General features: G+C 41.8%; 6 protein-coding genes across 18 annotated transcripts; 2 read left to right on the forward strand and 4 right to left on the reverse strand.

Moving 5' to 3' along the window:
• Positions 1 to 1,524: 1,524 nt before the first annotated feature.
• Positions 1,525 to 9,712, forward strand: zgc:113054 (uncharacterized protein LOC541322 homolog). Its single transcript, XM_068315821.1, has 11 exons — positions 1,525 to 1,570; positions 2,351 to 2,540; positions 2,644 to 2,735; positions 2,815 to 3,047; positions 3,260 to 3,496; positions 3,565 to 3,639; positions 3,720 to 3,936; positions 4,474 to 4,682; positions 5,467 to 5,539; positions 7,975 to 8,092; positions 9,517 to 9,712. The coding sequence occupies exons 1-11, from the start codon at positions 1,525 to 1,527 to the stop codon at positions 9,710 to 9,712; spliced, it is 1,686 nt and encodes a 561-aa protein (XP_068171922.1).
• An 11,156-nt stretch (positions 9,713 to 20,868) lies between these two features.
• On the reverse strand, positions 20,869 to 25,204 carry mdfic2 (MyoD family inhibitor domain containing 2). The gene is made up of 3 exons (XM_068315822.1): positions 25,102 to 25,204; positions 23,415 to 23,630; positions 20,869 to 21,125 (listed from the first exon to the last, which is right to left on the reverse strand). Exons 1-3 carry the CDS (start codon positions 25,202 to 25,204, stop codon positions 20,869 to 20,871), a joined length of 576 nt encoding a protein of 191 aa, XP_068171923.1.
• Positions 25,205 to 74,506: 49,302 nt separating this feature from the next.
• On the reverse strand, positions 74,507 to 213,664 carry foxp1b (forkhead box P1b). Of its 13 annotated transcripts, XM_068314513.1 has the most exons (21): positions 213,236 to 213,392; positions 197,727 to 197,813; positions 182,541 to 182,584; positions 166,815 to 166,881; positions 163,705 to 163,860; positions 150,633 to 150,802; positions 126,585 to 126,713; positions 108,178 to 108,315; positions 107,884 to 107,988; positions 104,648 to 104,792; positions 98,439 to 98,628; positions 92,581 to 92,688; positions 88,436 to 88,523; positions 87,160 to 87,243; positions 83,441 to 83,645; positions 83,149 to 83,225; positions 82,488 to 82,589; positions 81,823 to 81,944; positions 80,888 to 80,957; positions 80,604 to 80,770; positions 74,507 to 77,998 (listed from the first exon to the last, which is right to left on the reverse strand). In XM_068314513.1, exons 6-21 carry the CDS (start codon positions 150,789 to 150,791, stop codon positions 77,854 to 77,856), a joined length of 2,034 nt encoding a protein of 677 aa, XP_068170614.1. In that variant the 5' UTR covers positions 150,792 to 150,802; positions 163,705 to 163,860; positions 166,815 to 166,881; positions 182,541 to 182,584; positions 197,727 to 197,813; positions 213,236 to 213,392; the 3' UTR covers positions 74,507 to 77,853. The 13 variants fall into 13 exon arrangements, with proteins under 13 accessions (XP_068170614.1, XP_068170613.1, XP_068170621.1 ...); XM_068314512.1 differs by lacking the exons at positions 163,705 to 163,860; positions 213,236 to 213,392 and adding an exon at positions 213,475 to 213,664; XM_068314520.1 differs by lacking the exon at positions 163,705 to 163,860 and having other exon boundaries at positions 107,884 to 107,985.
• Positions 213,665 to 219,171: 5,507 nt separating this feature from the next.
• Positions 219,172 to 223,912, reverse strand: eif4e3 (eukaryotic translation initiation factor 4E family member 3). Its single transcript, XM_068316280.1, has 7 exons — positions 223,582 to 223,912; positions 222,729 to 222,801; positions 221,978 to 222,072; positions 221,194 to 221,254; positions 221,028 to 221,094; positions 220,781 to 220,936; positions 219,172 to 220,489 (listed from the first exon to the last, which is right to left on the reverse strand). Exons 1-7 carry the CDS (start codon positions 223,761 to 223,763, stop codon positions 220,443 to 220,445), a joined length of 681 nt encoding a protein of 226 aa, XP_068172381.1. The 5' UTR covers positions 223,764 to 223,912; the 3' UTR covers positions 219,172 to 220,442.
• Positions 223,913 to 225,973: 2,061 nt separating this feature from the next.
• gpr27 (G protein-coupled receptor 27) lies at positions 225,974 to 228,056 on the forward strand. Its single transcript, XM_068315972.1, has one exon. The coding sequence runs from the start codon at positions 226,222 to 226,224 to the stop codon at positions 227,335 to 227,337; it is 1,116 nt and encodes a 371-aa protein (XP_068172073.1). The 5' UTR covers positions 225,974 to 226,221; the 3' UTR covers positions 227,338 to 228,056.
• A 3,576-nt stretch (positions 228,057 to 231,632) lies between these two features.
• Positions 231,633 to 233,286, reverse strand: prok2 (prokineticin 2). Its single transcript, XM_068316306.1, has 3 exons — positions 233,206 to 233,286; positions 231,907 to 232,032; positions 231,633 to 231,758 (listed from the first exon to the last, which is right to left on the reverse strand). The coding sequence occupies exons 1-3, from the start codon at positions 233,275 to 233,277 to the stop codon at positions 231,633 to 231,635; spliced, it is 324 nt and encodes a 107-aa protein (XP_068172407.1). The 5' UTR covers positions 233,278 to 233,286.
• Positions 233,287 to 258,853: the final 25,567 nt, after the last annotated feature.

Below are 258,853 nucleotides of genomic sequence, written 5' to 3' on the forward strand. Positions count from 1 at the left end.
GTCTTGTGTTGCTTGACCTGATCAATCTATCCTGTTTCTCCTTTCCAAAATGAGCAGATCCAACAACAGCCTTCAATCCAGAACAATGAGATTAGTAAAGGAGAACAAGGCCACCAAATATTTAATACCTTTGTCTATCTCGCTGAGTTTCCACCGGCCCCTCCTTTAATCAAATAAACTATTGGGAGACCTTGATGACCTTGAGAAATGAGTTTATCTTACACTCAGGGTTCAGCCAACGATAACTCACATTGCAAATTAGGTGCAAGACTCGACATCTCTGAATCACTTTTGATCAAATTTAATTTCAGGAACTTAGTCAAAGGCGTAACGATTTTTGTGCTCTATGGAGACATGCATGATTGAAGACAAGACATAAAAGCACAGTTTCGGTACATTTTTGTCCCGGGATGTTCACCTGACTCAGGTGAATTTATAAACCGGTTTCAGAGGTCAAACCAGTTCTCCTCCTGATATTTTACGCACGCTTTTCTGTTTTTCTGTGCGTAAAAGCTGCTGGCGCAAAGTTGGAGCTTCCCATCCTTCTTCAGCTGTAAAAAAATTCAGAGTCACTCCACCTCCATGGTAATTTGCATATTTATATGATATAACAGAAACTTCCCCAGCATGTTGGACGGTGCTCTTGGATGACTGTTGCGGAAGTCGTCACGCCCATCATCTCTCACCATGTCAATCGAAAAAGGTAAAGTTGCTGCCACGCTTTTCCGCAACGACGGTGATAACTTTAGGTGGCGAACCTCATTTATTTTTTTGGCAGACACAGTTCCAAAATTGCAGGAAAATGCAGGGAAAATGTATTAGTGTACATCAGTGTGTGGATGACCGAAATGTTAGAGGTCCTTGAGATGTCACTCTATTTCGCTCTTGTTTTGTTTATGGAATAATCCAGATAAATTACAAATTCAGATTTGAAATTATAATTGGGCTGCAGGGCTTTAAACTGTACGGCATTATTCTTGCATTTTTATTTTTTTTTTAGAATTATTTACAACTGTGACTTTGGTACTTTTCTTTTCACCCTTTAAATTCATAAATATTTTCCTGCTTAATCGTCGTCATGATCCGATTGTTGGTTTATTTCTCACACTCATTGTCAGGGTCGAATATTCAAGATTTAAATGCCGTTTTGTTTACATGCTGCTATGTTTTCTGCAGTAGAAAGATTTACATTTTTTTCCCACGCGTCAAACACAGAAAATAATATATTCTTTAATAGCAGGGAGAGTGAGAATAACAATGAGCTGTGTCAGTGATTTGTATCATGGATTTGAATGCATGACTACATTTTATACTGTGTCAGTTCTTTTTAATCCTCGACATCTCCTTGTCCCCGTTCCTGAGGCTGCCTAAAAAATTAGTCAGATCTTGCTTTCCACTTGTTCTGAGCTTTTTTTTTTTATTTAAATTTTTAAATAAACACCATTCCCGGTCATACAGTAACTATCAATTTAAGTATGTTCAAGTTATTTAATTTTTTTGCCCAATTTATCTCATTGTGACGAGATGGAGAAAGAGATCGATGGAGAGGTTGAGAGAGAGAAACAGAGAGGTAAAGAGAAACAGAAATAGGGAGTGAGAGAGGTAACTTTTCTGTTTTTGGTCTTGGAGTTGCAGTGCGGTTGCTAGACGACTAAAAAAAAAAGTACAGGTAGTCTTTAATCTACAAACACAATTAGTTCCAAGAGGTGGTACTATAGTGGGAGTTTTTTTGTAAATTGTCATTTGCTAAATTTTGAATCTATAATCACCTTTTGAGGTCATTTAATGCCATTGTTACTCTAAAATACAGAAATACTATTCCCTAAGACCTACCAGAAACAATACCAGAACATCATAAATTAAATTAAATACTCATAAAGTAGCTTTTAAATCTCTACTTCTGATGAATTGATCCCGGGGGAATAGAAAATAAGTCAAGCTTTAATTCACTGAGGTATTACACCACAGTTATGTGAATGATGCACTGATGCACTTCCTGGCAATCAAAAGTCCAACATCCCACTTTATGTCTGATTATTTTGTTTTATTTTCATTAAGTTTCTCAGTTAACCAATAATTAACATAAAATATCAAAACATTCAGGGTTCAGAGTTCAGCGGTTAATGCTTCTGGACAGAAACCTAACCCGGCCTCTATTGGTTTCTACATAATTTAGTTCATACTAAAAAGTTACAGGCAGGTTTGAGTTTTCATACAGGAAGCTAAGCCACAACAGTCCAACATCAGAGCAAACTGTTCACTTTCACACACGTGTGTTTCTTTACCAGGAAAGTTCCAGCAGGGTGTTTAATTTCTAACCTAACATTAATTTTTATGTTGTTCCCTTAAGTTCCTGACACCCCAGTGGAGGTCCTTGTGGAACTTCTGATAAAAGCCAACAATATAGCTGCTTCAACTGGGAACATGCCAGAAGAGTTAAAAAGTCACCTGCAGAAGGCCGTGGACATCGCCGGCGGTCTGGATGACTACCTGGATAAAATTACCACACAGGAAAGCGAACCTTTGGCAGAACTGTACAAGTATGTCTTGCCTTGCTTGCAGATAATCTTATCTCAAATAATTCTAGACTAACATGATATTATTATTATTATATTCTTTTTGTCTTATATGCTTTCATTTTAGAAAGACAATTTCCCATGATTGGGATCATGTGCATAAGGAGGGTAAAACCCTGTTCCGACTTCCCAAGGAGTGCATCACCGGACATGTTGAAGGTTGGACATTTTAATGTGTCCATCACATTCATTGATCCACTGTATAGTGATCGCTCTCTCTGCGGCGGGCTTTTGGCAGGCCAGACCCTTAAGATGCTGATCCACATGAGCAAAGCTAAGAGGGTCCTAGAGATTGGGATGTTCACCGGGTACGGTGCGCTGTCCATGGCTGAAGGGCTTCCTGAAGATGGACTCCTGATTGCCTGCGAGATAGAGCCGTATCTCAAAGACTTTGCCCAACCCTTTTTTGACAAGTCTCCACATGGCAAGAAGATTACTGTCAAGACTGGCTCTGCCATGGCAACCCTGAAGGTGAGAGAAAGGCAACCGATCACTGTTGGAAGACTGACACAAGACCAGAACATTAATGATCCTGTAGTTTATTTCCTTAGTTAATAAGTAGAATTATAGTTGTTTGCTTGCAAATTCAAAGGAGGCCATTTTTTTTTTACCAATGATTCCTCTTTGTTAGTGTTTGAAAAGTGTGTGCACATTTCTTTTTTCTGAATAACTGTCCCTTCCAGGAATTGGCTGCAGCGGGGGAGCAGTTCGACATGGTTTTCATTGATGCAGACAAGAACAATTACATCAACTACTACAACTTTATTCTGGAAAACAATCTGCTGAGGATGCAGGGGGTCATTTGTGTCGATAACTCGCTGTTCAAAGGGAAGGTTTATCTCGGAGACACGACAGACGGCAGCGGATTGGCTCTCAGAGAGTTCAACCAGTTCGTCGCCGATGATCCACGTGTGGAGCAGGTAAGTGTGTCAAAGTGATGCATCTGTAATGTTTTTTATGTTTTAACAAACTGTCTCTTGTCTTAAAGGTTATCATCCCTCTTAGAGACGGCATTAGTGTTATACGTCGGGTTCCTTTGGCCGCTGAAAGCTCTCACGGGCAGGTAGGGCGTAGATAACCCCAGTGTCACCTTTCACTGAAGATTTTTGTTTATTTGTTCCTTTTTGTGTTTGTTTGAATTAGAGTAAAATAAGAGATGATGAAGTCTTCCGTGGGATCAACGGACGGCCCATTCTCGATAGGATGCGTCTCGATGGGAAGGTGGCCTATGTGACCGGGGCTGGGCAGGGCATAGGCAGGGCGTTCGCTCATGCCCTGGGTGAGGCCGGTGCCAAAATTGCAGTGGTGGATCTGGACCCTGACAGAGCTGAGGCGGTGTGTGAAGAGCTCTTTCTTAAGGGTGAGGAGTGTCCACATAACCGTCTCTCCCAAGTCCAAATCAACAATTACAAATATGTTCCTCTGATTCCACCAATAGCTCCATGCAATGCAAGTATATTGAATGTACAGAAAGAGCTTTAAAATATTGGAATGTAGTTGGATTTAAACTGGTTTACACCGATTGTCACTGATTATTGATTTAATCAACATATAAATCTTTTCTTTAATGTCCAACATTGGAAATGTGCGCTCAAGTTTTTGGCCAGCAGATGGCAGCATACTAAAGCATAAAGTAAACTGTCTCCAACTTAACTACACATGCTTTTCTGAAATATATAGTGTACATCAAATTTTCTGCTTTGCCTGTTAAATTATGGCACACCCTCAAGAAAAAAAACAACAACAAAAATATTTTAGTTGCATTCAAACCAAGTTGTCTGATTTCATTTCTTCCTAATCTTAAATCACATTAATTATCTCCAACTTTAAAAATATTCAAGCATGCAAGTTTATCATGTACAAAATTATCTAACAGATTTTATTACTTTTGATCCAGGTATCAACGCGTTCTCGATCACAGCTGATATCAGCAAATCAGATGACGTTCAGAGGATGATCGACAGCATTGTCTCCAAATGGGGGACGATCCACATCGCCTGTAACAACGCTGGCATCAACATGAACTCAGCCAGTGAAGACACCAGTCTGGAGGAGTGGGACCGAACCTTTAACGTCAACCTGAGGGGGACTTTCATGTGTTGTCAGGTGTGTGTGTGTGTGTGTGTGTGTGTGTGTGTGTGTGAATCAGGTAAAGGCAGCTTAAAGTAAACTTTTCACTGGATTTGTAGATTATAATATCAGATTTACAGGGAAAATGAAATTGTGTCATAAATTCTGCACTTGTTACAACAGTTTAAACAGGATACCGGCGAGTTTAAAAGGAGTAACTTTTAAACAAATATTCTTTAACAAATAATAGCATATGAAACAATCCATTTATTTGTACAGCTCCTGCAGACTTTGCAGTCATAAAGATGTTATACATTTAACATCTTGCAACATGGAAGAAAGAATGCAGTGGATTTTTTTTTTCATCAATCCATACAGGAGCCCAAATCAGTTATTATTGTTAGGGGAATATTTTTCATGTTAGAATATCATCTTTATTAATGTTCAGCAAATCCAAACATGAGAATTTGTGGTCCAGAAGATTTTCCTGAAGAAGCAACTTGATTTGATCCTTTAGTAATTTTTTTTCCAGAAGTAGTTAGAATCTGGCCTAATTACTTGTCTCCAACCTGCTTGAGCTACGTAGTAGCTGCTAAAATTAGCCCAAAATTAGTTCGCTGGTGTCAGAGAACACGCCCCACCGCCCCTTTATGTTCAGCTTTAAAATCCACTTAACTGCTTCAAATGTTGTTTCACTGCCTTTTCTGTCTCCAGGGATAAAGTCCATGTTTTGTGTTGCTCTGTGCTCAGGTTTCTGGTAGCATATCACTGCCATAATAAGACATTTAATGCATCTCTTTCCCTTCAATCCTCGCCTTAGGCAGCTGGTCGAGTGATGTTGAAGCAGGGATACGGCAAGATTATCAACACGGCCTCCATGGCCAGTTTAATAGGTGAGTGATGATTCTATTCCTTCGCCTTTCCTCCGTATCTCCTCCACCTCTGCTTTTAATCTCTCCATTCGACGTGGGGGGTTTGGTTCCTAGGAGGAGGAGCGCAAAAGGGAGAGTTGAATGCATTTGTGTTTTATAGTTGCTGTCAAAGTCACATGAGTTGGTATCATCAGACAGGAAGTTATTATATATCTAATGTGGAGAAACTCAAATTTATTTATTTTTAAGAAAAGAAAAAAAAACCATTTCCTGTTGATGAGAAAGTTGAGGTGAGTCTAGAGTTCTCAATTTTAACTCGATAAAACTGGTGTGTTGAGATGCATTCATTCCCGCATCCAGAAGGCGCAGCAGGAAAGCGTTGTGATTGCATCTCACAGAGGTGCTTTTGCATCATAACAAACATTCCCTCTCAGCGGAGTTGTGTGGAGGATGTGGAAAGCAACCCGAGGTACGACTCGGGAAGGGAGGGTTCCTGCGCAGCGGCAAAACCCGAGCAGACGCCGGCAGCCTTGTTTAAACAGCGGAAGACACTTTTAGAGTTTTGTAAGAGCCTAGTAAAAGCCTTAATTCGCAGCACCGGTGTAATTTTGCTCCTCCAACAGGTTCCTCCAGAGGAGCAGGAGCACTTCATCAGCAGTATAGTCAAATCGCCAGTAAACCGCTGTGCCATATGGGCCCCAGTCCGGACTGCAGGGGCAATCTGTAAAACAGGAGCAGGCTGGTAAATAGAGGCCAACATAAAAAAAATAAAAAAAATGATCAATTACTCACATTACGTATAGTCCTTCAGGAATTTACTTTATTGGTCTGGACATCTGTTATAATATTGTCATAATGTGTAATCAGATGGGACCTGTTCTAGCCAAGTGGAAGCCCAAAAAGCAGCCGTAAATGGCCAATTAAAATGCACAATGACAGCTTTTTGTCCATCTGCTGAAAAGGATGTGTGTGTGTGTGTGTGTGTGTGTGTGTGTGTGTGCATCCACTAACACCCCCCCCCCCACACACACACACACACACAGACCCGATCATCGACTACTTTGTGTTGTTTTTTTTGTTTTTTTTACCAAATAATGGCCAGTAGCTCAAAGACTCCCAGACAGGAAACATCCAGGTTGGTCACACTGCCTTTTTTTTTTTTTTTTGCTCTATGATGCCGTTACTGAGGGACGTGTGATTCTTGCGCTCATACGTGTAGATCTCAGCTACATAATAATTTATATGACAGCCGCTGCACCGTTCTGGGAAGGAAAAAAAAAAAAAGAGTGTATCATTTGAACTCAAAAGAAGAATTGAAAATGTAAAGGCACGCCTGATAAAGAGCATGTTTTCACCCACTTGAAATGGGCAATAAGTAACAGGGTGAATGTTAAAGAGGGCTTTGGAGAATGTGCTCCTTCTACCTCTTTTTCCCCCTTCTCAGGGGATTACTGCTCTTTAAGACGGCAAAAAAACATCAATGCAGGTTTATTTAAAGGATGAAGGCTTTTTCTGAATGGTATTTTGGGGCCGTATCATCAGGTCTTGAGTGAGGATTAGTGCTGTTAGGCATTTTGAGCTGTGTTTCCTGTCCTGATAAGTCGGATTTCACCTTCAATCTGCGTGTAAGCCCTGGGCTCTGCTCCTCCTCGCCTGCTCCTCTGAGGTCCTAGCCTACCCTTATCCAGCCCAGCCCAATCTTACCTTCCGCCGATATCTCACCACACTCCACACAATCCGACGGTACCACCCTTTACATCCCACCCTTTACATCTTAATTCTGCAGCGGCTTCAAACTTTTACTTTCTTTTTTTTTTTTGATTGCACATTTTTCCTCTTTCGTATCCAAGCAATTTATGGGGATGCTCCGAGTCTTGTCTCACCAGGACCGGCCCTTGCCTCTCTGCAGCTGGCTGGTATTCATCATCCCGGTTTCACACTGAAGCCATTTGGCAGTCGGAGCAACGGGTGATGAGGTTAACTACTAAAGTTGTGTGTAACTTGGAGCCTTCCTGGCGATGATTAATCAACCAGCAGAAAATGAGCCCCTGTCCCAGCATCCCATGCAGTGTGCGGCATCTGTGATGGTCAAGGCAAACAAATGGCTCCCCGCCTTTGTTGCTGAGGACAGTGCATAACTGGACATTATGAGCAATTAATTTTACATGGCTTCATCCACAAAGTCCCCAGCAGCTAATGGAAGAGCTTTTATGTTGTATCCACAAGACGCCACATGAGCTGGAGTACGAAATGTATGTGTTGTCAGCTTTTGTGAGAAAGAATCTATTGCTTGTCTTTTTTTTTTTTTTTTTTGCTTTACCAGTTAAATTACATTTTAATTACCTGGGAATTTCTGAAATGCATACCATTATTCATGCCACTGTGAATGCCATCTTGATGAAGAGCTGAATTGTGTCCATTTAAGCTTATTTCTTTCCTTTTTTTTTACCCTGCAGTCCCCCATCCCCAGAAGCAGCTTTCCTACAATGCTTCCAAGGCCGGAGTGGTAAAACTGACCCAGACTTTGGGCACTGAATGGATTGACAGAGGAGTGCGGGTCAATTGCATCTCACCGTGAGTGCCGTCTTTACCTTTTTCTGACCGTTTCCATGCCATCGTTTACCGTTTCACCTCCCAGCGTTGTTTGGGAGAGATCGAGCTTCAAAAGGAAACAGCGATTAGTGTGTTTGCCTTTCAAGAGAAGACACCCATTTGAGAATGATGCACTAATTTAAGTCCTCAAACAATACATCAATGCCTAATTAGATGACGTCTGGAGGGATGAATCAAGCAAACACTTGCTCCGATTGTTCAATTTAATTAGGGAATCAAATTTGCAACCTCACTCCAAGAGCAGCTCAACAATAGCGCCTTGTTTGTATCCATTTGTCTGTGAAGCTGAGCAGGGAAAGAAAAGGCTGTATGTGTGTGTGTGTGTGTGTGTGTGTGTGTGTGTGTGAGTGAGTGTGTGTTAAGTCGAGCATCCCTTAGCCCCTACCATCTCTGAGCAAATCCATCCAGTGGTGGTTGGGCAAGCCAGGCCCAGTCACATCCCCAGAACAAAGCCGTCGCACGCGAGCCTCGCTCAGCTTTATTTATCTGCAGCTTGTTTGCTAATTTTAATTTGCATAGAAGCAATTCTCTCTCTCTCTCTCTCTCTCCTCGCTAACTGGGCGTCTCAATGGGGCCTCTGATTTCTTTGAAGTGACAGTCGGTAAATATGCATAAAAAAAGGGACACAATTAGCGCTCACGAGGTTGACTGGAGCCTGATTCCATTGGCAACTTTAGCCGCCATGGTGATAAGCTGCATTATCTAGAAAATTGGCTGAGGGAAAACAGTACCTCTGATTGCCAGCAAAGGTTCCAGATAACAGAGCAGCTGAAGAGAAATATAATTGAGGTGGAATATGTTAACCATGGTGTCACATGGCTCCTTCGAAGTGCTAATTTATCCAATGTTGGAATTCCATATCAGGACACTGGGATCCATTCAACAATGGTTCAGACCTCACGGCTTTTAGTCACCGACGTGTCAGTTGTGTAGAATGTCAGAAGTCATCTTGTGTTCGACGCAGACGCGCGTGCAGAACGTGTTTATTCTAATGTGAGCTGTGTGATATTTAATAGTAGGAACTGTTGCATTGATACGCTCTCAAAAAAACACACAAAAAAAACCACAGCCTGTCTTCTTGTAAATTCCAACTAAATACCATCTCATTTCAAGCAGGAATATGAGGCACTTAACCAAAAGGCTTTGAGCACATTACTCCAGACGTCCCCTTCTTCCTGTGGGCTCCTCATCCACGATCCAGTTATTTAAGTCCCACAGCAAACATCAACAGAGATGCCATGCCTTGCCCTTTCTTCAAAGGATAATTGGGTTTATTTTTGTCGCCGTCTTGGTGGCTCCGAAACTACGCTGTCACTCCTGGCTCTGAACTCTGATGCCTTCTGATTTTTATTGTTCGCTTGCTTTTTCTCTCTCTCTCTTTTCAGGGGGATTGTTGACACCCCTCTCATCCACTCAGAGAGTCTCAGGCCTCTGGTGCAGCGCTGGCTGTCAGATATCCCTGCTGGAAGACTGGCTCAAGTGACAGACCTGCAAGCTGCAGTGGTCTTCTTGGCATGTGACGCCTCCGACTACATGACAGGGCATAACTTAGTCATAGAGGGTGGGCAAAGTCTGTGGTAGAGGTGGGGGCGGGGGGTAGATGAAGAGATGAAAAGTTTTTTTTTTCCTCCTCTTCCCTCTCTTGGGTTTATTCTCTGGAATAGGTGGCGATCGCATCATCTCCTTCTGAGCTATTCACAGTAGTGTTGGTTTAAATCCTGCTGCGCCGTATAGGTTCAGTTTGACCTTACGTGGGCTGTGACTGCGACACGCTGAATATCTTGTCATGTTAAATGCTAAAAAAAAAGTGCCGTGTGACATTCTTCTCAAATTTGCTAACATGTCTTGGAAAATCTCTGAAGTCTAATCTACTAATCTGTCACCGCGGTGTGCCTTCAAACACGTCAGAGAATTTATGCTCTGTGTTCGTTTTCACGGCGTTCTTTTATACCGCTGTTTAAATTCTCATAAATGTGACGGATAAAATTCTATGGAAAGTCTCTGATCTCTTTTTCTTGCTTTCAGATTTTGAAGTCTAAATACTTTTATACAGGATAACAAAAGAATGTTTCTGTGCTTTAGTGTGTGGCTGAATAAAACTCATTTTTACTTCACATGTTTCTCTGTTTTTGGCACCTAAATGTACTGTTTTTTAAAATATCCAAACTAAATACGCACAAGTTGCTCGGTGCAGGATGGCTGATCCAGAAGCGGATGCTGCTGCCTTCTCCTTGACTCGCCGCTCCTTCTGGTCCAAGACTCTTGTGAACAATACGCAGGATTAGAGCATCCCAGTCTGCCTCTCTACGGCTCTGTCTTTCCAAATGGTCCCCACAAGTGGTACTTGTGAGCAGCATCTTAATTACTCCATTAACTGTTTGTGTGCTGAAAAACAATACTTAAAGGGGAGGTTAGCCAAGGACGTGACCCCGCCTGCTGCAATTATATGAAAAGTAGTGGCCAATTAGTTCTCTCTGCAATGTGACACTGTTGTTGTGTGTATATGTGAGCAACTTCAACTTCTCACTGTTGTGACCGTTTTCTGATTTACATAATTGGGGTATTGGTCATTAATGGGAATGGCGTGTGAGAGGATCCCATTAAGATATGGAGTGAGATCTGATCATCTCTTCTGCTCGGTGCGATTCATCTCCAGCTGCATTGGTACATCAGAAATTATTGGGATTATTATCCTCATATTTTATGGTGAAATATTGAAGTTTTTCATAGTGGCAAATTGTCACGAGGGAAACATTTTTTTTCTTGCTGGCAACATTGCTGTCTTGCCACTGAGGGGCAGTATGAAGACAGGCAGCTGCAGCACTGACACAAGGACACATAGTTACAAGAAGAGGTTATCAAATTATTTTCTGTCATCTAAAAGTAATAGTGTGAGCGATAAAATAAGAGCAGGTATCCAATTCTAGTATGCAAACACCTCAAAATGAGAGACGATCAGAGAAATGTTGGATAAAAAACTCGTGTTTTCAAATAGATTTGGCTTCCGAGTGGACAGATGTATTTCGAATGCATTAAAATATAATTGCATAGGTCCTTTTTTTTTTTTCTTTTTCTTTTTTTTCAAGCAGAGATTGTATTTAAAGTCCGGAGAAAATCGAGAGCAAATAGGAATCTGTAACAGGAGTTGACAAAGTGAAATATCCATTTACATCGACGCACCAACTTCTTACTGAAGACAAATTGGATTCTGGTTAACAACCCCAGTGCATTTCTTTTATATCTCATAAGTTGGATAAAGGTGAAGCTGGTTCACCCACTGCAAACAGTTTTGACAGTTACTACAAATAAAAACGATTGTTTTCTCCTTATGTCTGCCAGATAGGATGAGACCAAAACCTCCTTCTATCCAAAGTCCTTTCTACTTGAAACTAATCGCCATCATCATTCAGAAGCAGTCTAAACTGTTGTTTTGCTGTCATGTTTTGCAGCATATTACACTATTTCAAAGCCCTCTCAGAAAAGGTTCTGTTTTCTTTTACAATTGCAGGCCAGAGGAGCCAAATCTATAATTTGAGCAGCAAAATGCGATATCCCCCTCCTGTATGCCACAGTCTGCTTCATGAGGTGTAAGTGATCTTGAATCCATTATTTATGACCTCCTATTGCTACCATTACAGAGAAGAGTGGGACCTTGCTGTAAGTAGCGCTTGTTGTGCTAAACAATTCTCCGGCAAGAAAAAAAAAAAAGGCACTTGTGTCCTCGCACTAACAAATCAACTTTGATTGATGCTCTTCTCTCCGTCACGGCATGCAACGTTTTACAGCAGCAGCCGATGGAGAGGGAGACCCGGGTCGATGCTGAACAACGCAGTGAGGCATGATGTGTTGCTGAGGAGGCTGTGTCCCGGCGACAAGAGGACTCAAAGGTTTATGGATGACATATTAACATCTGACAGTATCAATACACTTTTACTGATTACTTTATAACATCCTGTTACTTGCTCAACCCGGAGTGTTTGAGGATGAAATGATACTCCTTATAAAGCGAGTTGAGCACTCTACATTCTTATAATCAGGTAGGACTTCCCCAAAAGCAAAATGTCAACATTTATCTTGAAAATAATTACATGGAACATTCAAACTTAATGAGCCAAAGAGAATCTAATCTTGCTAATTAATCTCATGGTCATTGCAGCCATAAGGCTGTCAAAAAAAATAAAAAATAGACAAAATGTTTGTGTGTCAGGCGTCAGCCACCTTCAATCGATTGGAATGAACAGTAGGTGGATGAGCAGCAGCAGCTTTATCTTCAGAGACATCACACCAGCCAGTGATAGTGTAAGAATCTGACAGCTTAAAGGAGGATTAGCTGTTTTATATGGATATGGAACAATGTTCACTTTTTACATGTTGATTTTTGGGTTGAATGAGATACAACTTGGTGTAAACTGGCTTCTAGAACTGACTTCATAGTTTAACCTAAAGACGTGAAAGTGTATTTTACTCTCCAGGTTTAGGACAAATTAATTAAAGTTACTTCCACAAGATGATCCACTGTTTCATTTTGATCATCAAGGGTTTGGGTAAATCAGACTTTTACGCTCATTTAATCCTCTGTATGTGAATGTGTGAGCCGGCTTGAGTCGCTGTAGGCGCTAGATCGTCGTGGCTATGTTTGTTAGCTCATGTGTTATTTATTAAAAGGCTGTTAAGGTCTCCACATGCTACCTGCTGACTTTACATGAAGTGACTGCAAATGGTTGCAGCGTGTACGTTGATCTTAATAAAAAGATGAGCACTTTGTCGAGCTCCACCTCTACATGTTTACATGTTTAGATTTAAATGTTGATTGGTGACTTACAGTAACGCGACTGTGATCGGGTTTCTTTTCAAATACAGCATCAAGAAGTGTCTAAAAAAAAAAAAAAGAAAGACAATCAAGTGCCCGTATCCTGAATCCACATTGTAAATGCATCAGGCTTTTATTCAACATTAATACTGAACCGGGGGAAACATTGCACTCTGAATTCTCTAATTACAATGCAGCTAATGTGTTATTTCCTCCCCATGTGGGATTACTTTCATCTTTCCCATTAAGATGCACATTTTGTTTGGATACTCAAATTACAAACCCCATATTAAATCTGACTGTGCAAAAGGCATTGATCATAGCCCCGATAGCTGCACTCCAACTTTGATTTAATTTGCACTTCCATTAATATCTATGAGACGTCCGATTGTCGTCTTGGGCATATTGATGGTATTGTAAGCCCTGCCTTCATATAATGTTCCCCAGCGGCAATGAGGAAATGTTACAGAGAATTAGGCCGAGAAGCAGACTCAGTGGAACTGGCACCGCAGTCGGAAATTCATTACCCTAATAAATAGAGGGGGGAAAAGCGAGAATCTTAAGAGAAATTTCTCTCCCTCTCTCTCTTTCTCTTCTGCTCTCTCTCTCTCTCTCTCACACACAACAAAAACACAAAAAGACTTCACTTTGGCCCGAGAGTGGATGAAGATAACTTAGGTGCTTCTAATAATTGCTGCCTGTGCACCCAAGGGTCTTCTTGTGACCCAGAGAAGTCTTTAAAGTGCGTCCGACCATCCGGTAGAAAAGCAGTCACTTGCCGCCTGTCCATCACGAAGCTTTACATCCGCACGCTAAAGCTATTTTGATATATGTGGCCGCATCTCTTTGATCATTACATTAATGAGAATGCGGAATAAATCTCATTAAAATCTTCCGAATAGAATGAAAGAAAATACAATACAGTTGTAAATCCATTGTGAGCTAGATAAGTGTCAAGTCGAGGTGATTTCTTATGTTGATTAATGAAGTGTCAAGTGAGTATATGTACTGTTGCCTTCCTTTGTTAAAGGCTTGACATGCAGTTTTCTGTAGGGAAAACACCACTGGAGCCTAGAGACATGAGTTATGCTGTAATTAATGCAATCATGAAGATGAAAATAGCTGTTGTTGCAACTCGAAAACGACGAAGAGCGAACAAAGAGCATGTAATCAGAGGAGGGGGAAGATTTATTGTTAGGTGACTGTGTTCAGAGACTCGGCTGTCCTCTGGGGCCTCCGCCGAGGTGCAACAGTCTACCTTTGCAGTACAAAGCATCTCTGAAACAACTATGTTTTAGTCCGACTCTCACTTACTGCTGCCTGGCTTTCACTCCAGACGTCTGCAAGCTTTTTTCAGTTGATGGCACAATTTCCCTTTTTTTTTGTTTTTTCTGAAGTGGGGTGAGGGGGGGGGCTCAGCTTCTCTTATGATTCTGCCAGAGTGATTCATTTGCAGGTCATTAAAAAAAAAAAAAACCTCGTCTTTTGAAAGCATTAGGCTGCTCAGGTGGCGAAGCCTGTGCAGGGGGAGACACGTCGTAAATACAGGCAGCTACATTTCAAATGCCATAAATAGGGGACACCTAAGGACCTTGCATGATTGCAGACATCTAATCATTTAATTTATGCGTGTCTAAAGGAGCCCTCATTAACATTCAAGTAGCACTCAACTGTCTATCGGGATCATTCCAAAGGCTGCATCACTCTGGGATGGAACGTACAGTATCTATTTGGGCAACACAGCATGGCTACACACTCAGCAAGCACCTTCTCGCTTTCGCTCTCAATGTCACGAGAGACACAGCATGTAACTCTCATAACTTACACTGTGTGATTTGTGATCCAGTGATTGTGTTGCTGGTAATGTGGAGAACCTTTGACAAAGTTAAAGTCATATTCTCTAGGTCACGATACAGCGTTGGGAGTAACACTTCTGCCTGTATTCGGCGTTCTCACAGCCGTCTGGACAAAAGGTGCATCTTGGGATGTATTTGCAGACAATCATCATCAGCCTTTTGATAAAGACGAGCAAAGCCTGTGATGTTTATTTTTGAAAACTGTCTGAAGTCTTTGTAAGCACTGCGATGCCGTAACACACCTCAGTGTCTGCATAGCAGATGAATGCATGACAGAAACTCAATAATAATTGGCGTGGATTGCTTTTGACACGTGCTGGTTGCTGACAGCTGCTTTGTTCTATGGTCATATTTCATATTTAACACATCAAAGAGTTGGGATACTTCACACTTTGCCAAGGCCTGGCACCTCTCTTTTGGATAGGAGTTAGTGTTGAATTAAGTCATGTATATGTATATATATTTATATTTAGTGTTGAATAAAGTCATATACGTGTGTGTGTGTGTATATATATATTAGTGCCTGACACTACTATATATATATATATATATATATATATATATATATATATATATATATATATTCCCACATACATACTGTATTTGAATAAGCTCACTTGAAAACCTCACGCTGTCACGCTTTTTAACTCCACCCACTACCTGTCAATCAAGCACCCAACCAATCACAGCTCAACTGCCAGAAGGAATCACGTGAACAAGAGCTCCTGAGAGCATCGTGGAATTAAATAAACAGCTTTAACAACAAAAAATACTCTATTTTCTGTTTAATCTCCATTGACATATAATGCAAACACACTGTACAAAAGACAATAAACGTTTTCTTGTGTACAGTTTTGGCCGGTGTCTACCCGCAATTTCGGGCCGCTAGCCGAGTTAGCACCTGTCTTCACATTTGTCCATGTCTTACCGTTTTGGCTTCGTCAAACATAGCGGTTAATATTCTTTGATTGTGACGGACTTCACGTTGACATGTGGGGAACCCGATGCTTTATAAACTCACGAAGCCAGCATCTACTCGGATGGCTGGACCGTAACGACACAACGGTTTGTTTTTGTGACGGCCAAGAAAAAAACCAAAAACAAATTAAGTCTGATAATATGGTTTTATCGTGGAATTTCCACAGGTTCCCGCTAGTTATATTATAATATAATATTAACGTTTATACTCCATGAAGCTCTGACAACCTGAACAAAGATCTAGTTACATTAAGACAACCTTTCTCATCACACCACTTTTCTCAGGAGATGCTAAGAGGGATAAATATTGCTTCAAAATATGTAGGAGTGTTGCAAGGTTGTTAGATTTTCTCTTACCAGACTAAAATAATGGGGAAAATCTTCACAGCAATATGCAATTTCTTATTTCCACGTCTTTTATGATGATCCATGCATCATCGATTGCATGGTGAGGGGTCCGAGGTTTTTTTTTGCCTTCAATATGTGTAGTAGTTTAAGTCTTACTATGTTTTTTTTTTTAATTACTTAAATGGAAATTAAAATGCCAGTCGGAGATTAGCTTTTCAACTCATGCAGTTAATATTAGGGTAATTATTTGAGCAGGGAGAACAGAAAGTTTGACAGGCGTAGTAAACAGTCAATTAAAGCATCCAAATAAATTCCATGGGCCTGGAAAACAGACAGAGACAACTTGAGATTTTGTTCGCTTTGTGGTGTAAATGCACAATGTCTGGGTGGAAGTGTGTAAGCGCAGTAAGACCTGCAAAATCCCCACTTTATAGGGTAAGGCAAAAGAAGGCGGGGTGCCTTTTTAAGGTTAAACACTTAATTTTAAGCGATGCACATGCAGCGGGAGAGGCATGCTTTTCTCTGTCTCGGCAGTATCCAGCAGCATTTTGATGTCTCTAACAAGAACACAATAAATTGTTCCTCATTATTCAGTAATTAACTCCAATGTGCCGGGTCCCCATCCCCCTGTGCCACGCTGTAAATCACCACCCTCCTCCCCGTTTCTCCTCCTGATACACAGCTCTTTAATTTCCTCTATACAGTGGGGGGTGGGTGCAAGAGGGAATGTGAAGGGGGGAATGCACAGCTTGACGTACTCCATCATCCCCTTGCCATCCTCTTGTCACCTCTTCGCCTTATCTGAGCCACACCCTTCCTCTTCCATCCTCCCACGCCCGGTGCCAGCTCCTCACTAGCGTGTGCTCTTCCCTGCAGGACGCCACCCGGTTTAAAAGCAAGAGAAAGATTACCTGAGCTGGATTTGCAGGCTCAAGTCACGTTCGACAAAAAATCGCTGGGCGCTGCCGCTCCACCCTCCCACCCCTCATCAAGGCATCAAAATTCGCCCCCTGGCCCTGTTGGCTGTCTTTTTTCTGCGAGGTTTTTCTCCTTCCCCTGCTCTTAATTGTTAAAATGAGGTCATTAAATGCAGACTAAGTCAAATCACCTGTCATTTCAGCTGGGAATCATCAGATGATTGAAAGATATCATAAAAATTTGCCGAGGGCCTGGTTTTTTACTGTGCCTGCTGGGAGCTCCCTTTGTGTCTTGACAATCTCTGCCCATGGGCACACAACTCACTTTACTTTCTCCGGCAGAGATTAGGCGAGTAGTCTTGGGTGACACACATCCACACTCGTGGCCCAAATATAGATTCAAGAGAGTCAGTAGTGTCAGGCACAATTCCTGGAGGATGTTGCAGGGAGTGTTCGTTTTCCACTGTACTATTAATGCCCCTGACCTAATTGAGGAGGATGCACCCACACATACACACACACACACACACACATGCGTGCACACACACATAACTTTGCTATATGGAAGGCAGGTCAGGTTCATTTGCGGGGGTAATTGTGAAATTGGCATGTAAACTAGGACAATAGAACAAAAAAAAAAATGAGGACAGTTAAGAATTTTTTTTATAGATTTTTAATTTATGTATACCTGCCATATTCACATACGTCGTTTCATAAATGTATAAATTTAGTTGTCTTACGAAAAACAGTGTTTATGAATTCTGTCGTCTCTTGGGTCAAACTTTGGTTAATTATTTTCTGCATCACGCAGGCCGTTGCAAAAAGGCTTTATGAGAAACACGTGTGTCAAATATTTGAAGTGACATCAGCTTAAATCCACCCAAACATTCCTCACCTTGTGACAGCTAGATTGCACGCAGCGAGGTACACAAAGCAGTACTTTCAGCCACTTAAAAATGCTCCGCTTACTCACGAAAATCAAAGTGAAAATGTCGGCAATATTAACACAGAAAGGCCATTAGATAAACAGCCCTAAATTATTCTGAAGGCACGATGCTACCCAAAGCTTCGGGACTCCATTTTCCACTTGGACTTAGTCTTGAGGGTCACTACATAAGACGCTGACAAACCCGCTGTTTGAAATAAAAACCCTCTAAACACATGGCATTAATATTTAATGGTGCTGCTTCCTCGGGAGGCCACTCTCGGCTGCAGCGTAGCGTCTGAAGGGAGGCTGTATTAGTGATGTGTGCTCTGGAGGAAGAGCAGCTTCACACTAATGAAGCGATCAGGGCCTGAACTGTGGAGAAACCTCATATACAATTAGTGAGCAGAGATGCATGTAAACATGTTGAAGCAGCACAAGATTAGATCACTTTGTTAATGCGAGTCATGTGTCGCCGAGCACAATGGCGCAACAGCGTGCAGCATTTTTTGAAGTGTTTTTTTTTTTCCAAGCATTTCCCTTTTAATCACTTCAATATTAAAGTTTTCTTTTCTGACCCTGTGCACAACTGTTTTGCATTAGCTTGACACTACATTCTAAGCAACCATTTCGCAGCGTGCACATGTTGTGCGGCAGTGAAAATCACCTGACCTTGTCTGCATCCGCTCCCCCACTGGTACGGGACAGCACAGAACCTGGCCTGTAAAGGACAGGTCATTTGGATGCTATTAAATAACATTAAAGTTCCTGAAGTCCACCCTACTCCCAAAGCCATCCGGCAGTTTTAAAGAGATCCAGCGAGTTTAAGATGTGCAGATGTTTTCGCTTTTAAACTGGCATCTGTTTATGCAGACACACTTTATGTTCGAAAAACCACAAAGGACCTCGAATAGGTTTTATGGAGCAGTATCAGCTCGAGCACTCAGCTTTGTAATTGTGCTGCAGTCGGTAATGAGAAAATTGGTCGCAAGCAGTGTTCCCTGTAGATGTTACCCGCAACGTACAATTTTGCGCAGCATGTGCAGTATATACATTTTTTTGGGGGTTGTTTGAGCTCCATCGCTGCTTATCAGAGGTTCAACATGATCACAGAACATAAATCACATAAAGAAGGACCATACCTTCTAAAAATACATGTGTTCTTTATCATATAGCTCATCTTTAAAGCAGTAAATAAGATAAACAGTGGGGATGGATATGGATTTTACAAAATTCAAATTGCGAATATAGAACTTAATTTGTGTACATGACTATTCTTTTGACGTAAATGTAAAAGTTGATTATTCCTGAGCAATTATGGATTAGTGTAAAGAAATAGAGAACTCCTCTCATCGCATGTTTGAAATGAAAAATGTTGAAATCAAGTCACGCAATTAAAATTCCAAAGATTTTGATGGTTTTGCTGCATTTTCAACCAGAATTTACAACAATTTCACCTATTAAGATTTGGCTGTATATGTTTTATGTTGAGATCATGTAGAACTTATAGATTGAATGTTCCTCTTTTGGTAATATAATAAAAAGTCACAAAAGAAGTGGGAGCATCCAGAGGGAGCAGAATAAAAAGCACATGGAAAAGTCTCAGTTTGGGATTTGAACTTAGAATTTAGTTGCCCTGAGCAACTGGGACAGTGTGAAATTAACTTGTTTAAAATGAATTCAGCTGCTAAGTATAAATCAATAACAGATTAAATATCTTAAATTAGACCAGATTAAATCATACAACATTTTTCTAGGGTTTCAGACAGTTTTTATCGTGATGAAACAAAGGTATTACAATATTTGTTAAGCTCAAATCTAATCTTACCATAAATGGATTTTAATAACACAATAACTTATTTGACAAAAATGTACTCATACCCAAAATGTCTAGTTTTCAAACTTTGTATAATATTTAGGGACACAGAATTTTTTTAGCCTTATACAGTATATGGAACAAACCTCTCATGGTATGTCTGCTTCACACCTGAAAATGAACGTGTGAACCATTTGGTATACACACTATGTCTCAGAGCTCTACTCCCACAGTAACATTATCTCACTATATAACTGTAACAGCAGGTGATGGCAGCACTTCTAGACTATAATAGTCCCCTGTTTGCAAAGGGAGAGGACTCTCCTGGTCTGCATTAATAATGCTAAAAAACAAATGTTTGGTAATTGAAGATAATCCAGTAATGCTGTTGGTTTGTTCCTCGGCTCTGACTTCTGTGGGAAACAAATGATGCTCAAGAACATTGTTGTCCTGTATACTCCTCTCACACTGACATCCCAGCACCACATCCCATTATGTGACAAGGACGTTTTTGAAACTGAAGTGATCCAAACAGTGATCTAACACTTGAGAGAACTGTCTTTGATAACAGAGGTCGAGGGGAGCGACAAGGACGAGTGTCCTACAAATGCCATATCCAGCAGCTCCTGTGTGTCCAGTGGCACTTGAACTGAAATAGATGCGCTCTACAGAGGACAGGCTTCAAGACCTTTTTTTCCATTCTTCAGAGAGACTATCATGTCGAAACTGGGGTGCTTATTGATGTCAGTTTGTGAATCCAAAGAGCAGCGACAGAATTCAACAGGCCTCAAAGTCGGTGTAGTGTTTGTGATGACAGATCTGCATGGCGATCGTTTTCTGTACAATTAACATTCAGGACACTAACAGGGTCAATTTCATAGATTTGATAGAAATGTAAACACATAAGGGCCACATGCATATACTTGTAATAAAGTACACACTGTTATCACTGTTAATGTGACAAATATATAAAAACTTTCATGTCCCTGTATTTACATCTGTCTATGCTGTTAGAAGTCCTCAACTTCACTTGAAACAGTCTGACCTTAATGATCCAACCACATCAGCGATCAGCATCAGTGTCCTATTAGCGATAACATAATTCAGAAACCTCCATAGCCAACTCCAAGCAGTCCGCTGTATCCTCACAGGAGGTAAACAGCCCACAGTCCAAGTCTATGCAGGAGTCCTCATTACTGTTGGGTGTGGACTCTGCTGTGGTGACGACCTGCTTGTAGTTGAAGCAGCAGTGATGGGCAACTCTCTCACAGGAGGACGGAAGCATGAGGATCATATCGTAGAAGCGGCAGAACAGACAGTTCAAGACCATTCCTGCACAGTCAACTGCAGAGAACACGTGGGACACAGTCAGGAAAGGCATTCCAAACACGCTTTGTTTAGTATTTATTTAATGACTGTATTATTTTTCCTCTCTTCACACATTTGAACCGACCTCTGTGAGATGATGTGTGATGAACTGCGTTTAAATCATCTCGGGACATACAGTAGATCATCTGTGTTGTTATAATAGCAGCTGCTCTCCACTTATATCTTGTAACATTTTAAAAGCCTCCTTTGCTTCCTTTGCACATGAATAATTTAAGAAAGCCTTGATCCTTCACAGGGAGGCAAGCAGGTACGTTGTTTGGAGGCATAATCAATTACCAGAAGTCTTTCCAGTACACTTTGCCGAGAGCGTTTCTAAGTTGCATTGTGGTTGCACTGAAACAGCGTGAGATGAGTCTTCCCAGCAGCCTTTGCCACACGGTTCGCCGGTCGGTGCCACGAAGCACAAGATTATAAAGCAATACTGACCAACGTCGGACAGTTTTTCACCGCAATAACACATAGGAAAGTCCTAATGGCTTGCATTGAAAATAATTTAGTGAAGATGTACTTCAAGGAAGGCAATGTGCTCCTCGAGAAACTTTCATGTTCAGAACTCTTTAAATTAAATTACGAATACATTTTCTTTTTGGCATAAAATGCATTATTTTATGGATTACAATTGTCCAAGTGAAATTTTTTTAACCTGAATAGTTAATTATTCTCCATTATATTCATATTTTAAACTTTTTTTCCTAAATTAATTTTCTATCAATCCATATTACTTTGAGCAGATTCCTAGATCATTCTCTAACACACTTAAAAAAGGTGGAAAATTCATAATGATCACTAGAAATTGCTCATCAACCAAGGAGGCAGTTGTTGCTCAGCACAAAATCTACAATTAACTAGAAGGGCTCTCACAGATGCATCGCTGTGCCAAGCATGAAAAGAAAAAACAAACCAGGATTTGCGAATCAATCCAGATCTTCTTCAAAATCTAATCATTTCCTCCCCCGTCCAGTAGCTGCCTCTCGAGAAAATTTAATCAAAATCCATTGAGAAACTTTTAGATATTCTGGTAGGTAAATAAAAAAAATATTAACAAACCAAAAAGACAAATGTAATCAAGTATCATCTTCACAATACTTGACAAATAAGTATTAGTTTGAGACTGGACAGACTACTGCTCCAATGAAGCTGAACTGAAGTGACCTTGCATGTCTAATAGATGAGCTTGGTGACACCCGACCCCCCCACGAGCCACCTCCCATCGTCAGGTGGATGGAGCTGGGGGCTTTGATGGTTGGTCCACAGAGTGCAGAGCATGGACTTGGAGATTAATCTGATTCTGTAAAGCAGAATTAAGACTTTTTTTTAATCTCCTTGCCTGGGGTCGAAAAGCTAATGGACGAATGCTCTCCGGACGAACTGGGCATTTTCCACTGGTGAATAATGTTGCACGTATTTTTAATATTAAGTAGCCTTATTAAGATAAAATCATTAAATCATAATATTCTGTGGGAAGCTTTGGCAGTCTGGATGTGGCCTGCAGGCCACCAGTAGGTGATCACTAGCGTACTAGAGTCTACTTAGTGTATTGATAATGCATGAAACTAAACCAAAAACATGTATTTCATCTACGATGTAGGTGGCAATTTTGAAAATAGATGCATAAACTTGTTTTTCAAGAAGTTTACTTCCAGTGTTTAATTCCCCATAAATCCACAATGATGAGTTTTTTATATTTTAATCTCTAAATGGATGAATAGATGACAACAGGTAATTTCCTCCTGATTCCATGCTACGCCAGGCTATAGCTTATATGTCCTGACCCCAACTCCATATTTGATGAAGATGATCAATTTTCTCTTCAATGAAAAGAGACATTTCCTAAAATGTGTAACTATGATATCTTACCATTACTAAATTGCCAGTTTATTTAATATTTAATCCAATACCAGTGCATAAAAGTATACACATAAGTATAATCGCTTATGCTGCTGCATCTTTTTTGCTTTAGTTTCACTTTATAAATTATGTACGCATTTTTTTATAATAGATCACACAAAGTCCGTTTAAGAATATTCATTGCAAAGTGGGATAAGACTTGCAGTTTGATCTGCAGCATTATTATTCTGCATATTAATCAATCCGCTTCTTTTATCACTACAAATACTATCATGGAAAAGATGTTTTACTGAGGAGGAGCTTTAATGATTCCGTTGTGTGTGTCTTGGTGGTGGATCTCAAACAGCTTTGTGTTCACCTAGAGGCCATCAAGATGGGATGCTGCTTTACACTGACCTCCCGTGTTGCTGTGCTCAGACGAGGACAAAGAGTCCGTGATGGAGGATTCTGCAGAGGTAGATCTCCTCAGGTACATTTTTAAGGAGAGCAGAGGAGAAAGAGAGTGGTCATGCTCCTGCTGAGCGTCTGCGTCTCTGCTGGTTTCTCCAGGTTTGGTTTCTGAAGCGGCGTCTAGTCTCCAGTCGCTGACTTCAGCATCGCTTTGCATCCGATCTGTCGGAGATGATGTTGTTAACTGACATGGGTTACAACCAGTGCAACTTTACACACTTTACATGCATTCAAGTACAGAACTGGAGACTAACACATAAAGACCACAATGGGAGATAATTCATACTGAAAGAGGATACAACATGAAAAATCAATGCAGCTCGACATAACATGATGAGATATGACACAAATCAAAACAGGATATGACTACACACAATCTGATGCAACAGGGCAACATATGATTTGACAGGGAACAATCTGATAGTTCAAATCCATGGTATCATATACTGTAGGTGATAAATGTCATAATTCTGGTCTCAATCCATTTTCTCCAGCCGCATGTCCTGTTCAGGAGCAACAAGGGGGTGCTGGAAACTAGTGTATATCAGCTGACATGGGGCATCAACAGCGTGTGTGCCTTGTTACTTGAGTATGGTTGCATTCCCACATTCTAACAGCTCATGACAAGTGATTATACAAACAGTGGAACGTTACAAAGATCATTATCCAAAATGCAGCAGATAAAGTCTTTATAGATTTCCAGGAAATCACAGAATGGAGTCAGGATGTCAGATTTCCAAATCCGAGTGTGAATCTGTTTGTTAACATCTGATTTAAATACATGTTAGTGAATTATTGTGCCGTTTTCAGACTGCTTATTTTTTTCCATCACCTATTCAAAATGAATAATTCAAGGTTCCTTTCTCTGTTTTATTTAACATTTAATGCTCAATGATTTATTCACACTCTTGAAACATTTTTGAAAGTCAAATAAACTGAATTTGTTGTCCTACATAAATTGTTGAAACAGAGATACATATCGGCTTTGCTCAGGGCCGTGTTAGCATTTTAAAGATTTAATTAGCTGTTTTTTAAACACGTACGAAAACCAACTTCACGGACTACAAAGTCCAAAACAGACTGCTGTGATCTTCTGTCGCGTTGGAGGTTTGTGAATGACAGCGGCAAAAACCAAGATCAGTTAAAACATATTTTTAAATCAGTGCCTGGTGTTTGAGCTGAGAAACAATGTGATGCTTCTGGGTTATCTAATGAATTTAAGAAGTAAAGCTGGTGCATGCTACTGGCCATTAGCAAAGAAATATGCCCTGCAGGCACACAATGCATTTTTCAGGTTGTGTTCCAGTGTTTCACAGGGTTACGTTCACTCATTAGGCACCGGTGTTACTTGGACCAGTGGACTGTCGATAATTTCAGTTCATGTTTTAAATCAAAAAGCAAAGTTTAATTTGTAGAACTGTGGTGCAGGAAATATTAACACAATTTAAAGAATCTATAGAACCAAGGACCTGGCAACACCCATTTGGGATCTTGTTCTGGAAATGTCCAACTTCTTTTTGTTTTCTTGTGAAATGACCAGGAACAAGAAGGATGACGCTTTTCGCTCTACGCTATTATAACAGAGATTTTCTTAAGTGATGCTCAGAGTTTTTCCTGAGTCACATTAACTTACCGGTACCTCCTCTCATCCATGCAGAGCTCTCCTCAGCAGCATTTCCTCTCCCTTTGTCTTTCGCTTCCTTTCTCAGAGTCATCTCATCTGCCATCTGCTCCATTGCATCGCAAAAAAAAAAGGATAAATCTGATTAGCTCAAGCTCAAAAATATGGGCTGCACACTCCAAAGGCCAAAGTGAGATGAAAACCAACACGATGCCACTGGTTTGGTGTCGTTACGCACCCGTCGGCTCTCGGGATGAGGTTCTCGTGCACGAGGTGGAGACATCGTCCTCTTGCCTCAGCTGTAGACGCAGCTGTTTACCTCGGTGAAGCACAGAGCATCCAGGACAAATGATCTTTACGTTTTGCAAGGTCCATTTGGCCTGATGCCTGCTGCACAGTAAGGCTCGCCAATGTTCCAATGACGTTGGCAAAAAAAACTGGAGATCCGCACCTATAAAACATCTCTGAGACAAAGTCAGCAACTTTTTATTACATGGCTCCTCTCTATGAAGTAATAATGAAGCCAAAGGCGAATGCACAACACCTTACAACAGACAGACGTTTCATGTGTAATTTCCCATAATGAAATGCTTTATGAAATGAGGACAGGTCGTAATGAGATTTTGTGATGTCACAATGTGATTTTTTTTCTTTTCCTCAATACATGAAATGATTTGGAAGATATTATAAGGTGTTATATACACAAACAACATGGCACACAATTATAAACACACTCCCCCACCTCCTCCACCCGCTACATCTCACTCAAGGCTGTGATATTGCTGAACATATGCATGAGGCAGACAGTGCCAGTTTGTTTGTTGGGGCGAAACACAGTGAAACATGTGTAGTGAGCTGCATTCAGATTCCTCTCGATGCAAGCCAACCAATTTACTCTAATTAGGCTCAACACTAGAGTTGCATTTTAATAGACACCCCGCCGTGTTTGCATATGTTTAGAGAACAAGAGTCATGCTAATTGAAAAATTAAGATGTGAGAATGTTTGTCTACTGATCTCTCGCTATGCTGCACCCAGAGTAAATATAACTCAGTGTTGTTTCCTTTTCATTCTCCTCCTCCTCTTCTTCCTTTCAGTGTCTCGGTGTTGTGTTGATACAAAACAAGATTTTACCCTTGTGTTGTTGTTTTTTTTCATTTTCCCACGTCTGTGTTCCTTTTTTCTCACAGACGCAGAAGATTTTGTTTTATTGGTCAACGTCAATCAGGCTGCCGATCAGTGGAAATGTTCTGTTTGTGAGACGATCGTCCAAGAGGTAGACGCAGGTATAAATTACACAACATCTAAATGAAGTCTTGGTGAACTCCTTACAGGACTCTTTATAATTTAGATTTGTGAAATTGTTCACATCCACCCCTGCTCTCATCACACCTTCAGTCTTGCTTTGCTCATATGTTTGTGCTGAACTTGTTTCTCCATCTTCATTTCTCCATCCAGTTTTGGGGGAATCCAATTTGGATAGATTGGTCTCCTCTATCAGAGTGTTGGGCCTGATGGTGTGCTCCCTTTTTCCCTCAGCCGACCTACTGGTAACAAACAAAATAAGTACAGCAGCCTGCCCCTGTTCCGAAATAGCTCAGTTGGGAGAGCGTTAGACTGAAGATTTGAAGGTCCTTGGTTCAATCCTGAGTTTCAGCGATCTACAGCTACAGCTTTGAGGCAACTTGCTTCCTGGATGACATAAGAGCTTCCCACTGCTCTATATGTAAATATAATATAACAATATAATATAACATTTTATCTTAAGCTTTCACCACAACATTCCTTCAGTTTACCAGTTTACGTCCCTTCCCAGCTGCACTGCAGTTATTCCATCACTTGGACAACGCTGTGAAAAGTTTTTTTTTTTTTTAAAAAAACCTCTTCAGCAAAAGCAACTAAATTACTGTATTTAAATTGTCTATGTGAGATTTGCTCATCATCTTAATCAATACTTCACATAACGCTAGTATGCATTAACTCAGCCATTCTGCAGACAGCCTGTTCACTTCCTATTAATCTTGAGGGGTCACCTAGAGGGCTCCAATGAAGGAGTCCAGTGAACGCAGTGAATGCAGATAAATGGCTAAAATGATTATTTTCACACTTTTGTGGGCAGAAAAAGTATGTTTATTTTATTTTTGTGCAAATATATTGACTGATTATTGAAAAGGATCCATCTCTATTCATCACAGGTTCACACTAAAGCTAATGGTCTCTCAAGGTCCACAGTTTTTACAATTTACTTTTCTTCTACTGAACTTTATGTACCAAAATTTCTGCTATTAAATTCAGCATCAAGGTCCAATCCCAACAAATAACATCCTCTTATCCTTTTCACTCCTTGTCCGGATCACCTTGGAAAGGCAGTGTAACATTTGCTCCGTGCACGTGAGTGGGCAGGTGTTTCATGGAACCAAATGTAAATTGTGACTTTTTGTTTTAGTGAAATGTCTCAGTTTGTTGAACATGCTGCTGGTGCAGAGGTCCCCTTTGCCCCTTAATGAGTTCCAGGGAGAATAAGTGTCATAGTTAGCTCTGGTGATGAGTCCAGACTCCCATGTCACCTTGAGAGCGGCTAAGACAAAGGGAAAGAGACACTTGATGTCATATTCCCTCTCTCCTTTTACACATGGTTAACCCTGGTGGGGCAACTTTGTTTTTACAGGCAGATGTCATTGTTCTCAGAGAGATAAATGATACAAGATTTAAAATAGAATACCTAAAACTAACAGTTGCATCATTAGCATCAATATCTGTTAATAATAATGGGAAACTATGGTTTCGGAACAGGTTCCTGCACATATTTGAATTATGATTACTAAATTATCATCACCTTCTTAAATCATAACACTTTACAAATTGTACAAAGCTAATAGAAAGTATTACCTGAGAGCATGGTCTTCATGTTTTGCTTTATTTTCACTATCAAGAAAAGCAAACATTTCATCCCAGTGTGACTCCCAGTATATAAAAGCCAGCAGCTAGTGGCTATTAGAGGCTACACACCTCTAAGTATGACACAGTACTTACCCCTGTGGTGTCATTCCTGGAAGCGTCCCTTGAGTGTAGTAGTATAAAGAATGATGACTCCAGGTCATGGGGTCGGTGTGGTTGGTGGATGTTTCCCAGGAGACCTGGATTATGCATCCAAAACGTTAAAGCTGGCTTGTTTTCAAATAACGTAAATTAATTTTAAGGTGAAGTTACAGAGGTGACACCATTAGGTTTAATGAACTCATATAAGATTTTAATACAAATCACAATCTTCTCCAGAACCCATGCATAAACCTAAACTATGGTTATTTCATAACTTTAGTAACGACCAAAAGATCATGATACCTTGTGTAGAATGCATGTGAGTGTAGTTTATTTTGAAGGTCTAACTGGACATTGGTTTTTTAGTGCCTCAAACGTGACCAGTTGTGACAAGGGGGTTATGTAAAGCATTATAGTTTAAAAATTAGAGCCACTTACCAAACTGCCTTGCTTGAATCTATTACAATATTTAAATCACCCATGAAGTCAAAGTATTAATTGCAGTAATTGCTGAATTTCAAATATTAATTTGAAAACAAAATATTTTAATCGTGTAATATTTATTTTAAACTGCTTATTGGTGAGAATGCATCAATGATCAATTCAAGCATTTAGCAAATGGAGCAGGGCTTGAGTTATATAATAAATAATAATAGTGTGTGTTTGTTATATGACAATGTGATTCTTTGATTTAAACGCAGACTTACCAGCTTTCACGTTGGGTTTCCAGTAAACTTTCAGAGGAAAAAGTCACAGGAGTTTTCATCTCCAGTCGGTCCTTCCTTACAGGATTAGTGATAATCCAGAAATATCACCTCTGAGAAACTGAGCTGCACCTCAGAAAAGATGAAATATGAGTCATTCATTCTGAACGCCCAACAGCTCCACATTGGTGAGAGTCTACATTTCAGTCATTATTTAGGGTATTCATTAACTCAGAGTTTGTTCTGATCCACTTAAAGTGTTGTACCTTAAAGCAGAGCTGTACTCTGGGGAATGTTCCTACTTATCCCATTAAGAACACAATAATTCATTTTTGAGATAATTTGCTTCTAATTGAACATGTCTGTTATATTCAATTTTTCCGTCATCTTTAAGGACACCTGCTTACCTTTATGACAGCCGAGCAAAGGGGGGAGGAAGGGGGACTCCTGCTGCTCGTCACAAAGGGAAGAAATCACAGTTTCCAAATTAAGATTGCAGATAAATGACCTAACAAAGCAAAGGAAATCAAAGAAGTATGGGAATGGGGTAAATTGGATTCTTTGGCATCTAACAGTATATGACTTAAACCAACTGGGGATTCTCTCCACAGTGGAGGAAGTGAGAGTTTCCTGAGGCAACAGGCCCACCTGGGACCTCCTGATGATCCATGGGGTATTTGCAAAAAGCCTTGAAGTTATTCAACCCACTAAAAGGCTAAATAGATTTCTTTTCTATTAACATTTAGGGTGTATTGCTCTGATTTTTTTTTTTAGAGCTTCTAATACTGGTTTGAGGCAATCTATTTAATTTTACTCAGTCAATATTCTGTATTTAATTTGCATAGCTTGAAGCTTCAGCAATGTCATAGGTTGTTTTCTGTCACACCAGCAACGATGAACGGTGAAGCTAAAGAGTATCTGGTCAGATTTTCTTATAATAAGTTTTATTACGTAAGCAAATATGATTAGTCTCAAATTATTCTACATTGCCTGTTTTAACTTTATCTTTAAAACAGTAGAATGACTACAGCACTAAAAACGGTTGCACTTAATAGTTTGCTTCTTTATCAGAATTAGGAATTGTGACTAATATTTAATACCAGTGTTGATATGACAGGTCTGCTTGAGCGGCTTTCATCCTGTGTACTCAAGACATGGAATGAAAGATCTCATCCACAGTCAAGGTAATACGATTATTCTGTCATGAAACATTCTAGAAAATGGATTTAAATAAGGAACTACTTGTTGAATCCATCATTAGTTTCCAAACTGGTAACTTACACAAAGTTGTTTGATATTTGATGCTGCAGACAAAATGCTTTTTGTCTCCTTTGGGCACCCGTATAAGAAAAAAAAGAGCCAACTTGTGTGTAGTGGCAAATGTGGGTGACCCTCTGTTTGTCACACATGACCATTTACACATAGATAATAATTTTATCTTCTTCATGATATATTTATTATTGCATTGAATCCTTTATATTATTTTCTGTAATTTTATTAGAAGATGGGGTTTTTTTTTGTAAATCATAACCTGTGACGTTAAAGAGGATTACATACATCCTAAATATATGAGTGTTAGGGAATCATCACAAGAACAATAGCTGGCATAAATGATGATAAACCGTTTATCAGCAAAATTAAATAAAATCCCACATCAGTACAGTATTTGTATAAAATGAAGAGCTTCACACAGACATCATGAGAAATACCCATTATTACAGACCAATTTGCTCCTTCAGATAATCAATGTTGGCACTAACTCAAGCCCTGCTCCATGGGCTAAATGCTTGAATTGATCATTGATGCTTTCTCACCAATAAGCAGTTTAAAATGACTAATTGGGTGGGGCTAAGAGTTGCCTGGGCTTTTGCTATTAGTGTAATGATGATATGACATCAGACGTTTTCTGTAAAGCATTGTCTTGTTGTTATTGGGCAAGACAGATTATGATTGGGTTTAGTCAGTGCACATTATGAGATGCTCTTAAGTAGCATTCATAAAGCAAAGCTCCTCACTGTGTCAGAGTGATAATAAGGCTAGTGATTCATATATACTTTAGAAGTCAAGGGGTGCACCATGTTAGACCTGTATTTTCTTTTATTTGTCCTTGCTGTTGGGGATCACGGCGACTTCCTTTGTTCCTGAATCAATCAGACGGAGTGCTGGCGAGTCATTGTTATGGCAGTTGTGTTTTTACACATTGTCATTTTATCTTTCTCATTAGAGGCATTACCAGATACGTCTCGTTATAAGATAATTGGGACAAACATAAAATCAGTACCCACTTCCGTTTGGGTTTGGATATCTTTCAAATGTTCAAAGTAGATGACTGCAGTGTTGGGTCCACAACAGCTGTTAATATTTCATTATCATACAGCTGCGTTCCAACGGTCTGACTTTGTTTCGTTTGATGGTGCATTAAAATGGAAAATTTTAACTGATTCCAATAGGTGGACTTTTATTACCGCATTATCTCAGGAAAAACCTGGATGTGCATCAGCGCAGCTAAACTCACACACTCACAAACTAACATTTAAGGTGGACACTTGGAAGCAGAATCACACACACACACACACACACACACACACACACATGCTATTGGAACAGCCCAGCGAGCACACACTCATGCTTTTGTGTGAAGTTGGCTCCAACTTCTGATTTAAATTTATTTTTAGCCACTCTTCCTTTCTGCCGGGGCCCCATGAAGTCTTTTCCATCTACAACTTAGTTCCTCGTCCAAATATTGACTTTGGGATCTGATTATTAAGCAATTTCCACAAAACTTCAAATTACTATCCGAACAATTATTTTAAAGACGTTACAAGACCCAGTAGACCCCCAAGGTCTTGAAACTGATTATGCAAAAAGATAATTGCTATGAAGATTTAAAAAAGAATGAAATTGGTTTGACAAACCTATAAGTTGTTAACTACTGCTCAGTGCAAAAGAATACATTTGCTGACAAGGCCACAAAGAACCAGAGCAGAGGAGGCTTTTCCCGTGCGCTCAGGTGGGCGGGAGGTATCGCTCTCTTTATTATCACAGCTAATGGCGTTCCAGATCTGTCCTCAATTGTACAGGATGGGATGAACTATTAATTAATAATTCTTCTGATAGATAAATTGTGCCACGTTCAGCAGATGTGCACTTCTTAGAGATGAGTGGAGACGTAAATGGACACTATTGACCAACAGTGGCCCCGTTCTACGTCGGCCTTAATAGATGTGTGAGCTTTATCTCAGGTTGACACACTTTTATGTTCCCTGTCCCCATGCCCTGTTTTAACTGCCCATGTACCGTCAGCAGGCTTCCATGTTTTCCTGATTTACTGTGTGTAAAGCCAATGTTGCATAATTTGTGTTTTAAGAAAAGGATATTAATCCTTCTTCACATTGCAGAAATGGTTATTTTTTCCCCTCCCAGGTTAAACGTACACTGCCTGAAAAATGACACATCTTCAAAGCACTTTTGAGCATAGGCTGAGTTGTATAATTTTCCCATAAGCTTGGAGCATTTAAGTGTAGAAAGGAGGAATTATATGGCTGGGAATGGCTTCCTTAATAGTGATATCACTTCCTAGAACAAAAGAAGGTGGCTCCACAATGAACCGGGGGAGTGCGGGGACGCTAGCTCAATTGGCCATTTCCGTGGCTTCCATTAAGGTCACGCACTGCGCCACGGCGGCGGAGAGTGCATGAGTGACAACAGGGCCAAGACGAATGGAGCACTCTCCCACAAACCTCGTTAAAAACTGAAATCACCGAAAAAATAATAGTTATTAAATTAATTGCAGTCATAATCTCGTAAAATATGTGTCAAAAAAATTATATGCGGTTCGATTAACACATAACATGGGTGTCAAATCTGTAATAAAACCCTGATCAATAAAACAATAACCATGTTGTTAAAAGCAGTCATTGAAAGGTGTTGCTGGCAGTAGGCTTCAGGGGTGAGCAACCCTTTTAATATAAACGGATTTCATCTTTCCACTGTGTCACCTAAATCACCTCAATGTTTGTGTATACAATTAAAATAAGATAATAAATTGCTGCAATGGATGGATTACGAACGCTCCCTTCGACCCCATACATCAGGCTTTGTCAGTGGCTCAGAAAATGCATGTCTAACAATCTGTTGATTACGATGCCAGTGCGAGCAGAGGCCCCCGCCGAGGGAGTGTGATGACTGTTGCAGGATACATTATTTTAACATATTGTTATGTTTAAATCGATAAGTTTTAAACGAGCGCTAACGACTGCTATTAATTAAACTTCCAGAATCTTTTTATTAGAAAAGTTACCACTTGTGTGCTTGATTTAATGAATGGTTTATTATTTCTTTCTCTCTTTTTTTTTTTTTTTTTGTTGGCCCTGACCATTATGCCCGAATGACTGGTCTTTTATCTTGAAAAGAAATGAGCCAAGGCGTAGTTTATTTGCTGTGCGCAGACGGTGATAACGCGTCGGTTGAAGGGCATATTTGTTTTAAAGCTGGGGAGGAGTAACTGTGATTAGCCCCTAAACCACACTGAAGTAACCCCCTTCCCTCCCTCCCATTTTTACTCCTCACTATTACAGGTTTTTTTTTTTTTAATTTTTTTAATCAGAATGTTTATATGAAATCATTTAAGTGGTGGATGTCAAATTGGAAATGAAATTGTCTGTGCATGGAAACGATTCAAATTGGAAAGTAATGGTAGCGCAATTAAAACTGAGGAGTTACAGTATTTGGTAACAATTATGATAATGACTCTAGCTGGAGGTGTGAATTTCACCGGGGGTTGGCTGTTAACACCAGGCGCTGTGCTAAAAAGCTCAAAAACATACCACTTCTTTCTAGTGTAAAAAATATTCCTTCCCAGGTTTTCTTCAAATAAAGCAATGCCATTGAGAAATATCTCGACTTCTCTTTGGTAGCGTGCGTGTTAACTCGTCTTAGAACTCAGATAAAGCAGCTTTTTTTCTTAATATTGCTGCCGCAACTGCCATTGATGGAATGTGTCCTACATTGTGTTGCAGTAATAGAGTGGTTTATCAGCTCATGTTGAGAGTAGCTATAGGCTAAGTATGGCTGAGCGTCACCATTACCAACAGACACAACATGCTGTTTGTCTGCTCGTGATTAATGTGCTGGATCAATGTGTGCCGCTGTTCACAAACAGGGTGATGGAAGATTCCTGTGAGATATTTTCTCTCCTTTTTCTTCCTGTTTTCTCTCTCTTTTTTTTTTTTTCTATCAGCATAATTGGATGATCAATGGGGGGGAATTCTTCCAATCTCAGAGGTTTTCGTTATGGTGTGTGGATTTTGCCTACAGGTTTGAAATTCACTCCAACTGGAGACGACATTTATCTAAAGAGTGGTGGTGGTGGGGGGGGGTCGTCGGGAGTCAGTGTTTATTCTGCCACTTGCAATACCAGCTGCATTTGGATGAGCCATGAATAAAATAAAACACGCTGCTCAAAGGCCTGAATGGGATTTGATAAATATATTTCTAGCACTATTTCTTTTTGACAGTTTTCTGTCCATCTTCACTGGATGATAAGACTAACATATAGTGGCACAGCTAAGAGAAAAGCGACTAACTTGTTTTAATGCAAACTTTAAAATCCAAAAATTTGTTGGGTTTTCTTAAGCTCAGAGTAAAGTTGCCGTTCTGTTGTGTCAAAAGGTGGCAGCTGAGGTTCTTAACTGCTTCCTGAGGACCTTCACAGGTTTTCCAGGTACATTCAACCACTTGGAGACGGTGGCAGATCCAGGCAGTATTTCAGATTTTTACATCTCCAGCCTTGGAGCACCTCAGGGTCCCCCAGGAGGAAATAATAAACTGTGGTAATAAACTGTGTAGCCTGATAAAATTCAGATGAATGGATGGATGGATGGACAGATGGACAGACATGTTAGCTAAAAGCAAACTTCAGTGCTCCCTCAGGGTAAAGTATATTTTGAGCTAAACTAGCTGTTTCCCAATTTTCCTCCCTAATAATAAAATTACCCTTTAGTTTCCTATTAATTATGTGATACATGGAATCCTCAGCAATAGTGTAAAAAAAAGTGTTTCAGAAATTGTCAAATTATTTCTTAAATGAAAACTGAACTGAAGAAGTCTCTTGGATGAGAAGCGAAATGTCTTCAAGAAACTTTCTTAAAGTCCAGCGGATCGATTTAAACAGCTTTGGATAACTATGACCTGGATAACTGAGAACCTGCACAGACAAATGAAAACCAGTTCTCACCATTAAATTTCATGTGATTCCGGTTGACGGTCTGAACGCAGCTGGTTTGTGCTTCCAAATTTAGAACAGAAATGACCAAAACACTCCTCTCATTGAAACTGGTTGAGTGAATTTCAAACAAAAGCCTGTCTTTCAACATATTAAACACATAATAACAGCATGGGTTTAAAATCCAAAGGCCAGCACCACATAAACGGAAATTATTCAGCAAGATTTTATGGACAGCATTGCTGGATGTAACTCTTTCATGGTTCAAACAAATTATAATCTAAAAATGCTACAGAAGAAAGAGCGCTCTATTTTTGGTTTGTTTGTACTGTTTGGTTCTTTAACCAGCGTGATGAATGGCGAGCCCCGCAGCCAAAGCCGAGAATGAGAATTACCCATCAACTCTTGAGGAGATTCAGTGGTCAATAATTGAATGAGTGAATCCTATTGTCCAATTACCCGCATTATCTGTGCATACTCCTCTCATTAAAAGGCCGGGGAGGAATGAGAATAATTAAAAAGATTTGCAGCCAGGACATTTAATGATCATGCTGCTTTTCCCTGATATACTCACCAGGACCAGTGAGATCATGTGGGATTGAAGGCAGGAGAGCCCCCCCACCCCCACCCCACCTTCCTCTTCCTCCCTCTCCTCCTCCTCCTCGTCTTCCATCCATTCCAACTCGCACCCTACCTCCATCGCTACATTTCCTGCGTCACCAGCAGTCCCCCCCCACCCACCCACCCACCCAGAGGCCTCCGGCTGAAACCAAAAAGGGCCTCATACGCCATTTACAACTTTTCAAATCCTCCACTTAATGTAAAACACACTGAATATCAAAAACAACCAAGCACATGAAAAAAGCCGCAGTGCCAAAGTGCAGTGTAAACACTTGCAGCGGAGTGCTAAATTGCCGTTTGGCAGTCGGGACGCATACCTGTGGTAGGAAAGCTGTCATCAGGTTAAAATTCTTTGAGTGCTTCTTCTCCCATGAAGCATGACTTTAATTGGAGAATAACACCGGTGCAATTTTCGGGGGGGGGGGGGGTGTTTTGCTGCGTGGCCTTTTTCAGTTCAAGATGATTTTAGCTCGCTCTCGGAGAGCACATCACATGGTCAAGTGCCCTCGAGCCCGGCGCATCTACGGGCGAGTTAGCGGTAAACAAGCCTGAAGTGTTGCTTAGGAAGCAGCTGAGTTTTCATACCCAAGTAGAAGCCGTCCAGACCATAATAATGTGTTTACTCATAGCTTCCCATTAGCAGCTCTTGTGAGGCTTTTTGATAGCGCTCAACTTGGTATTTGATGTTTATGGATTTTCTGAAGAGGTGCAAATATTAGTTCAAATGTTTCCAGGCATCTGGAGTTGGTCAAGAGGATGCGAGTCTAGATGGTTATGTTGAGTCATGTTTAGTTCAAAATCATGTGTCATCAAACTACAGACATGAACCAGAAACCATCATGAGTTGATATATGGGTTTATCTGCACCAGCAACCCAACAGGAACTTTGTTTTTGAACTGTTATCTTGGCAAATTAAGCGTCAAGATGTTTGTTTTAGTCAGAATTTCCACAGATTTAACACATATGTTGACATTATCAGTTTATGTGAAGTTTGGACAATTTTGAAACTGGGATCTTTTTTCCTTTCTTTTTCATCTCAAAAAAGAACACTGGAAACAATACCGGGAAACAAAGGGGCGTCGTCGAAAAAACGGACATGTGCTTTAAATGATGCGTCTAGTGATGTCTGTGTTATATTTTGATTTATTGGCAACAAACCATAAAAGAATCCAAACCAACAATAAATGAATATGAGGCACATGTTTTGGTTTATTTCCACAGATGCCATCCCACTGTTACAAATTCCAAAGAGGCAAATGTGTGCTGAAAATAAGGACTACTCATTATAGCTTGGGGAATATTCCATAAAAACTACAGTAACCACTGTCCCTGCTAGTATCTGGATACGTACAGCCACCTTTTTAACATAAATCTCAGGTATAATCACAGTTTTTTAAACATATTTATTTACTCCTCGAAGCGCATTAAAAATTTGCAATCACAATAACTGTATACTTCTAAGTACGTCATAGTAGTAGTACCACAGAGGTGCGGCCTTGTAAATGAGGCTATATGATCAATGTTGGGTAGTGTATTTCTGTAGAGGTTAATAATTACTTGAGTTAGAGGAATACAAGGTGCTGCAGTGACAGAATGACAAAGCTTTAACAGGGTGTGTTTTCCCTGGTCTGACCTATCTTGTGACCTATTAAAAACCTGCATAGGCCCATTTTATACTCTAAGTATAGCATAAAGAATAAACTGCCAGTACAAATGCTGTAGTCGCTAATATGCATAATGTAAATATCCAAGCGCTAGTGCACGCCTGTGGAGCCTAATTTGCACCATGACACAGTGGTGAAAGAAAATCTCATCTATTTGATCTGCTCACTCAGAATATCCAGCAATAACTTAGTGGTAACTGTAACTAGAGCAAACATAAGGTACCTGAAAATAGCACTGGGGCTAAATGAGCATATATTGCAGCTATCCTTGAGGCAGGTTGTTACCATCATTAGAGATATATTGTTTCCCACACGTCTCTCCTGCGAAGCGTCAAGACGAAAAACTGTGTAAAAGAAGCTGGAAGGATGTCGGCAGAGATTAATCACTCTAATCCGTGATCTGTGGTGGCACTCCTAACCGGGTCACCTGTAAAAAGATGATTCCAGTGCTGGAATAGTCCAGCCCACTCTTAAAGTGAAACCCATGCACAGAGGAAGAAACCACAATCGCATGAAAAGCAGACACTCAGATGAAGACACATCAGCAGCTGCTGAATCACGGATCGTAAAAAACGATGACGAGATGATTTGTTGGACAAGCATTGTCTCCGTGTGTCTTAGTACAGGAAGAGAAATAGCAGCAGCGTTTTGTGGTGAGCCACAAGCATGTGTGTGTTCAATTTTTTTTCTGGCTCAGTTTCCCCCAAACTTAGGCTAATTCAGCTCCAGGCGATGTCAGCAGTCTGTATTTCATTTTCCGATCGATTACAGTGCTGTTTTAAACTGAAATTTGAAATTTGTTCCTGTTTGTGATGGCATGGTCACCATATAACTCCTCTCAGGATGAGGGCGAGGTGTCGTAGAGGAAACCGCAGTTCCAGGACGGTTTGCTTTTCTTTCTCTCCAGAACCTGGTTTAACTTCTCAGGGAAAAAGAGTTGTGTCTCAAAGTTGAGCAGCCCAGGCCAAGGATTTTCCTTAACCTCTTTTTGAGAAATGGACCGCGGGGTGAATTCATAAAAGAGCAATCTGTTGGACAATTTGTCTTTTGACAGGAGGGAACATTGGAAGCCACCTGAGGGTGGTCAGCGGTGAGTGGCACAGGCGTGCCTGAGGCGGTACCTGCAGGCCATTCTTCCTCGTGATTTGTCCCGGACCGGGGGAGAGGAGGAGGGAGCAACGGCGTGGGCCAGCCATCTGGCCCCGGCCTGGGAATTGGGTGGCGGGGTGTTCGTGCGGTGTCGGTACGGCTCCATCAGGGCTGTTTGCGAACAGATGTTCTGTGGTGTGTTCGCTCAGGAGGGAAGACGTGTCTATCGGTGGCTGGAGGCTTTCGGCGGAGCAGCAGACTCTGACCTTGAGGCTGCCGGATGTCAATCCCTGTCTCCTAAAGCCCAGAGAGACTACCAAACACTGCCCTATTTGGTTTCAAATAGACAGGAAATGATAGAAACATGATGCATTAGTTTCTGATATGTGTCTATTAAAATGACCGCTCAGGAAAAAAAGTTACAGTCCTGATTTAGTTCTCAAAAATCTTGGTAAAAGTGTAGCACGAGTCAGGATTTTTTCAATCAGGGATCCGTTTCTCTTTGGCTTAGTGTGTATTAATTCTTCCTCATGAACAGAGGACCATGTAAAATGCAAGGGCAAGACTATCCATATCCTCTGTCTCCATCATCTGGATCTCAGCAATCAATAAGCGTTTAATCAGTCAATTATATGGCACTAATTTAACAGCCTGCAGGTAGAGCCATCTCCGAGCACTTCCCCATGAAAATATAAGAAATTTATCTTCTGGAAAAATGTCAGAGCTGAAAAATCAAGTCTGCAACATGGCGTCCACGTTGGCAGATAGGGAGGACAAACCGGAGATCCGCCGTTTAAGGGAAGGGGTTAAAGAAAAGATTACTTCCAGCACGAGAGGAGATGATTTCAACTGAAAGTTATCGAAATCTTGTTGAGGATGTGCGGAGAAGAAGGAGAAGAAGAAGATGATGCCCTATGGTGGAACTGATCTACAAATAACAGTTCTGCAGAGAGGCTCTTCAATCAGACAATTTGAGTGAAGATGAAAAAAAGGACTCGATAGTGCAGAGAATATTTTAACATTTCTGATAATGATTCCATTGGAAAACATGTGAGCAGCGGTCGTATTACACCCTGAGAGCGAGCTGCTTTTCCTCTCCGTGTTCCGGGCGTGCAGCGCCCTCGTCCAGCTTATTACTTATTAAACAAATATTCCTACTAACATCAGACGTATTTGCAAAACCGCAGTCTGCGTGGCAACACAGTTGTTTTTCTGGTAGTAAACAGGAAAGGTGCTGGTGTTTTTACAGACCGTGATCAGAGCAGGATTAGCTGAGGCAAAAAACAAGAAGCAGGACAGAAAAAACATGAGACCTGATTTGTATTTTGTGCTGTAAGTATTTGAATAGTAGAGGGGAGGGAACATGGACCCGGGCCGACGTCGGGGTGCTGTCCAGCTCGTCGCTCACCTATAAAAACTACCATCTGTTGAAGCATACATTAAGTTTAGAAATAACTGTACAGAGATCACCGGGTAAAGTACAGTCAAGCAGATGTCGCTTTAAAAGTGCCAGATGGAACAATGAAAGCGGGATTGGAAATTAGAAAGCGCTGTGAAAGGTCAGATCCATTAAGAAAGCTGTGTTGGCTGCCATATGACAATTAAGGCAAGTTTAAAGCGCTTGAGCTAACGGGGCAGCGGACGGAGCGGCTGTGACAGGGAGGAACTTGGAAACAAACACGTGCAGGACGAGGCAGCTTCCTAGACTGAAGTGCGTTTATGCCGGGGTCAAGGTTAATGACCCGCGCTGATAAACCTGATAGAATGCCTCACAGCGCCGCTCGTGACCTTTGTCCATCAGTATTAAGGAGCCGATAAATTACAGCTGTGACTTTAAGTGACATTGAAATTGACTCTGCACTAATGAGAGTGAGAGAGTGGGATAGAGAGAGATAGAGGGATGCTAGGAGGGGAAAGGAAAGGCAAAATCTGGAGGTTGGAAGTTCTTTAAAGATTCACCAACTTGTCATTTAACAGTCGTTTTAACGCCCTGGAATCAGACGAGAACACGTTACCTTGACTGTCGTCCCAGATGGTTGCTACTTTCCTCAAAGCCCATTAGTGCACACAAACCACAAGGGGGCAATGTTTGCATTGTTTGTCTGCATCCTCCCTAGGCGCGAGCACACACACACACACACAGACACACACTCACATTGATTTACATTTATGTTTTGCACATTTGGATCAAGTACAGTTTGGCTGTTCATTTTCATTGCAATATGTTAACAGAAACCAAGATGAGCTCTTTCCTGTAGCGACAGTAGCCGACTTCCGTCTGACTAACAGGACCACAGGCTCCTCATGGCAGAATTTAAAGGCAATAACAATTTATAGACTAAATCACCCACACTTTTGTTATAATAGATTTTATGTGCGCTTTTGCAAATTTACACCGGAGCATCGTCTGTTTTCTTGCTCTCCTCTGGTTTCCTGTGAACTGTAGATTAACAGGTTCCAAACCGGTCAAGCATTCAGCGTTACAGCTTGATATAAAGAGAGGAAGGAGATCCGTTTCACACTTAAACACTCCGAACAAGACCATTTAAGAATTTCTCACACAATTTGTTCTGTTGATTCTTCCAAAGTTCTGCTGTAAGCACTTTTGCAGTGTGCAAACGGAATTATTCATCACATTAATGATAACATAAATGCAGTGGCGACAGAATTTAATGCACCCATGGAGATTACCTTTATTTACTCATGAAAAAGAATACATTGAGCTACTTTTTATAAAGTGGGGTCTCGGTAAAATGATTCTTTTGAACTCTGTCCTCACCACACTGCAAAGGATATGTGTTAGGTCTGCTAATATCTCCATTTGCATGTCCTTAAAATACAGTTTTAATTATAGATAAGGCTAATCTGTGATAGCACCACCTCTAGAGCTATGGCACACATTATTTTGTTAATGCAGGCTTTTTATAGATTAATGTTAATAGTGTTATCCTCAGGAAGATAAGATGGTCAAAAAAGTTAAAGTCTCAAAATAAAATGTGCATGTACAGCTCTCTTTATTAGTTTTGCAATTTTTGCTTCTCCAGGAATCTTCATGTGAACTTTTTGTCCGTTTTTGAAGCCGGTGCATCGCGTCCAGCTCAGTATGCGTCAAGAGTAACTGCACTAGGCTCTTTTTTTCCTCTGTTTAGCCTCGATTGATTGTTGGGCCGCTCTGCGAGAATGTGGGAATTAATTAGACAATTTGTATAATGGACTTAGACACATAAAGACATGCGGGGCTCGACAGAGTGGCGGCATCCAGCGGCTCCCATTGTCCTTGAGGAACTCTCATCCAGATGTTCAAACGGATTGGAGGCTGACCTCTCACCCCTTCCTAATTATCATCTGAATGACAACATGGCCTAAATCAATAGTTCCCAGTCACAGTTTGAAGATCACAGATAAGAAGCCACCTTGTTGTCAGAGAGAAAATGCTAATGTAATTAATCTTCAATAATCCGCTGGCAAAAGATCTGTGGATGGATATTAATGCTGGATATTTACTCCAAAACAGCCCCAATGAGGGGAAAACGCATCGAATCTGGAGCACAAGAATTTAGAGGTTCCTCAGCCTCAGCCGGTGCGCTGCTGGTTCCAGTAAAAGTGAAAGTGTGAAACAGAGGAGGCTTCCTGTTGAGACTGCAGCTCGTGATTAGGTCAGTAGGAGTCTTTAGAGTCGTGTCATGCTGCCTTCACTGCCCTCCCTGTTCATGTATTCATCCTCTGTGGGTGCAGTCTGCAGGCATCTCTGCTGCCTCACATTCAGCGACTCCCTGAGTCAGTTCCTTGTGCTTTAAATACACTTTCTGACAACAACACTATGTATTTTCTAACTGGGTAACTGCACTTTGGAAGGTAGAGACACGTAAACCATGTGACAGTGACTGGTAAACTCATCAGCTTGTTCAGAGATACAGCGAGGATGAGAGGAAAATGTTTCAGACAAATTCATATTTGGTGATTTGTACATGTAAAATCAACCTATTGATTTACATGAAATCATATATATAAAGAAAACATTTTTTTGAAGTAGCTGTCTCCTCTGGTTGTCAAGAATAATAACTGTGATGTCATCGGCCCCACTGCAGTTCTGTACACAAAGGAATTAAATGAAGCATTTTTATGTTTTGTGAAAAATAAGTCTACATTTTTAGAATCCTAGTGAAATCTGAAAGAAATTTTGAGTTTATTTGTTATATATCCACACTTTAAATTTTGAATTGTCATGTTCTTCAGTATTTCACAGTAAATTATTGATAGATTAAAGCAATAGTTAAAATTTTTGGACAATAGTTGCTACGTTTTCTTGCCAAGACTCAGACTGCAAGATCGATGGCCTCGCTTATTCAACAACAGGAACGTGTCAAACAACTATTGTGTCAAACAGCAAAATTGTTTGACACATTATTGTCTATAAAAATTGTCATTTGTATGCTTCAAGTTTAATCTCACCACTAGATGTCACTACATCCTACACATTTAAGCAAAAAGACACTTCGAATAGGGCGTTTTCTCAGTTCTGGCGCAACAAGGCTAGCTGGTTTTCCCTGTTCTATCTCTACGTTGGGCTAGGTTAATTGGCAACAGGTTGGAATTATATTTTAACAACACAGACATGAAGGCAATATCGAACTTATCTACATTTCCAATTTGTAAAAATATCAAATTATTTCTTTACGTAATCATAATTTTAACATTTTTGGACAAATCATAAAATGTTGTTTTTTTTTCTCCAACCAGAGCATCCTGTCAACGCAGCCTCCACCTGCCTCAAATCAAGACTCTCTGACTTACTGAGTTCATGATTAACTTAATATTTTTTTAATCTTCCAAACCTCTGCTCACAACAATGCTTCCCACTGAGCCAATAGCAATTTCTTTGAGAAGTTGCACTCCTCATGATGCAAAATCATAAACCCAGCATGTGTCAATGAGGAACCCATCCCTGATTTTTTGCAAAGATGAATAAAACGGGTTGCGGGGAAATATGCAGAGATGCCCAATTAAATAAATTGTTATTGTGAAATAGCAGCGGATTTTGCTTCAGTAACTATCCCATTCCAGCTTAAATGATCTATATGAGCAGTGAAGAGAGGAGGGAAAGGATGTTTATATGTGTGTGGGAGGGTGTGTTCGTTACAAGATGGAGAGAGATGGAGCAATACAATTTATTCCTTAAGTGAGGTAAAGGCTATATTCCCTACCATTAACAGAGCAGAACGTCGGCACGGGCTGATAATTAAGTAATCCATGAGAGCATGAGCAATATAGGACAATCACTAACATCCTCTGCCCCTTTTGCCATGTCGTTTTTTTCTCCCCCCCTTCCAACATCATTTTAGATTACGCCGGAAAATATTATTGCATTGTGATTTGAAACTCCTGCTACAGAGGAAAATGTTCTGCTCGCAGCCCTGAACTAATGATTTCACTGAGATGAACTCATTTCAAAGAAACGTGTCGCCTGTCACACTCGTCTGAGTCGCACGCCCTTTGCAAACTTTAGCTCAACATTTGATGGAGCGGGGGATTTACCTTGTGTGACTCGTACGTAATTGTTGATATTTGTGGTCTGATCCATATATTTGAAACTACATCCTGTAGCTGAAAGCAGAAATTTAAACAGATGGATTATTTGGCTTGGAAACGGGTGAAAGCTGCGCTCCAAGTCTTTTTAAACAAATATTTAGGGGAACTAATTTTTACAGGTGTTTATTTTAACAAAACACACCTTAAGACATTCCAGGCACTTTATTTTATTGATTCTTAAGGTTATGTACAACAATTGGTGATTTTTTTTCCCAATGAATTATGAAGTCATTTTTATAAACTATATTGCCTGCTTTATCAAAACATAAGTAAAGGTTTAAGTCAGATTTCTGTTTCTGTACAGTTTAACATAAAGTCATGCTGTCTTACACTGGTGTCACATTATAGGAGATAGGATTGGATGTAGAGGCCACGTAAAGCAAAATAATGCTGAAAAACAATGGTGTTTCAGTGATTATGTTGTATATCATGTGGAAACTTTGTTAGGAATTGACTTCAATCATAAAGCCACTTCCCCGCTGCTTTTTTTTGTTTTGTTTTTGTGGGTAAAACCTCTGAGCATATGGCAGCTCCCATCCATCAGTAATCTTAGAGCAGGTGTTTTGCCTTCAACAGCTGATAGAAACACCTGCTGCAGAGTGACATCACTGATCAGGGCGGATCCAACACGGTTTCAAGTTTGACTTGATGACCACTTAGGTTTTAAGTACATTTTTGATGCTTTGCAGAAACAGAATATTTCATCATTGGGGCATAAAAGGAAGGAAAGAAAAGTCAAGCGGTGTTTGGTTTCACAGCAACAGCATATATCAGTATAAATAATGTACAATAATAATTATTAATACATAAAAGTGCATCAAAAAGCCTTGTGTACAATAAAAGTATCAGGTTAGGTTATGCTGTCCTTGAAATTCTTATGACAACAAATTGAAACTGTGTTTAAATTTTAAAATTCCACAAAATAAACAAAGTGGAGTCTTCTAGTTAATTTGTCTTCTAATTATCTCAATGATCAACTAGTTGGAAGAAAAGACTTCATGTTTGACTGAGCCCAGAGCTCTGGTGTCACATGTCTGTTCTGGCATACAAAAGACTGGAAAATGCCTTTAGCAGGTTGTTTAAGGTATTTATTTGTCAGTCAGTCAGTCAGTCAGTCAGTCAGTCATTTTCTTAACCCGCTTAACCCGCTTACGCAGGTCGCGGGGAAGCCGGTGCCTATCCCGGCAGTCTCAGGGCGTGAGGCGGGGGACACTCCGAGTGCGACGCCAGTGTACCGCGGGTATTTATTTGTGGTTTTCTTTTATTACAACAACTAATAAGGTGAGTCAGTGATCGGCTGATCTGTGCTTTGACTCTAAAACATATAATTTTTTTGTATGGTTTGATTTTTGGTTCAAGATTATTGAGCTAAAAAAAGTTAATATTAACATTTTACCAATTTTCATACTTAGATACTATCACTGTTATATCAAAAATGTTTTACTGGAGCTTCTTCTACGCGTTTGTCTGACTTCAGCCTTCCTTTTTGTAGCTGTTTGCTTCCTTTGCGTGTAGATAAATGGACAAGATCTCCTGTGTTTCATCATGTTAGTCCAGTTGCCACTGAAATATTTATTCAGATTGCAATTTACAACAATCCACAATTTACAGCAGCAGTCTGTGTCATCCATCTGCCTGCTTGTCCAAATGCATTTCCATTGTTTTTTTAAAAAGAAATTGAATCATGGGAGGTTTAGGACAAGACTCTTCAATTTTTATTTTTTTTTTGTCCATGCCTTTTAACAAATGGCAACATTTTAATTCTTGCTTTCATCCCTCAAGACTGAAAATACAATTTCATGATCACTTCACTGCTAGAGCCATGTTTAATAATTCCCAATTATGCAGCCAAGCACCTAGTCCTCAGCGTGAGCCCTGCCATGCTGCCTGCACAGCAGCTGGCTCGCTGCTCTGCGCCGGTGTTCAGTCACCTTGATATTATCGATGAGCATGTTCCCCCATCTTAGCAGGTTTCAACGCCGGGACCTACGCTGTTGTTTTAATAATACAACAGGGTATTGTCCAGGAGGGAGTTTACTCCGTCTCCGGCTCCAAGCCTTTTTTCTCCAATTTGTTACGCAGTTTACCCAAACATGGAGCATGGAGCGTTTCAGGCCCTGCATGTGGCGGAAGCATCGACGCACAGGGACGACTTGCTCTCATTGTGGGAGGAGGAAGAAAAAAAAAAGCTCTTCCTGCTAAGACGTCAAAGTTCCAGTATTGACAAGTTTCAACTGAAAAGCTGTTTGTCTTTATTTCAATTTTTTTCCCACCTGCTGTAGGTTTTTCTTTATTTGTTTTAGCACACAAACACACACACACACACACACACACACACACACACACACACACACACACACACACACACACACACACACACATCTACTGCAAAGAAAAAGAAGCCAATGTCCACATTTGTTTCACATTTTAATGCTGACTAATTTATGATTTAGAACCTTAAATTTACATTGAAAACAAATACACACAAAGGCCAATATTTATCTCTAAATATAATAGACTAAAAAAACAAAGTTGAGCATATAAATCCTGAAGTAAAGTAAATCTTAGGACATGTTATGCACTATAAGTGCCCGTGTCACTTTTTGAATGAGAACGTCACAAAACGACGACTGCAGGACCAGGAAAAACATTTCAGCTCAACAGGAAACAGCCAACATGGACAGTGGAAATATTATAATGACACATTTAACAACCATTCAGGAAGTGACCCGCTCATGGACTCACAGTTAATGCATAATTCTGGCTTTAATTTGGGGCTTACCACCCAGGGTGGGTCAACGGGACACAATATTTCCCCCCTCCCCTCCTCGTCATCAGACATAACGTGATTCTTCACAACATAACTTCGCTGCTTCTTTCGTCATGTCGGACTGAGAGTCAGCCAGCGAACCTGTGCTTTCATCCAAATCCAAATCAATAACACCTCAGTTTTGAATGCAAATGAATGGGAGTGTATTAAGAAGAGAGGGATGGAGGCGGGAGAAATAATAAAACAGACACACACACACACACAAACACACACACACACACGCACACACTCACCTGGAAGGTCAGCGCCTGAGACTCAGTTATACAGTGAAGCTATTCAGAAAAGAAAACCGTGACTGGTGGGTTACAACACAATACAGTACAGTACAGTTCAGCGCTTTATTTTCCTAACCTTTCATGCTTTTTTCCCCCCCTGGATGTCACCTTTAATACCAAGCTCCCTTTCCATATGGAAGCAGGCTCAAAATTAGTGATTGCAGGTTAGGTGGAGGTCAAAAGTCTGATCAGAGACATGTGTTTGGAGCATTATGTGTACATTTTTCACGTCACTCCTCATGGAAATCAATTCTCGCGGTGACCCACTGGTGCGATCTCAAAGAAAAGTGTGCGAATGGTGTGGAATGATAACAGAAAAGAGCGATACGTACGCATGAAAAGTACGCAAAAGATGCACGTGAGGGAAGACGGAGGGGGTTCGCCGCCATTACACTTTGTTTTTGATCTACTTTTGAAGGAGCTGCATCTCCTTCCTCCATCATTTACCACATCAGTGTTTCTCATGAACACTGTGATCAAATATTGCTTGTCAAAACCTAATTTTTCTTCATATTAAGCAGCGGGGTTCTGATGACATTTTTGATTTAGGGTGTCGTTTCATTCGCATTTCCTGAACGGATCTGGAACATAAAACTAAATCTGTTTCTAGTTGGGGAGCGAGGCGGCTCAGCGTGTGTGTGTGTGTGTGTGTGTGTGTGTGAGAAACAAGCGCAGTGTATGTGCAGTTTATAAGTGTGTTTGTGTGTGTGTCAGATCTTAGTCCTTGTTGTGTACCAGTGTGCAGGGCCATGCAGGCCTCTTCAAAGCAATCTCTCTCCATATGGTGATGTGAGATGTGAGCGGGTCAACTTGGAGCACAGCCCTGGAAGGGGTGGGGTGGAGGGAGACGGGAGTGGGGAGGGTGTTCTCCTTGCCCCATTGTCTGTCCTCGGAGCCCACAGAAAGAGTCTGCCACTTTCAGGGCATCACCGCCAGCCCCTAATATGGCAAATGAATGCATGAGCGAATACAAGGGTGAATAACTGAATGACTAACAAAAGACAATTTACATAATTGCAAGTAGGATATGTATTTTCTAACATTTGAGCATCCATTTGCATATTCACACTATATTATTTAGTCAATACCAGATCCATCATGTAAATACAACTCCTTTGAATTAACTGAAGAAATGTCGAGGAAAAAAAAGAAGTCAAACAATAATATGTTAATGATGTTTTCTGCCCTGAGGGGGGATCCCCTCCCAAGCCTGTACAGCAGTTGCTGTCAGCATATGAAGTGGGATCCCAACAATTCAGTTACCACATGTTTGCTTAACAGGTAAAAAAAAAAAAAATGCGGTAAAGGAGCTCTTTTGTGTTAGTTTTTTTTTTTTTTTTTCCTGCTTGCCCCCCAGCATTGATCCAATCTTATTTCATAACAGTTTGAAGAACTGTACCACAAATTGTCACCACATCTCACAGCGTCATTTTAAGTGCTGTTTTTCTCTCGTGTCATCTTCCAACGTGATCAAGGTAGACGCCGGCTTCACGTGCCATGATATCTTTTGAACTAATCCAAAGCGCCTCCATTCGTTTCCACGTTCCTGCTGTCGTTGTTTCAGGTGGGATAAGAGGCTGGTTTTAACCTTCACGTCTCTTGTTTGAGGATGAAGGCAGGTTGTTTGGTCGGCGCTGGTGGGGAGGTTGGAGTGAAGAGATGACGAGGGAGATGGGGGGAGGAAGGTGGATGGAGAAGTGTTAACGTGTGTGTATGTGTGTGTGTGTGTGTGTGTGTGTGTGTGTGTGTGTGTGTATTGACCTGACTACCCTTCACCTTTTGTCTCACTGTGTGGTGCTGTTCTGAGTGCTGGAGGAGGACATACTGAAGAGCCGGGCTCTGGCCAGCAGAATGGCACCCCTGCCTGAGTACCCCATCCCCAAAACACACATGGACACACACACACACACACACACACACACACACACACACACACACACACACACACACACACACACACACACACACACACACACACACACACACACATACACACACACACACACTGTGTCTTCCTCTGTTCCATAGGGGAGAATTTTGGATCAGAGGGGAACCAAACACATCTAAGGTCCACACACACACACACACACACACACACACACACACACACACACACACACACACACACACACACACACACACACACACACACACACACACACACACACACACACACACACACACACACACACACCATATAGTTGTACTTGACCTGGTCGGTTGACGCGACTCCTTCACTTCCGTCAATCATCTCATTCTGCAGCTCTCGGAACACGAGCTTTTATCCTCATTTTACTTGTCAAGCTTAAATTTCTCTTGTTTGTCAGCCGTAATTCAGAATATCATGAATTAATCATGAGAATAACTACTTTCATTTAGCAGCTTTAACCTGTGCAAAATCCTGCTTGGCAGACTTGGCAGTAAGACACACACACACACACACACACACACATGCACGTACACACACACACACACTAATGTTAGATGGTGCTGCAGGCAGCCGTGGTAGATTTCCAGAGCTTTGTCTACATATGGGGGGGTTGTAAATGAGATGGCCTGCAGTCTTTCTTTTTTTTTGGGGGGGGGGGGGGTGCTGATCACTGTCCACCACATTAAGCACCACTCATTTCCTCCTGGCTCATGCACAGTCATCACGTTATAGGCAAAATAGAAGGGTTCCACAGTGAAAAACAACAACAACCACATTAATGAAGGGATTTTCTTTTCTTTTAATGCGTCTCTAATGCTGGATTTTAGCAGAGAGAGAGGAGGCTGAGCATGAACACACAATGTGATGGAAGAAGAAGTAGAAGTAGAAAAAGAATCTGGGTCCTGCCTGGCCGCTGTGCTCCAACCTAACCTGACGTGGCTAACATGCAGGTTGTGTGTTTTGTCCCACCTCTGACACTGTAACAGTGCAGAAACAAACATGCTTCAGGTGTACGAGCCACCGCGATCACGACAGGAACGAGCACAGAGGATGACCGCTAACCTGGGGAGACGATCTGCTGATCCGCTTCATTCACCTCATGCCCCATCGTGAGGCCTTGGGCTGGTCCCGCTTGAAGGCACCGCTGGGGTCACGGAGGAGAGAATTGGCTTTTCTGCTGTTGTGCAAAGAAGCTTCTGCCTGAAACTATCACAAAAAGGAAGGTCAGGCACATTTTAAACAACACAACGACAACTGTAGGTTCATAAATGAAAGACAGACACGAGAGTTCTATCGATCATCTCTTCCCACTCAGGTATGAAAATTACACCATGCTGGATATATGAAATTTTTCTTATTTATAGAGTATAAAAATGAATGAATGAATGAATGAATGTTGGAACTGTAGGATGAGGATACGACAAGCCCTTTGGATTATGGAGCCATAGCTATAGATTAATGCATATAGCCGACGCCTCCTGCAAAGATTTGCCAATAAAGTGGGCTTTTACCCACAGATGCAGTCGATAGGACAACAGAGAGGAGTATGACCCAATAGAGATCTCTCAGTAGACTCATAAGTACTTGACAGATTCTGCCGATGCCACACACTGCAGCAGCACATTAACATGCTGTATTTGTCAGCGACATATACAGCAAAATGCACACACTTGTGTAATTTACCCAGATTTACCCTCCTGTCCATTTTGCAAACAAGCACTGCCATGGTTATTTACAGCAGTCGCAGCAGAGTTCTGCCACAGTTAACACATTTCGACTCCCAGAATGCTTCATTTATTAAACCGCCGGTGCAATTTGTTCACTTAGCTACATGCCTACCTATTTGTTCCTTTACATGACGGGGGTAGAGCTTCCTGTCAGGAGTGTTTTTGTTTCCTCCAAGTACGCTTCCAGCATTCAAATGTGCTGAACACACAGCGTGTACCCGAGTGGGAGAGGAAGGAGCATAAGCAGACTGGAGTAAACAACGTTTTTCATCTTTAAATAAAACATTTGTTTGTGATTGAGGCTTCGTGATGTGAACAGCATGACCTGTTTTACTGGAGAGTCTCTAAACAGCCAGCCCGTCGCCCTCACAGAAACAGATCCCGTCTCTGCCCGCAGACTCGGGGCCTATTTATATTGCATGAGAACAAATTTTTTTGACAACTTGAGTGATAGATTTGTACAAGGCCCAAATGTTTCCTTACTCTGCAGAGGCCTTGTGTGAGTGACATAAATTGCTTTTAATAAAAATTTTAACACGACATTGCAAACGAGTTTTTTCTGTTAACATGGTAGGAGTGGGAGCAAATGGTGCTTTCTGAGGTCCTCCTGGTAAGAGTGTCAATATTTGAAGAAAGTGTATTTAAGAGGAAAGAAAGGATGCGGCGCTGCGATCGTCGGAATAACACGAACACACGGATGTGTAATGACAGAGTAAACACAACCTGGCTGGTTAGCTCTTTAACCAAGTTAACAGATATTTAGTAGTGGGGAATACGCTGTCAAATGATTGGATATAAAAAAAATATTAAGAGATATGTTTCAGTAAATACACACAATTTTCATAATCCAGGTAAAAAGTTGTCTTGGGATTTCTTGTTGAATTTCGTACAAAACTGCTGCTGTTTCAGTTTTCGATTCTTTTTTCTCAAAATAAGGTTTTGGTTGAGGTGATGTTGAACAAAGACCCTTTGTCCGTCCCACCCGAGGCGTTACACCACCACCAACCCCTAAGAAAACCAGCTCATGAACATTTAATCTAAAAATATGACATAATATGCCCACATTTTATTGTGGCACCTGGGCTGGACTCTGGAGAGGCTTTTCAAGTCCTGACAAGTTGAGCCTCAATGATGTCATCAGTTTGAACAAAGTGAATTTATAACCCAAAGTGTTTTCCATCCATTGGTGGAAAAGGTGTGTATTTATTTAAGTCGGAATAGCAATGAACTCTGTTAAAATTACAGTTACTAAATTCAAAATATGACGTTTAAATTCAAGCATTAACATTAAAATTATTCGTTATACTATAATGTATTATTTAATCTCGTCTTTACTTCTTCTGACAATATTTATTGATTATGTTTTGATGATCCGCGGCCCGTTACCGGTCGGTGGGTCAGTCGGTACCGGGCCGCAAGGAAATAATACACAAATTTCATCACTTCTATTTTTTTTATTATTTGATTCTGAAAGATGTTGTTTTTTTTTAATTACTGGAGTCTCTCCTCTTGATGCCTGTGAAGATGCTTGCCTCGGTCACATGACTACCTCATGTGATCGCTCAGGCTGGTATAACACAGAATACATTACCGCTACATTTAAACTCCCAAGCTTGAAAAATGAACAAAAACAGACTTTGACGCAATATTGAAGACGCAGCTAATAAAGTTGATACACATTGGATTCACGTTTATTATTATACTTAGGAAATTAAAAAAATAATATTATGGTCGTATCGTTTTATTTTGTTGTATTTATCCATCACACCTTACATCCGTAAGGTGTGATGTCCATCCGTACATGCATGAACAAAGGCATTCCAACCGTCTCTCACCAGCAATGCCTTCAAGCACCTGTTAGGGGATTCCCAGGCATTTCCAGGCCCCTGGGGCGTCCTAATCAGATACCCAAACCTCCTCAACGGGTTCCAAAGCGAGACAACAGGAGCTCTACTTTAAGCATCCTGAGGATGTTCCAGCTCCTCACCCTGAACAACATCCACTCAAGAGAGTTATGTTAACAACATATATATTAGACTCACTAGGATTGGGCTTCACCAGCCTTAAAACAAAAACTTTGGTCTTTGTATTAAGTCTGAGACTAATTGTGAGTGTGACAAAACTAACTTGAATGCAAGAAACAGCTGTCCTAAAGACAGGGTCGACAAGAGATATCACAAGAGGCATAGATAATTTGTCAGTATAAGAGCCTAATACTATTAATAATCATTAATATTTCTCCTTGTTTCTCATTATTTAGTTTTGACTGAGCTGCACGGATAGAATGACACCAGGACTCCACAGTTGCTTCTCCATCTCCACACATTTCTCCTCTCGCTTTGTGCTGAAAATAATTAACTTTCTGCAGGTCTGAAGGCAGGATTACTTTTGACTAATTGTAGTGAGCGTTGTCATGGAGACTATCAGAACATCGCTTTCTTGGCAGCGTTTGACTAAACTGGGCTTTGTGCAGATGTCGGACAGATTTATGGTGGTGAAACAGATTATATTTGGCAGGAGAATCGATACGTTGACCACACTGGACCCGCTGATTATTTTGATAAACACCTCTGTTGACGTATCCAGAGGTCTCACCTGTCATCTCTTTGCTCTGAGAACGTAAATTACTGTAATGCTAAATTTATTACTCCTACTGATGTTTTTACCTCAAAATTTCTCTTTATTGCTTTAAGGTGAGTGAATATTTTGTGCTTTTTAAAGTACGACTCAAATGGAAAATGACAAATAAGTGCTTTTTCTTTCAGGCATCTTGAAGCCCATAAAAACTCTGAGAAGCAGTGGAGACATTTATCAAAGGAAATAAAACTGATGAATGTAATGCACGGTGTGTGTATTTTGCTTTAAGGAAATTTCTTTTGCGGCTCTCATAAATAATAATATTATACAGAATGAATGAAAATTGTTAGCTATTTAGCATAATGATGTTAATGACATTAAGGGATTTATCTGTTAAGTATGGATGAAAAGTAAAGGGTTGCTTTTAGCCACTAGGGGGCAGTACAGAAAAGTTTTGAACATAAATTATAATACTGTAATATATACAGTATATAGCATTACCTTTTCAAGTTAATATTGTCAACTTATGCTTTGCACATCCACATGTATAATATTCATACTTTACTGTATTTATATTTGGAGTAAAGTTCTCAAAGTTGTAAAAAAACAAACATTTTTTTAAACGCAGTTTCCGCAAATTTTGTTTGACAATGTGAAATGATGCTGGCCGTAAAGTTGAAGACAAGTTATTGTAATTTTACAGCGATAAACTAAAATTCTTATTTACAGTGTTCTGCTCTTTTTGGTGAGTGGAAATCCAATATCCACTCTGATGTTAGCTTGGTTTTTGTAACCACTGATGAAAATATCTGAGTCTGAAGACACTAAATAAACAATGAGCTGAGACTCAAGACTATCACCCCACTACTTAACCAGTCCCACCCGGTTCGTATTGATCCACAAAGACGAGTGGCTTCACCAAATAAAGTACTGATACTACTGATACTGTAATAAGGACATGAGTTATAGCTTATAGATTAGCTACTCATGTAGACGTATTGATACTGTTATTGAAACTTGATGTGGAGCGATTGAATTACACGCTCACGACCAAATTTAGTGCAGTTATTTGACTTTATTGGTTTTGGATAACCAGTATGTTTTATCTCATTTGTGTCCAAATGATTGAGTTTGTCTGCGTTGATCATGAAATGAAAATTTCCCATTTTAAATCTGGATGCTGTTGGCATTTTTAATAAATCTACAATGAGGATGTTGTGACTATCTAGTGGTGTAGTATGACATCATGTTTCTCTTTTCTTTCAGCGAATGAGTGACATTTGACCTCACGATGTGACCCAGAGTCATCAGAGACCCTGCAGGACAATGTTTTTTTTTAGGGTTGGACCACTTCAGCTATCATCTCATCTAATGCCCTTCCAACAATCAACGGTCACTTCCTGTTCACAGTTATAAAAAAAATTAGGACGTGCATTTAATATTTTCATTTTCCACACATTCCTACAAACTTAGAAAGGGTTCGGTTGAGAGTCAGAAGACAAATATTCCAGGAACAGGAAGTCAATAATGCCGTTGTGTCCCTCCGGGTGCACATTACCATTGTTGTGAGAAAGGTTAATGTACTTCAAACAAGGTTTATTATACTCTGCGGTGCACAATAGTGATGTAAGGGGTGTAGTGGTCATGTCTTGTGGATGAGAAAGGAAGCTGATCGGTGTATTCTCAGAATTATAAGTGTGTTAGGATGCAGAAACGTGACTGTTGTAAACGCTTTTATTTTAAATTCTAATTAATCTCATATTGTGGATAGTCAGATGAAGTAATTCAGGCAAAATGGATGAGGTTTTCTGACGCTGAGGAGGTCAGGGGTCGGTACGATCACATGCCGGTGGATGAAGGAGGACACACATGACTGCTTAATTTACATAGCTCTTGGCAATGAGGTAGAAAATTACGGATCCAAACAAAAAGACACAAAGACACGCATTCAGACACACCAAAACACACACACACACACACACACACACACACACACACACACACACACACGCACATACACAAAGAGTAAATGGGCCTACAAAACACACAACTGTTTTGTATGTAGATTCTGAAGGAGAAAATTGTGTTCTTTATTTATATAGACTGTCAATATTTGACTCTCGTAGCCTGAGTCTAGTACAAATTAGTAGATATTATCAATTCTGGTTTTTTTTTCTTGCAACTAGCAAAAAACTAAGACTACCTAAACTCCCACCCCCCAAAGAAATCTCTCAAACCTTCCTGCTTTGACTCAAATCTTGACAGACTCCCCTTCTTATTTTTGTTAAATGCACTGTATGATATTTAGCCTTGGGGGCTAATCCAAGTTTTTTTCTCTCCTGTTCAGGGTCTGCAGTCTGTCCTGTGACAGTCAAACAAATGAAACGGCCACTTCCATTGAATGATATTACATCTTTCCCAACATTTGAAAATTACTAGAATTATCTGCGATGATTTACCTTCAAAATTAGACGTCACATCTTTGATAATATTGTGATTTCTAATCGGTCGCAGTTGCCCATCGGGTCTTTTGGAATCACCCGTCCTGCTCAGCGAGCGACGAGCGCAGGAAGGAGCTTTTAGGCCGAGCCAGTACGCTGTAGAGCCTTCAGCTTATCAATAATGTAGGGGGGGGGGAGTAGGCTGGTGGGGAAGGACAGGGCTACTGAGGCCTATTCAAGCATCACCATGCTCCCAACATGAAGAGTAACAGGGGTGTAGATTTAGGGATACACTTTGCCATTGGTGTTAAATAAATAATAAGGAAACATATGGCTTACTGAACATCCCCGACAAATTAAGCGGCGGTACAGACGGAACCGTTACCACTGATGTTGTGTCATGTTGGTCTTTCAGTTGATGAAGACTACATCTTCAAAACCAAGACACTTGACATCCTTCACGGATTCCAACCAACATCCTTCTTCTTCCATGTGTAGACAACAACAACAGAATGTAAGCAGCTCAAAAGAATGGAGATGTTACCTTTATTTCAATTATAAAGTCTACTGAATACACCAGACTTTGAACACAGCGGGGGTGCCAAAGCCCTGCATGGGTTTTGTTCATTATGCTGTGATACCACAGCGATGGCCTACAGTGCCGCAATAAAAGACCAGTGAACGGTGCACATCCTGTATTGATTTGTTTGCTGAATACGAGAGTGAATTTTCAGATGTATTTATAATGGCCTTATTAAAGCCCCCTTTGATCTAAAGAATACAACAATAACACAGTGATCTGTGTTGTTTGCAACTGAGATACACTGTTGTAAAAATTGTCAATATTAACTGGAGCTTTTCAGGGGTATTCAATTATTTTTCCTTTAATCATAAGATACAATCACTTTCATGGGGTCTGCTTTGGTGTTATTCTTTCCTACGATTGATGCAAAGCTGTCCATCCAGCCGCTTTGCTCCCCATGCGACTTCTTTGGCGAATGAAATATTCTATTTGAAATATAAACAGCTTTAATTATTGAAACTGACACTGCGCTTGACTTTGAAAGGCTGCCAGCTGTTGACATTGGATAAAGAAACAGGGTGAAGATTTTCGCCACTCGTTTTTGGAGGTGACCTCTCATTTGTTGTAGGAGTTACTGAAGTGGGAGAACACAAAGACAAGTGATCGGAGCGAAATGAGGATTCATGCGGTGTAAGGAGGACCATCAACTGTCTCTGCTTGTGTTTCTAAATGATCTTAAAGTGGAGTCAAATGAAAGAAAACTTGACCTTAAAGGACACATTATTTGTTGAAAGCAACATTTCTCATTCAAATGATCAATAATTGCATGAGGCCTGTCATTAAGAACGGAGATCAGTCGCTATTTTGCTTCTGCGGCTTCTGCAACTCGACTTAGCGGTTTTTCGGGTTTTTTTCAGATGCGTTTCAGCTCATTGTTCCGCTGTCCAGTTAGCAGCTTTTATCGCCCACGGTGTAATTTTTCAGCGCAGCAGGAATCTATTCCTCGTTACCTTTTCACTTCCGACAGCTGACAGACAACGCAGGCCGGAGTTTATCCTCTGCAGAGCTGGATGTTTCCCTCAGTGGTCGTTAAAGGACTTGAGGTCGTCCATCAGCTGGCAACAAACTGATGTGGCTCCATAGCTGCCGGATGTGTAAATAAGCATCTGTTTGGATCATATCAGCTAAATCACCCTCTAATTAAAGTCGGTTATTAAAAGCTTGGTCATTGAAACAGGGATTTTTAAGGTACAGTATTTTCCGCGCTATAAAGCGCACTGGATTATAAGGCGCACCTTCAATGAATGGTCTATTTTAAAGCTTTTTTCATATAAAAGGCACACTGGATTATAAATCGTCTTTTAGATGCGCCTTATAGTGCGGAAAATACTGTAATTCAAGGAGCCTTGGTCTTTTTCTTATTGAATGAATGCATGATCTTCGTACATAGCTTACAAGCTAGGCCACCAAGCTACATTGACATCTGACATTAGACTCACTGACCCAAGTAATAGACGTGCAAGACGTGCAAGACGTAGAAGCGACCTCATGGGAATGGATCAAACATACGCATTATTGCACTTTTAGACTCTGAACTTCGAATGCGAGCATTCCTAAATGTTTTATTTCACATTACAAAAACGTGTTCCAGTGTTGGATGTTAATCTTCACCGCCAGCGACGGGTGTGTAAACGTGTGAACAATTTACAGCTTGGATTATTCCACTTCTGGCGGCACTTACAATTTGGTTTTTGCGTTTTGAGAATTTTGACAAAATGATAGCAGGATCACACGTACAGCTGATATAAGCTGACGCTGTGGCTGAATCTGTATTTGTGAATTTGTCGTAAAGGAAAATGAATGTACAGTCTTGTCAAGTTTACATGGACGAAAGAAATATGAAGCAGCAATAAGACTATTTATGCTTTTCTGGAGATGAATTTTTCCTCCACTGTGGCTGGACTTGAAAGTGTTCGGTTCAAACCAAGGATACGTCGTCCATGTTTGAGAGAAGTTGTTCAAACTCTGAGGGTATTATTTCACTTGGCAATCCTTCTCCAGGCAATAAATCACCACTGCCTTTCTGTCTTTGTACAAGAAAAAGCTCAAATGATTTTAAAGTCCTCAAAGTCAGCGATAGAGACACTTTCTAAACACGTCTTCCTGTTGGAGCCTGAGCACACGCTTTTAAATCAAGTCATGGCGATCGTGAGGCCTTCAGATGTGGTGAGGTGGTTTTTCTTTGACTTGTCATAAAGGCTAAGTCAACTTCACGAGCTGGAAACATGAATAGCATAAATAAAAATAGAAATATGCTAGCTTTAATGTAATAAAATCTTGCTGCTGAAAGTTTATGCGAACATTTCACGAAGCTGCAGATATTCCTCGACGGGGACTTTGGATGCTTCTCTGACACGGCCTGATTGAGAGACGGCCTCTCCGCCGCCAAGAAACACAAACGACTGTCTCTGTTTCTCGTGGCGATCGGGAGGTTCTGCTAAGGTGCAGCGAATGAACGGGGGGGGGGGATGGAAGCCAGAGTAAACGGACCGTGATTGCTTGCCGTTGAAATGCTTCCATGTGAGCCGTTCGGCGGTCCCTGTGCTTGTCTGACAGCGATGTTGCAGCGTGAGCAAAGTTCTGCACTAAGCTAAGAAAATATCATTCATACGTTTAAAAAAAAAAAAAAAAAAAAAAAAAAGAACTCCTGGCTCTGCAAGTTGTTTCACAGCTGGAACAGCTTTTTGAAAGAGTTGTCCAATTCGCCTCATGTTAAACATCACACACGCGGTGCATTAAAACATCAGCGAATGTTAGGTATCTATAAATTGTTTCGCTCGAGAAAAGGTGTTGGAGGAGTGAGCCGTCAACGGATGTGTTGGTTCCAGAAAGAACACAGGAGGTTTTTTCTTTCCCCGTCTCTTCTCTCGAGGGGAAGACGAGACTGAAGGTCTTGCGAGGCCGGTGGTTTTCATCGCTGACACGCCGTTCGCCAGCAGCAGACAGGGAGACGGAGGGGCGGCAGGTTGCGTTGCTATTACTTCAATTTTTTTAGACATCATTAGAGAACGGAATGGCTTCATGCAGCAGCAGCTGCTGTGGGAGCATGAACATGTCACTGATGGTAACACAGCATCTCGCGTGTTTCCCTCATCGCTGCCTCGCCAGCGCTCCGAAACGGCTAAGTAAGTCCACCAGAGCCCGCTTAGTCAGAGTGAAAAACGCTCTTTGTTTTGCTCATGTGGGAGTTAAAAAAAAAATAAATATGAATAAATAAACAATTACATTTCTCCTAAGACTTAATCCTTCCACATTTCAAACGCCACAGCAGCTAATTGTAGCCTTGAGTCAGGTGCTTTGATGCATTTTCCCTCAGCAGGAATCCCCCGGATTTTCTTTTTTCCTGGAAGTGTTTTTCTGTCAGTCCTGAGGTAAACTAGCCGTTGGCGCGCAGCGGGGCTGGGATCACTCTGAGCAGGCGGTGCAGGTACCTGTGTGCATTTATGTGCATGCATAAAAAGAGGGTGACCCCGTAGGATTGTGGGATGGCATCAAAAGACTTCTGATTCAACCCAAAAACTCATTCCTCATTTCTCTGTGCAATTTCTAAATTAAAAAAAAAAAAAAAGGCTTTGAGGTTAAAGTTGCGGACGCTCAAACGGCGCGGCGCTGCGTGCCTGGCGTTGGCAGGCCTTCCACGTGTGTGTGTGTGTGTGTGTGTGTGCAGCGCCAGCCCCAAGATCAACAGCGAAAGACGGAGAAACCACCCCGCATGCTGGCAGGCCGCCGCCGCCGTCGGGGCCCGTCACACGCGGGAGGGCCGCTGCTGTCACACTCCAACGCACGGAATCGTACAAAAACGCCAAAAACGCCGTGCAAGGAAGGGGCTGCGGTGAAGGGAAGAGGGGGGGGTGGTCTTGTGCAGAAGTGGATGTCCATACCTTGAGCCCTGCTGTTTCCTCTTGGCTTCCTTCCCAGTCTGTCCTCCAAGCCCACACCCCACCCAGGCATCCAGGCCTTCACATGCAAAGAAGTGTGAATGTAACAGGGGGGGGGGGGGGGGGGTTCACTCTGAGGCTGAACCGGCTTCTCCTCTGCAGTGACGCAGCTCTCGTTGCTCTCTCCTCCTATTAAAGTCAACCCAGGGTGACATATGACATCCAGACATGCAGGGAATAATTGTTTTCACTGATGCTCCCTAATGATGCCTCATCCGTGTGTGAGGCTCCTTGTCTCGGCGGACCGCCGGTCATGTGTTTCCCATCAGAAGAAGTCTGTGGTTACCTTCCTGATTTTGCTGGACTGGAAAAACATAGCTAATATGGTGTGATCTGGAAAAAGCTTTGATGCAGAGGCTTTACAAATAAACCCCTGAATGCCATCTGGTTTGCATTCATCTCCTAATTTATTTCCTATAAATGTCTATTGAATATTCTGTTGAGCCAACATGTGTGTAACCAGACTTGGAAAACAGAAGGCCGGGCCGAGCGGTTTTGTGGCGATGTGTGATGATTATGATTTGTTCGGGTTTTTTCTTTTTCTTTCTTTTTTTTCGTTGCTCGCAGCTTGATGGACGACTCGCACATCCGCTCCAAAACAAACAAACAAACAAACAAACAAACACACAAACAAACAAGCAAGCATGCAAACATTTCCCTTCGGAGATGAACGGATCGCAGTCGTCCCGCTTCGCCAGGCGAAACACAAACAACATTCCACTCACAGAGAAATTAAAATGTAATGATTGTAAGCTTCACAATGACTCATCAGCTGACAGACTTTTCCTTATGAGGTTGGGTATTGGGTTACCGCTGACAGAGATGTCAACAGACGGCATCGAGTGGTGCAGGACATGGAAGTATAAGCTTTTCCAAAAGCAGCAGATTTTCCTACAGCGGCGTCCAGCTTGGTTAAGATACGTGTAACCTGCTTTTCTTTTCAACATTTCTCCCCATTTCTCATCAGTTTCGCTGCCAGCAGGAGGGTCATCTTTATAAAACACCAGCATTAAAAACCTTCACAGCTATCTATGCAAAAAAAAACACCAATAAACACGCCAAACGTTCATTTCACAGTTGCATTCAACGCTAAGCCAACAACAGACAAATTTTCCGCTTGCTTGACCTTTTCAATGATGATGTGTTTAATCCCTGAAGCAGAATGAAAGCTTGCAGGAAGCGACTCGTGTGCGGCGGCGGCTTTCATTATTTGCCGGTTGATATTGTAGAAACACACCGAAAGATAAAACCCGCAGTGTAAAGGAAAAAACATGGCAGTAGGTTGGAACAAATGAAAAAAAAAATTTTTTAAAAAGAAATTATGAGGACGGATGGAGTGCGCCGGACGCTAAACATCCGCCTCAGAGAACACGTCACATGACATTTGATGGCCACTTTAAGCCAAAATGAGACATTTTTAGCACGTTTGAGGCTCCTGGCGGTGTTAGCGCCACGCTGTGATGTACACAGAGCAGCGAGCTGTTAAAGGATGCTCGTGCAGCATGTGACACTTAGTAGCACATGGTAAATATGTAGCAGGCAGAATATTCATGCCTATGCCCCCCCGCGGTACCGACAAATGCATTTTAGTTAGAGATAGTGTAGTCCTGTATTTACTTTCAGCGAGATGAGAGGAGGAGAGGCTATAATCACTGATTGAAATGTAAATGTGAGGTGTTAACTGAAGTATTAGGGCCAGTGAGCACGCAGAGTGGAGATATGAATTACAATCTGCCTGACAAATTTTTCTCATTGGGCATTATGTAAATGGAGGTAAAAGTGACTGGTAGTATTTGAAACAAAAATCGATGCAGTAGGCGATAAGTGAAAGTGGTTGACAGAGTGGTTGTGGATACCTGCGGATGTTTTCACGTCAGAGTTGAAAATTTGATCATGCAAAGTATATTCATTATATAAGGGGCCCCTGCATGCTAATAAAAAAAAACATTGTGTGTTCTGTAAAGTCAATATTGACCGCGGTTGATCATTTAAACGTAAATGCTGTTGTCACGGCACGTTCTCTGATTATGGATGGAAATGATCATTCGGTGTGGATAAAATGTCAGAACGGATGTCAGGTACGTTCTTCATAGTCGTCAAAAAATGATGTGATTTTGTGAAAGATGTGTGAATGAAAGCAGAACATGTTTATTCCTTATAGAATTAAACTCTATAGTTACATTTTTAAAGGCCAAAACACCCGTACAGCCACACAGTTTTTATGGTACATTACGCCCTCGCGCATTCACGCATCAACGTTCGCGACTTCACCCTATCACGGATTTTTGGTAGGCAGTCATGTGATACCGTGCCTGCATTTTATTGGCTGACGGCATCCGGATGTGCGCTACGTTCTGTGAGTCTCGGACTTTCGTGAGACACAAAAGTGCTTTAAAGAGTCGGTAAGAGTGTGGGGAAAAGGTAATACAGATAGAAGGTGGTTTAATATCAGTATGGGGAGGGTTCATAAATGTTTAAATTACTGTAAATAATAAGGTAAATAGTTGGTCCTTCTATTGCGGAATTCATTATTCGCATTGCGCATTAACCGCGAGGAACGAGGACGCACTGTATATTTTTTTGTTCATAGCATAGTTGTATACTAACAAATTAATTTAAAATTAGACAGGTTTCAACTTCTTATAACAAACGCTGCAGTGAATTCCAGTCTTTGATTATTGATCGTGAACATCAGCGACGCACTCGGCGGCGCCAATGGAGCCCACGCTAGTTCAGGTGTGACATCAGGACTGCAGCCCTCTCAACGCAAAGGGCAGTTTTATTTGATTACTGCGATACATGTGTGGGTGGATGGTATAAATAGTTGTTATTAACTATATTGCTGAAGTGGAAACGGATTCAGAGAGGGAGAGACTGGAGTTGTTGGCCGTTAGCTGGTTGCTAAATCTAGCTGGCCCCTGTCTCTGTAACATATAGAACTGAGCCCGCAAATGTAAATCCATAAAAGTCATGTAAATTCTGTCCTAATAAGGTCAGATGTAAGGTTTATTTCACTGCATGAATGGAGGAAATTTACAGAAATCATAAAAAACTATTAAAAAAAATTGAACCTAAAAGATTTGTTTCCGTGTAACCTTGACGGAAGAAAAGTGGAGGTAGGGGGCATAAAAGAAGTGGACCGGCCCAGTCTGGACACATCCCAGTTCGCCATCTGTAAACAATAGGGGTTTAGATTATTTTGGAAACAATGTGTTTATTTTAAAAGCCCACTTCCTGTATGGACTCAGCAAGTCTCTCATTAATTTTATTGGCGGCGGCTCCAGTTTTGAAAAAATCATTGTTTCAAGAGAGGAAAAGTCCAAAACAGTCCAGGGCAACGAAGGAATGCTTTGCACCGGCGCTCGGTTCCTGTGTGATAGGATGACAGCATTAATAGAATCGGTGCTGGATGTTTGTGTGTTTTTTAATCGTTCTGAAGGATCTGACTTCTGACTGTGGGTTCACCAGGAAAAAAAAAAAAACAGAACACGTGAGGAAATGTTTTTGTGTTTTTGTTGAGTCTGCATCGACTGCTGCCTGCCCTCCCGTACGTGCGGAGATGTGGCTTTCATGAAATGAAGAAGGAAAGGCAAACGGCTTTTTTTGTGTGTTTTTTTTGCCTAGTCTAAATTGCGCAGTCCGCCTGTAGGGGCTGAGATTCAGCCCAGGGCTTTGGAGCCCAGGAGCGACGGCCCAACCATCACTTCTGCCCAGAGCCACATCCTCTCCAAAGGAACAGACTTGCACTTTCTCCCCCAGGAGGAACACAGGCATTAATGTGATCCCGGTTACCCATAAAGCCACGCTATCACCTTGTCTCAGCAACATCCACAACCTGCCAAACTTTAAACGCACTTTAACTGGATCTGATGGCTGCTGTGGAAAGTTCTGACGCAGGAAAACAAACACGACTCCTGATGTTTCGCTGCGTCAAAATACATTTTTTTTGATGCTAAGACGCCTCGGTGGATTTTATGGGTTCATTTCTGAGACTGACAGATATGAGGGCGGATGAAACGGCATTAAAACTAAGCAGGGGCAACCTTAGCCTATGCAGGCGCACGCTCAGAGGCCAGAGAGTAACAGGTAAACTGGAGGGAGGTTGGTTAAGCCCTAGTTAGGCATGTAAATCCCACCCTTTACAGGCAAAGCGCTCCAGTAGATCCCTGTCAATTTCCTGCTGCTGGGCTTGGATGGATTTACATGAATACACTCTATCACTAGCGCTTAGCCTTCTGTGTTATACATTCGCTCACATTTGGGTTGCTCCTAAAATTGGATATTTTCTTTCTTTTTCTTTTTTTTTTTTCTTACATTATTGTCTTCTGAGGAGAAGGAGGAAGGGTTTTATTTACAAGCCACCCAGCATGGCTTCTTTTGTAAATTGACTCCTCAGTTTTGTCCACGAGCCACGCACAAGGAGGTTAGCTGCCTGCTCACTGATAAGCTGGCAGAACCTATCAACCCGGGCAAGAAGATAGTGCTCTGTATTTCTGTCATGCTTTATCATCAGCTGGGGTGAAACTAAACCGGTGTTAAGCAGGAGTAGAGGGACCATTTCCCTGGATTACAGGCGTCAACTTTAATTTCAAAGACCAATGGTGTATCCAGGGAAGGTGCAGGCTTCGCTTGCCACAGATTGGCAGCGGGCTCCTGATAAGGACCCCGCTGGTGTTGTTCACATTTACCGCGGGGTGGGGGCCTATTGATCTCTGAGCCGCTGGTTCATTTCATAAAATTCCAGGCAAATGTGTTTGAGCAGCAGTACAGCTCCCCCCCATTCAGTAGGCACGCTGGGGTCCCGTGCCAAGCTGTGTCAGCCCCGCGCCGTGGCGAAAAGCAAAGCGCACCACAGGAAAAACTGAGCGTTTGTTAGCCGGCGTCGAGGAAGGAGATTTCTGCGAGGTGCGAGCGAGCTCCACAATAAAACCCAGTCAGGTTACAAATGACATTAAGGTAATTCTGGTTGTGAGATTCTTTAACTCCTCACTGAACCTGATGTTTAAGTAGAGTAAAATTCACACATATCAACCATTTATTCATGTCGACTCGTCCTCCGTCTTCTGGTTTGTAGGAAAGAGGAAAAAAAAAAAAATCAAATGTATGACAACATTCTCCCAACATGAGGGCCCTCTCTCTTATTTTATTATCAGTGGGTGTTATTGTTAGAAAACCATTTCAAATGATGTGTCACATGGGAATAAATATCATTTACAAACCACTAATGACTAGCAAACACTCCTCTAGCCTCCGGTGCAGAGTGACGACATCTCAGTGTGTGTGTGTGTGTGTGTGTGTGTGTGTGTGTGTGTGTGTGTGTGTGTGTGCTCGGCTCGCCTCTCGGAGGGGACGGGCGATGGGCCGCCGCGCGCTTTCACAATCAAACAGAATAAAGAGAGGGGACCTCTTTCTTTCAGCGAGGGCCACACAATGGCAGTAACACATTAATTCTTAAAAATCATCCCATTTAAACCTGCCTTTACCACCGTCGTCTAATGGTTTTTAAGGTGTGTGTTTGTTGCCAAAATTCAAATTAGACGCTAAAATATGTACATATTCTCTGCAGAGATGGATTAGGTTTTGGTTATTAATTATTAATCAGGCATTATTATTATTACACTTTGCATCTTCTCTGTGGATCAAACTCACCTCACTGCTGCTGGACTGCTAATAATAAGTCATCAATAAAACATTCTCATAAAGTCAGGGAGACACTTGTGTAGATGCACGGGTCTAATTTTACACGGGTCGACTTGGTCATTAGTTCACCATGGCGTGAACGCTTCGCCTTGCAAAACACAGAGGAGGTTACATAGGTGGCCTGATGGGGCCTGACAGTCGGCGCATCAAGCCTTCTCCTTCATTAATGTTAATCATTCTGACATGATGAATAACCAAATCAGCACACCTTTATGCAAATAGTCAAAGCTTGCTTATAATGGAAAATGTGTTTTTGTTTCTGCGCCATCATTTGCATAGCAATAATTCTATTGTATCGTGTGTCGTGGACACGTGGCGGATAGGCATCTGTGCTTGAAATTAATAGATAAAAGGGTAAGAGCGCAAAGGCAGAAAATCGTATTAAAACTCTGCGTTAAAAAGTTTGCCTGTTAAAGTTAGGAATCATGTCGGAATTCTGGACTTGAAACCAAAAATCTCACCGAGCTGTAATGAGAAACTAAGAAAAGCAGCAACCAGAGGGGGGAGGAGAACACTTTATTGCCACCCAGACATAATAACTTAATGCAAATTGTAACTAGTTAAGCACAGCAAAATAATATGATACCATTGTCTGCAGCAGATTGATATTATAATGTTAGCATGTGCAAATAATCACATTTTCACCCTCATACAATTACATTATTTGTTATGGTTGTATCATACACCAATAAAAGCAAACATCATATTAGGATTCATGGCACTTTTCGCATTGCATTATCAATATGTGGAAATAATTGTCTGCTGAGAGATTAAATTACATTATTGTGTATCTTTTTCATGCCTAATAAATAATGATGGATGGCTCTTATTTTCATCACCACCTGCAACCGTTTTGTCTTCTTCCCCCTGCAAGTTAAAAATGAGAAAATAAATAAAGAAATAAAAAAGGAGAGTGGAGAACCTCCAGCGATATTAACCCCGCGGGTTCTTTTCGCTGAAGTTTCGGTAGCTGATGAAGCCTGAGAAACTGCAAATATAAGGCAAATAAACACCCAAAAAGTCAACACAACTTTGTTTAGTCTCGGATACACATTCTGACAAATGCACACATCCAGTCGATGACTAACTGATTGGTAAAGAAAAAGCCCAGCAGATATTTTCTGTCTACTTAATAAATAAAATGTTGTTCCGTGAAGCCACATCATATTTCAAGACAAAGAGAACAAATACTCAAACTATACAAACCCATTCTCTTTTATTGTAATGTAATGTTTTTAAAACTTCAGATAATCAATCAATAGATTGTGTTAATCGTCTTTATAGATTATAGAGTTTGTGACAGTAGCAAATGCTTCTGGTTTCTGTAACTAAAGTTACCTAGCTGCAGTTTTCAGTTAAACATTAAAAAAAAAAAAGTTATCCAGTATGGTGGCGGCGGTTTCTCTGAACATATGGATGTTTACTTACATGTCAGCGTAAAATTGTCTCTCTGTGTAAAATATAGCCAGTGGGTGTGTGTGTGAGGGGGGGGGGGTTCACATATAAACTGAATTTCCATAAAATATGCAAATAGTTGAAAGTCATGAAAAGTGGAGGTAATAATTCAGAACCTTTCATTGCAGAAAAGGTCAAATATTTGCTGAACAATTTTACAAAACAGTTGAGAAACTCCTGGAGGAGGACACGCAGAAAAAGTTCACGATGAAATTAAACTAACTTATCGTACGACTGCTTTAACATGGGGCTGAGTTTTTTTTAATGACATTTACAGGTTTTCTGTTTTGTTTTGTTTTGTTTTTTACTCTAAAGCTTTTATTTGAAATTATGTGTTTGGATTTTTTTGTATTTGAATTCATTTTACCAACAAATAATCCAGAGAAAGATAGAAAACTGAAATGTTTGAAACTAAAATTCTAAAAGTGTGAAATAGTAACTGGATTGTGAAACTGAAAAGAATATTTTCTTTTTATAAAATGTTTGGAATTTCCAAAGATGGGAATTAAAAACAGATTCAGAAATATATTAAGCAGATTTATGTCAAAAATACTTGTACTTTAGCAACTCTTATCTGGTTGTAGTCCAATCGTATGTCCAGCAGCAGCTCCATGGCCGCCCAACTCATCAACAACCCACCTTCCCTCCTTTCCTTTTGCATAATCTTAATTTTAATCTCTTCATTTGCACTCTAGAAAGATAAGGAATTGATTAGCCGCAGCTCTCCGTGTTTGCCTGTCTATTTATTTCCTTCCATCTCGCCCATCTCAGATGCCGATACCTGAAACTCTCGTTGCGTGCGATGAGTTTGTGGCGCGCTATTATGAGGCGATAAAACAAGGTAAGGACATTATAGTCACCCCACCGGTTAATTGGCAGGAGAGAGAAAAAATGCTGTTATAACTTCATAACTTCTTAAGTCATGCCTTGTGCACAGCTAGACGTACGGTGTTGTAAAAATTTACATTTTAATGAAATATTTGAATAAGCACTTGAAATTCACTCTACCAGGTCTCCTGGTTCTAAAACCAACATTTCATGTTTGTGTTTTGAATGGCAGCATCAGAGAAATTAGCATGCCATTCATACAGATTAGGAGGGCATCAGTGTAAAGGCACAGGCTTTCTCAATCAAGGTTCACTGCAGGTAAACACTGTCCATGACATGTTTAAATGATAGCTTCTTTTTTATATATATATAAAGGAGGTGGGGGCTGCATTTACATGTGCAGGAGGAAAAGCCCCTACAGGAATCAGAGCAAGAGAAACTGCTGGCAATGAAGGTTATCTACAGTTTACAATAATTCACTTCCTTTTTTAACTAAACCTGTCAGAGAACCACAAAGTGTAAATTTCTGCATGAGCGACGCTTTTGAATAAAAAAAAAGCAAAAAAAAAAAGCAAAGCTTGTGCATCGTGAAGTTTTTTTTTTTTTTTTTTTTAAGAAACACAGATTATTTATTTGTAGTTAATAAATGCATGTATTAAAATACAGCTCACAGTTGGATTGGCAGCGGAAGGCCTTGTTATTATTGTGTCGTTAAAATAGTGTCATAGCTTATCTGTTTGGGAATGACGACCATTTGTTGTATGTGTGTGTGTGTGTGTGTATGTGTGTGTGTGTGTGTGTGTGTGTGAAATTGGGCGGACGTTTAGCTTAGCTTAGCACAAACAATGGGAAAGAGTGGGGGAAAAGAGGAACACATGATGTTTCAGACATCTGTTAGCTTTGGACGCTAATCTGACCATTCCTACCATTGTTTCAGTGCTGCAGCCTGTGGCTTCAAAAGCAACACACACACACACACACACACACACACACACACACACACACACACACACACACACACACACACACACACACATATGAGCAAAGCTACGGAAAGCAAATCAGGATGGATGCCCCTGAATGGAGGAAAAAAGGGAGGGAAAAGGAATGAAGAATCCACAGAGCCTGGAGCGAATTGAAAGATGCTGAGGTGCTCGTCCAAAACCTGCAAACATTCATTTAATTTGTTATTTCGACAGTGACAAGAACCACTAACAATACACATAGATCTATTTACATCAACGGAAAATAAGTATGATAAAGAAAACTAACATGTTCCATCTATTAATTTCAATGGCCAGTGTCCCGCAAACAAACCCCCCTTAATTTAGCCGCATCCATGGACCGTTTCGCAGCACAAACGCCCACTTTCTCAGCTGTGGGGATTACAGTAATCATATTCTAAAGCAAAGGGTATCACAGAGATCAGGCTGCAGGCGTCGCTGCGTGACCCGATGATCACGCTTTCCATTAAAACACACCGAAAATAGGAAAACCGGGATTTTTACAAAGAACTGCAATGAGTGCTTAAAAAAATGGACGGATGGATGGATGGATGGATGGATGGATGGATGGATGGATGGATGGATGGATGGATGGACTTGACATTTGTCTTCACTTCTCAACAGGCAATACACATGACAGCCACATAGAGGAGATCTGCGATTTCGGGTTGCTATGACAACATACAGGAAATGACCACATCTTTTTTTTGTCGGTCATCCTCAGTCACTGAAACCAACAGTGGATTCAACAGCTGTCCCATCCTTCACCCTCCGTTACCAAGAGAAGGAGGCACCTGAGCATGGCGGGTATTTACTCAGCGGTAATCGCCATTGGCTACCCGCACGAGGCCGGCTAACTGATGTGATAAGTACCTTTATACTTTCATCTTCCTTTAGTTCCCTGTTTAATTGCTGGACTCTCTTTGAAACCTAGCAGTGCCTTCTAATAAAGAAGAAAGCGGGCCCAGCTGGGAAGTACTGATTGTGTTGTTGGAGCTGGTGAAAACACATGCCTCATCTTAGCACTGTGTGTGTGTGTGTATGTGTGTGTGTGTGTAGGAGTGGGGGGCAGCGAGGCATGCCTTTTGAACAGCAGGTGGTAATTGAAACAAAACAAGAGCTGATTAGGGAAGCGTCTGGCAACCCATGATCCAAACAGCGAGCCGCCGAGGAGCCCAAACACAAGAGCCCTGGAATAAAGTGGTCATCATCTAATTAACAGAACACATTTTAATTACCGAGTAAACCAAGCAGTGCAGTGTGTCAATTTAACTGATGTGGTAAGTGCCAGTTTACAATATCAGAAACAGACAAATAATTGGAATCTAATTACGAGCAGGTCTGTTGCCCACCAGCGACTGCAGCCCATCTTAATAAACAAATTTTTACACCAAACCATGAATAACAAACACTGCAGGGCTGCTAATTGCCTCTCTGTATCACTGATAGTTCGCCAGCTTCGACTGTTTGACTGAAGCTCTCGTTCGAATGGATGAGGCTGTGCCACGCTTTAATTAGAATAAAGTGAACAGCAGCCGTCCACGCTTGTTTTTTTGCACTCTGACAGAAATAAATCGTATGTTTTCATCAGAAGACCTTTTTTTTTTTTTTTTTTTTCCACACACACGCCCCAGGTGCTATCTAGACAGGATAGATCTATTTGTAAATGTTATAAACATTTAAACTGTCACTCAGTCATCTACCAATACACCATCGAGCGTACTTGATGTTTTACTCGCTCATCGTCGGCCAATCCACGGCTGTGATGTCATCTGGTTGACGCCTTCTTAGCATAGCAGTGGCGTAAATTCACCTGTTTCCACATTTGTGATGATGTCCTCTTGTTTTGACATAGACAGATGTATTATGGGTATCGATGGTGACTGTTGCTGCAGGTAAGAAACCTGCTGCAAGCGCAACAGGTAGATGCTATGAGTCACATGTGGTCCAACAGCACACAAGAAGTCTGTGGTTGTTTGTCTGGATGCATAATGTGTTTATAGATGTACTATTATTGAATGGAGTCCATGGATGTGCATTTTTTTGCTTTTATGATTCGGCAGGAACAAAAATCTTATCTGGGGTTCCACAAGGGTCAGCTCTCGGACCACCACTTTCCAATTTTTGACCCCTTTGCTTTCTACAACCGTAAAGAAATATCCCTTCATTTATCATCTGATGATGCAGGTCCATTTCTGCGCAGTCAAACTTCTCTATTCGCTTTCTCTCAGAGCTCATTCCATTTCCCACCTCAACGCTGGAGATCCAGTCATCTCCAATCAAATCCTCCAATTAGAGGTTTTCCTTTCCTGAAGTCATTCCAACATGGAATTCTCGCCACAAGTGTTAGCTCATGTTTGGTTATGTTCAGGCACACGGAATTCTTGGTAAAGTTTCGGAAATGATCATGGTTTGGGTTAAAATAAGTTTAGTCAGTGGTTTTCAAACTGGGAATTCTCAAGCTTTCATGATCATTTTTCCAGGAAGAAGGAATAATTTATTTTCTATCCAAAATCTCCTCGATAAGACCCTCCAGTGAGCGAAGTCACAAGTTTCACACACTTTGTTAATAAAATATTAAACATTCTGCTTTGGATAATTTCGTGTCAGTTTATGTGTGCTTGATGTGAAATCATTGGGAAGTAATGAGGTACATTTTGTCCCATGACTTAACTAAAATACGTAAGTCATCCTCATTAGTCCTCTCGGGTTTGACCTATCCATCCACCCCAGTGTAGTCACTAAGTCACCGTTATTTCTTTTTATCCCTATAACTCCATGAGAACGAGTAAGAGTTGAGATGACTGTCTCACATGACTGTTGAGACATTAAAACAGTTTTTAGAATTATACTTCTATATATTTTCACCTATGTTTGTTTAAAACCTAAATTTTAATGGAAAAGGTGATGCAAAATCTTTTGTTGTGGTTGGTGTGGATTATGACGAATGAGGTCTAAGTTGTAAATCAAAAAATATATTTCTATAAAAAATTACTACATTAAAATATAAATATTCGGTCTTTTAATGTTGGCACAGTCAATTTTTGATTTATGCTGAGTATTCCTGTCTTGATTGACATTGTTTTTGCTTTCCTGGTAAAAATACTGATTCTGTCAGCAATACAAAGGAATCAGATTTATTTAGTAGAGAAAACAACAAATCTCAGATTTAAAATCTATTTAGGGTATCTGTAAAGGTTTGTGTCATATTATTTAATGCATCTCTGTGTTAAAATGAATGGATTTGAAAAAGAGCCTCCATTAATGTGTTCCCTCTAACTCCATGTCACCCAGTTTGTGATCAGCGTCATGAAAACAACATGGAAGTACATGAATCCCGACGCTCCGGTGAAATACTGCCCACCAAAAGATTGCTGGTGATTTTATATTGTTTCCATTAAATCTTGTCTTTCAAAGGCCTTAATTAATAATACGCTTGACGTTTATGTTTTCCAGCAATAAGCTAAGCAAGAAACGATTTATGTCACCCAAAGCTTTTTAACAAATCAATGCAACTATTTGTAATTGCTTGTTTCACAAGATTAAAAGTGCTTAGACTTGATCTCTGTCTCCTGTTTAGTGGCCAACATGACCTGTGCCTCCGTCGTAAAAACGCAAGTCCTGGTCATCAGCATTAGCTCCTGTCACCAAATCCATATCGCTATTATTTCTGGAATTTTTAATGCTATTACAATTTATAGCTTATCAAATGCAGTTACCTAAATTGCTGTTAGGAAAAGACAGTTTAATTGTCTCTTTTTAATTATGATATAATTTAATGTTGAGGCTGAGATGGGAGTCCTACAGCAAATGACAAACACAGGTCTGTATGAAACGATTCTGTAGGCCAAAAATAATGAGGAGAGCAGCACCGAGGGGGGTTTAAAGGAGCCATGCGCTCAAAATGAAACTGTCACATATGATCATATATCTCAGCCAAAAAAATGTCTTCTCCAACTTTCCATGCATTCATCACCCGTACAGTTGCTGAACAGTCTGTGTTCTAAATATGTTGTGCAGAAAGTGCAGCTCCCCACCGAAAACCCGACAAAAAAAGTAAAACATATAGATTTAAACTTCAGCTGACTGTTTAATTCTGCTTGAAAACTTTCTTCTTGTCTCCAATAGGGTGAAATTAAACATGTAAATCTGATCAAATGAGAGACTTGGGAGGAAAGGATCTGAACAACCAGCATTTTATTGCATGTTTAGAATGCTCATGTCAGTCATCGCCACCGACTACAACAGTGGTCTGCGTCAGGCAGACGAGGAATGATGAAGAGGTTACAGACCGATGGAAGTGATGAGCAATATTTCTCTCTAAAAAAAAAAAAAAAAAGCAGGAAAAAGAGACTACAGAGTACATCTTCAAAGAATAAAAAGAAAGAAAAAGCTGCTGCAGGATGAGCGCACCATGACAGCTCCACAGTCCCACCCCCTCCCCTATTCCCTCCACCCCCCCCTTTCCTTGTGGCAAGAAAGTGTGGCGCGAAAAGGGAAGAGATGGACGCGAAGGCTTGGTGACGGATGAAACGATGGCGTTTCAGCTGGGATGTTGTGGTATGATGGGGGGGGGGGGGGGTCTGACGCCACGGGGCCGCAGTTTGCAGGAAGTTAGCGTCTTTCTACCTGCTGTGCTTGGTTTGACTCATTTACAATGACCCTCCAGATAGAAATATAAATATCTTGATGCAGACAAATCTGTGATGCAAAGCACACATCCTTGATGCGTGAGCGAAATGAGTTTTTAAAAAAAGAAAAAGACAGCCATTAACAATATTCTTTACATCTTGGCACTGCATATTTTTCATTTTCCTATTAATTTCATATAAAATATCATTAGATTGATACACCCTTATATTATTACTGACCACTTTAAACCACATCCCCACTCCCTCTTTCTCGGTGACCCTGGGATTAGTCATGCAAGATATCTCCGTCCGGTAGAGGAAATCTTCCTCTCTGCCCCGGTGTCAGAGCAGGAATCTTTAACATACAGCCACAGAAGGCAGTGGTTGGACCATCAGAAGGAAGTATCAAAAACAGCTCAACACAAAGAGGGAAAAAAATCTGTACAAAAATGCTTCGGTCAATGATAACAGAGAAAAAGTCTGTTTTCTATATTACATTTTAAAATCCAAAATCGGGGATAATCTCCCCAACCCCAACCCCCTCCACTCCCTACCCCCCCGGCCTGCCCCGGCTCACCCAGATGCCTGCGTGGATGATGTGATTTTTTTTTTTTTTCCTTTTTTGTTTTTAAAGCAAGGATTACTAAGTAAAATACATCTGCAGCACAGTTTACTATTCCAATACATACAGCAGTTTTTTTTTCTTTTCTCATAGCTATTTCATAGTTAATACAAAGCAGTGGCCATAAAGCAAACATCATAACACAAATGTCTTGTTTATCTTAAAAACAGAGAGAGAGCGAGAGAGAGGAGAAGACAAAGGTTATACCGACATGTATGTACAACCTAATATTGGAACGCCCTTCAAAATAAAAGCCCATCAATACATCAGAGACCATGACGGGATGAGTGGTGCCACACGGCTGGGTGAGATTTCAGTGAACAGAATGGCCTGAGGTTTTGCATTGGTTTGGCAAAAGGGATGAAACCTTTAAGATAAACATGATCTAATTTGTTTTTTTGTGGTTTTCTATTTTATCTGACTACACATGCAAGACAAGACTGAGTGCGACTGGATGAAATGCTTCCTTTTTAAAAAAAATCATTTATCGACTCGTTCTATATCTGTTGGAACTGAGATACTGCTCAGTTTCTCATGCTGTTATCTTCAGTAAAGTCGAGTTACACATGCTGAGAATGTTCTCATCTACCAGCGCTTTATTTCCTGCTTTCTCTCAATACCAAACAAACCAGCCACAGGAGCTGGGCCTCGTTCTCACGATCCCGGCCCGGCTGCGAGCGACCCACCCCAGAGCTGCCTGGATAGAAAACACATCCGTCCGGAAAAACCACAGAGTGCCCTTTTTCCTTTGTAATGAATGAGCTGTGAATTATAAAACAATACACTACTAGTAATAATAACTGACATAAAGTACCTTGTACCCAAGCTTATTAGTTGACAGGAGTGTTTTTTAATATAAAAAGTAATAAGTTGACAGAAACTAAACACAATCATAAAGTCTTGCCAATCTAACACAGATGCTAAAATCCCTAAAAAGTGGCATACAATCATTACAAAGGATACACATGAATAAGGAGCAAAAGAAGAGAATCATTTAATTGTGTGGTCCAGTTGAAGTATAGAATCCGTTTCACATTGTTCTCTGCAAAGCTTTTTCCATTTATCAGCATATTTTTCCTTTTTTATTTTCTACATACCCTTAATGTCGAACACACCTCCAGACCAAAACGCTCCGCTAACCGGCACCAAGGAGAAAAAAAATTAAAAAAAATCAAATAAAAACGCTTCCCTAATTTGGTCATCACACAGTCAGACTGTCAACACCGTTCAGTTTTGGTCACTGCAAACATTACTGCAGCTGTCCTGTTTGAGACACTCCCCCCCTTTGGTTTAATAAAAATAAATGAAAACACTAGTTTGAGGAGCAGTTTCCATCGTTTCCATCCGCCGGTGGCTCGGCCTCGAGCCGCCAAGGATGGAGCCGAGGGGAGAGAACGGAGGAGATATTTGGCCTTTTCTGCTATTGCATGGAACTCACAACATCGCCTTGGTAGTTTATCTTTGGTAATCACAGGACAAGGTATTCAAATACATCAACAACTTAAAAAAAAAAAAAAAAGCCAAATAAAATATATTAAAAATAATAACACCAATAATAAATAAAAAAAAACAAAAAAAACAAAAGTGGTTGATTGCAGTCTTGAAATTCATGGTCTCTTTAGAATTTGATTCCCTATCGAAGCTGGAACTTTAGTCGCTGCGTCACAAAACCGAAGGAGGGTTCCAATCGGATCAGTGTTGTAGTCTGCAACTTTTTTATGTGTGTGTGTGTGGGGGGGCGGTTTCTACATCCCCTCAGTGGCATGTAACTGAATGTCTGGGTCCGTCGTGATGGCTGTCAAACGCTGGAATGTGCACTAATTCTTATTGCAAGTCTTGGTACTTTTTTTTTTCCCCCACCCTTTGATGGAAGAAAACGATGTGAACAATTATTAAAAGTCGCCGTGTGAGCGATACAAGCAAAACTGTAGGGAATGCACATTTATCTTCAAGCACTGGATGAAATTACAGCATGGAAAAAGCAGGCACGTTCGCTGAACAATGACAGTTGTGTTCTGGAATCACAATTAGTTGGTCGAAATCATTATCTTCGCCGGTGCACACCTGACATTTTCATTTATACTTAAAAAAAAACAGAACACGACGCTTGTGAATGATCAGAAATCCTGTTGACGCACGCGGGGCTGTTTTAAAGTATCATTTCATAAGGATGAATCATAACCTGCATGATTTCTCTGTCATTCATTCGCATCTTAAATTAAACTTCATTGATGCGTGGAGAGAGCCTTCATTATTAGTAGTGCATTGCCAATGGACTTCATGTGCAGGTGGGTGTGTGGAGGGGGAGAGTGGGTTTACACAGAGTGGTGACTTTTTGTGTGTGTGAGTGTGTGTGTGTGTGGAATAAATGACAGAAAAACACTACTTGGTATCCGACGTCCTGCTTCATGTGTGTGTTTTTTAAAGGAACAACATGAAAGGAAATCATGAACATTCATTATCAAGTGCTGACCACACAGAATCTCCACAGCATGGGCATGAGGTCTGATCATCGAAGAAACAAACAAACAAACAAACAAACAAACAAAAAGATGAAACAACAACAGCATTAAATGAAAAAAAACAACATTATGTCGATATTTTTAGAACCTCTCACCCCCCAAACAACAGAAAATAAAAATAAAAATAAAATACACCCAAATAAAAACACCAGATCCCTCCCACCCAAGATGGAATCCAACCAATGAGACGCGTTGAAGGCAGTGACAACGAACACGAGTCTGTTCTCTCTCTCTGTGTGAGTTGAACATCAGTCATTCTCTCTCTCTCTCTGGCTTCAGTTTGTGGTCACATGTGTGTCTGAGAGAGAGAGAGAGACAGGGAGAAAGAGAGAGAGAGAGAAGAAGTGTGTGTGTGGGGGGGGGGGCACAACCCCTCTTGCAAAGTGCAAGTCCATTGTGGCTGCATGGCGAGGGTTTCCGCCTGCGAACGTGTCGCCCCCGTACCAAACAAGTCCGATCCCACACATGAGTAGAAATGCAGTTTCACTTTTTTTTTTTTTTAAGCTTTACTCGATTCAAAAGTAGAAAGGAAGGACAAATCCCTGGTCCGGGGGTGGGGGGGGCCGGGGGTAGGTTTGGGGGGGTTATTCTGTGTTTGTTGTGTTCTTGCGATGTGTTGTAATGGCACTACAAAGTTCGTTTGGAGACTGTCTTCAGTGGCTGAGACTGCAGTTCAGCGTCCATCTGCCGGGCGCCCATTCGCCTCGCAGAATTACCCAGGCTGCCACCGCCTCTGGGGGCCTGGGGGGTTGGGAAGGGGCCATGCCAGCTTTTACAGCATATCTTCGTGGGCCTGGTCGTCGTCGTAATCTCTGTGGAGATCTAAATCCGGACTGTGATTGGCAGTCGTTACCAGAGAGAGGGGCCCTTCGTGGTCGTCGGGGTCCAGTGGTTCCTCCTTAACGCTGATGTGATGCCTGGAGGAGGAGAAAGAAGGAAAGAAAAATTGTAGCAGAGCCCTGGAATAAATGTATAAGTTTCAAAGCGCCGCCCCCACCCTTGTGGTTTCTTTTTTTTATTTTTTATTTTTATAACCTTTCATACACGTGGGCTCAAAATGATACCGACCTGAGCTGATTCTGTTTAGAACGGAGGAAACGGGGGAACAAAAACAAACGTCTGGCTTCAGCGAGGCTGTGACGGGGCCCTCACTGGCGCTGGTGATAATTTCAGCTTTTCTTTTGAGGTATTCCAATCCCGGCAAAGCTGCGGGCTTTTTATTTTCACGGTAACCGACAACAGGGTATTCACTTAGAATTGATAAATGAGGAAGATTAACAACGCGAGACAAGGAGAGGAAAGAATGGACTGAGCGGAGCGAACGGCTGCCGTTGTCAGCCTCCTGGTGGCGGCGGATCAGCGGCGCTCTGTGTGTTCCCCTTCCTGCTCGTTAACATGCACAACCTGCGAGGCGGGTCTCCAGAGGACGACCCCGAGCCGGCTTCTATCATTAATCAACTTCAAGCAAACACAGCGACCAGACACCGCTGTACGCGCTTTAAACTCAAGAATTAATGCATATTTTCAAGCGAGTGTCAATAAGGGAAGAAAAGCGCTGGCAGAAAAGGCGCACGAGGAAGAGCGGCGGCGGCTCGCTTGGCACAACACCGTGATAAGAAACAGAACCCTTATGAGAATAATAACGCTGTCACTTGTAAACAAGGCGAAAACATGAGGCCGCCCCACCCTCCAGCTCGCAGCTTGGGCAAAGGAGCCACTAAAGAGATGAGATCTGCCAAATTTCTCATTACAGAAACAGAGCAGGAATAAAACACGGGGGGAGGAAGAAGAGGAGGAGGAGGCCCGGTTGTGGCAGAAAGGGGGGGGGGGGACGGAGAACATTATGAGCAGCTGCAGGGGACTTGGCGTTCTAACCTGCGGTGCCAGGCGGCCGCGGTGGAGGTGGAGCGGTGTCAGGATGAGGCGCGGCGCTCATTTAACACAACAACCGGGAACGGACGGCGAGTTCTTCCTCGCCCGATTCGCCGCTGCTGTGACGGAGATGCTCGTATGCTAATGAGCCGACTTTTTTTTTTTTGTGTGTGTGTGTGTAAATTATAAAAAGGGGGAAAAAGTAAAGTCAGCTTTTCTATCATTTTTCACATCAAAGTAACTCCACAAGTGCCGTCGCCTCGGGTCGGACCGCGTGGCTGCAGGGCAGACATGAAATTGTTATTATTATGCTACTGAACTGCATGCTGATGCTACACTTTGCTTATAATTAGCCGTCTCTGGATGCCTGATTCTCGTCTGGCTGATTCTCTGGTTTCCTCGCAGCGTCCCGTCAACCGGTAGCGACGCTGACGAAAGCGTGAAAACACGTGTCGCTACGCGGCTAACAGCGGCCAGCGGACGTTACTTTACTGCTCCTTCTCCCCAGGTGGGGAGAAGGGAGAACCTGATGCTGAAACGCCGGGTGTGTTTTTCTAACAGTGGAATTTAAGTTCTTTAACAGCTAAAGAAAACAGATCGGACTCTTTTCGGCGCTCAAATAAAGCTCATGGAGATAATTACGGAGGGTTTTCTCGGAGTTCCACCAGCCTAAAGATAGAAGCGGAGGGGCAAAGGGAGAAGCAGGCTGCCTCCAGGCCAGCACACCCATCCTGTCTCTGCCTTTCCTGTTCCACAGCCACGCTCAGAGCTATGTTCACAATGATTAGGGATGGCACTTTCCTCCATTTGGCTAGAAACTCATTATCGCACCTTTTTTAAATTTTTTTATTCTGTTCCAGGCAGAATTCACCCCACAGCGCTGACGTTTCAGGAGGCCATCCCCAAGTCTACCCCCGCCATACATCGGTGGTCTGCCCACCCCCACATCTGGAAATGATGCAGCGTGTGCTATATTATTTTAGGCTTCAAACAAGCCAGCAGACGCTCCTATACAACAAGTTGAACGGGGGGGGGAGGCTGCGGTTTTTTCCCCCGCCGCAACTTTTCCTACAGGAGGATCTTGGAAGACGTCCTCCAGACTAATTAGGCTTTTGTGTTGTTTTTCTTGCAGCGGCTTCGAGGCGTTTGTGAAGGTGTTCCGGCTAATGTTTCGCCCCCACCTGGGGGCCGACAGCTCCCGTCACTCTACGTTTTTGGTAAATATTTTAACAAACCGGCGTGCAGTTGGACAGACAGCAGGACGGGAAGTTCATAAACTCGCTGTAAGAATAACAGACGCGCTCCCGGTCCTTTCTTTCTCCAAAAAGGTGGAGTTTCCTTTCCTGCAGGGAGGTCGGCCACAGCCCTGGCCGTGACCCCCCCACCCCCTTCCCCCAACGCCACTTCAATATCATCCTTCTGCACTTAAATTTATTGCCCCCACCTCCTTGCATTGTTTCTGTTTCATCTAATGCCATGCGTTAGCTCATTTTAAAGCCTTTTGGGTGGGCGCTGGAATGACTTTCTTTCTAAATCTATTTACAGAGTTCAGTCTCGGCGGAGGAGGCGGTTGAAACCCCCCCCCCCCCCTCTCTTTTCCGTTTTCTCGCAGGCCGAGTGGAAACAGAAAAGCCCGTGTGTGCCACTCACATAGCTGACAGGGGCGAGCGTCCCGGGCTGCTGTCACTGCCATTGCTGTTTCCATGGTCCATCGCTCCATTCATCTCCTCACGGATGGCGTTGGCCAGGGAGTTGAGGGTGGGACTTCCAATCGAAGCAGTAGTGTATAGAGGTAAGTTGTTTTCTGCCATTGAAGCCTGGAAAGCAAAGGCGAGGAATCAGATGCTTTCTCTCTCTCTCTCTCTTTTGAACCCTTAATAACAAACATTTTTTCTTAACGTTGTTAAGATGAAGGCGCTTAATTTTTTTTTTACCTGGAAGGCAGCGGAGAGGGTCGGACCGTAGCCCAAACTGGTCTGAATGTTCTTCACTAAGGCCGGGCTGCTGCAAACAGAACAATCACATTACAAACCACAGACTCGTGTCTCACCTAGCAAAAGCATTCCTCAGCTACGGTATCTGATACGCTAAAAAGAAATCGATGCACTTTGTAAGAGAACTAAACACATTTGCTGATATAGTAATGCAGCAATTAAGGCTACGCTTCTACGATGTTCAATCACCACACCGACATCTTCAACACTTTGCATTTCACGTGAAGAGAGAGAACAAGTTGATGGAGCAGAGTGGATGGTGAGCCAAAGCACAAAAAGCATGATGACAACATCGGGGGATGGGGGGAGGGGGGCATGCAAGAGGGGCGGGGCCTCTGGAGTTTGTAGAGCAGGAGGAAGTGCTTACTGTGGGAGCAGCTCGTCAAAGTTCTCGTCCGCGGCGTGTTTCCGAGGGCGACCCCGTTGCACGTGGCGACCGCGCTTAAACTCCTCATCATCAACGGTCCAAAAGGACCCAAACTCATCCTCTACTCTCACAAAGCACTTATGCAGGGAAAGGTTGGTGCGAATGGCACCCTGGGAAAGCAGGACAGCGGAATGGGAAAGGGGGGGGGGGTTGCAAATGCAGATGCGGTGATGAGATGAAAACACACGATGGACACACACACACATACACACACAGACAGGAAGGATGTGAGAAGGTGAGGATCAAATCCAAATAAGCCATGGAGGGTTCTGAAAGCATCACCAAAAAGCTTCCCATGAGCATTAGGGAGGGGGCGCTGAAGCAAGCGGGGAGGGGCGGGGACTCTGGATGTTATGGAGAGACAATGAGATGAAGCAGCAGCAGCGGTGACGGGGATAGAAGCAGAAGCAGCCTCTTCCCCGTCAGCAGACGATCAGACCAAACCTACCCACTGATCTTTTGAGGCCTTCTCTTTTGGAACTCTATTTCGTCGACTGTCCACACAGCCCCCTTTACGTTTTCTACCCGCACAAAACACTTGTGAAGACTAAGATTATGCCGGACTGCATTCTGCAGTTGGTGTGAAAACAGAGAGAGAGAAAGGTTGCTATCAGGACAAAGGCTAAAAAAAAAAAGGTCATTTAGATTTAAAAAACATAACTTTATGCTCCAATTCATCTGCATTCAATAAATATTATCCCTATGATGGTCCAGAAGGAGTGCATGAGTGTGTGTTTGTGTGTTTTTACATCATTGTGCCCTCTGTCAGTTAATGTGTGAGCTGACGGAGGATGAGGGTGGAGCAGGGTTACAGTAAGGGTGTGTGTGTGTGTGTGTGTTTGTGTGTGTGTGTTCCCCTCAGAGAGGCTTTGGCCAGAAGTCACTGTCAGAACAATCCAAACATATTAGAGAAATATTTTTTTTCTTCTTTACAGGCTGATATTCCCCTCCGTCCTTTTTCTACGTGTTTGTTTTAAAGGGCGGTTGGTTTGGAAAGCGTGAGTGTGGTATTGTGCTGGGACAAGAGGTGCATTTATAAAGGGTATTATGTCTGGCCATCATTTAAACATCAACACAAAGTCTCCTCCTGGTTTAAAGGAGTTAAAGATTTACCTTCCACGTCGCCGCGTTGCGCCTGAAATATGCAAACATTCGTGTGAACCAGTTGTAGATTTCATTTAGTGTTAGCTGCTTTTCTGGAGACTCCAGGATCGCCTGCGTGAGGTACAGTGACAGAGACAAACATTTACAATTTTGCTGCCTTCATAGAGTAATCAATAATTCACACACTGTGTGTGTGTTCTCCTGGGAAAAATGACAGACAACAGCAAAAAAAAGAAGCCGTCTGAGGGAAGTGTATTCTGTAATCTCCTGTGCTGTTCATTCAAAAACGGCAGATTTGAATATATATATATATTTTTTCCTTTTTGTGGCTGTAAATGAAGGGCGAGCAAAAACATTTCACAGGCAGATTACAAGGACGGCAATTACGCTCGGCTCAGATTAATTCCTGAGATCCCAGATTACTGTGGCCAAGCCGTAATTGACTGGCCATGTTAAAACAGGTTCGTCCCTACTGTTGTGTGAAATGAAGTTGGTTTGTAATCACAGCCGCTGAAATGCTTAAATCAAATGGTTTTTAAAAAAAAAAATTCTGCATGCATTCTCGAATTGGGAATTAAACAAGGAAGGAAGCGCAAAAATAAGTGGAACAAATATAAGCATGTCACTAAATAGCTGAGTATGTTCTGCACACACACATCACACTGCTTACCTGTCGTATTAGCGAGGCGTACGTGAACGGCGGTCTAACATCTGCATTCATATAGAACTCTTTGTTCTGACTGAGATCTGCACACGAAACAAACAAACTGAGTCAACACAGCGTCAAGCGATCAGGTGCAGACAGTAATGCCCTATCAGTGGCTGATAACACAAATTATAACGTGATTACATGTGTGTGTATACAGATACAGTGTGTGTGGTTTGCGGGCCGGTCATTAAGACAAGTGTGTGCTTTGTGTGTGTGTGTGTGTGTGTGTGTGTGTGTGTTCGCCGTGCAGTACCTGGAGATATGGGCATGTTGTACTTGTCTGAGTAGCGGCGGCGCATGGGGCCTATGCTGTGGAGGCTGTTGGCTGTGATGACGGAGTGGGTCTGGGACAAGGGTGTCAGGGGTGTCGTGGGCGTGGTGGGGGTCCGGGGTAGGCTCAGTGGAGGGGAGGCCTCGGGGGCCGACTTGGACAACGTGACGTTGGACACTAGGTTGAGCTGAGGAGAGGAAGAGTGAACAGACAGACAGTTAATTACCCCCCCGAGTCTCTGGTGCCTCATCGGCGATGCACGTCTCCTCTCTAATTGCAGGTGGGCTCTGAGATGATCCATGAACATTTGCTAAATGTTTGGAGAGGAACCCCTGAGGCTCGCTCCTCCTGCACCCCCCTCCATTCTTCCCCTCGCCCCCCCCCTCTCTCGCTGCCGCGTCAGGCCTGTTCACGGCTTTCTGTTTCGTTGCATTTCATCAAATCTTTTGTTCCTCTCGTCTTTTTTGGACAACTGACCCCTGACCTCAGCTGCCGCCCACATTGTCGGTCCATGACATGGTTACTGCTCCAGTCAGGGAGCCGAAAGGAGACGCCAATGTGGGCTAGTTATCAACTTTATCGTGAGGACTGTAATTAGTTGACGTGATGATTAACTGCTATCTGACTCATCTCCGTCATCAGGTAAAGATTCAGTCCTCTTATCCTCACGGGAAGAATATGTCACCGCATGAGGATGTGCTGAGTGGGCAAAGGAGAAGGACTCCATGTAAGTAATAGTAGCTACAAGGTAAACTAATTATGGCAAGTGCTCCACGGGTATAACACAGTTTCCAGCAGCTATGGCAGCTTCAAGCCAAGTGCCAAGCCTCCATTCTGGAGCAGCAGTCAAGTGGAAAATTCTAGCCTGACCTCAAGCTCTTAATTGGCAGGACAACTAATGACACAGATACATATTCGAACAAAATTGTTCTAATTGCTAATTTGCCAAAAGAGGCCAGTTTCCGAATTAAACATGACTTCGGAGTGTGAGGAAGAGAGGAGGGGAAATAAAGAGGGAAGAATGGGCTGCTCAAGCAGGACGTCTGTGACGTGGATTGTTGACCACAAGATCAGACGCCTGATTGGTGCTGATAATGTCATGGAGGTGATGAAGGGCGTGATGGAAGACGGTTAAACCGGAACAGACGTCTGTAGATAGCAGAGCAGATAATGTCCAGCGTTTATGTGGAATATCAGAATAATAATATCTAATTATATTTGGTTTGTGTTATTTATCATGCATTTATTTTTTCTAATTTTACAGGGACCTTATTAAATTCAGTGGCTCTTCCTTACTGTAGGGATGCACAAACGCAGACGACATCCTCACCGACGGTAGCACAAGACGTGTTATTCTGATTCACGAGCAGAATAAATCACACCGGAGTTCGCGTGTTTCTGACACAATGCTATCAATAGAACGGGGCTGTGGTGTTGACTCCTCTTCCTGTGGATTAGCAGGCTTTGTTTCATTTTCATCCATATTCCCTGGCAATAAACACAGAGAGGCTTACACAATAGGCCAGACAGGCTGGTAATAGCCTCGCCTTTGTTTGCTTCACCATTTGGGCTCACTCCAGTGCCGAGACAAAATGAGACTTCAGACTGAAATTAATTAAATGGTAATTGGTGATCTAATTATACTGGCTTTGACTCGGCAAGCTGCTAAAGAAAATAAACAAAAAGTCCCTCCTTAATTATGTATGGCGTAAAAGGTCAGATTTCTGACAAGAATGCTTAGTGACACCGTGTGCAGAAAAACCCACCCACACACTGAGAGGCAAATACAAACATACGCATACGCAAGCACCGCTAGTGCGGCACATTTTGTCTAAACCCCTCCCCCCCTCTGAGCCCCATCAACCTCAGAAGAATAAGAGTCCTCTTCTTTTGATATTGTGCACAGTATCAATTTGTTTGTCTTTAATTATGATTAAATGTAAACCAGGAAGTTCGATGCCTTTATTATACGCGACAGCTCAGAACAGAGACACATGGCTAGCCTTATGGTAAGAGAGCAGAGTCAACTTGGAGAATACAGTATTTTCCACACTGTAAGGCGCACCTAAAAGCCTTTAATTTTTTCAAAAACCAACAGTGCGCCTTAAAATCCAGTGTGCCTTATAGTGCAGAAAATACAGTATTTTATATCTGATCCTCCTCTGTGGAGGCCAAACCACGGGCCACGAGGCCCGACCCGTAAACCCACCACTCACCCAGCTGAACCAGACATATTTATCACAGCGGCTCGCAGCAGGCTAAGTGGAGCTGCAGAATGGGAGTCTATTTATTTGAATAAAAATCCCAGCTCGCGCCCCCATACCCCCCACCCCCCACCTCTCTGAAGGCAAACGCTGGCTCTGACACAGCCATTCTCACGGGCCCCAGGGAAGAGAGGAGAGGTAGTGAACTCAAGATGCTATCTGCCACCCCGAACACTTTTCATACACAAATGTTCCCCGTGTCGGAGCCCCCATTTTGCACTCTAATCTAGACAATCGGTGTGTGTGTGTGTGTGTGTGTGTGTGTGTGTGTGTGTGTGTGTGTGTGTGTGACACAGGCACGGCTTTTACAGGCGGCCCATTGTCGTTCGACATCTTCAGGCGCTTTCTGTTGACGGGCCGCGCTGCATGGAGCGAACATGCAGCCTCTGCACATCAATAGCCACCTCTCTGACTGTAAATAAATGATCCAAGCAGCTCAACTCTACCACTTGTGTATCGTGTGTGTGTGCTTGACTTCACATTCTCACCCTGCAGTAAAATGATCATTGTGCTTCTTTATACATTTGGCTCTCTGAATGAACTGTCATAGACTGAAATATGGTGTCGAGGCCGCTTTTTAAACCCGACCAAACAGCACAGACTCTTGAACGCCACATGTGACCCAATAGGAAATAGATTAAACAGTTAGGTTCATGGCGTTTATAAGAGTCTGGGAAGACTCAGGTAGATACTCTGTTTATCTGCTATGGATTATGACCAGAAGCAGATATTCCTGAATCACTTGTAAAATATTTTTTGCACTTGGCGAAAATTAGAATTTTCGCCTAAATGACCACTTCATTTGCAATCTTGATGCCATATAAATAAAAATAAAATATTTGTAGTAACATCAACCTCATCTAATGTAGAAACTGAGGTTGAAATGTTTACTCTTTATTTTGGCTTAAATCAGATTAAATTTCCCGTCTGCATGTAGGCAGTTTTTTTATGGTATGAAAAAAACGAAGATGAAAATTAAAAAAAAATAATTCTAAGTGACCGCAGAAACCCAAAATGTTTAACTTTTTATTTTTCTTAACTTTTAAAGGTCTTGACATTGTTTTTAAATAAATTTTCTGGAATGACAATAATTTTCATCTCAAAGCAAACCCTAAATTAATTCTGTGTATAAAATAAAATCCATGTTATTATCACTGTGACTCTCTGCCCCTCTTCCTCGTCTGCTTCGGCTCTCTGGGGCTGAGGCTGCATCACAGCCTGCATCCAGTTCATCACAGACGCTAAATTGAATCTCAGATGTCAGCAGATGTGGTCCAAACAATATTTACTGCCTCCCTCAAGAGAACAGCTGTTTTTATTTAGCAGATAAATAAGAAGATGGAGGAAGGGATTAATGGATACATGTGTGCCAATTAAGACGAACAAAAGGGAGGAGGAGGGACCGGAGGAAGACGTATGACGGGGGTTGCTGCTTACCGGCTGCGGGGTGGCTTTGGGCTCCGTGGACTTGACATGGAGGTGCGTCATCATCGCTTGCAGACGCTCTTTGTCTTTCGCTAGCTGTAATGAGGAAAGAACATTTGATTCTTTGACAAAAGGGGGGGGGGGGAAGTGATCCATTTCTTTGCATGTTAATTTTCCACATTCCTTTGCAGTGAAAACAAACAGCATGTCGGAACAAATCGATGGTTCTGGTCTTATTATTTTGTTGTTTTTAAAAAAAATAAGCTGTCAACAACTCAACACTTCAGACCATCTGACTTCTGTTTTTCAATTCAAGGTTAAAGGATTCTGCTAATAACAAGCACGGGCACCTTATAGCTGTCTTAAACTAAGCACTGTCTGCTGCCAGCTTAAATCACGCTGATGGGCTGCATACAGGGGAAGTCTGCCTGATAGACCTTCATGCCATCCCTCTGGAAAACACCCCACTAGAGCAGAAATAACAGGATGCTGGTGTGGTGTAATGTTTGAGCAACTGAACTCTCATTGTTTAACACCATAAACCACAACTCTTTCATATTCATTAGAACTAATGTCAAACTATTAACATATGATATCAAAAAGTTGCATTTGATCCTGCAACAGCAGCAGCTTAATATTTATAGTTTGATGAAACTGTGGGTTTTAGAAAATAAATATGTGACATCTCACATTGATGCAGTAGTCATAGTCACAATTTAAACCCAATATCATCACATATACACGGACGCACACGTGACATGGCACAGCGACGGTAAGCTGCCTTTTTCCACGAGCAGAGTCTTAATTTACAAGTATGGATATTCCTTTCTCATAGACAAAGGTAAAGAAAAATCACACGTATATATAATGACTGCTGATCACCAGGGTTCTTCTGCAGTCACTCACTGTCACACCGCTGCCAAACCATTTCGCTAAGTGTTTTATTGTTGGTGCAAAATAGTTAAATGTCATAAATAACTTTAAAACCCAGTAAAATTCAAAATGTAATTATCTTCTCTACTTAGCCCCGGGCCCTTCATATATCTTTTCCTGGCTGTCATGCATACATAACACATTTTTAATGACAGATTACTTGCAAATGCACAAAATGATTCTGCTGCCTCCCCTCCACCCCTCATGCTTACACACACACACGCACGCACGCGTACGCAAAAAAGTGACCCCTTGACTGACATCAGACGGACAGGGAGGGGTTCGGCAGACACAGAGGAAATGACAGCAGAAGAGGACACAAATATTTGGGCCAAAACAAACGGAGACACAATACCTGCAGCTCCAGCTGTTGTACGACCTGCATTTGCACCCGACATTGGGCCGTGCTTCTGTCATCCAGGGCGTGCTCATTGTTGAGATGCCTGAAAAAGAAAAAAAAAAAACTCAGTTTGACTGTCAGCGTCTGCAGGCGATTAGGTGTGAGAATCAAAGTGTGTTTTCTGGTTTTAATGATGAAGTCTGGTAATTATTTAGAACACAATGAAAGGAAAATATGTGGCCACATTCTGATAAATAAAAGAAGAATCATAAATCATTTAGAGATGAAGAGCAATAGTATAAGAGATAACATACATAGAATAATTATTTTAACATACAAGAATTACTGAACATTTATTCTATGAGTCACGTCGAACCACGGATCACATATAAGAATAACTTGACTTCATTTTCTTATTTATATATTTTTTTTGTCTGCTAATTATGTCATTTAAGTTAAGAGAATCTGAATAAAGCCAGACAAAATGTTGAGAACAACAGGACAAGGAGATTGGATCTGTCACAAACTTGAATTATGGATATAATTATGCGTGATTATTTTATATAGAGGAGACATTCTCTTTTCCTGTACGTTTATAACTAATCTAAATAAGTAGCTCGCCGGGTAGCAGACAAGTTTTTTTTTTTTTCTGTGATTTATATAAAATGGTGGAGATAAGGTTCACGAGTGAAGGAAATATGATTGGAGGAATTTTATCAGCTGCCGCATGAATTACTGTTTGAAAATGCTTATGCAGGGGCATTTCATTAATCATTTAATCATAATCCGAGCAGGATGTTTGAACTGATTTCACAAATACCCTTTCATTTCACTACTTCATTATGCTCGCTAATGGATCCAATATATTATATATATCATAAATTATATCACATCTTCAGTGACCATGTAGGTCACTGTCACCAGCCGCGTCTGTGTGCACAGCGGCGCCGGCGGATGACTGGTGGTGGTGGTGGTGGTGGGGAGGTGTGTTATGCGCCCGCCTTTTCAAATGCACTTTTTCTGTCATTTACCGCAAATCAAAAACACCAGAGTCAACCTGTGAAGGCACACAGTGGCAGCACCGGTGTTATGATAGCCCAATAAATTTGACGTCGCTCCTTTTATGCACAGACAACACATTTGTGCGTTAAACGGCACGCAGACACACAGAAAACAGACACCAGCGAAGGGATGGAAAATTGATGGCGCTCTGCTTGAAATGTGAAGGTTTCTGCTCAGCTGAGGTATTTTCAACCTTGAGGTGAATGATTTAAATCTTTATAGCAAATATAGTCTATCCCCCACCACCACCACCACCACCACCACCACCAACCTCACATTCAGGTCTTCCTATTGTGTTTCGATAATACATTTTTAAAAAATGACTGCGATATACATTCACCGGTTGAAGTTAATTATTGTGACGGGAAAGAAATTAAAAAGGCGTGCTTAAAGGAAGCGTGGGCAGCAACCCCCTTTTTTTGCTGAAATCAATTCAGACTTCTTCTGGGCTTTTCCATTTGTTTGAGTCAAATAAACGCCCGTTTAATTAAGTAGGTCGGAAAATGAAACTGGTAAACATTTCAGGACATCTTACTAAATTTCAAAGAGGAAAATAATAGGTAAAGACGTTTCAACTTCAATTTAACTGGCACAGAGTGAATTTTCAATGAAGGGTGGCCTACGTGAGCAGCTTTGGAATTTCTCTGTTCATAGGAGACATGTGCCTCGATTCTTTTCATCCTTTGTTATAGTCCACTTTATTTCTTCTAATGACATGGAGAGTCACAGTGCATAATTAATAGGAAATGAAATATTCAAATGGCCCTAATGCAGCCTTGAGAGGAGTGTCTGGACACGGGAGCAGGGGATACGGAAATTGACGTAGAGAGAGACTATGAACGTTGGCATGTGTCACTTTCTGGACTTCAAATGCAAACGCTCTCTGGCAGGATGACAGTCCCTAATGTAAATTACCACAATAAAACAACTTAAACAGACATTCTTCTTACGGCTTGACTTTAACATAGCAGTTAAGTTTGCCTAGTTTTTTTTTTTTTTCTTCACAATTTGTCGTTATATAGACCGGATTGCTTAAGGCTCTCTCTCTCTTTCTCTCTCTCTCTCTCTCTCTCTCTCTCTCCCTCTCCACATATCATGTGAAACACAACTGAAATTACATCACAAATATTATAAGTGCTATTAAGATTTTAATGTTTATATAGAAGATGAAAGTCATTCATGGCCTGTTTTATTTGATGTGTTTTTGTGTTTTCATGAGGTCGGCGTGGAGATGGTAGAGAGAAGTGTTAGCAGCTCCAGCTGACAGGCAGAGCAGCACTAGAGGGCACTGCAGTGTTTCGCTGAGCCTGACCTCTGACTGGACACGGAGAAGCAGGGCCTTGACCCCCAATAAAACCAACACTAAGACCCCACCCATCTGTGTGCTGAACCCGAAAACAGGAACAGGGACTTGGTGTTTTGTATTTATCGAGACGAGTGCGTGTAGGTATGTAATGTTTTCTTTAAAAGATAGAATAAATACACACGGCTTAAAACAACATTTCAGTCGTCTTCTTTGTTACTGTTGGCATGCGGAGCTGAAATCTGGTCGACGTTAAAGTCGTGTTACCTTCTTCCTCTGGTGCGTGTACGCCGTGTTCTGCTGACTACACAAACACACACACTCTCTCTCGCTTCACTTCTAATTTTCCCCCAAACTTTGGACACTTTTGTAGGAGTATTATAACGCCTGATGTATTCTTTATTTTTATTTTTGATTTGGTTTTTCGGAGGCCCATGGTATCAGTTTGCTGGGATTCATGTGGAAGTGCTTAAGGGTTTGAGAGTTAACACCTTGGTGAGCTGCTCTCGCTCTCACCCTGTGTTAAACAAAGGCAGCTTTGTGGAGACTCTCCCCAAATGTTTTCTTAACATGTTCCGAGCAGTTTGAGCAGGCAACTAAAGTAAACAAGATGTTGCCATGATAAAAACACTTGTAAAAACATAGCAGAGTGCACTTAGAGACTTTTGAAGGCAGAGCTCCACCGGGCACACTGAATTTAATTCCCGTCTCTTTCATAAACAAAGGGTGAGGCAATGTCAGAATACAATAAATACGGATGGATGTAAGAGGGCACTCCCAAAGCTGGAATATGTGTCTGTGTCACAGGATGTTTATTAAACAGAATGAAACAGAAAACTGGCCATTTTTCTTTTCACACATAACTTCAGTGTACAAGCACAGATGGAAAAATCCTCTACGAGTGAGTAAAAAGGTATTAAAAACAAAAAGAAGACTGAAAGACGGTGAAAACTTTCATCCCTCTGCAGCACCTTTTTCTCTTGTGTCTACCGGGAACCCGTGTATTCGCTGAGTGCTTGTTTCGGGATAATGGAATTGTGTCATATCTTGTTAAAAGTGCGTCTAATCTAGGGTGACAGTGAGCCATTGATCTGCTGCCACAATTCAGATGTTTTCATCCTCTCCGTAACCATGGCGCTGTTATGTGTTGGATTTGCTCAAGCGCTGCTGCACACAGGGCTGATTAGTAAACCAGAGGCCCGGCTCTGACAGAATCACGGTGCAAAACAAAGGCCTGCATCAAGCTGGGTGAGGTAAAAACTTAACCCAGCTCGCTATGGAAAGACAGCGAACGACAGCTGATGCTGGCCGGCGCTAAGGAAGTACAGTCTGCACGGTTCTTTTTAACATACTGTTGAGGCCTTCAAGCAGAGACAGAAAAAACGGAAAGAAATAAAAGATGAGAGATGGGAGGGAAAGACAAATAAACCACAGAAAAAAAGTCAAGACACACACACCAATCCTCCGATCCAGTGACAAGGGCAAACATGCAGAGAGCCCTAAGTGCAGGCTACCACAGATAAACATCACACCGTTGTTTGTTTGGGAAAAACGGCCCCTGTCTCCATGGGAACTGCACTTATCACAGGAATTGGAGGCCCATGCCGTTCTCAGAAGGAGACCCCACCGCAGTGCCGTTGTTAAAAAGAGTGCCAACACAGATACCCACACTCAGGAATAACAACCATCTGTACCAGCAGGGCCTCGGCGTCGCAGGGGGTCACTTAACGTTTAATCGACCCAACGGTTGAACAAACAAACGGACAGAAACGCACCTCCGGTGATTTTTACTTACTTGAGAAATGAGTGAAAATCATCAAACACCGCTTCACATCCGGGCCACTTGCAAACACCGTGACCGTAGAGAGGGTGACTGTGATGGGAAGGCTCTTCTAGCGTGGATCTGAAACAGAAAATCCCAAGAGGACAGTTTATAAAAATGGATTTTCAGGCCTGTGGGCACACAATGAATCACAGAAGATGGTTTTTGCCTGTTGTGTGTAGTGTATGCTGTTGTTTTCACATGAAAAACATATTCCTGAACCCCACTCTGCGTGGAATCGGGACACCTGCAAGATGTCTCCTTGATCTTCTCTTAAAGGAGGGGACTCACGTTGTGAAACCCGAACTAAATCAATATGTAATTATTTATCACTGAGCCATGCTGCAATTCCCTTTGATCAAGACTGCTAGGGTGCTCCATAATCGCTGCTTTTCCTGCGCTGTATTGTCCCAGGGTCCTCCTGGAGAAACGTGAACTGCAAAATGAAAGTATAGGACACTTTCACGCCACACAACAACTGTAAACATCCCCACCTGGTATCAATTTATATGCTGACCAATCCGTGTCGCCGCAGGCTGACAAGCGCACATCTACAGGGAGTGTACGGCTTCATACAATCAGTCTAAATAGGTGGAACATCCCGGAAAAACAAACTTTACAACACCTTCCATATGGCGAGAGGCGTGGATACACAATCGGCGCTGAGAGAAAGCAGCCCGTGTAGAGGCAGTGTCTGCTAAGAGCGTGAGACAGGCGACCATATGGACGCAGACACTATACAAGACGCACAACTTTCAGCAACAAGAGCCTGGGGGACTGGCCTATATCGCTACCACCTGTGCTTCTGCTGCTGCTGCTCCAGTCGGAGCCCTGCTCTCCAGGAGAATGGCCAGAAAGAGAGATTCATTAAACCACAAACTGCTCTGATGGCAGGTGGGAATACTTATAATGACCATTAAAATCTAATCCAAATACCTGTACATATATTTAATAAGGGCTAGGATCTAACGTTACAAGGAAGAAGGAAGATTAAATACTGGAAGTAAAACCTCCAAGCCCAGACTTCTTACGTCGGTCTGCCATTGTCATTGTTATTATTTTCCTGATGTCATGAAAAAAACTGAAACTTAAAATGAAAATGCTCATCATTGTGATCAAAATTAGCCTCAGGACTTCTTCCATTTGTCACAACGTCAGTCAACAGGTCGGTGTATGACTGATCAACACGAGACCTGGCGTTCTTTTTGAAAAACAGGACAGACTTGCCACGTTTCCTTTACGCACTGAACATTCAAATGGTAGTATACTTTCTGACTCATCTCTTGGAATCAGAAAATTCTTAACAAACAATGCAATCACTGCGTTTCATCTTTTGTCTTTGAGACTGTCACTATGGAATCCATGCACACTTGAAAGTTCAAAGGCTTGACGCTGCATGCAGACAAGCAAGTGGTTGAGATAAAAAAAGATTGAACATTAAAAGTTTTGAGACAAGGCTTCGGACACATTTTTAATATCAGTGGTGAAGGAGTTGATTCTATTTGTTTCAGCGTGTGGATGTGTTTTAGAATGATTTTAACTGTTGTGATTGTATGGGAAACAAGGATGTTGTGAAAAAAAAAGTACAGAAAAGTCTGTCTGCCATGATTTATAAATGTACTAAACAAACAGGAACAGAGAAGAAACGTCATGATTGGCATCCATGTTAGAAACGCTGGATCTTGAGGAGGAAATTTAAAAAGGTCGACACGGGTTTCCTCATTTTTACAATCATTTCCTTTAGAGTTCACTGTGTATGTAACATGTAATAATTGCATTGCAATTAGGAAGCAGTCAAGCATTCATGAGTGTGGTTGGCAGAATTTTCCTTCCCTTTTTCAAAGTCCGATTTAAAAAAAAGAAAGAAATGCAATTATGGATTACGCATTTGCAGTAAAACCTCTGTTTTGATATAGCTAATAAATAGACGACAGAAGACCTATTGTAATAAGTATTTAACATGGAAATGTGTAGACCGGCCAAGGTAATGATGGTTTTAATTTAAAGAGATCCTTTTTTAATTTTTTTTCAATCAGGCTCGCCGGTTAATTTGGTATTAATAAGACATTGAAATATGGAGTATAGTGGGCACAAACCTGTGTGAGTGGCAGAAGAGAACAGTAGAAGGCTTAACACTACAAAATGAATTTACACCAAATGAGCTACATTAGTGAAATGGGAGAGTACATAATTCATGGGGTTTTCATCCATTTGAGAACATGTTGAAAGAGTGAGTCGAGAAAAAAAAAAAGTCCCACTTTTGCATTACAATTTGACTTGACTGACGGGACAGCTGGTCAGAGTGTTATTGTTGCCCCAGGGGAAGACCGATCTAATGATCTTATAAAAGTAATAAGAAAAACTGTGTCATTAGCTTCATTTACAGGAGAAGAGACAGTAAAACGTCTGCAGACCTGGACAGAAAGTGTGTGTGAACCTTCCAGGTGTTGCATTGTCTTTATGGGTGGACAGACGGCGGAGCTGCTCACATATATGACTCTAACAGATGCCAGACAGTTATTTTTGATGATACCCTTGCACAATAAACAAGACTTCTTCTATGGCATCATGGCCTAATGGACTCAGTCCATCGGCAAAAGTGAGAGATGAATTACAACCGTGTGAGGTCAGAGTCTAGCCATCGTGTTCGAAGCCAGCCACAACACTCTCCCTCATCGCCGTTTCCCACATCAGCACTTTTTTTTTTCCTAACTCCAGATCCTACACAGCATCCCTGCCTCGCATGTTCTGGGTAACACTGCGTGGTTTAAGCTAAATGATTTAATTATCATATTTTTTCTGGTGTACGACAAATGAAAGGGAAGAGAAATGGGGCTGCTGTGCCAAATCTGATAATTTATCTCCTTAACAGATTGCTGTGTTACAGTCCCTGAGCTGCGGTTACTAATGGTTGTTGGGAAGTAAAGTGGGCCAAGCGCTTTGTGAGGATGCTCCCCATTACAAAGCTGATGCAGCACTGTATTGGGAATTTGTGTCAGATAAAGATCAGGCACATTTCATTTAAATCAGCAAATCATTGAATAAAGATGACCCGGCTCACGGGGGTATATCTCTATTTATGCATTGTATATATCGGGCTGGGAAACAACAAGGCCTGAAAGATTGAGTGACTCAAAGCCTGGTCACATCGGGGATGCTACTGAGAATCTTTTTCAGACAAGTGAAAGCAGAAACACGTGCGCCGTCTTCGGTGTGTCAAGAAAGGCAGTGATTGAATTTCTCCTCCTTCCTTAAGACGGAAGTGCAAAGCTCAAGAGTGATTCCTGTGGATGCACTTAAGGTTTTAGTTGCAGGCGTCGTTGTGCCTGGGCAGATTTTATATGACACATGAAACTAACTACATGGTACTTAGGGCCCACTGTAAACCAATATGAAGCCAGTCGGGAAAACAGGTCCATCAGCAGAGAGGCTTGTTTCTGTTGCATGACAAAAGGACTAGCAAAACCGCATCAATTAAAAGTTCATTAAGTTCAGCGCTGGGAGGATGAGTGGATACTCTCTATTTACGCCCGGGCCGGCCCAGCCCATTATCTTCAACCTGATTATTCAAATCCCTGGATTATAACACAGACATTTTCTCCAAGCCTCGCTCGGAATCATCACACTTAATAATATTTGGGTTTTTTTCTTTCCATAGAGTCAGATTAGAATAGAATATGCAGCATCAAAAGAGGGGAACAATGCTCTTGATGGTTGTGTAATGCTAGTGTCCCCAAAATTAACACAAGAAAGGATTATTGGTTGTGTGGTTCTAAATTCAGCATTTAATAAGGGATGCTTTGTTTTCACTTTGTACCCATCATCTATTCTTAGCGCTCTGCATCTGAAACTCCGGGTAGATAATCCGTGGCTTCCACGAGCAGATGGGTTGGATGAGAAGCACCTGCTTGATTTTCTGACAGATCTAAGATATATTGAGAATATTCAGAAGGAGACTGCCTTCCTTGCTTAAGCTCGTGTTAAACTGCTGTTGACATCTTCTTTAATCTCTGACAGACAGTGCCAGGCAGAGGGGCTGCCAGCTCTCGCTTTACGTCTTCTCCGATGTTTCAAGGAGTCCACAGCTGTGGCTGCTTCTCGCCTTTTCTGCCGCTGATGCTCACCTTGTTTGCCTGCTCGCGACAACTCGTGATGGAGTGAGCGAGTCAATATCTTCCCTCGCGATTTGTCTTCGACTGCACAAAAACTCGAAATTCAGGCAGACAATGGATGAAGGATTGGAAGCCAGTGATATTGTCAACTATGGGAGCAGCTAATGCCCTTTTTTTTTTGTTTTATTTCCCTCCACTGTCTGTGGAAAAAGATAACTTTGAAACACAGTTAAGAGGATAAGTCTGCACAGGTAATATGAATCTGTTTAAAACTGATAAGGCAGCTTAAAAAGAAATGACTGCTTTCTGTTTGTATCAACACATCAGTGAATCATAACGTACCCTCTCACTCAGATCCACTCTGTAAATCCCTGTGTCCCCCGATCCCCATTAGTATCCCCTCTTCACCTCAAAAGGCATGCTGGTTTACTGCGCTAAACATATTTTCATTGGCGTTGCTTTCATAATGGTGCACTGGTTTTGATCACTGAAACACATGTCAGATGTTACGCAGCGAGCTCATGGCGCCTGGAGGCTCCTCACTCGCAGTTCAAAGATCGCTGGTGCAAGAAAACAAGCAAATATGTAAGATGCCAAATTAATTCCTTCCTTAAAAACACAGACATACACACCCTTCATAGATGATTCATTTCAGCACTGAAAATATGATCTGATACACCCATGAATTGTTTGTTCGGGCAAATAATAGCGTGCTGTTTTTGTTGCACTTGTTTGGTTTTTTTTAATTCCTGACTGATGAGAGATTATCATGTTAAATCTACGTGTCAAAAAGTTCCCAGCATACAAAGAAGCACTTTTCTCTTCTGACAATACACTGGTAATCTCTGAATGTGTTCAAGAAACTACAGTAACACAATAGCAGAAGGAGGTCAATACCATGACCTCCTCATTAATAGCACGGTGCACATTTCCACAAATCCCTTCCAGGTATTCCTATGAAATCCCCAGCTGCCTACAGGCCACAGAACAGTGACCCTAATGGAAATAATACTTACAAACTATAAATTAATAGTAATATCTCTGGAAACCCCTACGGGGACGTCTCCTTCAACTTGTACCCTGAGGGAAATTGCAGCTTTAAAAGGGAATATAGGGCACACAGGCTTTGTGTTTGCTATTCATAAAAGAGCCTGTGAAGATCAGTTTAATTACCTACTGCGGGTTACAAACAACACAGAGAGGAGTGCTTTGAAAAACTTCATTTTAAGCCGGTGTGTCTTGACTTGAGCTTTGTTCTTATTGAGCAGACACGTGCACGTGGAACAGGAAATATGGATCCTCCAGCACGGGTGCATTTCATTGAAGAAACGTAGAATTAATTCAAGCTGCCCTTGTTAATAGCATTTAAAAAAAATTTTTAATAAGAAACACAATGCTTAAAATTTCCAAAATGTCAAAAAGGCATCCCTCCAGTATGTACTGGAGATTGAGTTCTATGAAAAAAATATTGAGTAGTTATGCCCCAGTAAACCTCATCTAAGACAAATACTTCTAACCATGGAAACAGAGAGTGAAAAATCCCTGAATATTATAGGATTATATGACTTGGTTGATGTGTGGAGAAAATGTCCTGAAAAACTATTAAAATCATTTTGAATTATGCTCTGGAAATGATTCACAACGGAAGCCTCTTTGGGTTGTTTGTTTGTTTGTTTGTGGTGGTGGTGAGGGGATGAAACAGTGAGCGGGGGGACTCACCCTTCCCTTTTGTGACTCATGTACTGCCCGTTGGTGGAGGCGTGCTGGTTGAGGACTGGGTTCTTTGGCAGTGCCGGGGACGACAGGTCGAGGCCCCGGTGGCTGTTGTTGCTGCTGTTGTTGTGTTCCTCCTTCACTTGAGCGTTCGTCACCTCCTTCCACAGTTGCTGCAGCTCTGCTGGAATCATGCCTGAGACAAACAAATGGGGATAATTGAATCAATTAACCGGCTAATCCTACTCTCCTCTCCATCACTTCATTAAATCAAAGCATCTGTAAACAAAGCTAAGTATTAATTAGAAAACACATTCCACTACAGGGTAGAGCTCTGAGAGCGCTCGCCTCCCTCTCTTTCTCTCCATTACCTCCAACTATCCCTCCCATTTCTCCTGTGATCTGTCGCGTGTTTGTAGACACAAATCCCTGGCATTCAGGCAAATTTCATGCCCAGAGTAAATAATTAACATCCAGACAAGGCATGAAATCTGAATAATCACCATCACTTTCAACAAAGGAGATATGCAGAACATACACAACAAAAAGTTTACAATAGTGATGCTAGAAAACATCCCACCCATGCCTCTCTGACAAAACAGGACCCTGGGGTAATATTCTCAAAAGCGCATTAATGTGCAAAATACTTAAAGCTCTGCACCGCCTCCAATTGACACAGAAGACTTAAAACTCACTTAACAAGTCAAGCACACTGCAGCTCACACAGCCCTTTGAAAGAAAGAAAAAAAAATCCCTTGAAGACAGAAGACATTTTTCGGTTTGTTGGAGGAATATTTTCGGCATGCGGATTTTCTTCGTTTGAGTGACAGTGATCCCGAAACGCAGAGCCAGAGTTGGGTTGAAGGGGCACGATTCTGTGTTTGTGCTCCGTGATTTCCACGAATGAGAGAGAGGCGAGCCCTCGATGATACGTGATGCGCTAGACTATATGTGTTTCTATGGTGTGTGTTAATGTGCTTTCATCTGACACTAATGAGCATGAAGTTGATATTCAGATACAATTGAGTCGTTTTGGGTTGAGAAGGCACTATTTTTATGTTCAGTGAAAACAAATGCATCTGGGTAACCGTGCTTTCATTAGCGTACTTTAAGCCCTAACAGGCAATACGGTGCAGATTTGAATGGCGTATTCAAAATCCACACTTAAATAAGCCACATGTTTGAAGTACAGTGAAAGAAGCCCTCGGATATGTGCTGAATTTAACCACAGAGCAAACGGGCAAGACCACTCGTTTAACATTACAATTAATTAAATCCATTCTCAAAATGAGCGCCGGCAAATGAGAGATGATTTGCACATGCTTATCTGCTTGGGTTTATATTCTCTCTGCCCTCCTCCCCTCCCGTTTCTCATCAGCGGCTCAAAAGATACCAGAAGTGCTCCTTTCAAGCACCAGATTGTCGTACATTGTGTGCAAAATGCTTAGTCTTAATTTATTCCTGTTGTGGAAAATAACTGTGAGGTGAAGATCTCAATACGATCAGCAAAAATATTTTTAATTTGATAAGCTACTAAAGATTTTAATTACGGTGGTAATGGAGAACACAGGCCTAATGAGGCGGAGGACTCAAGAGAGACGCAGGGGCTAAGAACTGTGAAATGAGTCTGATAGGACTGCTGTAAATTCACACGAGATCGTTTGCATATCAAAGAGCAGGAAATGATTACAGGACAAATCAATAACCTATTCACGTTCAAAGGAGTGTCTTTCCTTATTCCTGCATTCCAACACACCCTTGCTCTATTTTGCGCGTCTGCACTTACAACACTGACGGGCTCATCCGTGACAATAAACACGCTTAATATTGTGAGCTGTGCTATAACATGCTAATCCACTACTTGCTGTTGCATTATCAAAGACGCCATTGTCTCTCTGATGACATACGGAAACTTTGTCGCTACGCCTTTTTTTTTTTTGTCTGTGACGGCTGGTTTGGAAGTAGAAGGTCACTGGTGATGTGAGTGTCCTGTGCTCCGACAGTGGGAACAATCATTTTCCCCCCACTTGGTGCCCGGTGACAGTGGGCGATGTATTTTTAGCCGATGTGCTTGACAGGGCGGCCCACACTGGCTCAATTACCCAGCAGTCCTAGTGACCCCGGCACCGCTGTTTACTCAGATGAAACAGCGGCGGATAGAGCGGTCTGATGAGAGGGGTAACGGACTGGGACCAGGCTGTCACTTCCTGAATCTAGTCCGTGGTTTTATTGCTCTCCGTTCACCTCTTCCCTCCCGGTAGCCTTATCTAACCGTAACCTCTTCCAGCTCCACAACAGCTATGGCTCATCATTCCACATAAATGACAATAAAACATCATTACACAAATGTCTCAAAGGGTATTATATTTTGTGTTTGGAAAAAAAATGCATCGACTTTCTCTCCATCTGATTACTTTGGGACACGTAACAACATTGATCTGTAAATTGTCTTTCTTGGGTTCCCAGTTTGTTCATCCTTTAAATGCCAGATTGGTTTATCTTTCCTCTTTCCATTTTTCAACACAACTATTCCACTCATTACAACTGGGAAATACGGACAAGCACTCTAAAAAATGTATGTTGTTGGGACACTTGATTGATCACCGGCCTCCCAACTCAATTTTACCTCTGCAGGTAGCTCTGGCACCGAGACAGGCCGAGCTCTTCAACCTTTTCCTGTCCTTGTCCCCCTGCACCCAGGTGACCATGTTCAAGCAAGCAGAAAGTTGATTTAAGGTTCATAATGACATCAGTTGCAGGCCATCATCCACAAAATAAAAAATGGCCCCCAGTGCTCTGAGCTCTTTAAACCGAGCTGTTACTTCTCACACGCAGTGCCGCTGCCATGGGGGGACAGTGACATCGCTATTAGTTTATTGTTCCATCAGGCTGGGACCTTTGCTGCACCCCTGTTTATGTTGCCGTAATCACTGGCCTGCTGATATGCACCCCTTAGGCCTGAAATATGCCCTGTCCTAATGTTGCAAGAACTATTACCAGCAGCCCACCGCTGGATGTATCAATCACTGACAGGTCAGCCGCATTACCCACCGCCGTCCCTGATGTGCTGCCGTTATGCGAACACTTCATGGCTCGCCACATTCTTTGCTTTCATATTACCGACAAATTTGTCTTGTCACCGTCCCACTGGCCTCTCCCAGACAACTTAAATAATGTCGCGCAGCTACAAGAACTCGCACTCCAGTGGAGTAACCTCAGAGGATAAGCGGCCATTTCATCTGGGTTGTACACAAATACTATCTACCGCTGTGACACACACACAAACGCACACCTACGTGTTAACAAACACATTCAAGCGAACACTCACGGAACACCTGAGCAACCACTGACTCATTTCAGGTCAAGAGGACAGAGGTTTGTTCGTCAGGAAAGGGAGGGGTGGATCAAATTTATATTTGGGAGAAACATCCTCCTCAAACAAATTACTGTAATTTATAACAGACACCGTCTGGCCGCCTCCAAGACTTTGAACATTAATGTCAATAGAATTTACGACAGGACAAAGACATTATACTTTAGATAACGTGAACAATTGTTTTTTTTCTCAATATTTATCTACAAGTTTATATTTAATTAGCGACATCAAATTTTGAAAAGCTAATTCAAATGCATTCCATCAATCCATTGTTAGGCATGAAAAATTGACTTTAATCTGCCTCCAATGGCAATGCAAGAGAGCAGAAGAAATGAACAGTAAACTGCATCGTAGAGCTCTAAATACACTACTTTAATGGTTTAACGCAATGATGCAACATTTATAAACTTTCTGTTTTGGGAAAGATTCAGTAAACTCCATGTGTGTAATAGTTTTTTATAACTGTTATACTGATACCCTATTCTTAGACGGATGAAATAAAAATCATTAGCTAAAAAGACATGCAAATTTACTGCCCTCCCCCAGACGTCATAATCACCGGGACACAAACAAAACAGATCAACTCATCTCTTCTGACGCAGCTCTAACTGCTAGCTGAATATTGCAGATGAGATCTGAGCACCATGGGCCCAGTCTGCTGATGCATGAAAGAGTTTAGTGATGTGGAAAACAGAAAGGTCATCAATAACTTCAAACAGTCAAGCAGAAAATGTGTAGAAAAGGAAGAAAAAAAAAACTGGGGGCCTGGAGCACGAGCCAAAGTGTTGTAACAGCTGTTGGAGGCACAGAGTCAACCATCAATGGATTGTGAGGGCAAACCAATCAGGTTTGACTGGTTGTAACAAACAGAAACAAACATTGTACATTCAGTTCCTCTTCTAAATGTTATTTAAAACAACTATGACAAATACTCCCCTGTATGAGTACATTTCAATAAGTACACATCTCAGCCTCTGAGAACATTTCACTTGTAATAGTTTCCACAGCGCCTTATTGGGTATGGTGATACACTGTTTTTGTAAGCATGTGGTACGATGCGTGGATGTTTTAGTAAATTTAAATGCGTCAAATTTAAGAAGCTTAGAGTATTTAAAAACAACAAATGAATTCAAAAGAACTCCACTTTATTGGAGATGACGGTGCATTTGGGGCTGTTGTGAAATCCATCAAGTGTACACTAGTCATATCAAACACATAATGTTTTACTTAAGGTGTGTGTGTGTGTGTGTGTGTGTGTGTGTGTGTGTGTGTGTGTGTGTGTGTGTGTGTGTGTGTGTGTGTGTGTGTGTCCGTGCCAGACATCTGACACAAAGCAATTCAGCAAAGCACACTAACAACACAACAGCGCTCCACGCCTGTGCCCATGGCGAGTGGATGAGTGATTTCATACCCACTCCAAACAATAACACCACTGTACAAACCGTGTTTGTGTTTGCCTATTACCTAAGCACCCCCCCAAACACTCCCATTTTTATCGGCCTTATCTTGTTATTTCAAAACTGTTTGTCTTTGCTGGGAATGAACAGTGCATGTCATGTTGATGCCGTCAACCATGTGACGGCTGCTTTGTCACAAGGCGACCACTCCTTAACAAAATATTGAAGAATAAATAAAGAAATAAACTTCCTTGCCAAACAACAAGTATTGACTCCGTATCAAATGAAAGGCAGTTTCACAATGACAAGTTCACTGGCAGTTTACGAACAATAGAACCAGTTTTCCCCAAGGCTGAAGGCGACTGCCATCAGGATGCCAAGCATAAGACACAACGCGGAGGGTTCGAGCACAAAGTTCTACTATTAAACATCTTCACTAGTGAAAAAGTGGGATTTGTAGGATGGTAATAAAGTGAGTAAGGTGCACCAGGATGAAAGCTGTAGTGAATAGTGCAAGAGGTATAAGATGACACTTCATAAATCACGGAAATGTTGAATCAAGGCTTATATAGGGTGTGTCCTGATTCACTGAAACCACGTACATAATGTGGTCACATACTTCAGGTTCACTTTGACTGAACAAATTTATATAAGTACTGTATAGCAAACTAATAAGAGTGACAGATCAAACCGGTCCAATTATAAAGAGACAAAAATACACAAGCTGCAATGGTTAAAAATAAACTGCAGGCTTCAAGCCTTCCAAATTTATTTGCAGCAACCTTTAGTTTCAGGAAGACCAATAGGAATACTAATATTTTTAGACAGAGTTTATAATTTGTATAAAGAAGTCTATAAAAAAACATGTGTGTGAAAAAGGTCAGACATAGTTCCCTGACAACTGTTGGACATTTAATACCAATGAAATGACATCATCATAATAATCACGTGACTCTTAAACTGAAATGTGGATCATATAAAATTATTTTAGATGTGCTAGCAGGTGTCAAAGGGATATAACACTTATTATAATACTCCTTCACTATGAATGAAAACTTTCTCTGCCTTAATAGCTCAATAATTTTATAAGCAGTGTTCTCTTTATATAGAATGACTGTCATTCTTTATCTTCATGGAATAACTCCATCATAACAGGTTGAGAAATCGACCAATATTTGACCAATATGCCAATAAACACATAAAAGTGTATTGGAACAACCCCAATCTTTACAAGCCAGTGTATGTCCTTTCCAGCAGGATTAAACTTCACATCAGCATAGACATTTCAACACCTCTACCCATACTGACAGATAATCCCTAGATGTAATCGGTTGTAATGTTTTATTTGCAGAAATGCTCCCACTGAACAGGTGAGGACTTCCTATGAGGATGCTCGACCTGGTTCTGCAGGCTACAGCAGTGCTGTGACATCAGGTACTGACCCTGAGTGAGGGAGTGCAGTGGCAGGCTGGTCTGTCCAGGCTGGATTGTGAGTAGCCCTTGCCTCTGGAGGTTGATAAGATGCTGCTGCTGAACCTGCTGGATCTGCAGGAGCTGCTGCTGGAAGGCCAACTGCTGTGTTGACACCTGATATGAAAATGAGAAGACACACCATCAGCAAACATGATGTACATAAAGCATAAAGGCCAGAGGACATATGAAAAGCTCAATACTGAACGTGTGATATTCCAGAAATTTGCCTTTACTGTGAAATTGGCTGGCCCACTTAAGACAGGTGGAGTAAACCTCTCTCTCTGGCGCTCTTTCTTAATTACAGAGGAGTCGTGAGGAAAATGACAAACAATGAAACAACATAGTTAATCATTCATAATAAGAGCCACAGGAATTTAATTACAGCCATTCATAATTCAGCAAACAACGTGTGACTAAATCAAAGTGCTTAATAACTACCCTAGCAACTCTCTCTACTCTCTCATGCACGGCGATGAGCTCAGGGAAACGCCGTTCCCACCAAAACCATCGCAGCTAGCTTTGTCGTTCTGCACGCTGTGGACCGACTGACATCAGCTGCTTTGTCGCAAAGTTAGCGATGAAAAGCTGCTTTTCCACATTTTTCAGGGTAAGGAAATAACTTTGGCCAAACGTGTGAAATCTGATAGGCTGGAAATGTGATCCAAAAATCAAAATAATAAATAGAAGGAAATTATCTAATATCCCCGATCTCCTATGAGTCAAAACAAATGAGAGATGTTCTTTAGATAACAAGGGCACAGAGAAGAGAGGTCTTTAACCCTTTCATTAACCCTTGATCTCAACAACTCATAAAAAAAAAGGTCTCATCAATTAAACAGTCTGCAACAGGACGCCTTCTGTACTTTTTGATGGATGACATTAGAATAAACATGCCTGAGAGTCATTGGGTTATTGCCTGTTTATGAGTATACGAGGCCAGTTGTCAGGCGGGAGGGAGGAGAGGAGGGGGCACTAAAAGCAGTGCAGGGGCTGCCAAGCTGTGCACCGCACCCTGTTACCAAACACAGGATACACCACTTTGTTTACTTCTCACAATTGAGTGCATACAAAAAAGGTCTCGGTGCAACGCTGCTGTCAGGTCACTTGCCGGCGGCTCTGAAACAGCCAGATAAAACATGTCCCCTCCGACTGCCCCCTTTTGGCTTGTCAAAAGGGTCTATAGGCCTTCCTTTCCCTTCCTCCCCCCCTTCTCCTCCTCCCTCCCCACACACTGCCGGCATTGGCTTGCTAAAAATAAGCCTTGGGCCGCGCTGGTGTGTTATAGTGAGTCGGGGCATCTCATTGGATCAATCAGGCGGAGGAGGCGGGCTGACGGTGGATAGTGGAGAATCAAACTTCGAGGCGTAACCACATTTTGGTGAAATGTGGGATGCAGGTGATCCTCTTTGATCCGTCCTATTAATGAAAGGTCGGTCGTTTCGCAATTCTCTTCTATCAGGTTTCTCATGTCTTCAGTGGTTTTTCTGCTCTCGACCTCCTCCCTGACAGCCTGACACAAACATAATGGTGTTACGGGGGCGGCAGTTCACAGGGAACAATGTCTTTCATCAAAACGCTAAATAAATAGAGGGTGGCTTTTCAGAAAAAAAAGGAAGAAAGAAAAATCAGAGTATTGCAAATGAATTTAACCCTCCTCTTCACTTTTTTTGTTCTTCTAGTCTGTTAGTCCCATCAGCTGACGGGCGCTCCTGTGAGCTCCCAGCATGCAGACACATTAAAAACCCAAGACCGAATACACCAAATAAGAGGTTAACAAGAAGTGGCACAAGGGAGTGAAAAATACAATCGCTGACAAATGATTAAGAGTGGTACTGGCAGGTCTTTATTGTCAAGCTTCAAATATAAAGTTAAAGATCTTTGAAAAAAACTAAATTTTGATGTCTATAAAATAAAAGAGGCACAAAGCAACAACAGGGGGTTATTGTCTGGTAGCCACAGGGGAGTCTTTGATGGCTGTAAGAAACGCGACTGAAAAAGAGAGAGAGAGAGAGAGAGAGAGAGAGAGAGAGAGCGATGGGGTGAAAAAGAAAACATCGGCAGAGGGGGAGAGCCTCTTGAGGCTGCATCCATTTCCTGTGATCATGCATAATATGCTTCAAAAGTTGTTTTTTCTTTTATACCCATACTTAATTCAACTAATACTTAATTCAACTAATCAATTGCACCCCCGCCTCCTCTTTTCTCCCTTGCTCCTCTGGTGTTTACATCAGATGCGACTTGGTGACAGGCCCTATCTGAGGCCGAGGAGCTCCGCTGTCATGTTGATTTATGGGAGCATCACGCCACAACTTGTCCAAACTGAAGCCCGCAGTTCATTAATTAGGGAGCTACGACTTTGAAGTTGGGATCTTTGACAGCACGTGGACGTGTTCGAGTGTGAGCATGCATGGATGTGTGTTCGTCTGCTTTAAAACACTGGGATTAATTTTCAACGCGTCCTCCCGCTCTCCAAACATGGAAGTCAACGGGGACACGAGCAAAAAAAATGTTTTAAGAACTCAGATTGTCTTTGAACTTCTTCTGACCGCACAATAATAATTTGCTTTGTCCACATTAATGCCTGTATCCTCCAGTCATTAACATGCGCTAAGCCGCTGCCTCTGAGCAAGCCCCGCTGTAGTGGAGGGAACGATGTGGAGAGAGCAAGAAAGATGGAGGAAAAAAAAAAAACCTCAACACAGGCAACAAAGCTGGGAGCGCTCTTTGCACTGATATCTCACAATTACATGCCTTCTCTTCCTCTGCCATTTCCATGTTAATTACCGAGAAAAGCCCCTCAGATTTATGTGCTCCGTGTTCCTGCCTTTCTCCCTTCTGCCTTTCATTATGTCCTACATGAGGCTCGCAGGAATGGTCATCATTCTGCTGCTCAGGACACTTGTTTACTTGGAGAAAAAAAAACTAGAACAATGGACTTAGGCTCTAGAAAATATTGGAGAATAAATGCGGGGATGGTTTCAGAAAAAAGAGAGTATTTTTAGTACAGTATCAGTCAGTTGTTACCATTTATCCAGCAAGTCTGACATGCTAATCAGAAGCATGAGTGCACTTGATTCTCCCCTCCCTGTTTTAACCACAGTCTGGAAGCAGATGGGGTTGAGGGAGGGAGCACACATGCCTTCCATACTGTTGTCTGGCCAACGGGTTTGGTAATGGCAGGCGGGTTGGAGTGATGTCAGCATACCTCTTTATTCTGCTTGCTGCCTCCATGCTGCTGCTGCTGCTGCTGTAAAAGCTGGAGGTGGATCTGTTCCTGCTGCTTCTTGTAGGCCTCTTGGAGTTGCTGCTGCTGGAAAGTCAAGAAAGTGACGCGAGAGACAGTCAATCAGAAACTCGACAGAGGGTTCAGTGAAATTTTTTCACGACTTTGAGGAATGTTGTTTCTGTCTTTGAACATGAGGTAGTTCAAAGTGAGTTTATTTTATCTATACATTCCTCCCCCAAAAAAATGCAAAAATGCTTTGACATGATTCTTTACCTGCTGTAACATGAGGGCCTGTTGGTGCTGGAGAAAAACCTGGAGCTGCTGAGGGCTCAGGACTTGCTGCTGAAGGAGTTGCTGCATCTGCTGTGAAGTTATTACTTGAGGTGTCATCATAGCCACTGAAACTGGAACCTACGGATGCAGAAGAAGCGATGTTAAGAACAAGTCCACAAACACAGCACACAATTAATGCAGTCACGCTGCCTCCTGCTAACAGCCACAACTACAGCCTAATCTAGCTCGCAATGGTAAAGACCTTGGAGATCTTTGTGGTGAAGTGTGGAGAACAGAAGGCTTGGAATGAAAACCTTTCTATAGAAATACATGGAATAAATACGAATGGCCTTTTCCATTGGTTTGGTGACATCTTGGTGTGTTACACACTTTACGGGACTTCACACACATTTTAGCTGTTCCTTTACGCCACACTACAGTGGGACAGGCTAAAGGACGTGGGACTTCTGAGTGTTTCCATCACTACCCTCTTCCTCCGACCCTCCACTCCAAAATGTTGAAACCACTAAGATACGATCTGCGTAATGCCGCGATGCTTCTGGCGGCGGTGAACGCGACATACCTGAAGACGTTAAAGATCCCCCCCTCAACAATGCTGCAGTTGTCTCATCACGCACAACATGTCATGTAAGAAGATTTCATTAGAGACGCTGTCAAAAGCAATCTATTATTGTGAGGCGAAAGAGTGCCTGGAGGAGGAGGAGTCACGGCGAAGAACACGCAGGCCTCTAACTAACTCTCAGTAGAAAGGTGTGAGTGCACGACTCCTCAACACAAGTGATTTGTTGTGACACTGAAAGAGCCCCCACAGTTGTCAGGGTGCCTTAATTGCTCCGGCGGTGGAGGGAGACTCGCAGAGTGTCTGGGTGCTGCCAGTCACGGCTGTGATGTGCAGTACCATTAAAAGACCCTTTTCGTGACATTTGGATGACAAATGGCAACTAAGATGAACTTGATAGTACAGCGTCTTTGCAGTTGTTAACATGTTTGGGCTATCATTCTTTTTGCACGTGTACATATTTATTAGTATGAAAGTGCATAAGCATGCGTCTCAGGCTGAGCTGCTGATCGAGCAGACGTAAAGGGCGACAGTCCCTCTTCACCAAGGTTACCCAAATTGTGCGTCCGTCTTACGGCTAATGACACCCACTGAATTTTTCATGCATTTCTTGAATGTTACTTGGCTGTTTAAAACTCTTCTTTGACACACATCCAGACTGTAGCATCAAATACAAACAAAGCGCCGCCATAATGAACGGCATGTAGAGGAAAGGGCAGCGATGTCAAACAGAACAGACCGGCGGATCGCGTTGAGTTCTTCCCGCGCCAAAAAGAGAACGACGGAGGTTCAGCCCCTGCCATCACCACCACCAGCACCTCCCCACCCGGGACTAACACACACATTTATCCGCACCGGGTTTAGGAGAGCGAGGAAGAGAATGCAATATTAATCCCCCCCCTGTATTATGTCTTAATACGCAGGTCATCTTGAATTTTGCACATGACTTGTCCTGTCATTTGCATAGCCCTGGCCTCCTATTTCCTAATTTCACAGTCATTATCCAGTGAAGTCCTTTTTTCTGGGCATTGTTAATTTTGCTGAGCTATTTGAAGGTCAACCAAGCACTCATAGCTTGCTGACATGCAAGCGCCGTACGCGATTCGATATATAGCACTCATCCAATCATAAGATTTAACACCCCCCTGGCACACTGTGAGGATAAAAAAAAAAAGGGCTTCCTTTTTCTTAAGCTTTTGTCTGCCCTTATAATCTACTCCATACTCGTCACACTCTATTTTTTATGACCATGTTAAAGTTGTAAATTTAGTCTTATTTTCAAATATATAATCATTTCATTGTGCCGTGTTATACAGAGTGTGATGTAAAAAAAATGGATAGGAGTTAATACAGACTTTGCACACTTCAGCAGCTCTCAATAGCTGCCAATTTCATTATAAATTACGCTGAGATTTCCTTCAATTTAATTGTCTTAATTCTTTACACCTTGGGTGTATAGCTCATCATGGCTTCACACTTTGTCTTGTCAGGAGCATCTGGCTCACAGTAAGTACAGCTAGAGCAGCTTCCTCTGTGCATAGCACCAGCAAGAGGCTATTACACACCCTCATTTTATTACCCATTACTACTGAGGTCATTAGCAGCAAGAGGGATTGTATGCTTCTTAACCTATTGATCAATGTAACTACTAGCATTTAATCCTGTGCTGAAGGAGTGAAAATCTGCCTAAGACTGGATCCTATTGAGAGGAAGGGCGGGAGGGAGCACTTTAAGTGAAAAATATTGCCCAGGCCGCTGTATCATGCCCATTTAACGCAAACACAGGACGCCAGTCGCCATTTAGAGCACTCCCATATGGTGCACTCCCTTATCGCCTGGATAACATCATGTCTCCAGATGATCCACAAAAATATATCACCATCTAAAGACAGTCTAAAAGGGGGTTTGTACAGAGCTAATAACTGGAAGGATCCAGTGCGCCCAGCTCTAATCTACTCCACCAGTATGAAGGTGTGAAAAGGAGGACATTCTGAGGATTCCAGAAATAGCTGACGTTTATGAATTTCACAAAGGTGTGGCGCTCTCCAGGTGCCTCCCGTCTATAAACATTCAAACCTGGAACATTCTCACACAGCTGCTGAGTGACTGGAGGCAATATACTGTACTGTACTGTACACACACACACATACACACACGTACACACACACACACACACACACACACACACACACACACACACACACACACACGCACATCCATATGCACATGTGCAGCACAAAGCAGACTGTATGAAACACTGTAAAAAAAATACGTATGACCAGAGCATCTATAACAAATAACATGACAATAATAACAACAATAATAACAGTTATTACTATTATTATTGTTATTAATTATATTATTGTTATTTTTATTATTATTGTTGTTATTTTTATTATTATTATTATCACTATTATTATTATTATTATTATTTTCATTCAAAAGAATATAAAAATAAAAATGTGGAGCCTGTCAAAGAGAGGCATCATATCATGTTTCAACACCACCTCTGACCTGCATCACACAATCACAGGTACACACCCCACAACAGAAAAATACAAACAAACACACACACACACACACACACACACACACACACACACACACACACACACACACACACACACACACACACACACACACACGCGCCTGCAGTAAGATTTTCTTTGTGCAACATCACAAATATAAGAACTAATGAAGGAACACAAACTGCACATCAGAAAAGCAGTCAGTCATTCAGGGCTAATGAAGACGCTCCCCGAGCGCCTCCTCCGATCAGAAGTCAGAGGTCAGAGCCTGGTGCAAAGGTGGTAAGGCTGCTCCTTTCTCCGGCTCTGAGGCAATTAAGAGGAAGAGAAATGAGGGACGAGGAGGTGAACAGCGGTGAGACCGGTACAGATATTTTACTGTAGCTGAAAAAAAAAATTTAAAAAAGGAAAAAAAGAATGAAAGAGGAGAATTATCAAATTTTCATTTGTGCTCCCTGGGGTCATCTTGTTTTGTAGGGGCATCAAATGGAATGGAGAAGTAAAAACATAACAAGCCCTGGAGAAATTACAGAGTGCAGTCCGTTTGATGCTGGTATTTTACTCAGGCCTACAGAGGTGCAAGGAAACGACTTCCCATCCCGAATATGAGCTGTCTCCGAAATTAGAATTTCACGGGAGCTATTGTACTTAAGTGATGTGTGAACATAATTAGTTGTCGACAAGACTGGAAGGACTAATTCCATCTGGCTGATTGAAATCTCTGAGGTGTGGAGCTTTTTATCTCTCTAAAAATATATTCACAATGAAAACCATATATAATAATATTAATAATACTAACAATAATAAAAATAATATTAAAAGATAAAATAACATATATTGGTTCTAGTTACTTCAAAAAACATGCTAAGCAGGACAGAAATATGTATCGCTACATGTGTTAAAGTATCAGGAACTCTTTTATTCCTTCCTCGTCATTAATCAAGCGGATTCTAAAATGTTTACAGCCGAGATAAACAGGATAATCACGGCCACATTTGCCTGCGATCACCAAACACTACGTACTCTGGGTCACGTGTGGGCCGTGAACACTGGGGCTGACATTATTTGAAGCAACTGTAAAAACAAAAGTTAAGATTGCATTTTAATTAAGTTCTTTGACTGCAAACAAACAGGTTTTGTTTGGCGCTGGGCCCAGTGTTGAGTTTAAACAAGCAAACTGCATAGAGAACTGAACACCCCCACCCCCTCATCCACCCCCCAAAAAAGAAGACAGCTGAGCTGGATGCGGCTTCCCACACCCGGAGGCAGCACTGCTGCAGGTGACCATAGCTGAGGGGGAACACACAATGCATCTGCCCCTCACTCCCACCACACATACACACACACACACACACACACACACACACACACACACACACACACACACACGTGTGCGCGCACACACAACATCTGTTTTGCATCATCCTCATTCTTCAATAAACGGTCATAATTTTTATGTATTTCTGAATATTTTTCCAGGACAAATAACATGTGTGTAAATGTAAAAATATGTAAACTGTAAAATACTTTAATAATGGAAATATGAATACAAAAAATAACAACAATTACTAAATAATCTTGTTTCTTAACCTACCTTATAGAAGTTTAAATTTAAAAAAAATTGGGGATACACAAAAAAGTAATCTATTTCATGAGTTTGACTTTTTGAAGCCGCGACAGTGAAAAGACACTCCAGTCATGGATCCCAGCTCAAGGTTACAACTGCCATCCTATCACGCACAGACACACACACACACACACACACAAACGAACGCACGTGCATACACGCATTTACAAATTTCACCCTTGAATGTGAACTGCATGCAGGTGTCTTATAGTCGACCAGCTCCACCGGTTATGCAATGACACACATCTACAGATGCCTTATTTTAATCTACTGAGCTTTAATTACGACCACAGCCTCTAACATCCCTTGAAAAGGAAACTTCAATCAAAAGACAACGCAGACACATCCTTGCGCTGATTGTTTCCATTCTCTGCACACAGGTAGAGTTAATCCTTGTTTCCATGACGGCAGACAAGAAGACCTCAAAATTTGTTTGTTCTTGACAGTTTTTTGTGATGTTGGGTTATGTGACTCACATAAGGATCCTTGCCGGATAATGGAATATCAAAAGAAAGAGACGTTCAGTGTCAGCACAGTAGTTAACAAGAAATCGTAAAATATCAAACTTGCTTATGCCGACACGCTGCCATAACAGTCAACATGCTAATACCATCCCATCCCTCACGTGTAAAAGGAATACACAGATGATCACAGAGATGAGCGGCCATAAAACATTCTTCACCGTGTAATCTCATCATTATAGACCCATCTCAACGCGCTGAAACACATGGCATCTCAAGTGTGGAGCTAATCTGCCAATCTGCAACAGTCTCGTACTACAAGCAGTAATGACCCTTTTTAAAAAAAAAAAAAAAAAGCTTTTTTTTTCCAAGTAAAACATGTTTTAGTCAGGAAAGCCAGGGAATAAGAGAGGAGAGCAGCTGGCGGCTCACTCTATCACTGATCAGCTATTCCCTCAGTCTTGCCTGTTCCAGTACAAAGCAGAGACGGTCCCTGTAAAGGATATCCCAGCGAGCCGCGAGCCTCTGGCGGCTACCACATGCAGCCCCCCACCCTCTCTTTCTCTCTCTTTGGGTACACGGCTAATATCTGGTTGCCTGTGTCATGGTTTAGAAATGACAGGTGCTGGCAGCCCCTCGCCTTGACAGGCCACTGCACAAATAACGCCCCTGCCTGAAAGGGTAATGCACTACTAATGAACAATAAATCAACTTTGATTACAAACTGTCAGCCCAATCAGCTCGCACTCCAGCTCTCCCAAACTGTGTCTCGCCACAGCTGCACGGCATTACGGCGCACGCTGCCCTGTTTAGGCTTCACTCTCCACCTCCTCGACCATCTGATATTCTCCTCCTCTATTCCCCCCCACATCCATCTCTCCTTTCGATCAGGGATCCACTCTCTCTGAACTGACGCAAAAGGTACTGAAACATTGCAAAGGGTAAAAAAAAAAAAAGGTGGTAAAGAGAAAAAAAAGAATCATGGTAGTAAAAATGTTAAGTAGCTTTCTAGCATATAAAACTACAAGATTTCAATTAGAATTTAAGTTATACAACAAAAGGAAATAACCAAAATGTTTCCTCCTAATCATAAATTCCTTAGTTACAAGAAGAAACAAACACACACAAACATGACTAACACACCGTTCACACACTAACTTTTAGGGAAGATACGAGCGATGACATCTGGAGTGACAGCGTGTCTCTAGTGTGGTTTTGTGGTGACGGCGTCAAATATAGAGCAGCACCAGCCTGTCTTAATCCACTGTGACACCAAGAGAAGAGTGAGGATTAGTCCAGGCCAGAGCGAGGAAGGTCTGACCAGCGCTCATTAACTCACAAGAACAAATCAGCAAACTAATACACAAGCAGCAAATCTCAATGTAGAACCATAAAAAAAATGAAACATTTCAGATCTGAATTTTCTAAAATGTCAACATGATAATTTTCGGATGAGAACAACATGAGAGAGTTGGGAACCACTCTCCCATTTGTCCCAGAAGTTTTCAGAATTCATGAGCAGCACACATTTCATGACTGGATCGGGCTAAACTGGTTAGCTCACTATCGGCAGAGTACACTAAACAAAACAAAACAAAACAAACAAAAAAAAACCCTACGTAGCATAGTCAGAAACTCCTTACAGAGTATTGGGTTCCTTGTCCAGTAACTGATAAAAAAGAAAAAACTGTTGGAATAAATATGAAATGTTAAACAACCATCAGCATCCCAGACCGCAGAGAAACAAACGCTACTTTCCCATAAAGTCATGTTTTGTTTTTTTAAGTAAAACTAGCTGTTAGTGTAGACATGACACCTGCTTTAAGTCTCTCCTATCAGTACGATGTCTTAAACTGTACAGCTGCTGGATGACGGCTACACTCACACAAACCTGAATGACACAATTAGTCAATTACAATGAAAGAAGCATCAACAATAGACAGACAATAAACCTCCTTTTTCCTCTTTTTCCCTCATCAAATTAAATTGTCAAGTTTTTCACACAAGAAAGCTGGAAAAAAATCACAGAAATCAATCATATTGACAAACCTGACAAACTCCATTTAGCTGGCAGGGTAAACAGAGTGCTGGGCCACGCGGTGTGGAGTGAAGCAGAGCGGAGAGCCGAGTGGAGAGGGAAGGAGAGAGAGAGACACAGAGGGAGAGAGAGTGAGAGAGAGGGAGGGAGGGAGAGAGAGAGTGTTTGTGTGAGCGAGAGAGAGGTAGACGCACACAGGCTGACAGGCAGGGAGGCTGAGAACAAGCGCCGCTGTGCTGCCGACTCTCCAACCTTCCTCGGGATACAGACAGATTGCACGCGCGAGGTTGTCTCCCCGGCTGACAAGATACAAAACTATCCAATCAACCACGCCCTTCTCCACCAATCACAACCGCTCCTCCAAATATAATCAATTCAAATGGGGCCATACAATAGGGAGCCTCGGGCTGGGCTGCAGGTGAAACTGTGCCTTTGTGTGAGGCCCGTTAAAAAAAAAAAAAAAGACACAGTTGACGGCTGTTAACCCTTTGACCCCTGCTGGGACTCCGGCCGTGCCACTGAAACAATGGAACCCTAAAGAAAAGAGGCCCTTTAATTAAACAACAGATAAGTAAACACGGTCATCCAGTGGAAAAGAAAGAAAGCTGGACCCACTATCTGCCTCTTTATTGTTCCGCTAAATGGAATTGTTTACAGGGCCGGAACAAAGACACAACTCATTTCACATGCTGAAAACAACAAATGCACAAACGGGCTTTGTAGTTACTTTGACTTTTTCTTCCCTTCCAAGTTTCCCATTTGTGAAAATAACAAATATGTTTATTTCTGAGTAACAAAAAAACAAAAATGTACGAATAACAACAGCATGTTCTACTGCTGTTAACACACTCTTGCATCAGAGCCCATCGCAGTAACACAAGTTTGTTTGTACTCGATCATAAAATCCACCACAGCAGCATTAACTTTTTTCACTTTTTAAATACTTATCCTACAATTTGGCCTCAGATGGTCTAAAACCACTTACATTAATAGCTAACATTATACCGGCTATCCATCCAGCTTCGTCACAATGAGAGCAATTAACTGTCATAATATCATCACACTCTTTAACACCCATGTGCACCCCGTGAGGGAGAAGACAGGAGAAGACAACAGGACTCTGCCACCTACTGGATATGCTACTAAACACACCAGGACAGGAGGGGGGGAATGACAAGTGACACCCATCAGGTTTTAACTGAATACAAAAGATGTGGATTTTCTTTCATGGATAAATGCAAACAGGGTTATATATGTATATACAGATTTAAAAAAAAAAGTTAATCAGACCCGGTTTGAGTAATAGCAATCAAATTATTCCAACGAACTTGTGCAACTGCCTAACTGATGATCAGAATGGAAGCATGAGATGAGATTAACATGTCAGTTCATTAATTATCATGACATTAAACAGAGAGCCGAATAACACAGCTCATATCAACAGCTATAAACCCTTGGCCAGAGAAAAAGGAATGTTCATGGGACGCATTCCAGTCCGCAAACACGCTGGTAAAATAAACACAGCGCCTGCATAACAAGCCACTGCTCTCATCTGGTAATAACTAAGGATGAGCTCCGCTAAGATGGCCTGACCTATATAAATTATTGACTGAGACACCTCAAGTGTCAAAAGTGACAATTCCAATACATATCATGGTGAATAATTAAGTGAGAGAAAGGAATGCTTTCATTTTCTGTGTGATGCCCCGAGATGGCTCGCACACAAAAAAAAAAAAAAAAGAGAAAAGACGGTGGCATGCAGGCATGTGGTCTCAACTGTATGCACGCATACAGACACAGAGACAGACAGACAGACAGAGAGACAGACACACACACACACACACACACACACACACGCACACACACACACACACACACACACACACACACACACACACAGCGGTTTAGGCTACGGCCACGCTCCTCTCCCCCCTTTACTCTCCCTGGGGTGGTATGTCGGCATATTCTCAATAAAACACCTTCTTAGCAGTAATAGGCCACTGTTCTCATTTCAACGCTCCCAAAGGCCTCATGATAAATTTAGCAGATGCACAGTTCAAGCTTCTCCTCTCTCACACTGTCTTTCTAATCCATTGCCTGTTTTGCTTGCACCATGTAAAATAATTACACATGTGTACTGATATGATACACACAGTGTGTATGAATACAGATTTATATCTATGTTCTTATTTATTTTTTCCCTGGTGCGCGGGGGGGAAACATCAGTATCCTTGAGCCTTGAACCAGCTTCCCCCTGCGAGGGCGCAGAGTGACTGCGTTCATGACTGAGTGGATGACATTATAAAATACTCCTATTTCCTGCATGAGTTGGAGTGAAAGTATGAGTTAACGTCTGGCCTGGCCCGGGCTCTGCTCTGCTTGGCTCTGGCTACAGATAACGACTCAGCTCCAATTACAAAGCCTTCCTAAAACACCAGCAGTCAGTGAATGAGCTGCACCAGGCTGCCAACCCATGTCTTACTTGTACTACATAAAAGAAGGGGAAGGGTGGAGGAGGAATATAAAATTCTATAGTCATTCCTTTTTCTGGAAGCCTCTAGTGACCTGGACCTTTGTCATGAGAAAACAAACACAGTCTGTTTCTCTGTGTGGGGGAGGCAGTAAATCATTGTTTACTGACGGTCAGAGTTATCAAGGCAGGTGTGGGACCTATTTAAATACCAGGTGCTCTATATAATATTGCCAGGGCAACAAAAATATATTTTATATCCTAGAGGGCAGCACAGCGTACGATTGTTCTATAATTTCTTGCCATAATTTCAGCACCCCCGCCCCCTGCACACACACCTCCTTTCAAAGTCAAAAGAGACGTAAAGCGTTTCATCACTTCACACAACTTATCAGCCGTTTCTTTTTTCCAAAGCTACAGAAAAACTTCACACAGTTCAGAAAGATCCCACGTTTGATTTTTTTTCCCCCCGCACTGACATCGCACAGGAGAGGGTTATGTATTTTTTTTTTAAGATGTAGAAGAGCTCCTCTATATTTCCATTCTGAAGTCAAGGAATACAAAAACCAAACAGTGGGCGGGTCACACACTTTCAGAAGTGGTTGCCAGGTCGACAACCGGACATTAAATGTCATATTTTAAGTAATCAATCCTACAAGCACAGTATTTGTGTCTAATCTTATGACACTTTTACTACATGGAATTTCAGTGTTGAGCTGTTGGTGTTGCTACAGGCTCTAGAGCTCATCAATAATCATGGTTCCATAACAGTCACATTTGACTAATTATCTTGACGTGCATTTAATAAGGTATATATAAGTCAAGCATGACAATTTTCCACGCGAGATGCCTGAGCACTTTGTCACGAATTCAAAGAAGTCCTTTTTTTTTTTTTGTCGTTTCTGTTGGTCTTTTTTTTTTTTGTCAGGTGAAATTATTTGCATTTTGTTAATGATGTTAACTGCTTGGTTGAACTTTGAACTCGTAGTCAAACAAGTCATTTGCTTTGCAATTGTCTTTAAAAGTGATCCCTGCCAGCACGTGAGGTGACACACCAATACTCATTCTACATGTAACACAAATATTTAAAAGTCTCAAAAGCAACAACTGTAAATGTATTAGTTTACTTAGTTTAATTTTGTTTACTCTTTTTTTTTTCATTTCATAAGAGGACAGTGGCCAATCGTTGGCAACTAAGGGAGAAAAACTGCTTCACAAATTTCAACTGCTTAGTTCTGAAAAATGATCTGGTGTAAATTCTTAAATAATTTAAAACTAGTAATTTAATATTGTTGCTGCATTTTAAAAGAGATTTAAAAATGTATATTTTGCAGTAAGAACAAGCAAGTGAAGCAGTTGTTACCATCTGCAACACAAAAATGCTCTCCTAGATACTTAGAACAAGTCATATTTATCCTTGAATAAGGTTATCACCCCAAGCAGAATGCAGTTACAGTAAGTCACGCGTGAGTCACCATTTTCCTCGTGGCCCATTATATATGGGTTTGGTTATTTCTTTTAATTTCAGTATTCAGAAACACATTGTTTAGTCAGCACATGTGAACTCTGTATTTGCAAAATATTTCCTGAGGTGATATGCCACCCAGTGTATAACGGAGCTTGTGTTTCTGCGTGTACGGTCTCGTGGTTTTTCACTTTGTCAAAACAAGAACACTTTTGGGTTTTAGCAACGTCGATTTCAGGAGGTGGGGGAATTTTCACTTGGTCTCGTTTGGGGATTGAGTCACCTTTGATTTAAGATCAGAAACTGCATTAATGTGGGGTAATCGTATTTTGAAGAGCGATGAGGTTCAATAGGAGGTGTGGAGATAAACAAGACTAGCTTGAGGTCGAGTATAATAAAAACTGGTCCATTCAATATACTCATGCCAATGATGACAATGCATAAATATTAATCAAGTGCTCTGAATAATCAGATCACAAACCATGGATATGACTCATATAAGTTTAAATAAAAGGTTTTAAAACCCTCAGTCTTGGGATGTTTGGATGAAAACTTATGCTATTCTAATTAAATGTACATTGACTTCTATTTGCAGACGTCTCTTCTTCATAAGACTCTCTGAAGAGCTTTTTCAGTGGTTGATATTAGTGGTGCTTTTTTTGTGAAGATTTCCTCTTGACTGTTGGTGCACAAAGATCTTCTTTCTCTCCAACAGCAAAGCATGTTTCCGATGCCTAAAACTAAAAGCCTTCACATATTAAGTTAAAATCGAAAACAATCTATTTAAAACCCTGAACTGCAAAAAAGAGGTAAATAAAAATAACCAAATTTTTAGTACACTGTTACAAGCAGCAGTTCTCACAAAAATACAGTACTAAGAATTGAAATAAGGCCTCCCATGGCTCTTTTTTATGAGAAAGTTAAATAGCAGTTAAATGTAAAACCAAGCAAACAAGCCTATTCCTGCTTTTGTGTGTGGGTGTGTATGTGTGTGTGTGTGTGTGTGTGAGCATGTGTGTGTGTGCGTGTGTACATGTGTATGTGTGCATAATTTTTGCATGCTTCAACCACCTCCAGGGTTAGTGGTATCAATATTTTAGGGTTTTCTATCGGTCTTTGTTTTGTAATACAAAAGGGTTTTTTTTTGTCTTTACCTACACCTGGTGGTAACTATGACAAAGGCCATAATAATAATGATAATAATAACAATAGAGGTTGTTTGCAACCTTTATTAAGAAAAGAGTAACATATTATAACCATGATGCAGATAGGGAAAGCATGCTAGTCCAGTGTGTGATGCTTTGAAAGAAGTATTGGCAAATAAGGTGCAGTAGCAACTCTGCTAGCTTGAGCTCTCCAATCAACAAGTCCAAGCAGAGAGTCAGCAGACGGAGGTCTGTCCACTGACAAACACGAAACAGACACCTATAGTTAGTTTGGAACCAAACTTTCTGGACATCGATGACGAGGCTAACAATGTAATGGACTGACGCAATGTTCAACACAAACATAAAACACCATTCAATACAATGTCCTCATGCGGCCGAAGGCCCCTCCTGTCTCTCTGTCTCTCTTCTGCTGTCTGAGCAAGACAATGTTTCCATTTCCTGCTCTTAATCAAAAGTGAAAAATGGAATCAGAGAATCGCCAAACTGTCAAAGGTGTGCGACAACACCCAAAGAAAAACAGCACTGTGAGTTTATGCTGACTTGACTGCACCTTGTGTAGCTGTTAGTGGAGGTTTTTTTTTAATGCTATGGTTGACTGTGCATCCATCCATCCTTCTGTGCCTCTGCAAAGGGCGCGTGAATCACTCCGAACAACGCACACTTGACATCAAGATATATTGCCAGAGGACGGCACAAAGATACAATAAAATTTGGCGGGAGAAGAGTATGAGTGTGTGTGGTTGGGTGGAGGGTTGTGAGGGTTCACAGCTTGAAGGGAAACATCAGGCTAAAATGAAAAGAGGGTCCTGAAAATGGTGAGTGGCTCCCAGCGCTGGGACTGGAGTCAATTCAACAGTCATCATCTTGGCTGGGAGAGAGATCCTCACACAGCAGCCCTCCAAGTCTCCACTCTGCTCGCGTGGATTTGGGATAGATAGATGACTTCATTCTGACAGGATTATCCCAAACCTGGTTCTACTCTTTACAGTACACATGATAGGTTTTTACAATATGACAAGGAAAACAAACAGCAGAAGAGACGGCCTGATCCCGGGGTTCTGGGCAAGCATCGGCTTCGGTGTTGTGTTGATCAGCCTCGACACCTTGAATCACCTCAAAGCATTGCTCGTGTCAGAATGAGACTTCATTACAGAATCACAGTGAGACTTTTATAAACACAAAGAGATCGACTCTTCTTGAAGATCAGGCACAGAGCCGATGATTTTATCATCTGAGACACTTTTCAGATTGACGAAGGGGGGTATTATGGATGATGCTTACCTAAAATATTATCTAGACAAACCGTTCTTTGTGACTGTATTTGAAGTAGTGTCAAGTGGGAATTAGCGTAGCTTGAAGGCTAGACACAGAAAAACACTAACGAGTCCATTATTCCAAGATTCCAAGATTCAACCAATCAGAACCTTTAAAGCTCAATAAAAAACATGTTTGACCTCCTTAGATTTATCAGAATAAAAACTTTTATTCCAGTTGCTTCTTTTTTTCTCGAGTTCTGGATGCAAAGTGAATCAATTTGAAACTGGACTTTCATTTGGTTCAAAAGCCACATTTTGTTTTCTTCCCATCAACATTACTTTCATGGTCTAAAATTCTTCATGTGCATTCTTATTGAAACTCCCTGCATATAAATTAACTCATGTTGTCTTCAGAAGGTCTCCCTCGAGGTAGGAGTGAATTTTTTTTTTATCCAAACACACCTAACCCAGCACATTAATCCAGCCTTTTGCTCGCCGTCACCTCGCCGGTGGGCTACCACCGCTGTGCCACTTTGGGCCACTGGCCAGCTGAGCTCCAAATTCTGCCTCAGATCACCCTACAGCACTGGCTGAGCTCCAGCTGACAGGCTCTGGCCTAGTGCTCTAATGACTTACAGATCGGAGCGTTGTGGTCTACATGTGTCAGGACAATGCCATGGGCCTACAGCAAAAACAGTAGGAGAGGGAGCGAAAAAGAGCCGACGGCTTCTCCCCGTCCTGTCAGACGGAGGCTCGGCCCCTGGATTGTGTCACATCACGCTCCCCCCTCAACAGACCGCAAATGAAGGATGTGAAGAGCAAACACGGGGAGGGGGGAGCGCTGGAGGGATGCGCTACAACTTAAAAGCTTTCATCCTGTAAACTGAAAAGACATTATCTTTTGACCTGGAGATGCCCTCTGTGAAGTCGTACACTATGGTGTGGAGAGAGAGAAAAAATAAAGAAAGAAGAAAGACGAAAGTAAGGGGAAAAAGGAGCAGAATGAAATGCGGTTTTCAACTGGTAATAGAACAGATAAGAAAATCTTCTACTGGCTTGGTTTTGAAATACCATCAGTAGTTTCTAAAGAATAACAAGTGATGCACCTTTGACATTCTGAAACTGTTCAGTACAACATTTATCAGAATACTGAATAGTGTCTCTCATTTAAAAACAAAAAAAGACCATCTAATAATTACAATAAACCAAAAAAACCCCAATAGAATCCAAGAAATCTTCTTTTAGCTTCAAGTTCTTGGCAAAGAAGCCATTTGAGATGAAGCATGAAAGATCTCAAATGACATTATCATTTTTCTTTAACCCTCAGTACAAGCTCTGAATCACAAGTTAAAACTGCCTCACGCTGGAGCTGTGTTAAATATGTTTTACTTTCCCACATTAACTGGCCATTCATCTAATCTCACTCCAATCAGAGATACAGTCCACATCATTCAAACAGCATCCAAACAGGGGAACTTCAACTGGCTGCTGGCCATTCATCGCACTGTGCCAGTGACATGAATAATGGAGGCCAATCTTAGGTAAAATCCTGGATGAGAAACAAGCGTAATCTGGGCATTACACTGATAGCAAAGACACCATGTTGACACAACATCTTCCGCCCAGCTGAATGCCACATAATCCCCTGTAGGAGGCGGATACCTACCAAGGATCTCTTGCGATGAGGTGTAGTTAACCAGTCAGTCCCGTGAAAAACACCACAAACGAGCTTCAATTTCCCCTCTTCCCACCTCAGTGCTGGTGCACTATCAGCAAGGGTCCGACAGTGTTGTTCCTAATTACCTATTTCTCCACTCCTGATCCTGTGGCTGGCATAATTAGTTACCTGGGGCTGCAATCCAATTTGAAGTGATGACAAGAAAGTGATCCATGAAAAAGTAATAAGTTAAATCCAATTTCAGCCAGCCTCTAATTAAATGCACATGGAACTAATGAGTCAAACCCTACCATTTCACTGATAATGGTAATTAGCGGGGTGGGAGTTACTGGCGCTCATCGTCGTGCCGCTATAGGTGCGAGAAGCGCAGAAAGGTAAAAGCAGCATGGATTCTTTTAATCACATGTGTCATTCTGTCGATGTAATTTACTGGCTTTTTGACCAGTCAAGTATGTTTAGCCGTCTCCCAGCAGCTGTTTGTATATCTGCTCTGATTAAAGCACCTCTAGGCAGCTGAGTATACAACAGAAGCATTTTCATTCAGATGCAGGGGTGGGCTATGCAAGGGTGAGGGCATGGGGGGGGAGGGGGGAACCCCTGTTGGAGATATAAAACCAAAGAGCCATTTAATGCTGATCAAGGATTCTGAGACTTGTTTGACTCATTCTTTTCCCCCCTGAACAACTCAATGCAGGTCTTTTTTTTTTTTTTCAGATGTTCTGAATACAGCATGGTTCATTATTTTTGACTTGAATAAAAAATGAATTGTAAAGTGAGTCACATCTACAGTAAAAGTGTCTCTCTGCGCAAATCCTTGTGGCTAATGGGAAGACCATCGGGATGAATGGAGCCACGTCTGCAGATCAGGTGCTTTTATGGGATGTCAGTTTACTACATAGCCTCATAATTGTTGGATCATGTCTTTTGATGACCCGGTCCAGCTCCGACAGAGAATCATTATCTAGACTGTGTGATGAGGATAGTGGATGTTCTGCATGAAGGGGAGCTCTTTGAGGCGTGGGTTTGTTCTTAAAAGAGGAAGTGAGATGAGACTCAGATTTTTTTCTTTTTTATGAGATGAAAAAAGAAAAGAAAGACAACAAAAATAAATGTAATACATCCACCTGAGCAACAGCACACTGTTTACCTATGAAACCCTGGATTTAAATTGTGTGTGTGTGTGTGTGTGTGTGTGTGTGTGTGTGTGTGTGTGTGTGTGTGTGTGTGTGTGTGTGTGTGTGTGTGTGTGTGTGTGTGTGTGTGTGTGTGTGTGTGTGTGTGTGCAGAAGTGCTGTGCGGTAGCGGTGCTAATTAGCGGGGTATGTAATGCAGAGATAAACAAACACTTGTCTGGACCTGTGGCTTTTTCTTAATGGCAGTTTAAACACACCACAACGTAACATACAACATTAGAGAGGAGGCAATTTACACTGGTAGTTAGATACCACTCTCTTTACAAGAATGGGGCAGCAGAAACGAGGGGAGGGGGAGCAGGGGAAAGGGCCCAACTCTCTTTTCAATAGCTGAGTGACAGCTTGGCCAAGCTCTCTGTATACATTAATAAATTAGAATTTTAATTTTGTCTTTGTGTGCAGGAGATGGTCTCGTACTTCACTATGTACCAACAACTGGCTCTATGCTGGAATCTGCTGCTGTGGTCCCCTCTGTTGACCTCTGCAGCACAATTCCCTGCCAGGCTGGGGAAACTGTTATGTTTGATCCTTTCGACTTATTTGAATCCTGACAAATATGCACACAACTGAAAGGTCATCGCAGTCATATTTCATCCTCTGGAGCTATTTCGAAGACATCTGCACAACAAAGAGGCTTTTTCACCACCTGACATTAGACCTAGCTGCTACAATGGATCATTAAAAAAGGGTCCCTGCTGGGATAGAAAGGGTAATTATATATATATATATATATATATATATATATATATATATATATATATATATATATATATATATATATATATACTGTATGTATGTGTGTGTATATATACTGTATATGTGTGTGTGTGTGTGTGTGTGTGTGTGTGTCCTGTATATGATACACACACACATACACACAAAAATGGAACAGGGGCTTTGTATTAATTACCCTGAATTATTAGTATTATTATGAAAATATGCCCTGTAGTTCTTTGCAAGTGACACAAACACCCACTTCTTGTTCAAACAAAGCTCTGAGGAAGCTGATCTGAAATGAACGTAAATATTACATCACACAGTCAAACTAACGGAGGAGGACGGACAACTTTCTTTTCCTGTTGTTGTTTTTCTTTTCATCACAAAGCCAGTCCATTATACTATCCCAAAGTCTCTTGACGTCTTCCCACACACTGGGCTCTCTGCTCCACCTTCAAGCAGTCCACCTGAATCACCCCCCCGCCCCCCGGCCTCTGGGCTGCTCTACAGCACCTCCTGCTGCTAGTGGTGGGGACATGTTCCATCTTTTATTTCTGATGTAAACAGTGAAAGGATGGAGTTTCCTCTGCTTGACCCAACTCACTTCTCTGCTGGACGAACGAAGCCCTCTTTCACCTTTCACCACCTCCCTTCCTCATTTCCACACTTTCTCCTGCATTTACCCGAGGTGTGCTCCTCCAAAACCAAGTCAACAGACCGGGTCTTTTCCAGTCAGAGGTCAGGATCAGTCGACACATGCTGATGTGTTCCTGAATTTAAATTACTCTGCTACTCCTGGACGCCTCGTGTGAGGTGGCCAATTGGCCACACGGAGGCCACTTATAACACTTTGGTCGACATATTTCACAGCAGAGTCCACTTCTGTGTACGGCTGCTTCTAATGTTCTATGTCAAGAGACACAGCGTGGGCGTGCGTGTGTGTGGGTGTGTCAATGCTCAGTGATAATATTTGAGGACACATAACCTCACTTTCACTGGCAATTTTCTTTTCCTGCTTGTGAATCAAAATTTTCCCAAGGGAAAACATATACAAAAATATATATTTTATATATTTATAAAATATATAAAAATATATCTATAATTTGTATAAAAATATTTTTTAACATTCTTTTATTTATTTATTTGATCAACCTTAACATCAAACATGCAACCTGTCTTAGCTACCTTATGCTCAAATTAACAACAGCGCGTCTGAGGATGGTACCTGTAGGCTTAGCTGCTTGTCGCTGGCTTTGGGGGATTTGTGTCCAGTGTTTTGTTGAAGCTGCAGTTGCGACTGAGGCTGCTGTTGATGCTGTTGATGAAGGAGGAACTGTCGAGCCACTTGGAGAGCCTAGGAGAGGGAGAAAAATGCAAAACCAATGAAATGATAGCTGTAGTCATGTCAGAAGCCCCTTGAGAACACTCTGATTTCTGTTATCAGAGCAGGAGTATCCCCCTTACGCAAATATCCCCTTGGCCTCACGATAGATCACAAACAAACAGGTTAAACCATCTTTTCATAGTCGAACAGTCAGGATCATAAATCTGTCGTAAAGTCTGGCACAAACAACCCAGCTACAAAAACATAGGGAACAATGATCAAACGTCAAAGCAATTTCACAGACAGAAAAGAAAAAAAACAGACGAAAGACTTGGGAGAAGATCATTTGCATGTACAGCAAACATAAATGAACATTTCACAGATAAATATCTTGAGCTTTTGCTACTCCTCAGCCAAACTCCCCACATAAAAGGCTCTACGCCGTTTCAAATATCTGTTAAAGGACATGGCCTTCTAAGTGGAAAACAAAATACAGTGCAGTCACATGTTTATTGCTCCAGCTACTCCCTTTTCCCTTACGATAAATAATCAAACATGCCATCCAGAGCAAACAAAGCTGGAGAAAGCCGGGGGGAAAAAAACACAGTGGTCTTGAAAACGGTCAGCGATACCAAGAAAAGCAAGCGTTGTGTTCCCACAGTGAGCTGGCCAGCCTCACACCTCCACCAGTAAACCATCTGGGTAAATAACTGGACTCATTCTTTCCATGTTCCTTAGACAATTGCTCCCACGATTAAATAAACAGTTGGGGGGCAAGCTTCGAGCTCATCTTGCAGAAGGACAAGCTATAAGTTGTCAAGCTGGTTATTGGATGGTTTAGAATTTGTGAAAGTAAAATGCTGGACTTTTTTCAAAAAAAAGAAGAGAAGGAAGCAAGAAGAAAGGAAAAGTTTAGACGTGTGAACGAGTGAGTGAAGCCCACAAAAGGCTGTGTGAAAGTAAGATGTGAGATCTGGTCTTAGAGCAAGTAAAGTCTGACAATACTTTAAGACGGAAAGAGGGGGAGACAGTCAGGGGCCGGAGAGAACAGCTGTATGATGGTCTGTGTGTGGGTGTTATGTGTTGATCCTCCCAAACACTGCGCTGTCGGATGACATCATGAGGCATAAATATGACCACAGGCTACAAAGAGGCCATACTCCTGGCATTTCAACAAGCTTAACTTGAAAGTGCATAAATTCTCCTTCGCTGCGTCTGTCTTTCTCTGAACTGTCACGCAAAGATAAATGACACCAGAGCAACATATCTCATTCTGCATGCCTAATTGTCGTCCGCTCTGAAATTTTTTACGAAGGGGAAACCCCCCTAACCCGGCAAGTGCACTCATTAAGAAAGTGCATGAATTGAAAGTAGAAAGTACAAGAGCAAGATTCAGTCCCATACGATAAAGGAAATATTTACATTTCAGCTACTTAGCTTGGATAAAAATAAAAGTTAGTAAAGTTTGCCAGCTTCTAAAGCGACGTCTACCATGGCAGTATCATTTGGGTGAGGCAGAGTGATCAGTCTACACTTGTTGGTGATCTGACAAGTGATGAAAAACTTCAGATGACTAAGAACCACAGCTAATTCATATGCAAGTTCAAAAGACAAAAAGAGAAGAAAAAAGAAAAAGGCTGTGACAAAATTATTCATGACGCTTGAGGCATGTTATTACGGGCACAATGAAGAATAAACAAAGTTCACTGTTTTCTTTTCCGCTGTAACTGATGACACATGCAGTGAAATTTGTGTGTCTGGCTTTACAGCCGAGGATGTAGGAACAAAGAGTTGTGTCAACAGTTAACGAATGAAGAGATGCATTTCTGGGAAATCTTACGTCACTCTCAGTTGAATATAAGGTAGAGAAAAGGAAATCAGAGGCCTGCGAAAGCCGTTCACTGATCAGTTACGACACGTAGATGAAGGAATTGTGAGGCTACAATAATGTGTGCTGCACAAACAATGGGCTGTTGACAGGTATATTAAAATTTTAATTGTGCTGCTGTTATGACTATCTTGCAATATAAACATTCTTTTCTAAAACTGTGGCTGTTTGTAAAAGATTAATCATGCAACCAGTAGTCAGTATACAGTGTGCTGGCATGTCTGTAAGTGTTTGCGTGTTCATCCTTTGGTAAAACGCAAGGTCTCAAATAAATACCATCAAAATTATGACTTTTTAATGTTGCTTGACAATGCAAAAATGACTATTTTATTTATTTTACAAATTAAAAAGCCCCTGAAAGCATAACCAATGAACCTCTCGCCACAGGCGAACAAACTGAAATCACATTTTCACCTGAAAGCACATGCACAGATATTTCGGTGTAATATCTCTACAGAGTGACTTTTGAATGTCAGAGATAAAATTTGAGTAAATGCTGTCGCTGGTGTAGAAATAACAAGAGATTTTTTTTAAAAGAGCGAGTGCAGTGTTGTGAGCTCTGTTTGGGGATGACGCTGTCATGTTTGTATTTTTAAAAGGCCACTAAAGTCGGCGTTCCCTCTGAGAGGCCTAACGCTGGGCTAAAATAACCCATTGTGGATTGTTGCTATGATGTTTACGCAGCGCTGCTCTCTTCCAGAGGCCTCTCCTCCGCCTCTTTCTCTGGAATCTATCTTGTTTTGATCTTCCATTCAGAAGGCGCTGGACCTCTTGATAGACATGGAACCACGAGAGCTGCTCCAGGTTAATGTGATGAACCTGCAGCTGATGACAGGAACATCTGAGGGACTGAGAAACGTTTTAAACGATGTCTGACTGATATAATGAAACAACATGTCTGGGCTTGATGGTAATCACAGTGGGTTATGCTATCCTAAGAAGTGTACTGTTTAAATATATGAATGGTATTAATTTTATTTAGTGAAATACACTCACTAAATACACTGAGGTTTAGGAAAAAAACAATAATTAAGGTAACACAAAGCCGGATTTGTGATAATATGCTTGTTAAGTCAAACATTACAGCAAGGCTGTTCCACACACAAAAGCCAGCCTAAAGATGCCAAGAGCAGGATGACAACTACGCACCGTACATACAGTATAGCCTCTGTTTGTGGGTTTACATGCATACAGGATACACAAGACAAACCCTCCAGGTGGTTGTGATTAGAAAACACCCTCCAGCAAAAGACAAAGGCTATTATCAGCAACAAAGCTGCTATAATTTGGCGTTCTTGTCGTTTGCAGTCTACTTTTATATTCCCCATTTCAAATGCGTTCAAAGTTCACGTCCGTTTCCCTATGTTAACACAACTTCCTCCATAAACAACAAGCAGTGTTATCTGCATCTTCTTTCATATTGTGAACAGAGGCAGGAGCGTCTCTCGTGTCCCTCGGCTATCACGCTGTGATAAGGGAACTGCTAAGTACTGGATGTCTTTATGTGCAGTCTGCACATGTGGATTATTTACAGGCTTTGGGGTTTCCTGCTGCTAAAGCCAGCTCTGGGTGTCTCACAAATCCCAGCTCAGAGCAATGCCACACAGTCATGTCTGCTCACTGCTCAATCCCTCGTTGCACTGCTTTTTTTACTGCGACAGAAAACAACATATTTTAGATACAGGTCATTTTGGGTTATTTTTTTTAATTTTGTGTAACTTAACTGAATCACAGAACCTCAAACACGATACCAATAGGCCAAATGTATAAAGGAAAGTGATCCGAGAGAAGACTCCGAGTGTGACGGACACACACCACTCAAACACGATGTATTTTCTCCATGACAAATAAGACGGGGAATGTGATAAAAGGACCAGAGGCAACAGATGACGTGAGGAAGGTCTGGTCGACAGAGAGAGAGAGAGACCTCTGTGGCTCCGCAAACGTCAGACTCCTCTCGCCACCGCTGGCAAAGACCTTGAACGTGAAGTGGTTTCAAGCAGATTGCTCTTAATTGCTAGAAGATGTGCGAGCAGGTGTAACCGGATCCCTGCGGCCGCTCAGAAAAACGGAAACGAGGTGCGCATCTATTTGGGTTTCAGTGTATTTACTCAGCAGCCAGCCTTTAATAGTAAGACATGTGTGGCTCAGAAACAGCCAGCAACAACAAGACTAATAGGTTATCTGTTAATGTAGTCCAGTTCAGAAGACACAGGGCCCTCTGGTCCGACTCCGCGGCCCTCGGTGGGGCTTCGTCACCAGCGGGCCTAAATGTCAAGGTTATCTGCTTGACTTTGACTCGTCGCACGTCTCACCTCACCTGACATTTATCACTTCGGCTGTTTCCTTTTCAACAATGGGTAGGGGCCCTCTGCTCCTCAGTAGCCAAACCAAACCAGGAAGCTGGGTTCCCTCAGCAGCTCCTCCATATAATTTGATAATAAATGCTGAGACTAATGTAGTATTCCTCCACAGTCAGACCACCCAAGAAGAGTAAGTTAGTTCGATTCATAAATTACAGTGGCTACTGTAACCAGCGGCGGTGAAATTGGAAAAACTAAGGTTACATGTGGCTTTTTTTTTCCATAATAGGGCAGCGTGAGCGGGTGCTGACGATGCTAACGTATAGTAATGGAAATAATTTGCAATACTTGTCATTTCAGTTGAAACGCATATACTTTTATTAGATTTTTTTTTTTTGGGTGGGGGTGACTTTTAAACACGTAAGCGGTAAGTAGCGAGGATCATGTCTATTTATATTAATTGCATTTTTTTGCTTTCTTTTTCTCAGAAATACAGACAGTTTATCTGCAATGCAAAGCAGGGAAAGTCTGCTTTCCTACTAAGTATATAATTAATGCCATTTCCAAAAAGCCACTCCACATGGAAAACAGGCCCCGATGCTCAAACCTCGCACATTACAGGGCCATCGCAACAACACTCTCCAGTCTGTGTTTAGATTTCCAAACTAATTCATGTAGAATACATAAATAAATCAATGTTTTATACCCACTTCAAACCATTAGATTCCCTTCCTTCACTGCACTTTCCAACTAATCTATTAATATTTATGACAAAACTAAACATTTCAAATATCCACGTTTAAACAATAAGAGAGTGGGTGCACTTACATAAGACAAAAATTTGACTTCAAAACCTCATCTTGTTTGTCTGAAACACCTCCCCCCTGACCCTCCCTCCCAAACTCCCCAGTAACAGGTAAAGCAGCACCCTGACAAACATTTTTGGTTGGAAAAAATGACCGTGAGAAAAAAGCAAGACGAAAGCAAAGTTATTAACTGTGAGTGGAGATAGTGAAGAGAGGGCTGTAAAGCAGGACTGATGATGATGGGAGTGAAGGCAAAAAATATGGGGGAGGTGGGGGGGGCAGATAGTGAAGCGGAGAAAAGAGAGGTAAAAGGGGGATTGAAAGAGGAGGGGGTAGAAGGATGGGAACGTGGCACAAAGAGACAGAGGTTGCAGGAGGTGCGGAGGGGAGGGTAAACAACGCCCCATCTAGGCGGTGCGGGCGCTTGGAGCCTGGTACAGAGCGGGGCACCCCCCCTCCCCCCTACTGCCTCCATCACCACCCCGACGAGGTCAGCTCAGCTATGTGGGCCTGACAGCTTCCGTTTGCTGTGTGCTCGCCGTTTGTTTGGATTCCTCAGCCTCGCTTAGCCAGCAGCTTAACAACAGACGGCCAAAGAAGGCCTTCCATTCAGGAAAGCACACGGACGAAGGTACACAAGCTGCAGACAGAACACACAGAGCACTCACATGCTAATGACATGGATCGTCCAGGAGTTGCACATGCTGCAAATGGGGGACAAATGGCAAATAAGGTTTTTGTTTTTTTTGCTTGCTGCAAACAATGATTTCATTTGCACACAATAATGCATGCAGAACATGCCGGACGTGCATGCTATCGAGCAGGTTGAGCAAATGCACGGCGTCGTCTGATTACGCCAAACAGCTTCTGAGGACGATTCAATAACCGAGCAGATCTTAGTGAGAGCATTTCCACATACCGCCATTATTAAATGAAGAGTGTGTTTATTACAGCTTTAGTGCGGTGTAAACTCATAAACACCCTCCTGGAGTACAAGAGGAGCTGTCATCTAAATATTGTTTCTCTCATGAGTCGCTCTTCCACCTCAATTATGCCTTTCAACTTCATAAGCTCAGTATGATAAAGCGGCAGTAAAAATCATTCACATTAATACTCCATTGTGCATCTGCTGCTAAAGGTAATTAAAGAAGTAAATGACTCATAAGAATAGACATATTAGGCGCAAAATGAAAGGCAACTGGGCTGCCTCATGAAAATATGTACCATTAAGATACTGCATTTTCATATTGAGGTAATCAGCTCCACTAGCCTGATGCTGATTTAATCCACTCCAGTGGAAAGTCTATCAGCGCACAGCCGCGTGTCACTGTCTCTCCTATATCTCCCCGCCAAGAGCCAGGCGTTCTGCTTTAGCATTGCCTGTGAATGGCTCTACTAAAGGAGGGAGGTCATACACAGTGGAATCAGTTGGAGAAGCACTCAATGCTAAGGTGTCATTTAGAGGCAGACGGAGGAAAAGGGGGGGGGGGGGGGGAGGAAGAAGCATGAGAATGAGAGGAGGATAAAATGAGCTAAGAGAATAAAAGAAAAAAACAATCTGGGAACAATGCGGCGGGCGGATCTCAGCAGCCCCTCTTTCCCTGACCTTATCTTTTTGTTCTGAGCATATGATGCCCCAGGATGCCCACCAGTGAATATGGCGATAAAATCCGTCAAGTTGATAAAGTGGGAGGAAAAGAGCAGAGGCATGCCAACTGTGCTGGGTGCTTAGATGGACTGTTAGAAAACACGCGCTCCTCCCTATTGCATCTTTGTTAGAAGTGTTGCATCACTTGTGCTGTGCTTGGGAAAATGGGGCCTTCAAAAAGCCCAGTGTGAGACCTAGAATACTGTGAGCATATTTTATCATGCGTGAATGATATTGTTTAGAATGGGAAGATCTGTCTGGTCTGGTCTCATAGATGGAGGACTCAACATTATTGATACACTTGAGACAAGCAGGATATGGCCAGTAAAACCCCTAATCTTCCAATTTAGTTGTGGTGAATATAGATGAATGTAGGCTACACGCTGCTACAGAAAGAAGCTCCAGGAGAGGAGGCGCTGTCAGACATTTGCCACAATTACAGAGCCTCGCGGTGCTTTTTCGGGGGCCTGCATGGATGTCCTGTGTTTTCAGCTGACCAATCATGGATGAAAAAGTAACTCATCGACATGAGTAATCCCCCTAATCAGCAAAACAGACAACAAGCGTGATGCTGCCCAAAGCCAAGTTCGACTCGAAGATGGATAAGAGCTGACATCTGGCCAAAGAGCACATGAGTATCCTTCTCAAAGTGATATCATTAAGACACTGATCCCAAACTCTCTTTTCAAGCGGTTTGGATTTCATTTTCTTTATCTTGCATTTTACAACCACAAAGTGGCCCTTAATGGCGAGGCTATCGGCGGTTCTTGACGGTGCATCTTTGCCCACTGCTTTTAACTGTCCTGACCTGAGACCTAAGGCATCATGGGCTACTGAATTCCCTGTGTGTGTGTGTGTGTGTGTGTATGTGTGTGTGATCCTCCGAAGGAGAGGATTTTCTATAAATCACAGGCCAGTCCAATTGGCTATGGATTGAGTTGCAGGGGAGAGGGACGGCTCCCTGGGAATAGCAGTGTCTCTGTTGAAGTCATTCCAAGATGAGTAATATGATCCTATGCAGCCAGAAATAAAGAAAGGAAAGAGGAAAAGAGGACAAAAATCAGATTGCTCTGGCCATAAAGAGGGGTAATCTCCAGCCGGGTCAGACATATCACCTGTCACACTGGCCAGTAATGTATTACAGTCTCAGGCAGATGATCTGACACATGAACGGGCCTCACCTTTTTGATGGTCCAAAAACTGTTTTTTTAATATAAATATATATTATTTAATATTTTCTTGACAAAGGAAAAAGGAGTTGAGGGTATATGGGAAATCAAAGGTTTAGGCTGTCTGCTGCTGAGAAAGATGCAAACTGAGGTTCTCTGAATGACAGGTGAATCTCTGTGTAAAGCCATGTTGGTAACTGAACAATCCCACAGCCATAAACTGCACGTTTGAGTAAAGTACTTTTAAATTACCTAAAGTAAAACTCAAGTTGCTTTTAAATCTGACTCAAAATGGCAAGTTTCTTCGTTTTACGCTGCACTGCAGGGCTTCATTTTCTAATGATTGAATTATTTGTAAAGAATTTCAATTATATATTTGTGCAAACTGTTAATGCCTCATAAAGAACTGATAAAAACTGTTGACAACAGAACTTTGACAGCAGAAGTTTAAATACCCGCATGATCAACCATCATTGGAGAATCAATGGAGATTTACAGCAACATAACTGGTGATGGATGGTATTTGTTCAGAATGGAGCATCTAAATCCAGATTTGGATGCTATTAAGCAAAACGTTTAACAGCTGAATCTACTGACCACTGAAGATAGAAACATTCCATCAGAGGTACTTAAGATTAATTCCAGCAATCGCATTTGCGGTCCACAATCCCGATTTACAAATCCTCTTTCAACGCAGCCCTTTCCTCGAGTGTTTATGGACTAACAAGTCATGAAAAAGTCCTTTGAGTGTAAGCACTTCTCCAAACCACCTCCAGCTTAATTAACATACAGAGAGCTGCGTGGCGACAGAATCGGCCACCCTCAATCTGCTTGAGCCACCTTAAGCTCCGGGCGCTGGGACCTGCTGGCTTTAATAAATGTTTGAGGAGAAGATGATCACAACGCAAATTAAGTTATGCACTAAGCTTGAAAGGTTTACACAAACACGTGATGGAAATATTAACAATATGCAACAATCTGACAGAATAGAGGAAAAACTAGGCCTGCAAAAAAAAAAAAAAACCTGATGTAACTTGAAAGCAATTTAAAATAAAGCAATTGGGTGAATAATTTGCCCAGATGTTGGATTTTCATTGATGACTGAACATCGCATACATACAATAAATCATCACCCCCACCTCGTGTTTTTTCAGAGAGAGGTACTTAGCAGCGGCTGGCGTGAATAAGAGGGAAAAAAGTAAAATGCAGGTGGCAGAAGTAGCCCAAACAACAAGCTCTGCAGGAACCAAGGGCATGTGGGCTATAGAGCTGCTGGGGCGGTGGGCGGGGGGATGACAGACTGCTGTTCAACTCCATTAGCTGCTATGTGAGAGGGGTGCATCTAGCAGCACACGACCTGTGAAGAATCTTAGATCTCACTCTATCTTGAAATGGGGATTGCCGCATTAATTCTAGGAAACTGTAATCTCTCAAGCAAATCAAATTACTCTCATTAAGCGCAAGAAGAAAACTGCCTCTGTGATAAGTATGTATAAAAAGTATTTATTACCAATAATCACCTCTTTAATATGAGCTGGCGTGCAACGGCTTTTATTTTTGCTGATTAAGTTTAAAAATGGGGAAACAAGGAAGGGCACATGCTCACAGACGCATATGCATGGCGATCGCACACACACACAAGCACACACACACACACACACACCCGTGCAAACACAGACACAGTAATACACACCTCATGGAGTTTATGAGAGTGGTTGATACAGTGATTAAAGGGGAGGGTAGAGGGATACAGTGCTTGAGGGCCTTGGAGAGGACGTACCTCACCTAGTCATAAAAACACACCTCTGTCTTTAAGCCAGCACCAGAATCACTCTCAGTGGGTTCACTTGGAGGTGAATCGCTAAAGAATTTACATGCAAAGTAGCACATGTCATCACCCTACAAAGTGCGCTTGCACACATAGTGTCGCGCTGCAACTTGGCACACATGCACTGTCCGCCACGCATCTGCAACGGCTGGCAAGGCTGACGGTCCGATCCGAGGCGGGGGCTCTATGGACAAAGTTGTTTCTGAAATGAAAAATCTTGACTAACTCTTCAACAAATCAGTATGTTTGATTTCTACATGTCTTTATTGTTGTGTTTTTTAAACAGTAAATTTGCGGGCATGATGACTCCTCTGGGAGATAAAGGCTTTGCTCTTCTTCCAGGATATGACGCCTTTCCACAAAACTCAAGCTGCCAACTGTAATTGCCCTGCTCGTAAACGGAGGAGACACAGCTCCCCTTTTCTCGGATTTGATTCTTTGTTCACACAACCAATTAATTACTTCTATGAAAAAAAAAAAAAGCAGAAGAAGTTAACAAAAACACATCAAAACGGGCGATAAAAACAATTTGCTTCTACTAAAATCAATTAGGACTGAGGGTCAGCGGGTCATTCATTTACTGGTTCAGCATAATTACCTGTTTTTCTTTCCCTCATTTACTCCTTTATTCATCTGGGACACAGATGTCCCCGCAAACCAAAAGAGCAGTTTTTTGTCATTATTCAAATTAAACACCAATTCCTGAGAGAAAACGTCTGTCAAACTACGACACAGCAAATCTAATATGCTCCAAAAACAAACTTCCCCGCAGCCAAATGAGGGAGTTCTGTCGGGTATCAGCCTACATACTGTAAATTTCACAATCAAGTGCTAAAATATGAAATAAATACCAAATAACCCACTGAAACAAAAAAGGAAAGCTAGTGGAATATGAATGGCGATGAAAATATGCTTCAGCGTCTGCACCTATGCCTCCATCTGATGAGTGCTTGGCAAGAGGACAGGTTACAGCAATACTCTTGCCCTGTGGCTACGAATCACTGCCGGTGCTCCTTTGACTGTCTATCAAAAAGGCTGCATCCATTCCCGTACGTCCCGTCTGCTGTGATTCATAGTGGGAATAAAATGGGAGGTGTGACAAAGAGAAGGAGGTTCATGGCCGACTACAGATGTTTCCCTTCGTTTGAAGAAAGTGGTTAAGACATCTATAAACTGTGTTGCTCCAGCTTAAAGTAGAAGGTGTTGGTCTTTATAACAGACAGAGGCACTTAACATGTGCAACACATAAAGGGAGACTCAGTCCGCCTGCAGAATATCACATTAACACTTTGTAAACATCCACCCATAAAGATAATTATTTTGATTGCATGATTCTGGTGAGGCTTTTCCTCTCCTTCTCAACATCTGGTTAAAATATGGGGCAAGTGCTGCCTTCCTGGCTCACAATCAGTTGGTTAAAGTAGACTATGCACACACACACACACACACACACACACACACACACATACACACACACACACACACACACACACACACACACACACACACACACACACACACACACACACACACACACACACACACACACACACACACACATAAACAGAGTGGTGGACAACTTTCGTTTTTCCCCACTCAGTTTACCATTTTATTTTTTACTCGGTGGCGAGTCAGCGAAAAGGAAAGATCTGTGGCTCCCCACAACAACACCTGCCAGCAAGCGATCCTTTTCTCTGCAGCCAAACGGGATGCCGGGATGTGCCAGGACACGCAGCTGCAGCAAGAACATTGAGCTAGATGATCCTACCGGCAGGGCAATTCAGAGGTACAAAGGCGCACATTTAAGTCAAAAGGATGAAACGTTTTAGAAACTGTTTTGGGGTTTTTTAATCTCCAAAATACAGCAATATATTTTTGAGTTTCTTTGTATGTCTGGTTGTGTTAGGAGGCCAGACAGATGGAAAGAAGTCTCAAGAGCAGCACATAGCAGAGGGGGCTGTGATAATTGACCAAGATGCTGCTACTACTGAGGCCCCTAACCCCTCACCCCCAAATCCCAGTGGTCACAGATTTCAATTTAACACAGGACTTGACCAGATTTCACTCATTGAAGAAGAAAAGTACATCTCTGACACTTTTACATTGGAAGCACAGCTTTCTACTGATTATAAATCTTCCCTTCTATCCTCACCCCACCCCCCCTTCTGCCCCTGTATGGTGAGAGGTAATGCGATAGGGGTGTCCATCCACCACCACCACCACCACCACCACCACCCCCCCCCCCTCAGCGGGCACTCTTCCCTCCAAATCAACCACAAATAACTCACAGCCTCCTGAGTCTATCTTGATTTCACTCCAGAAGATAAGGACACCATTTATGGTTTTCATTGAGCTTGAGTGCAAAGACAGAGAGCACAAAATTACTCTCACATTGAGATAAATATGCCACAAATCCCTAATTCAATCCGTTCTCGATGCCAGTGACGTTTTGAAGAGAGGACAATATCAAAAGAACGCGCTGTGAAACTGGAGTCTGTTTGAGCGATACCGACTGGGGACCAAATCAAATTGAGAGGAAAAACAAATTGAAACTTGAGTCAGAATTCCCTTTGGTGGAAGGCAGAGCGCTGGTACAGTATGTGTAAGTATCAAATATGGAGTGTGCATCCTCTCTAGCTGTTACAGAAATGGATTTGTGAGAGAATGGACTAAATGTGCGTCACGTTTTGGGCTCTTAGACATTCACGACACAAAGAAGAGCTGGAAATGAATCGACGAGATGCGGAGCGGTGCTTTCGCTGCAAGTGATGCTGGCGTGGTGAGGAGCTGGGAGTATTTACTGATGTGGTAATCTTGTCCTGTGACAGCCAGGACCACTCAATCAGGCAGCGGTGGCCAGGCTTGGGAAAGCATTACACTCACATCCCCGCACATCTGGGGAGGAGGCGTCAGCCGAGTCAAATCTGATCAACAAATGCAGTTCCCCTGTGAAACGGATAACTGAGATGAAGATGATATCGCTTAGAAGAGAGCAAAATGATGGAGACAGCACAGGGAGAAACAGAAGGACATGAAGGGAGAGGAAAAGGAGACAAGGGTGAGAGCTGAAGGTGGAACCTTCCCCGAAGGATCGGGTTCTTAAAGGCAAAGCCTCTCAGCTGGAAAGCAAGGAGATAACACACTGGTATATTTAAATAAGAAGCATGTGTCTTGAAACACTCCCTTTACCAGATCAAAGAGCCAAGCCATTTATATGCTGAAGACAGTCTCACATTAATTATCAAAAACTTAAATTAAAAAATGAGAGCTCCTCTGACCAGCAGAGGTACACACCAATTAAAAAAACAATTCTTGCGGAGTCCAACTGACATTTCTCACCAGTCCTTTAAAAAAAAAAATCTGACATGTATATGTTATTAAAAGGTTAGAGAAATTTGCATTTAGCAATGAGGAAAAATAAATAGTGTTGAGTGTGCAGATAAGAGTTCAGTAATTAGGAGTAGGCATTGCAGTAGTGGAAAGCATTTGAAGAACAAACCTGGACTAGTTTGCTTCTTTCCCTGTTGCCCTACAGATATTTTACATTATTCAATCCAAAATACAATCTTTCTGATTCTAACTTTTCTTTTGCATGTTAATGTTTAATAGGAGCCCTCGGCTATCTGTGGTCACAATTATTAGATATCCGCAGAGAGGAATTGAAAAATTAATCACACTCTCAGTTTTGTATTTCTCTGCTCTATTGGAAACGGCTCTGAGAGCTGTGGTTTCTTCCTCATCACCATCTCTGTCTAAACACGACCGATCTGCAGCGGAGACGAGCGGCTGCATCAACACCATAATTAACATTTAAACACAATGTTGGTTTGTTGTGATTAATTATCTACCAGTATCTTCTTAGTTGCTATAATGATACATATTATTAGTAATCTGATACACAAAACACTAATTTGGAACAAAGACAGATTTGCGGTATAAAAAAAAAGTGTCTTTAAAAACTAGAGATGGAATGTCTTCTACTTCTTCCCACTATAAAAATAAAAATAAAAATGAACCCACCAGCCCAAAACTAGTCACCTTAAGCAGTTCACATCATTTAGAGCCACAGCATGGGCAGCAGTGATTGGTTAGTGGGTATGGAGCTCCCACCCATTCGGCCAACCCAATCAGTTGTGAGGAGGGATCAGCTGTCAATCATGATGTCACATGCCCCAATTTTAAAACGATCAAATGACTAATCAAATCCAAGCTGAGCACTAAAAAAAAAAAGAACTGAATTCTTGGATATTTACCAAGAAAAGAACAGATGACATGAGAGAAAACTTATTTCACGTCTATTTCTGAGTTGAGTCATCAACTTAAGGGGGGTTACAAGCTATCCTGCAGCCAGCCACCAGGGGGCGAGCAGGATATTTTGGCTCCACTTTTAGGGAGCTGTCATGTTACCCATCTCTTAACATTGTACTAAAATTTAATCAAAAATACTTTTTAGATTAGGATATAAGACGGTTTTAAGATACTTAGAGTTCACTTTCGTATTTTAACTTTCTTCGTACTTGAACTATAAAACATTTTGGAGGTAGATTATTTTGTTTTTGCCGTGCAAAACGCTACCTGCACTTTAGCAGGGTGAGTATGTGCTTAACTCTCTAATACATTACCCCATGTAGAAAGGGGGGGGTGCGCCTTTGAGCGCATGTTATAAGATGACAAATTAACACTTTAAATTTTACATATAGTGACATAATAGGATGAATATTTACTGGAAACAGATGCAAATACAAAACCGCCCAGACCAGTGTTCTTATTCAGTTTCAAATCAATAAAACTCAATTACCAATGCATGTGCCCTGTAGGTTTTCTTTTCACAAGCAAATATGAAGACAAAACAGCATTCATTTATAGACGAGAGCAGGATTCATTCCAATAGCAGTTATAGTTTTTGCAAGGCACATGTCCTACAGGTTAAGATTATTATTATTGACGACCATCATATAAATGGTGATGCTGTGCCAATGAGGGAGCAGCAAAATGAAATATATATTGAAACCAAAATCAAACAAGGGATTTAATTTGGAGTTCATTTATCTAGATGCTATATTTTTGCCAGAAGAAATATTTCCAAATAGAAATATGTGCTGTTTTTTTATTCTGTGTATAAACATTATTATATAAGCGTTACATGTATTTACTGTAGCATCTGAGATACATTACATTGCGTGTTTGAGAACAAGACGGGTGATGGATCGTATGTGCTCTCCATCTGCCTCCCACCACACTCATGTTGGACTTACTCAATTTCCTCCACAGTGCTTCAATCCCAGCCCCCCAGCCTATCCCATCCCACCCAAAGACATACACAAAGACATCCACACAGAGCCCCCAGACAGAAAGCCCCCACCCCCCCACCCCAACAACTCTTTCTTTAACATCTGCCCAGAAGCAGCACTGCTGCCTTTTGTCCACTCACTGTCTCCTAAGGCATGTCATCCAGCTCTAATCAAGCAGAAAATGGTCATAAATATTTCTTTCTGCTAGATTTCACATTCACATTTCACGCAGAGACATTATATCCCCCCACCCCCACCCCCTACCTCCAGGGAGTACCTAATGCAAAAAACAGTTACTTATATTCAAGGCTCATGTTCCTTCAGTCAAATGCTGCACATATTCCTTATTTGCAGGGGAGGAAAAACAAGAAAAAGGGAGGAGAGGAGGAAGAAAAAAAGAGAAGGGGGAAGACATAAAGGGCCGTCTTATTTTCTGTGCCTTTTACTGGCTAGTACTTTCACAACCATCCCATTACATCATGTCAAAGATTGTAAACAAGCAAATAACAACAGCGCATCAGAGAGCACACTGAGGGAGCAGCGGACAGCGTCTGGAGTTCTCTCTACCACCAACTGGGGAGAAAAAAACATTTGTTTTTACTGTCCATTTAAATAATACATATCTTTTCCTGCAGACAAAAGGGTTGCATGAGGATATGTATGAACCATTGTCTCTGGCTCGGCCAAGTATTTATGGCACATGCCATTCACTGGATGCGGAGGTGCCATCACCGTTATTTATGACCAGGCGTCCCATCATGGCACATCATTCTGTAAATGGTATACAGCTATTCACCAGTGAATACCGTCCTGTGCCATTTTTCTTCCAAATAGAGGCCATGTTACTGCTGAACATGCAGGTGGGCTGTTATTAATCACTGATACATACTTTGATGGGTGAATACATGTCATGTAATCAAATTTACTCTAAGAGACCCATGCATGGTGTGGCTGTCCATGCATATTTACTTCAATGGGGGCTCCTCATCACCTTCAATTTATCATCTTCTTCCCTGTGAGCCAAAAGCAGAGCTGCCACTGTTGCTCTGAATATGCAATGTTTGCACAGTGTGCACCTTGTGCTGTAAGGATAACAGATATGTCATTGCTAATAAACAGTTACATTGGATTTTGTGAGGGTTAGGGTGTTATGTGTACGGAATTGTCAACATTTTTATTTGAGCTAAATCCTTTTTACAGATCTACCAAACCCACACAGCTCATAGTTTGTAATGGACAAGGCTTTCCAGTAAAGTTAAAAAAGCCAAAGGAAAACAAAACAAGTTAACAAACACACTTAAAAGACCGATTTCAAGAGCAACTGACCTCATTATATAAACATGTTTGACAGTAAATTTAAAGGGAATCAAAACAAAACTACATTTTTAAAAAGTGCTGATTTCATCCTTTTCCTCTAATCACCACCTTTAAATTTGAGTCGTTTAGCAGAGACAGATTTGTCTTAAGATGCTCTGGGGAACAGTAACTGCATTCTGCATACTAACAAAAGGAAGCAGGTGACAAGCAAGCATTTTGATCCCATAGCCTGGTTCTCCTTAGAACCTCAGCGTCTCTCATTCAGGCATCCAGTGCACCCGGGTCTCTCAAGCTGCCACCAGGAATGAACAGGGATGTCTGCTCCATCGAGAAATTATGAATAAGATATTAAAGCTAGGATCACTACAGGGTTTTCACATTAGCCAAGCAGTGAAATCAAGGTCATGCCCTCTATGCATTCATGTACATAAGCACACGTGAACGTCGCTCGCATTTGTTGTGTATGCACATGCATGCACAACATGTACACACACAATTACCAAAGCATGCACAGATGCTCACACACACACACACACACACACACACACACACACACACACACACACACACACACACACACACACACACACACACACACACACACACACACACACACTCTGCATGCACATGCTGTCTCTGCAGTCTCTCAGGCATCTCTGCCTCAGATGTGCGCCCAAAAGATGCCAAACTCTGCGACAAGGACCAGGGCTTATTGAAACAAATAAGTGTTTTAAGAGAGAGACGGTCCCAGTTTCAATTTCAATAGCTCATTTAACCCTTATCTGCCCAAATCCTTGGGGTCCATTCTATGTTAATTGGATCTACATTGCACTAGCATTGGGGGTGTTAACAAGCACAGCCTATGAATATTAATTACCCTGAAGTTTTCTGCGCAGGAAAGACTTCACTGATACATATTAATTCTATGAAGTTTTTAAAGTAGCGCTCTCATTAAAAATGAATAGGCCCTGCGTTTGAATGTTTTCCCAAGAGGAATTATGCATCCTTAAGTCTATCCCTAATAAATTGGGTCAGATGGGCTATCCTTAAAGAATAGCTTCTCTTTAAAATGGCATTATTATTCAACTGCATGTAAACATTCATTTGGTTGAAGAAAGGGTTTGGTTGAAACAGTGTTTCGACAATGGCTATTAAAGCCAGTCATGTCTGAGCATGTACTTTCTCAACCACATGGTCTCCTGAGGCGCTGTTAAAACGGTTACTTATTTACAACACTAAACACACAAGTTGTTCAGCTAAACAGTGCAAAATTACCCCGCGTGCCTGTGTGTGTGTGTGTGTGTGTGTGTGTGTGTGTGTGTGTGTGTGTGTGTGTGTGTGTGATTATTTGTGTCTTAATGTGGGGCATTCAGAGGCAGTTGTTGGCACTACTTTAAATAAAACATGGATTTCTTAGTCCTCTGACTGGCCGAGGCTTCTCTCTGAGCCGTTTAATTCTAAACTGAAGCAGACGTGTTTCCCAGTCTGCCTTCAGACACCTGCTCTACGTTTAAAGTAGCTCACTTCAGCACAAACATGCAGATCGTGGTCATAAAAAATGATCCAGGCACCGTACAATAAGAGACCACTTTACTTTTCCTAACATTTTAGGGACAGGATGATGTGTTTTACATGAGCTGTAGTTATTACTATTGAATAATAAGATGATCGTTACTACAACTGGACTTATGGTGATCAAAATGATTTAAAATGTGCTTGAACAAAGTTGAATTCTTACCTAGTGAAAGTATTTTCACTCCTCTTTGACCGCCTCTCCACGATAAGCCGGTGAAGTTCACCAGTTTTTTCCCAAAGGCTGTTCAGAATGGATGAATCTAAAATGCTGGCTTGTGTTTTGGGTGGGCAGAGAAAATGGGATGTTTTCTGAAATGATGAAATATGTCTGACACATTGAGACACAGGGCTTACGCTGTGATGCAGTGAGAATAAAAGACAAATACTTTTTGTTTACTCTCTAAGACCCGACGGTTGTGAAATAGTCCTTACTGTACTCATATCATTTGAAATTGAAACTGGACAGGTGAAACAAAAGAATGAATTAGTTGCCTTTTATCTCAAAAACAATTCTTTTGATCACTCGGTTTTTTTTGTAATCTTCTTACAGGTCTTAAGCAGCCATGCTAAGCTGCCTCAAGTGATGTCACGTGAGTCAAATCTTATTTGGGGTTCATTATGGGATGAAGGTGTGGCCATGCTTTAAAAAAAGGGGGAGCTGATTGGACCTCAAGTCTCCTCGAGGCTCCTTTAGCCACTTTAAGCAAAATACATGCTAATCCTCTCACTTTTAAGAATGATGAAGACGGCAGGTTTTGGCAGGACAGAAATATGTGAGGAATAAAAAAGGTGATGTGGACTGTTTAGACTCACCTCATGCCAGGTGTTGACTATCCTGTTTCTCCATGGGTATATTAATCACATCGGAGCAAAGCATGTCGACACACATTGTTGATTTTAGTTTGTTCTGGAATGTGCTGGAAACTAAAAGGTGAGATCAGTGTGTGTGTGTGTGTGTGTGTGTGTGTGTGTGTGTGTGTGTGTGTGTGTGTGTGCGTGTGTGTGTCCATTCTGATTATCAAAATGTCAAACAACTCTTGTGATCCCCACCTGCTGCCCTCATAAGCAGGATGTGTAAACAAGGATGTCGACCTGTGCAACAGGCGGCTATCTTGGAGTATGACACATGCAACCTGTGCTTTAGCCGGGGAGTGCCGGCTGAAGATAGACTCAACAAAATGGATGAGTATGGGCTGACTGTCTTGGAAAGAAAGCAAAAGACAAAAGGAAAGGTGCCGGTTGGTTTAGGTCCCCAAAACCTCACAAAAATAAAACCTCGGTGACAAAAAGATTGGAAAAAATGCATAAAAGATCAGGATAATTACAGTAAACTGACTTTTTAAGCAAAGGTTGCTTAAGCCTGGAAAAAAATGTCTTTATATTTTCTGAGATACAGGCTGTTTTTCTTCTTTCCTAATTATTCCCCCCCTTTTTTTTGCGACATAGCAACGCATCACTGTTCAATTTTCACCTCCATCTGTGTGATTATTAATCAGATCACACATCAATTGCCTGAACCAGCAAAGAAATTCAGCCTGTAATAAAACTGTCATGTGCTGTGGTATAAAGACAGATGTTGCCAGTTGTGTGATAACATAATTAAAATGTTCTGTGAGGGATTCCATAAAATTATTCAAATTGGAAGAGCACTATCATTTTACCAATAAAGCAATTTAAGGCAATATGCAGTGTCATAACACTGATGTTATCCTCTCCGCCAGATTTTCCAATAAGTTGGAAACTCTGCTCGGCCTCCTGTGATAATATGAAAAGCATACACCAAGAAACCTGAGCGCTCAAAGGGAGATGGAGGGGTGTGCGAAACAACGCGGTATGGACTTGCATCTTTCCCCTGTGGTCCTCTGGGTGGATGCATTCGGACCGACTCTCCGTGTGCATGAGCAACATGACATAGCTCAGACTCGAAGCCCACATTCATGGAATGATGCATCACAGCTGTTGGTCAAAAAGCACCCAGGGCAAAGACGCCTTTATTACATATGTCAGATATTCAGCGCTGCACTACACAGATGTATAATTCTGCAGCAGAGCGAATACTGACAGGAATTCAATTCAGAAGTGCTGTTTGTGATAAGGCTGGATTCTTCCTGTGAAAAATCAAAATTTCAATCTGGCTGCAGCCCTCCCCTCCCCTCCCCCTGTGAAAGAGTGAATGTCGATTAACAGAGGAACACAATCAGCGATCTGAGGTGACAAATGTTTTCTGACCTCGCGTTAACTCTCCCAGTCCGGCCAGTAGGCCATAACTTGGACTTATCATTTAGCGCTTCCTCTGATGCTCTGCAGAAACAGGTTTGTTGCTCCACCTCCTCAGGGGACCTCAGAAGAGTCGCATTACACAAACAGGAAGCCTGCACCCACTCAGTTGGTTCTGTGGATGCCGTCATGAGGGTCACTCTCCCCCTTCTGATGCGCAACAGGACAAACACTTAAACCATGCAGGCAGGGCCGGACAAGAAAAATAATTGGTTGGCCTATTGTTTTGCATGTATGAGAGCAATTATGTTATTTTTTCTTATTGTTGGGGTGACTTTGTGTAGCATCACCGAGAAGATGAGACAGGCTGATATTTTAAGAATTGCAGCTTCTAAAAGACAGGACATTAATATTTAACTCCCTACAGTTCTATCAGTCCATGGTGAAAGAATCACACGCCCAGTTAAACATGTGAAAAGCTGGGAAAAAACATATATTCCATGAAGTGTGTGTAGGGAGCCCAATGTCCTGAAGCCAGCAGCTCCGATGCTAATACCAAAAGCCCCCTAACATAATTATTATTGTCGGCAATTTTATTAGAATACTGCGACTGCATAGCACAACTTCCTGTTGCAAAATCATTGAAATCACAAATGGGGTTATTGCAAAACACCCCTCTTCAAACTATTGTGTTTGTTGTTTTTTTTCTCTCTCCTAAAGCATCTCCACTTCCTCATGAGGATAACGTTTAAACCACAACTTCTGCTGCACAAACAAAAACACAGAGAAAACAAGCACACTGGTGTTCTGGGGGGGAAACATGTGTTGTACAGAAAAAGATTATATATTTGAGTGGATGCAACCTTTCATCTGCACAAACACGAGAAGGACAAACATTTAGAAATGCTCATAACTCTGGCCGTTACAACATTGCTTTGAGCTCATCAGAAAAAATTCCGCTAAATTTCCACGGCGTTTGAAGACGATGCTTTTCTTTTCATCCTCATTTTTTGACGAGTATTTGACTTACTAATAGAGATGCTTAAATCAAGCTTATGGTCCACTTCCCTCAAATCTGACTAGTCTACAAGATGAATTCCCCTGTCAGAATCAAAATGATCAAACAGATTACAATTATTTCATCCCCCATCTTTATTAATGAGGACTGTCTTTCACAGTTATGTTCCCTAATAAGAATAAATGATATGCCACTGCAAGGTTTGTTGTTCCCACTCACTCAGGGGACTTTCAGACATTTGCACTTTGAGACTGAGACGATTTTAGATTGATTTTTGCAAAACCTAAAGGGGTAATAGCATCTTGGATGTTGTGGAGAACAAAGAATGCAAAAACGAGGAAAGAAGAAAAGCCTCTCTGTGTCAGTTTGATGTGTATTAGTCTGAGTCACAAGTAAAACTTAAAAGGAGGGCTGTGACAAGAAGCAAAAAGTAAAAAGTTATCAAGTAATTGAGCGTAGATCTTAATGCCCTGGGGACAATTAACATGGTTCATGGTCCATGAGTGAAAATCCTGGGTTAGTCTAATGGGAGAATAAAAAGACAGCCTGCCTGCCCGGTAACACAATGCTGGAAAGACGCCTGTCAAAGTAAAGAGGGAGACAGCTCGTCCTTCTGCCCCATCCATGTGCCATTTATCACTCAACAATTACACCCCCCCCCCACACACCACCACCAAGGTAGCTAGAAATTAACCACTGGTTCAGAAACCATGAAGCGCCAAATGTTTGCTATTTACCACACAGAAGGGAGAGTATATAAAAAGCAACAATAATACTTAGAATTGGGAAAGGAGGGAGTTTCTTGTTTTCCTTCCTTTAAATTCGGGGCCGATCCTGGAGAATAATAACGGTTCTTCCTGGATGGCTAGAAAACAGTACCAACACTTGGACGTCTGGTTCTGTTCTGCTGGGTGGAGGTGAGGGGGGGGGGTCACTTCCATCTCTTTTTGGTGTCAAGTACACATTCACGACACTTCTCTCTCTCCCTTTCTCCGCTGTGTCAATTCATCAAAGTTGCAACCCAGTTGTCTAGGCAGAGTGAATCAGAATGTGCCCCTGGCAAAGAATGAAGGAAAAGTCCACAGGAGTTAAGTTTCAGTGCAACTGTTTACTCAACTGTGGCCTACAGTTATTGAAATCTTATCCATGGTTTTGTGTGACTACTGCAGTAATGAATTCAGTATGGCTGTGATTTTCTCACTGATGACATGCTCATTTTAAGCTGGAAAAAAATATGAGAGGGGGGAGGAGGGTTTGGGACCGGGGGTCTGGATCTGGGTGAGTGGATATGAGGAGCAAACTGAAATCTCTTAAAGCTGGAGACTAAGGAATGTGACACACGCTGATACATCGCTTCTAATTACTGATATGCTTACACTCTGGTATTTATTCCAGCGTACCCCCTCCCCCCCAACTGAATACCATGAAAATATGATAAACAGAAGCAGATAATAACATATAAAGCCTCACATCTGGCCTGTGTTGTGTACTTGGACCTCTACCAATCATTAATATATCTCTGTACTTGATAATTAAATAGAGCTTGGGCATAAGGGGATAATTAAAATATATCATCACAATGTAAAACTATCGTGCATGAGGTCATATTACTATCGAGTGATATAAGCAGGGCAGAGCGACGCACTTTAAACGATTTTTCTTGGGATGATAGAACGCATACATCACAGCAACGATGTGAGTATCACGTCACGAGTTTCCCAAATTGGTCCAAACTTGAAAATTTGTGTCTATAGAAGCAGATACCAGAAAAACAAAAGACATAAATTATGAGACAAACATGTTAAATTGTGGGAAACAGTTATGGGATTCACACCTTTGGGTCCCTAAAAAGCTTATGCAAAATTTTGATAGCTTCTGTCCAGAGATTTACGAGGAGATGAAGGCACTTACGAACGAACGTAGGGACGTAGGAACTGACAAGGACGACCCTTTGTCGCCCTTTTGGCGAGGGTTCGATAAAAAACATTTCATACCTCCTCTTGTCAAAATGAGATATGAGTGAATCTGCTGTTTATCATCAGCTCTGATAGCAGAACTGTGTCACCGTGTTAGAATAGCATCATTACTTCCTGATGATTGTGTTCAAAGATTATAAATGATAACTCTGAATTATTGCTCAGCTCTGTAGGCTACAGCCCTACACCACTACCCCCCCACACTTGTGTGCTGCGCTGCAGCGTTGTTGCCCTCTCTGAGCAAACGCTGATGGATGTGCCGGGACAACAGACAGCAGCACGGATGCCTGTGCATCATCACCAAACAGCTCCTGACAACAACCCTGGTTGTCCTGTCGGATAGACCGAGATAGCTGAAGACACGCTGATCTTTCCGATGCCGCTTCCTTGAAAAACGGCATCCTGCGCCACACATAACACTGACACCAACAGAAAGAGCTTGTCTCTTTGCCTCAACTCAGAGACAGCAAAACTGTTTTGGGGCTTTGTTGACGTGCGTTTCCCCACTTCGACGGTGGAGGCGGCGGATTGTGGCATTAGCTGTGAGTGTGAGGTCTGTTTACATTGAGTTAGGCATGTCGCCGTTTCCTGGCTGTCTACAAAATCGAGCGGCACCTACATACTTAAAATATGTCCGAACACCGCAATAAATATTTGAGGGACATACAGATGCTGCATGCTGAGATAAACTCGCCCGCAGCCAAACATAATCACAGAGAAAGCACTTCCACTTCTTTAAAAATTCAAACAGGGCCTCAATATACATAAATAATAATAATAATGTGTTTATGAACTAGATGTACTTTGAAGAGGAATTAAATATTAAGTGGCACTTTGAGAGGGAGGTCGGGGGCCCGCTGCTGATGGAGCTCCGTGGACCGACGGCAGGTGTGAAAGGGGGAACCTGGTGTACCTGGTGCTGCTGCAGATGCAGTAGGTCAGCTCCAGTCACCTCCATCGAGGGCGTGGCGCTCTCAAGTCGCCCCTCCCTGGATCCGCCCTCCACGTTCGCCCCTCCATTGTGATTGGCTGGTCCGTTGCTTGTCGCCTCCGTCCCAGATTCTTGCATCATGATTTAAAAACCTGGGAGACGAGAATGAGCCGGGGTTAGAAACGGAGAGAAGCAGCTGTTAAAACACACAGAGATGAGGTTGCATTTTAACTCTGGGCCAAACTATAAACATCTGTCATATCCTTCCCACACAATTCCACTTTTATTGCAGGTTTCCCTGTAGGTTTGTGCTTGTTTGTTTACTTAGAGCATATGCAATGAGGTGAATGCACATGGTCCCAGACTACTTCACAGAATAATGAACTGTGCCTTTGTTTTTTCTCTTACTGCGTAGATCCCATGTCCACACCAGGCTGCCCGAAAAAGGAGAAGGATTCAGGTTTTATTTGCATTCTCCGTTACGAGGCATACGCGGGGGTTTAGCAGAGGGGTTGGGGTCCAGAGCACATCTTAGAGGATCCCAAACTAGGTTGAGTGAGAGCAGAGGAGCCCAAGAAAACACTGGACCTCCAAAACAAAACACTTTCTATGGAAATGGATATATTTACTTGCACGGCTCCCAGAAGAACCACGGCAGAATGGCTTTTTAATGGGAAACAGGGAAGGCTGTGTGAGGCCTGCCAAAGGATCTCCATGAGAAACATCCAGTCTGAGGCCGAGAGAAAACAGTCAAATCCTTTAGGGGTGCTCAATTAACACCTAAAAGTAGGTCTTAATATAAATAAATAATTTTGTGTTGTTACTTTCCAAGTTAAAAGTATATCACACACGTCATTTCATTTTCTTCACCATGTGTGCACATTTTATTTCCTCTGTTCTGCTTTTTGACACATGAAAAAGCAGACAGACATGCCATCACTCCCCCCCCCATCTCCTTAGAGATGAGTGCCAGTGACACCGGTGCATATCTGTGCCTCTATTCCTCAAATCAGTGAAATGATTTACAGCCATTGTACTCCGGTCACAGGCCTCGGTGGCACATCGCGTCTAGCCTTCCAATTCCATGGTGGTTAATGAAGCTGACCAAGTCAGGCAGAAGCAAATTAACTTCACTGATTAATTATTTATATGAAGCAGAATAAATGCCTTTAAAACACTGGGCCTCATCATAGAAGAAGGTGAAAATGGAACTAAATGCAGATTTATGGCGTTGCATTTAAGGCGTGCGACGGGAGGGCCGAAGCGAATTAATATGTGCTCAACGGCCACAGACGGAGTCTCCAGAGATCCAGATCTAAACAAGATGCAGACACACACCCAGACACCACAGGGACACACACTCAGGCTGACAGATAGGAAATTGAGGTTGACAACTTGTCACATCAGAATATTTACAGAATGCAGGTGAGATAATAATCTAGACACGGGATTATTAAAAAATAAACAGCTGTGTAAGCAACGTCGCTCTTTCAAACCGTGCTTGGGCTGAGGAGTCTCGCAGTTCAATGTCATCAGTAGCAGTTTTGGGTCTACGGTCAGAACCAGAGGAAAATCTGTATGGTTTACATCTCCTCTCCTGGAGAAGCCCTCGTTGCAAGAAGCATATCCGAGTGAGTCATCTGACACTGTGGCCTGTGCCGGTTCAGTTGTGTGTCATGACGCCCCCACACTCAGGGGCCTGTCTGAGCGGCTTGGACCCGGCCAACAGGCCCCATTCTCTGGGCTGGGCTAAAGCAAGCCCCCAATCACCCCCCCTCTCTGCCTCCAGACAGATGTTGACCTGGCTCACCCCTCCAGTCTGGCACAGCCTCCCTCCATAATGGGATTTTCTAAACAAGGAGTGAGCAAAAGGAATACTGTGGGATGGGATTTCGGCCAGCCACGACTCCATCTACAGGCCTCCGCTCGCACCGACTCCCCTTCTGAGAGGACAACTGGGAAAACACACTCTCTGGTGGAATTAAAGGTCGTTTGAAATAAACCATAGGTTGATGTAATTCAACCGACTTAGTGCTCGAATAAAAAACATTCTTCCACTTGCAGAAAATAAAAACGGGTCCATTTATTTTTTTATTCTCCAGAGCTACACAGAAAGGTTATTACACATGCACACATACATGTCACTCAGTGCAAAACGTTCGTAATTATTATGGAAAGGCGTACATTTCCAAATGCAAGGCATCTCCAAAAGTAATCAAGAAAATGAGCTGCGGGGCTAATTTAATGTATGCAGAACTAGTGACCCACAATAAAGGAGAGAAAGGCTACAATGAATGCAAAGTAATGCGCGCATGCTTACAACCAGCACTGATGAGGGGACGGCTAAAATTAACACCCAATTAATTTTCGAATTGACAAACAAATGAAACCCATAAATCTACTTTCTCATTAATTTCACCACAGAATAATTCAAAGCTGCAATATCGTGAGTGAAGAAACGGAGGAAAAAAGAAAATGGAAAATGGGCATTATCCATCATAAATATCAAGCAGATAGGAAGGAGTCTTATTAGAGAGTTGTGCTGATAACAATGTTAATCTGTGGAGCGCTGAAGCGGGGGGGGGGGGGGGGACGCCATCATCAGCTGGGGCCCGGGCGACTCGGCAACGTGACCCGACGCGGTGTTTGTTTATCTATTTATTTTCTCTCCGCTCGGGGATAGCCTCGTCTGCCATGACACGAAGAGCTCAGAACATTTTCCATCCGTTCCATTTATATGAGAACTTCAGCAGGAATTAAGGGTCAAGATTCCTTCTGAATGAACTCTAGTTAGTGGCATTAAAAATTTCTGCATTATTATTATAAAAATATATGCATTTATGTTCCAGACACAAACATTTTAGCATAAAACACACAAAGGACATGTAAATAAAATGTTTTATCACTGATGGAGATGGATTGCCTTTTTTTCACAAGCAGAAAAAAAGTTTAATTCCATGAGAAAAAACGAGGCAACAGCTTTTACGCACATTCACACACACACACACACACACACAAAAAAACTGCCTGTGCTGTTGATCATTAGATGTTCTTTGGAAGGAATTGCTTGCAAAACAAAAGTTCTTGGAACTAATGCTAAAAAAAAAAAAAAAAGTCATTTATCTTCCTACAGTTTGTTTATGTTTTCCCTTCCTTAAATATGAGGCGTACAGTACACACAAGAGTCACATGTGTGTCCCACCTGACCAGACAGGTTGAAGGTTAAGAACAGCCGGCGGCCAGAGCTCATCAACCGTGCCTCACCCCCCGCCTCCCTCGCTGGAAATCTAATGCCTGTCCCCCTGTCATGCTTGCCTGGAATGCAACAGCTCAAACAAATCAGCAGTCGAATCAAGGTAGGGTTGGCCCGTTGCAGCTGTGCTTTGACCCTTCTTCGTGTTCTGTTTTGCTTTAATGCTCATGACAGTAAAGCCTCGGCCGCCACCTGCTCGATGCGCCGGGTTCTCACAGCCCTTGTTTACACAAGCGCACAACAAAAGCACAACATTTCTTGGGTGGGAAGATAAAGACACAGCCAGGAGGAGACAATGGGGAGAGATTCAATTTAGGGCTGTTTAGGTTCAGCTTGGTTGCTAGACTAGACAACACAACAGCACGGACCAAAAAGGTGCAACAACAGAATGCTTCTCAAGGTTCATCCTGTGATGGGATGTATTTTGACTTCTTATTCCAGGGGGAAAATAGGGAAGACAAACACAAGCTGCATGTCAGACAATCTATTACAACAGCTCTTATCGCTGATCGGCTGCTACGCCTCGGCGGAAACATCCGTCGGAAGGCAGACGGAAAATCCCAATAACGTTCCCAAACTGCAGTTGTTCAAACTTCCAAACCAGATCGGAGCCGATCTCAACACACTTGTTGCTGTAAATGCATTTCATCGGCACACTGAGGAACAGTAAGGGTGACATTTTGCTAAAGGATACTTCAGTCAGACCAAACAAGCAGGTAATCTTGTCAGCCACTTCAAAAGAGGAGCAGATAAGCAATGTGTATCTCCGACTGGAGTGACAATAAAGTACCCCACGCCCTGCAAAAACCCCCCCGTCCCTGTGCGACACAATGCATGGAGGCGCTTTCCAAGTTCTTCCCAGACCTTGTACGGGATGTGAGCAGACCACTCACGCTGGCAAACAAAGCGACTGTTTGTTTAATAAGTGATTGCTGCCATGACTACAGTAAACAGGGGGAGCGGGATTTGTGTTTATGAACAAACACATCTCCTTGCAGGAGCCATTTAATATTAACCAGGTGGAATGATCAGCCGATTTCCTAGGTGACACTCGGGGCAGGCATAGTGTAAACAGGTTGTGGGAGGGGAGAGGAAGGGAGAGGAGGGTGAGGGTGGTGGGGAGGGCAGGCTTTGGGGAATCAAGGTCGATGCAAATGCAGCTTTCGGCTAGAATAAACAGCTAGGCAGAAGTCAAGATAAACAAAAAGTCATTCTTCTGACATTCAAAGACGCATTAAGCTGGCGTGTTGCAGCTGCTGGCGGGCGGCGGCGAAATGAGAACAAGATGGGCGACAGCGGGGTGGGCAGGCGAGGTGGTCTCCTATGGAAACACATCATTGTCAGGCAGAGCTCTGCACAACAGCGCAGCCAGTACCTTGTAAAATCATGTTAAACATTTACCCCGTTCAATTATTCAATAACTGGGTTTGTTGAAATGATAAAGGATGTCCGAGAGCTCCAGGAGCTGGAACACGAGGGCATGAGGAGGAAAGACAACAACCCACAAGAAGGAAGGAATTATGTGGAACTGAAGAAAGAAGATGAGCCATTAAATATATAAGCGTGGAGTTTTGGTTGGGTCAGGAGTTTCTCCATCTGCTAGATAAAACACTTCATTATCCAACAAGAAGTAGTGATTACAAAAGACAAGGCCTGCACTGCAGTGTGGGACTCTCAAGCTGTACCTCACCTTCAACATGAATTTTTCATGTATGCAACAAACTCACCATCTGCTGAGCTGAAGTCATCCATTGAGGCATCCCATACCCCGAATCTTCACTGATATCATACATTTAAAGGAGACAGCCTCAAAAGAGCTTATGTCAAATTCAGATTACCTTCGCTCTACAAGCTCAGATACGTTAACAGTGAGAGGAGGGATAGAAGGTGGACTCCAACGGAGAAGCTGAGTAGATTCCTAATTATGGGAAAAAAATACACATCCCATGTTGTCTCTTTCGCATGGAGCCTATGGAGGAACACCTCTGTGCAAAGGCCTGCTGTGCAGAGACAATGATGGAATGTGCCAAAGTAAGGCAGGCCGCGGTATTTTTAGTACAACAAGGGCTGATGGAGACTGAGTAAATAGAGTCTAATGAGTTTAAATCTAGTTGTACATGAATGGAATAGTAATTGTAGGATGTGTAGCCTCTTTTACGAGTGGTTTGCCTCACATTTTCTCAGCGACTCTCCTTCATTTGACTTTGATAATCCCACTCGCATGTGGCTCATGCCCATTAACACTACAGCGAGAGGACAGATACCGAGAGGCCTCTCTCTCCGACCTCAGGCCCAATGCACAGTAAAAAAAAAAAAAAAAAAGCTTCACTACCCTCCAGCTCATCTTACCAATTAGACCAGGGACACAAACACAACTTGAAACTCACAGCATCTTATGGGACTTTAAAAAAAAGCAGCTACAGTACCCAAAATGTGTCATCAATTCAGGGAAGGTTTGTTTCAAAGGGTACAGGAATGGGAACCTGTGGAGAGGAGGTTAGCCTTAACAAATTAACTAATTAATATTATGAACCTGTGTGTTACAACTGCTGTCTTTTGGGGAAGATGTCGATCCACCGGAGGACATTTTTTTCAGAATAGCTTTTCCATTTGGTGAATCAACATTCTGCAAGACGCTAATGCTTAGTTCAATGATTCCTGTCTTGGTGCCATTTGTGCTAACTGGAAGACACAATGGGGTCAAAACATAGGACGCTTTGGGAGTATGAATGTGAATCGTTGGCATGGGAATGGTCTTACTCATCAAGGCCTCCTGCTGCTTCCAAAGGAGGATGATAGACAATTGTTTCAGACTAAGAAGCACATTATTTAGAATTCCCCAGCTAAGAGAAAGGGCTAAATGCCAAAAGACCTTGCATGAATTTCAGCCTTTTAATGGAATCAGGTTTTAACAACTCTTTTTGTTAAATACAGCCTGTGTCAGGAGGAAGCGTCCCACTCATAAAGCAGCAAAATGACAATGTACAGTGGCACTAATACAAGGACATAGTTCATCATGACATTTTCTGCAATTCCCAACTGATTAGGGTCATTATGTTGGAGGCCTGATTTATGTTGTCATTTCCTCTCACCGATCCTGCATCAATGAATCTTAATGAATTGGTAAATAAGGGTGAAGATTACACTGTGTGACACTGCAACATTTCTCACCCTCAACGGCCGAGATTTATGTAGCCAATTAGAGACTAACAGAGAAAATTGGCTGGCAGAAAAATAATATTCTTTATGGTCCAAAATGGAGAAGCATTCTCAGTGAAGGGCAATTGTATTGTCAGTGTTAAAGCCCATAAACCACCCTCGTAATCCACCTTCGATGCGTGCTGAGAAGTCGGACAGAGGATGTAAGGGCAAGTTTGGACCACGGCGAGGCTGTCTCTGGAGTCCTGCAGTTAGCCTAAGTCTTTAGCATTCACCGTAGACGACCTCACATGTTTAATGAGAATAAATACAGCCCTGTATGACAAACATGTTTACCTCCTCACTGCAAACAGACGACAATCAGACAGCGCAAGGAGCTGCTTCCCTAATGAAGACACGGGAGCTTTTATCAAGGCCGGACGGAAAGACGCCTCTTTTACACAGACATCAAAAAGCATTCGAGCAATGAAGCCAAATGTTTTGCTCTAAACACGCATTAAGGCCACGTATTTCAATTAGTTTTTGACGAGGTGAAGAAGTTAGGAAAACACCTTAACATCCTTCATCTTTTTTATTTTTTATTTTTGCAAAGGAGGGATATGAAAACACAATCCCCTCTTTGAAGACTTCTCTGATGAACATGTAGAGGAAGACATATGCGATGTGATCGGGGTTGGGCTTTATGGGATTCCGTTGTTATCTATCCGTTTCTCATATGCAGATTAAGGAATTTCAGACATGATTACGATGAGGGACAAAACTGTTTTTGTGTATAACTACAAAGCATGAAAGGCTCGTCTGCTTATTAATATCAACTTCTTATAAGAGCACTTAGAGTTATAATGAGAGCCTTTATGTGCTACATATTGTGACTAGATTTAGTGAGAGGAAGCTGCTCTCCACATCAAACAGGCTGGCCTGTTATTAGGGGCAGAGGCTGAGGGATGCTGTGTGAAAAGGAGTGGAAAATTAAAGCTGAAGCAACGCAGGGAAGGGCTTCATTTACTGGCATGTACAGTATGCAAATGAGATTACTCTCAGCTTAACTGCATCATTTATGTCCATAATAACAGCATCATCATTACGGGCCTCAAATTAAATTACACTGTAATTAGCATATCAAAGTGATTGGTTAAAGTTTAAAACAAATACCCAATTTTGCTAATGAACATCTGTAATCATCGTGTCGACTCTCAGTGAAAACATCCAAAACAAATATGTGTTTTGGAAGTGGAGGAATATTCCTCCCAAACGTCTGTCTGTCTGTCTGTCTTTCTCACTGTGTGTGTGCGTCTGTGTGTGTGTGTGTGTGTGTGTGTGTGTGTGTGTGTGTGTGTGTGTGTGTGTGTGTGTGTGTGTGTGTGTGTGTGTGTGTGTGTGTGTGTGTGTGTGTGTGTGTGTATGACTGTGTCTATGTGAATGTAGTGGTTGGGAGGGAGGTGTTTTACCTGGAGAGCTCCACACACTCAGGATATATTTCCCAAAGTCCAGGAGATCAAAGATCCAATTTCCCACACTTGCCACTTCAGAAGCTCATCAATAAAATACTAATCACTTCACGCCTGATTCTGAGAACGGAGCTGCAGCCAAAGGCTTAAGGAGACGTCTGTATCAGAAAAAAAACACACCTCTGTGCTGAATGTCTTGCCTGTTGTTAAATGAGCACACACTCCAACACAGACACACGCATGATTTGCACCCAGGTTTATTTAATAGCTGTCCTGCCTTTTTTTTTTCCAGACAAACTCGGTAAGTTTTAATCGGTAGCACAGGCGCTCTGACAGCACTTTCTCACACCTCTGACACAAACCACACACCTTATTTCACATTCAAAGTCGACGTTTCTGATGCAGCGATTCTATCATATTATTGACGTAACTCACAATGAATGATTGGTTAAGCATAATAAAGTTGGATTTTGGTTTTTCTTTGGTGAGGGGGAGGGGTTTTACTTGTGGAAATGTCAGTGGCACCACCACCCAGCTGCGAATATTTGTTTTCCATTCCTCGCCATTATCACCAACAATGCCGCTCTTTTTGTACTCTGGATTCCAAAGCGAGAGGCGGATGTGGCCGCGTTATCACAAGCGCATTCATCAAATTTTAAAGATGTGCCACCTAAATTTAATCGTTATGAAATCCATTAAAAGACCTTATTCCATGCAAGTATGTAAAAAGACGTGCCTTTCAAGGTAGAGCTTGGGCAAATCCACTCCATCAGCTAATGACGGCACTCATTACGCAGAGAAGCCGGCTAATGAAGGCGCGGTGGCCGGACCGATCCCCTCGCCCAGCATAAAGCCCTATGAAATGCTAATATCTCACTTCTAATTAAAGGATACTAAGTCCAAATGCACCTTCACGGCTAGTAGCCGGCAACATAAATTTTATTTTTCAACACTACACTACACCCAGAGATGTGCCTGAGCAGCATTCCATTAATTCACATTTAATACCCCCCACTAGTCCTGCGTTTGCCGGGGCGATCTGCCTTTTCTCTCCTTCTGTTCCATCTTAGCAATATAGTGTGAGTAAGCACATCATTACACTTTATAAGGGATTTTTTTTTGTTTTGTTTTTTGCTGCTTTTGTTGGTGCACATATTATTTTAACGTGCACCCAAAAGACGTACGCATGCAGGAAACAGCCCGTTGTGGCGTCAGGGAAAGAAAACACACCTGTACAGTGTTTACACATCTTTGGCTGTAAATATGTTTACAAGAAAACCCAGATGCCCTTCTTCTGAAAGTGACCTTGACGCCAGTAAACAAGGCTTTTGTTAAGTTCATTAATGTCAAAGTAGGAACTGTCTCTCTGTTTGAATGTTGATGGAGGCAGGGGGTGGGGGCACAGTGTTGTTCTGTGCTTTTGGTCAGTCAAGAAAACAAAAATGCAAATGAGATGGAATAGTTAAGCCTTTAAAACACAGAAGTCAAAATGAAACTACACTAAATAAATACCCTTATGGCTGAATTTTATCACTGCTTTGAATCACCTTTTGCTAGATGAAGAGTTTACAGTCTATAATCACAATAATCTAGAAGAAATATCCTCATTAGTATATAAGACTACATAGTTCAAGAAATAAATGTCCACTTAAAGAACCAGAATCTTTCCATAGGCAAAAATAAAAAATATAAAAATGTCCTCTTTCCCTTCTGTTGATAAAATATGAATTGTTTCGCATTTAGTGCATCACTTTCCACCAGAGAGCAGTGAAATGCATGAATTTAAAGGTCAGTGTTAAGAACATATCACATGACATCTGTTTGATCCTGGCCCAGGTATTTTCCCAAGGATTTTCTGGCTCTGTACTGTGTAAATCACGCAGTCTGACCTTCTACATTCCTCATGCTCCGTCCGCCCATTCATCCACAGACACAGATAATACTAGGCAAATATCATAAACGTGAGGATTTTAGGATTGAGGTGAGGCTGCCATCATCTTCCACCAACTGGGGAAAAGAAAGCTATGCATCTGAAAGAACCTGGTTTCCACTTAATGCCAGACAAACCTGCGGTGAGGTTGCTTGACCTGAAGGCCTAATGGCCTACAAACTGTCAACCCATGGAGAATCCTCCTGGATGATTGCTAATTCGAGTGGCATATAATTTACTGTGCAAATCAGTAACTTTCTCAATCTGAAATAAGAACTACTTTTGCAATCATATCAATGTTTGAGCCACCAGAACCATTTCAGAACCATTAAATAAGATATATACATGCAGTTTCCTCTGAGTGTCGCCAAGACGCCGCCGGTTCAAACGCAGCTTCAGGGGCCGTCCGGGGCATGACCTGCAGCTGAACCGGCCCCTTCACTTGGCCACAAGCAGGAGAGAAGCAGCGGCTCCAAACACATCCCCCCGCCCCCTCCTGATAAATAACTTAACACGCCAAACAAAGGCCCATCAGTCAACTTACAAAGAGCTAACACTGGGGAAAGAGGCAAAGATCGATGGACAGATATGGGCAAAGAAAGACAGAAGGAAAGACAAGAAAAGAGGGGACAGGATAAGGAGAAAGCGGGAGTGTGTGTGTGTGTGGGGGGGGGGGGCTAACAGTGGAGAGAAATAAATATCACACGGGAGCCTTAGCCAAGCGGCGTGGAAGGCCAAGTGCTGCGAGTCTGTGAAAGCAAGGCTATTTTGCCGAGCTGTGACATTTGTTTCTTATTGTCTAAGTGGCAGCTGAAAGCGTCTCCCTGCGAGGGCCCCTCGGCTCGGCCCCGGCCCGCTTTGACAGGGAGGTAACCATATTAGGATGTGTATGGTAAAGTAAACAATAACATAGTTGCAACGAGATGGAAATTTTTCAGTTAATGGTGTTTGTCATTCCTGTTTTCAGTGCACCGAGCAGCCCTGTGTGTGTGCGTGTGTGTGCTTGTGTGTGTGTGTGTGTGTGTGTGTGCTTGTGTGTGTGTGTGCTTGTGCATGTGTTGTTGTTTTTTTTGTGCTGGCCGGAGAGACTTTGTTTATGAAAACAACGCAGGAGCCAAGACTAAAAACCAGACCAAAAAAAGAAGAAAAACTGTAAATAAATATCCGTTTCATAAATGCCCCCACCTTTCTCAATTGATTACATAAATAAACCCACATTTGGGTAGAAAGGGCCTTTTGCTTTCTGTGTTCCTCCCCAGGCTGTGTTACTCTCAAGCTAAAGGTAGCTATTTTTGAAGCGCAATTATTCTGTTGTTAGGCCTTCTTCTCTCCAGGCTAATATGAAACCTGTCAGTGCTACAAAACTCGAGCCGCAATGGATAAATCTGGAAGTTAATCTGGTTGCGGTCTGGAAGCTAGTAGAATCATAATCGCACTCATCAGATGAAAAGAAACATTAAATATTTAGATGTGTCCTCTAAATAATGTGTCCGGCTAAAATGAAATATATTGTAACTGATAATAGGAATTTAGATGGTGGTTTTTGTTGCAAGCCCCAATATGATAAGTAAAACATTACTTCTTACTAGATGACCTCACATTCATCCGTGTGTTGAGACAAAGAAAGAACTTATCCTGAGTGCAAGAAAAGTCCAAATTATTGGCAAAATGATCATCCACAGCCTGGTGGAATCATCATTAAAGTAACACCAAACTTTCTGGGAAAACGGAACACATCCCATCGCAATACAGTAATAGGATGAGTCACTTACAGGAAAACATGCATCAGAATACTTCAACTTTGGAATGAATTTGCATCATTGTCCAACGACAAAGAATTTCTTTTAACCAACTTCTTCCTTCAATGACAAATGCACTGAGTAATTCAGAGAATGACATGGCTCGGGAAGTCAAAAAAAAAAAGTCCAAAGAACTATTGTGAATGACAAGCTCTCTATCTTCCGACATACTCCAGGACATAGTCACTACACAGACACCTAAAAATTCTTGGCTGAGTGCCGCAAAATTTCTCCGGAGGTGTGTCTTCTGAAAAGAAAACTCTCCTCAGTTTATTAGCTAGCGTAGCCTCCGTGCAGCCCCCTAACCGCCTGTTTGCAGCGACACATGAATATTTAATTCTTACTCAGCATTCAGAGTATGGTTCAACATTATATCACACAATGAGGGAATGAGTGGGAACCTGTTATAATAAATATTCTGTGAATCCAAGCAAAAGGCAAACTCATGGTCCAGTGAAGTAACTGTGATACTATTTAAAACGCCTTGATTAAAAGGTGTACTTTCACATTTGTTTCAGCAGCAGGTTAAACTAGAGTAAAGAAACGTACCTCTCATTCCATTTGACTGTTTTTCACTTGTTCTCTCTGTTCACTCCTTTTTTGTTGGCTCTTTTCCATTATAAAAAAAATCATCGCTCTGTGTTTGTGAACGCGCGAGAGCAAAAAACAAAGACTCCCAGCATTTTTAAATAACATCTACCGGTGATTCAAGTGTCGGCTGTTCAAAACCAGAGTCTTTTAAGTTCCCAACATGCACTTGTGCAGACATCATATGCACTGAACTTCAGTAGGAAGTAGACAAGCAACTCCTCCACATCTGGCCTTTCCACATGTTTGACTTTCTCTGTTTGGTTTTTACCCAAGTTGCTCCTGCACTCTATCTCTCCCTTCTCTCTCAGCCTCTTTCCTAATCTCGTACCAAAAAAATGCAAGCTGTTTATTTGAGTATGGCTAAAGCCATTCCATTAAGTAGCCCCACCAGGTGCTTTATCCCTAAAAGGGATTTGTTTTCTAAAATAAACTGAGAAAGCAAAAGGACTGCCAAAGTGATATTTAGCATGACATGAAGTGATTGCAACAGTCAAAAACTCTCCGAATAGTAACTTTCTGGAATTTAATTACAGTCAGAAATCATAAACAAATATCCTTTCAATGTGTCATGGTATATAAAGTTGTGATATTGATTTTGGGGGTCCATGTGTGTACATCTTTGCTGTTATAGCATAGCTTACTGTTTTGCGGTAAAGGCAGTCTGACAGCTGGCAGGCTAGGTTACCACAAAAAAAAAGAAGCTGTGGAGTAATTTTGCTCAGAAGACAACAAATCAATCCAGGTTATTTGTTCTATTTCATCTTTTCTGAGGCAGCGACACAAGGCCAAGGCTAAAATAGACAGCTCTGACACCTTTTTGATTTTCTTTTCATCTTCTTGTAAGACAACTCATCTGTGGATGGAATTTGCTTACTTTCAGTCACCTCAGTCAATCTTGCACGAAGACTGTCACGTTAGCCGTCTGCAGCTGGTAGCGGGCTGACGTTATCAAAGCCCCTCGCTCTCCTGGCGGACTGCAGTTTATACATCCGTCAATATGTTTCAGACCAGGAGATGTGTCTGTATGACGCTGATAGAAAAAGAAAATTGGAACTTACCAAAGGCTTTTCCCATAAAAATCTATTTTAAGTAGCTTCCAGATAACACATCTGTGGACGTTATCGGGGACGATTCTCGGTACGATAGAGCAGAACATAATTTACATGAGATGCAAGAGAACCTAAGATTGTTGCCCTATTGTGTGACATAATATATTCAGCTTAAGGCATGCTTTTAACTGTGCAACCTGTTTAGCCAGACAAAAGCCAGGCGGGCGATCTGCCAGACTGTTTTCTGACAGCAGCCGATGCAGCCATGGGAGAAGAGCATCAGATAGGGAGTAAGCGAGACGTCGGCCAGGTGAGGCTGTTTAGAAGCCTCTGACACATCCTGTGATCTCAATCAACAGGAAAAGGCAGAAGCACACCGTCGCTTTATGCCTGCCTTGTGCTCCATTATGACGTCTTGGTAGGGATGATAATTTTCCATTTTCACGCTGCCTTGCGTCTATTCGGCCTGTCACTGTTTTTAACTACAGCAGCCGAGCTCGGAGACTAGATTACGGTACTTACAGTGCATGAAAAACACAGCAACAAAACTGCCAGTGACAGAAACGTTTAACTTTCTCGCTAGAAATCTCCCCCATGTGGCACTTTTGCTACAGCAAGTTGTTTATTATGTTCCAAGCGAGGCATAAGTGATTAAAGGAGCTCTTAAGAATCAAAGTGTTATAAATGCATGGAAACACAGCCGGCTGTAAATGCCACAGAATTAGAAGCTTACCAAGCCCTAATACTAATACATGGCAATTTTCAGCTTGATGCTGATATAAAGAAATTACTTTTTTGAAGTAAGCAATAAATGCAGTCAAGGGAACTATTACAGAGGGCCTATTTTCATCCCATCATAAATCTGCACAGGACCTTTCTGTGGGTCCAACTCATGAATCCGTTTGTTTATTCTTGACACTTCTATAAAAAAAAAGTGGATTAACGAAAGCTACATCAACAGCTAAAACCAAAAATGATATATACCGAAGCATTTAAGGCAAAGACGAATTACAAGAAACGGCGTTTGCATGATGTGTTTTTCCTTCCCTTACATGGATTTGTGAAAATCAAATGAAATCCAGTACGAGTCAACAACATTTCACAGGCCTGAGAAAAAGAATAACATATTTTTAGGCATCTGTGGATTCTCCTGAGCAGAGGTGCTTTTTTTCTGGAACGCAATATTTCATCAGGTCTGGATGAAACTGGCTGAGCAAGTGCATGGAGCACATCAATGCAAGAAACGTCACATCCCATGTGAAGATAAGTAGATTCCAGGTATCTAAAACTTTATCTCTTTATTTCAAATTATTATTTGTCAAATGTCCTTCCTCAATGCTAGAAGGCCCAGCAGCTCCACAAACAATGTGACGATCCTCTCCACTTTGAAAGAGCTTCAGAAATCGAGGCACACTAATCCCATAAACTGCATGGATTTAGCATTAGTAACGACTCAGTTGTGTTAATAATTAGGCTGATTTTGCCACATTAACATTAACTGCAAAACCATTTGAAAGGTTCCAGGTCTGATCTTACATCTGGACCTCAGGTGGGCCTCACTATGCCAAGAATGCACTCCGGATAAACAGCAGCAACATGAAGCCTTCACTTCAAGTTCCTCCAAGTCTGTTTTCCAAATGTGGAGGTTGATTGTCTGATTTTTTTTTTAAATGAGGCATATGGGCTGTTAAAACAGATTGTGATGTCGAGGGTTTCCTCATACAGCGAAAAGTCCTGCAGCTAGAGTAAATGCACTGCACTGGTACAATGATGTCAGAGCTGGTTGATCCACATTCTATAAAGAAACTGTCTTTACGATGAGAATAATGTCTTTTAAATTGTGCCTTTTTTGTCAAATTGCAGAACTAAACCTAGATTAATTACATTGTCACTTCATGTTAAACTTTATATTTACGATTCTAAAAAGGAGGCAACTTGCAAATTATTTAATTTAAAATGAACATGAAACTAAATCAACAACCATCTACATGAGAATAAGCTGTTATAAAGCTTCATAATCTTACTGATGAGTATGTCAGGATATGGCTTCGCAGTCATTAGCTGTAAAATGAACGCAGGTGAAATCCAGGTAATGCTTGCCGTATTTTACAGCTCTGCTCTGCAACGGCGTCAGACAAAGAAAGCTCTGCTCAAATGCACAGTCACTATTCGGAAATTGTTGCAGATGTCCTACCTGTTTACTGACAAGTCACAGCATGTTGGTGGAGAACCAGTGAGAGAGAAGAAGAAGTGATTGACAAATAGAGAGTAGGAAAGAGAAAGAGATGACTGCAAATTTGAAGCTGCACCAGACAGAAAACAGACACACTCCTCCTCTGAAGCCCTGATCTCCTGGAGTGCTAACACACCCCATGTGCGCACATACATACACACGCGCACACACACACACGCACACACACAAACATACACACACACACAAATACAAACAGAACTCTGACACAGTCCTACTCCACCTCACCAGATCGATCCAACCACAAAAAGCCTCTCCGTTAGGAAGACAGGTGTGAGACGCGAACGCGAGACATCCTCGCCCAATCAAATGTCAGCGGCTGGAAGACGGAGCGCCATAAAAACTCCCCCCCCATTTGTTTGGTAAACATGGAATTAACATATTTCATCTTTACCGACAAATGTCAAAATGTCCAAGTAGACTGATCGCTCCAGATTGAGCAGCGAATTCTTCAAGAGTGCAGCGGAGTGAAAACTTCTTTTAACTCAAATCTGCAGCATCTCCAACCACCTGTAAATCACCCCCAACCCCCACCCCCGCCTTCTTCCTCTGGACACACAAACGCTCAGAAATACAGTACACAAGCAAGGCAAACACGTCACATTTAGTTAATGATTAAGCCGGTTCAATATGGCATTCACATACATGCAGGGGCCGGAGCGTGGTGAATGATTGTGTGTTTACCTTCAACTGTGGCTTGCTTGTTTAAAGCGATCTTCAGCTCCAGCGGAAGTGAAGCAGCCTCCTCGCCCTGAGGACACAAGACAGAGAATTATTAATCATCGTCAGATTATTACTGTTGCACAGCATTGATGTGTGACATCAGCATCCACAGGCCGGTTTACACAGATCAACGAGAAGACATCAGCGACACATATGTTGCCCACCAGTTGCTAATTATCAGGGTTGAAACACGGTGCACAGGTTTTCTAGATGTCATCAAATGCAGATGGAGTGTCTATGTTCCTGTGCTGTTTGCTTTCCTTTGTTTGTATGGAGGTGCACCTTCCTCTGCTGCTACAAATGCGCCGCTACTTAGGTTTATCGTCATGCACACCCTGACAAATTTCCATCCGCCTGTTAACTACAACTACACCCACTAATGATAACAAAAGAATAACGAGGTTGTCTGGTTTATTTGCAAGACAAAAAACATTTCAACTCGATGACAGCGAGATTCCCTCCTCGCACACGCTCTGCCCCGACTCAACTCCCCATGGGTAGCCCTGATCTGCATGCATGCAGCTTCCCTAACTTGAGCGCTCAACCTAAGCAAAGAAAGATGACAAAAAAAAGAGAGAGAAAGAAACAAAATCATATTTTTATGGTAAACTGAGAAGTGACTGTGGGGCAATATCTCAGGTGCATTTGAATAAAAGCAATAAAGCATATCCAAATATGAAGGGGGGAAAAAAATGCTCCGAGTCCCTCTCCCACCGTTCTTCTCTACCGTTTACATTTGGCAGTCAAAACTGTGGCCGGGGCGTTTGTGCGAGTGTTTATCTAAAGTAGACTGAGCATAGATAAAAATACACTGGTCCGACTTGCCGGGTTCGAGCATTAATTATGTGCTAAATGCCCTTGTTGAAAATACAAGTCAACACCCTGCTCGTTCTGAACTCTACCGAGGGTTGAACAATCACCAAAAATGGACCATTCCCACACAACTACCCTATTATTGTGATCCATTACACTTCAATTAACATATCATCAATGGAATCATAAATCAATGGCGAGTGGTGACAAATGACAGATATTTTCAGTTTCAAACTACTAAACATCATTAATTCCCATCACCTGAAAGAGCCCTGGGAGCTAAATGAGTTTACCCAACGCATGACATCCATTTAGATAAATGTTCCGTCATTTTAATGATGGAAAATGTGTATTGGTGAGAAAAGGCAACAACGGGATCCTGATAGCAGCTGTATGCCTTTTTCTCCTTGTAATATAATGCCCGTCTTGTAATACCTTAACAGATAATTGTCTCCATTTTAAACAGCACAAAGCTGTAATGTTGCCATTTAGAACAGTGGGGGTGCAGAGAACATAGGGTGAGGATAAACAAGCACACGCTGCTTTGCCCGGTTGGGTAAACCGAGCCCATCACACACTCCTACATTGAGATTTTAGGGAACAGAACAACTCCTGGTAGAGATAATTACCCACCTAGGTGGGTTATGTGCATGCTCAGTCAGAGGTTTAAGTTGGGAATATGAATCAAAACGTGAAAATTAAAACGTGAAAATTTCAAAAGACAAAGGAAGCGGAGGAGCATTTTGCAAGCTTTTGTTTAAGTCTTGATGTAAGAGTCATGTGTTAAACAATGTGGAAAATAAGACGACGACCAAACATCTGAAAGTAGTAGCTGTTAGCTAAGGTAGATTGCACAACCGCTAGCCTGGCCCTTCCAGAGAATCAGGTGAGCTAAATAAATGTTTCTGTGCTCTATGCAAATACCACATGCTTCGTTGTAATTGTGAGAGGTAAAAAACATGCAAACAACCTATTTTCAGAGGAAATGGACAATCAGAAGGGTTTTTTACTATGGTAATGAACGGAGCTGTGGTTAGATCTGTGCATGAACAAAGACTAATTTTATTCCGTCCACAGACCTGTGAAGTGGACTTCCCTATTCGTGAGGGGGGTCACGGCTTCACAACGCGTTCTCTCGTCCCAGGTATGTTATCGCTGCCTTTGGCTTTGTTGTAAGATTGCATGTTCAAAATATGAATTAATACCCCTCCACTGAAATGCACCATATCCCAACAAAGGCCCACATTCAGCGTGGACGGCTCTTCAGCTCCTCTAATGGACAGGCTCTCCTCTCTCTTCACAGCGCGTGGACAAAAAAGATGAGGGCCCATGAATATTTACCACTAAGTAAAGTTATTCCATTAATTACTCCAAGCACGCTTATTCCTGTATCTGTGGATACTTCTGTGGTGGCTCGTTAATGAACCTTCACACGTCATTACCATATTAATTTATGCTCAACTCAATGGCTGTCAATGGGAGGCTGCCCGAGTTGTCTAGCACATATTTACAGCCGTTGCAGAACGCTTCGATCACGACGGATTTACGGTATCTGTTTATTATGCGAGACAAGGCCTGCAAGTGTTTGAATAAAACAAAAAAAGAAATGTAGTGGTACTGGTTAACACTCCTCAGCCGTGGTGGATCTGTATTAAGCATTGTGTAAATAAGAAGAGGGCGTAGAAGAGTTGGTGATATCTACATGCAAGGTCACTCGTGTTTGTTTTTAGGGTGTGTGCAGGAGGTTTTCCAAGTCACTGTCTGTTTTCTGAAACACAAGAAAATCTAAACCATGACTCACTTCTCAACAAACACAGCTGCTTACTGCATGATTTGATCTGCTAAAAGGGCTGAGTGCACACTATTTTCTCCCTCTTTTTTTTATTAAGGGCTGATTAAATCAAAAACATAAAGTCTCCTAAAAGCCAAAAAAAGTAAAAAAGAAAAAAAAAGCTGAAAAATAAACAGTATTCTTTTTTATGTGATTGGCAGGATCCTGGCGTTATATTGTAAAATCCCACACAGACTGTAAACAACAGCACTTTCTGACACACAAACAGGCTCGAAACCCACCAATTAAACCAAACTTCAATCCAGCCAGCCTTTACTCTGGATGTTTTTTTTTCTCTGCTTAAAAGGCAGCAGTGCAGTCTGGTGAATGTCAGGCCTGTCTGATCCCCCAGATTCTTTGGACCTGCACTCACATTTTGCTGAGCTAAGAACAAAGTACACCAAGTGTACACAGACAGCTTTGCAGCCTTAATACCAAGGAAGTAGAATTTCACTTCTAACCCAAAACAAACAGAGCCACACATTTCAGTACACCATTTTTTAAAAGAGGTGGTTCAGAGCGGAAAGTCTGATCTAGTTGACATCTACAGCTCATTATTCTGTTGTTGTGAAGTGTAATCCAGCGATTTATGAGTACTAAAATAAAAAAAAATGTAATAAAAAAAACAGAAGAAAAGTGGACTTTGAGAATGATTGTGTCTGCCAAAGAGTCACAGCTGGGGCAGCTCAGAATCTCCACCTTAAGAAAAGACTCATGAAGTCAGACTGGAGCAGTCAGAGTTCAACCTACTCTTATCACAGCACAGGACACAGAGGGGCCACCACATGACAACTCTCTCTCTCTCTCTCTCTCTCTCTCTCTCTCTCTCTCTCTCTCTCTCTCTCTCTCTCTCTCTCTCTCTCTCTCTCTCTCTCTCTCTCTCTCTCTCTCTCTCTCTCTCTCTCTCTCTCTCTCTCTCTCTCTCTCTCTCTCTCTCTCTCTCTCTCTCTCTCTCTCTCTCTCTCTCTCTCTCTCTCTCTCTCTCTCTCTCTCTCTCTCTCTCTCTCTCTCTCTCTCTCTCTCTCTCAAATCTGTTCCTGTTTTGAGAGAGAATCTTTCATTTGGTCTTGTTTTAGACAAACAGGTGTAAATTATTGGTTTTCAACACAGGACAAATTTTAAACTCAGATTTTAAATTTTCTTCTGGTTCAAAAAAAGATGGCGATTTATTTAAGCAGGGGAAGAAAAGGTTGAAGACTCGTCAGACTGCAGTGCAGAAGCCACTTTAAAACGAGCATCAGGATTGATTCAACTATTTCAGAGCTATGAATGACTTAGATACTTTTACAAACTTGTGGTGTGTCAAGGGTGTCTTTTGTTCTGTGTTGAGTGAGAAGCTTGTCTTCAGTCACTGGTTGGTTTACTTTATGTATAATTTGTTTTGTTAGCTGGTGAAACATCTTTCATTTCAAAGGCACATTCTAATTAATCCAAAGGGAATAATCAGTCCTGACTGAGATACTGTATGTAATAATCTTCAAGTATTCTTGTTTAATGTTCAACAGTTCTCTTTTTCTGTTTTCATTTTTTATAAATGTAATTTTTTTAATCAAAACATTCAGCAAACCAATTTTCTATTGATTCATTCTTCACAAAAGCAAAAGTAAACAAACCATTACAATTAGATTTTGTTTAGTTTGTTTATTATTTTCCTACTATTATTTGTTTTTTAATGTGAATTCCTTTTCTGAATGTGATTTTTTTTGTAATGTTTCTTGTGAATAAAGGTGCATTTAATAATCAAAATCATTCTCTCTCTTGACAGACAGACAGACAGACAGACAGACAGATAGATAGATAGATAGATAGATAGATAGATAGATAGATAGATAGACAGACAGACAGACAGACAGACAGACAGACAGACAGACAGACAGACAGACAGACAGACAGACAGACAGACAGACAGACAGACAGACAGACAGACAGACAGACAGACAGACAGACAGACAGACACGCACACACATATATATAAAAAACCCTTAACGCCTTGTCAAGTAGGAGGACTGTCAGTTTCACGCAGGCAGATCAAGTTTCCGCCCTCGCCCAGGTACCAGCTCCTCTCTGACCACAGATCCTATTAATATCAATAAGCTGTAGATTCCATTTCCCCAGACCAAGACAACGAGAGCTCAACAGGCGATGACTGAGGGGAGGAACTAATACCCCCGTGCATCACCGCGGGGTTGACACTTAAAAAAAAAACCCTCAAACCCCCACTGCAGCAACAGAAGGAAAGATTTTTGTGCACTGAGCTGGTAAACACTTTATTTTGTGTCACATATGCGGACGAGTGTACACACACCCACCTAAGGGTCACACAGAGTCACACAGATAGGGGCTACCTGCTGCTATTGTCTGATCAGTTGAGTTTTAAACCTACCGAATACATTCCTCCACAGAATGAGGTCAGGCCACTCACTTTCGTTTTATCTCCCACATTCTTCTCTGTTCAGTTCAGATTTATTCACAGGATATACATAAGGTCACATGATTACTAAAACCATGACAGACTTTGAATAAAAAAGTCCCAGTTGATTGAAACATTTAGGGTTAAAATTGATGTGATGCATGTATTTAGATTTTATAGATAACTGGTACTTTTTTGCTATATTGCAATGGGCAAACTGGCACGAAAGTTGTTGAAATAAGCCTAAAATAAAAAAGATAAGAGGTTTTATTTGTTTACTGTATTCAACCCATCCCAGACCTTATCGCTCAAGGAGACATCGGCATGTATTTGGAGGAACCGGGTATGGAATCACAACCGCATTGTAACCACTGAAGCCACATCTCTCCAAAATGCAAAAATTAGCAATATAATAGTATTTTTAGGAGAAAGGTGGCTAGACCATGTCAGCTTACATACACTTACATAAACCATTTGCTCCCTTTACCATTAAGTCAGAATAATAATGTCAAATGTTCCCCGAGATTTCCCAAGATCCAATGAGATTCCCAGGTAGACTGGGAGGAACGAGTGGGAATAGAATCATTGCTTGAGTGCTACCTGTAGTACCACCAGGAACTGTGGCTTCGCCCTAAACACCAACTCTGTCAATCACTTACAGAACACACCCTCGAACACACACACACAAACACACACACATCCACCGGCATCCCATAAAAGGCAAGAAGGCGAGGTGAAAAAAAAAAACGATAGTGTGGAAACATAATGAAATCTTTACAGACTTACCCGTGAACAGTTGGACAGGCTTTCATGGTGAAACTGTATGCTGAGGCTGAGGCAGAGTGTTTTCAAATCCACTTCTGACGAAGAGGAGGAAGCTGCCGGTGAAAGTGGCAGGTATGGAGTTCAAGGAGAACGATCTAGAGTCCACACTGCAGTATTTAGGGGAACTGGAGGTATGTGGTCTCACAACAAAAGCTGGTGCCTTGCTCTAGATTAAATATGCAGGAAGAGGCCCTTCTGAATAAACACAAATACTCGGCAAATGAAGAAGTGGCACAGAGCAGACGCCTGCCTAGAACCGTACCTGTCCCGGCCTTTTCTAATTAGACAATAGCAGGCAGAAAAAATGGACATCAACACAGTCAGCAAGGCAGGAAAAAAAAATGAGGGGGAAATATACTCATGTCCTTAATGAGAGCAGCAGACGTTTATAGAGAAGCTGTAAAAATGGTGCATGCAAGAAAGAAAGATCTATGAAACTTTTACCAAAAAGCTGCCTGTTGATAATAACCAGTGAAATCTGTCTGTGAACTGTAAAAAGGCTACCAGAGCAGAAAGACACTGACAAGAAACCACTTAATTACAACATTAAATGAAATATAAAATTTCATTAATTTAAGTAGGTCATTTTTTTTGGTCATGTCATAAATTTAAAAAAAAGAAAAATACACTTCACCATCATCCAAACCTCCTAGAAGACTTTTTTTCCCTCAATTTTAATCATGCGAAATAAATTGATACACATAAGTATCATTATCTTTATTTCACTATATGTTAAAGACTCTCTCCCTCCTCGTATTCTCTCCATCTATCAGTGTTTCTATCCGTTTTTGTTTTTTTTCTCATTTAGAAGAGGAATGCAGTAGTAAGTGGGGAGGGGGGCTACGGAGGAAAATAGGAGCTGAACACCCCACCACCACCAACACCAGAAAATCTGTAGAATGGCGTCAGACGCTGAGTGACACATACTGATGTGGCCAGTCAAATATGTCATTTTCATGTGAAACCCTCTCAAATGGACACGGGGGGGGGGGGGTTAGGGGTGAGGGGGGACGTGAGACAAAGGGAAGAGATGAAGGAGGAGAAAGGGAGGAATTGACTTAAAGGGATTCAGACAGAGAGAGAGAGAAATGAGACCTCTGGAAAATAAACAGGGTGTAGGGTTTCAAAGGCGGGGGGACACAAGCATTCCATTGTTCAAGCCAATTATCAGTGGAAAATAATAACAACAGATGGATCCAGAGCGGCCAACTTGTGCCGGAGCACCCTGGCGCTGGAGAACAGATGATGAAATGTGAGAGTGCTGTTGGAGGGGTTGGTGTGTGTGTGTGTGTGTGTGTGTGTGTGTGTGTGTGTGTGTGTGTGTGTGTGTGTGTGTGTGTGTGTGTGTGTGTGTGTGTGTGTGTGTGTGTGTGTGTGTGTGTGTGTGTGTGTGTTTGGGGGTGAGAGATTGCTGCCTCACAGTCCCCCCGCCCCCCCATACACCTCACTCACACACACACAAAAATCTCCAAAGCACCAGATGTGAACTTCCACAAGGACAGTTTAATATGTGCTCTCTGGCCACTAGTTTGGGCGTATCTGATAAAGTTGAGTTAACCAACACCCCCATGTGTTCATGAGGGGGCATGTGAAGTCACACGACACATATGGCTCCAGCGTTGCCATGTGATGAATTCAAATCTGTGCATTCCTTTTATGTTTAGCATTTGATGGCGAACACATGCTGTAAGCGGAGCGCGTTAGCAGCGCTACAATACGGAGCAGCCGCGATGAAGATCTACATTGTGTTTCATTCAAATCAGCGCACATCCCTCGTGACCTGTTGTGATGTTATCATTTGATGTTTTCCACAGGCAGGCGGATGCAGCAGTGTTTCATTCACAGATCCTTTCCATCACCCACCACACCGACAAGCAGTGTAGACGAAAGGGCCGCGACCTTAAAACAAAACCAATTCTCTGTGTTGCCTTGTCAAGGGGGGGGGCATGTCTGTAGATAGTAGTACAAAAAGATCTGCCCTTCCATTTCACAAGAAAAGAGAAGTTTTCACTTCATTAACTCCAGATTAAAGCATAATTATCTCCCCATAGACTTTAATCACCAACAGAAGGATAGTGGAGCAAAAATCAGCGTCTTCTTTAGTCATTAAAGTTTTTTTTTTTTTAATGTTGTTGTTCTTTTTTGTCTCCTCTGCGCTTTAGATGCGTCCATCAAATAATATAAAAATAATTCACGGGGTGGGGGGGCATGCGTTAAGTCTCATTTTCATATACTGCCAGATGCAGAGAGGGAATGATTCGGGTCATAAAATAGAATCCTTTGGCGTATTATTGCAATTTTGGCCTTTTCATTTGAAGACCACTGAACGCCGCAGACATTAGAGGCCAGATTGGAGATGACAGAAGATGCTTGAAATAAAATCAGACAAAACATCAAAATTAAACTTTAAATTTGTAAATAATCTTGATTACTAAAATTACTTGGAATGAGGGGGAATGATGACGGTCCCAGATGACGAATCCCTGTAGAACTGCACGTAAGGCTTTCATTTGGGAGAAAATAAGGATGGAAAGCTTTGCCTAGATTTAATTATATTACACGAAATAACTGCCATTAGCGAATCTTGTTGAGTTGAACCATTTTGGTATGGAAACCCCCCCCCCCTTTTTTTTTTTTGGTGAATGAGGAGACAAAGGGTTTTCAAACAGGAACTGGGAAGCCATCAGCCGTTTTAGTGCAGTGAGACTGAGGTCGAGTTAATTAGACTATTGTCATTTTAATCAGGACAGCTCTGCGGCCATCACTTCCTGAAAGAGCCAGTGGACTTTAAACGGCTGGGGGATTTTCATGCATGCGAATGTATGGCGTGTGTGTTGTGTGTGTGTGTGTGTGTGTGTGTGTGTGTGTGTGTGTGTGTGTGTGTGTGTGTGTGTGTGTGTGTGTATGTAGGACCGGAGATGTCACCCAGCTATGGGTTATGGAGCATGGTCTGGTTCTCTCACATGCTTAGAACATTAATGAGCTGGAGACGCACCGCGGAAACAAAGACGCCTGGAGGATCACCAGGGGAAACTACTCGCCTCTGCTCTACTCATGTCTCTGTTCATTTGAAAATAATTTAAATATCAAATATTTGAAATAATTTGCTTCTCCCTGACTATCAGATTTTGAATAGAGAGTCTTTCATGTCTTCGTCATTATGTTCCTTACTGGCATTAGCATTTAAAACATAATTAATGGAGGCACATTTTCTAGGTGCTTTCCATTATGTTACAATGACGGTTTGTTTTTTTTCTGTTTAGCAGTTCAGAATAATAGAACAAAGAATGGTAAATGCCATATCAAATGCTTAAAATAAAAAGAAGGCAAAGATTGTACAGCAGCTATGGGTCTTTCATTCGAGCTCATCTACCCACCTCCCTCAGTGAGAAGAGGAAAGGCAATGGAGCTGATAAAAGGGCCGACTCAATATTAATAGCAAAACATCATTGCAGCTTTTCCCCTGTCCATAGTTCAGGTCATCCATGGACAAGGTGACAACGATAACCTGCAGACAAATGCCGGAGAACTTCCCCCAGTGACACCGCCATCAGCCCCGGGGCATGAATGGCCGATGACATTAGCCCAGCGAAATCGACTGGAGCAATATTTCATATTCACCAACCTCAAGGGAAACTGCATTAAAAGGAATTGCAGCACATTTGACTCCATGCCACTTTTTTTTTTTACTGTGTCTGTTTATGATTATATTAATAGTTCCATAAGTTCATCATTTTTAACATAGCTCATTAATATTTCACGGGGAGTTAATATTAATCTGATCAGAAATTATCTTCCTTCAATAATTCAATGTGTGCATTAATAATTCAATAAAGAGAATGTTCAGCGTGTTTGAGGAGCAAAAAATGGAGACGTTCGATAGTTAAATGTGAGAAAACCAGTCAAAGAAGTCACATCAGAGCGCCAAGTTAGCTTAATGCTGCTAAAGGCTAACGCTAAGTACTGGGTCTGAGTTACTTCAACTGGAATGCAGCTTGTTAGCAGTTAAAGCTAACTAGCATACGCAAATAAAAAAAAAAACCTTTAGCAGGCTTCTTGTTTCACCTTCCACTGCTTTTCAAATCCAGACAGAAATAACCTAACGAGCGGCCGCAGGAGTCTGTACCAACTCGTGTGCATTCATAGAAGACGACGACGCATAGATGTTGAAGCCTCCGGCGCCATTAAAGGCCCCCGAACCACTCCACTTCTCCTCTAAGAGATTTACGGGGATTAGATGGTGAAATAAGGACCTAATCTTTATTTGACAGGGAAGCCAATCTCTGGTCGACTGGTCAAACCCTTACAACAGGCCACTCTCTCTCCTCACTTTCAGCGCTGAAGCTTATTTAAAACAACAGTTAGGTTGAATATTTGTGTCTTGTAGGAGGTTTCGATTACATACTCAAATCACAAAAGATGGAACTTTTCATCAAAGTGCAAGACTAACCGCATAAATGATGTCCTACACTGGGTCACCTACATGCAAGTGCGCCATGATAGCTATTTCCTTGAATTATTTTCCTTCTTTTTTGGTCCAAGCTATGCCTGATTGAAAATCTAACTAATTTCCATGTGCAGTTTAATGACAGACGGAAAGAGATATTTCATGGAGATGTATAGTTGAGACCGATAAACTATTAATCACGCCGCTGGACAATGACACCAGCTAAATTTAAACACAAAGTGAAAAAGCATCAAGTAACAGCCCTCCTTCTTCCTTACATTATTCATTACAAGGGCAGTTATTGCACAGCGCAGAATTAAAAATTAGGGATTCCATTTAATTACAGTGCATGTTGATGGTGGTTGCAGATGTCACCGCATGTACTGGCAATTCTTCACCACGTTTAACCCTGTCACACAGCAGCCTGGATTTCTCCTGCCTCTCATTCCTTTGTGTGTCTGTTCGTTGTTTGACCTACAGAGTCCGGACCAAGGTGAATGAAGAGGTGAGGGTAGAGAGGTGGAGAGTGATAAATAAAAGAGCTTACTTAGCGTGATTTATGTAAATGCAGTGCAAAACATCCTAAATGATCCCTTCTGATGTCCGCTGTTAGGGATTTTATTTTATTTATTGTGTTTTTTGCATTGCAGTTCAACAAATCTTGTTTCCATTTATGGTCGGATTAGGAATCTATATTAACACTCAAAAAGTCATACGTTTTTTGAAACAAGATTTATTTTGATTTTTAAACTTGATGAAGCGGTTCATTATTTCTCATATCGTGATTCATGGCTGATGGAGAAGAGATGAGCTGACACTTTTTTTCAGGGAGTTTGAACTATGACAAAAGAAAATGGGTTGATTCAAAGAGAATGATAGAGGTGACAATGTTTTAACTTATTTAACCTGGCTGAAGCCTCAAACCTCATTACATTTCCTGTCTATTTTCTGAGTGATGTAGATTACTGATGGAGGAAGAAGCATAGCTTTTTTTTGCGATCCAAATTATATTTGGAGTCTTCATCACTCTCATTGCGTTCCTGAGAATTGAAATAAGTAGCAAATAATTGGGTGATTTTGTCCAGAGAGTGCAAGAGTGGAATGATGCATCAAACATCTCCTTACATGAGACGCTGCAGAGAGTCTGACGCAGCCAGCCAAGGTTAACAAACATGAAAACCACAATCACGATACTCATTATCTCTGGTTGATTTTAGGTTTTGTCAACTCAGTGGATGCAGAGAAAAACTTGCAATGTACTCTTAAGATAGGGATGGAATTCTGAGCAGATAAATAGTGGAAGAAAACGCCCAATATGGCCCTCTCCTGTTTACAGACAGAAGAGTTCATGGACTACGTCAACATACAGTATGTGAATCAAAATCAGACTCGACTAATGCTGATGGACAATGTACAATAGTGACCATTAAAAATGGTTTTACAGTTTTCAAACATCATTTTCATGTTGCTAGGACTGGCAGACAAAGGCTTGTTTTTTGGGGTTTTTTTCATATCATCCACGTTGTTACACAATATCTGTGCAACTCTCTTCCTCGTAACCCCCCCCCCCCCCGGTAGCAAACAGTTGTACGCAAATACCAAAACCCATAATGCAAAACACTAACGCCAAACAATGCATATTGTTTGGCATTAACGTTTGAATATTTAAATGGTGTGTTTTAGATCTTGATGTTCCCATTTCAATTTCCATACGGTGTACACACTGAACACTTAGGTTTTGCCCACAAGAGACAGCTTTGAAGACTCGGAGCCTATTTGCATTTTTTTCTGCACAACATTACTTTGCCACCACCGTCATTTTCATGTTCTTGCTTCATGCAGACTTGTTAACAATGCAAGTTAGCCGTGTTTAATAAATGCCTGCTGGATGTGGGCCGGGTCAGAGCCATAGAGCTGGATATGTGGATCACCCACGTACATGCCACTTAACCAAATTGGCAAAGCTGATAAGCCATATTTACATAGCGGTGTTGCTGGGCGTGATTACTATCAGTACCCCACCCCACCTCCACACGCTTTAATGGAAAGTTGGGATATAAGTTAGTGTGGGTTACAGCTGCCCTCAGAAAATAGCTCAATTACACCCATGGAAATAAACACAGAAACGACTGTCGGAGTGGTAAACATGTGCGGGGTGACGGTCTGTAGTACGCCGTCAGTCAAGCAGCTGCACCTTCGTTCATTCACTTGTTCTGGTGATGGATTCCTACTTCTCCGACATGAATTCAACGTGCAGGCACACTATTTGCTGACGGGGCAGTGGCAATAACAAGCTAAAGCTGACCATAACATTAACATGCTTCCTGTGTAAAGTCAACGCTTGCGGCATTTTAACTGCTGCCGTCAGACGCGACAATCGGTTTATGTGAAGTGGGCATTGATGAGTGCGGTTTTCTACTCCATGTCCTGATGCAAGGCACTTCTGAAAACTATGCTGCTTTACAAACTTCTTTCCAGATTCGAAAAAAAAAAGCTCTCAGAATGATGTCATACTGTTTTATTTTGTCTTAGGCCGAGCATTCGTACTCAGAGTTTATGGAAAAGGACATCGCCTTTGGCTGTTGTCTCATTGGGAGCCTACCTGTCACTGGGCTGATATGACGCTCTTTGAACGCAGCGTTTACATGTGATCAGAGCGGCAGCAAGCACCCCAGATGACAAAGTGACTAGGGTGTCAAAGCAGCCTACAAACAGGCCTGTCCTCTCCCAGACAGGAAGCTGGGAGCAGCAGAGGCGCTGCCTTGTCTCATCTGCCAGCAGCGAGAGCGAGTCTGACGGCGAACACAACTCCACGCCGGACGGCTGTTTTGATTTCAGCTCGTGTGACACATCTGTTGCTTGTCACATTATGTTGTTCCCATCTTGTGAGCCGAGCGCAACGGAGGCACGGGTTGCTTCTCGCCCTTCTGTCCGTGTTTACAAACAGGGCTTGCACTTACAAACAGGCCAGCGCGTCGCGCAAAGCCTGGGAGGTCAGGAGGCCTCATGGAACATCACATACACCTGGTGTCACAAGCAGGAAACCATACTGCAAGGAGGCTGTGCAATGTCAGTGGTGAGTATTTTTTAAAAAGAGCGCTATCAGCAAATAGACAAATACATTCATGTATAAAGCCTTTGTAGTGTTTATTGTATATATAAGGAAAAGAAAAGGGATGGATCTTGGCGCCTTTATTATCTCTTAGGTATTCTCCATCATGGTGCCCTTATTACTGGAAAGAAATGATTTCACTCCCATGACTAATTAAGAATATTTGCTATAGCTGTAAATCAAATCCCCATCCACTGTGCATTCTTCACAATGTGCTCTTTATGGGCTTTTAAAGTGCTCCTAACGAACATTCTACCAAACCACCAAAATCGAGGATATTCTATGCAAGACTCCTACTGTCAGCTATCAGCTATACATGAGCAATGACCATGGCTAATTGGATCCATCCCATCAATCCATCTATGAAGTACACATGCTATATCAGCAAAAATCAAACGACATTGGTTCATTGAGTGTAAGGCAAGCCCAGCACTAAAGCACCAGAGAGGTATTTATTAATGGGTTGTTACAGTAACTCAGGAGGGATGCATTCACAAGTGCTTCATTTCTATGTCCTTGTCTTTCCGATCAATATTCAAAAGTGCCTCGTGATTACACGTTTAGGATTCATTTACATGGAAAGAGCCAATGTGGCCATAAATCGCAGAGGAATAAAATTCCCCTCCATCAGATGTATTTATTTACGCATTTTCATACACGTTACCATTTTCATTAGTCAAATATTTTGATAACTTTTCATTTCATTCAAAACCACCCCCCACCCCCACCCCCCCAAAAAAACAGAGCAAAATGAGAAAACTCAAGTTTGTCTACATTTGCATAGCGAACGGCAGCCTGTTATGTAAATGAAATCCCTCTTAAGAGGGTGGGGAAAAAAATTTGAGATGGCTCATTTACATTGTCAAATGACATAACACTCATAGTTTCCATTTACAAACTGTTTTGCAGATGCTCTAACACACAGACGATCAGTGTGTGTTGCTAGAGCAACAATAGTCGTAACACAAACTAAAATCAGACTGGATGGCGTACGACATGATCGAACGCCGTGACTTCCTTTAAGACAACATGAAGCATAGTAGCACAGCGGGGGGGAACAACACTCCTACGAGGCTCTAATATATTCAAAGAAGGATCATTTACTTAAGGCTTGCATCCAAGGATCAGTCTGGCCTTCATTAGCCTCAATCTGACACGGATGTGTAAAACATGTTGGTTTGCCACATGATCGCTGCCCCCCCCCCCCCCCGCCCAAAACCCCAAAACACTCAACTCCCCTCCCCTGTCTGAGACCTGTACAGCAATTCCACGGGAAATATCACAGGTTGTTAGCATTCCAGAGAGAACTTTACACGCTTGTACACTCAGGCCTTAATTAGAGACCCTATTTTATCATTCAGCAGCTGGGCTAGACTACAGTCACACACCCCACAACACCCTACCAGCCCCCCTGCTCAAAGTGAAACAGCCCACATATATGAATATTCATGACTCAATATATAAGGTCCCTATATGGGAAATGCACACCACTTCAAAACACTATTTAAACACGGGTTTGTATATCTTGATGATGTTGGTATTTCAGTTCATATCATGTCCTCTTGTGAAGAAAGGGGCAGGTTTTGTGTGTGTGCATGTGTTTGATGCCTTTATTTTGATAAGGTGACCGAATAAATAACTTTATTGAGGGTTTTGGTGTCCCATGAGAGCGTAAATGCTATTTCTGTAACTTTAAAACCTATCTGAGATATATTTAAATGCAAACTTGCAATGCAGATATTCAGTTAAAACCTAAACCAGAGGAAAAACCGGAGACGTGTAAACTAAGGTTCATCTGACCAAGGTCGAAAGAGACTCTGAAATAACGGCAGATCTGAGGTCGTCTTCTCTGCGTGAAGGTTAAACATGTTTTGTGTTTACACTACAGCTCAGGCTTTGAAATTGTTGTGCGGCATGGAGTCTACCCGGGGTCATTGTTTGTTTTTGACGTGTTTATACACAACACAAGGAGAAATGACTTCTAGGAGTCAGGGGATGTGGATGCCACGCACTTAACAAAGTTTCTTCACTTTCCAGTCTCTCAAACAGCTCTGGCGTTGTCTTTCAAGGCGACGAAAATCAGAATGGAATCGTGGAAATCGGCAAAAGCCTTCATCATCTCAAGTATACCAATGTTTCCGTATATCTTTAAAAAGACTTTATAAAAATCTTTTTCTCAACAGGTTGGAAGAAAAGATGGTTTTCACGTGGTGTTTTTGTGCTATCTGACGTGCATATGGAGCACTTACTTTGATCTGTCGGCACACAGGATGTCACCACTGGAGGCTCCAGGCTGGACCGGCAAGCAGCAGAAAAAAGGGGAGTAGAACAGGGGATAAAAAAAGAAGAGGTAGAAAGAAAGTGAAAAAGGAGCCAGGCGTTGCGATGATAAGGGGGGGGGGGGGACAAGAGAAATGAATTGAAATATAAAGCTAACCAGCAAAAAGTAAACACACCTCACATCACCTTAATAAATAGGCAGTCACCTCGGATGCTATTTAGTTAATAGGGCGGCTGTGTGTGAGCGCACACGCACCTCCACAGCACTCCTGGAGGGGCATAAAACAGGTCACTTCAAATGAATATTCATTACGGCTGAATTAAATAGGTTTCGCGTGCCTCCCTTTAAATATCTGTTGATACATATTTAGCATCTCCGACGAGAGCTCCCTTGATTAAACAAATAATGACACATTCTAAAATTTGTAACTGGGTCCAAATTAATTTGCACTAATTGCGTTCAAACACGGCTCCTCCCTAACCTTAGATCAAGTACTGTTTAATTACCGCTGTCTGAAGACTGAAGTCCCTACAGCGGGAGATGGCAAAATAAAAAGTGTTTTTGTTCATATGTATTTTAAATAATGGTCCACCGACAGAGAACACCCAAAACATGCTGAAATAGCTTTTTATGGTGTTAAACTGCCATAAAATAAATAAATAAATAGTTAAAGACATAAAAATCACCGCACATACAGTGGAGCTGTCATTCCATCCCAGGCCCCTTAGCTTCAACTCTGTCCCTCCATTTACAAACACAGAGGGAAGAAACAGCAAAATGTGTTTCCTGAAAAGCTGGAGAGGTGGAAAAAGCCCATCCTGCCTCGAGAATCACCGTTGCGCCCCCCCACCCCCAACAAACCAAAGCCGTCGCCACTGGCCTTTCTGCAGAGGCAGCAAAAGTTCCCCGAGAGGGGAGTGTCTGCCAACTCAAACAGGGTTTATTCTCCTCTCTGTGGGCCGCCGGCCGCCCATGTGAGCCTGCGCTGGGCTTCCTGAGGGCTCGTTGCAGCTGGAGCGCTTTGAATAAAGGTAACAGCAATGTCACAGTTACTGTAAACTTGCTAGGGCTGCTCCTGTCAGCAGGACGTTCCCAATCAAAGCAGAAACAACCCCACCTAAAACACAACAGCTCTTCTTTTTTTTTTCCACAGGCCCAAGTCCAAACTTCCCACGAATCACAAAGCGGGCGCACCGGCAAAGAGGGCAAGCATTGTATTCCAATCTTGCCAAAACAAAATGCCAAGAGACCAGGAGTGACATTCAGCTCAGAGGTTTAAAAATACGAGCAATTTGAAAATGATTAGTCTTATTTTATTGTTGAGTGCTTGACACAGGAGAGGAAACCAGAACAATCAAGCTGAGTGACTTTTTTTTTCTGCTGAATTTAGAAACGCTAATTAGTTTTGCTCTCATAAAGCCAACCTGAAAACGACCAATTAGAAACTGAAAATGAGATGTGCAGAGGAAAAAGAGCTTGTCATTCCCACTGTTTCAGTCCCTCATGCACAACTTTACTGCAATGACTTTCACGCACACGCACACACACACACACACACACACACACACACAGATGACTGGCATGCAGCCGACTAAACGTGATGTCATGCACACATGTACACACTCTGACCGGTTAATGAAACTTTAAATCAAATTGCGTTTTGTTTAGTTAGAAGGAAAACAATTGCAGCTCTGTACGGCCCCATCACACCCAGAATAAGAGGCTGGAGGGGGGTGTGTGTGTGATGGGGGAGGGTATGGCCCACCAGGCTGACCACAGCAGCAGCGTTACACCTCAAAAGTGCCTCCCTTCTACAGATTTCCTCTTCCATGAGTACTAGAATAATTGTGTACCTGGTGCCGTCATCTATTAATATCTCCCCCGCATAGGGTACATTCCACCTGCTGAGTTATGTTGGATCACGTCTCGCCGCTTATTAGAAATAAGCATTAAAAACTCGTGGAAATGATCTTCAGGAATTTCAATGCTGTTTCCCCAGTGAACGGTGGCGAGTGTTTCATCACTGTCAGACCGAAGACGGATGGGCTGTCAGTGCCTTCCCCTTTCCAGGATCTTGCTCCTGGGCTGAGAAGTGGCTAAAAAAGGCCGTGGCTATGCTTTCCAGACCCGCTCCTTTTACTGGGAGTAATTCTCAGATGCCAGGTCGCTGCCAACGTCCTTGCAGCCAATGGCAGAGAGGCCAGTAAGTTCACATTAGCTGCAGAGTGTAACTGCGCTGAACATCTGCTCATGAATGAGAGCGCTGCCCACTAACTCAGCGAGTTGAGGCCCACTGATGAAAAATTCAACATTCTCCTGGCTGGCACGCTTGTTTTGCACAATTCTCATGAGCCCCCAGAATTATATTAAGAGAATTTCAGCACGGCCCGGTGTATCTGAGAGAACAGCTGGCACTGAAAAGGGATCTGCTGCTCGGTGAGAGCTCGGGGACTTCACACGGGATCTGCCTTCTCCTACACCGTTTGTCCTTGAAAGGAAAAGAAAAAATATCAATGTTAAGTACCTAACTACGAAGAAGAAAGCAGAGGCCACGTTTAGCTGATCACACCAGCAATATGTGCTGGAGCGGATGAGGGAACAACCAGCGAGGACATGATTCAATCCAGACTGGAAAGAAAACACTGGCCGAGGGCGATTGTGACAATAAGGGGCTCCCTTAGGATCCCCCTTCATCTGATTTGTTTAGTTCAAGAAATGGTAACTTGGATAGATTTGCCCCCTCCCAAACCCTGAAATATGGAATCAGTCTGTTTCACAAACAAAGACAGGAAACATATGAAGGCAATCACTCAAACCTGTGCAGCAATTACGTGCCTTATAAGTTCTAAGATAAGTCAGTAAAAGCTTAAATCAGAATATCCTCACTCACTGAATACACGAGCTGACAACGTCTTTCCTCTGGAGATGATGAAATCATTCTGGTTTATAAAATGTTGACTTAAAGGAAGTGATGACTCACTCGTATAAACTAAGAATAAAATATTACCACACTCTGTAATTTCACTTCTGTGTCTGTCAACTACAGTAAACATATTTCTATGTCAGAACAGAACCAGAACCAGACTCGTGAAACATTCAGGTCGTTGTCGGATTTTGCTTCGACACACTGAATCATGTGGAAACCATGGTCCTAAAAAGGATCTATAATTGTGAATATGAGATTGTCAGTAAAAATCTAGAGGATGTCTGGAGAGAAGCTCATTTAGCCGGTGACAAATTACAGCACTTTGTCTTCCTGACACAATCCCCTCCTCCATCAAATGTCCAACTTCACATGGAAATAGGAAATCACACATTATCACACTGACAAACAATTACAACCATGTCATTAGCAGGAGCCCTGGGCCTGGAACCATTAACGAAACACAATGTTGCACAGCACAGCAAACCATCACAAGAAACACAGGGTGTAGATGTAGATGAAAAGACAACGATAAATCATGAGACACTAAAAAAACAAAAAACTGATGAATTCACAGAGATCTGAGGGTGATTATCGTCACAAAATAAAGTACAGAAATCAAAAGTTCCTCATCTCCCAATGAGGATTTATCCCTGATGATGATGATGATGATGACGATGCTTATGTAACAGTTTTATTAAAAGTCAACACTTCAGAGGAGTTTCTCTCCAAGCGACTTAATCAGATGGAGCATTAGTATCTGTTTTAATACATCTCCCAGTGTCAGCCAGCAAATGAAAAAGCTGCCCTCTGTAAATATGACTGCTTACTTTTAACGCAAACATTGTTGACACCTAATGTCATTTGGGTGGGACATCCAACTGAACGCACACCGGGGTAATATAATGCTCATAATGAGAATTCTTTCCAGCTTGAGACCTCAGCGAGATAGCCATAATGCATGGCTTCTCTTTTTAATAAAATAATTGTTACAGTTATTAAAGATTAATCTCATCACAGTGGAGATGACAAAATAATTCATTACCAAAACCAAGGTTTTAAATAGCTGCAAATTATGCATCCCTACCGCCCTCCCCACAACCACCAACCCTTGAAAATATACTAGTACATACATGGCACGCTTTTCATATAAATATCATTAGAAATATGCTGACCTTGAAAGTATTTCAAATACAACTATAAGATAAGATCTGGAAGCTGTAGATTTCCTATTAAGCCTGGCCTTCTTTGGGATACGGAATCCAAAAGTTTGAGGAGTAAATATAATCGCAGGCTAACAACTCCTGCGTACATAATGCTGCACATATTCCAGCTTGTGTTCCTCCTCACAGGAAGTCGATGTGTGAAATAGAAACACACATTTGCACATAACTTTGCTGTTCACAGTTCTATCTTTATGCACATAATCAAAAAAATAAAAAGACAATTTACAGCGATGGCATGAAAATTTCCCAGCATGCCTTTTAACCTGTCGCTTTTCACTCTCTCCGCAGCAGGATGTCCAGAGGAAATGCTTTATTAAGATCCTGCCGACATGAAGTGCTGCTGTGACTTACTGGTGCATTACTGTCTAAAAGGCAAAGTTATTTAGACCAATAAAAGGCTAATATATTGTTGGAGTGGAATTACACAGAAGTTATCTTGGCCTTAATAACATCACCGCAACCCCTGATGTTGTTTAGATCAATAAACCCCATTAAAGTACAGACCTCAAGCACAGATAAGACTGCATGGCCACAGCAAAATACAGCTAGCTGGCATCTGAGAGTGTAGAGATCTTTCTCTGGAGAACAAGACGTGGTCAAAACGAGAGAGAAACACTTCAAACTTAATATAATTTTTTTTTTAAAAACCATCTAAAAGTCCAGCCTTGTTCAGCCTTGTGGAGTCTTCTGGCAAAGTAGATAAACTAATCGGAAGATATTAAAGGATTTTCAGATACTTGTTAGACAAAGCAAAAAGGAGGCAGTAAAAAGAGGGGTGTGTGTGTGTGTGGATGAACTGATGTAACAGTTAAACTGAACCTGTGCCCCTCAGCTCCATCTCTGTACTGACTTTCTTTTATCTTTCATCGTTATCATCATCTGATGTGATGTTTGGTCATCGCTGTAAAGAGCTGCTGATTCTGAGGCGTTGTAGATTTCACCCACTTCTGACAGGAAATACAAAGAAAAAATATACAAATGAAGTCAAAGCAGAAAAGGGTAAAACCAGAAGAACTAAACGCCATGTGGTTACCAGACTTCAATTCTCTGAGATGAGCTGTTTTGACGTCTTCATACGTGCTCATTCTTAGCATTGTCCACCAGGTGCTGCACAAAATCATCTGTGAAGCAACTGTCCATCAGCCCTGAAGGTGAACTGACAAATGTGGCCATATGATAGAAACAAACACTCTGTGTGTGTGTGTGTGTGTGTGTGTGTGTGTGTGTTTGCTTTAGGGAGTGCAGACAGCATTCACGTGCACTTGTAAATTGCTGTACACACAGACACCAAAGTTCTCCACAGGAAACCACAGGAAACAGAGTACTGACGCGATCTCTAGAAGTAAAATGACAAACAAGAGGGTTTTTTTTTAAGTACAGCGTGTCCCCAGTGATCTAGCTGACGGATGACACATTACTTGGCTGGGGGAAATGCACTAGAAACAGAGAGCGTTAATGAAAGAAGCTTCATTTAAAGGGTTTCTGCTGCTTTTTGTGTCCTTCACCTCTGCTCGTCTTTCAGATGTATGCTGTGGCGGATTCTCTAACCTTATCTCTTGAAAGAAAGAAAAAACATTTTCATCCTCTTTATTCCTTCTTTCTTTTGTTTGTGTTATGGCGGTATCATCCTGCAATGCACCATAGTCACTGTAACGGATACTAAGCAACTGAAATTACACATACAAGTTTGCAATCTTCTATCTATCATATTAAAGCAAACGGTTGCATCCTATGTTTATATCAAACGACTTATTTGCTTAAATTATCAAGAGTGTTTCACACCTACAGAGAATACCAGTGTGGCCATATGCTTATATTTCATGGAGTATGTAATAAAAAAATGTGTTTAATCTAAAATTAAAAGCTTCAGAAGAATACAAGATTCATGGGAGGTTTAGATAATTTTGTTCAAATCGTTTTAGGAGGCACACACCCACACGCACAGACCTTGGTAATGATTATGAATAATATCCTTGCAAACTTCTAAAGTCCAACAATAAATACATCATAGTCACACAGAAAAAGGACAAAAGAGAGAAGTTCTTCTACCACTCCTAGCAAAAAGTATGGAATCACCAGTCTTGGACGAGCACTCACTCAGACATTTTATTATGTAGAACAAACTCAGATAAAAAGAGTGAAAATAGTTAAGTTTTACAAAAATGCAACTCCTTGGCATTCAGAAACACTAAAGAAAAGAAGAAAAAACATTGTGGTGGTCAGGAAATGTTACTTTTATAGAGCAAGGGCAGGGAAATAAATATGGAATCACTCAATTCTGAGGAAAAAAATAAAATGTCTGAGTTAGTGCTCGTCCAAGACTGGTGATCCCATACTTTTTGCTAGGGGTAGTACCAGCTCCAAATGAAAGTATAAATAAAGTACATTTTTACCTCCTTCAATTATCTCCTTTTTGACATGCAAGCTGAGCCCAGTGTAATTAACAGCTTAGGAGATAATGGGGTCGCTGCTGACGGATCAATCTTACACATATATTATTTTCCTTTTACCAATACAGCCTCCTGTGATTCAAGCCAGGAAATATTCCACAACTGATTTCTTTTCCATCCAGGCATTTAATAATGCCCAATGAGCTCATCTTCCAAAACATTAATTAGGTCACCCCCCAACAAACACAGCATTTTCTATCCCAATAAATAAATCTTTTTCTGATTCATCCAAGGTGTAACCGTATCGATGCTATTAATTACAGACAGCATCACACAACAAGGACCAATGAATAGGAAGTCTGTGAAGTCTTCAGGAATGCTCGCTGTGTGCCTTGAGGAGGAACAGGTGCTGCAGTGGGGGTCCTCCGACCCGGTAGAAATGCTCCTGCTAACACAATCTGGAATTTATTTGACCTTCTCAGCGCCGGCTGACTTCTCGTCTTAATGAACAGAGTTACTCTGGCTCATGAACGGAGGTAAGGTTTAACTCACCACATTTGTAGATGTGTCCTATTGAACGCGCATTCAACCCATACTGAGCAATTAATAAACCTTTACAGGTTGAGTCTAGTTGTCAGAGACTCTAGTCTGCAACTGTTGCTACATATATGGATGAATCAATAACCAATAATAAAGTAAATATCTTAACCATCCATGGAAACAACATATAACAGCATAAAACATATTTATAAATGAAACACAATACCACCCAAAAAGATAATGAAATATTAAACAACTCTCATATAATAATAAAGAAGGGTAAAATAATGCTAATTTTGATGCTCCAGTGAGTCTGCATTGATTCCAGCAGACTCTCTGTAGTCGTGATCCTGCAGTGCTGTAAGCTAGAATTATGTTACTACCTGTAATGAGTAAGGATGAATGTTTAAAGGTCCAATATCATACTCTTATTAACTATTTTAAATATGGCCCTGAAGTCCCCAAACTACATCTTTGAAGTTTCTTGCCTAAAACGCCACTTTGGCTTTATTATATGTATGTATTATGAGATGCAGTATGTTTCTCTTTCAGCCCTTAATCATAGACTATCTCTATCTGTGTTGGCCTTTAAACGCAAATGAACTGAGGCTAACCACACCCCTTTATGGAAGAGGGTGTGGCTTGGGCTCGCCAGTGCTTTGCGTGTGTGTGTGTGTGTGTGTGTGTGTGTGTGTTTGTGTGTGTGTGTGTGTCTGTGTGAACAGTAGTGAAGTTTTTCTCTGTATAAAGACTTTATATTTTGGTATACCAAGATTGTTTCGCAGCATTAAAGAAATACAAAATCTAGTAGCTCGTCACCACCAGAAAGATGAGTAAAAACAGTGAAACAGCGTTCCAACTTATTGAGTATTTTCACACAGTATTCACCTCATCCAAGTCCATATACTTGCCCCTAAGCTAGCCTCTTCAGAGCAGTTAACTTTTACAGAATTTACATCTTCAACTTCATGGATTTATAGATGTTATACCATGAAAAAACAAAAGTGAAACAAGTTTCACAAAAATAACAACAAAATAAAAGACGGAACTTAACCGTGCTGTGGTTCAGCCTCAAGATGTTTTTGAACTAACCCTAAATCAGCCCTGAGATTTACGTTATTCGTGTCCCCTCAACCCCCGGAGCGTCTAAGCTTTGGATTGCTGTGTGCCGGTGAGTTCTCTCAGTTAACAGAGGGTGGGGAGGGACATATAGGAGCAATAATTCAGCGCCTTGAAGGAAGAAATACCTCCTCTTCAAGTTTGTAATAACTCTGTGACGGTGGCTGCTGATAAAGCTGCATCACACAGATTTGTAAATCGTGCCACATTATACAGGCCTTTATTTTGTCAAGATGTTTGCCTACCTTCTAAACAAAGCGATTTTCTTTATCACTATTTGTGAGTCAATGTGTCACTAAAATTGACAAGTGGTCACTTTTTTGTATAAAAAAATTTAATGTCGCAAAGAGATTATTTGACTGTATTGAAAAGTAAATTTTCGAAGATTCCTGAAAGAATTTGGTCTCTATCGCTCCCAATTGAGGGATTATCAAACTCCTGACATGGGAGAAATTGTGTATGTCAAAAAGATAAGACAAGATTGCTTTTTGAAGTTCAACAACTTTGAAATAGGCATGAAATTCAAATGGCTAAAAAGATGCAACGGCAGATCAAAAGAACTGAATCTATGACAATCACTGCTGCTGCTGCGGGGAGTGATATACCTGCACTTTGAGTGTATTATTAACTCAACACTGCCTGGACATGCGGGGGCTGTTTTGCAATTTAGGCTTTAACAGATGTGGGTTTTATGTGTCGGGTTCTCCAGAGTTTAGATGCTGCTGTCCACGCAGATGAGGCCGCGAGGCAGATCATAAAACCTGCCTTTGAAACTTTGTGCAGATTAATGCCGACATGACAACCACTAAGCAGACATGTGAGTGGCTCACCTTTTCAGTACACCCACCTGCCTAACAATCGGTACCCCCCCCACCAGATGAAAGGCAAAAATTTGAGCATGCAACATGTTCAATCCCATCTGACTTCCAAAAATAAAATATCTTGCTTATCCGCTCCTGGGTGGTATGAATTACGGTTGTACATGCTTGTGTTAAATTTACTTTACTGTAATGTGAACACAGTACTGTGGGGTGAAGACAAAGGTAATTATACCGTAACCACTGTGTAATTACTTGAGTTCACAAACCTTCAACTTACCCAAATCCCTTCCTTACGAGGTGGAATTCCGGACAAGACACACACACACACACGCACACGCGCACGCGCACGCACGCACACACACACACACACACACACACACACACACACACTCTTTGAACATCTTTTGTAACAGTTTTCCCATAAGATTTAATTTTGTTGCTTTTTACTGCATGATCACTGTTTTCCTTTTCCTGTACCACCTTAAGATTTCTCTTTTTTTTTTGGAAATCGAGTACAATCTTGATGTTTCCACCTCCTCTGTCTGTCAGTGACCTGTGTTGACTTTGATACCTCCTCTCTGGCCAGGCAGGAAGGCATGCTGAGCGAGCTCTCTGCTGGCTGTGTCCAGACTCCGTCTCTTACACAATGCAGCCTGGCCCGGCCCTGCAGCACGCTAAGCTCACTCCTCCTCCCCAATAACACACTTCCCATTTTTGATCAAACCTAGGGATTGTACTGTGAGGGTGGAGTGAGGAGGGAGGGAGGGGGTTACATCCTGCGTGAAACCGCATCCTGAACGAGCATCGCTGCATCTCACTGTAAATAAATACTCTCTCCTCCGCGTAGCTTCCGTCAACTGTCATCGCCTTGGCTCCCAATCACCTTCAAGTCCAAACAGGAAAGTGCAGGGAGGCGAGGGAGATGGCAGATATGAGCTTTAATTTGCTTCTCACTGCACTTTAGCCCGGGTGCACACCGCTTCCTATTCTCCTGCTCTGACCAGCTGCCCCGGCTTCGTTCCAGACCCTGAGTCCTTCCTGTCACCTTTCATTACCACATTATCCAGGAGGAGGCTCCCTGTGCAGCCGGGAAACCACCGTTTGGTGGTACTCCCCTCCATGTTTATGAAGTGCCGTGTGATGCATTAAAACCACGCGTGACATCCTCAACGGAGCTGCGCTGCCTTGTTGCCTGCTAATCCCCCTGTGCATTATCACAGGAGATGCAACTGAACAACGGAGCATGACTAAGGCCACAACTAAGACGTGACGAGCTCTCGGTTAAATTGCTTCATGTCACAAGACATAATCAGACACGTTTCAGTGTATGAATATCTATGATTTGATTAAGTGTTAAAAATCTGCTCTCTGTGATGACAACCTGCAAATAATTTGACAAAATAATTCATCACAGATGAAGCCACATGGAGAACCTGCCACTCAATGGAGGGGTTTTAATTCTGGTAGCAGGCAGAGCTACTCAATGCTCATGCCTCATCTTATTTCAACTCTTCCTTCCTAAGTGAGACAGTCCAGGCTTGCAGTCCTTCAGCATGTCCTGCATTGTTTTATCGCACTTGAATGAGTTTGAGCTGAAAATTACAAGCAGCTGCCGACAGCAGTATCAGTGGATGGTCTTGGCTTAGCCATGTCCACCAGGCTTGAAAAATCATCCAGTAACCGATCTGTCAAGACTGTGAGCATCATCCATGCTTTCTGTATGGGTGTTTGTGCGTTGGACAAAAAAAACTGAACGGTCAGTCAAGTACAAATGGCCACATATACATTTGCAGGACAATGACAGGTGATACTGTATGTATATTTCAAAACATAAATTAAATTCATGTGTTTTTTACTGTGCAGTAGTGAAAGTGGGATTTAAGATGAGTACAGCCTTCGTCCTAAATTGCTTAAGCCATACACAAAACCTTTGTTTAGGTAGAGGCAACATTTAATTCTAAGCAGTTTACTGCTTTAACAGTGATGACATTCTATGTGCAAAGGATGCAATGCAAGACAACTTTTCTTCAGGAACGAAAACATGATCTGAGGATAAAGGATAGAGGAAACAAGACTAAGCTAAATAAATCTCAGCATAAAAACATTCTGCATTCAACAAAACAATAGCTGTTTCGGTAAAGTAGCTCCTCTCTGCATGAAACAGGAAGAGACGATAACTATTATTATTTTCCAACCAAATTGGCGGTTAAGGTAGGTTCATGGGAATGTTTTGCAGGAGATTAAATAGAAAAACAACACGGAGCGAGTGGCACATATAAAGGGTCTCCGTCTTGCGTTTCACATCACATCGGAAATCAGCTTAATGCGATTGGTGTGTGATTGCGTGTATTAGCCCTCCGTCTCTCTTTCTTCTAAGCGCTGGCGGCGTTAAGTGAGCCATTCTGCATCGCTGCTACATTTGTGTTAAGCTGTGCCATCTTGATCAGATGATCAGATGGTTACAGGCATCCTCCTCTCCGCCTGAGGAGAAAGCTCACTGGCCAGACACATTATTTAAAGAGCAGCATCTCACTGAGCATGTCACAACCTGCCCAGGGGTGGGGGGTGGGGGGACTGTGTGTGTGCCTGTGAGTTTGGGTGTGTTTATGTTTTATCCTCAGGACCCCCAATTGTTGTTCATTTCCTGCACAGAGGCACAATAAGCACATAAAGGCCAAAATGCGCTGTTCCCCAGCCTTCACCCACATCACAGCACTTTCACGGGTAATTATACAATTAAAACAATTTTCCACATCTATCTGTCAGAATGATCTAATTCACCACTCAAATGACACTAATGGAGGAAGCCTCTATCTCTCTCCTTCCCCGAGCGAAGCCTTTTTCCTTTGTACAGCACTACAACGGCAAAGCCATCTGCAACAGAGGAAAACAGAGAGAGCCAAGAAGAATGGTGTCGTATTTGTTCAGCAGGATGTTAGTGAATAAAGTGAAGATCTAGCAGTTTTCATTACAACTCAGCGTGCAGCAAGGAAATGGGGAGGTTCATTTGGTCGGTGGCTCAAATTAACCCTTGGGTGAAGAAAAAAAGGAGACGCTGAGTGACCCTCTTATTTTCTTGAGACAACACTCCCATCATGGACATTAATAATTCATCATGAAAAAATACATTACCAGAGAACTTTAATGTGGAAAAAAAAACCACACACACACAGTCAAAAGCGACAGAAAAAACTGTCACATTGAAGCTGAGCTGAAAAATAAATTGTGTCCTTTCATTGTTTAAATGAACTGGAACATGCGTTGAATTCAATTCAGGCTAAATCTTGTATCCAACATGTGGTCTGAAGGAAAGTGTGCAATAAGACTGCTCCACACACAGGGTGTGAACAACACAGGGAGGATTTAACCAAACCTTGACCTGGATATCCTGCACCTCCATCCACCCAGTGTGGATGGGGGAACACAGATAGGAACAACTCCTCGTCAAGTTCAAGGGAAATGCTTTCATGGCTTGGCTCTGTCTTTCTCCAACCAGCTCCAACAAGTAGAAAGCAACAAACAACAGAATCTTTTTGCTTCTGAGGTCTCCTGATGGGGATTAACTATTATACAGTAAGTCTGACTTTAGAGGGTCGAGAATAACATTGCGTTAAATGTAGAGGCGGTGCAACAGAGAGATATGACCCTCCCCTCATTCGGGTATGAATCTGACCTCCTGTGTTAAATTTGTCAATGAAAATGATAAATATTTGTTGGGTCATTTATATGTAATTTAAAATAATACATAAGCTGATCTCTGAACAAGAAAGTACAAGTGAAAACAGGGCAGACCATTTAATTTAGGTTAAAGTAGCCATCTCACAGCACTGCTTGTTTTCTTGCACAGTCAATCATTTATCTGCAACTTCAAGTACACATTTCAGATGTGAAATATGCTTTACTACTTTCTACTTTCTTAAAACTGATTGGATTTAATTAGTTCTGTAGTGTTTTAGTTCAATAAACATCTCCATAGGTGCCAGCAACCAGTGAATTTGTTAGGACAGCATCACTCTTTGGTCCCACAAAAAGACTTGGTACAAAACTGGACCGGAACTCAAACTGAACCCCGGTTTGGTTGTTTACAGAGTGAAAGTACTTTTTTTGGATGGTTCAGACTTTCAGACCATTTACAGGAAGTTACAGAAAGGTTGCAGCTGCCAACAAACAAAAGAAGTGGAAGAAGTTAAAAATGATCTGTGGTAACACAAAGGGAGGAGAGGAGTCATGGTAAAGATTAAACTGATGCATAACAATAACACAGTGTCTCCAGAGTGGGCCACTTGCATCTGTGATGATAAAACCTTTAACCACATTGATAATGTGTTGTTCATCATTGTGCGTTTCTCATTCTGCATTCAATTAAGTGAAATAATCTATAAAGAGGAAATAAAGCAGTTATTCAGAGCCATATTCACTGGTCGAAAACCAACAACGAGGCCGTGGTTGCCCCACGCCCCGGGAGGTAGGGAGGGGTGAAGGCCAGATCAACAGTGCCTGCAGTTTTAATTTCTCATTGGAATTTTTATAGCCAGGGGAAATATCCTTCAGCAAAATCCATTATAGTTCCAAAAAACCGTAAGGATGATTAGAGTTCAACTGAAATGAGACTAAAATCTTGTGTTCCAATAGCTAAGTCCAAAACAAAACAGTGAGATGTGACAAAGATCACTCTAAAATGGTCCAACTAACGCTGGACGAAATTCATCAAAGTATTTGTAATGTTGCAGCCCTTTGTGGAATTCATATAACTGAATGTTAACTCTGATACAAGATATAGAGAGACTCCATAATGGATGTTTTCTCTAATTAATTGCCAGATAAGGAAAGGCCAGTGCAGGAAAGCTAAAAAACACAACATGACGTGGAGATTGGGGAAGAGAGTGTGGCGAGGGGCCTGCTGGGAAGGTTTCATCATCGTGCCTGACCCTCCTGCTGCTGGTGGTGGCAGGAGATGGAGGGAGCAGGGACGAGAAAGACTCCTCTTCACAGTCAGAGATTTAATTGCATGCAGATTTCATTACCTCCGCACAAATGTCACATTCTCTTCTGATCAGGGGGCACAGCAGCTACTAGCAGTATGGCTGGCAAGTTGCCAGACTATATTGCAGAAAGTGTTCAACCAATCAGGGCTCACGGGGCAGACAGAGGTGACGATGGGGGACGGAAAGACTACCGAGTTGACATAAAGCTGCACATGTGGCAATGCTAACTAGATGACAATAGGCTACATGTCAAGAGGCGTAAAATACCTGACTGATTTCATTTAAGCAATTACTACTATTATTGTTATTATGATTATTGGGAGAAAATTCCCATTAGTTGTCATAGTGATAAAAAACAAACTTCTACTCTCAGATTCATGTAATTTGTATCTAAAGGTGAGAATCTAAATTTTAATTGTAACTCGACTGCCTACAAAAGTTGTTTTCATTTTTTATTGATCTACCGAAATTTTTTCAATTGTCTGATTGTCTGGTCTAACAAATCTCAGCATAAAGCACAAAATAAATAAATAGATTATATAATTGTTAGACTATTGTGAGATGAATAGAGCTAGCAGCTAGCAGGGGAGTTAAAAATGGAAAAGGGGATAAAGACAATCCATTTCCATCAGGATCTTCCATAGGCTTATCAAACCAATAGTTCTGCATCGGGGCCTCGAAGCCCTGATTGGCTTTGCCAATTTTAAACTCGGAAAAAAAACATTCACAAAAAAATGTCTTGTGTCTTCCAAAATATGCAAAAAAACAAAGAGGTACCAGTTTATAAGCCTGGAACTAGTCTACACCATTACCATAATCCAATGAAATTTATACAAAGTAACTGCAAAATTAGTCCGTAAAATCAAAAATAGCAATTTTCCGGAATATTCAACCCTGCTATGAACAAATTGTGTCTTTTCTGATCAACACTCACTGGGCTGAACAGTTTAACTGAAGAAAGGCTTATAATACATCTGTTAAAATCTGCTTCAAGCTGCTTATGGACTGACACAAATACGAACAGTCAGATATAACAAAGTTTTCACAGACACACAGAACACACACACGCACAAACACAAACACACACACACACACACACACACACACACTATGAAATAAGAGAAGGGCTAGTTGGAGGACTGCCACATACCGTGATCACTGATGCAGGATAGATGGGCGCTCCATTCCTCCAATAAGAAACTGACTCACACTTTTGAGGGCAGGACCACAAGGGTATCTGAGAGAGAGAGAGACAGAGACAGAGAGAGAAGGAGAGAGAGAAAAGGAAGGGGAAAGATACAATAATTACAAACAGGAAGTGAAAAGGTGGGGAAAACCCCTTCTCTGTCGAGCTGAACATGTGCAAAAATTACAAGAACGGGCAAAAGTAAAAGTGATCATCACCACCCGCAAGTCTTTGATATGTTATGACACACTGGTTCCTGATGGTATCCCATGGCCTACATGCATATCATTTATCTTTTCATATCTGAACATGCAGATGAGTGAATAACAATGTAAAAGCAAAGCTTCAGAAAATTTCTGGGTTTTGTGATGACACTTATGACACTGAATATGTCACAAAATTGCCCTGTATACAGAAAAAAATAATTGTTTTAACATTATATAGCTGTGTTATCGATCATACAGACAATGGATATGGACTGCTTTTAATGGAATACAAAAGTATCTAAAAATAATAACATGAGAAGTTTTAATATATTACTGACATCATATTTTTTTAAAAAGTATGAGTTACTGCTGTCGAAAAGATCATGTCAGTACAGACTGTGATTTGTTTGGAAAATGCATTCAAACTAATGCAGTGACCTGTAAACCCTTCAGTGGTCTCTGTAACAAAAAAAACAAGCAAACAAATATGTTTAATTTTGCATATTTCTTTCACATAAATGATGCCTGACTGCTACCACTACAAAACATCTGAGAACGCTGGGGTTACGCTAAGAAGCATTCATCTGTTGCAAAACAAACAAGTGGAAGGATGCTAATGACTTCCAGATATGGTTTGGATCATGCAAATGAGGCAGCAGAATGGATGGCGTCTGGTTTTGTGCCTGTCATGGAAGTCATGCCTGCATGTGTGGCTTGTTGTCTTATGATATATGTGTGTACCACTTTGCTGTTTAATGTGACTGTGTCTCTGGCAGCCCAGCAAAGCAGCGCAGCTCCCATTTAATTGACCCGTTCTGGGAGTGTAGTGTCAAAAACTAAATCTACGACTGTTTCTGTGTGTAGCGATGTAGCTCTCCAACCAGACAAAACAAACCACAGGCCTGACAGCCCAACTCCTCGTAATTCACCAGTGTGGAATTCAACTAACACCATTAGCGCTGTCCCACAGCCCATCCACATTCCTGGGCCTCCCATTGGTGGAGATAAGACCCTTCTGATTACTTAGTTGCATCCCTGTCATTACTGCAAAACATATGGTAATCCCAACAGATGCCTGCAGCATGGGACAATGTCATGCATGCTGTTATGTTTGATATCACACCTATTCTGTTTTGAGAACATGAACACGCTGAATAAAAGTCATACCTTATGCCGCCATTGGATAAATCCTATTTTTAAAATAAAGCAAAGCCAGAAAAATTACAGGTCATCTTTACGGCAGCACTGCAGGATCTTTGCTGGAAAAGGTGCAGTGACTTCAGTTTGTTGACATCTTACACAACTACTTCATGAGCAGATTTAAAGAAGATTTATGCGTTGATGCGCTGTCTCGCAAAAGGGCCGTTAAAATAACATAAACCCAAACACTTCGGAGGTATCTCTGATTTTCTGTCTTTACTGCAAATTAACGAGCGCTAGATTTTAACAAGTGGTTAACTTTTATTGTCTAATCTGTCTATAAAAAAGGCTTTATATGCTTTAAGATATACTGCGTGCTAATAAGCTAGCACTAACCTTACTTCTAATTGTAAAGCAATCTGACTTTGTGGCCGTTTGCATGCCAGCTGCTGAACGCTCGACACAGCCTTTGGAAACATGTGCTTTTAATCCCCCCTTTTCATTACCCGGGGTAGAAAAACCACATTTGCTTATCCAGTTTGTTTCGAGTGCATCAAAACTTTTTTTTAACTCATTTACAATCTTTAACTCATATTAGTGTATATTAAAGGTCTGCTGTGACATGATTTTCTCTTAGCATTTCATTTTGTAACTCTAGGTGTTGATGTAGATATTTCTTTGTAAACAAGAGCTGAAGCCTAACGTGAAATCAGCAGATAAACTCTCCATCAGATTTTTGGCACTGTTCAAATTGTGGGAGGGGAGAAGGAGACAATGAGCAAACGAGATTGGTATCTGTGACGTCCAGCAGCCTAACTCACGATCAGCTGCACTGAAGGACATTGGTGCTGCATCGGATCAATGGACTGACCCATTAAGCCACACCATTCAGTTCCAGCACCTCATCTCGTAAGAGCCGGCCTTTGGGAAAACCCATGGCTGACCCACACTGCTGGGGACAATTACAAGTGAGTGGTCTTTTAGGGCTGATGCCCACTTGACCCAGTAGTGTAAAGACATGGAGGAGATCCATATGATTTAAACTCCTCCCCAAGACGTGCTGACAAGGTTAGAGGGTCAACGCAGACATTAACAGGTCAGTGTGTGGCCCACTTGGGAACAATTACTCCCAGTCACAGCTAAGTGGACACTTGATTGAACACGACGGAGGCAGGACACACTTCCCACAGATAACAATTCCCAGAGCCATTTAGGATAAAAAGCCCTTGTGATACAGCCTTTATGGACAAAATTCATCTTCCTTTTCCCTTTTAAAAGAATGTGAGAGCGTGATAGAGAGCCATTCTGTCAGAGAGATGAGTCTCTCAAACCATTACCATTTTCTAGCAATACTAATAGCTGCTTATGACATGGAAACAATTACAAGGTGACTGGGAGAAAAAGCTAAACAAGCTGTTAAGATTTCATTCTTCATTTATGGAAAAATTAAATCTTAACGCCTGAATTCTTAATGTCTTCAAAAATGGTTTTGTGGTGCGACAGATTTTGGACATAACACCGTTCAAAATTCAAAACAACAACAACTGAAGATGGCAATATAAATTCCCCTATAAATCTCTCATCTCTAATTAACTCTTTGGGTGCTCCAATGTTTTATGGTCTTCAACCTTTGACCTACTGACAGTTTGACCTCTCTCCCACCACAATGACAAAAACTTTGCCTCAAACATCTGGAGTCTTGCATGGACAGCGATGCACGCCCAATTCAACAACAGAAAATTTATGTGTTTCATCGTAATATGTGGGTTTGACATGTACTGTGGAGGAAAAAAACCTAGACAGATGTTTGGGGGTAGCTACAACAGATAAAAAGGCAAACTTAGTAATGTGCATCTCTGCAAAACGGTCACTCTTGTCCTATAGTCTCATCGTACACAAATAGGCCTTATCGATTCCCAAACACATTTCCCAGCATTTGCATAATCTGTGTGTTGTTTGTGGTATTGTTTTTTTTTTATCCACAGGCTCTGTTTATTTATTTTTCTGCATTAGAAAATGGGTTCCACATTGTCCCCCTTTCTGCAGCGCTGGCTGGCGCTGCAGCTGTTGGTTGTTAGCGGCTTGAGATGACACAGTTCACTTCTCCACGACGTGACCAGCTGCAAAGCAGAGGCGAAATACAAGGAGAGAAGAGAATGGGTTTTTTTTTTACATAAAAAAAAAAGAGAAGTCACTTTGCTGACAGACTTGTATTGCTCCAGAGGAAAAGCTCATCACATGGTGTCCCAGCTCTTTTCAAAGGGAATCATGAAGCCCAGCATCGAGGAGAATCCCTCTCCTCTCTCCTCTATCTGTCTATCACACCCTCCTCATTAACAGGCCTCCTTTCCAATTGAAGCCCCCTGAGAAACAACCATGTGAAAGAACTCTAAAAAGTGACACAATATTAACCCATTTGCGTTGTGTACAGCAAAAGTACCAGACTTGACGGCTGACCCGTTAGCTGTTGAGACAGTCACCTTTATTTCCCAGGACCGTTTTGTAACCAACTGGGTATCGTGTGAATACCATCTGGTTACCACTTATTTAAAGCTGGCACAGGTCCCATGGCAGACAGCCTGGCAATGAGGAGAAGGGAATAAATTGCATCATTTACTTAACATGCATTTACCACTGTGCCCGTTAAAAGCCCATGACTAAATAATTTGGTTGCTTCAGGTGCCAGGTTCCGTCATCAGCCAAATTTCATTGTATGTGCAACTAACAGAGTAACTGTCAAAGGGCTGATAAAGGAGATATGGAGCTGTTAACCACATGAAATCGCATTTACCACCAAGTATATTAAAAGCCCTGAATACATTTACACCAAAGAAATCTCCCAGTGCATTATGCCCGGCACAAAACCCATAAACAGACAATAAACACATTGTAATTATAATGCCAAATCTTTAATTACGTACGTCATTTGGGGATGGTCGCGCTCACTCATTGTCAGTGTGATGTGAGAGGACTGGGGGAGGCAAAAAAAAGGAGATCAAGCCTCAGGCCCAATGAGAACTATATTCCCCATTCTCCAGGCGTGTTAGCAGCAAGAAAATTCAATTGGCACGGTTTCAAAGAAGAACAGTCCAAACAGCTTTAATCAGCAGGGACACACTCCATGCAAATCATTTACATTAGCACAAGTGGAGAGCACTATCTAAGGTTTTATTTCCAGAGCATGAAAGAAAAAATATTTGCCTCCTGCAACCTGTCAGATGTGCGAAAATAATTTGGTTCAGCGGTCACTGAACAACTCTTACAGCTAAACATCTGAAACTGCAGAAAGAAAACAAGTACGTAATCTAGATAAACACATCAACTGACTTTTACAAGATGATTTATTGGTGAAGTAACACAAGAACATATAATATGTATTAAGTCCTCTATCATTCTGAGTGTAATCCTATTACGCATCTTGTAGTAATATCCTACAAAACAAAGGAAGTCAATTTAAAATCCCCACTAAGTGAAATCTGCTTGAAACGGTAACATGCAAGCAAACAATGGTACAAGGGACCTAAATTTGAACTAGAAACAATAAACAATATTGATAAATCAATAAACCAATGAGTATGTAGATAAACAGTTTATTACGCTGTAGGAGTGGTGTATAATTGAATCATTGGGAGGAATTGCAGGGCTTGAACAAAATTTTTGAGGGTTTTTTTTTTTAATCATTCTGTCCTACTCCAATATAAGTGTTCTATTACAAGACTTCAATTCTTATGAAAAAACTACTGTACAATAAAATTATTTCTCCTTGACCAACAAGGAAGATGTTTAATCAATAAAAAATTTACAACTTCAACTTCTAATTTGACATTTGTAGCAACTGTAAGTTCTTTTCTGCCTGTTTGTGATGTTGCTTGTGTCTTTTAGCAAAATATTAATCAATGTGGTGTTGTAAATGTACTCAGAAAGAGTTTTTGTTTACTCAAAAGCTTGTTTTCCCTGTGTGGTAACATGATATGGAATATTGTTGCTTACCTATGGATCAGAGTCCAAGCAAGACATGAGCTGCCCTGAATACCCTGCAACATTAACATATACAGTAACACAGTGAACACAGTGGACAAAGATCAATGAGGGGTTATTGAAACCAGCATGAGTCTAGTTGCACCCTGAAAGCAATTCAGATGACATCCTTCAGATGAATCATCAGCTAAGCAATGAAAAATGTTGTCCGACCATGACAAACTGTCTGTACCATTGTTTACATATTGACTGATGCTGTGTGGTTGGCCCATTCGTGAACAACACCGCCTTCAAAGCAGTGATCTCATTTGGTGGAAAAAGAGCTGTCACCGTGACTCTGGTGGGAGGGTGTGGCATTATAATCAATGAAGGTGGGGAGAGATACAAACAAAAATAAATTATTATCATTTCCTGACCATAAAATCATCCTTTAGTTAAGCTGTTCTGGAAGAGTTGGTCGTGCTCAGGTTACTTGCCTATTTGCTGCTCAAATCTTTGCATTTTCAATTCCACTGTCTGTGTGACGTCCAACAGCACAGCCTACAAGGTCTTTTACAGATCACTATTGGTGATGAAAGCGATTAGGAGGACTGAGTGTGGAGAAAGAAAGTGCATGAAGGATACAGAATTTTTATCTTCCATCTATCTTGTATTCTAATGTAGCCATCAAGCTCTAAAAAGAGATGACTCATCTAATTTTATGGGGAATTAACAAAAAAAGGACATCACTGAAAATTGCTTGGGTGGAATTATTAAAATTCTTTGAATTACCCTTTCAATCACTGCCTGCATTTGTGTACAATAGACACACAAACACTGAAATCCTGATAAAACTCTTTATTGTAACGGGACATGAAAAGATTGATGCACGCATTTGTAACTGAATTGTTTGCAGGGCGAGGAAACGATTAGTCAACACATTAAAATCTTCTGCATCTTGCAGGACCACATACACAACATGAAAACGCTTTTAGAAGAATTTGTAACTCATAGAAACTGACTGCTTACCCCACACCACATTTGAAGAATTTACAACAGGTGCTGTACATTTTCAACAAAAGGTTATAAATGGTTAACAGTAGCCAGCTGGAGCGAAGTGTGGACTACGTGAGCATAATGCAGAAGGTACTATATAAATGTAAACTGTTCATATTACAGGAAAACACCGGAATCATTTATTGGCAACTTGTTCCCGTTTTGACTGACAGCATCCACTCAACAGGGTTGACTGATCATCTGGCTTTGTGACATATGCAACCATTCCAAACATGAAAAATCAGACGATCCAATGAGCGCTGCAGTGGGGGGGACAAATGATTAGCGAGTCAGCGCCAAATGTGGGACTAATGTCATTGTACAGCTGTTGTCATGGGTTGTCAAGCTGCACAGGAATAATAACGACGACTGGAACGCTTCCTTTAGATTGACAGCTCAAGTCACAGTTTCACCCAGCATTCTAGTTTGTTTTTACTTTACTCCGATCAACTCTCAACATCAGTGCGTTGGCATGGTTACACCTCAGTGACAGTTTAAAATGACAAATAAGGTGGACCACCTTATAAAAAAGGACCACCTTCTGCTAGAATCAGCCAGAGTGAATATAGAAGCAGTCGGGTAATACGCGAAAGAGTAAAAATAAATAATAAAAGCACTTCAAATAAGTGGAAATGAAAAGGCTGCCATGATTAAGTCGTAAGGACGCTTTAAACTAAAAATTTCAGATATTTCCATTCCCAATAAGAAAATTTGGATTCTTAGGAATTTTGTTAAGTGAAAGCCTGACAGAACTGAGGTAATAAATACATTGTGAAACACACAGTGTGATACATTGAAACACACAAAGATCCAACAGAGTTGTTCTGTCGCGTTACATCAGGGTTGAATTCTCACACTTTTCACTTAATACCTGGAAGGAAAATAAGTTAAAAAAAAGTTTCAGTTCGAGCTCAGTTCCTCCCACTCGTCCTTTTTTTAGTCTTTCTGGTATGTCACTCAGATAAAAGTCATGGAAGCCACAATAACATTCAACACAATTTCCACCCCTGATACCAACATGTTAGAAGGCTGAACCCCATCAGTTCTAAAGTGAAAACAGAGCAAGAAAATGCAAATGTTGGATCATGAAAAAGACATCATGTTTACTCATCCGTGAACAACAGAACATCTTATTTTTTGCTGCTCACCACTGTGAACACTCATTTTGTTTTCAACAGATCAGACTTAGCACAAGAGCTACGTGCCTGTTATTAACTGCACTTATGTCATCTGACTGTATATTACTGTCAAGAGGTAAAGAAAACTACCATCCCTCAGTTATCGAATAACACACAGCTGAAGTTTATTCTATAATTATTCAAACTGCAACTAGGACAACACAACTTCCTTTCATCCATCCATCCCTCTTTCTTTCAAGGAGTCACTGCATTGGTTCCCAACCTGGACTCCAGTCTCAAACACCTTCAAGTGAACCAAGCAAGGTTTTCCAGACAACATTCAGACACGATGCAAGCAAGTTTTTAATGGTTAACAACATGGAACATATGTTATCTCTCATAATTAAATAAATTGGAGCTGTTGAAATATGTATGATTTCAATTGGGTCAGGAGGTGTGCAAAAACAACACTTACTTGTTGATTCTAGTCATGTCATCTGTGCTTTGCAAACTTGTAGAATATTTGTGGCCCATTTTCGAAGCAAATTTTCACATATTCAACTGCTGACCATTTCAAGCGTGCCGCTTGGAAGCTGTTGGGGTCATTGATAAAACCATTGCAAGACTCGGTAGTGGTTATCATGGTGTCCGTCTCTTCCATGAACATTACCATACATGCCTCTGTAGCCTCTAATGCATTCTGCTATGTTAAAGCAACAGCCGTAGCCTACCCTACAGGGGCTGTATCTTTGTCTAGTCTGTGAAACATGAATATAGTGCAAACCTAAGTTTAAAGATATAGGAGTGTAATCATCTTGACTTTTTTTTACAATGATCCAAAGATTTAACTGAGACAACAGAATGGTATCTACCATAAGTGGAGCTTTAAATGAGGACATCAGGGTCACCACCATCTCAAAATGCTGAGACTGAAAATTGAATCTGACTCATAACCTTTGAAACAGAAAACAAACATGACAAAAAAAATCCCTGTGGTATAAAAACACAACATTTTACTACTGGCTGCTATGTGTGGATGGTTTCACGTGAAAATATGGTTTGCTCGATACTATAATACTATGATACTATGAGACACTATGATAGGGTCACAGAAGAATGACTCCAACTTGTAACCATGGGGGAAAAAATGGGGAAAAAAATTTTAATGCCAAAAAATATATACATAGATTTTCAATATCTAACTACATAAACACTACATCCAGAACTCAAAGGTCATAGAAAGTCAGATGTAACCCATTCCTGTATTCCATATTGTCCATGTCTGGGGAGAATAATTCACTAAAAACTTTATCTAATGATTTTTAAAGTTCTTCATTCAAACAAAATTCTGCATTTAAAATAATTTTCATAAGATTTCAGTGACACATTTGCAAAATAAAACTTCCTTCTAATTTATGCAAGAGTATAATCAATGGAATTACATAATTTTAAAAAATTGCATTACAACCTTCAAAAGTCCAAAACAGTTCAGTGAACCAACCATGTTTTGTAGTTAAAATTTGGTTAATTCAGTAAAGCACTTTAAAGTGTTGTGTCGCTGGATAAAATATAAATGAAACAGATTTTTGTAAATCACTTGAACCACCAATCAACCTCATTCAAAAAACACCTCATTGGATGACGACACAGGTGTAGAGGTTCTTTGGTAGCAGTTGATTGAGTAAGAATCAAGTAAGAATCTGTTTGGCTCATCTTTTTAAAACACATGATGGTTTAAAGGTTATTATTATACAAGCTGAGGAACACGTTGTTAAAGAGCTGTCGACAGTCACAGTCGGATCGATGAGTGAATTCACTTCTTATTTATGTTTTACACAAGAGCCCAACTCATTTGGAGTCAGGGCATAATACAGTTAAGAAATCGGCCACAACAACAAAAGCGTCTCTAACAACAAAAACAAAAGTGACAAAGTGTCTCGTCAGCACATTCAGCAAATGGTTAACCACGCTACCTGCAACACAGCTAAATTGTACCTCAGGTGAATCCACTGACGAAATTATAAAGATAAAATGTGAAAATAACCTTCCCCAACTAGATGGAAAGGGAACGGAGCCCCACCCTGTTTACAACACTGAGAACAAAAACAAACTCCCCCAAGGAGCCTGGGTAAATGCAAGTCACACACCGCAACCAACACAGGCAAACAACAACAATATCTGAAAATCTACTGGGAGGGCAGGCTATCAAACAACAACAGCCTCACACAAATAAGGTGTGAGTCTCTGGATGTTCCAGGGAGTGATCTGAGGAGTAACAGAAAGCATCTGTGAGAAAAAAAGGGGGAAAGAGATGCTGTAAAAGTAGAATAGGGTATTAAAAAATGTCAAATAGCACTCCCACCACCGTGTTTCAGGTCAACTGAGTCATCAGGTGTCAGGGAAGATACCGTCACCGCCTTCTACGAATAGCTCAGCACAGCACATCAGTATCACGTCACCGTGGCAAACCCAGTAGTTTGAGAACGCTCTCCTTCAATTTCCAGGGGGACTCTGAATGAAGCGGTAATGAATCTCAGTTAACAAGGCCATTATCGGCAAAGGAACTACATCATCAGGACGGACTCTAAATACATGAGGCCCTTGCATCCACAGGCCTTTAATTGTTGCTATAAACTGCTCAGGTATAGCACCAGCAATTGTACCAAAAAACAGAACAAAGGTAAAAGCATCATGCTTCTGATCTCCCGCTGTGCATCATCACAGTAAACCATCAGACTATATAAGCGACACAGGTCCAATTAGCCATCTCTGCTCTCCAATCTCAAGTGTTTAAAACCTGCATACTTTCGTCTGTGCTCCAGACTCATCAGTACGGTCGCACCTCTACCGAAGCACTGCATCTTGGGTAATTACTGCTTCCCAATTACCACCTAGCTGGTAAATATATATCAAATAAACAAGCAACAACCCGTCAATTAGGTGCACGCTGTCATAAAGGGGGAGCTTAAAATGATGTTTTATGTACAGAGGGCCAAAAAAAGCAGAGCAAAAAATTCGTAGGATTTGACTTCAAAGTGAGCTAGTATCAATGATGTGAAGTTAACTGTACATCTGAGCATAAAGCGGAATTAACATGTCTTTCTGAGGCAATTAATTTGCCCGTTTAATGCCGTGTTTTTTAAATTGCTAGGAGGACAAAACACGAAACATGGGCGCAGCTCTGTTTCGGAAAGAAAAGACTAAAACATGAAAATGTGGCCTTTTCTTCACAGAAGAGCAAAGCTGGACAGTAACATTGTTGAATTCAAAGGCGAGGAGAACAGCTGCAGTAACAGTCTGTCAACAAAATTTGCATTGCTGCTCTCTCCTCATCTCCATTACTCTCTCCTGTCTCTCCACAAGCCCACGGAGCTGCCGGCTTAGATCTGAGTGCTCTGATGGCTTATCACATAGCAAGCAGCAGGCTAAGCCGGAGTGATGCGCCCAAAAGACATGATCAAAGCGCACCAACTTTCCACACGGCACTGATGATGGAAGAGCAGGCCCTGCCATGTTATGTTTCTTATTAGTCTGGGACTGCCAACTGAAAACACAGCCAAGAAGTCAAGGATGAGGCCCTTAAAGATGCGCTCCTGCAACCTCATTTTACGTTAAGCAGCCTACTGTTAACTGGGTTTAAGCATGAGACATTTTCAAATTAGCGAATGCCAGTATTGCGAAGCTCACATTAGTATAGATGTAGTAAAATAAATACTTAACCTACAGCTTGATTATGAAGGCTTTTTGGCCATCAAAATTTTTGACTGTGAAAAAAGCGTTGCGATTTATAAGTTAAGACACTTGTTTCTGTATTCTATATACAGTAATCTTTCGGATATTCGCGCTTCAAGACGCCCGGCTTCACCTCATTGTGGATTTTTAGTAGGTAGTCATGTGGTACTGTACGCGCATTCCATTGGCTGACAACATCCAGAAGTGCACTGTGTTTCGAGACTCGCAGATGTTAACCAGCTGATTAACATCAGTGAGTCCAGGTGGTCAGTCACCATATGATTCTATTCGTCTTTTGACTTTGATAATGTTATCAAAAAACAAAATGACTCTTTGAAATGTGCAACTATTGATATCACAACTGGCCCCACTTGACGCTGTTTAAGTCTTCAGACAGCAGGTGAAAGTGGGTGACATATTTCTGGAGATATGGACTGCAAGTTGTTTGGTTTGCGCATAAACTTTTGGAAATAGTACATGATTTCAAACAGCAAGAATGAGATGTAACTATGTCAGGTGATGTCAATGAAAACAACGCCAGCATTTATCAAAGTCAATTTGACACAAAAGTCCCTAAAAAATGAAAACCATCACAGCAACATCACAGAGACTGACACACAAAGTGGACGCCTGATATAAAGAGGTGCATGGGTTCTGCCAGAACACGACATTTAGCATTTGATTGATTAGAGACAGGGTGGATCATAATCAAACATGATTTTTTTTAAAGCATGTTTTATTAAGACCGATTATGCAAAAATTGATCTTAAACAAGTTTCAAAGATTCACAACTCGCTCCATTATTCCCCTAATAATAGGTGTCAAATCCCAACACAAATCACACACTATCCACTTATTTATTTTTTAAATCTTTCTATATCTTTTTTTCCAACACATATTTACCATTTTAGAAAAGATCACAGCGACAAAAGCCGTTTCCTGCAACATTTGAATATGAGACAAACATTTACAAAAACACATTCAACCGACTTTGTAAAAATGTTAGTATAAGAAATAGCTGAAAAAGTGAAATAGTAAAACAATATTGTATACTGCCACCATTTCAATCAAGAAATTTCAAGAAAAATGTTGCTAGTACTTATGCAGCCCATCAAGTCTAACTCAGCTCTAACTGCATGTGCAAAAAGCCATTAATTTTTTAAAATAATGCTGCTTTTATCTGGGAACAACACCTTAATAACTCACTTACGACTCAAGACAGATACAATTAAATACGTATTAAACAATATTTTTTAAAAAACAATCTGTCTGGACAATCTGCATCTCCATGTCGCACTGAATTCCTGTAACAAACACCAGTGACAAAATTAATTTATAATCCAAGTTAATTGATCTGAGTCACATTAATGCAGACCGATGATATTTTTGTCTGCATCCCTCTCTTCATTAACGACAGATGACAGAGGACAGTAATTAATGGCTGCATGACTTAATGGCCATCCTGGGCTTTTCTGCTGTCTCCATAGAGACTGAGGAGCTTCACAGAGAACACCTGAAGCTCTGTCCTCTCTGACCAATCACCCTCCCCAACACAGAGGACCGTCTGCCTGGACACACCACAGGGGCCGGGACACACTAACCTTTACCCCGAAAATATTGTTCTGCCTTCCTTTTTTTTCTGACTTCCCTATCGTTTTCCATTCATGTACTGCAGCACTGAGAAGTATGCAGCAGCCCTGTCCTTTTCGTTGGTGCAAAAAAAAAGGAAAATACATGACATTTACCGAAAGATAAAATTTATTCATCTGTCGCAAATTGTGCAAAAAAATTATTTAGCACGCAGTTTCAGGCATCTGGCATCTGAAGTCAAATGAAAGATGAAGCGATGGATGATTCTGTAAAAATAAAAAATAAATAGATAACACACAAACCTTTATTCCCACATTGGACCAAAATAACTCCTTATCATTCAGCCCTAAAAGCAAGGATGCAAAGCAGTTACAGCCCCTCCATGCCCAGCACAGGGTATTTCAATGTGTGTTCACAAATACTGAGCCGTCAGATGAAAGAGAGCGCCGCTCCACTCAGGGATGGTCATCCCCACACTAAATGCATGAGTGACTGATTACTTTCTTTCCAGTTCAACCTCAACTCTCTCAAAAAAGAGCCTTTCTCCCACCCCCCTACGTCAGCCCATAGAGTTCAAACTACAAATGAGGGCTTTCCAATGTAATAGAAAATTACACTGTTGCGTTAAGGATCTTGCACCACTACAATGCATACAGCTGCTCTTCCTCAAATTTAAAGCATTTTCACTTTCCCCCTGCCAGTTTAATCTATTCATTTGTAGTACGAGGCAGAGACAGTTCAGTCATTCTGGTTTCTGAAAGCAGACTAAGGAGACGATGTTAAGTTGTTCCCGTTAAAAACACCACAAGGCTGACTGTACGCAATGGCCACGTCAAACGACAGGCCTGAAAAAGTTGCAAAGAAAGTTCGACCTGTGTTTCAAAACCTAGGTCAGCATTTGTGAAGGTCCATTTCTGCATAAGTGAGCACACAAACCCCAGTGCCTGTTCAAATAGTCTGCAGCTTTCTCTCAGGCAGCTCATGACAACAGCCCAGCAGCAGCACTGTTTGATCTCCAATGTTTTCCTTAATCTGGGTTGTCAAGGTTCGCTTGTTGGAGGCTGTTTACTTTACTTCTCCTACAAAAAAGTGTTTTTTTCCCCTCAGACAATGACTAATCCAAAGACCAAGGAGGAGGGAGCACTGCCAGCAATAGCTGTTAAAGCTGCAGCTTCCCTTTTGTAAATTTTGAGATGGTTTTTAGTCCTGTAGTTGCCAGCTGCAGATTCTGCAAATCAAATCTATTCCATCGTTATAGTACATAATTCATAATAAGTAAACATCTACTCTATTTTTTTTTACTAAATTCCTTTTTTTTTAAATTTGTTGGTAATTTGGTCTGTCAATCCTGACAGACTTAACCATTTTCTAATAAATTACTGTGAATAAAGCACAGCAGACATTAACTGTAATAAGTACTTACACATTTAAAACCTACATTATTCATTTTCATATTGGCTGAGTAGGGTCCACTAATCTAGAATACACCTGTTATAAAGTTTCAAATAAAACATTGTTACTATTCACTACAAACATTAATCTATTTATTTATTTGGATTTGAATGAATTTGCACAAGTCAAATTAAATAAATTCCTTTGGACAGTACAAAGGGAAAAAAAATAAACTGCACACCATATAGTAGCAAGTGTTAATTCAACAAAACTTATTTAAAACACTGCAACTTCAACCCATTTACAGTCAGGATAAAGTCCATAATGTGATGAAAAGCATATCTGACTCAATAAAAACACAACTTAAACTTTGAACAAGGTTAGAAATAACATGAAGATAAAAAAGAAAAACTGGAATCTAAGTGCGACTTTAGGATGCCATCCCTGTAATTAAAACCAAAATAACTGAATTAAGTAAAAACTGAATCAGGTAAAAACTGAAATAGGGTGAAAACTGGATTTAAAGGCAGGCGTGTAGGGATGTGTGCAGTCTGATCGCTGGGCTCAAATGGCACCAAAACAGCCTTTATTAACACAAATGACGGCCGGTCAAAAGAAACCCGTGAAACATTCGTGTGTTATAGATATTAAAATATATACTTTAGAGCACTTGTGATGCTTTCCTCCTGGTTTTTCTGAAGTTTGGAGGACAGCTAACACGTGGGGGGGGGAGAGAGAGAAAAGCTCCTTCTCTGGTCTCACTCCAAAGAAATCACGGCACTCAGAACTTCCCTTTCATCGTGTGAGGTTTAAAAAAAACTTTACGGCACAGGTAAGGGTTATAATTAAGGACTGTTAACGGCTAAGGCTAACAAACACTTTATTACCAACTACGGTGATAGAAAAGCACCCCCACCCCCTCGAGGGGCTTATGAATAGCCTGAAGTAAGTTAGAAGACCAACTTTCCACCCCCCCACCAAAAAAAAAAAAAGTAGAGGATACGACCCTCGTAGCACAATTACAAAAAACAGCAACAGTCTTTGAAATGTATATTAAAACATGCTAGCAATTATTATACGTGGTAATGACGCAGGTGTTGGAGTATTTCTTTATTTCACTAATTTTTTTATTATTTTTTTTCCCCAGTTCCATAAATTAGACGAAACCCGTGAAGTCAAACTCGCTCCGTGTGTGTATTTGAGCACCAGCAACAGCGGCGGCAGGTATCTAGAGACGCTACAACAAAGCTAATGTTAACAGGACGATAATGGTGAAACTTACCCGAATGGGAAACGCTAACAGCGGCTAACAGGCGCACGCGGGAGGGTACCGATTAGCTAGTATGAGATAACGACGCCGTGCACGCGAGCTTGTGTACCGAGAACGCGTGCGACAACAAATCACACCGTAAACACCGACAATATTACTCCGCCCGCCTCGGTTGTTGGTGGCGGTGGAGGTGGTGGTGGGTGGGGGGGGGACTAACTAAGTTAACTACAAGGAGAAAGAGATCATCTTACCGAGGGCGTCGAAGAAAAAAAAAAAAATGTGGAGTTTTCACACGCGCTGACTCCCAGTCTGGCTCGCGGGGGAAGGAACGAGCTCCTTTTTCTTAATGTTATTAGATTTTAACGCGCCTAGAAAAGAAGGAGGGAAAAAAAAAAAAAGGAAGATTCGCGGATTTGGATGTTGTTGTTTAGATGTTCCAAGTCCGTGACGTCATATCCACCTGCTGGGTAAACAAGCGTTCGTTTGCATCGCAGATCATTCACAGAAACATCACAGTCACAAGTACAATTCAGTAACACTTGGTAGCACTCAGTAGTTCCTTTCTACGGGGAAATGTAATGATATGCATTAGTTTAGCTGAAAGTGTGACAGGAGAGAGAGGGGGCTGTCAGAAAGGCTAAAATGTCCAAGCTGATTAATTACAACCGAGGCAGAATGAACTTTTATTATTTCAGATAATTCTTTCTTTCTCCTTTTTTTTTTTTTTTTAAATCTTTGGTCCATTATACTTGTTCCAGAATTACTGCAATAGATAAATTAAGAAAATGTAAATGTTAAAATGTTTCAAAGAGTTCCTCGCTCTTACAAGTATGTTGTTGTTTTTTTAATTATTATTATTATTTACCATGTTGCATATTGACAACAAGCATTGCAGCTCTATCTAACCCGGTATGGCTGTATATTCTGTTATGTCTGAACATTCTTCAACATGACTTCATCAAAATATGAATCATCTGTTTTTTGTTTTGTTTTTTGGTTTTGTTTTTTGGTGGTAGAAAAGTTTTCCTCTCCAAAATTGTTTTCCCTAAAAAATGACTCACAAGAAGTCCAGAAATATTAGAGCAGTAATTAAATTCTGTCACTTGGCCCTGAAGAGGAGAATTATCACGGGCCAGTTCAACAGTCCAGTTAACACTCGTTGTAAAGCAACATTAATTTAACCTCGAGAGAAAATATTTTAAGTCGTTTTTTGCCCTTGATCAAGGTCTTAGAGACACAGATCATTCCTCCATCTATACGACATCACATTCATCATGGCTGCATCTGGGAAAACTGCTGCAGACGGACCCTCGCAGGAAAATCTGTTTCTTAGTAGACAGCGCCACCCTCTGACCACTTCCCGTCATAGAAAATATTTATTTTTCATATTATGAATGTTATCAATCCTCTTACATGTTACTTTACCATTTCCCTTCCCCTACACGCAGCAGTGGACTTAAGCATGTGTCCTCCCAATACTGATTCTTAATCTGGGGTTGATTATATGACTCTCGTGTGTCATTAAATGCACCTTTGGTGTAACTTTATTAACGCACCATAAGGGTGATTTTAAAAAAGGAGGAAACAGGAAAGCAACATTACCTACTATGTTTTGCACACTGAGAATTAAAAGAGTCAAGTGATTTGTGTCTTTAATGGTCTTATGAATATATTTCATGTGACGTAATTAAAAAAAAATTCTTACAAGTGAAGGATTGCTTCAAGTTAAAAAGAAATGCAATCATCCACTTTAAAGATGCAGGTGTGATAGCAGAATATACGAATGCACCTATCAGCTGTTTGCAATAACCAAATCACAAAAGAGTTTAAGTTTAAATGACTCAACACAGCAGATTTTATTATCCCCCGGTGCTGTTTTCAATGACCAGTCCAGTCTCGAAACTACTCTACCCGTCAATAATTTCTCTCACAAAAGCACGAGTGTGTGATGTGGAGCTGTTTGAAAACCTGCAGCAGGTGGAGCTGGACAGATGGATCAAGTAAAGTATCAGGGAATCCTAGAAGAAAACATCTCGCCATCCGTGAGGAAGCTGATGCTTGACTGGATGTTCCAAAAGGGAAATGATCCCAAGAATCTCTCTAAGCCCACCTGAGCTTGATTTCCTTCGATGTCTGACTTGAATCCTAGAAAATGGAGGAAATGGGCTAAGATTCCTCAGGAAAACTGCCAGAAGCATCCGGATATGCAACATTATTTCAGGAGGTCATAGCATCTGAAGGGTTTCTACAAAGTACTGGAGACTCCTGCCATTAAGGTTATGAATATTTTTTAGACTGCAGTCGACAATTAAAAAACAAAGCTGCAGTGTTTAATCCAAACATATGAATCACAGATTTTGATGCAGCCAAAACCAGAACACAACTGTCGCAGCACAAATATCTGACCTCTTATCATTTTGATACCAGAGGGAAACATGAGAGATTTTGATCTTTGACATCCCCCAGAGAAAACAACTGCTGCAATATTCTTATTCAACTGTTGGCCTGGTTTGTAATTAATTGTTGATTTGATTGTCAATCCAATCTGACAGTCTTTCCAAGGATTACAAAACCTTTTTTTTTTTTTTTTATTAGGCTGTAAACATGATCGTCTGGTGTAATTAATGAGAAAGCATCAAATGCATGAACCCCACAATGAAGACAATCGAATGCATGATCTAAACTCCACATCAGTGGTTTGATCTGCATGGCAGTGCTGGATCTATGAGCTCAGTGGATCTGTGTGTACGTGTCTGCCCCTGAATTTATTACCGTGTTTTGTTGGTGTCAGGCTGCCGATGTGTTGTGTGGATTAAGGCCCCGTCTTGATGGAGTGTAGTTACAAATTAATTGAGGATCACTATCAGTTACGTAAGAGCCTCTCCACACACAGGGTCGCACACAACAAAGTAATTAGCTTTCTGTTAATTAGGTAATTCAGTAAATGAATAGAGACTCTTCCTGATTCCCACAGGGGGATGGATGGCTTTCATATTATGCGTTGTTCCCCTTGCTGTTGGGAAGGGGGCGGGGGGTGGCTGAGGACTTCTTAGTGAAGCTACACAGATAATGAGCAGTAAAGATCTTTCAGAATGAGTAAAAGAGGGGGGAAACACTTTGTGTATCATGATACAGTTGTTGTCCCCTTCTGTTTGCTTTTCCATTCCTCCAAAAAAAAAAAAAAAATTATTCCATAGATCAAATGTTTTAAAGGAAAAAGCAACGCAAAGATAATCTGACTAGTTGAAATGTTTCTCAAAATCAAGTTGCTTTTTTCAAAAAGATCCATAAATGAAGTTTCATTCTGTTTTGTTTTGGGGGTTTTTGCATAACTTGATGCTTTAGCTCATCCATTTTTCATCAAAATAAGATTCACTCATTCATTCATTTTCTACTACTTGTTCTGCTTATTGCGGAATCATGGTGTTTGCTTAAGCCTATCCTAGCTGGCTTACGGGCAAGAGGCTGGGAACACTCCAAACACTACGCCAGTGTGTTCCTTTAAAGGTTGTTTCGCATCATCACAGATGATTGTTAACTTATGAAGTGGCTGGGGAAAGTCAAACTGAACATCTGTGTATGGAAAGGAGTGGGCCCCAAAAGTCTTTTCAAACAGGAAGTTGGAATCCTGTGTGGGTCCTGCAGGAGGGCCTGTTCAAAAATTAAAGACAGTAGATTGATATTATCAGGGACAGTTTTATTACATACTAAAGTAGATTTATCTGAAAATTCAGGACTAAAATGAGGATTAGAGGCCACTGGTTTGGATTTTGCGCTTTGCACATCGTAGTGATGATTTGAACAGATTCTAACAGCGAATGTTGGATGATCTGTTATTTATCATGTCCATGTCAGAGAATTCACGCCTAATAAAACCACACTGATCTATTTTCTCTAAGCTGATCAGCTTGCTGGTCTGTTGTAGTTTATAATAATCATTATTGAACGAAGAGAATTTAAAATAAACTACCAGATTGAGAGAAGAGCTTCGAATAGTTTATGACACCTGAGGGGAAGTCAGCTTTTCAAAATGAAACCATTAAGTGTAATTATTTCAAAATCATTGTATCAGACATGCGACAAATAATTAGTGGGCTAAAATGATAATGGTAATAATCACCATTATTTCTAAGAATTCCAAAAAAAATTTCATTTCGGTGTCTGAGCATCACTGAAAATCACAAATGCAATGTAAAACAGTCCCACACATTTGTCTGCTGTAGTGGAAATACTTCAACAAGAATATTATCATCAGAATATTATCATCCTTTTGCCTGATTGTAGGATGTGATGCTGTTCAGTGAAATCTGCACCTGCACTCATCCTACAGATACGACGTTATACCTACAGTGATGACTTTTCATCACCAGGGTATACAGTGAAGCTGATTTTCACTATTATTTATGATTGAATAAGAAAAACACTTGTACATCTAGCTGGATTCTCAATCAAGTACAGAGGAAAAAGGAAACATAATCTCTAATTTCAATGAGAAATATCTTATTTGTGCTTTTTGGAATATTCGTTAAGCGTTGACTTTGTCTCTATATGGCAACAAAGAGAAATAAAATGCAAAATATCAAAGGGTATCACCACATTTTTTAATTTTAAAGGCACTTCTGAAGATACTGAATGAATTTCTTTTGTGAAATATTTTATTTCCTTACAGCAGAAAGGTTGCAGGTTTGAATCCAGACCTCTGTGTGCATCTTACCAGTTTTCCCTGTGTGTGTGTGTGTGTGTGTGTGTGTGTGTGTGTGTGTGTGTGTGTGTGTGTGTGTGTGTGTGTGTGTGTGTGTGTGTGTGTGTGTGTGTGTGTGTGTGTGTGTGTGTGTGTGTGTGTGTGTGTGTGTGTGTGTGTGTGTGTGTGTGTGTGTGTCTCTGTGTGGGTTCCCCCTGGATGCTCTGGTTCCCTCCCTCAATCCAAAAACACACATTACGGGTGAATCGGTGGTTACGCCCACGACTGTGGTCTTCAGGATCACTCTCCCCGCTGGCAGCAAATGAGTAGTTTTCAGCAGAAAGCTATAAAAACCCCACTGTGCACTAACTGCCCTGCACAAGATGACAAAGTCAGAGGCGAGCTGAAGTATAGTGGAGCATTTAGCGACCATACAGACAGATATTTTCTCACAGGCTGGTAAAGTCAGAGCTAAAAGAGTAATTACAGGGCTTGAAATCATCTGGGGACCATAAACAATAGAATGCATAATGTGCGCTGGATGTGTTAATTTGTATCTGTTTGCCAATACATTAGCCATATCAACTTTATAAGGTGATAATTTTGTTAACAGCTTGATGTGCAGCCTCAAGTGAACATCAAATTTAACAATAATGCAGCTTTAATGGGTCTTTTTCACTGAAACACTACAAAACTGTCTGGGACAGAGAAGTAGAGGAGCGAAAGGTAAAACTGACAACAGCTGGGATCCATTTAGATGCCTTCGTGTGGGGTTTATAGCATCATGGTTCACATGGGCACTTCAGTATAAGGTCACTGTTAGGATATTAATTGGGATACCGCAAGTCGAAACTCATTCTGAGAGCACAATAAGTATCAACAATGATTGCCAGCTGTCTGTTAGTGTAGATTCTCATTTGTCCAGGTGGTGGTGATCTTTGGAGGTCGAGTATGAAGCAGCTGGACTTCTGTCTAGGGATTTTTGAAGATTTTCAGTTTGAAGAATTCCACTTGCTTCAGATTCATCCTTCAAGAGATATCAGTTTATGAATTATCAATTTTAAAAAATGTATTTTCAATAATGGTAGATCCAGCTCACATTTCTTCTCAAAGATCTCCTGACTTTTAGTGTTTCTTAGTAAGGTATCCCCTCCCCTCCTTACTTGAAGAGACAAACCAGTAAGTAGAATGTGTCAGTGCTGAAATAAAAAAAATGAAGCAGCAATAAACGGCCGGTTGTGTATAAAACTCACGTGTCAATGAAAAGTTCTTTTGCAGACATTTTATTGTTGACAATTGTAATTATTGCATTTCATTTTCAGTTTTATTTTTTTAATCCATGTCTCGGCATGAATCCAGTTTACAAAGAGCGTGTTTTCCACTTACAGCCGACAGATCAACCAGTCCAAAGGTAACCTGTAGAGGTTGTGTGACAGTAACACCAGAAGAACACCTTTACTTCACACTGCACTGAAACGTTAGCTGTTAGTAAAGGAAACAATGACAGACTAATGTGTAAACAGATCGCAAAACGTGATGCTATTCATCATTTTAGACATGATTTAGACGTGAATTCTTTGAATGTTGCGTTGAAGCAGGAGCCCACGTTGGCTCAAAATCAAACTGGACACATTCTATGAAAACAGCTGCTGAATATCAGAACAGCAGGACCTCATGTTACTTCTATCACACACATCATACTGCATTTATTGTCACGCCGATAAAGAATCTAGTATGTCCGCTCAGCTGATTAATCAGAACAACAAATAAATCTCAAACTCTATATCTATGACAGAAAGGAGTGCCACTAAACGCTAAACAATCTGCGAGGGTCACCTTTTAGCATGTGTTTGGATGGAAATGTCAGATACAGTGTGAGAAAATTCAGAGGCCTCTTTCACGATGGGTTCTTTAATTATAGCTTTAACAAAACAAGTCAGATTCTTTACATGGGGGGGGGACACTGTGAATGAAATAAGTACTTGTGTGCAATATTTCCAACCGTTACCCTGATTGTAGTTTGCTCTACGATTAATAAAATTTCATGAAAACGAATGGACATCCACTCCATTCTCCACAGTAGAAAAATAAAAGCTGAGATGGGAGGAAGGTGCTTTGGCACTGGGAAAAAAAAAAAGGAGACTTCATGGAAATTGAACTATCTTACAAATCGAACAGTTGAAACACACTAGATTAGGCAGCTGTAACCTCTATATCAGGGGTCAAAGGGTGAGGTCCGGACAGAAAACAGGACCACGACAGTGCAGTTCAGTACAGGAGGAAGTCAAAACCAACAGGAACCAACAAACACTGGGTGAGATTTATGCTGGCTATACATTCTACGAAGAGTTCAGAACTTTTGGACTCACATTAAAATGAAACAAGGCAGCCATCATTAAAAGTTATAAAAATATATTGATAATATCTCCTTGCTGAATGTAAAATAATACCCTTGATTAGGTTGCGGACAGCGCCCTTGGGACAAAGGCAGGTATGGAGTTCAGTCGAAAAACAAAACTTTAAAAAGTGCATTACAATCTAGTGTCTTGAGCGTCCTCCTTCAAAGGCGTGATGTTCCCTGTGAGCTGAAAAAAGCAAAGAGGAATTCGTGATGAGTGCAAATCTTTTGGTGAAGCATGAAAAATGATTGTTTTACATGCAACACAAAAACAATTTACTTCCTTTCACAGCTTTAACCTTTACAACGATGCTTGTTTCCACTTAGTACCAGACGTTTTTACGTGTAGTAACAAGACTAGCCTATGTGAAGAAGCTATGGCATGACAGCATACAGGACATTTATCAGTTCTGAGTAGCCCTTCAGCTATGAACGCTCTCTGGTGCACAAGCAAAAGAAAACTAATGGACATACTTACGCTTATAAAAAACAGCTTTAAAAGATATGTAAGGGAGCAGCTCATAGACTTTCCCCAAGATATTTGCTTCGTTAGCGAGAGACGCGTCTCTGTTCCAGATTTGAACTACGTCTTCCCGATCTCGAACGCTAACGCTGACGCCAACGACCTCATCGTCTGGAAAATGGACAGACAGCAGACAGGGAATAAACATTTGTCACTGTAAATAGAAGCAAAAGACATAACGTGTGGATAAAAAGCAGCTCACCTGAGGCACAGTAATCTGCAAACTGCTCCCCAATAGTAGCAAGTAACAATTCTTTCCAAACTGCAGCCTGAAAGATGACGAGAAGATATGAGTCACATAAGTCCAGAATTTATTTTTTTTAATGAACCTGTAATATTGAGGGACAAACAGCGTGCACAACACCTACAGCACTTTCTTTGGGTATTTTCATCTTCCAGACTCCTCCTTTTGAATTGCTTTCTTCCTCCCTGTTGGAGAATAAGATTAAAAGAACATGTGATACTGCCTATTTTCTACAGCGCTAATCTTGCTATTATGAACGCCATTTTAAACACACGTTCCCATTCACTTTAGAAACATGTGTGATAATGTGGCAAACCAAGGCGACATAAAAAAAGGATCGCAAAGCTTCCTCGCGTAACAAAATGATGACAAAGAGTTTCTTGCATCTTGTGTCCAGGGACAAAGATGTGAGACACCGCAGAGCGATTTTCAAAAAGTAGCTTTTGTTTGAAATGCTCATCCCAGAAAGATATTATGCAAGCTACGCTTGTTGTTTGCAATTCTTTCACAAAACTCTTGTAACCATGGAAACTGAGCAAATACAAGTGATTAAAGTTCCAAAATAGCCAGAAGATAGCACTGGTTGTTGTTTGTACAAGGTCTCCACATGAAAAAGAAAAAAAAAAGATTTTGAAAACATTTTGTTATGGGTTAAAAACTCCACAAGTAAAATTTTAAATAATTATTAGGTAACATAACTGACGGACTTAAATAAACCTGCATAACAAAACAATATTAAAAATACTTTTATGACACGTATGATTGGACACACCTTTCAAGATGAGCAGGGGTTTAATTTAATAAAATGCATCTCGTGACATCATGTCAGTTAATGCACGAGACGCAGACATAAAATCCGACTGAGCTATCATAACCTTTAGCTATCATGACTGTACAAACAGACTCACCACAGCGGCCTCCGTTCGCCACGCATTAGGTGATAGCTACATCTCAAAGGCAGAGCTGTAACCGGAGGGATGTTGTTGTACACACTCCAGAACATCTGCAAACAGGAAGGAAGACAGGTCATACCTACACGGAGTAGAAGAAGAGTTGATTTCCTTCTTAAGCTCCGAGAGAAAGTGATTGATCTGTGCAACACGATAACAGAAATGTGGTTCCTCTGTAGGGTTATTATTTAGCTTATCAGTAAGACGTAGACGGCAAAAAACGACAAATTCCAATGGCACAGGAATGCTAAAAACAACGCAATTTCTAGATTTAGACTGAATTATAACATTTAGCTGTGTATTCTCCAGGTGATGACAGGCATGCATAGAACCCTACACTCCACAAACATCACTCTGAACCTCAGAATGTGGGTGAGGGGTAACATCCTGTGTTACCCTTGCAACAAACACAGAAGCAATCAAACACTTTCTGTGTTTTGCATCTGGTTCACTTTTGTACCAAGAAACATTAGAAACATAAAGAAAATTTAAATATAATAGTAAAATGCATAAAATTGTATTTTGGCAGTTCCATGATGAATAGCTGGTGTCAAACTGTTCTTTCCCTCATCAAACATGCCTCCTGGAGCTTTGAGTACCAGTGAACTGCGTATCCTGTTTCATTAAGGAATCTCTTTTAGGAATCTTTGCCAAGTCAGGCACTTGATCTTCTTGCTGTCAAGGAGGTGAAGCTGACACATAATCTCACCTGAACACTTTGCACAGTGTAGATCTTCTTCAGATTGGATTCACATTCTGCAGCTGTCGTGCCTGGTAACGACCTGGGAGAAAACATGGATGGAGTGTTTAAGTGTTTCAAGTCAAGACAGAATGTCAGGAACAAGCAGCAGCCTAGTGAGTCCATGACAGGATTAACAAGACTTACAATCAATTAAATTAGAAAGTAAAACTTACTTACCCAAAAAAAACAAAATTTTTCTTCAATCATTTGTAAAAAAAAAAAAAAAAAAGATATTTAATGAACTGAAGACATGTAAAAAGCTGGAACTGGACAACCTTTAAAAAAAATCAAGACATAAAAATATATAAAAACAGAAAAACACTAAAGGGAGAAAGAGAATTATATTTAAGGATTGTTATGTTCAAATAAAATATAAATTACCCCCCCCCCCAAATCTAATTATATACATATAACAAACAAACCCTGATTCATTAACCTGCTACAAAATTGTTTTACTAAATCTCAAATCGCCCTAAACCCTTTTTGGCCCTCTGGGGCCCCCATATGGGAAATCGCTCCAATAGCTTGAATTGCGCATTTGAATATTAAACAGTGATAACCCGTCTGGCCTGTGACGTAGCAGCCATAGCAACATAGCCGTGAAAAGCTAACTTTCATGGGGGGTGGGGGCGTTCAGGCGGGCTGTGGGAGCCAGAAGGTCGTGCTAAACGCAAACACCCCCCCCCCCTCCCTGCTTCATTTGCTCCACAAGGCCCTGCGAAAAGCTTTGGCCTTGGGTATTTTTCCCTTCGTCACTCCAAGCCCGTCTTGTGAAACGATAAACCCGGTGTTCGAACGGAAGACGCGGCGTAAATATTACCTGTCGAGCCAAAAAGTCCACCGCGAATGTAAGGGCAATGACGTCGCTTCGTGTTCTCGGTGTTTCTTTGTGATATTTTCCAACTCTTTCTCGTCGATGTCAATATTTTCGGAGGAAACCGTCTGCTCGCTCAGGGCGCCTCTGTCCATCTGAACGTCCGTCTGACCCGCAGGAACCGCCATTTCAGCGACAAGCTAATCTGTTTTTAATCCACTGTGTAAATCTCCTCAATACAAAAAAACAACAACACCCGGTTCGTCTTTATCTTCAGACACAGACACACTACCGGTTTTCCGTCTGCCGACTGGTGACGTCAGTGCGTCACTGGGCGCCGACGTCATATTCGGTCCATCCCAGAGAGCGGGAAAAACACAGAGGTCTCACTCTTGACTGGTTTTCTGGTGACGGAAATCTCCCACCGGTCTATCGGCTTCATCACGTAAGCAGACTAAAAAAAGGGAAATAAATGAATACCCCTCAACTTTATAATTGTTTATAACTTCTATTAGTTAATTAGAAAAGCTGTTCTGTTGAACAACACTATGCAATGCACCAAAAAAACCATGTTTTGAATCGCTATAATCGTTTTTTCAGTAGTAATTTCCAAACTAAGTCTAAACTAAGACAACAAAAAAATATTTTATCTTTAATAGAACACCTATATGTTACTTTTTTCCAGTTATATAATTGTAATTCTGTTCAACTACAGTGTACAATAAACATCCACAAATTTTTGCAGCCTTAATTTTAACCCTTTGAGAAAACTCGCTCAGTTTCAAGTATAATGAGCATTCCTTTATTCCTCACCACTTAGTGGCAGAAATAAATTCACTTAGGGACAATAAAAACATGACAATGTGACCAATGATTGAAAAAATGCAAGCAACATTCAAATCTTAGGTGACATAAGCGTAATAAATAACATTTCACACAAACAGTAACTCCTGTTTCCCATCAGCATTGACTGCGGCAGTAATCCTCCTCCTCATGGATTGGCAGAGCCTTTGGATGTCTTCCCATGGAATGGCGATCCAGTCCATCACAAGTTACAAGTTTTTGGAGTCTGTAGAGGACCTTCAAGCTGGTTGCAGCCACTCTTTCCACCAAGCCCAGTGAGGTTCAGGATCTGTTGCGATCAGAACCTGTTTCTGCGGCGCAGCAAGCAGATACTTCAGTCTTCATACTGGTTTTGTTACACATGGTCGACCAGGCTTCAGGCAGTCTGGGGGTATTTCCATCATATTATACACGACTTCATATGACACGAGTGAATGACAGTAAGAGGTGAAATCAGATATTAACCAATTACTATTATTCTGAATTCCCTATTCTGTTCCAGAACTTTAAAAATGTAACGTTTTTGGTTTAGTTTTCGTTCCTGGAAAAATACAAAGAGTTTCTGGTTTTCGTTTTCGTTCCATGAAACGGTTCAAACCCCAGAATTTAATGCAGTACTGTCTATCTGGGATCTTCTGGGGGGGGGGGTGCTCCATGGGGTTGGCTGCAGGGGGTGCTGGTGAATCACTGCAGCGGAGGGTCAGCTCTGTGGAAACAGAGGAACTGTCATCATATGAACATATTTGTTATATCTGACTTTTTCCAATAGCCTTTTATTTAAAACCAGAATATTTTTTTTTACTATCTGGGTTCAGAACTCAGATGATTTCTCTCTCTTTGCTGTCAAGTGTCAGATCCTCCGCCACCTCTCCAGATGGCACAAAGACAGTCATCCAAAAATCGCACCTTTCCTTTCCTGCTGCTTTCATCACCAACGCGCATTCTGCATCACCTCACCTGACTTGAACCCAACGCTGTCAAGCAGCAGCTTCATTTAACACCATTACATTTATAACAACCATATAATTCAGATGCGTGTGTCTAAAACGCGCGGTCCGATTTGGGTTTTTTTTTTTTTTTAATGGCTCCACATGAATCGTCTGAAGGCATCATTGTCAATCAGGACACATTTGCGTCCCTTCAGGTGGTGGGGACAGACGTCCTATAGATCGCGCTAGACAACGACCGACAGATGAGGTTCCTGACTGATCCCAGGCCTGCGAGCGGACGTGCGTCGCATAGGAGAGACGCTGCTGCGTGTGATCCATCGATACAGGCGCTCCCATCTCCACCAGCCGCCGATCTGCGCTCCAGTTTGCGCGGACGCCTTTGTGTGTCATAGAAACCAAGGCTGGAGCCATCCTGGATGAAGCTGTGGATGCGTAAAAACGTGCCCCTCCACCCCCTTCCCCAAAATAATTTTTTGGATTCGGTTTGGTGTGTAGACGGAACGGGGGGCGGGGGGGGCATCTCCATGGGTGGAAACTGAAATGTGTTCATGTATTTTCTGAGATGCTCGTCTGGAGAACGGATGCCTTCCGAATATAAACCGGGCCGCTTTTTTTTATTCAGCAGACAACGGAAGAAAGGAGGACAGGGATGTATACCGTGAGATGAGGGGACAGGGAGAAGAGAGAAATAAACAGCGAATGTTTTATTATTGGATGTTGGATCTCAGCGCGTTTGGGATGGATGTGAACCGAGCTGGGGAGGCTTCTTTCTGGGATTTATTTCGGGTGTTTTCAGGATACCACCGCTCCTAGATGAATTGATGTGGGGATACACACGACCTCGGCTGCGTAGATGGCGAACACAAGTGAGTTTGGGGGCAGCAGCCCGTCCTTACAGAACTATGCGTCCACGGCCTCTGCAGTCAAGCTGGCCTCCCTGGGTCTGATCATGGGCATCAGCCTGCTGGGCAACGCGTCGCTGTCGCTCCTGCTGCTGAAGGACAGCTCGTTGCATAAAGCTCCGTACTATTTCCTCCTGGACCTGTGCCTGGCGGACGTGTTGCGCTCCGCCGTCTGCTTCCCCTTCGTGATGGCTTCGATCGGCGGCGGCTCCTCCTGGCCGTACAGCGCGCTCAGCTGCAAGATCGTCGCCTTCGCGTCGGTGCTCTTCTGCTTCCACGTCGCCTTCCTCCTCCTCTTCGTCAGCGTCACCCGGTACATGGCGATCGCCCATCACAGGTTTTACTACAAACGGATGAATCTGTGTACGTGCGTGGCGGTGATCTGCATGGTGTGGACTCTCTCCGTGGCCATGGCTTTCCCTCCCGTGTTCGACGTGGGCACCTACAAGTTCGTGCGTGAGGAGGAGCAGTGCGTCTTCGAGCACCGCTACGTGAAGGCGAACGACTCCCTGGGCTTCATGTTGATGCTGGCCGTCATCGTGGGGACGACCCACGTGGTTTACATCAAGATGCTGTGTTTCGTCTACGATCACCGCAAGATGAAGCCGGCGCAGCTGGTCCCCGCCATCAGCCAGAACTGGACCTTCCACGGCCCCGGAGCCACCGGGCAGGCGGCCGCCAACTGGATCGCCGGCTTCGGGCGCGGACCCACCCCACCCACGCTGGTGGGCATCAGGCAAGCTTCGCACCTCGGCAACAGGAGGCTGCTGGTGCTGGATGAGTTCAAGATGGAGAAGCGGATCGGGAAGATGTATTATATAATCACGCTGACCTTCCTCCTCCTGTGGGCGCCTTACATAAGCGCCTGCTACCTGAGAATATTCGTGCGGGGCGCGCCGGTCCCGCAGCTCTACCTGACCGCAGCGGTGTGGATGAGCTTCGCCCAGGCCGGAGCGAACCCCATCATCAGCTTTCTGTTCAACAAAGAGCTCCGGATGCGCCTCAGAGCCTGTTTCCCCTGCTGTCTGGGCACCCAGACCCCCATGGAGCCATACTGTGTCATATAAACTCTTCTAGCTCCGAATTACTGCCAAAAACAAAACAAAAAAAACAGCCCATGTTTCAGAATGTAGGCAGAATGATCCCCAAAGTGTTTTCGCGCAGAGTTCAGTTCAGCCACATTCTACCTTCTATTTTAATTTAACCAACAGTTTATGGTGATATCATGTCATGTTGTGTATTGGAGACTGTTTTAATGCCCCATATATGAATCTTTTTTAAGCATAGGGATTATACATGAATGTCACTTTGGCTATTTGTATATTTTGAAATTATTTTTCCCAGCAAAGCCATCTTTGAGGCTGTTTGCCTTTTATCCAGAGCTGGTGGCTGAAACACAAGTGGAGTATTTTATCAGCATCCATGTCTCTAAGCATCTGTGACACACTTGGTTTCTAAGCGTTTGGATACCAAAAGAAAAACAGAGAGATACAGATCTCGGTATATTTTTAATGAGGACAAAGTCACGTTTGTAAATACTGTACAGCGTTTTCCCCTCTATCCTGCTTTTCTAACCAGATAAACTGTATATTTCATAATCTCTAAGAATCCTTGGTGTTGAAATGGTGTTAAAAATCACTTTATTTTGCGATTTCTTATTGGGGTTTTTTTTGTTGTGTTGAGAAATGTTTCATTCATATTCTCTGCAGGATATACTGGTATCATTCTTTTTCTACGGATATAGGATGTCTGGACTCAGAAAATGCTAATGATTTGGTGCTTTGTAAAGGATGTTTGCATTATTTGTATTTCTTAGCAAATAAATGACAAATGGGTGATGAGTTTCATGGACTCTAAACTCTATTTTTAACGTGACGACTCTGTCGGAGCTGGTTTTGTTCTTCTTATTTGGTTAGGTTTAGGTTATTTGTGTCATTTTGTTTATTGTACTGTATTTGTTCAGTATTTCTTAGATTGTGTGAGTTTGTTACCCCAAGGCACAGGTTTTAGTTTGGAGATAACACCTTTAAAGATTTTGTACTTGTTACAACGGAGTTATACCCTGTGTTTGAAAGGAATTGACTGTTAAATCAATAGAGTTTCTGCCATGGATGTGTTCTTGTCAGGTTTGTAGCCTTAAAAGACAGAATTCATGTCCCTGGAATTTTAATTTAAACTCAAAATGTTCACAAATTAGACAGCAGAAGCCCTAAATATCCTGTACTGATTTCTCCAAATGGATCAAACTCAAAAAAAGATAAAGAAGCACCAATGCACAATATCTAAATCTCTCCAACTTCTACTTTTAAATTTTAAATCCCTCCTCTATGATAGCTGATGACATAATTTCAAACTTTTGGAAAGCTCCTCCACACCCAAAGAAATATACATCTTTTATTATTATTTTTTTGAACCAAACTGGAGTTCAGAATTAATATCATCAGAGATCCTCATTAATAAGTGCAGGGGGGGGGGTATATTTGAGCAGCAATTCAATCATCTTAATGGGAAATCAAATATAAATGAGCTGATTCTGAAGAGCGAGTTGGGACAGGGCATTGGAGGAGGAAGGAGGGGGTTGAGCCCACAACCATCATCATCATCATCATCACCACCATGTTAATTGTGAGTCATTAGACTTGCTCCAATGGGTTGTTTGTTGGTGTCTCACCTGCTTTTTAATCAAACTCCAACCCCCCCCCCCTTTTTTTTTTTGGACCAGTAACACCCCATTTATTCTGCTAACTGCTGCGGCGTTCACGTGTTTTTGGGGAAAAAAAAGAAAATCCAAGCAGTTCTGGTTCACAATCCTAATCCTTGTGATTTGATGAGCTCTCGCATCTCCTGCACAGTAACGAGCTCCTGAACGCAGCGTCCGCCCGCAGCGCGTCCATAATGATTAGCATCATAATACCCCCCCCCCGCTCCTGACAGCTGCCCCCGCTCTGCTGACACCTCACACTGTTGTTACTGTGGATCCGCTGCAGGATGAGCCTCACCTGCACGTGCGCGCGTGCTACCAGGAAATGCAGGTCGGGTATTTTTGGCACGCGGTGCTGCCTTCAGGACGCGCAGACTCCGTGGGAATTTTTCAGTAAATACGAGTCTTCCTTTTTGTTTTTCTCGCCCCCTTGCTGGTTCTTTGTTTGACCTTTTCAGTCTTTTGAACCACTGAGCAACCACAGTGGCCTCCGTCCTGCTCACTGGTTTCCTGAAATTCTGTTTTGACAAGAGGAAATGTTAAAATTAAAAATAAAAAAAAAAGATCACATGAGTAAGGAGTAGGATCTGATGAGGGTAGTTTGATCGGAATCCACAGAGTTGGATACATATAGATGTCACTGTTTGGTCATCAAACTCAGTGATGCATAGGATGAGGTGATGAAAAGATACTTACGTATAGGCCAAAAGTTTTGTATTTGCTGGACCTATAAATTTACTTGTTTGAAATAAATTTAGCAGAATCTGTATACAGCAGAACCAGAAATACAGGATCTTCATTACTTGAAGAATTATTCTTCTTCCTTGTCAAAACAGAAACAATGTTGAGGATTAATGCTAGCAGCAAGCGTAGCCTCCATCCGAGATGAGGAGTGGCCAATGGAGCCCTGGACCACACGTCTTTTTTACTTTAAATCCTTCTGTTCATTTTCAAATCCATCTTGAGCCCCAATTAACGGAGACTCACTCGACATCACTCAAAGAAATTGATCAGATTTCACACGGCACACCCTGGTTTTATTCAACTCTCCTCTCATATGCAGGGATTACACACACGTTCATGTGCACAAATTGAGTTTGAAGACTTTAATTAGGTTGCGTTCATCATTATTTAAACTGGTGATTGCTTTCAACAGGGTGGTTTTTGGTTCTCACATGAGACATATTACCGCAGTAAATTCTAAAAGATTCGAACTAGAAAATGAAAAAACTTTACAAGGTTTTTTAATTGTTATATTTTTATATTCTGTATTTGTTGTGATGCTAATGCAGGCTATGTTACTGGGACATTAGCAGTATATGGGGGATTTCTGGGAGCTTTAATGCTCTCATGTTTGAAGCTGCGGCATTAATTCTAAGGAGTAATATTGATGTGAGTCAATGCTTTACACCTTAGACAAATCTAATCATAGAGTTGAACCTTGAATAAGTGCTGTCAATCATAATCTGTCAATGATTAATTTCATAGCTGTTATGCTATTTCCTGGTGACATTAACTGGATGTGAGACAAAGACAGGATCCTCTCGCACTTTAACCCCAATCAAATTGTTGTCACAATTTTCTTCTTTGCACTTTATGTACAGAAAGAGTTGAAAAGATGCCATCACAGATGTGTCTTAGTAATTTACACAATAATAATGTGAACCAACTTGGACATGTTAGTTCATTGCTAATTAAGCCCTCTCATTTTCCCTTAAAGGGCATTTAAAGTCCACCAGAAACTTCCCTGCTGCAGACAGTACAGCTTATTTGTGCTTTGATTGCATTGAAAAATCGAATAATGCACAAAACAGAAAGGCGCTCCATACCTGCTTCAAGGCCTAACAGCCCCCTTTAATTGAATTTAAGCCTAATCTAAATTCCAACAATGTGCGCCATCAAAGATGTTGCCTTCAGGCTTCAGTTAAAGCAAATGGAAAAAAATTATAATAATGGATCCACCTCTTAATTTGGATCTATTCCACATTCAGCTGGTTCCATTTTAAATTCGTGCTCGGTTCTTCCATTAAGATCTCCGAAAACATGTTAAGTCGTCATAAACGGAGCTGAAAATGCTGGGGTGAAATTTTTAAGGCAGTGACAGAACCCCCCCCAAAACTGAAGTGGTTCTTTCAAAGAAGACGCTCGACTCTTCCATCCGGCTTCATGATAATACAGCAAGTATAGAAGCTGTCACTCTGCCTCCAAATGTTTAAAAAAGTAGGACAATGTTCCATAATATGTCTTTTTATCTAGATTACCTCTAAATGAAAAAATAAAAAGAAATGAGTGTGACCTTACAAAACACATCCCTCATCGGCAACAGCAATCGTCCCACCCTGACATCATGTTGAATATTTCATCAGCTCTAAAAGGGGCCACAGATATATATATATATATATATATATATATATATATATATATATATATATATATATATATATATATATATATATATATATATATATATATATATATATATATATATATATATATATATATATATATATATATATATATATATATATATATATATATATATATATATATATATATATATATAAAAGAGAGAATACATTATTAAATATATTTTTTTATTCAAAATAAATTGCGTCTCAAAGATGGTTGCAGTGCAAGTATCAAAACTGTAGGTGACAGTGGTCAGAGGTTATAGTCCAGATCCTTGTATGGCGAGAGACATTTGGAGGTCCCATTCTCTAAGGTGATGCACGACAGGTTGGGCAGACAGGGGCAAGTGTGGTGAAGTCTTTTCCCAAAGAAAGGAACCTGGAAGAAAGAAGGAATGAGATCCATCTCAATTTTGACGGAGCGAAAACTCAATAAAAGCCAACTTAATCTCCCGTCTATGGATCTGCTGCATCTGCCATGACTTCACGTGAGGCACACGTCACAGCTATGGCGTGGGCGACCTCACCGTGTGGCTCAGGGGGTGGCACTCGTCTCCTTCCTGTCCAACGGGGGTGCACATACGGAGGCTGCGGATCCACAGGCTGACTGCACAACACATCCCCCCTCCACACTGAGAGTCCCGCTCACAGGCCTGGACACACATATCGTCATATTACATATAATATACTAGAGATCATTAGGTAAACAAACAAACAAACAAACAAACAAACAAACAAACAAACAAACATGTGGAGGAGTGTTCAGGTCTGGAATAGAATAGAGATCCATTCAAGTCATAAATGTAATTCATGGTCAAACATTCTAGGATGATGCTGATGTGACGGATGTAGTTGCATTTGCATGATGCTATTATGTGTAATTTATATCATAGAATGATGTTAATGTAAATTTAATTATTATATAATTAGTAAGGAAAAGGCATAAAGTGAACTCATAGGTGAGGAATGAGGCACACTGCAGCTATAAACCAGTGTTGCAGAGCATTATGTGGATAGAAAATGTCATTTCTGAATAAAACAATAACAGTTTTGGGTGTCTGGGTGAGAAGAGTGACAGATCTAACTCTGGATGGAATGCAGGAGACGCAGCAATGTGATGGGACAGATATGGATAAAATTCACTGCGTGATTTAAGGCTAGACGCTCGTCTCTCGATTGGCATTGACAGTAAATTAAAAAATGGTTCTTATTGACAGGGATGGAGGCTACAGCCGTGATTTATTCACACGGAATTATGTTAATCCTCACTTGGATACAGAAATAATACGAAGGAAAAGTTTGCATGAAGGATAAACAATCAGACTTTGATTTAAGACTGTGAAAATGAAATTAAAATCCTTCTTTCGGGTGTAAAATATATTTGTTTGCACACATTTATATATTACATTTTCTTATGGTGATATATTTGATACATTCTTTGTCAAGCTTTTAAAGGAAAGCAAAATCCGACAAGTTTTTGTAAGTTTTTTTTTAGAATGAATTTCCATAATTTTATAAATTAATGGAATAAATGAGAAAACACCTCTTTATATGTTATTTCTATTTATCTTTTACAGTAATTTTAAAAAAAAAGTTAGTAAAGATCAATTTCATACCCAAACATGCTATATTTGGAGCACTAGATTAAAAAAAACAAAAAAAGCAAATACAAATTAATAATAATAATTACTACTATTATCAAGCTGTGAAACTCAGGCAACATTTCCAAGGAAAAGGTTGGGAAAGCAGTGACTTCTGTGTGTCCCCATCACAGCTCGGAACTCTAATTGCCCCATTGGGGTATCCACCTGTTTGCTCCCACTTACCCCTGTGATGACGGCTGAAGATCCTCTGGACACCATCAACTGGAAGAAAAGCAGCAGGAAGAAGGACCTCATGATGAAGAGCCGTCTCTGTGCTCCCACGCCCTCCAGGGTGAAGAGTGAGGATGCTGAGGCTGTGGGATGTCGCTGCATGAGCATAAGTGACAGACGGCGCTGACGGGTGGCCTCCAAAGTTGTGTGTTGAGGACTGACGGCGGTTTATAAACCCAGCCCTCCATTCAGAGACTATGTGAGTCACTCACAGCGACAGAAAAGGACCAAGGTGAGCTCTGAACGATGACGTCCCTTTTGCTTCTGTGACGATTCTTTATTTCTATGCGATGAATTCATGTTTTCATAAAATAAAAAAATAAAGCTTCTTTCAAAGTTCATCGAGACACACACACACACGCACACACACACACACACACACACACACACACACAAACACATACACACACACCTTTCTCTGTGACTCCATTCCAAGGCCGAGGGTTTTAAATACCTTCTTTCTCTCCCTCTTTTCAGATGCAGATGTGTTCCATCTCATTCAAGCCACTTAGTATAGAATGGGATTTCTGACATGTCTCATTTTTGAATGGATGTATTTTTCAAGTCCTTGATTGAAGTCCCTTCAAATCATCGTGATTCTGTTTTGTTTGGATAAAACCTCGACGGATCATTTATCTCATACCTTGATACGGGACGACTCGTTTTGGCAGCGACTCTCATGCCGATGTCTACGATCTATTTCTCACATCTTTGTACTTTTGATCAAACTTCAGCCCGTCTTTTCGAGATAGTGTCTGACTTTTAATTGCAGGGGGATACATATACTCTGTATTACACTAATCCATTGTACAATTTCACCTGTATGAAAGCTGATGTGTTGCAGAAGAGCTTCACAGGCAGTATAGATACGTGAGCCAAGGGCCTTCATGCGAATCGTCGCCTGGCGTCGCTTCTAAGTAGCCTCCTGGAAGGATTCGCTGTGAGCAGCGCTTCAGTCGCTTAAGTGCTGAGTGACAAAGAGCGGCTCCAAGTCCTCTGCATTGTTCAGCCGTCTTTGGAGAGGGGTGGGATTGATGGCGGCGTGACAGGTGATGAGTATGAAGAAAGCATCAAGGTGAGATCGTTCGACAATCTCAATGACAGGTTCGGTGTCCTCGGCTCTTTGATACCTCTATAGTAGAATGCAGGAAAGTCTGTCTAGGCAACAAGTGTTTTCACATGATTATTGATTCTGAGACAAAGTCTGAAGAGAGGCAGGATTTAGCGCTTACGTCCTTTATAAAAAAAACACTTCCCTGAGTGGCAACAGACCCAACAGAGAGCAGAGAGATAAACCAATGAACCACTGGAAACTCAGACGTGTTGGATTTCACAGATTAACCAGACTCAGTGCTTCTCTACCATCTCTAATCTCATTTGTGCCACACTGTTAACCACATGAACGGGATAGAAGCCGGGCGATTATTACGGGGGTTCCATCGCAGAGGATCAGTCTTGGATGACATGTCTCTGCAGCATCAGCTCCCAGCGGACCTCGTCATGCTACATAACACGGTAGCATTCCTCGCTAGCACATAGCTGTGGGGCTTTTTCAGCCCCCCGGATTGCATGACCGACATGTGTAAGGTTTCATGTTGGTGCAACGCGGGCGATTTCCAGCCCTCTACATACTGGATCCATCCCAGGAGATTACTGAAGAGTAAGGGTCAGTGTAAAGCCAGTGGCTCTTTGTTAATATATCACGCTCTACTGCGGGAGGAAACGCACAAGTCCACAGAGTTCAGATCACAGCTTCACCTCCATCGTGTTTCATCCAGCAGAACACCGACAGAGCAGGAATCCTGTCCTTGGTGGTGAGGACCAGACGCACCGGGACCGAAGAACACCGACAGCAACGAGTCTGAGCTACTCAGCCAACGTCGATGTTCGGTGTGAAGATCCGGGGTTGGCGTCAGTTTGTAAGAACGTTTTTATACATGCAGAGAAAAGCAAAGACATATTTAAGACAAATAAAAGAGGATCTCGTTTATTTTTTTAGCCTCCTTGACTGTGGGGTTTTCTACTCATTGCATCATCCTAACATGAAAAGAAGTTTTTTCATTCTGTTGACAGTAATAATAATAATAACAACAGCAACTAAATCACGGCTGTCTTCCATCTCCCCACAAGGTCACAGCTAATTGATTCTCGGGGATGTCCTTGCTTTGCTTTCAAGCCTTTCTTCCAACCAAAGCGTCATCCTGCAGCCGTCATCTATTAGCGCCTCGCAGCTGCTAGAATAAAAGTCATTTCCGTCTTGACTGTCAGGAGCTACGACTTCGTCTACACATTCCACCACATCGTGACATGAAAAGAATTCTTCCTGTGTCTCTGAAGAATTGTTTTTATAATGTGTTGTTCACAGTTCGGAATGATCCACTGTTTTCTGGAATGTTTCCAGAACAAAACTATAAGGGTAATGAGGTAGGAGTTACCGTCGTCTTTTGGACAGAAGTTTACGGTACCGTAACTCGTACCATAGGCAATGGAACGCAAATTAAGTGAAAAATTATTGAATACGCTAAACTAAAATAAAAAGCACATTACCGTCACGTTTTCTCTCGACTTTTCTCGCCTGTTCACGCGCTTGGCGGCGAGAAAAAAGCGTTTGTCTCGCCTTTGACTTCCAAATTTTGTTCGATTTCTAAGACAAAAAAAATTCTGAATTTTTTGGTCGAATTTTGATTTGTTCGATGTCTAAAGCGTTCGAAAACCAAAGTTTGTTTGTATCGTATAAAAGAGCAAAACTACAACGAGCAACACATTAAAGGCCTCTTTGTGACCCCCAAATATGAACAAATGCAGGAGCAGCTGAGGGGCGAGCTCGGTCCGGCTCTCAGAAGGAAAGCTCGAAGACAGAATCCAAGTAGAGATGGAGGTGGAGATGCTGACAGCTTTGTTTTTACCATAAGGTTAAACAGCAGAAAGCTGGCACCTCCTGGCTCCAGGAGAAGGAGCAGATGGAGAAGGAAATATATGGTCTGAAAGCCAAGCTGGCTCAAACCAGGAGGAGAACCTACGCATTCGCACTCAACGGACTGAAACACACCACCAACCTCAACTCAGAGTAGGACGAGTTGGAGAAGGCAGAAGTCCTGCTGCCTCAGACCAGAGAGGAGCACACAGATGAGATCCCAGCTGGAAACTCTGACTGAAACACAGCTGGACATCCAGACCAGGCTGGAGCAGCAGATGAGCTGCAATGTTAAAATACAAGCACAGCTGGACGAGCACAAAGACCTGAAAGAGAACAAATGGAGGAAGCCTTGATGTCTCAGATAGATAGATAGATAGATAGATAGATAGATAGATAGATAGATAGATAGATAGATAGATAGATAGATAGATAGATAGATAGATAGATAGATAGATAGATAGATAGATAGATAGATAGATAGATAGATAGATAGATAGATAGATAGATAGATAGATAGATAGATAGATGATATTACCTGTATTACAGACAAACGGAGGGGCACACAGATTTATTATAGGGAGGCTTATTATGAGACATGGAGGGTTTTGTTCTTCTATCAAAGGTCTTTCTCAATCTACGGTCAGAAAGTGATGGATGATGAAGAGATGACGCGCTGCATCTCAGTGTGACACCTGTCGACTTCTCATCCATCACTCCTGACAAAGGAGCGAAAATAGATACAGAATTTTGATGATTTTGTGATTTGATTTGTGGGTGTATGTGTGTGTGTGTGTGTGTGTGTGTGTGTGTGCATGATTTTATCGGTTCGTATTTGTATAATTCAAGCACCCTGTCCCCATTGTCTGTGATTAGTTGTTTTTATCTCCTCCACATCTCCATGTCTATTCACACGTCTGAGGACGCTCCTGAGGCATCTGTGATTGGGAACTGAATGTAAGGTCAGCGTCAGCCTCTACCCGCCTGTTTTTTCTTCAACATAATGAGCATGGAGTGAGGTTCACAGACGTCTGGAGGAGTTTATTTGGCTCTTCAGCAAACAAAACATGTCTTTCTGTTGATTTGATAGACACTTATTTTTTCAAGCAGGTATGACAAACTTTAGGAATCATCTAAAACACCGTCCTTGTTTCGAAACGTATTTTATAGGCGGCATACTTCTACTTTAAAAAAAAGAAAACTTCATTCCTCATGGAGTTCACTAATGATGAAGACTTCATTAGTGATGTAAAAAAGTAAACAAGCCTGCCTCATTAAGTTACAAGAATTAAGGTATGGATATATGCTAGAGATGCTCATTATTTCCCAACAGTTACTTGACACTGTGTTTTTAAGTCTTACAAGGCGACACAGGGGTTCGAATGGACAGATGGGACAAACTCGCAAAGCCTGGGCCGCTTCTAAACTTTAAAAATTTTAGCATTAAAGAAACAAGAACCTTAATATTCATGTTTTTAGCACATTTACACCTTAAAAATAACATACCTTCTTGTGTACAGACAAAAGGATGGGTGAGAATGGTTTTAAGGAATCAAATTAATAAGTGATAAGGATTTTAAAACTGTCATTTATGTCTTTGACAAAATGAAAAAGGCGGAAGCATTTGAGGTTTAGCAGTCAGTCTGGTCCCTATCAGGCATTGCTAAGGGCAGAGTAACCCATATTCACAGCAGGTTAGAGATCTTATCCGAGCCGTTTGTGGCGAGCTATTAATAAATGATCATTTTGCAGATGCAGCCTTCTCAAATTAATTATGTTGAGCACATGTGATTAGCTGAGCTCAATATGTGGGAAGATCTGAAGGATGTCTCGGATGAGCCACCCATTACTAATAATGACTAATTGTACAAAGGGGCTTCATGACCTTATTCTTTGAAAGGGGTGGGGGGGGGAGCGGTCGTGATGCACGATGCACATGAGAAATGTGGCAGTAACACAGGACCATCGCAGCCTTAAAAATCATAACACATTTCCTTCAAAATTAAAGCCATGGAGAAATCACTCCTTCATCTTTTCAAGGTTTTTTTTTGCGTTTGGACTTTTTATCGGAATAACTTCAAGCTTACAGCTTCGACTCTGGTTAAAAAAAACAAAACAAATACAAAACACGCTTTTATATTTAAAAACCTCAAATAACCCTCAGCCAAGGCTCAGAGGCTCAGACAAAAACAAAAACGGCACGTCTATCATCTGAAGAGCTTCGCTTTTCCTGCACTGAATAGTGATGTAAGGAGGGTATTTGAGGACACAGATCTCACACTGTTTGTCCCCCGGCAGCACAAAACAGAGATAGGAGTGAAGACAAAGGTCAGTCAATTCCCTCCGGGGATGCAATTTTGGCCTTACATGCCTGTTATCGTACCACAAGCATTAGGCTACAGGTCTTAATCTGCCTCCCCTAATTTGCCTTCTATTTCCTTTGTTGTATCTTCCTCGATGTTGAATGTCATCGACATAGAAATGACGTACAGTTATCAACTGAGGCGATAAATTTTGGGCATCCTGTAGCTGCAGGTTTGCCCACAACTGCTAAAGCTTGTCATTATTATGTCATGACTGGGTCAGCTATCGAATAAGTTTTATTATGACTGATTTTACATGAGCAATACTGATTATTCGGGGACTTTTCATAGCTTTGCTGATATCTGATTGCATCATTTGTATGCACTGGAGGGAAATGCGATGACATTGAGTAGCAAGAGCAAGACAAGAGGAAGAGGAATCCGTTAACCTTTAAACTGGTTTGCTTTGAATTAAGACATGACAGAGCAGAAGTCTAAGGAAGAGGAGGAGAAACTGTGATGTTTGGGGGATTTTTGCATCACTTGGGGTTAGATAGCAAAAGAATAACTGATCATTTAATTATTTAATCATTTAATTGTTTTATGCATGAAGTTTATGTGAAATCTTCATGTGTATGCAGCTGCCGGATTAATGTGTGAGATTAATTCAAAATGTCTATAAAATGCAGTAGGAAATATAAAAATTATCAAATTAGCTACCAGGCGGGCCAAAAATATAATAAATGAAATCAAATACATATCTTTGTTTCAATAGCTCTTATACCAACCCACCATCCCATAATAGCTTAGCTTACCGCCCCAGGTAAGAGAGGAACGGCTCAGATAGCAATGTGCTCCCGTCATCTGACAAGACAAGTCAAACCATCTTCACCTCATGCATCCCAAACAAACCCCCTCCTCCACCTCTGGCCTGCAGAGGGCGGAGGTCACATGGAGAACACGGCATGCATTGACCGGGTGATATTTCGCTGAACGTGATTCATCTCCTCGCTTCTCCCCCCGGGTGGATCCCAAGAGTACGGATGTATTATTTATTTTTGAACTTGCTGTTGCATCTTCTAATCCCTTCTAAACAGAAAAAAAACAAAACAAAAAACTTTTGCTTGAGGAGAAGGAGGAGGAGGAGGAGGAGGAGGAGGAGGAGGGATGAAAACACGACGCACAGGCATTTTCTCAGAGATTGTGCAGCATGTCAAACAACCTCAAGGAGTAAACACCTCGTCTGTGGGGAGTGCAGAAAGAGCAGTCGCTGTGCATGAATATGCAGAATGCTTGATAGATGTTATTCACATGCAGAATTACAATCACTTGGTACGGCCTGTTAATTACAAAGCAAACACCACGCTTGACTTGGAACAAAACAACAGCATGAAAAAAAAAAGCCTGCCTGCCTTGGTTTGATGAGTTATGCTTAACAAATGAGAGCCCTTTTAATACAACTTATAGCTAAAATAAATTGTTTGGGGTTGGGGGGATCATGTAGCCCTCCTTCATAGGGGGAAAGTTTTCAGATGCAGACTCAAAGCGGGCGGCTTCTAGAGATGGAAAATCCCAGATTCTTTGCAAACAGAGGCGTATAAATGAAAGATGTTACGTATCTTCACTAATAACCAGGTAAAAATGTTAGAAATTTATAAGTCTATCTGATTAATATAGATGTAAATTAATATGTGATTGGATTCGACTTTTAGAAAAATCACTATTTATGAATTTTTACCCAGTTCTGGATAATAAATGTGTGTTTTTCTGCAGGCAGTTGGTTATTTTTGCCTGTTCTTTTGTTGTGTCCTGCAAATGAGGTCAGATTTGTCACTGATTGATAACAGCAGCACCAACAGGCTCCTACAGAACTGGAATACTTTCAAGGGAATATAAACCGTGTTTTAAGATATAAAGAATTTCAATCTGCACCTCGTCTCCTTGCACCAATGAAGTTATTGTTATTTTCTGGCGTCTGATCTGTGAAACTATTGGTTGAGCTTGTTACGTCTGAATCATTCCGTGACTCAGACTGAAGTGTCTCTCGGTTTCTGCGGCCCAGCGTGACGCCCTGATGATATCCAGCATGAAATTACACATTGTTAATAATGCATTCATCTCATATATGTGTTATGAACAGTAAACTGTGAGTGTAATTGCTCATTTTTATCATTGTCTATATTCGACCATGTGATTGCAGCTTTAGTACAGCGTTAGTAATCGTTTGGAGAGTTATACTAAAATTACAAACAGTATTTTTCTGTTTTTCCTCACTTTTCTCTGCTGTTAGAAATAAAAACTGCATATCTGATGTAACTGAACTACCAGGTGAGAACTTTTATTCTCTGGCTGCTCATTTAAACACATTTCCTTTTATTTTCCTAATATTTTTAGAAACACAATTTCCGCCCGTACCTAGGGTGCCATATATATTATGCAGCAGGCTGCGGAAGAGTATCTCCACCTTTCATCTTTTATCCTTTCATTTTATTTCATTTGCAGGAAATCGGATTTTTTTTCTCCACATTTTACTTATGTGGGATGAAAGACTTCTGAAAAAAAATCCCCGCTTTATTAGATTTTAATATGCAATAACAAGAAGGTATGGATCTATCTATAAGTCATACACCCCCAACCCACCCTCACCTTAAAATCAGGATAGAAGAAAACTGCGACTAATGAGTTTTAACTGTGTGAGAGCAGGTTATCACAAGATGGTGTGAAAAATGACAAGTCCTCACCCGAGTACAATAACTGAAAGTCGCTGTGAGCCAAAGAATACAGGCTTATGAAGTTCCTGCCAAATGTGGGGGTGTCTGCTGGGGGGGGGGTTCCACACCTTCAATATTTATTTTGCTCCCTAGTTCAGCTAAAATCAACCTGCTTCTTGAGGCTTTTCCTCAAGAAGCAGGTTTGTGGGTGGTGGGTTTACCCCATATGTCTGCCCAGACAGGCCCAACGGGTGGCGGCCCAACCACCTGGCGCTCGTCCATGAGCCCCCTTTCCTCTGGCCTGGCTCCTGGGTGGGTGGGTGGGTGGGTGGGGGGGGTTCCAGTATCCTCCATAAGGAGGAAGTGAACTGAATCCTCTGATTGTTCTGCAGAAATTGGGTCCAGGTTTTAAAATACCAGAAACATAACGTCTTCTTATCAATGATTTCCAACTTATTACATCACCCGACGCGGTATTTTTTTTTCCATTAAAGCCCAGTGTGTACTACATACAGGTTGGACATTGAACGCAGCACAAGGGAGGGGATCAAAGATGCTCTGAAGGCAAAAGCGTCCCTGTTCCTCGCCCTCACGGTGACACGTTCAGCTTTGTGCCCATCATTGACGCACAAAATCAAAGACATGCGAGCGTTCGCGCCCTCGGGGGAAACAGCTGACTGCTTTTGTCCTGCGTCTCTGACAGGATCTGCAGTCTGCGTGGCAGATGTGCCAGTCTGATTGTAAAGAATATGAATACAGACAGAAGCAGTTCGATGAAAGGGGGAGCTGTGGCAAGTTATTTATATTTCTGTTTCTGCGCATGAAGGCCGGATTGCATTTCACGCTTTTTTTGGGCATTGAAACGGCATCAATCCGAAAAAAAAAGAAAAGAAAAAAAAAGCGTGATATCTTTCCTGACAGACGTCCCTCGACGTGGCGTGTCAGGACACCGCAGATGAGCAGGCAAACACACAACGGCGTGAAGCGACGTGACAAGCACTCACTTTGTTAGACATTTTGAAAGGAAAAAAAAAAAAAAGAAAAAAGATTTTTGAGAAATTTCAAAAGTAAACACACGCTTTTCCTTTTCCTAGCGTGACATATAAACACACCAGCTGAAGTTACAGAAGCTTCTGCCACAGAAAAATACAGAATATCACTATAATGAATGGGAATTAGACAGTCTATGTTTTATTCATTCAGGCAAAGGTTGGTGACATTTCTGTGCTCAAAAATGATTTACCAATTAATCCATCATTTAACCCATTATTGCATGCTTTTATTTTGTAAGGAACGATCTAGAACACCTCCAGACTGTAGAAACACTCCTTTGCAGGATGTCTGCTTGCATTTAGCTGCACAGTGAAGAAATTTAAGCTTCTCCAGACTCCAGACCGGCGAAGAACTTCCAAGTGTCAGCTCAGTGATTAAATACCCAGGCTGATGCTTCGCCTCCACATCTCTACATTCCACCTGCAGCAGGCCGAGGCTATCACCTCTGACGCCACCCCCACCCCCCAACTCCAGGTGATGATCTGACTTCCTGCATTTTTGTCAATGTCACTTTAATGGCGCTCATCCCATTCATTAGAGGAGCTTCCTCCCACAGAGGAATCCTTCTAATTATAGCGTCCACCTACAGCTACTCCCTGCCCACTTCCTCTTGCATCCGGCATCTCCTGAAAAAAAATACTGCATTGTGGGTACTGGCGTCAGACAGGAAGAGAGAGAGAGAGAGTTCTCAGTGTACTTTAGATTCATATTTCTGGGATGTAAATGAAAAGCAGTTTGAAGAAACGTTCGACAACAGCATCTCAACGCTGCATTGATTCTTCTCAAGGACGAGCTGATACATCCACGCTACGCTTTGTGCTCATTCAGCACACAAAAGTTCTGATGAAGCAAAAAACATGAAGATAATTGGCTAAAATAAACCATAAAAAAACCAACATTTATGAATTCCATCCTGATCAGTCAAAGGGAAAGTCCTCCCTGTCTCTCTGGGCTTTTTGCATCTTATTTGACCGTTAATTCTATCAGAGGGATTCGATCGATTGGATTGGATGAGACAGGAGGTGAAGTCATGCGAGCCCTGCTTGTAATTAGACGGCTAATTGAGCTAGCTTCCACCGAATTAAAGACCACGACGGGCCATCCATTTAATTAACCCTGCTTTGCTGTTTATACAGTAATCCAGTTCAATAACAATGAACTTTCAGAAAAACACTTCCTGCTTTTATTTTTTGACACATCAAGCTTTTGCTTCTGCCTATTTAGCCTGAAACTGGTGTGTGGAATAAAAAAAACCCCAAACATTTATCTTCTTTATACAGTGAATGAGATGCTTTGAGGTACACATACACACACACACACACACACACACACACACACAGGATGCACATCCGATTCCCGTAGACAACATCCCACCAGATGACATGGAAGCAAACATGCGACCGGAGCACATCTTGGGCTAAATTGTCAGAGTACTCCTCTATAAATAGAGGAGCTGAGGCCTCCGGGGGAAACGAGGGCTTTCACGGGAGAGCAGGAGAAAAGATTGTCCTAATGGTTCAGCAGAGAGATGATGTAAGAGATGGGCTACGGGGAACACGTTTTAAAAATATGGGGCGGGGGGGGATAAAGCGGGTTTAAAACTGAACGGGCAGATATTTGATTCTGAGAAGTCATGGAGAATACAAGAATAATGGTGAGTTCTATAATCACTTTGGTGTCTGGAGACGGAGACACTTCTTCAGAGGGGAGAAAAGCATTATGGGAGGCGACAGAATAAGGAACACAGGGATACATGGAACAAAAATCATCCAAGGACGTATGCTAGGGATGCAGGGATGTGTCGACCAATCAAAATCCTTTAAGAGAAAGTTGATTATTTAGTTGATTATTCGATGTTTTGGGACAAAACATTCCCATTTATCTGTTTTGGTTGTTTTAGCGTGAATCAAAAGAGTTATCGCCACACTCATAGAAAAGAGAATGAGAGGCGAACAAGGTGCATCATATCTGTTAAAAACAACTCTTTCATTCTAACATTAGTGAAATTCTCCACAGCATCACCATCCGACCGCGTAGTGGGTTTGTTTTGTGTGGGATCGCAGTCTGAAAGGCCCACAGGCATCATTGCTTTCTTACATCTTTTGATCCTCCTTCACACCAACGCACTTTTCTCACCAGACCCTCTCACTAAAGCCAGATGCAGGAAACAGCCCTGAACCACGACGGGTTCACGGAGCCCAGAAGCTTCTGATGGAACAGCAGAGAAAAATAAAGTTTAATCAGCGATATCAGGATTTAAGTCAACAAGCCTGAAAATCCTTTGCGTGCAGACACTATGTGTGTTTTCTACTTTCATATTGGTCTGATATGAAATTAAATACAGTAAAGGCATGCACACACACACACACACAAGACACAAGAATTCCAAACCTGCTTGCACACATGCATTTACATGATTTTAGTCATTTATTTTAAAATAATGAGTAAATGCACAGTAAATGTGTGTGTGTGTGGGGGGGGGGGTTACAAACAGGCAGCAAACTGCATTGGGGGCTGTGGAGGCGTTCACAGGTGAAGGAAAAGATGGCAAATTGTTGCAGCTTAATCAGAAACTGGGAGGATGCGTTCGAGGACGACTGGGAAAAATGAATGAGCTGGCTGCTGGTCGGCTTCATATAGCATAGCATAACACAGAACATTTGGTGTGACATATGGCTGGAGTTTGTGCTTTGAAACACACGTCTGTGACTAAAAAGTCAATCAGCAAACACAAAAACAAAAAAAAGAGCAGATTGAGAGCCGAGATGTTTTCCTAAAGCAGAACCCGGTTGGTAAAATGAGCACCTGCTGATGAGACGCCTCACACCTACACGCCGCCATCCTTCCCCTCACAACATCTCAATTGTTCTTTTGGTTTTTTTTTCCTCGCCGTGTTTCGCACAGCTTGTTTGTCTCCTGATTGTTTGGGGAATCGTTGTTTTTGTTCTTGTTGTTGTTTTTTTTAATGCTTTTAGTGATTTATTCATAGACAGAACTCACTTGTAAAATTGACTTCAAGTCACAGAGGAATTGTGGGGTTTTTTTTTTTTTTTACATCTCTGGTGTGAGATAACAATGTGACACATAACACAGGGGGGAGACGGTTACCTGGAAATGCCAGAGTCATGAAATGTGATAATTGAGAGTCGTGTGCTGATGGGATGTTTACTTCTCATTCTGTCATCTGTGAAGGAATCCAGCACTTCAGAAGTGAAGGAGGCAATAAAAGAATGAAGTTTCATTCTGGGGGAAAAAAGAAAAAGAAAAGAAGAAACACTGAAAGGAAACTTCACCGCCTGGAAGAACGTAAGCGGCGTTTCCCATTCTAACAACTCCTTTACTTATTAATCACCTCCCATCCTCGCTGTCAGGTAGCTTGGGACTTGTTTTTAAATGTTCTTGAGAGAAACCCCCCCCCCCCCACGACTCAGCATCCCACTCTCGCCCTCAGCGCACCTTCAATCCCATCTTCTGGACGGACGAAGCATGAGCAGAAAGCGTGACTGCGATCCCTCGATGGCCAGAAACGACCACGCTGAGATATCAAAGAGTCAGATGAGATGATACAGCCCCCCCCCCCCCAAGGGTCTGTTTCTGAGAACACAACAGAAGAAGAAGCTCTATCTGAAGCCTGATGTGCATCTGTAGTCCCCCCCCCCCCCCTGTTGGCTTCAGTGGAGCTCTGCTCACTGTCAGAAGTGACTTTTCCAGCGCCTCACATCTGGGTTGTGTTACTTTGTTGTCTGTTTGCACATGATTGCAATTTAAGAAAAGCTTGCAGCCGAGTTGTGGCACCAGATCAGACAGTTTTCTTCAGACTAGAATATATCAGTCCTGACTGGATGGATCGGAGAGCCCCAGAGGATGATTCTTAGACACCTTTTTTGATGCTTTCGCTTCTACTCCAGTGCTGCTGGAAAGTCTGTTCCTTCATTCATGCTATGTTTGTGACATTAATGCAGTTTAAAGGACTGAATGATGCAATTATTTCTTCTGGATTAAGGAACTTGACTAGAACCCAAGAGCTCGTTTTGAGGTCGAGTTGTACCAAACGTGTGTATTATAGGTGCGTTTACGGGGGGGGCACGGCGTTCAGCTCCGAGCGCCGAGAGCCATTCAAATGGATTTCATGCGTCTGTGAAAGGTAAGAAGTGATTACCTTGAATCCGTTCTTGATCATTCAGGTTTCATTGGTCACGGCGCCGACAGAGCCGTGAGCTCAGAAACAGCATCAACAACGACAACAACAACAAATGATTCTTGAAGAACTGAAGCAAAATAAACCTTTAATTAAATATACTTTCACGTTTTAACCATCATGCTTGGAACCTGACTGACTTGCAGAATCATAAATGAATTCATGTATACATAATGAATTTACGCTATTCTCCTGCTTTGCCTGCCTGAACCATAAATGTAACCATAAGTGTCTTACAAGAGAGCTCAAGGACTCCCTTTCTCGTGTGTGTGTGTGTGTGTGTGTGTGTGTGTGTGTGTGTGTGTGTGTGTGTGTGTGTGTGTGTGTGTGTGTGTGTGTGTGTGTGTGTGTGTGTGTGTGTGTGTGTGTGTGTGTGTGACATGAATGCTTTACTTCACTGCTGTCTCTGCACACATCACAAATGCACCTTTGAGTGTGGATGCATCATTCAAAGCGTCACAGAATCCTGCATCTGTCTCCGAGGGTGACGTCATCATGATTTAGGTCATAGAGCGACGACGGCGAGCCACAAATGAACCCTAGAATACATGCATGCAATAAAAGAATTTTCTCTTTCTTTTGCATTCACACACCTCTCTAGTTTAGAGGATGTGACCTTTGAAGGTGAAGCCCTGATCAATAATGTTGCAACGAGCGTTCCTCATCCACAAACCAATGGGATGTGTGGAAGTGTGGATGCTGTGTGTTGTGTCGTATGCACAACTTCATGTTTCATGTTTCTTTCATCGACTTGGTTTCACAGCTTCCCTCACAACTCCAGCTGATGCCTGCAACCGCTCATAATTGACCAAAAAAAAAAAATTGCCACCGCCTCCATATGCTGCACTTGCATGTCTGCATCTCGCCACTCGCATCACTTAACATGCATGAAATGAGCGCATGTGCCGCTGCCGCTTAGTTGCAACGCACGTATGTGTGCACATCTTCGGCGCTGGTGATGATCCACGCTCGGGCAGACGGCTGATTCGAGCTCAGAGGCAGGCCAGCCAATCGGAGAGGCCGAATAGGCAGGAATAGAGAGAGAGAGAGAAAGAGAGATGTATTTGCCTCCAGGCAACAGATGCCCAATTAACATATCTCCATAATTAGGATGATGTGGAAGGATGAAGATGAACAAGCAAAAGGCACAGCTGTTGTCCATCTCAAGCAGTGCTGGGTCACTTGAATATTCATGTGACATTTTTATCTCTCCCTGATTCTCCGTCCGCCAAACGCACGACCTCGGCCGTTATGTTGATTAAAGATGGATCTGGTGGGCGCAAAATGAAAAAGGGGGTCAGAGATGAGTCATAATTTGGAGGTTACGTCACGCAGGTCACCAACGAGCAGACAAGAATTTGGTTTTTAATTGCAACGAGTATATAATGATCCTTGTTGGTATTTTGTGAAGTGCCAATGATGGATTCCTACATAATCTCCCCCTTACACTAATTCAATAAGTGTAGATTTAAAAGACTTGAAACTTTTGGAAGAAGAGAAAGATTGTGGTGGAGCTGAAGAGCGACGGCGTCGACCAGGAGCTCCAAATAGCCACCAGCTCTGCAGCGGCGACCGGAACGGAGATCTGCACTCATTCTTCCGCCTTTGTCAGGAACTTCCGCTCCAGTAACTCCATCCAGGACGACTACCGGGCTTCTTTTTTTTTTCTTCTTCTTCTTCCTGCTGTCGGTTATTCCAACTTTCAAATCAATTATTCAGATGATTCTCCTGTAAATATCAGTCCGTTAAAAGGAGGAGATTCCAGTTTGAGGGAAATTTAAGTTCTACGCACAATGAATCCACTATTTAATGTCGGAGAACAAATGATGTATTATATTGATTATTTCATGTTTAGAATATTGTTGTGTTTTATTGCTATTTGAAACATTCCACATGGTGAGTTAAGATAAATCCATTTTGATGATACAATCCAGCGACGTTGTCATGGTGATTTTCCTAAATCCTGTCTCATCAGTGGGGTAACCAGACGCACCCGTGTGTCGTTACCATCAGCTGGGTATTTAAGCCTCGACTCCGTTCCAGAAGTTTCCTTCCACTTCCTGTGTGTTCTTGTCTGGAGTTGTTGATCCTGTTTCCTGAGCTTCTAGTTTCTTGACATTATTTTGTTTGTGTTCATTAGATTATTCGTCCAGTTTCGGGTACGTTCAGGATTTCCCTTTGAGGAGATTTTGTGTTTATTTGTTGCTTTGCCCAACGTGGTGGTTTTCTGTTTTGTTTTGTTTTTATATCTAGCATTTCTTTCCCCAAAGGTGATTTTTTTTTTTTTTTTAGTTGAACTTTATTGTAAATAAACCTGCATTCAGTTTACTCTGCATCTGGGTCCTGGTTCTCCTTCTGCAAACCGTAACAGACATTCTAGAACAACGAGCTTCAAAAGAAAACCAAAACTGAACCGAGGAAACAAACACGAGTCAGAAGGTTGACTTATAAAGAAGCTTTAGATCAGATGATGGTACTAACTGATGATGTTATACGTATTTCATCAATACTGAATTGATCAGAAGTCAGGATTTCTCAGCGTGAGACAGATTTTGTTGAGATCAGATTCATGTTGGAACTGTTTTCCTTCTGTTTCACCAGGTAGGAACACACATTTACTGCTGTATCAGATGCTCAGAATAGTTCCATTAACCAGCCGGCCTGTCTTTCTCATTAGAGGCAGAAATAACAGCTAAGAGGAAAATATGTGCTACTTCCGGAAAATATGAGGTGAAGTTGCCCTTTTGACGTTGACATTGTGTATCTTGTTTCTTTAGTCTGAAAGAAAGTAAAGCAATCTTGAGTGTTCTTTTTTCTTTCTTTCTTTTTTTTGCACTGCATGTGATTCTAAGGATTATATGATGAGACCTTGGTAATAATATCATGCCGACATAACTGGGCAAATGGATTTTAAAATTAAAAGGATTGAAAGAAAAGCAGAGGCGTCCAAACAGGCCAAGTACCCTCGCTGGAAATGAATCAGATCCTCTCGTCTTCAAAGTGTCCAGATCTCAATGCCTCCCACGCAACCATCTAATAACTGAATGGGTTCTGTTCTGTTCTGTTCTATCACCTCAGTGTGAGTCTCTCACGAAAGTAGGCCACATGAACCTAATCTTAGAGATGAAGCATGCTTCAGTTGTTCATTTCAATCCTATTTCAGAATGGAGATAGATAGATAGATAGATAGATAGATATACTTTATTAATCCCGGAGAAAATTGTATATTGCTGTAAAGGATTGTATTTTGTATATTGTTGTAAAGGAAATTGCTGTAAAGGATCCCTAGAATTAAAACTGATGAGTGTATTTTTTGAACAACGTGAGGGTCACGTCTCTGTTTGATTTTCTATCACATCCAGCCTCAGGAGTGAATCCATCTCTCACTTTTTGTGCTGTTTATGTGACCATCTGTGGACTGGGTATTTCCAGCAGCGTGAGTGGGAGCAGCAGACAGACAGACAGACAGATAGTCAGACAGACATACAGTAGGTGAAATGCCAATTCCTTTTCTGGTTAAAATCAGGAGAGGCAGGATGACAGGTTGTCAGACGAGCCGCCTACAGACGGAGACCCCGTCTGCAGGAGGCCGGAGACCGAACCGCGCCCGATGCGCGCCGGTTCGCGCGTAAACGGAGAGGTGACTTTTTAATAACGCGCCCTGTCACACAAAAACAGACCGGATGACTTTTATAGCACCTGACTTTCCAACAATGTTTTTTTTCCCCTTCCTTTCTCTCTCTCTCTCCCTCTCTCTTTCTCCTGGAGATTCTCAGACACCTTCACTCTTGTTGATACCAGGGTTTGATGATGAGGCGCGGATCCAATCAGCGCGTCTAGGGCGCGTCAAAATAATTTTTTTTTTTTAAAAAAAAAAGAAAAGAAAACGCGCCACATCATCTGACAGCAGCTCCGGTTCGGTGCCAGAAAGCTCATAAGTGGTGCGTAATGTCAGTTAACACACCAGTTAGACAGCTGCTGTGTGTCCAAGGCTGTCGCGGGAAGAGTGTGTTTACAATTAAAAGGAGAGCGCAAACGAGCGAAATGGCCAACTTTTATTAATAGTGTGACGGACTCTGGTGCGACTGGTCCACCGGTTGTCTGTGATTGTTTCTAGAGTGTGTGTGTGTGGGGGGGGGGGGTTGAGGGAGGGGGGAGCCGGGGAGCTTGTCATATCTGATTAAGTGGAGGGAGACGCATGGGGCCAAACGAGCTGGATGGAGCAGCCGACACCGGGAGCGACGTATTACCACTGGGTGTCACCACTGATCACATCATATCATCACCCGCCTACACACACACACACACACACACACACACACACACACACACACACACACACACACACACACACACACCGAGCAGGTTGGAGTTGTGGAGGAACTTTTTTTAAAAACTTTTTGTTTCACCACTAGATGGCGCAGTTGGACCACATAAAGTCACGAAACGCTCCGCTTTTACCCGTTTTTCATTTTCTCAAGATATTTTCTAATGAACGATTGTTCCCCCGAGTTCTTCTGGAATATAAATCCTGTTTTAACTATAAATAAATGAGTAACTTTGATAAATTTAAGCAAAGACTCTGAAGTCATAAATTATTTAATCTGATTTCAATCCAGATTGGATGAGAAGTTTCTCAAACGCTTGATAACAAACAGGTGATATGTCTACTTTTCTGTGACGCCTAAGTACATGTAAATATTAAAAATTAGCTAAAACACATATTTTCATTCCTGTACACCAGGATAAACTCAATTTGGACACGTGTTTGCCAGGAGCAAAATGTTTCAAATGAAATCACTTGAAAAAGTCTTAGAACTTTTTTTTTTTTAATCAGTTCCCTCAAATGATGTTAAATTGTGATTCCAAATCAGTGGGAACTTTTCCCTGCACCTCACGCCGTCCGGCCTGTTGGTGACGGTCAATCTGTCTGTGGGAGCAGACAAAACCCAAGTGGATGTGGTTCCAGCTCTCCTGCTGTGTGGCTGAGACGGAGTCTGTGCTCCTACTGGCTGGCAGGGAAACAGAAACATAGTATTCAAGCGATTCGGCCGTCCCCGTTTATGCCTGCGTGTTGCTTGGAAGCCTGACGGTCTGGTTGCTGCCAGCAAACGTGTCCTTCAAGGAGCTCTGCCCATCTGCCATGTATTTTATCAGGTATGCCGTATATACATGTTTACCTCCATGCCAAAATGCCAAAACTCAGACACAAAGGAACAAGCAGACGCACAGACGAACGGCTAGACATCCAATTTATTTTTGAGGATACTAAAACATTTTTAATTAATCTACTGGTTAATTAAGTGTCATAAATGCACTGGAGTTTGAATCAAATGTGCCAGAGATGCATCAGTGGTCAGTGAACCCAACCCCAGGTTATCTGCTCCGTGACCCTGGGGTCACTCTTGTTTGTGACACAATAATCACCTATTCCATCTGAGTGGGGGGGGGGCAGATCAGGGGATGACTTAAGGGGTCTTTAATGACATCATTAGACGCAGTGACCCCACCCACACTGGCACTGTCCAAAGCAAAACCATTCAGCTAAGCTCCAGCGTTATCCTTAACCTGCTTAAAGCCTTGACCTACTGAATGTCCATGAACTCTCAGTCGAGCTGAGAGCGATGCTTCTTTTTTTTTTTTTAAATATATTGACCCTAGAATTGTGGACCTGCATGGCCCTGGATCTGTAAATGGAAATAAGAGAGAAAGAGAGACACATCTGAGTCCCAGCCAATCAGCAGTAAAAGAACCAGACGCACTCTGACCTTTACCTGAAACACAACAACTAACCTTCCTCTTTTGGTATGAAAACATTCCTCCAACAGACTTTTAGACTGTTTTCCTTGGAATAAACGCGTCTTCATCTGGGTTGCGTTAGTGATTGGAGCGAATGCAGCAGCCTGCTCTGGATTGGGGAGCGTTCCTCTTGTGGTCTGCTGTTGGCGAAGCCAGTCTCAAATTTTGGAGCCATAACCTCTAAAGGTTCAACATCTTTTATATATATATATATATATATATATATATATATATATATATATATATATATATATATATATATATATATATATATATATATATATATATATATATATATATATATATATATATATATATATATATATATATATATATATATATATATATATATATATATACTTCTAGGTCCAAATTCAACGGATTGAGTGAGGAGGATTTTTTTTTACTTTCTTAATGAAGATTTGGATGAGCTGCTTTCCATAAATTACACATCAGTCTGTTGCCATGGAGAAGGGAGATGGAGGTGATTTAAAAAAAAACAACCCGACATCACCTTTGACCACTAATAAACACTTTTTGCGTCGTTTCGTTTCTCCTCCGTAAAGAAACCACCTGTTCGGTTTAAGAGTAGCGCAGGAGGAGATAATCTCTCCAAACAGACTGGAATCCTCCAATGCAATAAAAACGAACTGTCTGAGATATTAAAGGCATGTTAATGACTCCCCTTGTCTGTGCGCTGCAGCTGGCTTGCCTCTCCGTTTCCACAGCAGAGGTGCACAACAGCGCCGGAGCCTGTTTTCAGATTCATAGAAATCCTCATCCATTAATTCCCAAGAACGGGGGATGAGTTCCAGTGCTGATGAAATATTGGAGAGGAGCAGAGGCAATCTCTATCTTTAAGCCAACAGACCCCCCCCCCACCTCCCCACCCCCTCGCTCTTCTCCACTTCATTCCGTCTGGAGAGTGGTTAGGATGGTGCGGTGAGCTGTGGCGAGGTGATGGAGAGAGAAAGAGGGTGGTGGTGGTGGTGGTGGTGGTGGGGGGGGGGGGTTCTTTCTGTTTTTTTCTTCTTCTTTTTTGCCTGCAAGTCTCCTGCATCTCAATCACACGGTGGAAAACATCAGAGGTTGAAGGAAGAAACCAAGGTGGCGCAAACAGCACCTCCTCTCTGCGCAGGTATTTGTTTTTCCACTAAATCTTCTTACTCTACATCGCAAAAAAATAAATAAATAAATAAATAAATAAAAGGAAAGAAAAGTGTGTCGTACAAGCGTGCTGGCAAGTAGGAGCGTGAACATAAATGATTCACTGGCTCTCTGACTCGGAGGGGGCCCCCACAATGTTCCGCGGGCGCCGCAGGAGAGACACTCAATATGCGGCGCCGGTCCTGCCAGTTGGCAACAGGGCGCCGTCGGTTGGCAAAGACGCACGGTCCCTGTAGGTACCGACGGCTTCAACAGGATTGCAACATCCCCCCCCCCCATATGCCCCCACCCCCACCCACCTACAATTCATCCAGACACCCATCCTCATCGGAGGCTGGAATAAGGCTCATTACGCCCCCCCCCCACCCCTCCCACCGCCGCAGAGAAGGCTTTTCACTGTCACATATATGCCACGGAAAATAATCAGGCGGCAGCCAAGTCGTTTTCAAATCACGCCAGCATGGCGCGTTAACAGCCACTCACTTGTGAATTAAATGTCGCAGCAGAGGCACCTTTTTTATTTTGTCCTCCCCCCCTCCTCCTCCTCCTCCTCCTCTTCCTCCTCTTCTTCTGCATCATCTTCATTATCAGTCGCTGCTGGGAACGCAGCAGCTGCAGCAGCGCAGGCAGCAGCTGCCGCGCTCATCATTACCTCACCATGAAAATAGAAGCCTCCAAAGTCTCTGTCTGGAATCTGTACGCACATAAACATGGGTGGGGTGGGGGGTGGGGGGGCAACTCAGCGCGCTGACAGGTTAAAGCCGCCACAGGTTACAACGTTATCCGAGGCGATAACGCCGTGCGCTCCTCCTGATGCGTTTTTTTAAAATACGCACCTCCATCAAACAGTCTTTGTAAAACCAGCCAGAGCCTGAAAGAGCTGCAGTTTTTAATTCACCCTTTCACAATAAAAGGCCAGTAAATATAAGGTCACGCTGACGCCATCATCCTGTCTGGAAACACAGAAATGTTTTCCACATTCTCTCACATCTGCATCTTATTTCTCTAAAGCGGTCTATGTTTGGATTCACGTCGACCACCATGTGAGCACCGGCATGAAACCCCGAATGTACTGGATAATAAGGCGTTTCTGATTCGGGTTGGGGGCCATTTGAACGACAGAAGCGATCAAGGGGCGGACGCGGGGCGCAGACACGGGATCTCCACTTGGACGCAGGGTTTAAAAGGATGCTTTCAGCTCTTGGTTATCTCTTAAATGATTTTTATAATAAAAGAACCTGCAGGAAGTGGGTTACAGGCGGTTAACTGAGCAATTTGGGATGAATGGAAGATAAATCTGCAGCTAAGGCTGACTGATGGGTTTCTACAGGTCATGAGATGTGGCTGTGCCATCACGGGGAATTAGTCCTCTTTTTTTTAAAAAAAGTAGTGTTTTCCATCAAGAAAATATATTTTTAATCCACATCAGACCTTTATAAGAGCATCCTTAAAACCTCATTAATATTCATGTTTGTGCCAGATGAAGATCTGGAGTTCCTCTGGTCAATTAAAATAAATATGAGTCATATTGGATTATTTTTCATTTTTTAAGAGCGAGATAACGCAGCACAGAAATCCATTTATAAGACAAGCAGGGGGGGGGGGGAGTTCTGTTTTTTAATCATTATAAACGTTTTTGTTTTTTTTTTTTAAATCCAAATTCCCTTTCTCTTACTTAAACCTCTCAAGCAGTGGGACGGATCGCCCTTTGGTGTCGTTCACGTTGTGTTGTAGAGTCGGTTCATTTCTTCATCCTGGTTCCTCTTGGTCTTCCTCTCCTGTGCGCAAACATGCGGCCGCAAGCGGCGCTGATTAAACGGACTGCAGTTCGGGCCTATTAATAATGAATATTACACAGTTCACATGCTTAAAACATGGAGTTCAGCCAGCAGGTCAAGAATGATTACACACTGCGGGCTGACAAACCATTTATTCTACAGTAATTAGCCTAAATGATAAAGCGACGCGTCCCCATTAATGGAGTGGAGACGCGAACTGCACAACGCGGGCGGCAGCGTGGATCAAGGACCTGTTTGCGCAAGGAGCGCGTAATCTAGTCCATTGTGTGTTCACTCTCTAGGCTGACAAATAATCTTATTCATGCGTGTTTTCTACATAACAACAGAATAAAACCCGCAGCCAGTCATGTTTAATGTATGTGATGTCTAAGTGTGATGTCTAAGTGGTGTCAGGAAAGCACAGACAAGGGGGGGGGGGTACCCTGGGGGGCCAAGCTGTGACAGATATCACAGGTTCGGTTTCTGACCTGCGGGTGAATCTGCTTCACAAGGATTCGTCAATAATTTACCGCACCGCTGCTCGTGTTGACGCCATCCACGACCACGCAGGGAACTCGACCCCCCCCCCCACACACACACACACACGCACAACCCCCCCCCCCCCCCCAAAATAAATAAACGGATGGCGCGCAGAGGCTGCGGAGCGATCGTCGTTATTTTTTCACGTTACAAAGCCGAGCGAAGGCTCTCCTTCCCTCCGCGATTTACCGTCGAATAATTCCAACTCACCGCGGGTCTGAAATTAGCGTTTCTTTTTCTGTGGAGCTCTTGGCGTGAAATCGAGGAGGGGGGGGGGGGGGGGGGGGGGGGAATGCAGCAGAAACTCCCACAGACCGGCTGGGAAAATAAGAGGTGGATTTCCTCAGTGGAGATTTACCGCTCCGCGCTGAGGTTGCGGCTCAATAAATCCTTTATCATTGTGCTTTTATTGGGAGATTTGATCTCAGCAGACAGATTGGGGGGGGGGTGGGGGCGGGGGGGTAGTCTTTAGGAATCTGTCTGACTCCTCTCTGGTTTTGTGCTGTCTGACAGAGGACAGGCGCAGTGGAGTGGATCCGGATCACTGTGGTTGACCCTTCATTGATTATGTCGGCGGGAAGGCGCGGAGAGACCGACGCACGGCCGTCGCTGAGTCATTACGTGGGAGACCTGCGACCCCTCCCGCGCTGGCCTCACGACTGAACTCCAGCGGGTGGTCTCGTTGGGACGTCTTCATCGACTCCATCATAATCACATCAGTGGAATTACAGCGCGGACGTCTGGTTACCGCCCACTCATCCACAATTACGCACGACTTTACGCGCAGATACACTCACCCACGCCCTCCACCGGCGGAGGTCGATGCCGTATTGATTGACAAGACACCAAAGAAATGGTTCTATCTCGTGTTTACAGCAGTAAAGGTTAAACGAGGACAGCTCGGGCTCCTGTGTCACAATAATCTCTTTGAATAAGTTCTCCTCACTCCCAAAAGCCTGATATTTCGATACCGGCCTTCCAGGACTTCACGTTCAGCGCAGAAGAAACTCCCGGAATTATTATTTCAGCACAGATTGTACAGTTTAGGAATGTGGGATGGAAGCACAGCTGATCTCCAGAGGCAGCTTTGATGTCATTTCATGACTTGTTGAAAGGTTGATGGATCAACAAGATGCAGAAGGAGGATTCTTGATTCCTGATCAATCGATGGCTCCATTTTGACTTTCTGGATGTGACTTTTTGGTGAAATTATGATGTACAACAATTGGCTTGACAGTATTATTTGCTTTATCGGCATTTTTGTAGAAAATAACAGATTGAGCCGATTTATAACTGACCACCCCACCCCCCAAAAAAAGAAAAACACAAATGTATTTTACCTACAAATAAAGAAACAGGAACAAGAGAAGAAGAAATGTCCTCTGCAACAAAGGATTTAGCGGCACCTATTGGCGCAGTTGCAGAATGCGACCAACTACTCCCACCTTTGACCCCACTGTTTGGTTTGTCCCACTTTACAAATATGTACAGTACGAAGTGGCGGAGGTGATGTAGTGTTGTGTAGAGTGGGTATACCGCGCTGATGGCCCCCCCACTCCCCAACCTAACCCAATATTTATGAGCGAGGGACGACTTGATGTTTACCAGGAGCCGCCTTCAGTGCTTCGCATCGCAGTCGCCTCTCCTGGGTCGTCTACGAGCTGAGCAGGAGGCGCATATGCAATATAATAGAGAACATAAATAACTGGATAATCTTGTTGGTCTGGTAGGAATATCTTCAGTTACTGGGAGCTACCAGGAAACATCATGCACAAACTCCCCGGCAGCGCATAAAAATGACATCCATCATAGTCTACAACTGCTTATCCTCCACGGGGGTCATGGGGTGATTTGGAGCCTATCCCAGCTAATATTAAGGGAGGTGGAGCGAACTCTGTTTTTGGACACTGTGGATTTTTGGCATGTAATTTGTTCTATTTTTGCTTGTTCTTTTATTCTGTCCTGTTAATCAGGTCGGATTTGTCGCTAGTGGATAATAGTAAGATCAACAGGCTTGTGTAGTACTAGAATACAGACTGACCTGCTACCAGACTGTTGTGGGAGCGGCAGACTTGACTGTTGGATTCATTCTCCATAGTTGAAATGTTTGGGATGATTATCTCAACCATAATGGAAATTATCAGCTGATAATGTGACAACGACCCTCGGAAATTGGGATTGGGCCATTTATTACCAACCAGGAAGTGGAAGCCACCAATGAGTGGACAGGACTGCTGACCAGTGGAAAACTTGTTGCTTTTTATAAATCAGCGGATTACGAAAGCCGATGGCAACAATCAGACACTCATAAATCTCGTCTAGGAATGACAGAATGTCATGTGACTCTATAAAGCATTTAAGGAATAGGGATCGGTGCCGCCCTTCCACAAGGGCACTTCAGGGTGGTTAAATAGATGGATTCCGACTGCGTGCACATTTCCAGCATATAGATGCATGACGATGTCCCCACGAAGCCCCGTCAGAGAGCAGTGTGCGTTCAAAGTCCTTCATCTGCAAAGGTCACATCCTCTAAGACTCGATCAGTATGAAGACTGCGGCGTCTTCTCCGGCTATGGAACAAGCGAAGAGGAGAAACTGCAGGTGGGACAGACACGGTATAATTACAGCAGCTTAAAGATTTTATTTGTCTGCATGGCCAGACTCCACAGCCGTTAAATGTTTTAATTAGAAACAATCAAATATTAACAGTTCGATGCAAAAAAAAAAGAGAGGATTCCTTCAATGGAAGACTGATCTGCAACACAAGAGCAGAACAAGCCTGACAACAACAAACAGGGTGAAGGGTAAGTAATAGTAGTTTAACCACACACAGCCCAGTCGCTGCCAGCAGACCCCGTGGCACCAGACCGCCACCGATCAGGGCGCCTAAAGGCCAGGCCCTGATGGCGAACCGGCTCCAGCTGTAGGGGCGGTTAGAGAGCACACAACACACACCACCGCGGCTGTATCCACAACTTGGAGCGTGTTAAAAACGACGCTCGGATGTGTGTGTGTGTGTGTGTGTGTGTGTGCAAGCCTTCTAGTCTAAGTTCTCACATTTGTGTGTCCTTTATATCCGCTGAACAAACGAACACATGAACGTTTACTGCCAGACCGGTTTGTCCCCGTGCCGATGG

Source organism: Antennarius striatus, chromosome 5, assembly GCF_040054535.1.
Source record: "Antennarius striatus isolate MH-2024 chromosome 5, ASM4005453v1, whole genome shotgun sequence".
Classification (NCBI taxonomy): domain Eukaryota; kingdom Metazoa; phylum Chordata; class Actinopteri; order Lophiiformes; family Antennariidae; genus Antennarius; species Antennarius striatus.

Excerpts from the sequence above, each read along its gene's own strand:
- prok2 (XM_068316306.1), bottom strand. The coding sequence starts at position 233,277 with ATGAGGTCCTTCTTCCTGCTGCTTTTCTTCCAGTTGATGGTGTCCAGA. Across the intron at positions 232,033-233,205 it reads CTTCAGCCGTCATCACAGGG|GCCTGTGAGCGGGACTCTCA; the intron begins GTAAGTGGGAGC and ends ATGTGTGTCCAG. Across the intron at positions 231,759-231,906 it reads GCCACCCCCTGAGCCACACG|GTTCCTTTCTTTGGGAAAAG; the intron begins GTGAGGTCGCCC and ends TCTTTCTTCCAG.
- zgc:113054 (XM_068315821.1), top strand. The coding sequence starts at position 1,525 with ATGGAGAAAGAGATCGATGGAGAGGTTGAGAGAGAGAAACAGAGAG. Across the intron at positions 3,497-3,564 it reads ATGATCCACGTGTGGAGCAG|GTTATCATCCCTCTTAGAGA; the intron begins GTAAGTGTGTCA and ends CTTGTCTTAAAG. Across the intron at positions 5,540-7,974 it reads CTCCATGGCCAGTTTAATAG|TCCCCCATCCCCAGAAGCAG; the intron begins GTGAGTGATGAT and ends TTTACCCTGCAG.
- mdfic2 (XM_068315822.1), bottom strand. The coding sequence starts at position 25,204 with ATGGAGCAGATGGCAGATGAGATGACTCTGAGAAAGGAAGCGAAAGAC. Across the intron at positions 23,631-25,101 it reads ATGGATGAGAGGAGGTACCG|ATCGGATGCAAAGCGATGCT; the intron begins GTAAGTTAATGT and ends CATCTCCGACAG. Across the intron at positions 21,126-23,414 it reads TGAGCACAGCAACACGGGAG|TTGACTGTGCAGGAATGGTC; the intron begins GTCAGTGTAAAG and ends TGTTCTCTGCAG.
- gpr27 (XM_068315972.1), top strand. The coding sequence starts at position 226,222 with ATGGCGAACACAAGTGAGTTTGGGGGCAGCAGCCCGTCCTTACAGAAC.
- foxp1b (XM_068314516.1), bottom strand. The coding sequence starts at position 150,791 with ATGATGCAAGAATCTGGGACGGAGGCGACAAGCAACGGACCAGCCAAT. Across the intron at positions 107,989-108,177 it reads AGGCCCTCATGTTACAGCAG|CAGCAGCAACTCCAAGAGGC; the intron begins GTAAAGAATCAT and ends TTGACTTTCCAG. Across the intron at positions 92,689-98,438 it reads ATGAGTCACAAAAGGGAAGG|ATCCACGCTAGAAGAGCCTT; the intron begins GTGAGTCCCCCC and ends TTTCTGTTTCAG.
- eif4e3 (XM_068316280.1), bottom strand. The coding sequence starts at position 223,763 with ATGGCGGTTCCTGCGGGTCAGACGGACGTTCAGATGGACAGAGGCGCC. Across the intron at positions 222,802-223,581 it reads TGGACTTTTTGGCTCGACAG|GTCGTTACCAGGCACGACAG; the intron begins GTAATATTTACG and ends GTTTTCTCCCAG. Across the intron at positions 221,255-221,977 it reads GGCGAACGGAGGCCGCTGTG|GGAGGAAGAAAGCAATTCAA; the intron begins GTGAGTCTGTTT and ends ATTCTCCAACAG.